Source organism: Prionailurus viverrinus, chromosome C1 (genome assembly GCF_022837055.1).
Source record: "Prionailurus viverrinus isolate Anna chromosome C1, UM_Priviv_1.0, whole genome shotgun sequence".
NCBI lineage: Eukaryota > Metazoa > Chordata > Mammalia > Carnivora > Felidae > Prionailurus > Prionailurus viverrinus.
In genome coordinates, this window is record NC_062568.1 from 112052017 (window position 1) to 112305964 (window position 253948).

Consider the following 253948-nt stretch of genomic DNA (forward strand, 5'->3'; position numbering starts at 1 on the left):
ACATAGTAAATTCAAGGTAGCTGTTATTATTAACTGAAGTGCCCCCAAAGAAGGACGCAAATGACATGCTGCCCGCCTTGAGGAGCTCCCACTCTAGTTGAAAGAGGTGAATAAACTTGTGGTGCTTATCACATCATAATGTATATGGGAAATATTACAGCGTCACAGAAGGGAGAGTGACTAAAATCCCAGAGAAAATAGAGCTGAATTTTGAGGATAGCATAGGAAGGAAGTAGAGAAAGGGCAAACAGCTCAAGAGAGAAGCTTAGACCAAGTCTCGACTGGGGCCTGCCACCTTCTGTCTGTTGTGAATTCCGTGGAGACCAGACGGAGGGATGGAAGGAGGAGGAGGAGGAGTGAGTGGTTATCTTCAGAAGGGAAGTGAAGGCTGCCTTGGTTCACTGAATCCCCACACAGTACCTTGAGGAGGTTTTTTACATGAGAAGACTGGGCCCAGGACGGTTAAGAGAGTTGCCAAAGGAGAAGACACGCAGAGCCGGGTATTCAGCCCAGCTCATCTGTCCCCAGGACTTGTCTTCAGGTATCAGCTGAGAGTAAATTCTCCACACCAAGTTTTTTCCCTTGGCCCCTATCTTCTCAGGGTTCATCAGATCGAGCCTGGTGCTGGGCTCTGCACTCACAGCACGGAGCCTGCGTGGGATCCTCTCTCCCCCTCTCTCTCTGCCCCTCCCATGCTGGCACTAGCGCTCTCTCTCTCTCTCTCTCAAAATGAATAAACATTAAAAAAAAAAAAAATGTAGCAGGGAGCAAAGCACCCAGGACAGGGCTCTTGTAATTGTTCTCAGGGGCAATGACAAGGCAGGACGTCTGCTTCGCTCTCCACCGACGGGAACAAGACTTGGGAGGACCGCGGGCCACAGCAGCGTAGAGAAGGTAGAGGGCTCAGCCGTGGGACCCGCAGAGACAAGGAAAGGGGCTACGGGACAGGGCCAGGAGGCCAAGCCCCCTGTCCCCGGGGCTCCTCGAAGCCTTTTTGAAGCCCTCAGCCCTGAAGAGAGAGGGTAATCCCTTCCTCAAGTAATGGAAAATGAGACGAATTATGAGAGCATAAGAGAATTATAGGGAAGTCCGGCAAAGTTCTCATTCTTTTTTTTCCTTCTAGATGACAACCCTTATTTATTTTTCTCCATGTCCCAAGGATGTATGTGGGGAATCTGACACCCACTGAGTGGTGTTAAGGACCGTCTCCCCATTCTGCCGACAAGATGAGTTCAGTCGCGGGGGAGAAGGCCTGCCTGATAGGGCCAGAGGGAAACCCGGGGCCTCGCAATCAGCTGAGGCTGCTGTTGTGTTAAGAGAAAGGAAGGGCCCTCTCAGCTGAAAACGATGTATTTCAGACCAAAACTTGCCCCTCTCGGACCTGCTTGCGGCTCCAAAATTTGACATGAGGAAGGCATGTGAATGCGGAATCAGGGCTGCTTTGGCAGGAAAGAGTACTTGAAGAGACGCCCCATAAGGCCGAGCAGAATGGAGCAGGAACAGATATTTACACTCGAATTTCTCTGCCTAATTTCCTAATGGGCCTGAAGGGGGCTGGGGAGCCCTGACATTTCCAGTGACGTGAACCTGGTTGTAGCCAGGTGAAAGCAGCGTGGTCGTAGTGGCCTGGAGAAAGCGTAACATCATCAGGTCTAATGAAATGCAAGGCGCTCCTGACATCAGAGCCCGTCTCTGACCACACATCAAAGGGAAGGAAGTGGACGCTTTGATCCTTGCAGTCTTGCTTTCTACAAAGGGTTTTCGCAAAAGAGGGAGGGCGCCGCGGGTGGGAGCAGGGCTGGGGACTTTGCTGTTTCTTTCTGCTGTTAAAGTTCTTCCAGTGACTTCGGAGAGGCCAGCCGGCAGGGCACGGGCGACGTGGCAGCTGTGAGGGACTCTCCTAGTAGGATTGCTATGGCCCCAGGCATCTTGTCTGTCCGTCTTCCCCACACCCCTCCTGCCTGTACTGTGCGTCTGGGGTCCTAATACCAGAGTCTCACGTCTTTGGCTTGGGGCTTAACTCTTAGCAGAATGCAAACCTCTCCCGGGAGAGGCGATAACGTGAGCCCCACCCCACTAACAAGTGCCATTTTTCGAAGGCGTTTCAGACCTTGCCACTCTGCCAGAACCATTCTGATCCTGTGACCACAGGGTGAAGTCTGAGTGCCTGACCGCAGGGCACACGTCCCCTCCACGACCTGGTGCCTGCCCCTCCCGGCCCAAATATTCACCTCCAATGGCTCCAAACCGCCTTGTGACTTGTCACCCACATCTGAGCAATTGTGTCTTCCTGCCCAAGGACAGGCTGTTCTCCCGGGTGGAATGCCAGCCCAGGGTCAGAAACGAAATCCCACTCACCTGTTGTGCTGGTGCCCGACAAAGAGTAGGCCTTGGAACGGTCGACCGTGTAAATGAATGAATGAAAACGTTGACATCATTGTGCATCTGCATTGTGTATTCTCTTTCTGCTCTGCAGGTTTTCCATGAAGGGGGTGGTGAGAAGAAAAGAGGAGAGAGGGCTGAGGGGCTCTCTGGTGGCGGCAGGGAAGCTGGAAGAGGGAGGTCCTCATTTTGTTTTGCACATGGACTACTGGCCCCACTCGGGGTGGTGCTGATTACGAGAGGCCGCGGGGGTATGACTCGAAGCCAATGTTCTGACGGGGACAGGCCTGACACACTGTGTTGGAGTGGGGAAGCCCAGGTGGGGGAGAGGCGGGAGGAGCCAGAAGAGGGGTGAGGGCCAAGGAGGCAGAGCCGAGCTTGTGGAAGCCTGAGGGAAGGCAGAGGGTGACGAACAGTTGCCCACGAACTTTTAGGGTCCCGAATGCTGAGCTGGTTTCCCCTCAGTAATTAAGAAGAGTCTAAATAAAACGTGAGGAAGTAAATTGCCAAAAACCGGATGAACCACAAGGAGGTAGAAGGTAAAGTTGTGGTTGAAGGGGGTGTGGAGGGGATGGGGCTAGGTGTGGGTGCAGAGAGAACCGCTGGTATCCACCCATCAAGAGCCCCCTTCCCTCCCCTGTGGTTCCCAAGATCCATTACCGGAAGGAAAGGCCCCCTGGCGCCCCTCCTTCCTACCAGTTGGTGAGGGAGAACTCAGTGGCCAAGGTTGCTCAAGCCACAGAGGGGTTGAGGGCCATGGAAACCCTGGGAACAGGGAGGGTCGGGGATGGGGGTGGAGCAAGAATCCTCTCTGCCTCTTCCTTTCCTTGAGCATGGGCCATGGTCACCCTTTTCTCACCCTGGGGCCACCCACGTTCCCCACCCAGACACTGACCGTGGCAGGGGCTATGCCCACAGTTGGATTCTGAGCCAGCCGTGTGGTGGGCAGAGAGCAAGCGCTTGGTGTTCAGGCGAACTTGGTTTTGCTTCCTTCATATGCTTTGTGACCGAGGCCTTCCCTAAGCAACCTGAGCATCAGTTTTTCATCTGGAAAATGACGGTGACCAGAACATTTACCTCTTGGGTCACTGTGAACAGTGATTAAATGAAGGCATGTGAAGCACATAGAGCAGCGCCCCAGCACAAGTGTATGCTTAATGTATTTTACAGGGTGGAGCTGGACTCTCTTCCATGGCACTGAGGGGCTTTGTGTGGACACCTCGGAGTTTGGCCTCTCTGTGTGACCCATCGCCATAAAGACTGAATGCATGGTTTCACCACAAAGTACGCAGAGAAATTTTTCAGGAATGTTAAAAACCTATCTCCGGAAACGCAAAGGCATTCCATACACCTGTCCTTCTTTGTGCTTCTTTAGTTCAGCGTTGCAACATCCATCAAAAAGAAGATCAGAACTATGATTTTACCCTATTGGAGGCTTAATGGGCTCGTTGAAATTTACATATTCGAGAACCTGGTAGCGGTACTTGTCTCCCTTCTTGGAGATGTGCAATACCTATAAACAATGTGTATGTGTCTACACTTTAAAGTCACATCCCTAGGAAGGGAAATAATGCACCAGCAGAAAGAAGGAGAGAGCTGGGGGTAGAGATGGATTCTTAGAAAATAGGGCTCAAGGCAAGAGCTGAGTTCCAGTGCCTTCCTGGATGGTACAACCCCAGATCCCAGGGCAGCGAGAATGCGGGAAAGGAGAAACAAAATGGGAGAAGTTGGTGAATAAATTCAAGACATTGTAGTATCCACACCACTGTTTTATGAAGACTCATAGCTGGTTGCCCACGGCTGCATGGTAAACCATGCCTCATGACAGACCCCCAAAGAGGGAAACGGAAAGAGAATGTTATCTGCTGGCTTCCCTCTCACGCTCTCTCTCTGGTTGGTTAAGGTCCCAACACTTCTGGGTTATGTGGCCTGACCCTTTGGGTATCCCAACCTTGTCATGAAGTGCTTCACCCCAATTTGGAATTGGGGGGAGGAGCTAGACACTCTGGCTGGTGCAGATCAGGTGACCCTGAGAACAGAGCAAGCAGGTGAGGGCCCAGAAGCCAGTGAGCTGAAAGAGTCTGCAGAGACCCACACGATGGGTCCGATACAGAAAGGTCTTAAGACGAAAATTGGTCTACGCTAAGCAATCATTCCTTAACAATGAATGTATTTCTCTTGCATCTAGAGATTTTGACATTGAAAAAAAGCCTCTTTGTCATGAATAAATAACCAACCTTGAGCAGATTCTCACCTACCACCTTCTTAACGTTTTATTTGGAAGAATGTGTAAAATTTGGAACCGGATCCTTAATTGGAACCCTGGCGTTACAATCATCAGGGGCTTCCTTTTAAACTTTAAGGTTGCAAGCATTATCTTAGATATTTTTAGTTCCATATTCATTATTGTTGTGCTTCTAAATGGGAGGGCTTCTGTGTGGTGGGTTTTAGCAGCAAAAGCTTTGATAGAGAACTGGGTCCTGATCCTTTTTGGTGTCATGTGGTCACCTTGCCTTTCCAGGTAGACTAGAAGAGTGTTGCTTAAGTTGGGGGGGATTTAAGGTATAGTGGAAGTTATGGCAGCACACCTGAACAGATTAAAAGCTTCCAAGTAACACTGATTACACAATAGTCACCATTTCAGTACAACAATGTCCCACAGTACCTGTAACAGTGTCCTATCAAGGTTGTGTGCGCTTGGGGCGCCTGGGTGGCTCAGTGGGTTAAGCATCCGACTTCAGCTCAGGTCATGATCTCATGGTCCATGAGTTCGAGCCCCGCGTCAGGCTCTGGGCTGATGGCTCGGAGCCTGGACCCTGCTTCCGATTCTGTGTCTCCCTCTCTCTCTGCCCCTCCCCTGTTCATGCTCTGTCTCTCTCTGTTCCAAAAATAAATAAATATTTAAAAAAAAATTTTTTTTTTAAAGTTGTGCGTGCTCAAACCCCTTTTGGTTCTGAGTGGCTGTCGATGGAACCAATTCGTGCCCTTGTCTTGACTTCCAACTATTCCTAACATTCTTGTGTATTCCGCTAAAGGTCACACCCATAGCTATTGGTCCCAGTGATCTCTTTCTACCATATCACACGACCTGCCCAGTTCAGTGTTCTGTCAGATCGCATTGCCGTAAAAGCAATTCACGCCAAGCAGAGGTGGATTCCACACATCAGCAAACACCCTGAAGGGTGTGCACTTCCCTGTTGAGCTGTGACACAGGATTGAAAAACACTAGACTAAATGCTGGACCAAATCCCTTCTGGATCTAATATCTATTTTTATAATCACGGCAACAGACAGAGCAAATGACAAACCAAGTGAATAAAGAGCAACCCTAAAATCCAGAGGTCTCCTCTTTAAGATTTAATCTTCTGGAAACTGCGGTTTCCTATTTCTAGAAACACAGATTTCAGCCCCCACATTTCCTTTCTGAGAAGCACAGCCTAAGACATTATCCATTCATGATACACCTCCATTACCTTTTCAAGAAAATAGCTATGATTTTGAGCAAGTCATTTAAATTCGTTCCCCTTCAGGGCTTCGGGCATGCAATGAGACAGCTATAGTAGCTGTTCTAGCTTCCTCTCTGGTACGTTCTGAAGCCATGATTCATCACCATCACTGTCATGCCCTTGGATTCAGCCCTTGTCATCTCCCACTTGGTTAGTCTCCTGCCCCCAGCCTCTCCATGCACCAGGTGTGTCCCTGACCCAGCCTCCTACACCTGCTACCACAGCATCTTTCTGACCATACATCTATTCTGGTCGCTTAGTGCAAAAAGCTATGGTAAAAGGTTCAATGGTATAGATCAATGGCTTCTAGTTGATGTGAGAATAAAGATTAGATAGCTTCATTTGGTCGAGGTCCCCTAATCTTGCCCCTGCCCAGCTCCATTTTTCATCACTTTACCTTCACCTCTGTCTTCCAGAAACCTTGACATTCTTTCAGTTTTTCTACCTCAGGACCTTTGTACATGCGGTTCCCTCTGGCTGCAGTGCTCTTCTCCACCTGACTTCACCCACCTTCTCTTTGCCTAATCATTAACTTCTTTTCCTTTAGATATCAGTTGAACTGGTCCTTCCTCCAGGGAAGCCCTCCCTAACCATCCCCTTCTCAACCTGATCAGGCACCCCGTTACCTTACATTCCTGCATTTGCTGCCACTTATATTTATATGATTTTATTGATTAATGTCTGTTTTATCCCCCACTAGAATGCATGTTGCTTAAGGGCAAGAACTGTATCTGTTTTGCTCACTATTTTCTTCCCAGAGCTTAGTGCCAATTACTCAGTAGACATTTGTTGGTGGAATAAATCAAAGATGGATGGGTGACAGATGGATGATGAGCTGTGACCTTTCCCCACATGGCCCAGACCATCTTTCCCAGCTCTATTCCCACACTCTCTGCCTTTACCTTTCATGATGTCTCTATGTCTCTCAGATTCCGTTCATCTTGAACTACTTGTTACTATAAGATGATGCTGTGTTTACTACCCCTACTGCTGTTCATCTAAGACCAAAATCCCTCGCTATGTTAATCAATCAGTTACTAGAAAGATGATTTTAATGTCACAATAAAAAGACTATAGTCTGCTTCAAGAAACAAGCAATAAAAAAGAGGTTTTGCTTTGGAGAATTGGAACATGCTCGGGAAACATGGTAGTTCTTTTCAAATACTCAAAGCACTATCATTAAGGTGATTAGACACATTCCCTACACCCTGTAGAGACCAGAATCAGAAACAGTGGAAGCTATTGGGCAGCAGATTTGGGCTCAATATAAAAGAAGGATTTTATGATAAATATGTGTGGCAGAAAAGGAAATGCACTGCCTTGGGTATTCAAGAACTCCCTATCACTAGATGTGTGTAAGCCAAGGTTAGAAGGCCACTTTGGGATGGTTGCATTTGATGCCCTCCAAGGCTTCTTACATCCTCACACACTCTCCCTGTGGCCAAAAGTTCCTACTAAACCAGCATCTCCAAGATGGGACCTCCAAGAACTCTACAGGTGGTAATGGAGCACAATCGGTCACTAAATACTTCAAGCCTTTACTTTTAAATTTTACAAAGGGTTTAGGTACAATGGAGAAGTGATCTCTCGATTCAATTCAAGTAATCTCCCTGCAGGCAGAGACAAATATAGATACATTGCTTTCCTTCCACAATGCACCCCACCTCAACCCTTGGCCCTTTTTTTCTTTTAAACCTCCCAAGGAACCCAGTTCTCCAGCAATGTGTGCACAGCCTTCCAGAGACCTCAGTACTCTTGGGTCTGCTATGATCTGGGCTCCACCTAGTGGTGTAACTCGATGTTTTGTACACAATGGGTGCAAGGTTGGGGCCGGAGTGAGGGAGAGTGGGGTACTCCTGTCACCCGAACAGGTTTCCATGCTCCTTGACTAGACTCTCCCCAAGTCTTTTCCTGTTAACTAGAGGCCAGTTGACTTGAGTTGGTGGTGATACCATTCCATTTTGCATTTTGGGGAGGTCTGCCTCTTCGTGCCTATACTAACTTGCATGGGGTCAGCAAGGAAAGGACTTACTATTTTTCACACTGTGCATCATGGAGCCCAAGGGGTTCAAAAGAGGTATTTTGGGAGTCACTACAGGGAGTGAAGTAAGACAGGCTGAGGTTTCAGGGATCTAACTCCTTATACCCGCTCTCTTATCCCCACCTTCTTATAAACCCTTCAACACTGTGTCCACTTATTTTATAGATGATGATAGATGATAGATAGATAGATAGATAGATAGAGATAGATAGATTTTGTGTAATGTTTACAAAAGAAAATATTATGTTGCTAAAAGTAATCTGAAAGACTGTTCTCACTTCCATTTCTTCTTATTTTACGGGAAATTAAGACCAATAGTTCATTCACAAAAGCTGGCTTGGTTAGAACCAGAGTCCACACCTCCGGAGAGGGCACTGAGGCTCTGTCTTCCCAAGGGAGTGGAGTCTTCACTCTTGGGCACCATAGTGGTCAGGCCAGTTTCCAGCCCAATTTCCTCTTTATGAGTGAAGAAATATGACTGTAGTGATTCCAGAAATCATATTGTGTAGGGAGGCTTTACTCTCGTGAAGGAGTAAATTTTATAAACAGCACAACTGAATCCTGGAGAAAACAAGTAATTTGTTTTAAAAAAACACACAATCCATACATCAGTGACCAACAAAAAGAAACACCAGCCGCTGTCTTCCCTCTCTCCCTCCCTGCTAAGCTTAGGACTCTGTGCTTAAGACACTAATATAACAGGGAGACATAAAGAGTGAATTGAACACTTGAAGAGAAGTAAACATTTGGCCATTGTCTGGTTGATATCTGCAGCATAATGTCCAAAGATGAGTCTTTCTGAAATTCTGACTCAAGTGAAATGAAAGCACAGACAGCTATTAATCTGTTTTAATTAAATAATTGTATTATTTGTTGATCGCTTGCCTTTCGACAAGAATGTAAGTTCCATGAGGGCAATGACTGTGTTTGGTTTATGTTTAGTTTTGTTTTTGGTTTTTGGTTTTTTTTTTACTGTATTTCAACATCTAGCTCTTTGCTGGCACAAATCACACACTCAATAAATCATTGTTTTATGAATGAAAACAGATTTCTCTACTGGCAGCCTTGAACCTTAAAAGTGCCTAATTATGTCAATTAATTATTTATAATCAGTGTTGGCCTCAGCAGCCCGCTACTCCAAATATAGAGCCTAGGTTGCCAAAGCTTAAAGAGGAACCTTTGAGGATAATGACGGTCATGAGGACAAGAACGATAGTGCTCATGGTTTTCTGCCCTGCCACAAAATAAATTGAACTAAAATGTTATCCATCTAATTTTAAAAACTTACATTAGAGTAAACAATTTAGGACATTTTGAGGCAGGCATATCAAGTATGCTGTGTGGAGTTTCGCTTCTCAGCAATAGAGGGCATTATTGTTATAGTTAGAACATCACCATAGAAGATATAAATGGATAACAGGAAAAAGGAAGTAGTTGTTCTAGACCAGTACAGTACAGTTGCTTTATTTATCGGTGATTGCCAACTCCAGTAATGGAATGTCTTTCGATTAAATAATAAGCTATTAACTTTTATTTTCTATTAAATAATGAATAATAAATTAGCAATTCTCCTTGAGTTTGAGTCCTGTTACCCAGGAGGGTCCTAGTCTAAGTATGTTTAGCCAAATGTAACCCAGAATTAGGGTCCAAATCTGCAGCTCAAATTTGTCGTAGAAAAACGAGTCTATAGAAAGTGAGAATGGTTGTTAAAACGAATAATATAGTGGAAATGTGTTTCCTAATTATTCTTTTATTTAAAGTGAGTAATGAATTACCAAGTGAATGAAGGTATGGAATGTACAATTCCTGCCTAGTGAGAGGTAGTTCTCTGACTATATTAGAAATAAGCAGATTTTATGGTTCTCTGGGGAGACTGGGAGCACATAGTTTAAGGACACCCCACAGAAGCATCTCCTAGTAATCAACACAACTCCTTAGAAGGAGATGTTGTTATTTCTGAGCCATGACCATATGGGGTCAGGAATTAGGTACACCTCAGAAAACCATTCCTAGGACTTGCAGGAAGGTTTCGGACAAGTCTCAAGTCCCTTTTTCACTATTGCCAGAAAAATGTAGCCCCCAAGTTATCTACCAAAAAACTGAGAAAACTTTAATTATATAGATGTTATATAGATTATATTTAATATAACAGACTATAGGTTTAATTATAGAGATTATGTACAGGTCAAATATCATTGGGTCATCATTCAGCTTGATCCATGTAGATCTAGCCTACGTCACAATGTAAAAGCTCCTGATTAAAAAGTCCAGTTATGTACTTTGAATGTGTATTTTTATTAGGATTATGATGCCTCGACAACTGTGCTCCCCTGGATTTTTATTTGGCCTGGTGCTTGAAGACTACTGAAACCTCAACAAGCCGGTACTAATAGGCTGTGGAGGCAGAGGGACCCCATCTCAAATACCAGGGAAAAAACTGGTCCCTTTGATGGTTGATGCCTTTTCAAAGTTACTTCTACTTGAGAGAGAGAGAAAGGAAAGAAGGAGAGAGAGAAGAGAGAGAGAGAGAGAGAGAGAGAGAGAGAGATCGTCTATGTTCATGTCAATTCTTAGAGTGATGTATTTCAAGGTAGCCTGTGAGCCAAATTTGTCCCCTTCTCTGTAGCTTGTCTTAGGTACTTTTCGTGGAATCTGGAGCTACTCAAATCCTACCTTATTCTGCAGTACACAGAGAGGAAGGGCCACGAGTGGCTGGGAAATGTCTAACTGCCAAGTTGCTCATATAATTGGAGATGAGTCTTCTGGCTAATTTCAAGCGGGTCTTTTGACCTTTAAAAACCAGATTCTTCTTTAAACACCAGAAGACAAATCAGTACAGTTGCTCACATACAACACCAGGTGTGTCTGGATCCTGCTGACCAGAAGTTCCAAGGGCACAGAGCTCTACTGGATATAGATTCTCCACTTGAGGAAATTTAACTAAGGTGAGGGCTGAACTGGTCTGGGCAAGGGCTCTGCTTCTACACTGGTCATGGAAAGTCTCATCTTATGCTATAATCTATAGAGATACACAGCTTTATGGAGAGAAGAAAAAGAAAACAGACATTATGGTTAAATGAAAAGACAAAAGAACGTGTGTGTGTGTGTGTGTGTGTGTGTGTGCATTTCAAAAAATCAAACTGAGAGATTGGGAAGAGAGGTTTAAAGGTTAGATTAATCTAAGAAATTCTGCTATGTAAATCCTCATATTGTCTAGCAATCTGAAATTCTCCTTGTATAATCAGGTCCCTACTGGCTCTAAGGCCAGAAGCTAAGTAGCAGTGACGTATCCATGTTTCTTTAAAATTATTATTTAGGGGTGCCTGGGTGGCTCAGTCGGTTAAGCGTCCGACTTCAGCTCAGGTCACGATCTCACGGTCCGTGAGTTCGAGCCCTGCGTTGGGCTCTGGGCTGATGGCTCAGAGCCTGGAGCCTGCTTCCGATTCTGTGTCTCCCTCTCTGTCCTGCCCCCGTTCATGCTCTGTCTCTCTCTGTCTCAAAAATAAATAAACGTTAAAAAAAATTTTTTAAAAATCATTATTCATAGGCGTCAAATCTCGGTGTCCTTATCTGTAAAATAGGAATTATAATATCTTCATTGCAGGGACATTGGGTGGATTAAACTGTATAATGCATACGAATTTTGTAGTACACTATTATAAGTACTCTACAACTATTATGTGATCTAAAACATGTGTTCAAAAAATATGCTGTTTCTGTGAAGATCTGAATTATGATGGCAAATAAGTTTCAACTTGAATGTTAACTTCAAGTTAACAACATTCAAGGTTGGGAGGGCTAGCTGCACATAGTGCTGAGAAGTCTTTTGGTGGCAAGTTTTAGTACAACAGGAACAAGGTCTGGGATCAATTAGTGATGTCTGTCATGGGCATGGGAGGGGTAAGTGGCAGCATGTGTATTTCCTATAGATGACAAAATGTCTAATGTGAAAATTCAAACACTTCTGGAACTGAAATTTTCATTTTATAGTGAACACGTCTATAATATTATGAAATAGATATATAATATATATAATTTATCATATATAATAATATATGATATATAAATATATAATTTAGATATATCTATCTAGATATATATCTATATAGATATATAGGTCTATCTATATATCTATATATATCTATACAGATATATCTATATATCTATATAGATAGATCTATATCTATATATCTATATCTATACCTGTGTGTGTATATATATTTTATATAATTAAATTTTATATGATTTCAGATTTCTTTCTCAACAGGTTCAAGATCTTAAAGATCATGACTATCACAAATACCTTTCTATAGGGCCTCTGGAATGAATATTTCTACGTGAAGTATGTATAATAAGTTGCTAATCCATTTCCTTCAGTGTTGTTTTTCTGATGATACCCACTAGGATTCACAAAGATTAGGTGGGCCATGCTACCTGACACATTTTCCACTGTCAGTGACAATACGTTCAGGAAAGCGGTCACTGTTAGGTGACTTCAAGCATGTTTTTCACTGCAGCTCACGAGGACAGGATTGTTTTCCTTCTCTGTGTTTCACATTTTGCATGTTTCATGTTTCAGCCTTCTGCCTGTGCTATTTCATTATCATCATTATCAAGATTTTTTTTTAATTTTTTTTTTAACGTTTATTTATTTTTGAGACAGAGAGAGACAGAGCATGAATGGGGGAGGGTCATAGAGAGGGAGACACAGAATCTGAAACAGGCTCCAGGCTCTGAGCTGTCAGCACAGAGCCCGACGCGGGGCTCGAACTCATGGACCGCGAGATCATGACCTGAGCCGAAGTCAGCCGCCCAACCGACTGAGCCACCCAGGCGCCCCATCAAGATTTTTGATAAGCCTCCTCCCCATTATCACTGTGAGTAATTATTATGCATCTATCTGTATTCATCTAGGCTTACCCCTGAGTGGGCTGGAGCTCAGGGTTTTCCATACTCTCTGGCCTCTTACCACACAGCAACAAAGCCATGAAGCAACTATTAGAAATTAATATAGTTCAGCCACTGACAGATTTGGGTAGATAAAAATTGGAGTTCAGAGGATGAGCCCAGTAAAGCAAAGGTGAGACAAAGGATGTGGTTACAAAAGTAAATGAGTACTGTGTCCAAATCCTACCCAACTTATAAAGCCCTATGGGAGTGTTCTCCAATGAGAAGCTCACTCTTAGAACTTGCTGCAACAAAACCACAATTTTTAAACCTCTTGAACTACTTTCCATGCATATCTTGTTTCCTACTTGTATATTCGCTACTCTTGGAGCTCATTAGGGGACATGTCTCATGACCTTTGAATCGCACTTAACACCCAGCACAATTCATGGAGCATTCAATAAACATTTGTTGGATGAATATCCTCATCATCTGCCAAGAAAATTGTGTTGAGCATCCAGGACGCATGCAAGGCACTGAGAGTATAACAATGAACTAGACAGCCATGAACCTTGCCCTCAGTGAGCTCGTGGTCATAATGGAGAAGAAGCCCAAGAACTCAACAAGGAATCATTGTGACATGGTGGGTCGATGTGATAAAAAGAAAAGCCATGCAGAGATCCCTACCAAATCTCTTAAGAGTCAGTATGAAATTTCCCTTTCTCCATTTAGGGCAAGAATGGCCAATTCAAATGTTTGCAGGAGTCAGGTGAGATTAACAAGACGACAGAGATGGGTGGGGACTGGAGTGATCTGGAGAGTCCACACTCTACCTCTAGGGAGCAGGCACTACCCAGCTCCAGTCAACTGGGGTCACGCAAGCCTGAATGCCAGCCCAGTGACCCCACATCTAATTTTTTCCTAGGAAGCCAGCAATTTGGATTTGTACATGAAATCTGATTTTCAAATGTTGACAACTAGTTTTCTGTTTCAGTGGCTCAGATCTGGCCTGAGAGCTACCAGTTTTCCATCTCTGATTTAGGCCTTCCGCAGAAAGGGTGTCCTTATCGGAGCCTGGGTGCCAAGCCTCCTGGGCTGGAATCTCAGAGGACAGGGTGTCATCTCTCCATCCCTCAGCCCCTTTCTTCCCTCCACCCCCCTTTCACACCCTATTCCAGGAAGTGTCAAGGGCTCTCAATTGAGACTGGCTGGAGAAGAGTTGACATCTACAGCTCGTGAGAAAATGGGTTAACCTTTGAGAAAAGTCAGAGGTACGGGGCCCCTGGGAGCTGGAGATGTGAGTGGAGTGGAAGAAACCGGTGGGGAGCCCTCCTGAGTTTTGCATCATGGGCAATGCTCTCCTGTAAAAAGCATTAACCAAGGTCAGATTAACAAGTCAACACTGAAACTGTATCCAAACAAGACTCCCTAACTGTGGGGAGAGAGCAGAGAAGGGGCCAGGGGAAAGAGTCCAGAGGACAAGCCCACTCCAAAGCCGTCCCCTCTCCGTCGGCTGGCAGGCTAGGGGCATATTTGATAAGGTGAAGGGAAATTGCAAAATTAAAACTGGCAACTTATACAGAGAGGCCCAGTGCAAGGCCGTGGGCGCGAGACGGGCTGGGAGAGTTGAGGAATTGCGGGGAAAGAGGACTTGGCAGCCTGACTTCCTGTGGCAGTATCCAAGGCTAATTAGTTTGCAGTGTTCTGTGTGCGCCTGAATGGAAATGAGCCCAGGACTGAGAGGCACGGGGGTGGGGAAATCAAAAACACATGCACCAAGAAGGAAAGGGGAAGGGATTGGTGGGAGAGGAAGGCGAGGGGGAAACCTGTCCTTTCGGCTACATTTTCTTTTTTTGGGAGAGGGCTCTCATCATTCTGTTTCATGACCAGTAAATCACCACCACGGCCCTGTCCATCACATCTGCCATCTGCTGCAGAACTCATTAAACATCAAAAGACGGCCTATCAGTTCTGCTTAGTTAGAAGTCTGACTTACTAGAGGTCTGACCAGGGAGGAGCTTGCATGTTTTTAATAATGGCTTAAGGAACTTCTTAACACCCCATAAATTACTCAGCGCCACGATCTCTTCCTGTAGTCCAGCGGGCATTTAAAAGTCGCGGAGCCAACCCAGACCTACCCCCATGGCAACGGCTCCAGAAAGCCACACTCCAGAAGACAGCAGAGTGTGAGTTAATGCTTGAATTCATAATTCTGTGCCCATCACAGAAAAACAAAACACCAAAAAATGAGTTACCTTGCTGTATATGTCCTCCTTGGAATGTGCAACTCAGAATTCCTTTGTCTTCCTGTATCTGCCTCACCATCTAACGAAGGTAAGCTGGCGGGGTTCTTCCATGAACAGGCCGTGGAATCACGTTGCCAGACCCCTCACAGCAGCAGGAAATGGGCAAGTTGAGAGATGGAGCTGTAAGTAGGGACAATAAAACCACGGCCCTGCCCCCACCTTGAGGGTACATGTTCAACAGATATTTAAATCAATAAATATTTATTGAGGGTCTACTCTGGGTTAGATCTGAGACATGCAAAAATGAATACAGACATTTTGACTCCCTTTAAAGAGGCCACAAGTGTTATAGACACACATAAACATTTTGAGGTTTTAAAAACAACAACAAAAAAACAGAAGAATGACATTTCCTCCACTGGCACTCTCTAGAAGTTTCTTCGGTGTTGGGTGCATTTTGCTGTCACCATGTGATGCCAGTTAACCACCTCCATGCCCAGACCTGTGAGGGACACAGGATAAGGAAAGTCATAGAATCTGCTTAAGAGAAATTTCAAAGAGGTACAACTCTGAGAAACACATCCTCTCTAAGAAAATCCTGGGTCAGGAACTCAGCCCATTCCCCTGACTCCATTTTATTTTCAACCCACTTGACAAGGATGCAGTAGAAATTTCTAAGAACATGGCTAAGCATTATTCCCTCTACAGAACAGTCTATCTGGCACGAGGCTATTATGGAAATAAAAATCAATAAGAATGGCTATCATGCTATTAATTTATCATTTGTGGCATCCTTACATTGTGCCGGGAACTTAGCCATACTGGTAAAGATTATTAGAACACAGTCCTTCACCTCAGAGAAGTCTCCTTCCTGTCGAGAGACAAAACCTACCACAGCAAGAGAAATGACCAAAGTATGGAGATGATTCTACAGGAACAGGAGAAGGCACTATACTCAGACATGACGGTAAGGGGGAAGATGTTCCATAGGCTGAGTCTTAACCAATTAGCCAGAGATAGGGAATCTAACACCAACAGTGTGGCTGTTTGCAGTTATCTGTCTCCCAAGGACAATGCTTCATTATCATTGTCTTTACCAGATATTTAATGAGCAATTACTAAGTGGAGGAAACTGCTAGGTACCATAGATTCAGTGATGATCTCTGTACTTCAGTGACACACAATTAGGAGTGACGAGTGAATGGATGGATAGACAGATTGAGATACATAGGGATAGATGTGGCAATAGCTAGTCTGTACTTTCGTGTGGCAGTGGCAGTTTGGCACACAGTGCCTCATTTCACCTCACCTTCTTGAGAGAGACGTAGAAAAGACATTACTTAAGCCATTTTGAAAATGAAGAGACCCCCCCCCATGCTAATGAACTGTACAGATGACCAGTGCACAAGACTCAAGACTTGAAGGAAGAGGGAAGGGGAAGAAAGACACAGATAAAGGGATGGAGGCACAGCCCAGGAGAGGGATGTTTTCTCAGGGAGCAGATGAACTGGCCAAGCTGGGATGGGAAGACAAAGCCATTGTTCTGAGCACGTGGATCCAGTGTGGGCTACCAGTCTCGGCAGCCAAGTCCCACTTCTGGCTGGGGCAGTACCTCCATGAAGACAAGGAGGCTGGAGTGTGGGGCCGGGGACACACCATTAACAGCCACACTGACAGGCACAGGCGTGGAAATGTTGTGAAGTAGAAATGACCTTGCCTTTTATGATGTGTTTGACAATGTCACCACCACCTTGGAGTGGGGCAGTATGGTCTGGGGGCCAGGACCATCACTATGATGACTTTTCTGCCATCCCTCGTCTCCACGCCCAAAGGCCACATCCCACATCCCATAATTTAGGTCTAGACCCTGCTTAATTAAGTGCCTTCTGCTCCAGCAAGCCTTCCTTGACTTCACGAGCTAGGTTAGAGGCCCTTTCTTTTTTTTTTAATTTATTTATGTAAATTCAAGGTAGTTAACATACATTGTAGTATTGGTTTCAGGAGTGGAACTTGGTGACTCATCACTTACAAGTAACAGCCAGTGCTCATCCCAACAAGTACCCCCCTTAATGCCCATCACCCATTTAGCCCATCCCCTCACCCAACACCCCACCAGCAACCCTCAGTTTGTTCTCTGTATTTAAGAGTCTCTCATGGCTTGCCTTCCTCTCTGTTTTTATCTTGTTTTTCCTTCCCTTCCCCTATGTGCATCTGTTGTGTTTCTTAAATTCCACATGGATGAAATCATACGATATCTGTCTTTCTCAGACTGACTTATTTCACTCAGCCTAACACACTTTAGTTCCATCCGCGTTGTTTAGTTCCGTCTGCGTGCCATAGCTCCATCCAGTGAAATGGCAAGATTTCGCTCTTTCTGATTGCCGAGTAATGTTCCATTGTGTATATATACCACATCTTCTTAATCCATTCATCAGCATAGACATTTGGGCTCTTCCCATACTTTGGCTATTGTTGATGGTGTTGCTGTCAACATTAGAGTGCGTGTGTCCCTTTGAATCAGCATCTTTGTAGCCTTTGGATTAATGCCTAGTAGTGCAATGGCCACGTCCTAGGGTAGTTCTATTTTTAACTTTTTGAGGAACCTCCCTACTGTTTTCCAGAGCGGCCACACCAGTTTGCATCCCCACCAGCAGTGCAAACGTGCTTCTGAACACATTCACCACAGGGTATTGATCCTCTAGGCAGTGACATCCCTGCTTTCTACATAAAGCTTCCAGCTCTTAGAGCCTATGGATTTTTTTTTTAAATCTAAAAATGCTTCAGAAACAGGCTAGGGTCCAAAACATTATTTGTGATGATTTTTTTTTTTTGATGTGCCAACTTAGATAGACTACAGTGCCCAGGTATTCAATCAAACACTGATCTAGGTGTTGCAGTAAAGGTGTTTTGGAAATGTAATTAACGTCTATAGTCAATAGACTTTCAGTAAGGAAGACTGTTGTACGTAATCTGGGTAAACCTGATTCAGCCCTTAGAGAGGTTTTAAAGGTAGAGCTGGGACTTCTGTGAAAAAGAAATTCCACCTGCGGACAGCCTGCCGCTCCTGATGGCCTGCCCTACAGCTTTAGGGCTTGCCTAGACAGCCCCTGCAATCACATAAGCTGATTTCTTGCGATAAATCTCTTAATATATATGTCCTATTGGTTTTGCTTCTCTGTTTGAATCATGACGGATACACTGTAAATTCAAAATGTCTGAAAGGGTTTATGCTCGCAGTTCCCCAGTGCATTTCCAGCAAATAAGAAGATGTCAGACTCTCACAGCTTTAAATCATTATTGCAGATATGAGAATGTACCAACATTCTGCTTCTTCTCCTTGCTGATAACATTCTATCAAGTGTCTTTTCCTAACAAGGACCTGTTTGATCTATGTTACATCCATTTATCTAACCCACCTCCTCAATCATTTCTGCAGGTGTGGTGGCAAATAGACCTTCTTAGCGGTTAAGGTTAGATGAGAGCAGGCTCCCTTGCCTCCTTGAAGCACCACAGATTGGAACTGGCTTGCAGATTACAGAGCTGCCTGTGACTCACTCCAGAAGCCTAAGTGGCATCATTTTTACCATGCTCAGTTCCAAGTTCTAGAAAAACACCCCCAGCCATCTCTAGAATTGAAAACAGCCTACTCAAAGCTGGTTTTGGCTGGCTGGATGATAATGCAAGGAAGAAAAGCATTCGGATGGTTGGTGATAAAGTTGGAGCGCATACTAAGTGCTATAATTCTCTAGCACACACTACCAAGTTTTCCATTTCATCTGTCTCCGCATCTCTTGCTTATTATTGTCAATTGTGTAGGCACAACACTTTTCTCAGGCTTCATGATTCACTCTGACCTTTGGGATTGCTTCTACTCTCTAAAAATTAATACCCTATGGATGTGCAACCTTCCATTTATTTCTTTACCACCTCTGTTTTCAAAAACTATCTCTATTTTCATTTTGTCATAATCATGCTCTCTTTTTTTTTTAAGGTTCATTTATTTTTGACAGAGAGAGAGAGAGAGAGAGAGAGCAAGCAGGGAGGTGCAGAGAGAGAGGGAGATACAGAATCCGAAGCAGATTCCAGTCTCTGAGCTGTTAGCACAGAGCCTGATGCGGGGCTCAAACCCATGAGCTGTGAGATCATGACATGAGCCGGAGTCAGAAACCCAAGCGATTGAGCCACCCAGGCATCCCCATGCTCCTTTTTTCAGCAGTAATTTTAATTTTCTTACTGATTTTACATTTATGACGTATGTGAAGTCAAAGATGTTTATGAAACATCTCATGGTGACTGAGCGGCTCAGTTGGCTACGAGATTTCAGCTCAGGTCATGGTTTCATGGTTCTTAGGATTGAGCCCCACCTGGCGCGCTGCACTGACAGCGTGCACTCTCTCTCTCTCTTTCTCTCAATATAAATAAATAAACCTAAAAAAATTAAAGCATCTCAAAATGTACAAATGCAGCAGCTATACTAAGTATTAAAGAATAAATGGTTGGCAGAGACCTAAATGGCAGGGCACTGGCCTATAGCGCCATCTGTTGGTCATGGGTAGAGCTGGCTTCTGTTCTGCTTTGTTCTCTATAAAACATTATTCGTAGGAGGGGGATCTTCTGTCATGATTTCATCTGTCCTAGAAGTACCTGATTTCCGTGAATGATAAAGCCTTTAATGGTAAGGGCGACTTTGATCACCATGTGATGAGAGATGAGCCTTTTGGGTGGTCAGGGAAGTCTACATAAGGGACTGTATGGGCTCCTCACTGCCTCCTACCAGTACTGACTTTCAAGTGACCTGAAGGTCACTGGGGTGAGAACCACGACCTAGACCAGAAGTCCTCTTCTGTGGCTGCATATCAGAAGAAGTTCTGGGATGAGGCACATGCTTTGGTATTTTTTAAGGTCTCCCTGTCAATTTGGGGTACAGTCAGGGCTGAAAAACACTTACCTAAAGGAATAAGAGAAAGACATGGAAAAGTGAATGTTCAGGGGCGCCTGGGTGGCGCAGTCGGTAAAGCGTCCGACTTCAGCCAGGTCACGATCTCGCGGTCCGTGAGTTCGAGCCCCGCATCGGGCTCTGGGCTGATGGCTCAGAGCCTGGAGCCTGTTTCCGATTCTGTGTCTCCCTCTCTCTCTGCCCCTCCCCCGTTCATGCTCTGTCTCTCTCTGTCCCAAAAATAAATAAACGTTGAAAAAAAATTAAAAAAAAAAAAAAGAAAAAAAAGAAAAGTGAATGTTCCACACCTTTGTCAAGGTCTCCACCTTCCTCACCCAGCATCCATCTTTTCAGCCACAGTGCGGCTTAGCAATTCTACTCCCAGTAGACATTAGAGACAAAGAGGTTTCATGGTTTTCCCAAGATTAATCAGCACATTCGTGGCAGGCTCAGGTCTCACCTCAACACTTGGGATCCTAAGCCATAAGAGCTACAAGTTGGAAGCTGTCGGGTCCCTGTGACTCCCATGTGTTTTGAGATTTTAATGTAGGTCACTGATGGATTATTGCCCTGCCCTGCCCAGGACCCTTTGGCCATGACCCTGGCCAGATCAGAGAGCAGCTAGTCCCCCAGGTGAGAGGTGAGAAAAAGCCGATTCTGCCCCTCTGTGGCAAGCCCAGCCAAAAGCTTTGTTACCGTCTGAACGTCTGTGTGCTATCCCTGCCCAAATTCCAACCTCCAAAGATGATATTAGAAGACTGTGCCTTTCGGAGATGCTTATGTCTTGAGGGTGGAGCCCTCATGAATGGGATTAGTGCTCTTATAAAAGAGACCCCACAGAGACACCTAGCCCTTTCTACCATATGAGGACACAGCAAGAGGGCACAGGCTATGAACCTGGTGCAAGGTTCTCAACAGAACCTGGCCATGCTGGTGCCCTGATCTTGTACTTCCACCTTCCAGAACTGGGAGGAATAAATTTCTGTCGTTTATAACGTTTCCAGAGGGTCTTGGCTTAACATAGTGATGCTACGGGCTGGCGATGCCTGGGGGCACTCGCCTGGGCCCCTACTACTTGTGGGGAGCCCCCACAGACATTTCCCTGACTGGAGCCCATGCTGTGGCCGGACCAGCCCTCGTGGTTTTTATTCTGAGTGCAAGGTGCACTTCAGCAACAACCAGCTTGAAAAAATAAGGTTCATTACACACAAGCTCTGGGCCCTGGAGTCACAAAGCGAGTTTGTGGGCTGGGGGTGGGGAAAGAGAGACAGAGAGAGACAGAGATAAGACCTGGCACTCTGCTTTTGTTAGGGTCGAGGGTGGGGTGCCTAGGGTTTCGTGGGCTCACTTTTTATTGGCAAATTTAAAACACAAGGGTGAGAATTAGGACACCAGAGGGGAGAAGCAGAGTCACTCAGTTATCCAGCCTACACCTGGCTTCCTACAAAGGAAACTCTGTAGGTGGGGGCGGCCTAGCTTCCTATCTAGGGGTTTTATCGGTAGCTGTGTCATATGGCTGGCAATGTTTGTTCCAGATTCATGTTTTGAAATGGATGCCTCAGCAATCAGAAATTTAATGTCGGGCACTTACAGGACAAGAAGCTGCCCAGTCTGTAGCATTTTGTAATAGTAGCCCGAACACACGAAGACGAGCTTGTAAAGGTGCTGGAGCTGGACTCTGAAGCCACAGACTGAGCGAGCCCCTGCAGAACGCAGCAGGTGGTTTGGCCTCCAGAAATAACAGGAATGCAGTGGCCTGAGTTTTGGGGTGCTGAGCCGCCTCCACACTCACTCTCTTCCAGTAGCTAGAAAGGAAATCTTAGGAATTTCAGCTCAGGAGGAGTGAGACTATTTAAGCTAACCAGTAATCTGAATGTTAGAATATTTAAATGCCAGCTTGATTGCTGCCAAACACAAAGGCGCTTAACAGTGCTGTACATTAACGGAGAGATAAGAACATGAAATTAACATGCCACTCTCGTGAATACAAATGGAGCTGCCAAAGTGCTGAAAACAGTAGGCAAAATACTCCTCTTACACGCCTATTAACACCTGACACATAATTAACAAAATCCCTTACGCCTGGGGATCTGGCTGCTGCTTCCACTGGCCGCTTTGACACATCCCACGACTCCCCCTTCTTTTCCTCTTGTGCCCTCCCCAGTACCTTATACGTTCCATGCCAAACAACCCGCCTCACTTTTTATACCTTTGCATTCACGCATACAATTGCCTCTCATTTTATTGTGCTTCCTCTCCTGCCCACCTGAAGAATGGTAGTTATTCTTTCAAAGCTCAGCATGATGTAAAGTCCTCCCTAAATAGGAAGGGACATGAACAAACATTCAGCAAACAGATAATGCAAGTTGCTAATAAAGATACACGTATGTTCACTCTCATTTGTAATTTAAGAAAATCAAACTTAGCAACGGAACATGGTTAATCCTAAAAACGGCAAAGATTAAAAGTGGTAACAAAAATGTTGTAGGTAGAAATCTCCATTAATTTCTGGTGACATTTAAAAAAATGTTTATTTATTTTAAGAGACAGAGAGCACGCACACACACACACGTGCACACACACATGTGCATACACACGAGTGGGGGAGGGGCAGAGAGAGAGAGGGAGAGAGAGAATCCCAAGCAGGCTCCATGCTGTCAGCACAGAACCTGACACAGGGCTCGATCTCACAAACTGTGAGATCATGACCTAAGCCAAACCAAGAGTCAGACGGGTAACCAACTGAGCTACCCAGGGCATCCCAATTTCTGGTAACATTTTTAAAAAGCAAATTGGGGGGTGCCTGGGTGGCTCGGTCGGTTAAGCGTCTGACTTCAGCTCAGGTCATGATCTCGAGGTCCGTGAGTTCGAGCCCTGCATCGGGCTCTGTGCCGACAGCTCAGAGCCTGGAGCCTGTTTCAGATTCTGTGTCTCCCTCTCTCTGACCCTCCCCCGTTCATGCTCTTCTCTCTCTGTCTCAAAAATAAATAAACGTTGGGGCGCCTGGGTGGCGCAGTCGGTTAAGCATCCGACTTCAGCCAGGTCACGATCTCGCGGTCCGGGAGTTCGAGCCCCGCGTCGGGCTCTGGGCTGATGGCTCAGAGCCTGGAGCCTGTTTCCGGTTCTGTGTCTCCCTCTCTCTCTGCCCCTCCCCCGTTCTGCCCTGTCTCTCTCTGTCCCAAAAATGGATAAACGTTGAAAAAATAAATAAATAAAAATAAATAAATAAACGTTAAAAAAATTTTTTTAAATAAAAAAAAAATAAAAAAATAAAGCAAATTGGAAATATATGTCAAAGGTCTTAAGAATATTATTTACCCAATCATTCCACTGCTGGGGATCAACTAGAAGAAAATAATTGGAAATTTAGAAAAAAGGTGTTAATTACCTGCTTTATTGCAGATTTAATAATAATCACCCAAAATTAAAGTCTAAATACTAAATATTAGGAAACTGGCTAAGTAAAATATATCATTAAGGTAAAATACTATGCAGCCATTAGAAATAAAGTTTATGGAGATTATAGCAACATATATTAGTTGAAATGATTTTAGTTGCAATTCAGAAAACCATACTCAAGTTGCCTTAAGCAATAATGAATATATGGGCTCATGAAATTGAAAAGTTCAGAACTAATACAGGACTTCAGGCATGGTTTGATCCAGAAGTCTACAATATCATCTGGTCTCTGTCCATATTACTGTTCATTTCTCTCATGCCCATCTTCATGTGCAGCTAATTCCTCAGGCTGGCTTCCCTTACAGTAGCCAAACTGGTTGCAGTATTTCAAAGCCTTAATTCTGCAAACCACTGCCATTCAGAGGGAGACAGACTTTCTTTACCAGTATGCCAAGCAAACTTCCCGAGATGCACTCTGATTAGAGCAGTTAAAGCCACATGCCCACGCTTGAACCAAACTTTGGGCCAAGAGATATATAATGTCCTAATCGTTTTTAGTCTAGCACGATGTTGGCAATTTTTTCTCTGTAAAGGGCCAGATAGTAAATATGGTAGGCTTGGCGGCCATGATCTCTGTCACAACTAGTCAACTCCACTGTTGTAACACAAAAGCAGACATAGACAATGTGTAAATGAAGGACAGGGATGTGTTCCAATAGGACTTTACAAAAATAGGCTGAGGGGCCAGATTTTGACCATGGATTATAGTTTGCTGAACCCCAGTCTAAAATGTGTTCATTCTACCCCAGAAGTAAGAAGTGAAGTCAGCTCCCTGAAACCACATAGATCCTCAAACAGAAACAGAGAAACTGGAAAAAGGAATGTGAAAAATTGGTGCCAGAGAAATACAAGCAATTGGTTGTATATGCCAATATGTCGTATATTGTATATGTATATACACATACACATGTATAATGTAATATACACATTAATTATTAATTAATATATACATATACATATTGGCATATACAACCAATATATACAAACAATAAATGCAGGGGGAAATGCTTGCCACTTTTCCCCAAATTGTGTTTCAAATTCTTCAAGAATTTTTTGGTAATTATTTTTATTGTGGCAAAATATACAGAATACAAAATACACCATTGTGACCATTTTGAAGTGTACAATTTTAAGCACATTCCCAATGTTGTGCAGCCATCACCACTATTTCCAGAATTCTTTCGCCATCCCAAACAGAAGCTTTGTAGCCATTAAACAGTATTCCCCACTCCCAATTCTCAACCCTCAGACCCTGGTAACTTCTTCTATATTTTATGTCTCTCTAAATTTGCCAATTTCCAGGTACCTCATAAAACTAGAATCATATAATATAAAAGTAGAATATGTAAAAGTATAATAATAACAGTAGAATCATATAATAACTGTCCTTTTGTGTCTGGCTCATTTCATTTAGCATGATGTTTTCAAAATTCCATCTATGTTGCAGTGTGAATCAGAACTTCATTCCTTTTATGGCTGAATAATATCCCATTGTTTATCCATTCACGTATTGATGGATATTTGGGTTGTTTCTAAATTTGGGCTAGTGTAACCCACACTGCTATAAAAACACTGGTGTGAAAATTTCAGGTCTGAAAGACGCAAACATGGGTTTTTTCCATAATCAAATAAGGCATAAATATCATCCTACCAAACCCCTCTCTTAGTAAATTATAATACATGTTAGTATATTAAAGACTCCATGAAATCTGTATTTTAAAAAAAAAAAGCAACACTAACTGTATTAAACTAAGAGGATTCTTAACTGACTTGACCATGCACTAATTGTTTTAAAAATAGAACATCTCTAACCCATGTATCCTATTGAACATACTTAGGCACAAACAAGCCTCTATGCTTTAGAAGAATTTTGGATACAAACAAAATTGTAGACATACTATAAGTTTAGCTATGCAAAACTAAATTTATATATATATATATATATATATATATATATATATATATATAAATCCAAGGAAGTTCACCAAAGGATTTACATACAATGTTTGTCTTAAGATAGTTGAATTATGGGGGTGTCTGGCTGGGCTTTTGCACCTGGCATGACAAGGCAGCTTTCCACAGTCTCTGACCACGGCTCTTGGCCAAAGGTGAGACAGGAGGCTGAGTGCAAGTTGTCCCATTCTTAGAAGCTTCCTGGAAATTTCATTAAGGGCTTTTCTTCATGAGATTTTTAAATTTGAGGGTGAGTGATATCCTAGTATGTGGTCCAACTTGGAGACACAGAGCTGCACTCAGTAGAAGAAACTACCATATTGACAAATCTATCTACTAAACGTATCTGTGCCAGTAGGTTAATTAACCTACATTTAGGTTGCATTTATTGATTGGCCATCTCCTGACACATCCCTTCAGACTTCTGCGATCATCAGAATCTTGGGTTGGGTGGACCTAGGATTGGATCCAGCTCGACAGTTCCTCAAACCAGGAATATAACCCCAGCTATTAAATGGCTCCGGAAAGTGACTTAATCTTCCTGAACTTGGGTCTTTTTCTGCAATGGAATTGTGATAATCAAAAAAGAGAATGAGAAAGAGCTTTGTAAACTGCAACATGCCATATAAAGGTGAGAAATTACCATGAGAACTGTTCTCACTCTCCGAAGAGTGACCGGGCAGGTTAATTGACTTCTTGGTCAACAGCGTATGCTCACCCCACCCTTACTCGGGTGTCCCTCTGCCTGAATGCCTTGCCCCTCCTCCCTTCCTGCCCAAATCCCATCATTATTCACCACCTAAATCAATTTTCCCCTAGTTCAAGAAAACACTTTCTGATCAACCTGGTTGTCAGTGATTTCTCTCTTTTCTAAATTTCTCTAGTACCTGCAACTGATGTCAAAGAATGTATCAACTCAGACAGTGTGCCTAGCTCCCTATTCTTTCGTGTCTTTCTACCCTGCTTTTCCAGAACCCAATTTAAAAACTACACTTTTTGTAGATATAAAACACACATGCAGAAAAGTGCCTGCGTGGCAAACAAGCAACCCACGCAAGCCACCGTCTGAATCACACATGGAACCGTCACAAAGACTAATAAACGGCACCTCACCCGACTTCAACTATTTTTTGAATTTTCTATAAAGTATGTATTCTTTGGTGTCTGGCTCCTTTGCTCCACATTATGTTTTAATAACCCTCCTTCATGTTTGTTGCTGCATTTTTCCTGTTTGCATGGACACCCTGTAATTTATTTCTCCACTCCACTCTTATCTGAGGACACGTGAGTTGTTTCCTGGTTTGGCTATTTTCATCAGTGCTGCTCTGTACATTCGAATATTTGGCTTTCTGTGAACATTTGCACACATTTGATTGGAGTGTATATCTAGCAATGGGATTATTGGGTTGTAGGACCCAGTTTCTCAGTTTTCTCAGTGTAGCTTCACGAATTTACACCCCCAGTAGTAACATACATGTGCTCCATTGCTCGGCAATCGCACCAGTAGTTGGTATTATCAGGCTTTTATATGTGGCCCTATTGTTGGTGTAGCCTCTATTTCATTGTGATTTTAATTTGCACTTTCCTGATCACTAAAGAGGTTGAGTACTTTTTCCTATGTTCATGGGCCACGTGGACATCATTTTTTGTGAAAAAGATAATGTCCAGTTTCTACTAGGTTTTCTAACTTTTGCTTATTAAATTGTACGGAATGTTTATGATATATGTACCGCAAATATTTTCTCCCATGCCATGGCTTTCCTTTTCATACTCGTAATGGCGTCTTTGGATAAACAGAAGTTATTAGCGTTTCAGTATTTTCCTTTCCAGAAATAAATAAAGTTTTCTGTGTCTTGCTTAAGAAATCCTTGCCTATAGTGGGATCATGAAAATATTCTTCTGTGTTGTTTTTTTAGAAGCTTTATGGTTTCGTATTTTGCATGTAGATTTAAAATCACCTGGGACTGGTTTTGTAAATAATGTGTGAAGTGAGGGTCAAGATTCAGGGATTTTTTTTCTTTTGGATTTCCAACCAACTGTATCATTGATTAAAATGAGCATTGTTTTCCTCTGCTCTGACGGCGGGTGTCCATGTATGTGCGGGTCTGATTCCAAACTTCCTATTCTGTTCTATTGTTCTATTTGTCCATTCCTATGCCACCAACACACTGAATTAATTACCATATTTTTATAATTCTTACATATGGTAGAATGAGTGTTCCAACTCTTCCAAAAGATTTTCTTAGCTATTCCTGTCCCTCCCCCATTTCCATGTAAAATTCGCTATAATTTTGTCTATGCCTAGAAAGAAAATCTGTTGGAATTTCAGTTGAAATTGCATTGAATCTTAGATGAATTTGAGGGAGAGCTGACTTCTTTACAATATTGAGTCTTCCTATCCATGAATCGATTTGTTTTAGCCTTTCTTTAATTTCTCTCAATTATTGTTGCATAGTTTTGGTGTAATGTAATGCACAGTTTTCATTATATTTATTCCTCGGTGGTTGATGGCCTTTTATTCTTTTGTATTTTCTTTAAGTTTCATTTTCTATGTGTTTGTTGCTACCATACACACACTTAATTTTTGTGTATTGTCTTGGACCCAGTAAGTTTCCTAAAAACTTCTTAACTAATAAATTCCTTTGAATTTTCTAGATACATACCTATGTTCTCTGTAAATAATAAACTTTCCCTCTTTCTTCCCAATAGTTATGTTTTATTTCTTTTCCTTTCCTTATTGTACCATTACAATGTTGGAACTCCAGTAACATGATAATCAGAAGTGATGAGAGTAAGGTTCCTTGTCTTATTTCAAATCTTGGGGAAATAGAATATTTCACTATGTAGAATGATACTGTTAGGGATTTTTTTTTAATGTTTTATTTATTTTTAAGACAGAGAGAGACAGAGCATGAGCAGGGGAGGGGCAGAGAGAGAGGGAGACACAGAATCCGAAGCAGGCTCCAGGCTCTGAGCTGTCAGCACAGAGCCCGACGCGGGGCTCGAACTCACTGAGTGTGAGATCATGACCTGAGCCAAAGTCGGATGCTCAACCGACTGAGCCACCCAGGCGCCCCTGGGGATTTTTTATAGATGCCCTTTATCAGGTTAAGGACATTCCTGTTCCTTTCTCTTCCTGGTATTCAAGGAGTTATGTTTGTTTTCTTTTTGCTTTGTTTTATTTATTTTTAATCATGAATGCGTTCTACACATACCAAATGTTTTGTATGCATCTACTGAATACATCCTGTCCTTTATTATGTTAACAAAAGTAAGTTCAAGTTTTATTCACTTTTTGCTTATATTAAGACTGACTGGGATTGTGTCTGTTTGTCAGATTTTAGTGTAAGGGTTATGTCTCTCTCAAAAAAATAAGTTGGGAAGTGACCCTACCAACTCTCTAGGTATAATTTCTTCCTTAAATGTTTCATAGAATTCATCAGTGAAACCATTTGGGCCTGGAGTCTTTCTTGTAGGAAGGTTTTGTTGTTTGTTTTTTTTTTTAATGTTTATTTATTTATCAAGACAGAGAGAGAGAGAGAGAGAAAGAGATCATGTGTGCATGCGGGGGCAGGGAGGGCAGAGAGAGAGGGAGAGAGAGAATCCCAAGCAGGCTCCATGCTGCCAGTGCAGAGCCTGACTCATGAGATCATGACCTGAGCCAAAATCAAGATTCAGACACTGAACTGACTGAGCCATCCAAGTGCCCCTAACAAGTTTGATTTCTTTAATAGATACAGAGCTATTTGGATTTCCTATTTTATTTAGTGCAAGGATTGGTAAATTGTGCCTTTTAAAGAATTTGTTGGGGCGCCTGGGTGGCTCAGTCGGTTAAGCGTCCGACTTCAGCTCAGGTCACGATCTCATAGTTGTGAGTTCGAGCCCCACGTCGGGCTCTGTGCTGACCGCTCAGAGCCTGGAGCCTGCTTCACATTCTGTGTCTCCCTCTCTCTCTGCCCCTTCCCTGCTCATGCTGTGTCTCTCTCTGTCTCAAAAAATAAAATAAACATTAAAAAAAAAAAGAATTTGTTAATTTTATCCAGTTGTTCATAATACTCCCTTATCACATTTGAATGACTGTAGGATCTGTAGTGATAGCCTTTTGTTTCTGATATTTGTTAATTTGTGTACTTTCTTTTTCCACCAGTGGTGTCAGGGGTTTATACATTTTATTATTTTTTCCCAAAAACCATATTTGATCTTTGTCAAATATCTCTATTATTTGTTTTGTATTTTATGATTTCACCTCTTATTTTCTTCCTCACTTTTACTTACTTTGGGTTTAATTTACTCATATTTTTCTAGCTTTTTATGACTGAAATACAGATCATTGAATTTAAACCTTTCTTCTTTTCTCACATAAGCATTTAATGCTATACGTTTCCTTCTATATTCTGTTAAGTTCAGCTATATCTCTCTAATTTTGATATGTTGTCTTTTCATTGTTATTTAAATAAAAATAAATTTTAGGTCCTCTTGTGATCACTTCTTTGACTTTGGGCTACTTAGAAGTATAATCTTTAATTTCAGAATATTTGGACTTTTCTAGACATTTCTAATTTAACACTCTTTTATTAGAGAACATAATCTCTGAGATTTCAGTTTTTCAGAGATCTGCTGAGACTTAATAGTCTATTTTTTTGAAAATCCATTTGTACTTGAATATGTATTATATAGTGGGATGTAGGGTTTTATAAGTGTCAATTAGGTCAAAGAGGTTGATAATGTTTCTCAAATCTCTACCTCTACCTTTCATCTGTTTTTTCTATCAGTTATTGAGAGATGAGTGTTAAAATCGAACTATGATTGTGGACTTTCCTAGTCCTTTCTTTTATTTTGCACATTTTTGCTAAATGAATTTTGAAGTGGTCTCTAGATAGGTATATACAGATTTATGATTGTTATGTCTTCCTCAATAATTGACTGTTATCATTATGAAATATTCTTCTTTACCTCTGATAACACTCCTAGTCTGGACTACATTTTATATTATATTGATATTAATATAGCCAAACTAGCTTTCTTAGGCTTAATATTTGACCAAATATCTTTTTCTTTTTTACTTTGAATCTATCTGTGTTTTTATGTTTAAAGTGCATCTCTGGAAGACATGCCCTTTTATACAGTTTGACAATCTGTGCCTTTAAATGAAGTGCTTAGCTCACTTACATTTCATGTAATTAGCAATGGGGTAGGACTTATATCTATTAATTTGCCACTGTTTTCTCTGTCTTGTCTGTTTTTGTTACTCATCCCTTCCTTTTCTGCATTTTTAAGGGATGGGGACGAATCCAATATTTTTAGCATTTCCTTATAATTCCTCTGTTGACTTTTTTGCTACACCACTCTGCATTGATTTTATTGATTGCTCTAGGAATTACTATATTCCTTTTTAATTTATCACAGACTTTGAAGATAATCTTGTATCACTTCAGGTAAAATGTAAGAACTTTGCAACAGTGTATTTTTTATTTATAGCTCCAACTTTTGTACCATTTTGCAAATATATAATATTTATTTATGTTATAAATGACATAATATAATTTTATAGTTTTGTATGAAATAGTCGCATTTTTTAACAAAAGCAAAAGGAAAAAAAATATGTTTCTATTTACCTACATATTTATCATTTCTGGTGGCCTTCATTCCTTCCTATTGGTCCAAGTCTTCATCTGGCGTCATTTCCCTTCAGCTTAAAGACATTTCTTTCTGGGGCGCCTGGGTGGCGCAGTCGGTTAAGCGTCCGACTTCAGCCAGGTCACGATCTCGCGGTCCGTGAGTTCGAGCCCCGCGCCGGGCTCTGGGCTGATGGCTTGGAGCCTGTTTCCGATTCTGTGTCTCCCTCTCTCTCTGCCCCTCCCCCGTTCATGCTCTGTCTCTCTCTGTCCCAAAAATAAATAAAAAACGTTGAAAAAAAAAAATTTAAAAAAAAAAAAGACATTTCTTTCCTTTTTTTTTAAGTTTGTTTGTTTGTTTACCTATTTATTTAAATTAAAAAAATTTTAATAATATTCATTTATTCTTGAGAGAGAAAGAGAGAGCACAAGCAGGGGAAGGGACAGAGAGAAAGGGAGACAGAATTTAAAGCAGGCTCCAGGCTCCCAGCTGACAGCACAGAGCCTGATGTGGGGCTCAAACTCACAGACTGCGAGATCATGACCTGAGCCAAAGTTGGAGGTCAACCAGTGCCCCAAGTTTATTCATTTATTTTTGAGAGAGAGAGAGGGAGCAAGGGAGGGGCAGAGAGAGAGGGAGACAGAGAATCCCAAGCAGGCCCTGCACTGTCAGCACAGAGCCTGATTGGGGGCTCAGTCTCCATCTCGCGATCTTGAAATCATGACCTGAGGAGAAGTCAAGAGTAGATGCTGAATTGACTGAGCTACCCAAGCACCCCCTGAAGACATTTCTTTAGCATTTCTTGAGGGTTAGTTCTGTTGGTGTATTATTTAAAAAAAAAAAAAGAAAAGAAAATCTGATCTTTGTCTCCTTGGAATTTCCTGAGTGATAGGAATGTCTTTGTTATGGTAATTAGGTGACTCAAGGCAGCCGTCTAAGTCACACCAGGATGGGGTTTGTCATCAGAAAGACCAACCACACAATTAGAGGAACTTTGGACCAGCCCTACCTCTGGACAAAGGAAGAAAGCTGGAGATTGAGCTCCATCATGTGGCCAATGAATTAATTAAGCCTGCCTATGTAATGAACCCCTCAGAAAACTTTGGTTTAATGGGTCCTTCCTTGTTGGTGAACATATTGATATATCCCCAGAAAGTGGTATATCCTGATTCAATGGGACAGAAGCTCACGGACTTGTAATTCTAGCAGCTCTTGCTCTATGTATCTGGTTGTTCATTTGTATTCTAAGAAAATAATCATTGGAAGTACAGCACTTTCCTGAGTTTGGTGAGTCAATTTAATGAATTATCCAACCTGAAGGGTCACGGGAATCCCTGAATATGTAGCTAGTTAGGAGTGTAGATGGCATCCAAGACTTGTGAATCGAGTCTCAAGTGGAGGAAGTCTCAAGAAGGACTTTGCCCTCAACTGGTAGGGTCTGTACAATCTCCAGGTAGTGTCAGAAGTGAATTGAATTGCAAAACACCCTGTTGGTGTCAGAGAATTGGTGTCAGAACAGAGGTGGTGATGAGTTTTTTCAATTTTTGTTTGAAATGTTTTAATTTGCCCTCATTTGAAGCATATTTTCACTGGATATAGATTCCATGCTTATAGTTCTTCCCCCCACCTTTCAGTTACTTTTAAAAACACTATCCTATTATTTTCCATCTCCATTGTTTCTGATGAGATGCCAGCCATCTTTTGAATTGTTGTTCTCATATACAATGTTTCACTTTTCTCCGGTTGCTTCCGAACTTTACCTTTATGTGTGGCTTCAGTAATTTAATTATGACGAGCCTAGTTGTGATTCTCATTGTTTTTAGCCTTGACTGGCGTTTATTGAGCTTCTTGGATCTGTTTGTTCACAAAGTTCAGGATATTTTCTGTCATTATTTTTTCAAACATTTTTTCTGTCCCATTTTATTTTTCTTTTCCTCCTGAGATTCCAGATACCTTTAAGTTAGACTACTTGACATTGTCTTGCATATCATTGAAGTTCTAATTATACTTTTTTCCCATTTTTTTCTCTGTCCTTTAAAAATTTTTTTTTAATGTTTAATTTTGAAGGAGAGAGAAACAGTGTGAGCAGGGGAGGGGCAGAGAAAAGGAGACACAGAATCCGAAGCAGGCTCCGGATTCTGGGCTGTCATCACAGAGCCCAACGCGGGACTTGAACTCACAAACTGGGAGATCACGACCTGAGCCGAACAAAGTCAGACACTTAACTGACTAAGCCACTCAAGCATCCTTATTTGTTCTCTGTTCTTTAGATTAAGTTCTATTGACCTATTTTTTAAGTTTGTTAACCCTTTCCTTTGCCTTTTCATATCGGCTCTTCATCCCAGCCAGTTACACTTATTTCTGATGTTTTTATTTTCAGCTTTAGGATTTCCATTGGCACCTTTTAATAATTTCCATTTCTCTACTGAGATTTCACATCTCCTTATTAATTATAATCATGCTCCCTTTAAGTCTTTGAAAATGTTTATGTAGCTATTTTAAAGTCCTTTTAAACTCTGGATGCCAACATCCAGATCATCTCGTATTAACTTTCTATTGACTGCTATTTCTCTTGATCACATTTTCCTAGTTCTTTGTGTGTCCAATAACCCTTCATTGTATACTAGAGATTTTAGATGGTACACTGTTGAGGTTGTATACTATTATTTTTCTCTGTACAGTTTTGTTTTTCTTTGAATCAGGGGATTAAGTTGGCTGTATTCAAACCCCAAACTCTCTCCCTTATGATGGGTAGTAGCTAACGTCTCTGCTAAATTCTTCCAGACTTCGACTGTTGCTTTTCATTGGGCTTCTTGGAGTCTGCCCCCCACATGTGTGGTTCAGGGATCATCCAGGGATTTGGGCAGAGCTCACGTGTGCATTTTGGGGTTCCACTTTGGCTCCCACATGTCTGAGATGTCCTCTCTCACTCTCTATCTGTTGTAGTAGCTGTCAGTGCCATTTGATGATTCTTCAAACTGGTAAGCATGGCATTCCCTTACTGGATTCTTGTTGCCCTATATTGTATAGACTGGAGTGCCCTCAGGCAGAAAACATATGAAGGCAAATCTCCTCCAGAAAAAAATTGCTGTCCTCTCCAGTTTTTGCCTGCTTTTGGTCACTATCCAGTGCCTTCAAGTAGTTTTTTTCCCCTCCAGAATTTATTATTGTTTTCTTTAGGAAGGTTTATTTAATACAAGCTACTCCAAAATTACTAGAGGGAAACCTACGGAAAGGTTTCAAATTACGGATTACAGTTCTTCTTTAGGCACAGAACTACTTAGATTCCTTATTTCGTCTAAATCCTGTTTCTCAAGGAATTGGAATTTCAAATTTATTAACATAAAGTTGTTTACGATATCTCTTAGTATATATTCCTTTAGATAAAATGTTTTGAATTTATATGAACATTTCAGAGCACTGCCCAAATCTAAATCCAAACCACATCACGCCAGTCAGAGTGGTTAAAATGAACAAATCAGGAGACTATAGACGCTGGAGAGGAAGTGGAGAAACGGGAACCCTCTTGCACTGTTGGTGGGAATGCAAACTGGTGCAGCCACACTGGAAAACAGTGTGGAGGTTCCTCAAAAGATTAAAAATAGATCTACCCTATGACCCAGCAAATAGCAGTGCTAGGAATTTACCCAAGGGATACAGGAGTACTGATGCATAGGGGCACTTGTACCCCAATGTTCATAGCAGCACTCTCAACAACAGCCAAATTATGGAAAGAGCCTAAATGTCCATCAACTGATGAATGGATAAAGAAACTGTGGTTTATATACACAATAGAATACTACTTGGCAATGAGAAAGAATGAAATATGGCCTTTTGTAGCAATGTGGATGGAACTGGAGTGTTATGCTAAGTGAAATAAGTCATACAGAGAAAGACAGATACCATATGTTTTCACTCTTATGTGGATCCTGAGAAACTTAACAGAAGACCACGGGGGAGGGGAAGGGAGAAAGCCAAACCATAAGAGACTCTTAAAAACAGAATAAACTGAGGGTTGGTGGGGGGTGGGAGGGAGGGGAGGGTGAGTGATGGGCATTGAGGAGGGCACCTGTTGGGATGAGCCCTGGGTGTTGTATGGAAACCAATTTGACAATAAATTTCATATTAAAATAAATAAATAAATAAATAAATAAATAAAAATAAAAATAAAAATAAAAATAAAAATATTGCCCATGTGAGGAACCTGGGTGGCTCAGTTGGTTAAATGTCTGGCTCTTGATTTCAGCTCAGGTCATGATCTCATGGTTCGTGAGTTCAAGTCCCGCATCGGACTCTGCACTGATAGTATGGAGCCTACTTGGGATTCTCTGTCTCCTCTCTCTGCCACCTCCCCAATGCGTGAACATGTGCTTGTGCGAGAGCATGCTTCCTCTCTCTCAAAATAAATAAACTTAAAAAAATATATTGTCCGTGACATTTCTATTTTCCTATATTATCCATGTGACTTTAACTTTATAAAATTTAAATGACAGGGATTTTTTAAAACATTAAAGTGTTTTTAAAATTATAAAAATTTTAGCTATTTAAAAATTCATAAACATGGCTTATTTGCCCCCTTCATAAATTATATACCCTGAAAATTGCCTAAGCCTTTTGCTTTTCTGTTTAGTAATTAAAAAAAAATAGTCTCTGAAGGTGGCATTGTAGTCCAGTCATAAATGAATTAGAGTGCATTACTTAAAAGGTAGCTTTCTTATGAAATCTACATTCCAGTTTTGTAGCCAAGAGGAAAAATGGCAAAGAGATGTTGATTTAAAATCAAATAAAGATTTTAAAAGGCTGGTTCTGTGAATTTAAATTCTCAAATTACGATCCATAGTAACTTCATCTGGGAAGTAAACTTTTCTTATACTCAGTAGGAGAAGGTTTTCATACACTTCTCAAGTATCCTTTGTTCATTTCCTTGTCATAACCTGTAATTCAGTTATCACAATGCATCCTTACTTCATTATTTGAAACTTACACTTAATTTTCTACACTTAAAATACCCTTGTGTTTTCTTTTCCATTCAGCAAATATCACTTTCACCATTTCTGTTTTCTATCAAGGGGTGAGGTCAAACTGGAAGAATGAGGTTAGGTCTGTGTCTTCTTGAGTCGAATGAAAAAACTGCTTTACTTTGTCACTAAAGACATTGCTCTATTTTCTTTTTTGTAAGTCAGGTTTATTGAGTAGCAATTCGTACACAGTAAAATCCACCCTTTTAGATGCAATGATTTTTGACAAACTCATACAGTCCAGTAGCCACCACCACAATCAAGCTATAGAACATTTTCCTCAATCTGAAATTTCCTCAAGCCCCTTTGTTGTCAAATCTCTCCCTACATTTCCAGCCCACAAACAACCACTAAGCTGTTTTTATCCCTATTAAGTTTGCTTTTTCCAGAATGTCATAATGCATTTTGTCACACAGCATTTTGAGCCTAGATTTTTCACTTACCATAATGCACCTGAGACTTATTCAGGTTATTGCATCCATAAGTAGCTCATTCTATTTTATTGCTGAATAGTATTCCCCTGTATGGACGTACCACCACATTTTGTTTATTCTTTCACTAGTTGATGGACATTTGAATAAGTTCCAGTTTTCAGCAATCATGAAGAAAGCCAGTATAAACATGTATGCGTATGTTTGTGTGTGGACATATGTTCTCATTTCTCTGGGGTAAATATCAAGGAGTGGGATTGAGGGGTTGTACGGTAGTCACATATTTTGTTTTCTAAGAAACTGCCAAACTGTTTTCCAAAGTAGCTGTACAGTTTACACTCCCATCAGCAATGTATGAGGGTGCCATGTTCTGCAATCTTGCCAGCAGCTTTTCTGATAGGTGGTGGTGATTGTTGTTTAAATTTGCATTTCCCTAATTACTAACGCTGTTGAGTACCTTTCCATGTGCTTTTTTGCCATCCATGTATTGTCATTGATGAAGTGTTTGTTCAAATGTTTTGCTTAGCTTTAAATTGGGTAATTTGTTTCCTTATTATTGAGTTGTGAAGGTCGCTCGTATATTTTGGAAATGTGTTCTGAAAATATTTACTCCTAGTCTATGTCTTGTATTTACATTTTCTTCAAAGTGACATTCAAATATGAGAAGTTTTTAATTTTGATGAAGTCCAGTTCGTCAATTTTTTCATGTACGGGTTCTGCTTTTTGTATCCTATCTAATAAATCTTCTCTAACCCAGAGTCACAATGGTTTTCTCATGTCTTCTTCTGGAATTGTTAAACTGTTAGGATTTACATTTAGGTCTGTGATCCATTTTCCAGTTAATTTTTGTATATGGTTTAATGTATGGGTCGGATACATTTTGTCTCATATGCATATGTCCAATTGTTCCAACATAATTTTTTGTGAAAACTAGCCTTTCACCATTAAATTGCTTTGGCCTATTTCTGGATTCTTCACTCATCTTTGTTTTTCACTTAACTAATGCCCCACTTTCTTGCTTAATGTGGTTTCCTAGCATGTCTTGAAAACACATAATATGAGTCCTCTAACTTTGTTCTTCTTTTTCGAATTTGCATTGGCTATTTTAATTCCTTTGATTTTTCTTATGAATTTCAGGCTCAGTTTATGGAGTGTGACAAAAAATGTGCTGGGATTTTGGCTGGAATTGTATTGACTCTACAGATCAATCTGGAGAAAACTGACATCTTAACAATATTGAATTCTGATTAATGAACATGATATATCTTTCCATTTATTGTGGGTCTTTTGTTTCTCTCATAATGTTTTTAAGGTTTCAGCATACAGACCTTGCACATGTTTTATTAGATTTTTTTTCCTGATGTATTTCCAGTTTCTATGATGATACTACACAGGCCATCATGTTTTCTGTGATTACACGGTTTTGTTTATTTTTGAAAAATTTATACACCTTTCGTTTCTTTTTCTTGACTTACTGAACCAACAAGGACTCTCTGTATTGTGTTGAATTTGAGTGGTGAGGGTGGGTATATTTACCTTGTTTCTGTTATTAATATTAGTATTTAGTATTTCACTATTAAGCATACTAGCCACAGGTTTTTCATAGATGCCCTGTCTCAGCTTGAGGAAGTTACCTGAAATTCCTGGTTTGCTTAGAGTTTTCATCAGAATGGTTATGAATTTTGTCAAATGATCTTTTTGTACATAGTAAGATGATCATTTTTTTGCTTAATCTGCTGGCATGGTAAGTTATATCGAGGGACTGTCAAATATTGAACAACGTTGCATTCCAAAGGCAAACCTTAATTGATTGTGATGTATTCTTGTTTTAATATATTGCTGGACTTCATTTGCTAATATTTTGTGGAAGTTTTTTATGGTATGCATAAGGAATATTAGTGTGCAGTTTTATTTTCTTATAAGGTCTTTTAGGAGTTCTGGGACCAGGGTAATGCTGGCCTCATAAAATAAGTTGGGAAGTTTTTCTTTCCATTATGTTTTTTCTCTTTTATATACTTGGTACAACTTCCTTAAATGCAGAATTCACCATTGACGCATCTGGCAAGGCTATCTGTGGGGACAACCTCAAATGAACCCCTATGAATTCAAATTTTTCAGTAAATATAGAACCATGCAGTTTCCTTGAGTAAGCTTCGCTGGTTTGCATCTTTCACAAGAATTTGTCCATTTTATGTAAGTTGGCAAATTTATTGTGTAAAGGTGTTCATCATAGTTCCTTATTCTTAAAAAATTTTGTTAAAAGTTTGTAATTATTTATTTTAGAGACAGAGAGAGAGAGAATGAGCAGGGGAGGGGCAGAGAGAGAGGAAGACAAAGGATCTGAAGCAGGCTCTGTGCTGTATTGTGGGGCTTGAACTCACAAACCGTGAGATCATGACCTGAGCCGAAGTCAGGCGCTTAATCGACCGAGCCACCCTGGCGCCCCTCCTTATTCTTTTAATGTTTCCCTTTGGTCAGGTAACAGCTTGAATCTCGATTCAGCACTTTTTGCCTCACTAGGTGGCTTGGTGTCGGCCCTGTGGAAGGGCAGTTCAGGGTCAGTCAGAGATGTGGACTGTTGGGGTTCCTCCTCTCTGTCTCTATCCTTTCAAGGATTCCCCCTTAATTTTCTACTTGTTGTTGCCCTCTACTCTGGCTCTTCTAACAAGTGAGACTGTGGGTTTTATATTGGAGTTTTAGCCATTCTGCTGGCTACAAATCATAGCCGATGTTGGTCTAAACACTGTGAGATCTGCAAACTCAACAGGGCCATTTCCTTCCTCCATGTATGGACTCTCTCTGGTATCTTCCTGCTTTTAATCACTCTCCGGGATCTTTAGATAGTGCTAATTGAAACATATTTTGTCCACTGTGCATATGTGCACGTGTGCATATGTGCGTGCATGAATGTGTGTGTGTGTGTATGTGCACTTGCACATAAGTTGACCTGATAAGAAATGCTGTTACTGGAAGTGAAACCTGCAGGGTTGTTTTTTTTTTTTAACTAGTACTAGTAAGGCCCCCAATTATTGTTTGTTCCATATGAAGTGTAATCTTTTTCTAAAGGACCATGACTGAGAGAAATCTTCTCTAGATTCTACGAATCACGGACAGCCGTTCCAATAATTTCAGATTTTGCAGCATTTCCTTGAGTCATTTTTAAACTGTGGGACTTACGTAAGGATTCAGGACTTTCTTTCGTAGTGTGGAAGGGGAATAAGTTTGAGTTCTCACTTTACTGCACTTTGTACATCATGCTTTCAGAAGATCCAGCATAGGAAATGCTCCAGTCAAGTAGAAACTTCTGCCTCCTGCCTCCCCTGCCTTTCCTTCCCTTCTGAACTTAGCTGTGAAACCCAATAGAGTACCTGAGGATCCCTTTGATCACTTTTCCATAAGCTGAGAGGAAATGCTACACAATCAGCAACCTGCTTTTCTTTTCCCAGTCCTCCTGGTTTCTCCTACTTCCCAGGCCACCTCACTTGCGCTTAGATTTCTAAGCATGTCCTAGATGAGAGAAGGAGGTGAGTGACAGGCAAGTTGACTACAACCATTTCCCTAAAGTAAGGCATCACCCTACCTCTGTAATATGTCTATTTTTCTCCATAAGCAGATAAATAAAATGCTTATTCATGCACCAGACATTCTGATAGGCAAAGGAGGGTCAATGATTAGTAGGACATAGTCCTTGCCCTTGTTGAGCCATTTAAACAAAAAGTGAAGTTGCATGTTGCAAGCTTTGTGCTGGAGGAGTGGAGAGTGGTAGGGGCCACAAAGGGAAGAGCGGTCCATTCCAATTTGGCAGGAGGCGGTGGTCCAGGCGAGACAAGTGTTGGCAAGGGGCACAGGGATGAGGGTGGGACAGCTGGCCATTTGGATACAGAGATCACAGGCCTGAACCCACCTGGTGTTTTCAGGAAAAGTTCAGGAATGTTGGTGCCATTGGAGCACGGGGCATGAGGTATGACAGGAGAGAAGGCTGAGGAGGTAGGAAAGAGTCCTAACATGGAAGGATTTGTTACGTGATTAAAGAGTTTGGATTTCGTCTTGCAGAGTGTCTTAATCAGAGCATAATAGGATCACATAACATTTTAGGAAAATCCTTGTATTCATTCTTGTATGTTCTTGATGCCTGTCAGGGTCCCTCCTCCAAGAGGTGGTGTGTGGGGCTAAGAAGTGGGATCAACAGAGAAGAAACATGGTCTTCAGAACCCTCTGGTCTAAAATCAGACTACAGTCATCTATTGTGCACGACACTGAGCCTCTTTTATGCCAGATACGGTCTGGGGACCAGACCTGTTTGGCCATGGCTTGGGTGAGAAACTGGTTGTCGTTTCCAAAGACGATTTGGATTTCAAGAGGAAAATCACAGCATCAGCATTCCAAGCAAAGTAGCATTATAGGCAAGCCAGATCATGCAAAAATTAATGTTGCAAAATAACCACACTCAGTCTATCTGAGACCATAACCAGGAAGGGAGTTGAAGCCATAGGTCTCTGTGAATAAAATCGGGAATGCCTTATCAAACACTGTTACCATTTGGAAATCAGAAGGAGAAGAACGAAAATGAGTTCAGTTTTCTTCCTGAGAGCAGGACTCAGAGGCTCAGGCAAGTTTCTCAGAGCTCTGAAATGAACAAAATATTGGAAATTAGGGAGCTGTGTGTAATGGCAGAGAAGAAATGGGTTCTTTCCACAAGTCTTGCTTTTCTTCTCAGAGTCAGGAAGTGCCAGCCACAGTTGGGACAGCTACTAAAGCAATGAACTTGGGGGAGAGTCAGGCAGTGACTCTCACACGGAAGCCTGTGGATCCCTGAACCCTGCTCCCATCTTCAACGTCATTACTACACGACATTTATACGGTGGCATAAACCTAAAGCATTGCCTAACCATTCGACCTAAATCAACTATCACATGACAGAACGAAGAGTCCCCTAACTGGAGTCTTTCCAGAAGCAACCCCTCTGTTCCACATTCTGTGGGGGTTCCCTAAAGGAATGGTAGTGTGTGATCCTAGCTCTGACACTTACTAGCTGGAAATAAAGTCTGGGTTTTTGTTTTTTTCAACTGTCAAGTGGAAATAATGGCACTTATTAACATGGCCACTACTAATGAACTAATCAAAGTAACGATTCTTTGTGTAGGCTTATACACTTGTTAGCTAATAATGGAACTGAGCAATGAAAACGGATAGTATCTAGAGCCAAACTGTTGAATACAGTAGCCACAAGCCACATGTGGCTGTTTGAAATTTGGTTGGTCTGAACTGAGATGTGCTATTCAAGTTGGCACAAAAAAAACCCAAAAAATATCTTATTAGTAACTTTTACATAACTTATATGTAAAATTACAGTATTTTAGGCCTATAGGGTTACATGAAATATAATAGGATGAGAATTAACCTGTTATATTTCTTTTAACCTATCTAATGTAACTACTAGAAAATTCCTAACAGGCAGGATGGGTCTAGGGTATTTTCCATCCATGATACAAGTGATGAAGAATGTGAGGGTTTTGAGAACGACCTTTCAAAGTCAAGTCAGGATACATGTGAAAAACTTACTTATCTCTTTAATTCATCCATTTTAAAATTTCATTTCACTGACATGGTTTGGGCATTTACTGTATGCCCAAGGACGGGATACAGCATAGTGAATGCCTTTTAGAGCTCACACTGTAACTGTGAATAAGGATGGAAAGTCTCTGTGCAGCCCACAGCATTCCGCGGGCATCAGGAATGGGTTTGGGTCTGACTCAGTATCACCAAATTAGGGGTCCCCAAAGGTATCTTCAAGATAAGAAAAAAACAACATAATACCAGGAAATCTAGCTTGGTCTGAATGTCCTTCTTCCCGCTGCAGCCAGGCAACCTTTGAGTGTTTCAAAGTTGCATATGGACCCGAATAGAAGAGTAGGCTTTCAAGGGGCTCTGTTAGCTGAGTCTGTAACGATATAGTGCTTAGGAGGCCAAGGTCATAGGTTTGTTCCCTGCCCGGGTCACTTCACTTTGCTCTGATCCATGCCTCGGACTTGCCCCTGCAAACCCCAGCCAGCTGCCTTGTAAATACATTTGAATCACTCGGCAGACAGGGTGAAAGCATGTGAAGGGGGCAGGGCAAATCTCTCACCACTGTTGAGACGACCACTGAAAACTTTCTTGACCAATGGTGAGGACTGAGGAGGACACGTTATACAGTGGACCCAATGAGAACCACCTTTCCCCCACATATTTCTGCCTGAATTCACTGATCAGGCGGGAGCTGGTAGGACAAGGCTCTGGGCACCATAGCTCCCGGACACAGATGAACACATACAGCATTCACCTTGGGCTTCAGACTTTTTTTCTAAAGATGATGTTGCCAACAAGCACATGGAGTCTCCCCGTCTGCCCGACAGAGACTGTTTAGACTTGGAAATATGGACACCTATCTCTTGAGTGACCTGTCTGCTGGTAATATTTACATCCACACTCACACAGAATGGTGGTGTGTTTTAATTCCAGGCTGAGATTCAGCCCCATACACCTCACTGAAGCATCGCTGACAGAAGGGCTGGTCTGGGATCTCCAGCTACACAAATAAATACTGGAGCAGGGCCTAACAGGAAGACCCTCACTACCCAATTTTTTCCAGATGGCAGTGATGGATGGCTGTATGTTTATATTTACTTGGTTTCCCAGGTGACTGGTATCCTGGTTTCCACTGGTCATGGCTTGATGAGCTTTTCTTCGAAGATGTGAGCTGCCTACCCCCAACAGCCCAGCTCTTGGCCCACAGGTCTATCCACACTCAACATTGTCAAGAGGTCATTGTGGTTTTTGGATGGCTAGTTAACTCTTTACTTACCACCGCTTCCCTGAGCCTCTCTTTGTAAATCTCCAAAGCTAGCACAACAAGATTCCAATTTAAAACCATGAAAGAAACTACTCAAAATAATGTGGTAGACAGAATAAGGAATGGCCCCTCAAAAATCTCCATGTCCTGTTCCTCAGAACCCGTGGGTTTGTTTTGTTTCATGGCAAAGCAGGATTAAGCTTGCTGATGGAATTAAGGTTGCCAATCACTTGACCCTAAAATAGGGAGACTATCCTGGATTATCCAGGTGGGCACGATGTAACCAGAAGTTTCCTTAAAAGTGGAAGAGAGTTGGGGAGCCTGGGTGAGCGTCTGGCTCTTGACTTCAGCTCAGGTCACGATCTCACAGTCAAGATATTGAGCGCGTCCAACTCCGTGCTGGGCACGTAGCCTGCTTAAGATTTTCTCTTTCCCTCTCCCTTTGCCCCTCCCCTGCTTGTGCTCTCTCTCTCAAAAAACAAACAACAAAAACAAAAAAGTGGTAGAAGTAGAAGAGAAAGTCAAAGGGGTGCAGTGGGAGAAACACTGGAGCTCATTGCTATTGGAAGGGTCCACGAACCAAAGAAGCAGCTTCTAGAAACTGGAAAAGGAAAGGAAAGAAATCACCCATAAAGCCTCCAGAAAGGAGCTATCTTAACTGAGTGAGACCCTCGTCAAACTTCTACCCTACAGAACTTAACCCTTTGTGAGATAATAAAGCTGCTGAATTGATGACAGTTTGTGGCAGCACTAATAGAAAACTAATCAGATCTAGTTATGGCGAACACTGGCTGGGCCTCCAAACTTTGCTTGATAAAAGAATTACTCCTTTCCTCGGGTTCCTGGGTGGCTCAGTCGGTTAAGTATCTGACTCTTGATTTCAGCTCAGGTCATGATCCCAGGATCATGCCCTGCATCAGGTTCTATGCTGAACATGGAGCCTGCTTGAAATTCTCCCTCTGCCCCTCCTCTGCTCACCCTGCATGTTTTTTCTTTCTCAAAATAAACAAATAAACTTAAGAAAGAAGAAAGAAAGAAAGAAAGAAAGAAAGAAAGAAAGAAAGAAAGAAAATTTCCTAAGTATGATGGAACATAACAGAATACATCCCTCCTGGGGGCTCTTAGTGGCTGGTGCACACACATCACTTCACACAAAATTTAGGGAAGGGAGGGATGATGGAACCCTTATCACCAAGCCCTTTGATTCCATGTGAGTAGGGAGAAGGAACACGGGTTTTGACTGATCCAATTAATGCCTTCGGACCTTGTCTCAGGGTGCAGGGGCAATGCAGAAATTCAGTCAATCACATCCTTTTCTACCCTCATTGTAATTTCTCAGATCTCTCCCATCTGCTCTGATCTTGTGGCCCTGGACTGTGCTTTGTTTTGTAATATCTCTTGCCAGGACTGTGTCAACAGCTCCTACAGGGCAACTACAGACTTCAGTCCTCCTGGACAGCCTCTAGGACTGGCCTTCTAGAACACAGATTCTCTCATGCCATCAGTCCTCCCATAGCTCTTGATGCTGGTGGCTTGAAAAGTCCGAAGTCGTCTGAATGGCACGTGTGTGTTCCTCACAATTTCACCTTCACTGCCTTCACTTCTGTACCCTCCAGCCTCGCTTCTCTTCTTGCCATGCTTTCCCTCACTTCTGCACCTTTGGAGCTTAGTCTCTGCTTTCTAGCTCTGAAATGCCAGCCCCCTCTCTCTCCTATATCTGGGGAGCTCCCTTTTATCTCTGAAGGCTTGTTTCAAGCATCACCACTTTTACAAAGCCTCTTCTGATTCCTCCAAGAGTTAAGTGCTGCCTCCACTGCATCCATCATTCTATGGACACTACAGAACTTAACCAGAGCGCATTTTGATTACTTGTTTAATACGCCTGCCTCCCTGTCCATCTTGAGTTCTCTGGTGACAGACAGAGTACATTTTTGCCTTTGTTTTCAGGGCTTTGAATGTTTGCTTTGCATATAACACATGCCCAATATTTGTGTCAATGGGTATGAATGAATGAATGAATGAACAAATGATACATGAATAACCGCCATCTTTAAAGTGGTTGCCAAGGAATTCAATCTTACCTCTCCTATCCCAGGATACAGGACCCCAGAATGACCCTTCTATGATGTTTCACACACAGAGAGTCTTCGAACATAATAGGGTAATTGAGCAACTTTGCATTTACTCTGTTCTCTTCTTACTTTGGTTCCCCAAAGAATATTGCCCTTAAATTCACAGGAAATATATTTTTGAGTGTCTGGGGGATAATGAAATAGTAAGCCGGTAATTCTGATATATGATTGTGGAAAGATATAAAATGTTTTGTCTATCAAGTCAACTCCCTCATTTCTGTGAAATGTACCCTCTTTGAGGAATTGCTACCCTTGCCCCCCACATCAACCACAACCATGGAGTGTGAATAAGGCTGCTTCTCACAGTGGAGATGTGGGGACAGGTCCCAAAGCTATCCAATCAGAGCCTTTCTCTGACATTTTTAAGAATTGAAGTGGGGAAGAGTTCTCTTCTCCTTCCAAAAAGCATTCTAATACAGACAACATTTTATATATTGTTCATTATCTGATTCCTCTGTCCTAGGTCGAATTTCTGTTTGTTTAGAGATATAGCCCCAGAGTTGAGAACAGTGCAAAGTATGGAAGGTTCTTCAAAAATATTTGTCAAATGAATAAGTAAATGTTGGGAACGTGTGGGCTCAGGACTGCTAATAGCCATGAAACCTGCCATGTCAAAGAAACCAGGTAAAAACACATTGACAGAAAGAAAAGAAGACGGGGGTCCTGAGGGTTTTGATCCCTAAGGGTCTTGGAGCTTCCGTGGTTCATGATTTCAAGAATTCCCCCTCTTTTGGCTTCCATTAGTTTAATTTGGGGCTCCTGTTTCTTGCAACCAAAAAGAGTTCTGACTGATACAGAGGTTTTATTGTAACAAACTGAGCTGGGAGATCCCAGGAAAGCAATCAATGGAGCTTTCTTGGGGCAGAATATGAATGTATAAAAGTTGAACTCTTAAGTATATCAGTAAAGGACATTTGAGGAGGATTCATGATGCCCAGGAAAAAAAATAAACAAAAGAACTGCAACGCAACACGTAGGCTAGTGTTTGATCAAATACCTAAGACGGTAGTCTAGCCAAATTGACAGGTAAAACTGAGGGGTGCCTGGGTGGCTTGGTCGGTTAAGCGTCCGACTTCGGCTCAGGTCATGATCTCACAGTCCGTGAGTTCGAGCCCCGCATCGGGCTCTGTGCTGACAGCTCAGAGCCTGGAGCCTGTTTCAGATTCTGTGTCTCCCTCTCTCTCTGCCCCTCCCCTGTTCATGCTCTGTCTCTCTCTGTCTCAAAAATAAATAAACGTTAAAAAAAAAATTAAAAAAAAAAAAACTGACCACTGCACACCCACAGCCACTCTGGTTTGTTTCAGAGCTCAAGACTGTACTGCTGTGCCCATCTAGTTGGCTCCTGTCACCTGCCCAGTGTCTGATTAGTGTCACTCTCCAGCGACCCTTGTTCCTGCTGGATTCCTCACTAATAATCTTGTTTACAACTTCTACCTTTTCCAGTCCCAGCTCCTGTTATCTCTTTTGAAGTTCCACGGCTATCTCTGCTATTACTCCAGCCCATGATGGACCAACATACAGGTTCATAGGCTTTGACAGGTCACTCTTTCACTTAGAATGCTTTAGTGCCTCTAGGAAGACCAAAGTCCTGAGACAATAAGTGATTTGGCCTCTACTTAGCCAGCTTCTTTTGTTTTTTAATTCACCCTGCACTCCAAGGCACCTTGTTTTGTTTTGTAATTCCCTAAACATATCCTGCCTTCTCTCCTTGCATTCCCTTGCCACCACCCTTGTCCTGTGGACTTACCACCTCCACTCATCACACGACAACCACGACGACGTATCACACTGTGCTTTGAGCTTTTTCACTTCTTTTATGTAAATACGAGGAATGTAGCCATATAGAAAAAGGTAATGTCAAAAGGTGCAAAAAGAAAAGTGAGGCTTCTCATCCCACCTCCCAAAGGATCTCTCTGCCAAAACTCTTTACACTTTCTTGTTGAACTTTCTGAAACACTTTTTTTTTGCATATATCACTATATACATTGTATTTATAAGTAAACTAATACTAAATATTTCCACTCTAACACATAGACATTTACTGGAATATTTGCATTGGCCAAATATTATTCCGTTGTGGTAATAAGAGATAACTTTATTTAATGAAGCTCATCTTGATGAATATTTGGGTCATTTTCAGGCTTTTAAATATTATTTATCTATATTAGGCTACTTTTAAAAGAATATCTGTAAGATAAATTCTTAGGAGTGGCCTAAAGGACATTTAAAGATTTTGAATCATACTGCCAAATTGCATTCCAAAACGTTTGCACTAATTTAAATTCTTACCAACAGTATACAGATTTTCTTACTTTGATATTTTCTTTCCAATATCAAATTATTCCTTTCCTTCCTTCCTTTCTCTTTCTGTCTCTCTAATTTGGAAAACTTCTTTGAATTAAGAAAATTTACCCTTTATCTGTCATATTTGTTTAAAATTTTTTACCAATTTGTTATTTATATTTGGACTTTGGCTGTGGATTTTTTTTTTTTTTTTGCCATATAAGTGTTTTAAAGTTCTCAAATGTAATATACTAATTTCCTTTATGGTTTCTTGGTGCACTGTGTGTTGAATGTGTGTTTTCTTGGCAGGAAAGTTAGACCTGGGATTCAAAAGAAAAATCCTTCATGCTAAAGGATTATTTTAAGAGTCATGGAGAAGTGAAAATGTATAAGGAATTTTATTACAAAATGCTTCTGTTCTGGTCCTAAGGAGATCCTGTCTCAGCCCCGAAAAGCTGGCAGGGCAAAGAGGGCCAGACAGTCTTAATTGAAGATTTCTTAACTTAATTGAGGTTGGGTTTCAACTGCAGCCTTGGGAGAAGCCTTATCTCTCTAGCCATCCCGCTTGTCAATGCACAAATCTCACCCAGCCTGCTTGCCAAGAAGTCTGAGAAGAAAGGTCCCTAACTCTGTTAAGAGCCACAGTTTTGATTCCCAGTCTATGGTATAAAAGACAGTTCAGTTCAGTCCTGGAATCCTCCCACATGTTCCTTCTGTGTCATGATATGAAAAAGAAATAAAGATCATCACCTGGAGAGGTCAGTGCAAGCTAACAGGGATGGATTGGCTCAAGCTGGTGGCCTTCCATCCTGCACGTGTTCATCACTTACAAAACATATGCCACCTTAGGCAAGTTTCTCCCAAAGCATTGGGGGCTGTAGAAACAACAGCACTGTGACTCTGGAATGTTCCTGTTGACCTCCCAGTCATCTCATTAAGAAGCACATGTGAAGTTAAGAACAACTTCTTCCCAGATAGCAAGGGTCCCATATATGTAGTTATCATGTCCGTAGTTATTGTGTTTGCAGTTATGTTTGGGCCTGTGCTGGCCTCTTTGCTGGCTATGTCTTTGCTGAGACGGGATGACAGAGTTAAAAGTAGGGCCAGGAGAGGACCAGGTGCTAGAAACAAGTGTGAAGAAAATTCCCAAGCCTAGCCCCTGAAGAAAACCCAAGTCATGGAATTGGCCAGAATTCGGCAGTAGGTTACCACAAGAGAAGACCCCAGATTGGAGCAGACAGTAGCAGAATCGGTGGTCAAATCCAAGGTCAAAGCTCCGAGGAGTTAATATGGTAACAAAGCACAGAAGTCAAAGTGCAGGGACAGTCAGTCCAATTAAATTCTCTTGGGCAACACCATGGCCCCTCTTAGAATCCTCATTGCTCTGCCCTCTGGGTGCCTCTCTTAATTTTGAAGGCAAGGGTTGTGACCCTCAATTTCAGAAATACAACAGCAATCTGCAGTACCGCGATAGGAGTGGCTACCTTCCGACAACAGCTCTGCCACCAGGGCACCACGAGTCCAGGAAGATATTGTGGTCCTGAAATGCCCATCGTCAGTTGTGTGGGAACAACTGCTGGGGAGACCTCAGGCATGTGGTTCTCTGGGCTCTGTGCCCTCTGCTTCCGTTCTTTGGCCCTGCTCCCACTCAGCTTTAGCTTTTTAATGATATTTTATTTTTCCTAGCTTAAAACTTTTCCATTTTGATGTATGTATGTATTTATTTTAGAGAGAGAGAACATGCAAGTAAGGGAGAGAAGTAGAGAGAGACAGAGCAAGAATTTGAAGCAGGCTCCACTTTCAGCGTGGGGTCCAATGTGGGGCTCAATCCCGCATTCAGGTCAGTCATCACCTGAGCTGAAATCAAGAGTCAGATGCCCAACCAACTGAGGCACCCCCGTCTTGATTTTTTAATTGTAACATAAAAGTACCTAAAGTAAAAAGCGAATCCCTTCCTTATACTCTATTCCCCATCCCCAGTGGAAAGCAACACAAAATTAGATCTGTGTATGTTTAGAATTTTTCTAGGTACATACATATACCTCGGTTATTTTTTCGAGCATATGGTCACACTGCTTCCATTGTACTGAAGCTTGCTTTTTTTCACTCCGTCATTATAGACACCTATCCCATTTCAGTGCATATCTATGGACTTCATTCTTGTAAATGGCTACACTGTAGCCATAGCAAGAATATGCAAATGTATTATCATTCCTATATTAATTTTGTATTATCAATAATGTTGCCTTGAACATTCTTGTGTAGGTATCCCTGCCCACAGTACCAGTGTTTCTGTAGGATAAATTCCTAGAAGGGAATCGCCAACTCCACAGGTACGCACATTCAAAATTTCAGGAGGTACTGCTAAATGCCTTCTTTGCTCCAATTTATACTATCACTGACCGCCTGTGAGCCTTTCTCCCCCCACATTCATCACACTGGATAGTACCGTTCTCTTTCACAAACCAGAGTCTGATTTGATGTACGTTTCACATTGTGATAGTTAAGGGTGTTCTGAGCCTGGCACTAATCTTTTGGTGTGAATACTACTCAGGCAGGCTAGAAACTCCTGGCATGGGCTCCTTGGGTTCTTCCATCACTTCCACTGTTGGGGTCACTGGAGATTATAAAAAGTTTGATATGAACCATTCTGTTCATTGTACAGTTTACCTAGGGTCTTCCTCACCTTATTTCATTTAATCCGCACAAAGTTACTGTCAGGTATTTAGGAAGGAAACTTTTATTTTGGGGACTCAGGGCAGTTAATGACTTTTTCAAGTTCACATGGTTAATAAAGGAAAAAACTAGGACTTGAATACAAGTCTCCTAAGTTCAAAATCCATGTTCTAGCCACCTCGGCCTCTCTGGCACAGGTGGTTTCACAAAAGTTGTGTTTCTGACCAATTTATTCCTTTCCTTTTAGACCATTTACTATATCTAGAAAAACTTAAATGTGTTTGCCTGTTGGTTGGATTTGGGGCTGCTGTAATTTGTGACTTAGGGGCATCAATTTTGCCCATAAAAATGTTTTTGCAATTTGAATATTCTGGTATGTGGCCCAAGGTGACCCAGGGCAACATCTCCAGGAGAAGATAACTGGCAGGGTGCCAGGAGGCCTCATGGTGACCTTATCTAGTAAGTGTCAGTGCTGGAATTGGAACCAGATCCATCTTGCTCCAAAGCCAAAGCCAAAGCCTTTTTACATTTACTCTATGCACGTCCTCATATAGAGCAAGATGCTCAGGGCAGAACATCAATGCATTCTTTCCTTACAGGCAAATTACGTGGGAAGCCAAATTCTCAGAAGGTTGCATGCTGAGCATGGAATCAGAACAAGGAGAGTTCAGGGTCTTAAGAAGTTAATTTCAGCTCAAGTAGCTAAAGGCAAGCTTACCCGCTAGGAGGTCACACACTCCAAACCCAACAGAGGCTCAAAAGAGTGTAACGGAGAGCAGTAAAGCAGGTCAAGAAGCAGGTGATCATAGACAAGTGTGGAGACTGTGGCCAACTGGAGAGCGCACACTTTCTAAAGGGGGCAGCTTCTACCTTACAGCCCCAGCCCACTGCTGCCAGCACGTCAAGCCAGGTCTTCCTGGGGCTCCTGAATGGCTTAGCTGCTAAGCGTCTGACTCTTGATTTTGGCTCACAGTTGTGACTTAGAGCCCTAGGGCTCTCTGCTGACAACAGCATGGATCCTGCTTGGGATTCTCTCTCTCTCTGCCCCTCCCCTGCTCTGTCTCAAAATAAATAAATACATACATACATACATACATACATACTTTTAAAAGCTCCAGGTGTTCCCAATTTTTCAATCAAAACTAGAAACCTGGATTTTTTTTGTGCAATTAGTTGCCAACTTAAAAAAATGCTATGGGTCAACACAATGTGGGCCAAACAAACTTGTCTGTGGGCCAGGCGTGTGAAGCGCCTGTCTATGACTTTGCACAACAGAAACGCTTCTACCAAGGAAATCACAATGCTCTAAGACATTTAGAAATGGCTTCTTGACTTCTCAAAGATCGAGATCCATGGCCTTCAGATTTTCCTTTTTATCCTTTAGGACCAACCTCTGTTTATAGTCTTTCTTTAGCTAGAATAGAATATACTTCATTACATTTCCTCTTACCAAATTACACCTACATTTCAGCCACGTCTCCTTGGGAGATTTCTTAGTTCAACTTTTCGTTGGATTGACACTTACAAGCTCAATCCTTTGCGTTTAATTATTACTGCCATTATTATTTTTGGAGCCGTCATTATTCGTAAATGAGGTGGCTAATCACTGCCATTGAGGGTGAATTTTACTGACTCAACTCTCAGAGGGCAACCCAATTTTCAACTCCTTGTGGAAGGTCTTTAACTGCTACCATATTGTAGGGACAAAAAAAAAAAAAAAAAGACAACCCTCTTGTCTTTACTTTTTTCAGACATTGAAACATTATTTTAAAATACACAAATATAACTTTGTTAGCTTACAGATTGTCTTTTTAGTGAGTGTGATTTGTTCCCAGAAGAAGTTCTGGGGGAGTTAGAGCTTGTAGGAATGGAAGGAAGACATAGGGATGCTCTTCTACATATACCAAAAGTCACAAGAGGAATTAAACAGGACTTGCATTCAAAACAAAGACTGAACTTCCCTTCTAGATCTCAGGGATTCTGGAATCTACACTCCCCCCCTCCAAATGGAGATAGAGCTACTCTGGCCTCATGGCACACAGCAGCCTCAGCACCTGTTAAACCATCACCAGAAAGGGCAGGGGGAGAGAAAGCTCCCAGAAATGGAAGACAGTTCTGCCCTTCAGGCATATCATGCCAATCAGAACATGACACTGTAATGCATGAAGCTCGTTTTCAGAAGAAATGAACTTGTGGATTTAATAGCATTCCGGCACGAGGACTCCGTCAGCATCTTCAAATAATCATGTCCGTAATCAACGAAAGAGGCTATCTTTGGTTAACAAGTGTTAGACCTTCTATAAAAGAGCTATTTAACAAAACACTCAAGTTCAAGGCTTACTAATCAGACTTCTTTGATAGTCACTACCTTGCCTTTACTGTTGAGACAAGGACACATGGTAACACATTACAAAGTAAATGACATTCTGCCAGAATCTAAATAGCTAGAAATCTAAAATAACCAGATCTCCTCTCCCACCCCATAGTCTTGTACAGTGATAATGATGCCAACCCAAAAAAGCCTGGCACCTTAGAAGTTTCTAAAGTTTCTCTGAATCACCATAAAGATTTATTTATGCTCTTGAGAAATGTGTGTCCATTGTTTTTATGGTAAACTAATTCTCTGAAAATCGGTAATCTGAAAACCATGACTTCCCAGGGCAGACTTAGCAAGAAAATTCCCTGCATTTGCTTCTTGACAATCCCACCAGATTACCCAAGGATTTCATGGGATTTCCACTCCTTGACTTGGATGGTAGAGTCTAGTTAAACAGATATAGGCTTGAATCCTATCCACTTAAATCTATAAGCTTGGGCAAGTTCATTAACTCTCTGAGCTCAGTTTCTTCAACTGAAAATTGAAAATAACGCTACTTCGATCATGAGCATAGTCATGTGGGGATTGAAAGAGATCATGTATAATAATGATGTATAATAATGTACAACAAGCCGTTAACAAATGGTGGCTGCTAATGTCTTCTTTAACTCAATTACCTGTTTGGAAGGCAATCAATGGCAAGGAGGCATATTTAAAAAAATGCATATTGCTCTGAAGGAACCTTCTCCCCTGGGGAGAAACAGCAACCACCCATGAAACACTGAGACCATTCACAGGAAAGCCCTCCACCATTGGTTTAGAAACTGCCAGACGTTGTGAACACAAATGGCCGAGCATTCTCCCTCGTCCATTCTCACCTGGTCCCAGCAGTGAGAAGCGGGGGCTGGGACACAGCAGGACCAAGCTCCCCACCTTCCTGCCCCAAGCTCTCACAACCTGCCAACTGCAGGCTGAGCATCACAGCCAAGCCCAGGATGGTGGATACAATTATCTCCCAGCTCTTTGAAGCTTTGGCCAGGAATATTTGTTGTCACCATCGTGTGTGATTAAGACGGCAACGTCCTCCTGCAGAAGACAGAATCCTTTGTCCACCACCCTCCCTCTGCCACTGCCAGAGAGCAGGAAGTGGGGAGAGGGGCTGGCGCCCCTCTCCTCTTGGTCCAATTTCACACATTGGTTTTTCAGCATTAATAAATTGGTTACATTTGCCCCGCATTTGGCAGGCGAGGTTTCTAATAACACTCTGATCCCTTCAGAGAACATGAATCACTGGCATGCGGGGGGCTCTGGTTACCTCCCCCCGACTCTGCTGCTGAAGGCCCCACACATTAGCAGGGGTCAGGCGCTCGCCTGGGCCGGGGCAGGGTCTAGGACAAGGGCCATGGCTTCGAGGCACTGCCACGGAGCTCAAAGATTTTCCCTCAGAGGGAGAACAGATAACTTTGAGCCCAGGCAATGTGCAGCTTTCTTCAGCTGTCAATCCTACCTGGTTTGCATATAGATTGAGAAAATGTGTGAGATTTTACCGCAAGTCTCAGTCCAGAGATTTCAGGGAGGGGGGTGGGGGCGGGTGGTGGGTGGAAAGGGGATGGGAGAGAAAAAAATGTGTGATGCAGATGTCTGAGAGTTACGTGCTGCCTCAACACCGCTTCCTTTGTGCGGCCGGGAATCTTTGGGGATGGATGGCCTGAATGAGGATGGTGTATAACGCATGCACGTTTCTCTGAGGCAGCTTTTCTTCTTGCCATGGAATTAGGTGTTCGAAGGTTCCGTGAGCAAGGGGGAGCCCCCCCCCCCGCCCCTCCCCGAGCTGCCAAGAGGCCCAGAGCCAGGGGCCAGCCACACCTTCAGCCTTGGTGGGCCAAGTAGAGGGAGACAAGAGGGGAAAGAAATGAGCTAAAGAGAACAGAGGAAGGCCTGGGACAAATCTAGCGAACGAAACAGAGGGAAGAGGAGGAGAGAGAACAATGGAAAAAGGAAAGAAAGGGAATTGAGAAGAGATGAGAGGAAAGAAATCCATTGAATCCAATAATGGTTTATGCTAACCTCTACTTGAGAGACGTGTTTTTACGTAGCAAGTATGCATCGAATCCAGTCCCTGCCCTCTGGGAGTTTACAGATCAGGTTAAAACTCAGTCACACAGGGGCGCCTGGGTGGCGCAGTCGGTTAAGCGTCCGACTTCAGCCAGGTCACGATCTCGCGGTCCGTGGGTTCGAGCCCCGCGTCGGGCTCTGGGCTGATGGCTCAGAGCCTGGAGCCTGTTTCCGATTCTGTGTCTCCCTCTCTCTCTGCCCCTCCCCCGTTCATGCTCTGTCTCTCTCTGTCCCAAAAATAAATAAAAACGTTGAAAAAAAAATTAAAAAAAAAAAAAAACTCAGTCACACAACTCAATCCTGGATCAGAACATGACAGGGTATGAGGCGGACAGCAGTGCCAGGGGGCATGATAAAGGAGGGCAGAGGTTTTCAGGGGGAGGTTGTGTAGAGGAGGTGGGTTTTGAGAGTCTTCTAGAAGGGTGGGTAGGCTGAGCCAGTTGGAGATGTGGAGAGGGCATTCCTGAAAGAAGGTGTTAGTGTGGAGAGAGCAGGGGAGGGGAAGAACAGGGAATCCGTGATGAGAAGACAAATGGACAAGAACGGAAGATGAAGAGAGGCCCCAAGGGCCACTTGCAGTTGTCTTAGGTGCCACACAAGCCACAGGCCACCTTAGACCTTCATCCAGAGGAATTGGAATTAGCTTCCTACAGGGCCCTGTAACCCTGGGCAAGCCACCAACCCAGCAGCTCAGTTCCAGTCCCCAGGGAAGGCGGGAAAGAGAACTTTGCCACACTGAGGAAAAGCAGAAAAGGCTCCTCTCTCCTGCAGGGGCCAGGCCGGCCTCATACAGAGGTTCCAGTCAGCACACCTGGAGCCACGGACTCCCGTCAGCCTCACCTGGTCCATTCTCATTGTCTCTCTCGTTTCTCTCCCTGCGTCTGTGTCTCTCTTTCTCTGTCTGTCTCTCTCTTTCTCTATGTTTCTCTCTATCTCTCTGTCTCTGTTTCTCTATCTCTCTGTCTCTATCTCTGTCTCTGTCTCTCTCCCCCCCGTATCCTCCTCTCTGTGGTTTTCAGAATTCCCAAGAAGGAAGGACTTTTTCTTCTCTGTTTTTCCCAACTTGGTTTTTTTTTTTTTTTAGTTTTTTTTTTTTTTTTAATGTTCACTTATTTTTGAGAGAGAGAAAGAGCGCAAGCTGAGGAGGGGCAGAGAGCAGGGAGACACCGAATCCGAAGCAGGCTCCAGGCTCCGAGCTGTCAGTCAGCACAGAGCCCGATGCGGGGCTCGAACTCACGAACTGTGAGATCATGACCTGAGCCGAAGTCGGACGCTCAACCAAGTCACCCAGGTGCCCCAACTTTCTTTTAAATTTTAAACCTTCACAAAGGTGGCAAGAATAGCATTCTGAATATGAGGTACACTTTGAGCTGCCTCCCCAGTATAGACACGTGATTCCGTGTACAGTGGTGAGGTGTTGATAACCTGGGTCTGTGGGTGGGGGAGCCCTCATTTGTAGTATTCTCCGATTTCTGTAGTATAAAAACTGCCACCGTGGCTCACTGCAGGCTAATTTTAAACCAACGGTTTAGCAAATGGCTTGCAAAATTCCTGAATATTTATCTGCTATCAGGAACTGGTACGAGCCAACTCCTGTACACCATATTTTCCTGAACTCCGTTAAATAACTTGCAGATACCGTGGCACTGAACCAAATAACTTCAGCCTGTGTCTTCTAGGAATAAGGACAGTCTCAAACATAATCACGACATCATTATCACACTTGAGAAAAAATTAGCGACGCATTTCGTAATATTATCTAATGTACATGTCCCACTAAAATATCCCCAACAGTTCCCCAAATGTCTTTTACAGCATTTAAAAAAAAAAAAAAATGAGAATCCAGGGAGGGTTGCATATTGCATCTAATGTTTTTTTTTTTTCAGTTTCTTTTAATGTAGAAGGGTCCCCGACTTCTTTTTTAGTTTTTTTTTACGACATTGACTTCTTTCGAAGAGCCCAGACAAATCCTCTATAGCATGGGCCACATTCTGAATATATCTAAGTTGTTCCTCATGTGGTTAGATTCAAATTAAGTCCTTTTTGAGAAACATCATCCATAAGCATACCTCATATCAGGTGGGACTCCCATCAGAAGCCTCAAATAATGTCAGGTTTTCCCACTAGTGGGAAATGCTAAGCTTTATCACTTATTTAAAGTAGCAACCGCCAAGTTTATTTAAAAGCAAACTTTTTAAAAAAGTGACTTCCCCCTATAGAATTAATAAAGAATTTATGAGGTATCATACTGATGTTGTGTGAACCTCTTGTCATCCAAAACCCTTAAGCATCTGTATGATCCTTGCCTGGATCAATTATCACATTAGGGCCTGAAATACAGCAATTTCTATCACTCCTTCTACTTTTATTAGACAGAATCCTTTTTCTTAGAATTCTTCTTTTCCTTTCTTTCCTTTTTTTTTTCCTTTAGTATAGTTATGGACTCATGGACATTTTTTTTTTTTTAAACTTCAATGGATTATAATCCATTACTGTCATTTTCTTTTTGATGTTCAAATTATCCCAAACTTGGCCAGGGGGAACCACTTCAAGCAGGATCCTATGTCCTTTTGACATGACCTCATTAATCTTTAAGTATTTCCTTTCTTTCTGGCACAGCGAAATTCCCCAGGCTCACTTGTGTTTGCCCTGCACCAGAGCCAAAGCAGTGATTTTCCAAAGACCCCTGATTCCTTCAGGGGGAAATGATATTTAGAAATCAAGATCTGGGTGCTAGGTGCATCCATTGCTGCGGTGATGTTATTGCCTTTAGGTCCTTTGTATGTAGATAATTTACACATACATAAATAATATACATTTCTCTTTTTTTTTAATTTTTTTTTTGTTTATTTTTGAGACAGAGAGAGACAGATCATGAGCAGGGAAGGGGCAGAGAGAGAGGGAGACACAGAAACCGAAGCAGGCTCCAGGCTCCGAGCTGTCAGCACAGAGCCCAATGTGGGGCTCGAACCCACGGAGTGTGAGATCATGATCTGAGCCGAAGTCGGACGCTCAACCGACCGAGCCACCCAGGCGCCCCAATAATATACATTTCTAAATAAATGGTGAGTTCCCTAACCCAAGTATCTCCCAAGTATCTCAGAGTGTGATCGTATCTGGAGATAGGGTGTTTACAAGGTAATCAAGTTAAAATGAAGTCATTTAAGGTAGGTTAGAATCTAACATGACTGGTGTCCTTACAAAAAAGGGAAATTTAGACACAGAGGCACGAATGGAGGGAAAACCACATGAAGACGCAGAGAGAAGACGGTCATCTTCAGGCCAAGGAGAGGGACCTGGAACACCTTGCTTTGGACAGAGCTGTGACAGAAAGTGACAGAACACTGCTGATGTCACAACCACCCAATTTATGGTACTTTGTTAGGGCAGCCCTAGCAAGCTAATATGCCACATTAACAAATTACCGCAAAGTTAGCAGCTTCAAACAAAACAACACACACATATTATCTTATGTAGGATAGCAGTGTGGTATGGACCTTATCCAGCTGAAGTCAAGGTATCTGCAAGGCTATGTTGTATTCTGGAGTCTCTGGGGGGGAATCCGCCATCTAGTTCCTTCAGGTTGTTGGCAGAATTCAGTTCTTTGTGGTTGTAGGATTAAGGTCCTGTTCTCTCCCTGTCATCTGAGAGGCCACTCGAACGCTCTGGCTCATGGCTCCCTGACTTCCTCTTCAAAACCAGCCATGGCTGGCTGAGTCCTCCTCATGACTGAATCTCTGATTTGAATCTCTGCTGTGTCTCCTTTCTTTGTCTCATCTTTTACCCACTCCCCTCTTTCCTCTTTCACTTTAAAACAAATTTTTCTAATGTTTATTTATTTTTGAGAGAGAGAGAGAGCACAAGCAGGGAGGGGCAGAGAAAGAGGGAGACAGAGGGTTGGGAGCAGGGTCTGTGTGGACAGCAGACAGCCCGATGTGGGGCTCGAACTCACCAAACCGTGAGATCATGACCTGAGTCAAAGTCAGAAACTCAACCCACTGAGCCACCCAGGCACCTCATCCTTCCTCTTTTGCTTATAAGGGCCCATGTCGTTTCATTGGGCCCACTCAGGGAATCTGGGATAATCCCCCTAAACTCAGGCAACTTCAATTCTATCTGCAAAGTTCCATTTGCCATATAACATAACAGATCCATGGTTTCCAGTGCAGAGGGGTAGAATGAGCCCTCAGAACACATCAAAGCGGACCCAGGTTCCCATGCTGCCCGTGTGAGCGGAGGCAGTCACTCAGCTTTTGGAAATTATCTTTGCCAATAAGAAACTTCTGTTTCCTCAACTACAAAGTGGAATTAAATCGAAGTTTTAAGCCATTCTCAGAATTGTTCGACAGAAACAGAGTTTCCTTATGGAAATACTAGGTGCGGGGCACAGAGTTGGAGAATCAGGTTAAAAGCAGATCATGAACGACCCTCGTTGCCAGGCTAAGAAGTTTGAGCTCTATCTTATAGGAGCTGATGTGAGGATTTTTCTTTTTTACATAGGTAATAAATGAATTTATGGTTTGAAAAATTAAAACATGAGGATATAAAGCATGCTTTGACCATGGTTAATAATATTATAGGTAGTTTTGCAGATTGCTCTTTTCTTTTTCATGAGGTTCATGTACTAACAATTATTCCCTGCTAATACTGTTTCTCATTAACCGATACATAGTATTTCCCAGGATATGTCGGTTTAACCTATTTAACAATTTCTCTCTTGAATATATAATTTATAATTTTACAACATTATAAATAAGGTAGAAATGTGTATCATTATGGCTTTTGTTCACACAGAGGTACTACCTAGTGGTATTTCTATAGCCATGACTCTTAGACACCAAATGTGCTGCAGAATTACCTGGAGGTCTTGTTCAAACACACATTCCTAGGGCATCTGGGTGGCTCGGTCGGTTGAAGGTCCAACTTTTGATTTCAGCTCAGGGCACGACCCCAGGATCCGGGGATCAAGCCCCACATTGGGTTCCGTGATGAGCGTGGAGCCTGCTTAAGAGTCTCTCTCTCCCTTCGCCTCTCTCTCTCTCTCTCTCTCTCCATCTGCCCCTCTCCCCTGCTTGCACTCGCACGCTCTCTCTCTCTCTCTCTTTCAAATACAATTTAAAAACTAACCCCCCGCCACAGATTCCTGGACTGCCCTCCCAGAGCTTCTGATTTAGCAGGTCAGGTATAGGGTGTAAGAACTGGCATTTTCAACAAGCTCTAATGTGAAGCTGATGAGATCAAACCTTGAGAACCATCTTTTTATAGCATGGATTCCTAAAATTGAATCGCTGGGTTCAAGCTTATGCAAATTTTTCATGTGATGAATCCTGAACGTTATCTTCCACTAAGATCGTACCAGTGTTCATCCCCGCCTGCCGTGTGAAAGGATGCCCCTGCCCTCACTCTTGCCAACGCTGGCTAGTATAACTTTTACTCTTTTTGCCAATTGAATAGTAAAAAATGGGATTTTATTATTGTTCTATTTTATACCACCATGGGTATTTATACCACAATGAGCCTTTTTATTACTTTTTATAGTCACTTCTACTTTTTTTGTCTTATAAGAATTTGGTTTATTGCAAAAAAATCTAAGAATGCTAGATAAGCAAAAAGATGCTAAACTCGCCCATAATTCTACCGCACATAGATCACTCGTATTAACATTTGCTCTATTTCATAAGCATTTTTTTTCATTTAATAACATACTGTGAACATTTTTTCCATAACAGGTCATGAATTGTTCTTCACCAACATCAGCCTAAATGGCTGCATCATATCAATGGAATGCTTCTGAATGAGGATTGACATTTACAAGATGATGTTTTGGGGAAGGTCGATCTAGCAGCAGGACTGAGAACGCGGAGCAGGAGAAGTTAGGATACTATTGAAATAACCCAAGAGAGAGCAGTGACAGTGGGGTAGGATGGCCGGTAGTGAACACAGGAGATGTTAGGAAGAAGTAATCAACACCTTGGTAGCATCCAGGATGGAGAGTGAGTGACGAGTCAAAGCTAAGTCCCCGGGGGGTGCCCTGGGTTTCAGGATGGGAAACTTGGGAGGTACCTTGGAAGGGACACAGATCACATTTGCTATCTTTGATCCCCGAATTTATCTCGGTGTAGAGGTTTAGGGGATGCAAGTTAACTTCACAGAGGAAGAACTTCATTTAGGAGAAGAGCAGACTTGAAATCCCAGAGCCCAAGCATGATGCCCCATTTTGATATAGGGAGTCATTATCTGAGAGGCTCTGCAGTGGGGTGGGAAGACCACACGCCTGAGCATTAAAAAGATGGCATTGTGCATCACTGCTCTGCCACTTATTGTTCTCTTTGGCAAGCTTCTTAGCCTCCTTGAGCCTTTGTCTATAAAACGAGAGCAATACTATTCACTGCATAGAGGCGTTGTGCAAATTAAATGAGATGGTGTGTGTAAACTGGTGGTCCATAGCCAGTGGGTATTTAAAAAGTGGCAGTTTCTTTTTTCGCTGTAAAAATAGCAATAACATACAGTAATAAATATTATCCCTATAAATCATCCCACAACTTGGTCCCTCCCTAGAGACGCACTCATGACCAACTTAGGCATGCCTGTTTGTCAATGAGGTGAAACTCATCAATGAAATGAAGTTAATTCCAAAAGAGTCCCATTTGCCGCTAGCTGTCTGCACCAGCACACAGAGGGGGCTGTAGCTTACCTCGTGAGCCAGAGCTCTGGGGATGTGCCGTGGGGGTGGCTGGAGAGGTTCCATGCATGCCAGATACCTCCAGAGTTTGCCTGACCACACTATAGTGATGTCCACAGCAGAAGCAATGAGGATTTTGAACCAATATTGACAGAGTTGGTCCTTGCTCTCCTGTCCTTACCCTTCCACTGGCTCACAAGGAACTAAGACTCAGTGTTTCTCTGTAGTCAGAGTATAAACACTGATCATAATAAATCTACGGATAGGTCAATCTGTGTCAGTCACAGTCTTTCCTTGCTTAAAGTGGATGTATTCCTTCCTAAGGTAGGTCAAGGAGCTGTTGTAATATTGCATTTGAAAGGGCCTAGCGTGGTATCTGAGAGAAGTGGACAGCTGCCGTTGGGTTTCCTTCGGGACTCTCTCTAAAGCTCTCTCTCCATAGGCCAGCAGTACGTAAATCATGCCAGAAAACGTTGTTTCAGCTGCCTGGCAAGCATCTAGCGTATGATTAATAGAGACATCAAAATAGCCATCCGTCCCCCCCACCCCCCGCAAACTCCCCACAACCAACAACTCTCTGACGCAGCAAGAAACACGAAATATCCATTCTCCTAACTTAACTTTTGTCCCTTGAGGTTGCAAGAAGAGAAATCTTAGATTCAATCACCATCGCCCCATTTGCCTTAGATGACAGGAAACACATTTTTACATGGCAGTTAACAAATGCTTCTCCAGAAAACACGGCGGTACCTGCCGGTCTGTTGGAGAAAGTGCACCAACATGTATTTGCTCAGTATCTACTCTTGTAGGTAGATAGGAGTCATATGCCCTTGCTTGATCTTATTTTCACAACAGGCCTGTGAGATGGGTGTTATAATCCTCATTTGTCAGATGAGGAAACGAAGACACAGAAAGATTAAGCAGATACTCAGCACGGTGGGTGGTATCTATCACCCCCCTTGTCCACATTTCTTTTCATTTAGTTTCCCAGTGCAGGTTCCTATCATCTTGGTTGCTTTATAGACCAACAATCCTCCAGCCCACGTGAAAGAAGCAGCAGTATAGACCATATTTCCATCTTTGGGCGAGTCGGTTCAGTTTCATCCTGTCTTAAACTAGGGCACAGGTTCGACTCCGTTCATATAGCATTAAACTTTGAGCACCCACTCTCAAGCCCACAAGGGTGAGACAATGAACAGTAAAGGCGGAGAATTTTTTTAAATATTTTTTTAAGTTAAAGCCTGGCCTGTTTACTCATTTGTTAAAAACAAATTCTCATACAGCATGAACCACTTCCCAATTTTTTTTTTTAACAAGACCATTATGCTTTCAAAAGGGAAATCAGTGGATCATGTTGTTTCCTGCTGCCCCATGTCCCTATTCCTTTTCTCTCTTTCTCACCCTGTGTGTGAATATTACAGGTTTCCTCCTTCCAGAGATGCTCACAGCTGTTTTCTGTCCTCTCTCTCTCTCTCTCTTGAGCCCTCTAGGGCAGTTTTCATTCTTCCACCTCAGCCTGCCTGGGGCCCCATGGAATCCCCCACGGTATGATTGCTTCCACACTTTCATATGCTTTAAAGAATATCAGCTGAGAACTGCTTATTGAACCCGAGTGGGGAATCCTCCCTTACAAAGCAATTTGCAGTCGTTGAAGGAATGTCGGGGCATCCTTCTCTACATCCTGCTCCCCCCCAAACTCCACGGCCTCCCCTGCATGTTGACACCTTCCAAACCAGGCCTGCTAGTGCCCCCTTTGCTGAGGATTTCCAACGAAGCTGACTTTTCTGATTCTCAGGCACTGATCATTTGAGCCATTTGAACATTCCAGTTTTACATTACATCTCTATCTGGCCTAGAGATTTTATTTTGAAACCCAAATATGGAAAAGACCCCGTTGCTCCCCAAGCACTTGAAGTCCCAAGAGACATGGATTCCACCTGCTCAGACAGCATTAGTGCTTTGGACCTTCTGCCCACCAAGCAGCAGGAGAACGGTGGCTGGGTGAGGGCAGAGACCCTTGGTCATGTTGTTGTTCCTCACGGACAGGACCCGACATCCCATAGGCTTTTCAGTGCTGGGCACAGGGTAACAATGAAAAAGGGAGCAAGCAGCTCAGGAGTGCCCACTATTCTCCAGGCACTATGCTAGTCACAGTCCAATGTGGGATTTTGTTAACCTTATCCACAACCTCTCTGCCAAGCTACTGAGAAAGCCGCCACTCAATATCCAGACCCCTCCGGATCCCCTTACCTCTGGGTGAGTTAGAGAGAATGTAGCACACTTTTTTAAATTAGACCTTTTTCCTCCCACAGAAATAGAACTTTTACTAAACAACAAAACTAAACATGTACTTACATTAGCATAGATTCATATTTCAAAGGCTAATAAATAAAATTAGAGCAAGATTTTTAAAATTTTTTTAATGTTTATTTTTGAGACAGAGAAAGACAGAGCCTGAGTGGGGAGGGGCAGAGAGAGAGGGAGACACAGAATCTGAAGCAGGCTCCAGGCTCTGAGCTGTCAGCACAGAGCCCGACGCAGGGCTTGAACTCACAGACCGTGAGATCATGACCTGAGCCAAAGTCAGACGCTTAACCGACTGAACCCACCAGGCGCCCCTTTTTAATTTTAAAAGTTTATTTATTTTTTTAAATTTTTTAAAAAAATGTTTATTTATTTTTGAGAGAGAGAGGGACAGAACATGAGCCAGAAGAGGGGCAGAGAGAGAGGGAGACACAGAATCTGAAGAAGGCTCCGGTCTCCAAGATGTCAGCACAGATCCCGACGTGGGGCTCAAAACCACAAACCATAAGATCATGACCTGAACCGAAGTGGGACACTTAACTGACTGAGCCACCCAGGCGCCCCTCTGGTGTTTCATTTTTAAAGTTGCTCTTACGGGGGCACCTGGCTGTCTCAGTAAGTAGAGCATGCGGCTCTTGATATTGGGGTCATGAGCTCGAGCCCCACGTTGGGTGTAGAGATTGCTTAAATAAACTTTAAAAGAAAGTAAAGTAAAATAAAATAAAATAAAATAAAATAAAATAAAATAAAATAAAAGTAGTTCTTACAAAGAGGATCATACATCAGTTGGTTTTGAATAGCCCCAAATGGTACAGAGCCTGTAAGACCATTCACAGACAGTCACGTTTCTGTATATGCAGACTCACCCATAACCACTTTACCTCTTGTAAACATTTATCCACTTGTGTTTTTTTCTTTCAATAAATATGAATTGAGAAAATAAGGCACTCTGGAGCCTCACTTTAGAAAGAAAGCTTAAGGAAGCCTAAGGGCAAGGAAGGAAAGCCTTCTCAGAGGCCATGAGGCTCCAGGACGCCTTATTTCATTTGGGGGAGCACCTGACACACCATTTTGAAATTACCCATTTGCACCTTTCACGACACTAGAAGTGGTGTGAGGTCAGGGACTGTGTCGTACACATGTCTGAAGCCCCAGTGCCCCGTATGGTGCTTGGCACATAGTAAGCTCTCAATTAATATTTACTGGAAGAAAAAAATGAAATGAATAAATGTTCATAAGGGAAGAGCTAGATGTGGGTAGATGTCTGATCCCATATTCGGAAGACCAGACAAAATTAAAGGAAGGAAATAATCAGAAATAATACTTGAGTGCTTATTTTCCCTACCAAAGAGCAAGTGTACTTCAAAGCTTTGCCTTATTTGGAACATTCCCAGACTAAAACCTGGCTGTGGACAGATGGGGTAAGCATGGGTGTATATTTTGTGATTGAAAATAAATGCTGCTGATCATTCACCAACACCAACATTAATTCCCCTCACCGCCACCCTCTGCCTTTACTTCCTAGGGCTTCTTTTTAATTCTCCATATAAACATGATTTTCTTTTTTTTTTTAATTTTTTTTCAATGTTTATTTATTTTTGAGACAGAGAGAGACAGAGCATGAACAGGGGAGGGGCAGAGACAGAGGGAGACACAGAATCTGAAACAGGCTGCAGGCTCTGAGCGGTCAGCACAGAGCCCGACGCGGGGCTCGAACTCACGGGCCGTGAGATCATGACCTGAGCCGAAGTCGGACGCTTAACCGACCAAGCCACCCAGGCGCCCCTAAACATGATTTTCAACCATGGAGCCTTCATATTCTAAAAAGAGAAAGTGAGAAATTATTAGACTAGGACTAAACAGGAAGAGTGCATCATTCACAACCAAAGTTAATAGATACTCCCACTAGATAGCTCCCATTCTCCTTTTTTTAAATTTTTTTTTTACATTTATTTATTCTTGAGAGACGGAGTAAGACAGTGCACAAGTGGGGGAGGGGCAGAGAGAGAAGGAGACACAGAATCCGAAGTAGGCTCCAGGCTCTGAGCTGTCAGCACAGAGCCTGATGCAGGGCTCAAACCCACGAACCATGAGATCATGACCTGAGCTGAAATCGGACACTCAACCGACTGAGCCACCCAGGTGCCCCTCCCATTCTCCTTTTTAACATGTAAAATTTCTATTGGAGCACTGATAGGTTTGAAATATAATAATTAATATTTGTAAGGCATTTCTATAATGCACCTATCCAAATACTGAATTTAATCATCACGACAATCCTGTAAGGCAAATTTCTTACTCTTTCAATTGTACAAATTAGCAAATTGAGTTCAGTGTAGTCGAGGGACTTACCTAAAATCACACAGCCTGTGAATCCTGCAGGTAGTGAAGACGAGAATCAAACCCAGTTCTTCCATTTCTGCCACCCGCTGTTTGTTTGGCCTTGTGCTACAGTGATTTCCATGCACTCTCCCCACCCCGCCACTCCGCCGCAGAGCATCGTAAATAAGGTCAGAGTCCTTTGCACATTCATCACCGTATCCCTTACAGCACCTACCATACTTTGCTCACAGTAAACACACAATAAAATTCAAGAAACTGACATTCTATAAAGATCTGATCTAACAGCATGAAGAGAATTGTAAAGCCTGGTCATTGAAGTTTCAAGGCCTCTGGTCAAAGAGCAGATGTACTTGAAGCCTTTCCTCCTGGAGTGTGCTCAGGAAACCAGCACCTGGAGGCAGATTACGGCCAGCATGCCAAGTCCAGTCCAGGAAGTCTGGCAGCTCTGGAGCTCACCACCCCAAATCCCCAAACATGCCAGAAGGAAGCAATGCTCTCGGCAGACACCGTTGCAAATATTTCCTCCACGATGGATCAAGGACGCTAAGAACAAGTGACACTAGTAATTAAAAGCAAAACCAAACCAAGGTCCTGTGAGTTGGTTCCTGCCCTTGAGTCATCCTGTGGCCACCCTGTTGGTAACTTACAAGAGGCAGGGATGGTAGTGGTTAAAGCAGGAACTGTCTGTGCACCAGCTTCTTCGTCTATAACAGGGGAGTAATGCTTGCACTTCTTCCTCAGGTTGCTGCAGCCCACGCACCAGCCCATGAGAACTCTGTGCCTCTCCAACCATTGCCCCCGCACTCTTTTCCTGCAGTTGTATCCCACCTGTCCTTGGGTCTTCTGTCTCTTCCCTGTGACCACGAACCTCATTTATCAGTCATTTCTTTGAATCCCTATGGCACTCACGATCTGGCTCATATGGGTCCCTATCATTTCCTGCATGTTAACCTTATTTCTCAGAGAGCATGGACCCTGCAAAGGCAAGCTAGGAACCTGACCCACAAGGTTAAACTGTGCTCTAAATTCTTGCTGCCCACCACGTGAGGAGGTACACACTTTTACTCTGATATTTCACTGTCTGCTCAGGAAAAGTTCTCAGTGCATGGGACGGGTTGAGAGAATATAGTCATGTTTTTACAAAAGACTCTTATAAATGTAGAATAACACATAACAGGTATTGTTCAACTGTTTATTTTTAGTTTTTTATTTTTAAAAAAGTTTTTAAAAATGTTTTATTTTTGAGAGATAGAGACAGACAGAGCAGGAGAGGGGCAGAGAGAGAGGGAGACACAGAATCCAAAGCAGGCTCCAGGCTCTGAGCTGTCAGCACAGAGCCTGACGTGGGGCTCGAACCTGTGAAACAAACAGCGAGATCATGACCCGAGATGAAGTAACTCAGCTTGGAGTCACTTAGCTTTCTCCTAACCGACTGAGCCACCCATGCACCCCCAAATGTTTATTTTTAAATCGTTGTTTCAAGTGCTAATTTCAAACTCTCTTCTGTTTTCATAGAGGGTACTATGTGTCTTAGAAAGGAAGAGCTTCAACTTCCAGTGCTCTTACAAGACAGGCTTAAGTTTGCTGAAGATTAAGGCTGAGATTAAAGTTAACTCAACTGTTGGGAAATTCTTCTAATGAAACAGCAACTCAGAACCATGGACTAGTCCCAGGGCTAAATACGTGTTACCACCCTACACTGATCGCTGCCATATTGGTTCATTATGTTGGACCTTCTTGGATAGCAATGACTTCAATCAAGTTTGCACTGAACTCTTTGGTCCCTGGACATTGGACAATTGGGCATCTTTCTAGAAGATGAGCTCTTGAGTCAGAACCAATTCTAGCTTCCCCCCCTTCACTTCCAGCTCCTACAACACAATCCCTGCAGAGCTTCGTGCCGTTTCCTCAGAGACTGGATTTCTACAGTTTTCCTTCATAGAACTAGAGCTCAAAAGTAAATCTAAGGATGGGAAAACACACCAATCCCTGCCATGCTACATAGAGGTTCCCTCCTTAATACATCAGCCTGTTTAGAGTCCTTTAACTGAGTTCCAGGAGCTGCCACCGGCTCATCAAAACATGGTGCCCTTATATGGTTTCCCAGCCCTTGTTCCCCTAACGCTGTCATTTCCAACTAAGAAGCTTTTTATTCGGTGTGCCTGTTTGCCAAAACTCATATAAATCAGAGTGTGCACTTTGCAAGACTGAGATTTGATTAATCTTAAAAAATTTAGAAGCCGCATGAGTGGGGTTTGAGATTAAGTGTGCAAAGATGTAGAGGAGCAACCTCCCCACCAGCCTTCAGATTGAGATGGATGAGAAGTAATACCGGGTTTGAGCTGCCCATAATTGAAAAAGTGTGTGCCCAAAATATCATATTTATCCTTCCTTTCTCCAAGAGCCATAACTCTAATGCCTCTGTTAGAACCTCGATGAAGTGAATGTCTTCGACCGCAAGCATCCCGGATACTCTCAGCATTTATGATACTTAAAGAACAGTGCTGGGAAGGCTGAAGATAAAAAGGTACGGGGCGGTGGAGGAGGGTCAGCTCCCTAACCGGATATGGCCCCCAGGCATCCCTGGGAAAGTAGCATAAAACTAAAATTACGTAAAACTGTAGCAGAGTAGCACTTGCCAGTGAGTGAACAATAGAAAGGCAAATGTGAAACACTCGAATCTGATCTGCTAACCTGGAGGCTGTGCCTGTAGTGGCCACAGTGGTGCTTCCAGAAGGCATCTGGGGCTACCTGCTGCCCAGCTCTGAGGTCTCCACCCACACTCTATTCTATGGAGGTGAATGTGGTTCCTGAAATTGTGCAGCACATTGGCTGTGAGCAGTGCAAGCAAGGAGAGAGACCAAAATGTGGGCTCTTGGGGCAGGATCACAGGTCTTCTGGCTCTCGGTAAGCCCTGAAATTGTGTCAGGGGCACCTTCGGACAAAGCCAAGGACTAGCATTCATAGGAGCATTCAGTGAACACCAGGCACCTGCTCTGTGCAGTCTTGGGCACGGTGTCATGAAACACAAATATGCATGAGGAACGTGGAGCGATCTGAGGGAGCCCTAGGGGAGTGGCTGCAGTGTCTTACCTGGCCATGCCTCTGCTGTCTATGATTTTAACGAGCCAACCCCTCACCTGCTTTCTGCTCTCCGATCACCATTCCCTTTTCTGCTGCCCAACCACTATCCCGTCCTTTTCCACCTCACCCACCCCTGCTTCTTCAACCCCTGGTGTTTTAAATAACATAGTGCAGGGGCACCTGGGTGGTTCAGTCCGTTAAGTGTCCGACTTCAGCTCAGGTCATGATCTCATATTTCGTGGGTTCGAGCCCCACATCGGGCTCTGTGCTGAGAGCTCGGAGCCTGAAGCCTGCTTCAGATCCTGTGTCTCCTCTCTCTTTGCCCCTCCCTTGCTCTCTCTCTCTCTCTCTCTCTCTCTCTCAAAAAATAAATGAATAAACTTGGGGCACTGGTTGACCTCCAACTTCAGCTCAGGTCATGATCTCTCGGCTTGTGAGTTCGAGCCATGCATCGGGCTCTGTGCTGACAGCTCAGAGCCTGTAGCCTGCTTCGGATTCTGTGTCTCCCTCTCTCTGCCCCTCCCCTGCTCATGCTCTGTCTCTCTCCATCTCTCAAAAATAAACGTTAATTTTTTTTTAAATGACATAATGCAGACTCCAAACTATATACAACTGTAGATTCAACCTTGGACTTAGAATCTCTCCAGAAAATGAACTCTGCTCTTTGCTCTCTTTGGAGTACTTAAACGTCGACATGTAAAAGTTCTACTGGTGTTTTGTGTGAGTGTGTGTGTATTCACACCCGTTACCCATACACAAATAATTCACAGAGGATATTTCCAGTTAGGCACAGGTCCGGGGCTATACAACCGACTTGCAGCATGGATCATAAATTAAGCTTAAGTATTAAAAAGTTGGCAAGAGCCTTAACACGAGGTTTTATTTTCATTAGCAGGTCTGTTAAGTTTGAACAAAGGTCATACATAGTAGCTAAGGGGAAAAGTGCTAGCTCAAGGAAGAAAAGGGGCTGATTCTCCCTGTTTATTCTTGGTTTTCGAAGGTGTAATGCGAGTGATGGGACAATTAGCATAATATTCTGGCCAGTCGCTGGACCTGGTGGGGTTGGTAACACAAAGAACTCGGGGGCGACTTCATAGATAGCTGACCCAGTATGTGGCCCACAAGAAGGCTCCTAGGGATTGACACACCAACACTGCCTGGGGAACTACACTTGGTGCACATCCCAGCCTGACATCCTGAGTGGAGAGGTCTGGGGGTGATTCTGACGCAGGTAGTCAGGAGGCCATATTGAGAAAGTCACATGCTCAGTGAAAACCTGCTGACCATCTATATGACGGGCCCACGGGGTTCATTTGACTATTCTTGTCATTCTAAATTGTTGTAAAATGAAAGTAAAACAAAACAAAACAACCCATCCTTTCGCGATGTGCCTAATTGTCCAAATGCCCCCACATCTCAGAATCATAAGCAATAAAGACAAAGGGGAAGGTGGAATTCTCTTCCAGCCCCCAGTTCTTGGCTCCGTCTGGATCTATGTGTGCCTTGAAATTCTTCTACACTTGTTGAAAAGCCACATAGGGGATGCTTAGTCAGAAGTCTGGCCACTTCAGATCAGACCAGATGACAGACTGACAGCATATACTTAGTACAGCATGTACTTTTGTCCTGGACCCTCCAGAGGACAGAAGAGGGGCCCCACCAGACCCACAGGTGTAGATGCATTTTCCCCACTGGGTGAGGAGTTGCAGTCAGAAATTCTTTTCCTAGGGGCTGAGAACCCCACATATGTGACTGATTAGAGCTAATATCTCATTTCTAATTCCATCGATTCCTTGAAAAGAGCAAGTCCCAAAGACATGGCTATTCTTAGCAATTTCAACTCCTCCCCCACTGTGCTTCCTGCCTCTGAGGGAGGGAGAAGGTGGCCAGGAGGGAGCCTCATCCAATGTGGGCAGCGAGTATTGGTGGGGCACGGCGTCTGAAGCACACGCCTGTGGTCAGAGCCACACAAACCCACACGTGGGTCTCTCCTGCCTCCTGTCTCTCCCATTTCCAAGCAACAGCTGTGGCAGATGCACCATTAATAACGAGAAGGCTCCTTTCAGGGTGCAAGAGCTCTGTGACTTCCACATTCAAAATGCGTCCCTCCTCCCTAGCCCTTTAATCTTCCTGTGGTTTGGTAGGAAAGCCTCTCCACAGCCCTTCTTTTTGTTACCGCGGGAAAGAAAGAGACAGCATGGGCCCCATTCATCCAAATAAAAGATTTTAGGCCTCAGAGTGGATTTTCCGTTGTAGACACAGCAACAGTCCAGGAGGCCCGAACTCAGGCCCCTTGGAGGAGAATGGAGGAGAGATTGAAACTGAGCTGCCCTGTAAGCCCTTTCGAGCCCGTGGGGTCCACACAATACCTTGCTGGTCTTCCCTGTGGTGGCCTCAGTGAGTGCTTGTTAGGCTGAATTGAATTAATCACATAGAAAGTCCCTCAGAATTCTCCAGGTGTAGCCAGCCCTCATCTTTGAGAGGCCCTGTGCTTTCAGAGACAACGCCTCAGACACAGAACAAATGACCTGACTGATGTTAGTTCCAGCATTGCCGTCAAGGAGCTGTGTGATCGCAGACAAGTCTCCTGACTTCTCTGAGCTTCATTTTCTGCCTCAGTGAGTACAAAAGCCTTGAACCAGAATTACTAAATGTTTTCTATGACCTCTTCCAGCTTTAAAGAGATAAGCATAAAGATCCGAGTCAACACTGGCTTTCCCTTAAGACAAAATTTCCACCCAGTTGCCAAAGGCCACCATATATTTCTGCATCCTGCTCTCTACTCTTCTGGCTCTGAAAACAGACCAAGTTGAATGCAACCTCATGGTTCGCATTCATACAGCAAAAATCAGAGCCCCCAAAGCCAGCACCAGGGATAAAATGATGATAAATGGAAATGAACTTTATCATCCAAAAATACCCCCTCGAACTCTGGAGAAATATTGATAATAACTCTCCATCTGCTGAATAAATCAGAACAAGACTGGAGATCCTACCCAACAATGTTTGAGCATGGAGGGCAGCCAGTAAAGTACTAGAGTTTCATGAAAACCGATCTCAGGAGAACTGACATAAATAAAACATGTCAAAGTTTTAAAGAGGAAAAGAAAATAAAAGGGATAGCAGAAGTGTTTTCTGTTTATTATTATCCTCCCTGTGAGGAGGTTTTGTGGAAAGAGCATAGGTCTGGGAGTCAGGACGCTTGACTTCTAATCTAGTCTCCATCACAGATTCCCACATAAACTTAGTGAAATCATTCCACCTCTCTCTACAGCTGCCTTTCTTAGTGATTGTGAGATGCAAATAAAAAAAATTAAATAAAACATAAAAGTTTTTTGGGGGCGGGGCAGTGCCTAAAACTTAAGATGCTATGGGGCGCCTGGTGGTTCCGCTCAGTCAGTTAAGCAACTGACGTCGGCTTCGGTCATGATCCCACTGATCGTAGGTTGGAGCCCCATATCGGGCTCTGCACTGATTTGCTGAGCTTGCTTGGAATTCTCTCTCCTCCTCTCTCTCTCTCTCTCTCTCTGCCCCTCCCCGACTCTCACTTTCTCTCTCAAATAAAAAATGGCTATGATTGCAACAGAGTAATCATTAAAAACAAAAACAAAAAACCTTAAGATGCTAGGTGAATCGATGGTATGTAAATAGCATGGCAATTTACAAATAATACATACGGGGGACTAACTCCTCCAAGTGCTAGAGCGAAACAGCTGTGGGAGGCGCTTTAGGGCGCCCCCTGCAGGTTGGCCCGGATGTTGGCAACCAGGCTAGGACCCAAGATTTCCACCCAGGGGATTTCAGGCCCATCTCTGAGCTCAGCCTGCATTGGAGGCTAGACCTCCAATCTGTGGTGGGGATGAGCAGGGCGAGGTGAGCGAAAAAGCTCAGTTTAGTCTTTACTGCTGAGCTTCCTTCAACGCTATTATTAAGGCGCACCAACAAGTCTTAGATCTGTTGGGTGAGGCCTAGATTTTTAAAAGTGAGGCTCTCAGTTCTCCTGGCCTCTCGCTGTCTTCAAACTAAATACTCGGGGCGGGGAAGCGGGTTGGGGGGGGGGGGGAACATAGGGGGAGCCCAGGTTCTCCCGAAGTCATCTCAAGGTGTGAGGTGACCCTGGGTGACTGACAGTTGTTACTCAGGGCATGAGAGCGCAGATTAGGGGACCCCCACCAGTTTGTAGAACTTTTGGCTTAAATATGGATTCTTGGTGCCTCCAGTGAATATTTGGTATGTTCCCTGCCCCCAATGTCATAAATGTAGTCTACAGTCTAAATGACTAATCAGCCATATAAATGGACCGAAATATCTTCTGAGACTAAAGTAAGAACAGCTGTAATGATTGTAGTACATAGTTGGAAACTCAAACTGGGATAAGTCCAATAATTTATAGGTATCTCTGCATGTTTACACAAATGTGGTCAAATGCCAGAATTACTAGTATGTACCATATGGAAAATAAAAATCATTCTTTCGGGAGGGGGGCTCTCTTAGATATTCTATCTGGGAATGAACTTTGAAACTACATGGCACAAAAAGTAGTGTGTGCAATCTGAGCTACGTGTAATGATCTCTGGGAGTTCAACACCACAAAAAATCCTCCTTTTTAAAAATTGGATTTTCTGACGTTTTCCTCTTCTTTATCCCTTTTCCCCAGATCCCGAGCTTCTGATGGGCTGGGGGAGGTTTCTGCTGCAGAGACATACCCCTATGATTCTCAGGCTTTGGGGACTGTCGGTGAGGGCATGGGAGTGGCCGAGACTGTGTTTTGACTTTCTCATATTGATGCAGAATAAAGGGTTCCCCAAAGAGAAGGACAAGGGGATTTATTTATCACTTGGCTTGTCAGCCATTATATGGTCAATTTCCACAGATTTTTGGTGGTTCAGAAGAAAATGCGTTATTTAAACAAATAAGTATTTCAAAGAATCAGAGAATTTTAGCAGTAGAGGGAAATTAAGGATCATTATATTTTACAAATGAAGAACCATTCCCCAGAGTAAAGTGGCTTCTTTAAAATGTATTACTATCAGAGCCACAAATATCCGCTTGAAAATAAGTATAAAGAGAAAAAAATAAGTGGAAGAGGAAGAGACAAATAAGGGGAAGATACGGGTTTCACAGAAAAAGACAGAGAGATAGAAAGAGACAGAGAGAGGGAGAATAAAGAAAAAACAAGAGGGGCACCTGGGTGGCTCAGTCAGTTAAGCGTCCAGCTTCAGCTTAGGTCACGATCTTGCAGTTTGTGAGTTCGAATCCCACGTCGGGTTCTGTGCTGACAGCCGACAGCCTGGAGCCTGCTTCAGATTTTGTGTCTCCCTCTCTCCCTGACCCTCCCCTGCTCGCTCTCGCTCTCTCTCTCTCTCAAAAATAAACTATCATTTAAAAAAGAAGAAGAAAAAACCGAGAGATGTGAGGAAGTGAAGAGGCAGTCTGTAAGAGGACAGAGGACAGAGTGGTTGTTGCACAAATATGAGAAAAATACCATGGTAGATATTTAACAATATCCCATGCTTCCCTTTCTTGATTTCTTCTGTATAATGAATCAACTTGCCAAGGGGGGACATCTTGGAAGAATCCAGATTTCTGGGCAGTCCGAAACATGGAAAGCCTGCTACCAGCTTTAACAAATAGATCTTAGTCTAATTTGCACAGTGTCTGGAAGAGACTTGAGAAATCATCTTTTCATTCTTTGACTTTTGTGCTTTTTTCCTCCCCTCAGCCACACCTAAACCATTCCAGAGAGATGGAACTCTCTTGCGATTCTATTCCCAGAAGGAAGCCGACTGCCTTGAAGCATCTGGCCTGGCGCCCTCATGTTGCACAGCTCATAGCTCATCTTTCTCTGTGCCCTGGGCAGCTGATCTGAATATAGACTTTACATGAACTTCAAAGGAAGCTGGCAGGATGGGGTTGGGGCCTCGCTGCTTTAATCAAGATGGATTCAAAACCTTTGCTTATCACGTAGAAAACTAAAACCAGCAATGGAGAACTAATTGACACTGACTAAAAAGGAAATGGCAATAGAAAAGGTGCAGGGAGCTCAATGAGATTAGATTTAAAGAAGTAATACCCTCCTAGCAGTTGGTGATGGATTAAGTTTACTGCTTTCCTCCATAAATAATATAGCACATGGAATAAGATAGGGAAGTTCAGGAAAACGTGCAAAAGCTCAAAAGCATTGTTTCCACCTGCATGTCATGGTATTGATATCCCTTCCTCCTTAACTTGGGGTTCCCAGTTCAAGCCTCTTTGGCCAATGGTGGGAGCTGCACCCCTGGCCACTCCCCCCATGGCTCTGTACCTCATGGGGACATCACTCAATGCCTGGAGCACTCAATGCTTTCTGGAGCTCTACTTCATATGGGGACCACGCGCGTGGAATGCATCAAACGTTGACTTGGGTTCTGAAGTCTTTTTTCCCAAGTTGGTCTCCTTCAGGGAAGCACTGAGTCTGGTACTTAGGTGCCTAAAAAGATTTGTTGAGTAAATGAGAGAAAAAGAAACTAACCTGTGGTTCCTGTAACCTTGCTCTAGCACCCAGCACAATGTGAAGCACATAGATAATATCTGAGCCTCATTCACAACATATGTTGCCCTAAGGACATGATGGAGTCCCTGTGGCTCAAGACTAAGGAGTTTGTTATGTCCTTTGCTGAGAGGAGGCTTGAGAGTTGCTCTGAAGCCTGTCAATGCCAGAGCAGGAAGAGTTGAGGGAGAAAAGGAAGAGGTGCCTGGAGACAGTCCTGGCCATGAACATTGGCCTCATCGACACTTTAATGGATTTTTTTTTTTAAGTTCTCTCCTTAGAAGGCAAACATGATTTCTAGGTCCTCTACTCCGCTCACCCTCTCATAGATCTCAAAAGACCAACTGTTCAAAAATAGCACCCAAAGAGAAAGATGGGTACTAACAGATTGGATGTTTTTCACTCTTCCTTCAGGAGTTTTTGCAAATCACACACACTGAAACATCACCGCCTCCCCCACCCTGCTCCCACCCAAGTCTGCTACTGTGCAGCCCCTCTAAGTGAAGATGTGACCAAGGGCAGGTATGCAGAATACTCTAGGACTTTCTCCTGATATCCTAAGAAACGGAGGAGAAGAAAAGAAGAAAACTAGAGAGAACTAGTAACCAAAGACAAACCTCTCTAGGAACATGATCAGAATTTTTTTTTTAATTTTCCAAAGAAGATATGTAAATGGTCAACAAACACGTGAAAAAGCGTTCCACATCACCAGTCATTGGGGAAATGCAAATCAAAACCACAATGAGATACCACCTCACACTCAGGAGGATGGCTAAAACCAAAAAGGCAGAAAAATCACAAGGATTGATAAGGATCTGGAGAAACTGGAACCCTTGTATACTGCTAGTTGGAATGTAAAATGGTACAAGCTTCTTTGAAAAACAGTTTGGCAGTTCCTTAAAAAATTAAACATAGACTTATATGACCCAGCAATTCCATTAAGTGCACACCAAGAGAATTGAAAACATATGTGCACACAAAAACTTGTACACAAACATCCATGCAAGCACTATTCATATTAACCAAAGGTGGAATGAATCCAAATGTTCATCAACTGATGAGTGGATAAAATGTTCCATATCCATACAATGAAATATTATTCAGCCATAAAAGGAATGAAGTATTAATACCTGCCATAACATGGATGAACCTTGGAAACATAAGTGAAAGAAGCCAGATACAAAAGGTTATGCATTGTATCATTCCATTTATATGGAAAGTCCACAATAGGAAAACAGAGAGAAAGTAGCTTAGTGCTTAGGGGGTAGGGGATAATGCAGACTGATTGCTTATGGGTTGGGGTTTCTTTTAGGAGTAATGAAAATGTTCTAAAATTAGATCATGGTAATAGATGCACAACATTTGAATATATTAAAACCACTCAATTGTACACTTTAAGCGGGTAGACTGGGGGCACCTGGGTGGCTCCATCAGTTAAGCATCCTGACTTCAGCTCAGGTCATGATCTTATGGTTCCTAAGTTCAATCCCTGCAGTGGGCCTTATGCTGACAGCTCAGAGCCTGGAGCCTGCTTCAGATTCTGCGTCTCCCTCTCTCTGTGCCCCTCCCCCCCCACACACACACTCTCCCCCCCCCCCTCTCTCTCAAAAATAAATGTTTAAAAATTTTTCAAGTGTAGATTGTATGGTATGTGAATTATGTGTCAATAAAAAATTTTTAAAAGAAGAATTTGGAATTGCTCAAAGGACAATTAGGACCCTGCTGGGAACTCTAAACTCAACTTGAAAAGTTGATCTAGTTACAAAGAGCACCAGCCTCCTCACCGTCCCCCACCCCCCACCTCCCACAATCCTCAGCTACTCCTAAAGGAAACAAAATTGGAGGAAAGACACTCTATCAGGAATTGGAAGTGAACTGAGATACACCTGACATTTGCAGACACTGTGGGAGGGGGTGGAGAGGAGGTTGAACAGAGGAACGGGAATAATGGAGAATAAACTGCCAAATCTCAAGAAGGGATAACATGCTGAGATGTAAGGAAGGCAGAGTGTCTGCAGAGAGGCCTCTTTTGAATCCCTTCCCAAGTATTGACTATATGCTAATGTGGCCAATATAATCTGCTGTAGACAAGCAGACTTTTCTGTCTGCTAGGCTCCTACGTGGGTTCCCACAATGCTGGTCTAACCTCTCCCCTGGTTCAGGGGCTGCTGGTTCCCTGCCCTTGATTCCCTGCTCTCTCCTAGGATGCGTGACATTCTCAGAAGGAATGATTAGTTGCTTATTTAACTACTTACAAAATCAGCTCTAAAAAATCAAATTGACATCTAGGGAAGATGCTGGGAAACCAACTATGTTTTTTTGAAAATAGGTTTTATCAGAGGCACCTGGGTGGCTCAGTAGGTTGAGCATCCGACTTCAGCTCAGGTCATGATCTCGCAGTTTGTGAGTTCGGGCCCCATGTAGGGCTCTGTGCTGACAGCTCAGAGCCTGGAGCCTGCTCTGATTCTGTGTCCCCCTCTCCCTCTGCCCCTCCACTGCTCATGCTCTCTCTCTCTCTCTCTCTCTCTCTCTCTCAAAAATAAACATTTAAAAATTAAAAAAAAAAAGAAAATAGCTTTTATCATGCCTTTCCTATGCAAATTGTACCACTGAAAAAACCAAAACTACATAGGTGCTTAATTAGAATATTTCAACAAATTCATGAAGAAAGAATAATAGCATTGGAATATCAGCATACTTTAAGCAGTTAAGACACAGAGTATAAGACATCAATGAGAACTAATTTTACAAAAAGAGAGACACTGAGACACACGTGCCTCCTGATGAGGAACACATCAGCCGTGAGGTTGTCATGCCAAAAAGAACCTGGATTGGGATAAGTGGAAACATAGAGGCCAGAGGAACAGACTAAGCATGGTTCCAGGGAAGCAATCAGCAAAGCCCAGATCACAGGAGACTACATGTATGTGCTCAAGTTTCTTCAATGAATGAATTGTAAACAAAAATAAGGACATGGAGGAGAAACCTGTGGATTTAAAGATGCTTAAAGATATCTATATCTATATATCTATATCTATCTATGTAAAACCAGTGTTTAGGAATGTACACTTGGGTATTATAAGACTATAATGAAGAAGGCGGGGGGGCGCCTGGGTGGCTCAGTCGGTTAAGCGTCCGACTTCAGCTCAGGTCATGATCTCACGGTTTGTGGGTTCAAGCCCTGCATCAGGCTCTGTGCTGACAGCTCAGAGCCTGAAGCCTGCTTGGGATGCTGTGTCTCCCTCTCTCTCTGCCCCTCCTCTGATGGTGCTCTGTCTCTCTCTCTGCCTCTCATAAATAAATAAATTTTAAAGAAATTTTAAAAAATACTGTAAAGAAGGTGCGCCTGGGTGGGTCAGTCCATTAAGCGTCCAACTCTTGATCTCAGCTCAGGTCATGACCTCATGGTTCGTGAGTGTGAGCCCTGCATTGGGCTCGGCGCTGACAGTGAGGACCCTGCTTGGGATTCTTTCTCCCTCTTTCTCTGCCCCTCCCCACTCTTGTGCGTACATACTCTCTCTCAGGATAAAGAAATAAGCTTAAAAAAAAAAAGATTGTAAGGAAAAGTGGGAAGTAGTTGCAGTAAGTTAGGAGAGTGATTATTCTGGCAGGAAGAGAAGGGTAGTGGTTGAGAGGGAGACTACTGGGGGCTTCTGGAGTGACTACAAAAATTCTGCTATCATGGTCAAGGTGTTTACAAGAGTGTTAGCCTTATAAGAATTATTTTAACCTGTACATTTGCCTTTTATAAGGATTTCTGTTACTTAGACTATAGTTAATAAAATGTTTTTGAAATAAATATTAAGTAAAGTCAGCTATGATAGGAGAGATGGAAAGAAAACCCAGAAAATGAAGAGGAAAACATTAAGAATAATGGAGGGGAAAAAAAATCACCTTTATGACCACACAATTACTTTTTACAGCAAAAGCAGAACCCATTTCTCTACCATAACGATGATTCTGGGTGTCACCCAGGACTCCCCTCTGCAAAATGGACGATTAACTTGGCCACTCGTAACTCTTGCAGTGGAATTAAGGAGGGGGTAAAGAGCTTGTAGAGAAGCAGTTGAAATGGAGACTGGCTAGGTGACAGTACGTGCGGGCTGGGGGGATGGGATGGGAAGGGTCTTGAGACCACCATTTGATAGAGGCCTGGGCAGCAGCACTTGGAAAGCACGGGGCATAGTATTGGGATTGACCTCCATCAGCAAGACACCAGCATCCCCAGGAGCAGCTGGAGAAGTCAGGACCCGTGCAGGGAAGTGTCAGCCGTGTCACAACCTTGGGAGCAGAGAAGTGAGGCCTCTGTGTCTGCCTGTCCACATGTCTGTCAGCGTGACATTTTGGGTCAATAAATATTCATCAGGATGCACCATTTCAGCTGACCTATGCCACCCCTGCTGCTGGAGGAGAAAATAAACAGGGCTTGTGGGTGCAGAGGACTTCTGCCCTCTTCAGAGCTGCCATTGTGCTCTGTGTGTGAGCCACGAGCTCAGACAAATTTTTGCCTCTTTCGGTCCCTTGGGACTTGTGCATCTAATATCTGGCATGGGCCCAACTCCTTCCCTGTGGTAATACGGTGCCATCAACATGTCAGCTATGAGAGAATAACATTCCAGGGCAAGTTAGTAAGTCAGTGAGCAACTTTGTCTGTAGGTAAGTTGCCAGTGGGAAGGTTCCCTGGGCACAGTTTCTTTCTTCCTCCTCTGTGCCCTTGACACCGATCTCCATACATCTGTTTGGCTTTTCCTCTCATTGCTATTGCTTATATATCTGCCTCCACCACTAGACTGGGTGGGAGCCATTCGTTCCATTTATTTATTGAGCAATTCTTTTGTGCAAAGCATTATGCTAGAGAAAGTGGCAAACAAAATAATACCTTATAGAGCTAAGAGACAGCTATTAAACAAACATACAAATACATGTGTAAGTACACATGTTGCAAGTGATAAGAAAGAAAAGAAAAAGGAAAGACCAATAATTACATAGGGAGGTCTGAGTGATATTGTCACATCAGGAAAGGCTCCAGTGAGAAAGCATAAGTGGGAATTGGCCAGGTCAGGCACGAGGAGGATGTTCCTGGGCAGCGAAAATGAAGGAGAATTCTTGGGTGCTGGAAACGTTATTTTTCTATCATATTTACGAGACACCATATTATGTGATATGTGATAGATACCATCTATCAATGATATTTTTCTGTCATATTTACATGATATATACATACCAAGTTGGAAACTTCAGGTTTATACGTTTTACCTCAATTTTAATAAGAGGCAATGAAATCCTTGGAAAAGGTATTTGGAAGACACGAGGAAGACAAATATAGAGAGAGATCCCTGAAAACCAGTAAAAAAACACAACAAATAAAATTTAAAAAATCAATCTATTGGTAGACAAAGGACATAAACACATAGTTCACCAATAAAGAAATATAAGTGGGGGGCGCCTGGGTGGCTCAGTGGGCTAAGTGTCCCACTTTGGCTCAGGTCATGATCTCACGGTTGCTGGGTTTGAGCCTTGCCTTGGGCTCTGTGCTGAGAGCTCAGAGCCAGGACCGTGATTCGGATTCTGTCTCCCTCTCTCGCTGCCCCTCCCCTGCTTGCACTCTATCTCTCTCTCTTTCAAAAATAAACAAATATTAAAAAATTTTAAAAAACCCAGAAATACAAGTGGAAAAAAATATATATATATATAACTATAAATATATATTTTTAACTATATATAAACTACATATATATAGATAGTTTAAGTAGTAAACTAAGAAATGCAAGTTAAACATTACGGAGATATTTTTCTCTTAACAAACTGACAAAAATAAAAACAGTTGATAATGTTATATGTATTATGATAATGTGGGGAAATTCACACTCAAATGTTGCACATATAAATTGTTACCAATTTTCTTTTTTTTAATATATGAAATTTATTGTCAAATTGGTTTCCATACAACACCCAGTGCTCCTCCCAACAGATGCCCTCCTCAATACCCATCACCCACCCACCTCTCCCTCCCACCCCCCATCAGCCCTCAGTTTCTTCACAGTTTTTGAGTCTCTTATGCTTTTGTTACCAATTTTCTGAACCCAATTTCATTGCATGTATCAAAAGTCTTTTCAACTGTTTGTACTTTAAACAGCAATTCTGTTTCTCTAAATTTCATCGTAAGGAATTATTCCACATATGTATTTGGCTATACTGATGTTCACCATAGCTCTCTTGATAAAAGCAAAAATTTGGAAATTACCCCTGCCAAGGCAATCAATGGAAGAATTATTGTATATTTACACAACAGCATGATATACAGCCTTAACACATGATGATGCTATCAATATTTGTTAGCATATAAACATGCCTGTAACATATTTAAATTTTTTAATTTGGGTATAAAATCATATATAATTATTATGTGTGTACACACACAAATTTGTATGTGTGTAAATGTATGATATAGATAAATATGTATGATATATATTATATAATTATAACTATATTAGCTGGATGGATAGGTATGAATCAAAATGGTAAGAATGGTTATCTGCTGGTAGGACTACTGGATGATGCTTATTTCTCCCCTATAATTTTTCTCTATTTCATGAATTTTTCATAATAAGAATATATTTTACAATCATGTGTGTGTGTGTGTGTGTACACAAAATTTAAAAAGAAAGCACACCTAGCTAGATTTTCTGGAAATTTTCATTTATAAGCTTCATCTACATTATTTTTCTTTGAACAGCATAAGCTTTAAAAGATAGTAGTTACCATTCATATAATGCAGGGTTTCTTACCTGCGGCATTGTTTTTCACCTTGGTAGGGTAGTTTGAGGCTGTCTAATATCTTCTGAACATCTTTTCTGAGTTTTGGGGAGTTTCCTAACTTGTGACCCCCAAGGTAAACCCAGAAGTCACTGTCCCAGGCTCCCTTATTGCTGACATCAGACATATGAACTAAGTGTTGCTAATCAGAAACACCTATGTGAGTCCTCGGCTTGCAAGCTAAAGGTACACAGAGGTAGACATGAATGGCATCCATCCCAGGTGAACATGACTACAGGGACTCCATGGCTGAGCTCCTGGCCTCTGGGACCAACTTTTATCAATGCAAGCTACAATGTCTCTCCAAGAAGCAGAGTTGTTGCCAAGTGTTGGCAGCAATGGTGTTTTCACTGGAGCAAATTCTATAGTCTGATTTGGTGTTGTTTCTGGCCTCATCATTTGTAAGTCTGTTTTTCTTGCCCTCCAGAGGATTCTGGGAGTTGCTTAATCTTTTTACACATTATTTTTCTGCCTAAACTAGCCAGAGTGGATTCTATTATTTGCAACAAAGAACTGTGCCTAATAGTATTACCTTTATTCCCATTTTACAGATGAAGAGATTGAGTCTTTAAAAATGCAGAGGGGTGCCTGGGTGGCTCAGTCGGTTAAGCATCTGACTTCTTGATCTCTCGGTTTGGGGGTTCAAGTCCTGCATTGGGGTCTGTGCTGACAGTGCAGAGCTTGCTTGGGATTCTCTCTCTGTACACCCCCTCTCAAAAATAAATAAATAAACTTTTTAAAAATGCAGAAGATTTCCCTAAGATTACATAGGTAGTGAACAGCGAGGCAAGACACAAGTCCAAGACTTTTGAGTCAACTTCTAAGCTCTTTGGGAATCTAAAAATTCAGGTATTTCAATATTCACCATGAAGCAAGTTCATCGACAAAAGCAAGTGTTACCATTTAATGAATACTTACTATACACCCTGTGAAAGAGATCCTGGAGATCATCTAAACACCCTAATTTACAGATGAGGAGACTGGGGCTTGAAATGTGATAGAATTTGCCCAGTGTCCCTCATGGAGGTAATGGAGAGCAGAGCAGGAAGAAAAAAATCAGGTTTGCTGACTCCTATTTTCTTTATATCAGTGGGGATGAGGCCATTTCTTAACTCAGATAGAAATTCTTGTATTGCCCAAGTCCAGTGACTAAATGAAAACCTTGTTTAAGTGTAAGAAGACATAAATTTTAAATGTACGAAGAAGAACCAAATTTAAAATATTGCCAACCAGTTACATGGATGCTCTGGATTATACCACCATCACCCACTTTGGGTGTAACTGAGAAGCCTAAAATAGCTTTTGAGGGAAACCTCACGAGAACATCACCTGGGGAACTGAGATATTTCCATCTGGCTCTGACTTTACAGAATCTACAGAATTTAATCGACCAGGTTTGATGCAAGAAAATTGTCCTTTCTGCAGAAACTGGGAAAGCTGTTAGATTCCTTGTTAATCCACAGAAACACAGAAGATCAATTATCTAAATATTTTTAAGTAAAATATTTTAGAATAGACATAACTATCTGCACATGCATAGAGAATAACTTTTGTGTCAATAAAACCCAACATGTGTTTTACCACCAGGACCATTTTTATTGACTCTGGGGAGAAAAATCTTATGTCATGTGAAGAAAATTGAACCTTTAAATTTCTGATTCATTTCCCTTTAAATCATCCAAATATTGCTTTTTATGGGCTATGTAATAGCCAAACAGTCTCTAAGGGGCCTTTAAAACACTTCAAGCCTTGCTTCCCTTAAAATAAAATAATAAAATAAAAGTTAACGTGGAGGAAGTAGGTTCCAAGTGAATCCACTTGGTCTACAAAAGTTCTTGTCAGTCCAACATCTAAAATGTCTAACTGGGTTCTGAATTTTCTAAATTCTCCTTTTCCTGTGAAGAGTCCCCATGGAGACTGCTTGACTGCTTAAAATGTATCTTTTATCAGAAGAATAAACTTTGTCCTTGAAACCAGAGCACCCTGTTTTTCTCCATCAGAAATTACCTCGAGATGTTTTAGAAAGTATCACACCAATCTAAACCATATGCTTGTTTACATGTAATCCGAGAGACAATTATTGGAAAACCATACTTAACTAGGAGAGTCTACTTTTTCACAACTATTGAGTGGTTCAAATAGTGGGGTGTGCAATTAATTAAGGGTGAAATTAAGTAGAATCACATATTTATACGAAGTGGACTCTCCCTTCTTTACCACTATTTTTCTGATGAATGCCTCTGAATGGTTGAAAGAAATCAGGTACTTCTGCCTTAAACTGCTTTATCTTAGTTTTCTTATGAACCTACTCACGTGAACAACTTGGGTAATTTGTAAAGAAGATTTAAAAAATTTAAGAGTGAAGAATGCTTTTCTCAAACGACAGCTTAAGACATTGTGCCAATTTGTATAGCAGAAGAAATCCACCATAAGTTCCCCATTTCCAGGAAATTGGAGAACTGACTGTTCCAATTTTTGGTTGGATAAAGGCTGCCTTAAATCTGAAGGTATGCAGGCACAGAAAACAACATAGCATCTTACACAGAAGTCAGAGGAAGCCATTCAGAAGTTTACTAACTCACCCCACCAGTATTTACTCAGTGCCAACTCTGGATGGATAGTATGTTAGACACTGGTGATATGACAGTGAACTAGAGAGACATGCATTTTCGAAAAAAAAAAAATCAGATGACTAGAGATTTGTTTAGGGGTGCTATGGTTTGGTAATTACAAACACTGATTCTGGGACTCTTTAGTGTCATGAAAACATGCCATATTTTAAGAGAAAGGAAATGGGGAAGTACAAATACCCATTGATGACTCTTTATTTTTAGTCCTGTGATATTCAGTCAATGTTGCATATATCCATGAGTGCTTTTCTTATCTGGGATCCAATGGCCCCACTCATTACGGCACATATGATTCACTCAAACTTTTGCCATTTTCCGTTAGTTTGTGTCTCACCCCAACCCTCTCACTCCAAGCTTATCTTTGCTTCTTTCTTCACCATGAAAATGAAAGTCACTGAGCTAGAACTCTCCCAACTCTTCTTGCCACCTTCAGATTTGTCTAGGTGCTATATATGTAATGCAATTTCAATAAATAACATCTATGATATATGAGAAGGAAACTGAAAACAATATTAAAATAACATTTTAGAAATGTTAAAATGCAGGGAAAATGTGTGGATATTCAAAGAAAGCTTGAAAATAAGAAGAAATGAGAGCTACTTTACTAGATAATACAATATACTTTCAAACTTCAATAGTGAAAAGTTTGATAATTAAAAAAAAAGGAAAACCAAAGGGATGGAGTAAGGAGTTCAGAAATAGACTCAAATATCTATGAAATTCTGGCTTATGCTAACGGTGACATTTCAAACTGGGTGAAGAGAGAAGAGAAGAATTCAAAATATGATGTTGGGCAACTGGCTAACCATCGGCAAAAATATTAAAACTATATTTCTCTCATCAAAAATAAATTCCAGATGGATTAAAGATATAAATGTATAAAACAAAAGATTTAGAAGAACATGAGGAATGACAGTGATCTTACCTTACTTCCTGAAATAACTGAAAAATAAAGGACATACAGAAGCAACATGATTATAAAACATTGGACACTAAGCAACAAAGGACAGTAGTCCCTGAATGATGGACACAGATGACACAAGTCCCAGGATTGCCCAGCTCTATGTCTGGAGAGAGTTTCAAGGCAGCGCTATAGGGAAGAGGAAACCAAGTATAGTCCAGGGATCTTTCTTTTTTTTTTTTTTAATTTTTTTTCAACGTTTATTTTTGGGACAGAGAGAGACAGAGCATGAACAGGGGAGGGGCAGAGAGAGAGGGAGACACAGAATCGGAAACAGGCTCCAGGCTGTGAGCCATCAGCCCAGAGCCTGACGCGGGGCTCGAACTCACGGACCACGAGATTGTGACCTGGCTGAAGTCGGACGCTTAACTGACTGTGCCACCCAGGCGCCCCAGGGATCTTTCTAAATTGAAGAGATAGAGCTGGAAGCCCACTAAGACCAAAGCCACTGGCATCATTAGCGAGAACAGAGCTGTACACAAGGAATGAGCTCTGGAGGTCTTCAGAGGGTCCCCTTGCAGTATGCAGCCTAGTTCTGCTCAGCAAATGTGTGTGAGGAAATTAGTAGAAACCCCAGAGGCTGGGGAAACAACCACGTGAGAGGTCTGTGCCTCACTAAAGGTTGGAAACCATTCCTGTTGCCAACAACCACAGTGAAAAACCTCAAAACTCACAGGACATCAGGTAAAGTACTCAGAAGAGTTTGCTTTATTAATGGAGAAAAATTAGTCCTAGGCTGAATGCTGCTCTGGTCCTAACCAACAAAGCTTAACAACAAGCTCTAAATGGATCAGTATTTACTGATCACAAGTTGAACGCTTGAACATTTGTGTTTACTTGAACACAAGTAACTTAACTGTGTTCTAGAACAAAACTCAAGAATATTTACTGGAATATTTCAAAAGTAATCACCATCCAAAAAGGTAAAATTCACAATGTCTGGCATCAAATAAAAAAAAAAAAATTACCATGCACTGAGGCAAGAAAACATGATCCAATGGGAAGAAAAAGTCAGTCCATTGAAACAGACCCAGAAATGACTAAGATAATGGAATTCGTATACAAGGACATTAAATAAGTTATTATAAATATAGTCCACACATTCAAGAAGCTAAAGAAAAGATTAAACATTCCAAGTAGAGACCTGAAAATTATTAAAAAAAAAAATCCAGTTCAAATTTTAGGGGTGAAAACTACAATGTCTGAAGTGAAAAATACATTGGATGGAAATGACAGCAGATTAGACATTGCAGAAGAAAGTATTAGTGAACTTAAAGACAGCAATAGAACTAAGCATGAGTGATTTCTTAAGAAATAATTTTGAAATAAAGCATTTTTTAAAGAGAGAGAGTGTGTGTGTGAGTGGGGGAGAGACGATCTTAAGGAGGCTGCAGATCAGCATGGAGCCTGACTTGGAGCTCAGTCCTGTGACCCCAAGATCATGACCTGAGCCAAAATCAAGAGTCAGATGCTGAACCAACTGAGGCACCCAGTTGCCCTGAAGCATGTATTTTTGTACATGAAATAAAACAGAAAATCCAAAAAGGAAAAAAATACTGCCCCATGTGACATGAAAATTAAAAGCTGCTTGAAATAAAACCTAAGCAAGAATTTTAAAAAACACATAACAAAGTGGGATGAAAATATGCACGGTGCATTTGAGAGTTAAAGCTAACTTTCTAAAATTACAAAGATTCTTAAAATCAGTAAGAAAAAAATGAATAATTTTTTTCATTAGGGAAAATGGGAAAAATATGTCATATAGTTACATATTGCTATACTACAGATTACACAGATTACCCCAAAATTTGGCAGCTTAAAATGAACAACACCTACTATCTCAGGGTTTCTCTGGGTCAAGGGTGTGGAGTGGCTTATATGAGAGGTGCCAACTCTCATGAAGTTGCAGGCAAGCTGTTAGCAGGGGCCACAGTCACCTTCAACTGTGTTAAGGGGCATCTGCTTCAAGCTCATTCACAGACTTGTTGCCAGGCCTTTTTCCTTGCTTCTACTGGCCAGACGCCTCAGTTTCTTCTCATAATGAGCCTCTCTTTGCTACCAGGGTGTCCTTATGACATGGAAGCCGCCATCTCCCAGTGAAAGTGCTTAGTCTTCCTAATCCTTGTATTTATCATCTACTAGGGTCACTCAAATAGAAACTATGGTCATTTAAAATTTTTTAAAAATAAAAGCTTTTATTTTTTTGTCTTTTTTTTCTTCTTTTTTAAAATTTAAATCTTTTTAATTTAAACTTAAATTCATACAGTGCAATCTTGGTTTCAGGAGTAGAATTCAGTGATTCATCACTTACATACAACACCCAGTATCCATCACAGTAAGTGCCCCCCTTAATACCAATCACCTATCCAGCACATCTCCCACCCACCTCCCTCCATCAACCCTGTTTGTTCTCTATCATTAAGAGTCTCTTGTAGTTTGTTCCCCTCTCTTTTCTTCCCCGTGCCCCATATGTTCATCTGTCTTGTTTCTTAAATTCCACATATGAGTGAAATCATATGGTATTTGGCTTTCTCTGATTGACTTATTTCACTTAGCATAATACATATTAGCTCCATCCACATCATTTCAAATGGCAAGATTCATTCTTTTTGATGGCTGAGTAATATTCCATTGTGTATATATAACACATCCTTAATTCATTCATCAGTTGATGGGCATTTGGGCTCTCTCCATAGAGAAATAATTGTTGATAATGTTGGCTGTTAGTTATTATTGGTAATGCTGCTATAAATATTAGTGTTTGAATCTGTATTTTTGTATCCTTTAGGTAAATACCTAATAGTGCATTTGCTGGGTCATAAGGTAGCTCGATTTTTTACTTTTTGAGGGACGTCAATACTGTTTTCCAGAGTGGCTACACAAGTTTGCATTCCCACCAACAGTTCAAGAGGGTTCCCCTTTGTCAGTATCCTCACCAACACCTGCGGTTTCTCATGTTGTTAATTTTAGCCATTCTGACAGGTGTGGGGTGGTATCTCATTGTGGTTTTGATGTGTACTTCCCTGATGATGAGTGATGTTGAGCATCTTTTCATGTGTCTGTTGGCCATCTGGATGCCTTCTTTGGCAAACTGTCTATTCATGTCTTCTGGCCATTTCTTAACTGGGTTGTTTGTTTTTTGGGTGTTGAGGTTGATGAGTTCTTTATAGATTTTGGATACTAAACCTTTATCAGATATGTTGTTTGCAAACATCTGCTCCCATTCTGTAGCCTGCCTTTTAGTTTTGTTGATTGTTTCCTTCACACAGTCATTTTTAAAATAACATCCCTCTCTTTTTTCATCCACTTGCCTCAGTTCAGGTTTTCTGTCTATACAACTACAACATGACAGTAACTTCGTAATTATCCTACTGCTTTCAGTAGGTCTCACTTCCAAGATACACTTCACATTGATAATAAAGTATTCTAAAGCAAAAATCTGTCCATTCATCCCCATACTTAAAGCCCCTTTGATGGCTCTTTAATGCCAACAACAATGACACCAAAATCCAACTGAGGTAGCTTATCATTTAAGAAATTTAGTGATCTTCTCCTTTCCAGCCTCACCTATCAGTCCCGTCACCCGTCATAAGCTGGTTTCTTAGAACTACATCCCTGCCACCAAACACATATCCTCATGTATTCATACCACTAGGCTTTTGCACATGTTATTATTCCTTCTGCCACAAATTGTTTCCATTCTTTTCATGGCTGGAAAATTCCTGATAATATTTTGAAATCAGATCAAATGGCATCTTCTCTACAAAGGCTTCTTCTGATTCATGTTTAATCATTTCCTACTTTTTTATCAACCCGACACTGTACACATCTATCTATTATAACAATTGTTACAGCTTATTTTAACAACTTATTAACATGTCCATATCCCCCACGAAACTCTGGACTCATTGATGCTAGGTCCTCTATCACCTTTTGTCTTAAGTTCTTAGTACCAGACACATATACTTTGTCTGTGAGTGATCATCTCAATAGATGCAGAAAAGGTATTTGACAACATTCAACATCCACTCGTGATAAAAAAGAAATCTTTAATGTGACAAAGAAATATACATCAACAACACACATAATGGTGAAATTATGTTAATTATGTGTAAATTAAAAGTTTCTCCTTTGAGGTAAATAACAAGCAAGATATCCACCAACTTCTATCTTCTGCTTTCTCCTAACCTTACATTAGAGGTCTTAATCAGTACAATAAGGCAGAAAAAAAGAAATAATAGCTAAAAGGATTGGCTAAAAAAAAAAAAAAATCAAAATTCATTATTGGAAGATGACATGACTATATACGTAGAAAAAACAAAATTATCTACAGATAATTATATTTAATACGGATTTAGAAAAGGGGTGCCTGGGTGGCTCAGTCGGTTAGGTGTCTGTCTTCAGGCTAGGTCATGATCTCGCCATTCATGAGTTTGAGCTCCACATTGTGCTCTGTGCTGACAGCTCAGAGCCTGGAGCCTGCTGCGGATTATGTGTCTCCCTCTCTCTCTCTGCCCCTCCCCCACTCACAGTCTGTTTCTCTCTCTCAAAAATAATTAAACATTTTTTAAAAAAGAATTTAGAAAAATTATTGAATATAAAATCAGTACACAAAAATTCTTTTTACTTCTATATACTAGCCACAAATAGTTAAAAATAAAAATATAAAAAGGATACCATTTTTGGAGCGCCTGGGTGGTTCAGTCGGTTAAGTGACCGACTTCGGCTCAAGTCATGATCTCACAGTTTGTGGGTTCAAGCCCCCCATCGGGCTCTGTGCTGATGACTCAGAGCCTGGAGCCTACTTCTGATTCTATGTCTTTCTCTCTCTCTGCCCCTCCCTCTGCTTACAGTCTGCCTCTTTCTCTCTCTCTCAAAAATAAATAAACATTAAAAAAAAATTTTTTTTTATAAAAAAAAGGATACCATTTTTAATACCATTTTAAAAACTACTTCGGGGGGCGCCTGGGTGGCGCAGTCGGTTAAGCGTCCGACTTCAGCCAGGTCACAATCTCGCGGTCCGTGAGTTCGAGCCCCGCGTCGGGCTCTGGGCTGATGGCTCGGAGCCTGGAGCCTGTTTCTGATTCTGTGTCTCCCTCTCTCTCTGCCCCTCCCCCGTTCATGCTCTGTCTCTCTCTGTCCCAAAAATAAATAAAACGTTGAAAAAAAAAAAATAATAAAATAAAAACTACTTCGGAAGTAGTAGTAACTTCGGTTACTTCTAACCAAAGATGTGCTAGAATTCTTAACAGAAAATTATAACATTTCGTTGAGAGACATTAAAGAAGCCTAAATAAATGAAGAAATATATATGGTTTGTGATATAGAAAATTTGATACCATAAAGATGTCAGATATCCCAAACTACTTTACAGATTTAATCAAATTCCAAACAGGTCTTTGCATATGTATGTGTACATGTGCACGCAACATGTCTGGGTGTGTGTGCGTGTGTGTGTGTGTGTCATTTGACAAATTGATTCTATAATCAGTAAGTAAATTGTGAAGGGCCAAGAGTAAACAAGACACTCATAAAGAAGGGCAGAGGGTGTACTTTTCTAAAAGATTGCCAAGGTTTACTACAAAGCTAGTAATTAAGGAGCGTTACTAGAGCAAGATTAGTAATAGCCCAATGGAAAAGGAAAGAGAGCCCCTAAAGTGTCATTCATATATAGGAATTTGACGTGTGACAGAAGCGGAACTGCAGGGCAATGGGGAAAGTACAGTCTTTTCACAAATGGTGCTGGGGCAATTCAATACACATATGGTGGCAAAGCAAGAGGAAAATGAATCACTCCCTCACACAACAGCAAAAAGTCAATCTATAAACCTCAATGTAAGAGGCAAAAGGTTTCAGCTTTTAGAAAATACTATAGGAAAATAACCTCCTGATCTCCATAATGAGAATTATTTATTTAAAAAAAAATTTTAAACGTTTGTATTTATTTTTGAGACAGAGAGAGACAGAGCATGAGCAGGGGAGGGGCAGAGAGAGAGGGAGACACAGAATCTGAAGCAGCCTCCAGGCTCTGAGCTGTCAGCACAGAGCCCAACACAGGGCTTGAACTCACAAACCGCGAGATCATGACCTGAGCCGAAGTCAGACGCTCGACTGATTGAGCCACCCTGGCGCCCCGAGAATTATTTATTAAACATGACACAAAAACATTAATCATAAAAGGAAGAGATTATTAAGTTGACTACATTTAACTAAAGAACTTTGTTCATCAATAAAAACCATAAAGGGAAAGAACAAATCACAGAATTGGAGGAGATATCTGCAGCACGTACTACTAACAAATGAATAGTATCCAGAATACAAAAAGGATTCCTACAAATAGATAAGTAGAAGACAAACAAAATCAGTCTAGCAGAGATACAGCCCAAAGGCTTAAAGACACAATTAACAAAAGAGGACATTTTAATTGGCTTATTAGCATATTCTCAGGCTCTCAACCTTAAGGAAATACAGATTAAAGCCATAGTGAAATTTCACTATAGGCTTCCAGGTTCATAGAATTCAGTAAGTCTGATAACGTTGGCTGTGGCAAGAATGTGGCGCCCTTGGAATTCCCAGTTAGTGACAGTATAGATTAGTGCAAACTCCTCTGAAAATTGCTGTTAAGTTTGAAGTTATACATACCCCATGACCCAGAATTCTACTTCTGGGTATCCAGGCTAGAGAAATTCCTGCCCTTGTCAACCATAATACATGTACAAGAATGCTCATAGCAACATGGTCCATATTCGCCCCAAAGTAAAGATAACTCACCTGCCCAATAGTAGAATGGGTAAACAAATGGTCTTATATTCATACAATGGAATATTATACAGCAAAAAAAAATTATACAAACCTAAAAAAGTCAGACACAAAAGAATACAGTATCATTATATTTATGTAAACTTTAAAGCAGAACAGAATAAATCTTAAAGTATATTAATAAACAAATTTATAGGTGGTAAAACTGTAAAGGAAAATAAGGACTGCTTTGAAGACTGGTAATATGCTATTTCTTAGTCTGAGCAGAGGTTGCCGATTATTTGCTTATTTTCATACAGTACATTTAAGTTCTGGGTATGTTTCTACATACATATGACATTCTGAAACTTGAAAAAGGCTTTAACAAAAGATTATGCAAGCTCAGCTAAACAATACTATCCTTAAATGTTGCTTCCTTTATAGAAAAATGATTAAGAACAAAGGTTTCCCCTTTGCATCATGTGTGATTCTATAGTCAACATTGAACTTCATAGCCAGGAATCACCCATGAAGCTGACTGATTTAACCATAAGGCCTAGAATCTTTAGATTCTCAAAAAATCTACCTCCAGGTCTATGGTCATACCACCCTGAACACACCCAACCTCAGAAGCTGAGCAGGTTCAGAGCTGATTAGTACTTGGATGTGAGATACTAGGGAATGCTGGGTATTACAGTTAAAAAAAAATTCTATCTCCAATAAAGAAGAAATAATAGGAATGTTGCTTACAGAAATATCTGACCTGCAATAGTATTGAACCGGTTTCTCAATAATTTATACTTTGTCATTTTTACATTTATTTTATTTTGAGGGTGTGCGTGCATGCGTGCGTGGGAGTGTGGGAGGGGTAGAGAGAGAGAGGGAGAGAGAATCCCAAGCAGGCTCCACGCTGTCAGCACAGAGCCAGATGTGGGGCTCGATCCCATGACCCTGGGATCATGACCTGAGCCGAAATCAAGAGTCAGAGGTTTAACTGACTGAGTCACCCAAGCGCACCTACTTTGCAGTTTTTAATAGGAAATTTAGATTGTTTTAGTCTTAATTCTTCAGGTAAAGAACTTGTCTTCATATAATAATAATGAAGATAATAATAGTGATCGCATATAATTGCCTGAGTTTTAACTGAGAACTAAAAGCGTATTGTGCCCTTGCTGTGCTCGTGTACATCTTCCGTGTGATCTGATCCAACGTCCACTGCAACCCTACAGTGCTAGTATACTTACCGTTGCTTTGCAGGTGACATTCACACAGGTCAGGTAATTTGTAAATATGGCTAATAATCTAATGACTCCTAGCTAGGATTTGAAAGCAGGTCTTTTTGATTTTCAACATTAAATGTTTCCTGCTATGCTACATGGTTTTCCCTGAAGAACTCAAAGTATGCCAGGCTAAACATATTAGATAAGCTGAAAAATAGCAGCTTCAGTGAACATCTGCCATGTACCCAGCACTGTGGTGAATACTGTAGAAAAGGCAAAAGGCATAGCTGAGAGAGTTGAAAGGGTACAAGACATAATGCCGTGCCTTAAGGAACATGATACCCCTTCAAGCCTGAGATGCTAGGGTTCAAGCCAACTGAGAAGACAGTGACCACACATTAAACAGCTAGAGAACATGTCAAACACCATGCACTTAAGATCAAAGCTGTGTGATACGGAAGCAGAAGACCCTGCCTCCCTGTTTGTACTACTTCTAACTTTTAAATTCTCGAGATGTGTATCTGTGACTGACTTCCACGTGTGGCTTGGCTGCAAACTGTGAATAACCATCACCTGCATGATTTGGTCATATCACAGAACACTGGGCTTCAGCTAGTTCCACTCTCGTGATTAGACCTGATGGTGTCCCATACAGCAGTGGGCTGGGAGTGGGTGGGGATAATGAAGGCCTTGCCAAGATTAAGGACTAGAACAGTGATTCTTAATCAGAGGCAACCCATCGACCACCACCAGTAGATCTGAGAAGTGCTGCTAAACATCCTTCAATGCACAGGATGATACCTCCCTCCCCACCCCCACCGCCCCAACAACAAAGAACTATTTGGATCAAAATGCCAATAGAACAGGCTTGAGAAACCCTGGCCTAAAAGGACCCATAAGAGAAACAGAACAGAAGAGAATTTGGGAATGTGCCTGATAATTACAAAATTTTTCAATCAGCAGAAAGCAAAAGCATACACACATACAAGTGGTTAGAAGAGATGATGGGAGATCTCAATTTATAATAGCAACCAAAAAAATTACCATGAAATGGACATGATTTATGTTTATTTAAATACAGCTTTTAAAGAAACATTTAAATAAAACTTTAAAATGAGCACACACACACAGAAACACACATGACAAATAAAAAAGCATACCACACTCCTGGGGGGGAGTAATCAACATCATAAAGATGCCTACTTTCCCTAAATCTATAAATTTAACACACCCTGATTTTTTGAATGCCAAAATGATTTTTTTGAACTAGCAACCTGATTCTAAAATTCATATAGAAGAAAACAACGACAAGGGAAACAGGAAAATTCTGAAAGACAAGAGTAATAAAGGGAATTATTTCTATTAAACAATCAGACAAAAATTTTGGTGCATTATTTTATAAACTGAAGCCAATTTATAAAAGCCAGTTTATGACGTAATCTGTAACAGAAGGAAGAAGACGGACGACCTTTCTAGTTCTGCCACTCAGACCTCGATAACTAAATGTCTTGTTGGGTGGGATTCCAGTCTTTTTGAAAAAACAATAAATCAATTTTTGAAGCCACAGATAATTAAAATAATATGATATTGGCATGACAGATAACACAAACAGATTAGGAATTTCAAAAAGAGGTACAAATGCAATGGAGATTTTATGTATTTTAAAGGTAACATTTCAAATCTATGGATTAAAGATAGATTATTCAATAAGTGATACTGGGACAACCGGGCAGCCATCTGGAAAAACATAAAATTTGATTTACTTGTCATTTATATGAATACTAGAAGAAACTATGGGATGTTCATAATTTTTTTTAATTTATTTTAAAATTTTTTTAGAGAGAGAGAGCATGAGTGGGGGAGAGGGGCAGAGGGAGAGAGACAGAGAGAGAGAGAGAGAGAGAATCCCAACTGGGCTCTGCGCTGACGTGGGGCTCAATCCCACCACCCTGGGATCACAACCTGAACCGAAAACAAGAGTCAGACACTCAACCGACTGAGCCACCCAGGCACCTCAAAACCATGGGATTTTTAAGAAGCAATCTCAAAGTGGAAAAAAACTTCTAAGTATGTCGCAAAACCAAAACCCAGGAATCATGGAATGAAAGGTGTGAATATATTCATCTATGTAAATATAAAAAATGACAAACAGGAAAATACACCTGCAACTTACATCACAAGGAGATAATCTCCTTAATATATGAAGAGCCCCTCTAAATCAATAGAACTCTGCCAACTCCATAGAAATGTAAAGAAAGGAAATGGGCTATCCACTGAAAAGGGAATTCAAATGGCTCTAAAGTTTGTGAAAAGAAACCAAACTCACTCATAACAGATACACAAAGATGACTTACTTTTCACCCCAAAAGATTGTCAAGGCTCTAAAAAAAAGTGTGTATGTGTGTGAGTATGTGTGTATGTGTGTGAGACATTCTCATACATTAGTGGTGCGTGTATAAGTTGACAAATCAGTCAGATTTGAACAAGACAACCTGACGCACATACCTTTCAAACCAGGAATTTTATGCTACAAATCTACTCACACATGTGCAAAATATGTAAGTTATTCAGAGAGGCATTGCCAGTAATAAAAAATTGGTAAGCTCCCTAGATGTTTATTGATGACTATAAAAAGTCACAAAGAATATAAAACCTCATTAATTGCAGGCCACAAAATTATTGCACATTTATACATACGCATAAAAAGTATGGAAGGAGCTATTTATGCGTGAATATGGACCAATCTCCAAATCTGCAAGATATATTGCTAAGAGTAAGACCAAAGAGGAGAGCAATGCATACAGCGTATCACCATTGGTCAAAAAACAGAGATGGGGTGATACACATGCACACACAAATACGTATTGGATGCATGTGCATAAAACATCTCTGGAATGGTACAGAGACAAGTAACTTTGGATGCTTCTTCAGAGTTGGGTGACAAGGTGATGAGCGCAGAAGCAATACTTTCTGTTCCTTGTACACACTTTTGTACCTTTTGGATTCTGAACCAAATTTGACTATCACCTATACCAGCCAACCATCAATCAATAAGAAAATCTGAAAACAAACCCCAACACGGTCATCCTGATCTCCAGCTTAGACCAGCCAAGTTTCCTGCCCCTTTCCTCGCCTTTGCCGGCCCTTTCCAGGCTGTGGGATAGGGAATTTGAAACAAGGGAATAGCTTTCCTTTATACGCATCAAACCAAGGCTGGAGCTCTCCATGGGTTCACAACAGCCTGCTTTTCAATCCACGGGGGTGGAGAGTTTAGCTTATTTTTAAATTGGGTGGAATTCAGAAAAGAACTGCCAAAATGATTAAATGGACTGGAGAGGCTGGTTCATAAAGAAAGATGAAAAGACAGAAATGTGTGTAATTTGGCTAAGAGACAGCAGGGCCAGGCTGTGGTTAGCACATAGAAATATTCAAACACCAGGGCAGGAGAACACGATGTAAATAGGAAAAAAAAAAATGAAAATATGAAAAGAAAAACAAAATGTCTCAGTCTTTCTGTCTGTCTCTATCTCCAGAGCAGCCTCTCCAAGAAAGCAATGGATGTGTTGTTCCTTGCACAACATCCTAGGAAATCTTTACTGTGGCAGGGTATAAAGCCCACACCAGCTCCCAGGCCAGGGGTTAGATGTCAGCACAGAGGCTTGGCTTTAGCTTCCCTTTCTCTCTACCATATCCTGGGTCCAAGCAGTTACTTTGCTTGCTCTCTCCCTTCTGCGTGCAGACCCAGTGAGGGTCAGATAGTCTTGTGGGGGGAGGGGTCCGTGCCGAGTATATTAATCATTCATATTTCCAAATCTTGCTGGGTGCCTATGATGAAGCTGGAAAACAAGACTGTCCTTCCCTGCTACTATCAAGGAGTTCATGAGAGCCCATGATAGTTCTACTATGAAGAAGTGACCATCAAAATGACCAGGGCGACACGGACCAGTGTCCCAGGAGCACTCGGCTGTCCATTAGGCCCATCTCTTCTAATCAGCCTCTCATTAGGCCTATCCCTGGGGCACACAGAATTACATTACTGCAAAGCCATTAAAATGAGTCACATTTGTTCATTTGGAATCTATCTGCCTGGTCTTTTTAGTTGCTATATCTGTCCCATCCCTTATATTTCTTATTAACTAAACCTCAATCCATATTCCTTTGAGCCTGTATATCAATGTGCCAGGATATATGCTAAAGGATATACATAGCAATGCAGTAGTAGGTATAAAAATCTCTGTGCATGTCTGTGTAAACACAACAGTCTGTGTGTGCCTTTCTGGGTTAATATCTATATGTTGCTCTATATCTAAGGAGATGCACATATGGGTGGGATAAGCCAAGAACTAGATGAGCCAAAAATAAAATTTAAGAAGCACTCTTGTAGGGATTCCAAAACCAATACTTAGGAGTATATTTTAAAACCATTTGTGGTTTGTGTTTATTTAAAGTTTTCCCCATTTATCAGATGAAGGAACTGAGCTGTGGCTGAAACTGGGCCCAATGTGCTTACTGTTGGAAGCAGCAGGTGAAGTCACACCCCTGTGGGCAGAGAAGAGGCTCTGAAAGGAATAATCAGTATAATTCTCAATTATCCTGAAAAGGCTTCTGGGCGAGGAGATGAAAAACTGGCAGTTCGGTCCTAGATTGTAGGTAAGGAGAGAATTACTTCATTCTGGGCTCTGGTTCTCTTGGGAAGAGGCTCTGAGGAGTCCAGCCATGCTAAAGGGCTTTCACACACACTGGAGGGGAGTTGGACTCCGCCATATGCAACCAGGTCAGGAGTCCAGGAGCCCCACAGCAAGGGAGGAAAGCAGGTTCATCATCGCTGCTGTGCTGTGATCAGGTTTGCCTACAGGTTACAGACACCCAAACACACACAAAGAAGCCCAGAAGCGATTCTTCCAAGGATGCTGTGATGACTTCCCCAAGAAATCAGTGACTCCACCTTCTTTCTGCTCTATCATCCTTAGCATTTGGCTTCCAGCCTCAAGACCACCTCATGTTCCAATATGGCCGCCATAGCCCGTGTCGTCGCACAACTCATTTCAGGCAGCAGGAAGGGAAAAAGCACCTCTCAGTTTTACCAGCCCCTGCAAGGAACCCTCCCAGAAGTCCACCTCTATGGGGTTAGCCAGAACTCAGTCTTAAGACCATACCCAGCTGCAAAAAAGGCCAGGAAAGATATTCTTTTAGCAGGCTTCAGCACCATCTCAAATGAAATTGTTTTTCTGGAACAAAACAATAAGGACAGAAAGGGTATTGGGTGGAAAGCTTTTCTGCAGTATCAGGGCAGAAGTGTGGCCTGTAGCAGACTATGTAAGCATGGATAGCTGGCAGCTGAAGGGTGATTTTGATATATATCTGGGGCTGTACAAAAAAAACCGGTATTCAGTGTTATAATCTATTCTTGGCTGTGCTGTTAGGTATTACAGAAAGGGTGTGTATCCCCCCTTGGGCAGCACCCAGAGCCTGTGGTGGTTGGTAGCACCAGTGACCTTGGAAAGCACTGGCCTGGGCAGAATCACACAGAGCTTTCTAGAGCAACAGAACTACTTTACGCTCAGAGACCAGGTATCTAAGTTGTCCTTACTGACAAGGGGGACACAAGCACGACACCTTCTAGAGACTCCCTGAGAAACATGAGAGGGTAGCAGCACCTCAGAAGTGGGCTGGGACTGTTCCACAGGCGAGGGTTACCACGTCAGTGAACTTCGTGCTGAACCATGTATGTGACCTCATTTATAACCATGAGCAGGTGAGCCTGAGGGACATTTGAATGACCTGAAATAAAGGATGCATTTCAAAGTGATATGTTCTATAAAGAAAGAATTGGTTAAGGAAATGTGAATGCATGCATTTTAGACTAAATTCCAGCTTTTTAAAAAAAATTTTTTTTAACGTTTATTTATTTTTGAGACAGAGAGAGACAGAGCACGAACAGGGGAGGGTCTGAGAGAGAGGGAGACACAGAATCGGAAACAGGCTCCAGGCTCTGAGCTGTCAGCACAGAGCCTGACGCGGGGCTCAAACTCACGGACCACGAGATCATGACCTGAGCTGAAGTCGGAGGCTTAACCAACTGAGCCACCCAGGTGCCCCTAAATTCCAGCTTTTTAAAGTGAACAGTGGTTGGTGCTCACTTTGGTAAGCTCGCTGATTTTCAAAGCACATTTCATGCATGGGACTCTCTAGTTTTGTGGAGTACCTCAGAGACCAGAGGAGGGCTTGGGTCCCCAAATATCACATAGCTTACAACTTATTCATATTTTTGCATTCCATATAACTTTTCATTTCAAAATTGTTTCCACTTCTCAAGATATTAGAAATTTTTGACATTGGCATTAAACTTATTAATGGTGATTATCTAATAAAGTTGGTCTCATTACCTTAAACACAGAAAAACTGCAGAAAACCTGAATAGGAGGACATGGGTGTATTACATCTACTCTTCTGGAAAAACAAAAGAATCCCAGCCTCAACCCACACGCACTGAGATATGCAATACCATTCACCGTGATTGAGGTATGAAAGAAGTTTCTGGATATCATCAAGTACAAAATTTCAGAGGAGAGGAAGGAATTCTACATGAGGACAAGCTTTGGAAACTCCTATTTATCCATCTGGGAAGATGAAAGAAATGGCAGAGGGAACGGGCGGGTGGAGTGTGCAATAAAAATCTGATTTAAGTTTTCCAAGTCATGGAGGATATGGAAATGGAGAATCATAGACTCTTTAACCAAATTCTGGGATACGACACTTGGTGAAACTCCTTGAATTTAAAAGAAGCAGATACACAACAAATAAAAGGAAGCCCTACTCCATCCATATAGGTTGAACATAGAAATTGGGTACAGGAAAGATTTAGAGACATTGTGAACCACATGAGTGCTTCAGGTCCTGACTTTGATGAGTGGCTCTTGGGACCCTGTACTAGGAAATTGAGATAACCTAGAAATGTCCTGGAGTCCACCCTAACCTTTCTGAGCCAGTATTTTTCAGGGTAATCATTACTTTCCACATCCCACATGGAATAATGAATCCCATCATTCTACTTTCTGACTCAGATACTGGTCTGGGAGGACCACGGACTGATATGGATTCTTACGAGTATGTACACAATGGGGAGTTACAGGCATTTCCTCTACCAGCCAAGTTTTCCTAAAGCAATGAGATATAATGTCAATCAAAGCACAATGTATAGGACACACACTGCTGCTAATCTCAACGTAAGAACATACGCCTGCTTTGCTTGGTCGGCATCATGCTTTGTTTATCGTAACACAGATCATAATTACAACAAGCAAGTATTTACGTCACGCTATGTTAATAAGAATGCTTTTAGTAATCGCTACATACAGGCCATTACTCCTGATTAGAAGTGAAATGTCACACTGAACGCTTTGCACCATGAATTAAAATTATAAAGCTATATACAGACAGCTTTCTATGTTATTAAAACTGCATCACTCAAATTCCTGCAGGGGGAAAAAAAACATCAACTTTGTTATTGCCAATGCAAGGCTCTATCTTCTAGCACTTTGTTTCCTTCTGAAACAATGGGATTGGGGCACAGGAGGTTACTGAAGAATGCAATTATTGTGAGGCAACAGAGTTGCCTGCAATTGGGAGCTCTGAGTAGGCGGCTTATCACAATCAGTGGCAGGAGATATGATTCAGGCTACTCTAGAGAGACATGAGCAATCCCCTTAGGACAGAATCTGCTCTAACACTGTGAGAAGTGTGGCCCTTCACAGAAAAGATGGGGATTCCTGCTGAACTGAAAAGCTGCAAGTGACCTTCCAAGGTCATCTAGTTCAGCCCCTTCAGGCAGAAACCCTTAGAACCCACAGTAATTCAATGATAAGGCAGCCTGAGAGAGGGGGCCTACATTCCAGAATCACTCCAACATTAAGAACTTCACTGCCAAGAAATCCCTCTTGGGTTTAAATACAATTCTTCATGCTACGGCTAATTTGCTTTTGTTTCTGTTTTCTGTTTTCTTCTCCTGAGTGACAAATAAGCCGGTCAAGTAAGACTAAGGCACCAAAGGAAAACAACCTGCCTAAAGGCGGTGAATTCAAAACTAGACAGTTCATTCTATCTCCATTCTTTCCCCCAGATCTAAAGAGCAGCAAATGCTTTTCTTGGCAGGCTGAGGGCACTGGCAGGAGGCAGCTGGTCTACCTGTTGGCGGATAACTAAAACCCTTACGGCTCAGGGTACAACACACCAGGGAGTCATTTGGTAGTGCCAACCAAAAAGAAAGAAAAGGGTAGAAAAAAAGAGGAAGGAGAGCAGCAATTTAAAAGTCTACAAAAATACTGAGCTACGTGGGTCTGAGCGCGAGGGTGAGCAGGAGGTCTCTTTTTCACCCAGGTAATGATTGTACGAGCCCCATAAGGAGATGGTTAAATCAAACACCGAGATGACTGCTCTTAAGAGGGGGAAAATATGTCAATCACACTTTGCCTTTGACACAAGGAAATTCCTTGAAACTGAGAATGGAGAGTGGAAGGGAGGGAGAATGTCTCCTGATGTGGGTGGCCAGGAAACCGGGGGCCAGAAAAGCATGAGAGGAGAGAGGGAGAAAGAGACAGAGAGGGAAAAAAACACAAGATTGAATTCTAATCAAAATGCTATGAGGCGTTCACACCAGGCCTTGAGAGAATATTAACAAGGTTACCCGAGGGGGGGGCCTTTAGCCCCAGGAATTATTAGTGAATATGGAATTATATTTGCACAAACATTACCAGATGCAAGGAGCTAAATGTCCTGCAGATGTGGAAGGAGCCAGCGTATGTTCCAAATAGGCAGCAGCTTTGTTTGTTTTACCCTTCTTATAAGAGGCTGGGTAGCACGTTTCTGAGGGGTTACATTTCTGGAATGACCACCATACCACTAGGCCCCCATTTCCCCACTGCTGCTTGCACCAGCTTCAAAAATATCTCAGCCCAGGACCACATGGAGTGTCCCTGAAGCAGGTTTGACAAACTTACCAGCTTACCTCTACCGCCTCCAGGTATCATAGTGCTCCCTGGGGATCATGGTGCTCCCAGAAGGGATTTTCTGAAAGATGCATATGTTCAGAGTCAGGTAAATCACAGTACTTTCAAAGCGGAGTTGTACACTCAAGTGTAACCAGCTGACATTGGGGGAAAACACCCAGAAAACACAGAAGGAACAAAGAGTTTCCTTCTGATATGCCATCATCACATCCTCAAGACTCAGTTTAATTTAGACTCACCGTTGCTGAAGGAGACATATCTCGTCTCTGTGTTTGGACAAGCTGTTGCCTTCCAGAGTCTCCTGAATTTGTAACCCCAAATCCCTACCGTTATTTTGCTCACGTTGAGTAATACTTGCCAATATGAGGGACAGAATTGTTTGGCATGCCCATATGACACATAGAGGTGGTTGACCATGAAGCTAATGGCATGAGCCCCCTCCAAGGCCCTGGTAGGAGTTCTAGCAATGTGTGGGCATGGTTATATGTTTTTGTAAAGTTTACAAAATTAAAGTATTTGACATTAATTCATTAACTGGTGACTGAATTGCCTACTGCCACTTCTCCCTTTGTGTAGGCTGGCTTTTGGGGTTGAGTTGAAGATCCATTTAGCTTGAGTGCCATGCGATGTATTGTGTAGCTCACATCACTTTTGTGTATAGGTGATGCTAGCCACTGGGTTGTAGGAATGGATTTCAACTCTCTTATCCGCTGTTCACTCAGTGAGCTGGAGTATCATGGTGATGCTAGCTGGGACGTGACTGCATTCTACAATGCCCAGCCCTGAGATTAGGAGGACAGAGGAGGAAAGCAAGAATTGAGACGTACAGAGTCAGAAGCTAGTCCATGAAAGACTTACCTAAATCTTAACTCTTTCGTGAAAAACCTTGTTAGAACTTTTCCCAGATTTGACAACAATCGTAAAATTGTGTGTGACATTACAAGCAAGTCGTGATACTGAAAAAATTGTTTCTAAACTATTGATAATAAAAAACAGATTTTGACAAATCATACTGAGGAAAGTTAAAATACGCTCTCATTCTCTGTATATATTCCAGAATTTTTGTCAAATGAAGAGGCCATCAGAATATACAGCACATATATATATTGTGTATGTGTACACATACACATAAAACACACCAAACAGGTATTGTAGGTAGTTAATAAATTTAAGCATCATGTCATTTTCCTGGATTTTGTGATGTTTGTGGTTATTGTCAGTTTGGTGGGTTTTTTTAAGTGATTTGTTATTTCTTTTCTCATTCGAATTATTTGCTTTACTATATAATTTTATAAACCAGAATTGTGTATTTTCTTTGTATGTGTGTGTGAGTATGTGTGTGTGTGTGTGTGTGTGTGTGTGTTCTTTTTCTTAAAGATGGCCTCCAATATTGTCTAAGCTTTAGACCCAATATGACCCAAATTTGCTTTTGGTGCCACACACCATGTAAATATTTAGCGATTTTTTTTTTATTATTTCACTCATCAACTTACAAGGTAGGACTTGTTTTAAAAGTTTTAAAAAAGAGGAACCTCAGACTTTTAGTCATGGTTTCTATGTGGATTTGAATCCAGGGTATGTCTTATGCCAAAGGGAGTAGATTCGTCTTGGCCCTAACTGTATTCACTAGCCCCACCAGAGGGCATGTTGAGTCCTTAAGTAATCTTTCTGTGCTTCATCTAGTCTGGTTTAAAAGGCTTCTGCTGACACCTTTCCCTCTACCACCCTAACCCATCTGTCCCCTGAACTACCTCCTTGTTAATAGATCTGAAAGACCTCACTGTCAGAAAACTTTTCTTCACTTCCTCTCCATTACTCTGAAATGTGCCCCACGGACCTCTTGGTCAATTCCTTCTTCTTGTGACATTTGACAAATTTTTTGTGGTGTTTACACTCCATAGAAAGAAACAGAAAAGATATTTCAATTCATCTGAGTGGAAGGACATGCCATCTCTGAAATATTGCTTCTTTAATTAAAATTCAAAACACACCTCTTCCAAGAAGCCCACCATATTAATGGCAGGCAGCAAAATCCCCACACCATCCTTTCAAGCTATAACTTACTTTTGGCTCTTCACAACCACACTGGAGGCGTTTGCTTATGTTCTCTTTCTTATTAGAAAACTCGAGATTAGCAATGCCTTACAATCTTTACTACTTAAACTTAAATGCGTATTTGGATTCCAAAATTTTTGTGGGAACTCCGTCAAACGTTCATACTATGTGAAAGGAAGTGAAGTCTGTTTTTGTCCTTCAGTACACCTCAGTATCGATCGTGTTGCTTCCAAAATGAAAACTATGCAAGTTCATTTTGTATAAAAACAGAAGACCTCGCTTCTGTGGAGAAACAAAAGCTCATCAGCAGCCTGGCCTGGTTCCCCCAAATTCTAATGCACAGCTTTAACTCTTTCAGTGGGTAATAGCGGCGAACAAAAATGCTTCAGTTTCTCTATCTGTGAAATAAGAATTGTGCTATTTCTTGCCCATTTGCTTCACAAAAGTCTCATGGGGAACAAGAGTTAGATGATTAATGACTTAAAGCTCTTAGGCAAACACAAAGTGCTTAATAAAAATAACCCCTGGTTGCCACAGTGATAGGCACCAGTGACCTGATGCTAAACCCTGACTGAAATGGAAGGCAATTCAGATAAACTTTGGGCCCTGTCCATGAATTCGGGCTTCTTTTCCCCTGGTGAGGACAATCTGGTCTCATGTTCCTTGACTTCCTCCACTGACGGGCCCCTGCTTATGGCCCCTGCAGGCTCAACCCCAACCCCCAAGTTATATGAAATCTAGCTTCCTGGTTGTGGAGGGGCAACATGTGGGAGCCCATAAAATGCACCATTGTGAGGTCGATATAATTTTATCCTCCCCCTTTCAGGGAGCATGCTCATACCACAACATCATTAAGAAAACTATTTGAGATCAAAACTCCATTTTTCATCGAGGTTAGGCCCTTCCTAAGAGAAGTCCTTGCATAGCCCTGAAAAGAGTCTCTGAGTGAGCAACATTTCCTGTCATGACTGAAAGAACTAGAGTATGCTTGAGGAGTAAGTGTATCTCTATTGGCAGAAACCGTAAAGTTATTTTAAAAGGAAACAGGGATTCAGGCATATTTTTAGTTTATTGAACATAATCTATTCCTGGACTCAAACCTGATGCAGAAATTCGGAAAGCTCAAGGTGCGTGCTTACTCAACCAATTCCGCTGTACATTGGACTGTCCTGTCCTAAAGTGGCTTTTTAAAAAGTCCCTTCTTTAAGAGAATGAAAGAAAATAAGAGAGTTCCTAGCAGAGAAAAGAACCACAGCTTTGTCATGTGTCATGAACCAGAGGACAAAGCAGTGCAATGAGTTTGGGCTTTGGAATCAGACAGACCTCGGTTTAGAATCTCAATAGTATCAGTTACTAGCTGTGGGAACTCGAGCAAACTAAATCTTCCTTGAATCCATTTCCCTGTCTATAAAGAGGGACAAGAATCTCTGTATCACAGAGCAATAGTGAAGGCTGAATTAGATATTGTATAAAGTGCCTGGTAGAGTACCTAATTTACAGTAGACAGTTAATATATGATAGCTAGTCATAATCATGAGAATGAAAATAATATATTCCTGGACAACCCATAAATCAACAAATGGTCTTGAGGATCAATGTGCTGGGCACTATGGGAAAGGAAAATACAATGATTCACACAAAATGAAACCTACCCTCAAAGATCTGACCATTTAGTTTCATTTTTGAAAATGTTAGTAAAAATATGTCTTTATGTAGTCTCTGCTTTTGCTTAAAATATATGCCAATCATAGCATAGGTTTTGACCCATGCTATGATGGGTCTAAAACTGTGCAGGTTGTAACTACTATACCACCATATACAAACTCCTCAGAAACAATACATACCATAAACTGCATGTTCAAATGAAAGGGAAATGGGAAGAAAAAAAAAAAAAAAGCCAACATCTTCAGTTTTGTAACCAGAGCACTAACCAAAACAGTAATTATGACATGGAAGATAAGCCCAGGAAAGCAGATCAGCTGGAGGCTGCCTCAGGGGAAATTTTAAAATGCATTAAAACAATAACATGTGACTTCTGCTTCTGACCAAGATGGAGTATTGGGGACTAGATCTGCCAAAAATAAATGCCTGGGCAAATACATGAAACAATAACTCTCAAGATTAGTGGAAACAAGCAATGAAGGCCAATGGTCTCTGAGTGATAGAAAACAAACACTGGCCTGAAGAGATAGAGCTGTGAGTCCAGGTAAGTCAACGTGGCTGGAGTTCTCATCGTAGAGGACTGGAGACGAGAAAATTGTACAGAGAGAGACCTGAGATCCACAGAGGGTCCCCTTCAAGATTTCAGTCCATGGCTGATCAAGCATGTGAGCGGAGAAATCTACCTGAGGCCAGAGAACGAATCATCTTACAGGAAAAGAACAAACTGTCCCAGGGTTCATACAGAGCCAGGACAGTGGCCATTCCCATCATCCAGAGTGGAAAACCTCATGATTCATGAGGCTGAGATTAGGCAAAAGAAAGTTCCGACCTCAGCAGTGGGGAAAAACAAACCCTAGGCTAAGTTCTGGTCCCACCAAACACAGCTTAAAAGCAAGACCCAAAGGTATCAAACTGCTTCCAAATATTTTAAACATATTCCAGAATAAAATTTTATAACACTTTTAAGAATATAAAAATATCCAACATCTCATAAGATAAAATTCATAAAGTTGGGAATCTAATTAAAAATTTGACCAAGCAAGCTAAGAATCAGAAAAGTAAAACCTATAATAAGGAGGAAATTAAAATTTTTTTTAAAATACCAAAAATGACCTAGATAATAGCATTACTAAATAAGGACAGTAAAACAGCTATGATATGTGTATTCCACATGCTCAAAAAATAAGTAGAAATATCAAACATATTAAAGATATGAAAGACTGTTTAAAAATTTTTTTAATGTTTATTTATTTTTGAGAGAGAGAGAGAGAGCAGGGGAGGGGCAGAGAAAGAGGGAGACACAGAATCTGAAGGAGGCTCCAGTCTCTGAGCTGTCAGCACAGAGTCCAACACGGGGCTTGAACTCATGAACCATGAGATCACAACCTGAGCTGAAGCTGGACACTTAACTGACTAAGCCACCTAGGCACCCCAAGATATGAAAGATGGTTTTTAAATTGAACTTCTATGGGGGTCAACAAAAATGTCTGAAATGCAAAATACACTGGATGGGGAGAATAGCAGAAGAGACATCCTGGAAGGAAAGATGAGTGAATTTAGAGGCGCAGAAATAGAAACTATGCAAACTGAAGCACAGAGATTAACAAAAAGAAGAACAAGGAAGAAATAAAGTGTTGTTGAACCATGGGACAACTTCAAGTGGCGAAACACGTGTGAAATTGGGAGCCGTGAAAAGCAAGGCAGGGGGGCAGACACAGAATATTTGAAAAATGAATGCCTGAGATATTTTCAAACTTGGTGTAAACTCATAGTTCTAAGAAACTGAATGGATTTCAAGCACAAGAAATATGAAGAAAACAACCCAAAAATGCATCATAATCAAATTACTTAAAACAAGTGATAAAGGGAAAATCTTAAAAGAAGGCTGAGACAGATGATGTTTTACACACAGAGAAATAACAATAAGGATACACAAGAGTTTTGTCAGGTGTTCTTCAGGTGAGAAGCTAGTGTAGGATACCCTTAAAGTACTCACAGAAAACAAGCCTAAACTAAAAGATGACCCACCTGTGATCATCTCGATAGAGGAAAAAACATTCGACAAATTCCAATATCCAGTCATGATTTTTGAAAAAAGTCTCAGCAAACTCAGAATAGAAGAAAATTTCTCACCTTCATAAGTAGCGTCTACAAAGAAACCTACAGCTGATATCATACTTAATGGTGAAAGACTAAATGGTTTTCCTCCAAAATCAGGAATAAGTCAAAGATGTCTGTTCTACTTCTACTGAACATTATCCTGGAGGTTCTGGCCAGCACAGGAGGAAGAAAAAGAAATAAGTGATGTCCAACTGGGAAGAAAGAAGCAAAACTGTCTTCATGCATGGATGACATTGTCTGTGTAGAAAATCCTAGGGAAACTAAAACAAGCTACTAGAACTAATCAGTGAGCTCAGCAAGCTTGCAAGACACAAGTTCAAGATACAAAATATAATTGCATTTCTACATACCAGTAACAATGAGAATTTTTAAATCCCACTTACAATAGCATCAAAAATATGAAATAGGGATAAATCTGACAAAAGATGTTCAAATATTTGTATACCACAAACTACGAAATATTGCTGAGAGAAATTTTAAAAGACCTAAGTAATTGGAGCATTACACTACATTCATGAATCAGAAGATCTGATGTCGTCACCATGTCAGTTCTCTCCAAACTGATAAACAGATTCAATGCTTTCCCTCTCAGAATACCCACAGTGGTTTTTTGTGTTTTGTTTTTGTAGAATTTGACAAGATGATTTGAAAACTGATATGAAAATGACAAGGCTCTAGAATACTTAAAACACGTTGAAAAGGCAGACAAAACTGGAAAACTTACACTACCTGACTTCAAGGCATACTGTAAAGCCATAGTCATCAAGGAAAATAAGTAGACAATATATTTGAGAGGCCACAGGTAGACCCACACCTGTGTGGCCCATTGATTTTTGACAAAGATTCAAAGGCAATTAAGTACAGAAAAGATAGTCTTTCCATAAACAGTGCTGGCACAATTTTACACTCATGCAAAGAAGTGAACTTTGATCCATAACTGGAAATTAACTCAATATAGACTATATGTCAAAATGTGAAACTTAAAATTACAAGACTACAAGAAACTATTTGCTGAACGATTTGATGTAAGTTACAGGTATCGTGACATTTCAGCCCTGAGTACTTCAGCATGTGTCTGAAACACCGAACGATTATACTCTTTCCATGTTACTGTTATCCCACCAGTAAACACTGATACCTAATATACAATCCATATTTAGATTTTCTCAGTTGACCCAATAATATCCTTTTCTTGTATCTTTTTCAACCCAGGATCAAACCAAGGATTATGATTATATTTAAGATTCCATGTCTCTTTACTATAATCTCAACCAGACCCCCTCTCTCAAGTCTTTAAACACTTTTATGACATTTTTCAAAATGTCATTTTATGACATTTATCAAAAGCCCATGCCAATAGTCTTGAAGGATGTTCAATAATCTGGATGCTCTTATTGCTTCCTCAAGGTTTTTTGTTTTGTTTTGTCTTTTTGAGAGAGAGAGAGAGAGAGAAAGAACGTGTACACGAGCAAGGGAGGGGCAGAGAGAAGGAGGAAGAAAGAGAGAATCCCAAGCAGGCTCCACACTGTCAGCACAGAACCGGATGTGGGGCTCGAACGCACAAACTGTGAGATCATGACCTGAGCCAAAGTCAAGAGTCGGACGCTTAACTGCCTGAGCCACCCCGGGCACCCCTTGATTCCTCAAGTTTTGATGCAGGTTAAATATTTTTGACAAATATGCTACATAAGTGGTGGTATACACTTTCTGTTGTATCACAGTAGCTACACCTAATGTCATTTGCCCATTGGTGCAAAGTTTAACCACCTGGTTAAGTGCCATCTGCTGACTCTCTTCATTGTAAAGACATCTTTTCTCTTTGTAATGAATAAGCCATCTGTGATGTGATATTTTGAGATTTATGACTACTGTGCTTTCCAATAACCATTCACTATTGACAATCCTTTTTTTTGGGGGGGGGGTCTTCTATTTTTAAACTGAGATATAATTGACATATAACATATGAGTTTCAGGTGTACAACATAATGATTCAACACACGTATATACAGTGAAATGATCCCCACAGTAAGTCTAGCCACTACTGATGATCTTTACCTGAACCAATTATTGTATTGCTGGTTGCAAATGGTAAACATGTAAATTTTATCATCCCTTCTATATATATTAGTTGGCATTCTTCTGTAAAGAAGAGCTTTCCTCCCTCCCCTTGCTTTTGTTTTTTGTTTTGTTTTGTTTTAGTATCACTATGGACATAGGGACTTTTAATGTCAGCCCCCTCAGGACTGCTCCTGTGTCCTTTAGACATGTCTTTTTTTTTTTTTTTAATTCTTATTCATTTTTGAGACAGAGAGAGAGACAGAGCATGAGTGGGGGAGGGGGGAGGGGCAGAGAGAGAGGGGGACACAGAATCCGAAGCAGGCTCCAGGCTCCGAGCTGTCAGAGATCATGACCTGAGCTGAAGTCTGATGCGTAACCTACTAAGCCACCCAGCAGCCCCTAGACATGTCTTTTGTAGTCTTTGAACATGCCCTGGATTTCTGGTACTATATATTTGGGGCTCATCTTGCGCTTCCCCTGCTCCAAACTTAGAATTGGCCATCTGCCCAGGGGGCCTTGTTGTTTAAGAGAGTAAAGAATCGTATTTAGAAACTAAGACCTAATTTCTAGGTGTGCCCACTGTTACTGACACAGAATTCATCATGGCGCCCTCCAATTCCAGGGTTCTCCCTCACCTTTCCCCACTGTGTATATATTCTAAACAGGAAGGACCCGAGTTCCTAACTCCCTCAACACGATTTTTTCTTTTGCTCTATCCCGCAATACAAATACGGTAATTTCAGTACTCTAATGCCAATCCTAACAGCAAACCTACTAAGTTCCAAGGTTTGCTGCTGATCTTTTGATCCTTAGGCTGTCTCTCATTCAGATTACTGTGTCCAAAAGTTACTTTAATTCTGTTAGCCTGCATGGTCATGTTACCAATTTGATAAATGATTAGGTTTACTTTTTTTTTCTAGTTATTTTGATTTCAGGGTTTGCTTCTTTCAGTCTTTTCAGTTTAATTTATTTTTTAACGTGCAGCACATTTACATAACTCAAAAATTCAAACTAAATACAAAGATCCGCCCAGGGATACTGCACCCCCATCCCTATTTAATCTAGCTCATTACCTACCCCTTATCTTACATTAGGTTAACGGTGGGTAGCCTATCGTTTTGGATCTATCCTTCCTGTGTTTATTTTTTGTAAAAATATTTTTATTTTCCTTCCTTCTAACAACAAAAACTAGTATGTTACGTACACTCTGTTGTACTTGCTGTTTTTCACATAAGAGCATATCCTGGAAATCACTTTGTATCAGGTCACAGCATCTTCCTCACTGTCTTTTATGGCTGCATCATACCCCATTGTGTGCATATGCCATAGTTGACTAGTCTCCAGTGGAAGGAAATTAGGTTCTTTCCATTTTTGTTGCTATCATAAACATTATCACAATGAATAATTTTCATTATGTTGTTTCCTTTTTATGTGTCCAAGATTTATTTATTAGTTTGCTAGGGCTGCCATAACAAAATACTATAGATTGGGTAGCTTAAACTGCAGAAATTTATTTTTTCCCAGTTTTAGAGACTAGAGATCCCAAATCAACGTGTTGGCAAATTTGGTTTCTTCTGAGGCCTTTCTCTTTGGCTTGCAGATAGCCACCTGCTTGCTGTGTGCTCACATGGTCTTTCCTCTTACTGTGTAATGTCCATGTCTAAATCTCCCTTCTAATAAGGACACCAGTCACATCGGGTTAGTATGCACCCATACAACCCAATCTTGCCTTAATTACCTCTTTAAAGGTCCTGTCTGTAAACACCATTGCATTTTGAAGTAGTGAGCGTGAAGACGTCAACATATGAATTTGGGAGGGGACACAATTCAGCCCATAAGCAAGGGTAAATGCTAGAATTGTCAAATTGCATTTCATTGGGCTTGCCCAATTTTGCACTACCATTAGCAATTAAGCACTTCTTTTTAAATTCCTTAAAATACGATGGAAAGAACTACTGCTTAGCAGCAGATACACTAAAGGTTTTTCCTTCCATACGGAAGGTTATAATTTCATTCCTGTCATTCCCGCTGTCCTTGCCCAGGATAGTCATGCTTGAGTTCCACAAATTCCATGTTTTACTGGCATTATTTTCCTATTTGCCTATTGCATATGAGATACCAGACGTTACAGAAACATCTCTTGTAGCAGACCAGACAGGACTTTAAATTCTTGTGACTCAGATTTTTTCCCCTCCAATCTGGATATTGTTTTGCAAAGAATTCCTGCCCAGAAACACTTCTCTACGGTAATGATTCTGAGGGTGGGATACTAAAGAAAATGTGTCCACGTGGGCATAGATCCAAGTTTTCCAGTCTGTGTGAGAAAAAGAGGAATTGAGCGCACTCTAGCAGAATTTAAAGGGAGTAGTGCAGACTGTATTGTCCTTTGGGTACAAGAGAGGAGGACTAAGTGCAGTGCTTGACCACTGTTCCTTGCTTTGTAAGTGTATCCTGTAGAAATCAATTCTCATTCTAGGGCTCATCCCGATCTCATGGGGGGTGGGGAGATAGTAACACTGTAAGAAATTTATAACTATCTCTAGCCTGCTGGATCTTGTTAGCACAGGGTTACCTCCCCCGGTGCTCCCCAGTAGGTAGCTGGTAAGGCATAGTCCTTTCCCCTCTGTAAGCCTGCCCTTATCAGAGCTCTGTCTCTGACTGTCCCCTTCTGTGGTCTTATTTTGATGAATGGTCTCATATTCTGGGCTCTGCTTTGCAAGTAGAATCTTATTCCCCAAACAGTTACAAACAAGTGTTCTTAATCTCTTTCATCTTTTTTAATTACAAAAAGGAACATCATCATTATGTCATGTCTATATACTACAGACGTCTATGAAAACAAAAAGTAAAAGTCTTCCCCTGAACCCCAGAGGTAACAAATTTCCAGCGATGGGAGCAGTTGGGAAACATACTCGCATGCATTGCTGCTGAGTGTTTACACTGGTTAACAAGTTGGGGTCTAAATTAGGAGGTAATTATCAATATGTAAATATATGTAAACTCAGAATTAGTCATTCCACTTTTAGAAGTTTACCCTGCAGATATATTTTCTTTTGTGCACAAGTATATATTTACAAAGGTGTTCAGTAGAGTATTGTTTGCAATAGTAATGATCTAAAAACAATTCAAATGTGGACCAGAAAGAGATTGTATAAACAGTTAATGGTATTTTCACTCAGTGGAATACTCTGAAGCTCATAATTGTCTTTTAAACTGAAATATAGATGTTTACTGATATGTAAGGATGTTTAAGACACAAGAAGGGAAAAAATCCAGTTGTAGAACCTGTACAGAAAGAAAGCATGTGGTTGTCTGTGACATCTTTGTAATATGCATAGCCATCTTCAGGAGGGATATAAAACAAATGGCTAACAGTGTTTCTTATGTCAGTGGGTTCAGCAGTCGGGGTAGGATATTGGAGAACAGAACATTTACTTCTTGTTTGGTACTTTTCTTTACAGTTTGATTTTTTTGTTGTTGTTGTTACCATATCCAAGTATTCTTTTTAAAATGGTACTGGATCAAAAATATATACATAGATGGATGGAACAGAATAGAGAGCCCAGAAATGAACCAACACTTATATGGTCAATTAATCCACAACCAAAGAAGCAAGAATATTCAATGTTGAAAAGATATTCTCATCAACAAATGGTGCTGGGGAAACTGGACAGCCACATGCAAAAGAATGAAATGGGGCCACTTTCTTACACTATACACAAAAATAAACTTAAAGTGGATTAAAGACCTAAATGTGAGACTGAAACCATAAAACTCATGGAAGAAAAAATAGGCTGTAATTTCTATGACATCAGGCATAGACGCATTTTTCTAGATATGTCTCCATAGGCAAAGGAAACAAAAGCAAAATTAAGCTACTGGGATTACACCAAGACAAAAAAACTTCAGCACAGCAAAGGAAATGATCCACAAAACAAAAAGGCAACCTACTGAATGGTAAAAGATATTTGCAAATGATATATCCAAAAAGAGGTTAGTATCCAAAATATATAAAGAACTCCTAGAACTCAATACCAAAAAACAAATAACCCAATTAAAAGGGGGCATAGGACCTGAATAGACATTTTTCCAAAGACATACAGATGGCCAACAGATATATGAAAAGATGCTCAACATAATTCATCATCAGGGAAATGCAAACTAAAACTACAATGAGCTATCTATCACCTCACACTTGTTAGAACGACTAAAAATCAAAACACAAGAAACAAGTGTTAGTGAGGATGTGGAGAAAAAGGAACCCTCATGCACTGTTGGTAGGGATGCAAATTGGTACAGCTACTGTGGAAAACAACATGGAGGTTCATCAAAAAATTAAAAATATAAATGCCATATGATCCAATAATTCTGCTACCAGGTATTTACTCAAAGAAAATGAAAACACTAACTCGAAAAGATATGTGCACTCCTATGTTTACTGCAGCATTATTTACAGTAGCCCAGATATGGAAGCAACCCAAGTGTCCATCCATAGATGAATAAATAAGATGTGGTGTGTACATATAATATAATGGAATACACTCAGCTATAAAAAAGAATGAAATCTTGCCATCTGCTATAACATGGATGGATGTAGAAGGTATAATGCTAAGTGAAATAAGTCAGAGAAAGAAAAATACCATATGATCTCACACATATATGGGATCTAAGAAACAAAACAAAGGAATAAAGAAAAAAAAGAGACAGACAAAAAACAAACTCTTGAAAACAGAGAACAAACTGGTGGTTGCCATAGGGAAGGTGGGTAGGGAGGTGGGTGAAGTAGGTAAAGGGGATTAAGAGTATCATGATAAGCACTGAGAAATGTATAGAAGTGTTGAATCATTATATTGTACACCTGAAACTAACATAACACTGTATGTTAATTATATTTCAATTAAAAAAAAAGAGCAGAAGGAAAAATATACAACTCACCTCTATAGCTCTTCTGGGGGGGGGGGGGAAAGAAACAAAAGAAAAGAAAATTTTTAGAAAGTATTTTAAAAAAGCAAGTTCGATGTTCTTGGACATAAAAAACTTACAGTTCCCTGTTAAGTAAATCATAATGCATTTGTTTACCACTGTCCTCTGAAAGCTTTCTTTTCTTCTTCCTTTTCAGTAGCCATTCTACATCATGGAAGAGAATGGTTGAGTTTTGTCTAAGGCATAGTAGAACTGGAAGGAAAAAGAAAAGCAAGTTGGGCTTCGTCTTACATAATTCCTCACTGTGTTATAATAACATATCTAACTTCCCAGGCAACATACCAAGAAACACTTAAGCAAAAAGGAAAAGGGCAAGAAATTTGAAGTGAGGCACTCTGGATGCAGATGTGCAGAACATCCGCCTCCCCAACCATGGCACTCGCATTCTAATTGTTCCATGTTTACTTTCTAAATCCCGGAGACCAGGCATACTTTTCTCATACCAAAACTGCATTACAGTTGGAAAAGGTGGATGCTTAGTTACTTTGCTATTGGGGAATACTCGAGCAGTATTTCTTTGGGAAAGATCAAGAATTATTAGAACTCACTAGACTAAGGCTTTATGAAATAATATCCAACCATCCTGGACCTACAAAATTTTTACAGGCACACAGAGAGAAAAGTCTTGGTTAACGCTCACAGCTGGCCAAGATGAAAATCAGACATTGGATGCATTGGACGACAGGGCCATCAGTACCGTATTCTGAGAATTCACAGCTGTATCTCTGAGTTGCAGCATACATATGATGGTTGGCCATCTCATTCCACAGTACTGACATCTTCTAAAAGTATGGCATCTGTAAATTAAAATGAAATGAATATTTAATTTCATTTTCAGAATATTTAGAAGTATTTTGCAATTCCCCTGGAGAACTGCAGCTCCTTGGACTGTTGCAAAGCCAGGGCTAGCAATCCCTGCCAGAAAAGACAACTGGCGTCAGCCACGTGAGGAGTCAGGAATGGTATGAAATGGCACCAGGATGTGTCACTGTCGCTTGTTTGATTTGAATTTTAAAAATTAATCAAGAGTTGACTTCCTAAGATAGGTGCCCAAACAGTGGTATTGTTCAAAGATTTCTGGCAACCTGCATCACCAATTAAGTGAAAGCAAGGCCCAAGTACTTCCCTCACCATCCCTTACCAATTCCAGCAATGGAAAGCCACCTGCGCCCTGGCTAAGCCCAGAACGGCCGAATGCTCTGTGCGAGTAACCACTCCTCCTACCATCCCTGAATGTCTGCTTCAGTCTGCAAGGGACTGAGCGCATGGGCAGTCTCTGCTACAGTTCTGTGAGAGCAAAACTAACATCTGCAGCCCACTTTAGAGTTTTCAAAGCATTTTTCCCTCCTATATCCTGTGCTCTTCCTCATACACAACCACAAGTATGAGGGCAATTCAAGTGTGGTTTATGTTATGTACTCAACCTGCATCCCTGCTCAGCCTGTCAAATCAGGCTGAAATGTCATTGGCCAGTATTTATTTGAGAACTGCCAGAACATTTTTTTGTTTTTTCCTTAGAAATAATCAATTAAAATTGAAAACCATTTTCCAGCCTTCCGAAACGAGAGTTTGACTTCAGATATCTCAAACTTTGCCCAAAGTAGTGCCTACGCTGTATGATACCATTCAATTCAATGAAGCAATGATTTATTAAGCACACTCTGTGTGCAGGGCATGTCCCATGCAACCTCAAGCAGGACTAGTTGCTGCTCTAGAAGGATCTGAGGCGTCCATGGAGAACACAGACAGGAGATGGGATAGGGGATGACAGACCCTGTGAAATATGGGAGCATCAGGATGGGTGCTAACCCCATCTTGGGAGAAGAACATGTCTCGTGTGGCTTGACAATAGATAGCCACCGCATCTTCATGGGATGTTAAGGAGAAACATACTGTTTGAATTATAGGAAGTGGTGTGCAAGCATCCTGTCTGGGGGAAAGCAGAGGAAAGCTTGCATATTCACCCCTGGGCTTCGTCCGTGTTCATCATTAGCCCCTCCCTTATCTCATCATGGCCTTGACTCCTCGTGAGCTGCGCAGGATACTGGCTCTCAATAGATTCCTGGGAAACGTCTGAAATGCTGTGTCATACCAAGGCGTGGGATGCAGTGAGTGAAGGGACCGGGGGCAGACACTGGCCTGGGGGGAAAGGCATCCACAGAACAACTGGCTCTGTTCAGCAAAACACCAGTGGCCAGGGACAGGCAAGCCCAAAGGGCCCAAACCTTGGTAATGATCAAACCACTCCACTGAGATGTTAGTTTTGGGATTCTCTACTCACAGTCCCCTCCTCACTAATACCATCTTCCAGGCAGGGTCAGATACCCACTCTGGGCCTCCACCAGAGCCCTCACTCCTCTCTGGTGGCACTGGCTTTCAGTGGAGCAACCCTCTGTTTGCTTGTCACCCCTATTAAGCTCTAAGTGTGTGGAGTTCAGGAATTTGCTTTTATCTCTAGTGTCTGCCATAATGCCTGGTTCAGAGTAATGCTCAGAAAATATTTGTTTCTATTTTTAAAATTAAAAAAAAAAACACTGGGAATCCTCAAATTAAAGTAAAATATAAGAGACACACTTAATCCCACTGCTTTTTTAAAAAATGACATAAAGATGTAAATGTTCCCCTTTCATATCCTCCTGTTTCCTTTGCTAAAAGGGACCATATCACTATATACAGTGAATGTTGGTTAAGTGAATTCATAAAGGAGTAAACAAGTAAATCTAATCGAGTTGAAGAGACCAAAAGAAGGGATGTCAGAAGTTAAGTCAATAATCAGAAGGATCATCTCCCCATGTCAAGATTCTTAATGTCATCTCATCTGCCCAGTGCCTTCTGCCATATTTCTGGGCAGTAGGATGTAGGCAGAGCTGAAGCCCATCTTTCTGTCTACAAGGGGGTCCTTGTTACCAGTCCACACTCTCCCTCTAAGGGGCAGATGGACCTCACTCACTTTCCTTCTTTGGATCTTAGTTTCCTTACCTGTAAACTGGGGAAACTCATTCAACAAGTGTGTTACTAGCCATCCACATTCTAGGCTTGAGAGGTACAGAATAAAATGAAATTCTCTGCTCCTATGATGCTTATGTTCTAGAGGAGGGGCAAATAAATTAAGTAGAATATGTTAGATGGTAATAAGGGTTGAGGACTTGTGAGGAGACCGGTGTGTCCAGGCAGAGCAAGGTAAGGGGGGGTGGTAGTGAGGAAAGAGGCCAGAAAGGGAGGTTGGGAGAATGCAGATCATTTGGGCCTTATAGGTCTTGGTAAGGACTTGGGATTTTTCCCAAATGACATGTAAAGCCACTGGAGGTTTTGAGCAGAAGGGTGGCTGTAATCTGACATATAGTTTAATGTGTTGCTCCAGCTGCTAATTACGAATAGACTGGAAGGTTCAAGGGAGAAAGCAGGCAGAGGTATTAATACCTTATTTGCTTTAATTTCACCTTTTGGTATGCCTTATTCATGTCTATGGCTTCCTTCATGCAGTTATCTCTCCTAAGGGCACCCCGGTCCTCTTTCCAATTCAAAATCCCTTCCAGTACCTCCTTCAAGAGCTGCTCAGTCCTCTCCTCAGAGCTGTGAGGGAACTCGGGGAACTTGTTATCCCCTGCTCTCATCTCAGGATGAGGAAACTGGGCCCCAGGCCCTTAGGAAGCCTGTCCGGGGTCGTACAAGTAGCAAGTAATAGAGCCAGCATTGCCCTTGAAGCGTGATTCGAGGGAAAGCAAAAGGCCTTCTTGATACAAAGATGTTTTCCCTGGAATTATTTTGCTGTTTGTAGCTTCCCTCATTAAATTGTGGTGTGGAAAAGTGCACAGAGTATCTTATTCAGTTTTGTGTACTTAGCACTTGGCCTTGTGCCTGGGTTGTGATAGACCCCCATAGGTATTTGCTTATGTGTAAATAACAGAATGTCAAGCCCTCAAGAGTCTGGTGTTTATATGTTATATGTCTCCCCACCGCACCCCACTGCCTCATGGTATTAAATGTCAGACAACTGGAAAGGTCTAAGAATCTATGAGAGCTAAGCTGAGTGTTCTAGGAAATGAGACCTTGTTATTGTAATGAAAGGTGTGGCACCAGGATTGGAGTGGGATCTTCCAATCATCATAAAGGTCAGAGCTAGAGACCCCTTCTTTTTCCTTCCCTCCTTGATTCCCAAGCAATTCTAGAATAAAAAGGATAACACAGGTTCTGAAGGGATGTTATTCTTCAAGGAGAAACCACAGTCCTATTTTGAGTGAACTCCTGTGCCCAAGGCATGCAGGTGATAAGTGACAGTGACAATGTAATCGCCAAGCGTAGCTAAGGCTGGTGTGGGAGCGATGTGTGTTGACCTGGAGACAGGCCCTAAGAAGCGCATCCTTGTTCTGCCAGTGACCCTGTGGACTCATATTGAGTTATCTAGTTGCGAATATTTTTTTTAATGGACAACTTGAGTTCACATTACCATGTCCATGCTCAAGAATGGCTCCTATCCTGCTGCATTTTTTTTTTAACGTTTATTTATTTTTGAGACAGAGAGAGACAGAGCATGAACGGGGGAGGGGCAGAGAGAGAGGGAGACACAGAATCAGAAGCAGGCTCCAGGCTCTGAGCCATCAGCCCAGAGCCCGACGCGGGGCTCGAACTCACGGACCGCGAGATCATGACCTGAGCTGAAGTCGGATGCTTAACCGACTGAGCCACCCAGGTGCCCCTATCCTAATGTATTTTAACAAGTTGACAACAAAATCTTCCCTGCAGTACTCAGCTTCCCCAAGGTGGGATCCAGCCTTTATCCTCTGTGGATCCCAGTACTTTAGACAGTCCCAGGTTAATAGTAGGTGATCAGTAAGTACGGGAAAGAAGGAAGGCAGGACGGGAAGGTGGGAGTTGGGAAAGAATGCCGGTTTCCCAGTTTCTCTAAGTTTTCAGAGTGGGAACTAGTAAACTACAGCCAGGAAAAGAAGGTGATAGATGTGATAACTGTAAGAGGTATCACTATGATGACTCAAGATTGCCTTTTTAGTCCTTTAGTTTTATGGGCATGCAGTTAGCATGCGGTAAATGATTTCTGAGTGAGTAAATACTGTGAATGAAGTAACGGCACCTTTGACTAACAAATTTTACGGTAGCTGGTTTCCCATCTCCTCTACTTCCAAGGTCTCTGCCCGGGCACTAGCTGCCAAACTGGCCCCCACCTCGGAGATGCATGTGATATTAAAGACTCTTCATTTCACCTTTCCTTTGAATTTACTATCTAGTCATTTCCTCACTGACAGTATGCTCTTCAAGTTAGTCACAGTTTGGCTCAATTCCTCCAACACCAGATTACCCAAGACAGTTTCTGGGTCTTCAACATATGAACAGTGTAATAGGTAAAGGATCATTGAGTCCCAGCTGGATCGTCTGTCCAAATGGGAGTATATTTCATCCTATCCGCCCAAGTACCAGGAGATCCTTGGTTAAAAAATGAGACACCTGCATGATCATAAGCTTATACAGTTAAGGGCTGGAAGGACCCTTGAGAATCAGCTGGTTCAACCACTCCCATTTTTTCAAGGTAAAAAGCAGGCTGAGAGGCTAAGGACTTTCCAACGCCACTTTGCTAGTTGTGGCAGAGTCAGAACTGGGTATAAAACCCAGTGTTCTTCTCAGGACACCCACTGCCTGCTGGAACACAAGCTCTTCTCTCTTGCTTCCCAGGGCTTCAAGCCTGCTGATGGAAGTTGCTCTTCTTAGATGCAAAACTGGTATGGACAGATCCTTAAGAAGAGATGCTGGCAAACAGAGAGCTTGATGATAAACAGGGAGATGATGCAAACACAAGAACTGAATCCAGAAATAAATCATATCTTCACAACAGTGTTTACAGAAATTGCACTTTGAATAATTTCCATAGAAATTATTTTACCCGCCACAGGAATGTTGCTCCCTCCCACAGGGATTTGACCAAACAGAAAGAGAAGCAGAATGGAGGAAAAGCAGTAATTTAGATTTATATATAAAACATTAGTTGGAACCTAAGTAATAACCCTCAACTAATCAGAATATTTTATGCATTCTGCTTTTTAGTGGAAAGAGCAAACCACAAGAAAGCGGGCATATATCAGAGATTTTTAAAATGCTTCCAGGGCTTATTTTAGGCTTAAAATTTTTCCCTCCAACTCCCTGCACTATCTTTAAAATATCCCACTGCACACCTCCCTCTTCCTCCTCACATGTGCTCATTTGCTCATTTAATCAATCTGCCAATATTTATTGAGCCCTCCTCTGATGTCCCAAGTACCCTGCTATGTCAGAGGTGAAAACATGGTCTTGCCTTCAAATGTAATGCCTGGTTAGAAAGTTAACCTAATACGCTTTAGATTTTTACCATTGTTTCAGAGTTATATTTCTAGCTTTATAAATGGATAGTGGCTCTGTACTCAATATTTCCATTTGGACTTTCAAGATCCACTGTTCCTATTTTGCAGCTGTTCTGTGCTTCTGGGAAATGGGAAGTGGTGGTGGGGGGTGGGGAGGAGAACTGACATTTATGGACCAGATAAATCATGTTACTTCATCCTGAGGTTCAGCAAATGGGAGGAAGCAAAAGATCAGATCAGAGGATGCGTAGAGAGAGCCAGGGCTGCCCCACCCCCCACACCTCATTCCCCACACCTGCCTAGCTGTGGGTGGACACTGGCTACCTTCCTCTCCTAAAACCACAGCACCTGCTTGAAAACCCTCTACTAGAACTCTTGGGTTAGCAGCTGTTACATAAGTCACTGATTGCCAATTACAAAATAATGACTGTGTTTCTGACAAATAACGAAAGCAATACAGTCGGGAACCCAGTGGGTTGCCCTAACGTAGCTAGAGTGAATGAAAATGGGTTAAGATATTCTTCCTACTTACACTTTGGAAGATATGTGGAAAGCCATTTCCTGCTCACATTTGGGTGAGAAAAGTTGCATATTCCCTTTCTTTCATAAACCTAACCCTTCCAAGACAGAAGGAATAGGGCCCATTTTATTTGGTTGAGTAGCTGCCTGGAGCTGTCTTGGGAAAATTTTGCAGCCCATTCTCAATATCTGTATGTCAGTATCTGCCATGGGCACGTGGTCAGGGGATGTGCTCTGAAATGTGGATCCTGACTATAATACCTATTTCTGTACCTCTAAATGAATCTAATTTGGGACAAAACAGAAACTAGTTCCTAAAATCACAAGAGTTACAATGCATGTCCTCTAGCTCCCCCCATTTTAATTTTTTGTTAATACACTTGACACACGTTATATTAGTTTCAGGTATACAACATAGTGATTCAACTTCTCTATACTATGCTTAACTTCTCTATGCTCACCAGTGTAGCTACCATCTATTACCATGGTACATTATTATAATATCATTGACTATATTCCCCATGCGGTGCCTTTTATTTCCTTGATTTATTTATGCTACAGCTGGAAGCCTGTATCTCCCACTCCCCTTCACCCATTTTGCCCATCCTTCTACCCTTTTCCCCTCTGGTAACCATCAGTTTTACTCTGTATTTATAGGTGTGATTCTGCTTTGTGTTTATTCATTTGTTTTTTAAGATTCCACATGGGGGAGATCACATGATGTTTGTCTTTTCTCAGTCTGACTTATTTCACTTAGCATAATACCCACCCATGTTGTCTCAGATGGCACGGTCTCATCCTTTTTATGGCTGCATAATATTCCTGTGTGTGTGTGTGTGAGACATCTTCTTTATCCATTCACCCATCAAGGGACACTTAGGTTGCCTCCATATCTTGGCTATTGTAATTAATGTTGCAATAAACATAGGGGTGCATATCTTTTTGAATTAGCATTTTCATTTTCTTTGTAGCCCTAGCCCTTTATTCATTTTATAGATATGAAAAAAGAGGCACATGAACGCTAAACGGTTCACTGAGATCAGTAATGGGGCTAGCATCCAGAATTTCTCCAAGATCATGCTCACTTCTACTTATTAAAGACAAAAAGTGAAGACAATCACAGCTGACTCCAACCATCACTGGGTTTCGGAAAAGTCCAACAGACTCTAACTGGTTAAGATGGGATTTGACTGAGACAGTGAGGTTAACACATCCCTTGTTTCAGAGAGATCTTTTCACGTTGTTTTTAGAAAGATCAAAATCTAAGCATTGTGTCTCACTTTAATAGCTCCTAGCATTACACCACGGAGATAGAGTATGCGAAGGGATCAATGGAGTTTGATTATATAGACAAAATAGAAAGGAGCCTATCTGAAAGACACTCCAGGAAGCTTTGTCCAGACCTACTTCTTTTTGTAAAACATAAATTCCAAAGTGGGGAGCCCATTATGAAGTAGCTGGGAGTGATTTAAAAATACAGGGGCGCCTGGGTGGCTCAGTCGGTTGAACGTCCAACTTCAGCTTGGGTCATGATCTCAGTCTGTGAGTTCGAGCACCGCATCGGGCTCTGTGCTGACAGCTCGGAGCCTGGAGCCTGGAGCCTGCTTCGGATTCTGTATCTCCCTCTCTCTCTGCCCCTCCCCTGCTCATGCTCTGTCTCTGTCTCAAAAATAAAAAAAAAAATTTTTAATTAAAAAAAAATAAAAACAGAACAAGTGTGCAGACAACATAAAGATCTTGTCTTCGGGGCCATACCATTTGGAGCAACTATGGCATGCAAAGGGAGACAACAAAGTAAAATGCTCTTTTAAAACTTTAATTTGCTAATTTCTAAGCTCCATTTCTTCCACGGAACATTTTCTCCTAAGACTGAGGGTGAACAATGGAGATAGAGAATATTGAAAGTTGTCTTTTACATTTCCAGAAAATTATTTGCCCCATTCTGGATCCATAGTCAAGGGGGCAAGTCTCTTCTTTGAAGACTTGTACTCTGATGTTGAAACAGCCATTTAGGCTGAAATGAAAACATCTTCAAAATACTTTAGAAAGCATTTGAAAAAAGTTAGAGAGGGAGGGAGCCAAACCATAAGAGACTCTTAAAAACTGAGAATAAACTGAGGGTTGATGGGGGGTGGGAGGGAGGGGAAAGTGGGTGATGGGCATTGAGGAGGGTACCTGTTGGGATGAGCACTGGGTGTTGTATGGATACCAATCTGACAATAAATTTCATTAAAAAAAAAAAAAGAAACAGCCATTTACAAAAAAAGTATAGAGAGAAACTATTAAATATGAACAGGAATCCCCAGGTCTGCACCAGCCCCATATCCTATTCCTGGGATCCCACGCTAAGGACTCTGCAAGCAATGGAGTCATTTGTCTGAAGACTGAGGCATGCAAATCATTCACTTCCTAGCTTTGACTCTCTCCACCCCTCCCACCTTCTCCCACTCCCAAATGTTTTCATTGTTGTGGAGTAGCTAAGTCCTTAAGAAGTTGAATTTGGAAAAAGCTATGGCCTTGGCCCTTAATTTTAAGGAAAAGGTGCTCTGAGAAAAATTGTTTTGCTATTCACATCACTAAGTCTCTCCCTTAATTTTGCTAGATGGCATCTTCTGGGGGGAAAAGTGATAGTAATGCCTCCTTTAAACCTCTAAGTCTCTTTTTCCAAAGACTAGATGGGCCTTCTGACTATGATCCTCATACAAAGATGGTATAATGTACACTTCCCCAAAAGCTACTAGGGAAAAACAGCATCTTTTAATGTTAGGGGAGGAGAGATGAGCGCATCAACCCTTTAAAAATTAGCCGTTGAGTTGCTCTGACTTGGAAGCATAACACAAATATGTGCCGTTAGATGAAACCTTGCCCTTGCATCAGTCCTGCCTCAGCTACTTCAGCTTTACAGTGGTGTCTGTTACTGTAGAGCACTTGTCTATCCTGCACCTAATTGGTTGTGTGATTTTTGTCAAAGTACTTAATATCTTTGGACGACTTTCACCACTATGAAATGAGGGCTAGAACTAGATAATTAAGCCAAAGGTGGGGGAGGGGAAGAAATTATCTCCCTGTCATTATTATGGTTTCCCGCATACTTTGATGACACTCTGATGAAGTGATCTCATTCAAAGGCGGACTCTGCCTCACTTTGATTTAGATCCTCAGAATGAGTCCAGCCTAAGATAGCATGGCTGTACCCCAAATTATGAAGAGGAAGATTTACCTTCACTGTGGAATCTCTTCCTCTATATTTGAAAAACATATTTAATATAAAGGAAAAGCCAGAGGTGAATGGATTGTGCTTTAAGTTTTGAACATAGATGCCATCTAGTCTTTGCAGTCTGCAAAATTCTTCTTTAAGTGAATAAATGTGTAGGGCAACTCTCCATTACCTTGATCAGCATCTAATACCAACCTGACACTTAGAATTAAATTAGAGAGACAAAATTGGATACTTTGAGACTTGAGGGCTGATTATACTACTAGAGCTGAAAGTGGATTTAAACTCTTTCCTTATCCCATTTAAATCTAACTAGATATAAACTCTCCATTACTGAGGAATAAAGGTGTGTCTGCAGAGGTGGAGGTTCCCCTTGATGTTCTTGGACAAGGAAACCTAATCCTTTCTTCTGACACACATGGTTGCAATAGAAAGCGTTCCCCAACTGCCAGTCTGGTTTTAATCTATTGTTTCAAGCAAGATGGGATTTGCAGGGAATGTTAAGGAAAAAGCAAAATTACCAGGACGTACTATAAAAGTGTTGATGAGAAATAAAATTTTAAACAAGTATCCAAAATAGTATGCATGGACAGCTGTAGACACACAGTGTATGCCATAAGCACAGGACTATACAAATTTTTAATTCTAAGTATATTTGAGGTAAGCTTTAAGTACAACATTTAGATCTCATTTTATTAAAGTTATTCGGCTTACCAAATGAGAGCAGTGTGAAATATTGCCAATAAATACAGCGATGCTTCATTTAAACAACACTGTTGGACAATGAAATATTCCATGAAGTGAACTTCTCAGGTAACCAAACTAACCCTGCAGTACACAAACTTTTAAAATGTTAATCACTTTGTACAGAAACATTTCAAAAGTGTATTACACAATTGTTCATTAAACGGGACGGTGAATAACATACCTTTTCCTGAAGACTCAGGATTAACATTTAAAATACTCATTAAAATAGGCTGAATATATTGCACTTCTTAGAAGAGCAGAAGGCTTAGACAATGGTGAGCTCTTTCATGATCCTTTCCCAACGCCAAAGATTTCAGAACGCCACATAAAAAAAGTACAACAGACGAGACTAACTTGCTTTAAATAAATCCAGTGTCTTTTCCGCTATCAGCTGTCCCTCCTGGCTATTAAAAACATACCAACCTCTGACAATTAGTTACATACTTGGTCAAAATAAAATTTAGATATAAAAGATGTGCCTTCTCTGAGCAAGGTAGCACAGATGCACGGGGAAATGTAAGAAACATAAAACACAGTCCTTGCTCAAGGGGCAACCTGGCTGGCTGAGTGACACTCAAGAGTCACCAGTCACCTCTGTGGTGGGAAGCAATTACTTCTAAGTTTGAAAATAACTTGTTTAAAAAATACAGATACGACCCCCCCTTGCTTGCGTGCCCTCTCTCTCAAAGTAAACATTAAAAAAATACAGATATTGAAGTTGTTACACTGTGTTCCCATACACCTTCTTCAATGGGAGTATGCCTTGGAAATATCTCCCGTGGAAATATTATCAGCCACGTGAGTTTTTGTAGAAAAAAGACTAAAAATACTGCTTGAGGAGATAAAGTGGACAAGCCTTGGACAGCTTTCTATTGTAACCCTCATCTTATTGCTAGGCTTTATCGCACAATCCAGAGGGCTGAAGATGTCACAAGTCCAATCTTACGAATTCCTAGGGTCATTTAATCTAATTAATAACGTATCTGTAAAAAACTGTATTTTAATGCTTTGCTGTATATACAAGTACAAAACATTTCTAAAACTGCATGTTTACTTTTTTTAAATGTTTACTTATTGTTAAGAGAGAGAGAGAAAGAGTGAGGAAGGGACAAAGAGAGAGGGGGACAGAGGATCCGAAGTGGACTCTGTGCTGACAGCAAAGAGCCTAATGCAGAGCTCGAACTCACGAACGGCGAGACCATGACCTGTACTGAAGTCAAGAGCTGAACACTTAACTGACTGAGCCACCCAGATGACCCACTACTATATACCTTTATAATGATCAATCATCACTTCCACTGGCAAAGTCTTTCCTGGGGTTGAGTAATACCTCATTTTGGTGGTTTTAATTATGTTATGACTAGTCCTTTTACTTTCCATCATCTGACCGCTTCTATTCCACAGACTACCTGGTGGTCTCAGACTTCCTTACTTTCAACTACTACCTGTTTTGCAGTTTGGACCTCTCTCCTGAGCCCCTGACCTATTGAATAGTCATCACATTTGGAACTACTGCACACACCACAAATTTAAGAGACAAAAGCAAACTTCAACTGATTTGTACAAGAATAAGTCTTGATTTCCTTCGGATTTTTTTTTTTTTTTTTTTTTTTGCTTTTATCCCTCCGATTCCTTCTCTGCTTATTTCTACATTACTCCAATTATGCTTGAATTTCCACCAGTACTTTGTACCACTATTAAGAGATTGTAATGGATGGTTCTAATTCACACATTTTGTTTTAACCTGTTAAGATTTCAGCTGCTTTAAGAGTACAGGCATCCTTATTCATCTCGTACCTCTCCCTATGGAAATGTGGTAATTGTCAATACTTGTTCAATGGATAAACACAAGAAAACACATAAAGGAACTCTGACAAATCTCTTCCTGTTATATTTACACTGATAGGTTCTTTACCATCTGGGAGCTTTTTGAGCGCATTAGCAGAAGCAGGAGCACTGTGTTAATTCTCAAAATTTAACCTAAACACAAACAATTTCTTCTATAAGTATCACCTTCTGAAGCCTTCCCTGGACCAGGCTCAGGCACAACAATCTCAACTACCCCTCTTCCGCAATCTTGAGTGTTTGCTTCATAACACACCAGTGCATCGTTTATTTACCTGCTACCCATCAGGCCGCATAAGACAGATGTCTTTGCACCTTCGGTACCTAGCAGATGGCAGGGTTTAACAAACGTTTGTAGATGGAATGAATTAATGAGGCCACATTAAGTCTCAAAGGACCACTTACTGCGCTCTAACAGGATTGGGAAGGCCCCATTCCGAGAGAAACTTCTTAAAAGATGCCTCTGGATGGCTAGGATCCGAAAGGCAATTTATGGGCTTTCTTCCAGTCTAAAACGCTGCTACTACTGTCCCGGGAAGAAATTCTCCCACCATGAAGCCTACACAAAGACTAAACTCTAGCGGAAACACTAACGCCAAGCCCCACCCCGTTCCTGTCCCCACCTGCTCTGCAAACACCCGAGTCCCGAAAGCAGCGGCACCGCGGCACGCCCGGATACATGCGCGCATGCGCAGCAAGCAAGGCAGCTGGGACTGGCTCGCTGAGCAGACGTCACACAAGCCAAGACGGCTCCGCCCCTCTCAAGATGGCGATGAGCTCAGTACGGAAGGCGCGTGGGTGCTGGAGCTTCATCCGGGCACTTCATAAAGGACCCGAAGCTGCTCACGCTCCCCAGGTAACCAAAGCCGGTCTTTCTCCCGCCAGCTTCCCATCCCGCTAGATCCTTCCCGTCTCCCTTCCCTCTGTTTGCTTCGCTCTTCCTGTTTCCTCTGGAGAGCACCGAGACGGTTCTCTCCTAATATCGACTCGCCTAAGACTGCCCTCCTACTCGGAACGTGGCGACGTTGCAAGGATGTGCGATGACGTCAGGCGCCCTGATGGGAGGAGCGCGCTTCCGCCTGCCCCCTGGGCCTTCGTAGAATGTTGGCCTGCAGCTGTTGCCGGGCAACGAGGAAGCGGAGTCCCGCGTGAAGTCATCACACCCCAGGGCAGGTCTTTCCCAGGCTGCCCGCCTTCTCAAGGTCCCCTCTTTCTATTCTTTCTATTACTGTTTCACCCTCCTTTCCCTAACAGCAAGCCGAGGGGCCAGCGCAGAAATCAGAGAGGAGGTCTTGTGAGGAATTGGGCGATATTTTTAAATCGGAGCAGCCACTTGACGTCCTCCTTCTGGCCGTGCGGCACTTCAGTGTCAAGTGTCGGTGCGTCTTCCTCTCTGGTTCCTCCTCATTCCCCAAGTAGACTTGTATCTTGCAGGCTCTGGGAAGGAATTACAGCACGTTGCCAAAGTGCATCGTCCTGTCCTGCGCCCAGCAGCACTGCTGTTACCATTACTGTGTCGTGCTGAGAGTGTGGATGCGGTTCAACCCACCCCGTCAGTGTCTGTGAATATACGCCGCATATATATACCCCTTTCACTCGTTCAGTTATTTACTTCACTCATTCAGACGTTTACTAAATGTCTTCCAAGTGCAATCTCTCGGTGGTAGGCGCTTTGCTGTACATCTCTTGGGACGTATCTGTGGGGAAGTAGGGAGAAACTTGAGATTCTGTGATGAGATGATTTCTTGGCAGCCTTGTGTATTCGTTGTCATAATGCATAGGTGTGGATTTTGCGTAGTAACTGGTATATTGAAAGAGCATTAGACTTGAAATTAAGAAATCAAAGTCCAAGGGATTTGTCTGCCACTTGCTAGCTGTATGACACAAGACAAATCTCACTGGATTTTTTTTCTTTAGCAAAATGGGTGGAGGAAGGTTGGACCCATTGACACGTTAATGTTCTTCAAAGCTTTGGAAAATCTATGGCTCCACAATTATGAAGCCAAAGTAAAGCAATTAGATAAATTATGAAAACCAAGATTTGAGTAGTCATCCCATAAACTAATGTTCTGTACTTAAGTTTTCTTCATTGATATGGGCCTCACAAGATTCTTTTAAGGATCAAGGATATACTGGAGCAAAACAGCTACTTAAATGTTATTTTAAATTTCAGGCAGCAGTGTTAGGTAAGAATTGATTCATAATTAGGTAAATCCATTAAATACCCCTCTCTTTGAAGTTGGAGGGTTTGATTTTGCAGAACCAGAATAGGCTGATTACTATTTTATAGCTAATAACGTGTTAAAACGTATGATACCAAAGTAACAGCCTTAGACCCAAATTTCCTCTCATTTCAAACCCAAGAAGTGAGGATGTCATGAGAAATAGAAAATCAAAGAGAAAAGGAAAGCAAGCTAGAGCCCACTAATTGCCCAGGGAATTCTAGGGCACTAAATTATCATAAATTCTAAAGAACAAAATTCTTTCTTTTTTTAAAAATGTTTTTATCTAGGGATGCTTGGGTGTCCCAATGGGTTAAGCATCCAATTTTGGCTCAGGTCATGATCTCATGGTTTGTGAGTTTGAGCCCCACATCGGTCTCTGGGCTGACAGCTCAGAGCCTGGAGCCTGCTTCGGGTTCTGTGTCTCCCTCTCTCTCTGCCCCTCCACTGCTCGTGCTCTGTGTCTCCGTGTCTCAAAAATAAGTAAACATTTTAAAAAATTAATAAAAATAAAATGTTTTTATCTATTTTTGAGAGAGAGAGAGAGCATGAACAGGGGAGGGGCAGAGAGAGAGAGAGAGAGGGACAGAGGATCTAAAGCAGGCTCTGTGCTGTCTGCACAGAGCCTGATGCAAGGCTCAAACTCCCAACCATGAGATCATAACCTGAGCTGAAGTCAGACACTTAAGTGACTGAGCCACCCAGGCACCCCAAAGAAAAAATTTCTTAAACTTCTATTATTGTTCTAGTGGAATTAATGAATATGGTTATGTTAAAGTTAATCAACTGCTAAGCTAGATAGTTTCAAAATGTAGAACTTCCAGAACAGATTAGTGTTTACAAACCTTTAATTTATCTTTGAGTACTTTTATTACTTTATGATCTTATTAATTACATTTAATAGGAATTAAATGTGTAAGTGAGAGCATTTCTTTTAAAGTATAAACCTACATGTAACATTTAGTCATTAAATATGATGGCTTAAAAGGCCTGTTGAGAAAAGATACAAAATTGTATTCATAGTATAATTATAATATTGTTTGTAAATAAATAGATAAATACACACACATACACAAAGACTGGAAGGAAACAACCAGTCTTAACTTTTTTGTTTTGCTTTAGTCTTCCTAAATTTGGGTTAAAAATGGCTGAAGTTTTCTTCTTTAAGCATTCTATATTTTTCACATGTTCTAAATTGAAGATATATCACTTTTATACCCATAATAAAGTGTTAAGGCATAAATCTCCATATAAATGCATAGTCGTTAATCTCATCTGTGATATTTTAGATCTCTAAAGACCTAAAGAGATACCTGTCCCACAGTGGTATTATTAAAATGGCCTTAGAAAAGGACTACTAGAAATTTATGGCCACTTTTCCTGTATGTATCTTCTTTTTCTCTTGAAAAGCTTCCTTTGAAGTCAAAGAGATTTTTGTGAACAGATGCAGAAATATGTGAAGGAAGAATTGGATTCTTAAACCAGATGGATTAGACGTTTTTATGATATCTCATAACCTTTGTAGAAAACAGAAATTATTTTGCAACAGTATAGTCTAATAGAAAATGTATTTTTATCATATGGATGATTCTATCAAATCTACGAAATAGCCACATTGCTTGTTATTTGGTTACACAGTTATTCCCTGAGGTGAGAGGCAGAAGTCAGGGTGGTGGGGGGTGGGGGGGGCACATAGCCGATCTTTGTTGGAAACTATGACTGATAAAGTATTGTGATTCCTAGGTTGATTTACTGTTTTCTTAAAAAAGCAAAATCTTGAATAATAAGGTTGACATTGGGAACCTTTAGTTATCTCAAAGGCAGGTTTTTGCCCCTCAAGGCTAGAGGTAGACTCAAGTTTAAAATAAAACATAGAAACCACGAATAACAGTGTTTCAAGCCATGCTCATTGTGAGCTGTCTACAATTTATGTGAAAGAGGTTTATTTTGCCAGGTGTTACCTCACAAAAAACTGTTGAAGTTTGACAAGATGAGAGTAGTCGCAGTCCGAGGAATGAAGATTTGACATGGTATGTTTAAATGCTGATGGCATTAGGTAAATGTAAGCCTGTCATCATTGGCCAAACACAGAATCCACACTTCTTGAAGCACTAACGAATGATTGTGTTGTACCAAGAGTGAAATATTGATGGTTAGTAGGCCTTTGCAAGAATATTTGTAATCATTCAGTATAAAACGTCCACATTTTGTTGCAGTTGAACAACACACTTCACTGTTAGCTGTCCCAACCTGGGTCTGGCCAGTGTTAACATAATGTTCCTACAGTTAATGGCCACTGAGTTTAGCCATTGGATGAAGGAATCATGCCTACAAAAAAAAAAAAAAAAAGGCAATGTATTAAATTAGTGATCTTGTATTTAGTTCTCACGACTAGGCTTTTTAATTTTTTTTTAATCTTTATTTTATTTTTGAGAGAGAGACAATGTGAGCGGGGGGGAGCAGAGAGAGAAGGAGACACGGAATCCGAAGCAGGCTCCAGGCTCCGAGCTGTCAGCACAGAGCCCGATGCGGGGCTTGCACCCCTGAACTGTGAGATCATGACCTGAGCTGAAGTTGGACACTCAACCGACTGAGCCACCCAGGTGCCCCTCGACTAGGCTTTTTAAACAATTGTTCTTTTTTTTTTTTTAATTTTTTCATTTTATAATAATTTCAGATTTACCAAGTTGCAATAGTAGTACTTAGTATTCCTGTACACCCTTCACCAGGCCTCCTTTTATGTGATCATGACACTGTGATTAAAGCCAAGATATTAATTTGGTACAATAGTAGCTAAAGACCTATTTCAAATTTCACCCGTTTTTCCACGATTCTCTTACTGGTCCAGGATCCAATCTAGGATCCCATATTTAGTTGTCGTGTCCCCTCCAATTTATGGCACTTCCTCAGTCTTTCATGACCCCTGGCATTTTTGAAGAGAATTGGTCAGTTATTTTCTAGAACGTCTCTGAATTTGGGTTTGTCTGATGTTTTCTCATGATTGGGTTGTGGATTTTGGCAAGAATACCACAGAAGAGATACTGTTCATAACAAGGCTTTAAGGCAGGTTTATTTTAAATCATGAGGAAACAGACTTTAGTTAAGTAACTTGCCTGATGTCACACTGCTAATTAATTGTGGAATTAAGATGCTAGAATTTACTATTGGGATTTCATTCCATATTTTTCCATTAATATTTGTTACTGTAGGTTTCTGTGATCTTAATGAGATTCAAATGTGATATTCCCGGTGACTTTTCCCTTAGCATTTCTCTGCCACCTCTTGTCCGTCCAACTTGCAACAAGAGCTAATCAGCCTGGAGAGCTACCAGGAGCTTCCATAGCCATTATTTTGTAAAACAGTAACTGGGCTGGTTTGATGGGGCTTCTTCATCTCTCTGTGCTTTTCTCCAGTGGTGTTACCGGGACCCACTCTAAAGCCCCTTTCAAGTTCAGTCAGCTTATGACTCCATTCGCTTAAAATCCTCTTTAGGTTGGTTTTCCTTGTGAACTGACTTAGCTTATTAGAAATAATAATTTTCAAAAATACATTGGACTAGATAATGAAAACTACCGATGGTCACTGATGAAAATATAGAGGAGGAACAGTGAGTAAATGCTGAGGATTTTTGCTAGCAACTCTTACGACATCCACAGCTAGGAAATGCTAAGGAGAGTAAGGCTGATATCCTTTGTCGGGATATCTGCTGCATGGGTGCAGGCTACAGAAGTGTCTGCAGAGGCTTACACAAATATATGTGTGTGTGTGTGTATATATATGTATATATATGTATATATGTATATATATATATGTTTTTTTTTAAGCCTATGTACATCCATAACCCAGTCTTTCAGAAAAGGAACTAACATTCAGCTAGTGTCTTCTATGTGCTAAGGCCCTGTGTTGTGTGCTCTACACACTTTACCTTATTTTCTTCTCACAGTTATGGAAATATTAGTCTACCCATTTCATGCAAGAGGAAACTAAAGTTCTGAAAGATTAGATAACTTTCCCAAGCCTAGTAAATGGGTGTGCCAGGATTCAGACTCAGCCTTGCCTGTGCTTTTTCCACTTTGATGAGTATTTTTTCATCAAATAAAATCTTACATCAATCCCTGTTAGATAAAACATAAAAGCCGAGCTGTTCCTGTTTCAGGAATAGAGGAGTAGCTGGAGCCCTGCTTGTGTGACCTCACTGCCCCCTCCCACTCCTCCCACCTGCCGCCCACCAACAGAGGCCCCTGAGATGGTGCCACACAATCTTCAATGTCGTATGATGAAATTTGAAAAACACTTCATCTTCCTAACATGTCCGAGTAAGTTTGTTGGCTGATGACCACATATGATGGATGAATTATGTTTTAGGAGCTACCCTGTAAAGAAGTAGTTTGAGAGTATTCACTTTGATATGTATGTATTTTACCAATAAAATGCAACATAGATTCTATTATCTTTTTTTTTAAGTTTTATTTAAGTAATCTCTACACCCAACGTGGGGCTCGAACTCATGACCCTGAGGTCTAGAGTTGAATGCTCTTCCGACTGAGCCAGCCCCCTATTTATCTTAGGCTATACAAGTACTCAAATTAATAGTAGTCAGTTTTCCTTCTTTCCTGCTCTCCTTCCTTCTTTCTTTCTCAACATAGCTGACTTCTCCTGATCTTTCTGCACAAAGATGGTTCTATGGATTCTCTCAGTCACTATTATAACCAACCCGGCCTCTCACCTCCTCATAAAGAACATTTAACCAGTTCTGCTCTTGATTCCATTCCACCACTCAGGGTTCAGGAATTTCCCTTCTAGAGACTGCAACATGAGGCCTAAGGCTTCTTCTTGAATTTCCACAGGAGCAATTTCCTCATTTAGGGTGGGAGCTTATCTGCCCATGTGAGACACTAGATGCAAAGAGGTAATTTATAGGCACAGAGGTGCTACGGTGACTCCAGCTTGAGTTAATTTAACGCTGCTGGAGCATTTACTGTTTTCCCTATATATCATTTCTTAGCAATACTCTATCTTTTATTCCTAGTCGGAGGCGTAGCACTTTGTCTTAACTTCCCTGCCTCCTGAATGAATCAAGGTCATATCAAGATCTTCACACCACCCTGACATCTAAGTTCCGTTGGGCCTCTAAACCGTTTATCAAAATTCATCTACAGCTTTCTTTTTTCATGGCACACAGTCATCCCTGCATCTCTTGAACCTACTTCTGGTTGGCTAAGGAACTGCCTTTTGACTGCCCCTTTGTCTCCTGAACAGTGGAATTAAGCCAGCTGATTTATAACCCATGGGGATTCTCACAACTTCTGCTTCTCAATCCCTTGCCCTCTCGGCCAGGACACCAACTAGTGTGCAGGTTGCATTCCTTTGCTGGTGACACATTACAGTGCCAGGCAATGCCACTGTGGATAGAGCCCTGAATGAATGACCTGGGTTACACTGCTTATTGTCCCAGGTCTTTAGGACAGTAGTTGCAGATTTTTCATCAAGGTATTTAAAAGCATAAAATAAAATAACAAATCTCACCTTGTAGAACATTTTCAAATGGAATCTGTTATTTTCACTGATAATAATATCCTTTTGTAATATAGCACTTTGTAGTTTCCAAAATGCTTCACATATTCTCATTTAGTCTTGAGTATAACAAACCAAGTTTCACTATTTGGTCATCTAAAATTTTTACTCACTGATTAAATTTTCATTGTGTCTTCCCATTTTTTTTAACCAGCTTTCTAAGGGTGATGAATAAGTGAATATCAGTATTCTTTTTGTTTTTTATTTTATAAATGTTTATTTTTGAGAGAGACAGAGCATGAGTGGGGGAGGGACAGAGAGAGAGGGAGACACAGAATCTGAAGCAGGCTCCAGGTTCTGAGCTGTCAGCATAGAGCCCGATGCGGGGCTTGAACCCACGAACTGTGAGATCATGACCTGAGCTGAAGTCAGACGCTTAACTGACTGAGCCACCCAGGCGCCCCTAATATCAGTATTCTTTAAAGTTTTAGTTCACTGGATGTTATTTTCATATTTATATTAAAATCAGTTTAGTATTTAAGTTCTTTTGGGGCCCTGGTCTGATAGGACTATGATCATTTTGGTTATTATAAACATGATGATGATGGAGGAGGTAGAACTAGCAAACATTTATTAGATGCTTACTATGTGCCAGGCGTGATTTGACATGTGTTCGCTTATTAAATCTTCACAACCCAATGAGGTTTGTGCTAATATAAGACACATTTTATAGATGAGAATAGTAAGAAGTTAAATAACTCACCCAAGGTCACATAGCTAGCAAGTGTGAGGGCCAAGATATAAACCCTGGTAGCCTGATTCCAAACTTTGTTCGTTAACTGCTAAATTCTAAAACACATTACCCGTGATAACTGTCTTGCAACTTTTAAAATTGTTCCATGAAAGCCACTGATATGTATCTTGCCATGGTGACATGCAGAGTAGAAATTATAAATCATCCCTTGTTGTCACTGTTCCTACACTCTTGTTTGGCTCCATGAGTTATGAAGAAGGAGCAAAGCTGTCTTGTAAATTTATCTCCATGTCTCTATTTGGCTATTGCCACTAGGATTACCCTGTGTAAAATAAGGGCTTTAAACGCATGAGTCCCAAGGTGCATGTAGAAGTTCTGTTTATACACAGTCTATAGCTAAAAGGTCAACCTGTGCACAGCCCTGCAGGCAGAGGGGAGGTGGTGAGTGCTGAAGCTGATGGATGACCAAGGGGCCACTATCTAGGGTTTGTTGGGATTTATGGCGAGAGTACTTTCTTCAAAAGTAGCAGAGGTGCAAAGTGGGAAGATGGGAGAGGTGAAAGTAATTAGTGTTGTGTGGGCCATTTCTGCAAGTGATAAGGAAGAATTTTATTCCAAAGGATCCTTATTCCAAGGAGCTCCTAAAAGGGGCTCTAATTCACTAATTGAATTAAAGTGAATCATTTCCAATTAGTAGCTTAATTAGGGTGCTGTTGAGGCTTTAAAATGAGCAAAATTGAACAGAATTTACTTTATACACCAAAGGGCTCCTCGTGGCCTTTTCCTTATACTCCCCATGAACAGAGACTGCATGGGCTGTTCTACTTTATGTTCGTTCAGCCCCACCCTTTACTCTCTATGTTACCTGGGGCCCCTTTTGGGAAGCAGGAGAATGTAATGGAAAAGGGATATGGAGCTGTTTACTCAAATCCCTGATTTAGATTCCTGTCCTCCCATGGGGAGAATGGGCTAAGTAGCCAGTTCATAAATTTTCTGCAAAAGACAAGAGGTGTCTTGAGCTGGGGCTAAGTGTGCAGGACAAAGGTGGAGTCTCAAGGGAGATGTTAAGAACCAGACTGTGGAGCCCGTGCCAGTTCTGGGGAGAGAGCCAGGTTGCCCTTCCGTGGATACTAGTTACCTGGCCATCTTGGTTGTGAAGGAAGATCCTTCTCTGTAGGCAGGCAACTTTGGCTTCTCCAATGGCTGGCAACTTTTCAGCCACCCCCATGCCATCAAGCTGTGAAACTTTGTAACCTAGAGAAGCAAGTGTCTAGAGAATAAGCAGTCACATGAACAGTATCCTTGTCATTTTAATTTACTGGCCCCTTCCTAAGAGGAAGTGTGGTAAAGCAAAAGGGACATGACTTTTGGGATCAATTAGGCCTGGTTGTACTAACTTTGTGATGCCAGGCAAATATTTGACCAAACTAAACTTTAGTTTTCTCATTTGTAAGTTATTCATAATAATGCCTTGTAGGAATTTATGTGGATTCAAGATTTTATATATATACATATATATGTGTATATATATATATATAAAATACACATATATATGTATATGTATATATACATGTATATATATGTATATATATGTGTTTGTGTGTGTGTGTATATATATATATATATATATTCCTTATATATATTCCTTTTGCTAGTGCACAGCATCTAGTGGGTCCTCCATGCTGGATGATGATTATTTCTTCTTTTTTTTTTTTTTAATTTTTTTTAACGTTTATTTATTTTTGAGACAGAGAGAGACACAGCATGAACGGGGGAGGGACAGAGAGAGAGGGAGACACAGAATCGGAAGCAGGCTCCAGGCTCTGAGCCATCAGCCCAGAGCCCGACGGGGGGCTCGAACTCGCGGACCATGAGATCGTGACCTGAGCTGAAGTCGGACGCTCAACCGACTGAGCCACCCAGGCACCCCTGATGATTATTTCTTCAATAACATTTAAGTCTACTCAGTGAACTTTTCTCTCCTCTACCCTTATCAGTCTTAATAATCCTTTGATTCCTCCATCACCACACTTTCTTGCCCTTCCATCCTGTCCCCGCCCCAACAAAATTAGTCTGACCAGATTAATCTCCTTAAAGCAGCACTCCAATTATTCATTTTCCCTTGCTCAGCAACCTTTGAGGCCTCTTGTGAAGTTTAGTCTCCTTAGAGTTCCACATTCAAGACCTTCCCTAGTCTAGATCCAAAACACTTCTCTAGGTCTTTGCTGTCTTGCATGGATCCTTTGCCTTGGAGTTCATAGAACTTCCAAGTTTGTTCAGAGCTTTTCCCTTTTACTTATTTGTTAATGCCATTGTCTCTTCTTGGAAAGGCCTTTCTTTCCATTCTTATTTGTATTCCACCATTCTTTAAAAATGAAAAAAAAAAAAAAAAAACAAAATTCCAGACTTCAAGTTATAGTACAAAGCTATAGTGATCAAAGCAGTATGGTAATGGCCCAAAACAGACACATAGATCAATGGGACAGAATAGAAAACCCAGGAATGAATCTGCAACTATATGATCAATAAATCTTTGACAAAGCAGTAAAGAATATCCAATGGGAAAAAAGATAGTCTCTTCAACAGATGGTGTTGGGAAAACTGGACACCAACATGCAAAAGAATAAAACTAAACCACTTTCTTACACCATACACAAAAATAAATTCAAAATGCATTGAAGAGCTAGATGTGAGACCTGAAACCATAAAATCCTAGAGAACACAGGCAGTAAACTCTTTGACATTGGCTGTTGTGATTTTTTTTCTGGATATGTCTCCTGAGGCAAAGGAAACAAAAGCAAAAATAAACTATTGGGACTAAATCAAAATAAAAATCTTGTACACAGCAAAGGAAACAATCAACAAAATGAAAGGCAACCTTTGGAATGGGAGAAGATATTTGCAAATGATGTAACTGATAAAGGTTCATATCCAAAATATATAAACAACTTATCAAATTGAACACCCAAAAAAATAAATAATCCAATTAACCAATTGAGCCAACCAGGCACCCCTTCAGCCCATTTTTTAAGTGTCTGACTGTTGATTTCCATTCAAGTCATGATCTCGTGGCTGAGAAATCAGGCCCCATGTCAGGCTCCAAGGTGGGTGTGGAGCCTGCTTGAGAGTGTCTCTCTCTCTCTCTCTCTCTCTCTCTCTCTCTCTCTCTCTCTCTTTCTCTCTGCCCTTCCCCTGCTTGTGTGGGTGCTCTCACCCTCTCTCTCAAAAAAAAAAAAAAAGGGGGGGGGTGGGCAGAAGACCTGAGCAGACATTTCTCCAAAGAAGACATATAGGTGGCCAACAAACACATGAAAAGATGTTCAACATCACTCATAATCAGGGAAATATAAATCAAAACTGCAATGAGATACCATCTCACAACTGTCAGAATGACTAAACAATACAAGAAACAACAGGTGTTGGCAAGGATGTAGAGAAAAGAGTACCCTCCCACACTGTTGGTAGGAATGCAAACTGGTGCAGCCACTGTGGAAAACAGTATGGAGGTTCCTCAAAAAGTTAAATTCAGCAATTGCGTTACTAGGTATTTACCCAAAGAATACAAAAACACGAATTCAGAGGGATACATGCACCCTAATGTTTATAGCAGCATTATCTACAATAGCCAAACTATGGAAACAGCTTGCGTGTCCATCAACTGATGAATAGGTAAACAAGATGTGGTGTATATATGCTGATGGAATATTACTCAACCATAAAAAAGAATGAAATCTTGCCATTTGCAGTGACGGATGGAGCTGGAGAGCATTATGCTAAATAAGTCAGTCCGAGAAAGACAAATATATGATTTCACTTATGTGGAGTTTAAGAAATAAAACAAATGAGCAAAGGGGAAAAAAAAGAGATGCAAACCAAGAAACAGAGAAAACTATAGAGAACGAACTGATGGTTACCAAGGGGAGATTGGTGGGGGGTGGTTAAAATAGGTAAACAGGATTAATGAGTGCAGTTGCTGTGATGAGCACCGGGTATCGTATGGAAGTGGTGAATCACTGTTTTGTACACCTGAATCTATTACACAGTATGTTAGCTAACTGGAACTTACAACAACAACAACAGAATTTATATACTTGTTCCAGAAAACTTTGTTCGGAAGCTGGAAATGATTGCTCCCATTTTTAAGTTTTATAGGACTTTATACCTTCCTTATAGAAATTAACACATCCTTCCTTATATTCTCCGCTTATAGACATTTGCTTTAGGACAGATGGAGAGCATGCTCTTTTTTTATTTAGACCTTTTATGAACGCTCCAGCAAGAAATGGCTTATAATTAATACCAGGATTCCACAGGTGCAGCCTTAGGCTGCCACTCAGCAGACAGATTTTACCAGAATGGATTTTACCATTCATGGAGGCCACCACCAGTCATAAAAGCTGGGAGGGAAAGATTCTTCCTGTTGAGACTTGGCTATGGTAACTGTATGTGTGAGAAAATGAGTTATTACTTAAATCCTTGGCATAATAATTTCTGTAGCAGAAAGAGCCCAGTAAGTTTTTAAGTGAATGAATTCAGTGAAAAATAAAGCCAAGGAGGTAAGACAAGAGAAAGTACATACCATTGGCATTTAGTATACTGTTGAATTTAAACCATACGTTTCTGTATATATTTTTATGTATTTAATTTCAGAAGATGTTCAGTGTTTGCTGCAGTTACTAAGTGATCTTACTATTGTCCTAAGTATCCAAATATTTATAAGTGATTGGAAGGTAATACCAATTTTATTTCAATGATTTTCCAAGAAGACTGTAATTTTCAGCTTGTTCCTATAACTGATTTTATTGCCTCTCTAGCTCTAAATTTACTTTTCATAGGCATAGCTAATTACACTGCAGTTTGCTACTTTTGCATATCATATTAAAGTTTATTACTTTTGTCTGTAGGAAAATATAGACATACTCAGGATTAAGATGAGAAGATTTTATTTTGAGCATGGTTTTACCTTAGAAGACTGTCTGGTTCAACAAATGTGCTGTATTATCTATACAACTGATGTTATGTTTTTTTAGCTGTTTTAAGTCAAGAGTATGCTTTCTGCAACTCATAAAGGAAATAAGCAGCTCATTTGTCATATCAGCATTGCATTGCATTTTTTCTTAATTGTCCATCTTAAGTCCCTTTAAAGCAACCTGTCACACTATGCCTGGTACCTTTGCTCTATAGATCTTGGTATGCTCTACATAGATAAACAACCTTAGGTCCTACTGCACTGTTACACTGTGTAGACAGTGAGGCCACTTGTAAGCTTCCAATCTAATGCTGTTTTATTTTTCTTTGCTTCATAGTAAGAATACAGCAGTGTGATCCAAGCAGAATTTAAGTCTATATTACAAAGAACTTATATTTTCTTCTTTTCAAAGTGGCCAGTGGCATTTTAGTAGTTGGTAAGCAAAGTTTTATTGTTATATGTGTTACTAATTTATCATTTAGATGTTTTATAAAACCTTAAATAATCCCAGCATAATCACAGAATGTCATGTCTGTTAAAAAGGGTTGGTTTGCAGCATCTTCCAGATAAGTCTGTGACTACAGTGGCCAGATATCTTGTTAAATCAGGGACCAGTTATACCCCTAAATCTTTAAAATGTCTTGCAGATTCCAATGTTTCAGCATCCACATGATATCTCCCGCATTGTTTTTCACATTCTAAAATGGAACAGAAATTTTTTAGCAGACCATGTGTCCTTAATTTTGATTGGGAATATATTAACATAACTATGACTCAACTAGAGATCCAGCTTATGCTCTAGTCTTATTTTTCTGGCTAAATGGCAGAGTTTGGGGTCAGACTTCCATGATACCTGTCTTCTTGAAAGCCAAATGCCCACCTTTACATTTAGAGATAGGGTCGTCTAGCTTCCATTTGGACCACATGTTAGAAGGGATGGGGAGAGAAAGGAGTGGCTCTTCAGAAAGGAATAACAAAGCCATGACTACTGATAGGATTACTGCCAGCTGACTGGCACTTAAATTTCTGTCTTCTTTTGTGAAATCATCAAGAAAAGCATGTAAAGTGGGAAAAATAATTTTTAAAAATCACAGGTTTTTAACCCTACATAGGCTCAAACTCTAGGAGAGAGCCAAAAGTTGACGAATCTAAAAAAAGAAACAGTGATGGAAGAATAATCACTGGAGTGTAAGTGTGGACCTAAGGATTTTAAAGAGGTAGAGAATTTCAAAGATAGTGAAGAGCACGATAGTGGTAAGGTATGATAAAGACTAAAAATGATCCATTGGTTTGTACAGTTGGTATGTCACTAAAGATAGCAGCAACAACAGCTTTAGAAGAATTATTGGTGTGGAAGATTAGTTACTGGGAGACAAAAGGTGAGGAAGTGAGGACTGCTGTTTTGAGGAGGCTGACTGAGAAGTGTCAGAGACGGGGAAGAGAGCTGTGAAGCACGATCTGACAAAAGCAAAGTTTTTGGTGGTAGGATCTTTTAGGATAGAAGAGACTTGAGTATGATTATAGGAGTCAGTAAAGATGGAGAGGTTGAAGATACAGGAAAGAGATGGAAAGAAACAAAAGAAATGTAATCTGGAGCAAATGACTAAACACTGGGAGAGATCAACCCTGACACTGGGGGAAAGATGGCTGTGTGTCTAGATTAGTTGGCTGCAAATGGGATGAGAAATCCAGGAACTCCAAAACCTGTTGGATATAATTCTCCCAAGGGGCTTACGACCTGAAAAGATGGTATCGGGTAGTGGTTTAGCATATGGCATCTACAGTCTAGCAGGGTTCAATCCAAGTTCTTCCACTTGATAACTAGATGTCCGTGGGCAAATTACTGAACCTCTGTATCTCATTTTCTTCATCTGTATGATGGATTAAAAGTTAAAAACTTGAACTCTGTGGCCAAACTGCCAGGGTTCAGAGCTAGTAAGCTCAACCACTTAAATCCCTAACTAGCATTATGTGTGGGGCAAGTCACTTAACCTTTCTGTGCCTTAACTCTTCATCTGTAGAACAGGGTCAATAATAGTATCTACCTCAGAGAACTACTGTGAGGATTAAGTGAGTTAATATTTAAATGTATCTAGAACAGTACCAGGCACATTGTAAGAGCTATGTAAGTTTAAAAAAAGGATTCAATTAGCAGTGTTGAGAGTTGAGGCCCTAAATGAGATGAGAAACCATAAATTAGATTTATAGCTAGATTCTGCATTGTTTTTGAGATTTTTCACCAAAGTGCATAGCCACCAAGGTGTATAAATGAAGAACAGCTCTCTAGCCTTGATCTGGGATTGGTGTTTTTATGTGGCTGTTGAGACATAACAGCAAAGGGAGTTGGGTTGCAAATGAGAGCAGTCCGAGTGATTGACCCTGGGGCCAGGCTGGGGAGGGGTGGGGAGGAGATAGACAGGGACTGCTGCACCAAGAAAAAATGGAATAATCGGAGGCCTTGATTCCTAAATGAGCTTGGGGAGCAGGTATAGTGGAAATAAAAGCATGAAAGGGTTGACAGATGGGATGGTTTTAGACTGAGTAGAATATTGACATTTATGATTTCAGAAATGGAGGAATCACGGGTGATGACAGGGTCCAGTGGCTGACCATGGGAATAGGTGGTTGAAGTTAGAAAGACTAAAGGAGTATATTGAATGCTAGTGTATTTCACGGGTAGTGTACCTTGAACTCTCTTGGATGATGGAAGTTAGGGAAGAAAGAGAGCCAGCTTCCTAAGCCTTTAATTGATTTAGGAGAGTATTCAAGAGGTGGGAACATAACAACAAAGGGCTGAATAAGTGTAAACAATTATTCTCCAATTTTTGTAGCCATGTAAGAGATTTTGACACATTTATAACCAATGTCTCCTGAACTATTAAAAGACTGTTCAATGGATTATTATTTGGATTTGTCACCTGGTGAACTATGTCCTCATCTCTAATTCATGGGAATAATAAAGTCATGAATTTTTTTTAATGTTTACTTATTTTTGAGAGAGAGAGACAGGGCATGAGTGGGGGAAGGGCAGAGAGAGAGGGGGAGACACAGAATCCAAAGCAGGCTTCAGGCTCTGAGCTGTCAGCACAGAGCCCGACGTGGGGTTCGTGGGGACCGCGAGATCATGGCCTGAGCTGAAGTCGTACGCTTAACCCACTGAGCCACTCAGGCGCCCAGGTCATGAATATTTGATTTGTATTGATGTATTCAACAAATATTGAATATTTGTTATGTGCTAGGTGTTGGAGATAGACCATTGAAAAACATCAACAAAAATCTTACATTTCAGAGGCAGAAACAAATAAAAAGAAGTAATTAAAATATATAATATGTTATATGATTTTAGTGATATGGAAAAAATAAAGCAGGGTCAGGGGATGGTAACTGCAGTTTTAGATTAGGTGAAGGCTAATCAGTGAAGGCTTCCAAAAAGGCATCATTTGAGGAAAGACCTGAAGGTGGTGAGATTATGTACAAACTGGATATGTGGGGGAAGAACATGCCAGGTGGAGGAAATAAGAATTGAAAAAGTCTAATCTAGCATGTTTGAAGACCAGCAAGAAGGCTAGTATGGCTGAAGAAGAGTGGGCATTTCCTTTGTTTAACAAATATTATGCAATTACTGTGTGTTGGGTACTACTCTAAATACTTTGCCAATATTAAGTCTTTTAATTCTTGTAACAACCCTATATAAACCCAGTGCTGGTGCTAACAGATGAGGATCTGTAAGACAGATGTTAAGTAACTTGTCACAGGAACAACAAAATGCACAGACCTAAAAAGGGGAGGGGGCGAGGGTTCTAACCTTGGGTTTAGTTATGCTGCCCAATATGGTAGTAGGACATGAAGTCAGGTGACTAACAGAAAAGTGGAAGTGGGGGATTCAGTTGTACAGCACCTCAAAAGCAATTGTAAAGACTTTGTCTTTTACATGGGTTGGGTTGGAAAGCCATGGGAAGGCTTTTGTTTAGAGGACTGATATGATCTGATGAAGGTTTTAAAGCTTACTCTGGTTGTCATGTTAAAAACAGAATGCAGAGGAGCAAGGATAGAAGCAAGGAGATGAGTTAAGAGGCTAGTACAAGATGCATGCAAGAGATGATGATGGCTCAGACTTGGGTGAGTGGTACAAATTGGCTTCATGAGAAGTGGTCAGATTCTGGATATTTATTTTAAAGAAGGTAACGCCAGTAAGATTTTCTGATTCGATATAGGATGAAAGAAAGAAAAGAGTCAAGATTGATTCCAAGGCTTTTGGCCAGAGCACCTGGAAGAATGAATTTGCCACTTAAAGATTATAAGAAGAACAAGTCTTGCGGGGGTGGGGGGGTGGGGGTGGTGAGCAGATGAGGGGTTGAGTTTTAGACATGTGGAGTTTAGATGCCCAGGGAACATTTGAGTAGAGATGTCAGGTAAGCAGTTAGATTTATGAGACCAAAGCTCAAGAGTGAGGCCTAGGTCTATAAATCTGTGAGCTTTTGGTAGAGACTGGGCTTCAGGCTATGAGACTGGGTGTGATCATCTAGGCAGTGTTTGTAGAAAGAGAAGAGATCCAGGTACTGAGCCTGTGAGCATTTCAACATTAAGAGAAGATGATGAGAATGGCCAGCCAAGATAGTAGTAGCCAGATGGGTAGAAGGAAAAGTAGAAAAAAGGTGACCTCCTAGACACCAAATGAGGAAAATGTTTCATAGACCAATCCACCTGAACGCGTGTGCACCCACACTCAAGTGCATGCACACACCCACATGCACACCATATATCATATGTGAATTTAGAATGACGGAGTACCGGCTGCTTTTCTTTACTGATTACCAGAGTCTCTACTTGGAGGCAAATTTAACTGGAAAGCCAGATTATTAAATAAGGTGGCTTGACGTGTGGGGAATCAGAACAAGGGGAGTTCATTAGATCACCTTATTGGCTTGTGTAATTAAGTCATAATAACCCAAAGCTTCATCTCATTATGGGACATACTTGCTCCTCGGGTAACATATTCTTGGCCTGTTTCAGGGCACCATTTCTCTTGGACAGCTCTTGAAAACACATGTCCAAGGTTTTCCCAACAGTGTTGCTTTTCTAAGCTTCTACCCTCCAGGGGAGGTATTCTTTCTTTAGATATGTTAATGTACCTCATCTTGTTTCTATTAAGTCTTGTCCTCAGAGTTCTTATACTTTTTGGGTTGGGGCGGGGGTCCGCTATTTCCTTTGATTACAATGTGGACCTTCCACCTAGAAAAATATGTACATAAACTCTCAAAACTTTGTGTACAAGTTCAGAAGTCCATAAACCGTGGTTAAGACTCGCAGAAGGTAAACTTTCCTTGTTTCAAATATTGAGCCTTCCTCCTCATCATTGCCTTTCTCTATTGCTACCCAGTTACAAAGCTGGTCTTACAATCTACACCATAGGACTTTTGTGTGAAATTGTTTTATAATGAAGTATTTGTGGTACTTCAACACTTAAAACCTCTTGTCTAGAGAACAGGGTAGACCTTCATACCTTATTCCTTTCTGTATAAATCACTTTATAAGTGAACTTCTCATGTATGTGTATACAAAAACAAATATGTAAGGCTCATGTTAGCCAACTCTGAAATTCAACGTTTGTAGGGGTATAAAATCTTACTGTAAGATGCTGCTGCTTAAACATTTAGGAATATATTTTTTATTAAAGTTTTGGAGGAAATAGAGCAAGCTTGAAAATATTTGCTTGAAGAGTGTAAAAAAAAAAAAGATGCAGAAGATTAAGAACAACACTCATCTGAACTTCACAGAAAGTGTCATGAGAGTGTCAATGATTAGAACTGATTAGATATTTGGCTGTCCTTTTCAACCAGAAGATGGATTTGAACCAGATTACCACATCCATGGTTTAGTTTTGAAGAGAGAGAGGGGGAAAAAAAGCCAATTATTTGTCTCTTTGTTCAAAGCCCCCCCCCCCTTTTTTTTTTCATTTTGTAGATCTCTGAGCAGCTAGTAGAGAATCCAGCCTTTCACATCCATTAAGGTTAGCTCTGAAACTGTTGAATTTGATCTCTTCCATTTGCCATCTGGATACAGTAGAGAAAAAGCTATTCTGCATTGGGTTGCTGGACACCATCCAGAAAATAATATGTCGGGGGCATCAAAGGCTTGAGGCACTTGGTCCAGTCTGTCTAATGATCACAGGCAGGGCCTGCTCTCCAGTTTTGTAGAATGTTTTATTTTTGCTGTGACAATATATATCCCAGTAAAATAGATCACAAGGATTACTGCCAGCTTGTCAAAGCTAGGATTCTTCCATCATAGACTTCAAAAAAGGACCAGATTTTAATTGGGCAAAGCTTGATTTCCAAAATTGAGGAAGCTCCGTCTCATCTCAGTCTATTCCCTTTCTTTGGGAGGGCACTTCATGCAGCGAGAGCTTTAATTTGTAGACTGTTTCATCCCACACCCAAATGCCAAACTTAAAGTCTCCTTAAAATTGACCTTATTTAAAGTGGTATTCCTTATCCTCTTTATAAGTGGGCCTGGTACCGGCCAGCTAATGACCACGCTGGCGGCTTTCCAGGAATCTGACAACCACATCTCATTATTCACACCAACTGGAGCCAATTGTGGCTGGATTTTTTTTCTTTTTATTCTGTTATTTAAAAATGTGAATAGGAAGCAACAGCAAGCAATGGCATGTCATTTGGTCTCCTCTGGGATTGGGGAGGGGCCTTGCATAATAGGACCTGTAATGTCAGAGAGCATATGGCTGTGTTTTAAGGTAGCTGGAGGCCATCTAACTCTAAGTGCCGATAAAGCGAGCTTTGGTTTGAATCTATGCAGGATGTACTTAGGGATGAATTTATAGCCTCTGCAATAGGTAAAACTGTAGGGCAATTGCCATTTTGTCTCTTACACAGGAAAGGGATTCAGGAACGGTTTCCAAACCCTAACCACAAACGTGACTTTTCCTTGTGGACAGGAATGGCCCCCAAGCTGCACCCTGAATACTAGGGCAGCTCCCAAATCTCCCACAGTGACAGCTGGAGAAGCCCTTGCTGGGACCCGGCCAGCTGCCTAAATGGGACATCATGGACAGCATTGGTCCGGTTTTGTGCCTTGTTTGAGTTATCCGGTACATCCAAAGTTATAATTTATTCTGCTCCAAACTGTACAGACTATCTGCACTCCCATCTTGTCATTCAGGGACTCTGCTCTCAGAATCTTCTTGTTCTTCTGTTCTCCCTTCAGATCTCCTGATATTGAGAGCAGCAATTCTCCTCGATTAAGAAAAACAAACAAAGTCTCTTCTGAACCATAAATCAGGCAAAGCCAGATTGCCAATTCTTAGCAGCATTGTCCCTCTGAGTTTTGGACACATACTCATGGCTTCTATCTGGCCCCTTTCAGGCTGGCCTCTCTCCTTCTGCCCTCGGTGGCTTGCTTTTCCTGTAGGGTTTACCTGCTCTCAGATCACCCCCCTGACTTAAACACAAAAGCAACAACAACAAAGGAAAGGCTGTGATAGTCAAATCGTTAGAGCCAGACCTCTGGGCCCTGCCACCTCCCACCCAAGTTAACACCTCTATGCCTTGGTCCCCTTATCTGTAAAGTGGGACTGGTAATAGTGTCCGTGTTGTGGGTGTGCTGTGATGGTCAAGTAAGGACTGGGAAGGGCCTGGCATAGCAGGGCACTCAATTTATATTGACTGCAGTTGTTATTGTTCTCATTTGATATATTTAACTACAAACGAGTTTGGTTACTTTTACCTCAACCAATCATTTGGCATTTTAAGCCCTTTATTATTTATTATAGATGAAAAGATTTGGGGTTCTGCGGAAAGAATTTCAAGGATTAGCCAGCAGGAACGATTGCAGCAAAGGGGATCCTCAAGATCACACTGTTGCCGTGTGGCTTTGACATTGCAGCAGAAGCCTTGTTTGTTGGAAGGAGCAGAGAGACCAGGTCTCCTGCTGCAAGATGAGCGCCCAGAGAGCAGGGGTTTGACCTGTTTGGTCACCTTTGCCTCCCAGTATCTAGAACAGTGCCTGGCCAGCTCCTCTTCAGTCCAGTCCTTCACAAACTCATGTGATTAAGCACAAAATTTTTTTTATCTTTTACCTTTTGTTCTTGAAAACATTTGGGGGGTAGAGGGCACCTGGGTGGCTCAGTCGGTTAAGCGTCCGACTTTGGCTCAGATCATGATCTCACGGTTTGTGGGTTCAAGCCCCGCGTTGGGCTCTGTGCTGACAGCTCAGAGCCTGGAGCCTGCTTTGGATTCTGTGTCTCCTTCTCTCTCTGCCCCTCCCCCACTCACACTCTGTCTCTCTCTCTCTCTCTCTCTCAAAAAGTGAATAAATGTTAAAAAAATAATTTTTTTAACTTTTTTTTTTTTTTTTTTTTTTTTTTTACTGCCATTGTCTGTCCAGACCCCTTCTTAGTTTTAAAGAATCCTCTGAGTTTGGTGGGGGGCAGGACAACTTGTATCACCGTGGAATCCTGAGGAGGAGTTCCCCTCTTTCTCTGCCCTCAGGTAGAACGAGTAAGGAAGGGCACAGGACCCAAGCTCCAGCACTGGTACTCACCTGCCTGGGCCTTTGAATCTTACAGTGGGAAGGCTAAAAGAGGAAGAGGTGGGGGATGAGCTTTGTGGTGGCAGTGGGATAGGCCCTGCAGTATCCAGTGGCAGCAGCAACATCCTAGCTGGGTTGTTTCTGCTAGCCAGTCTTTTCTACTCTAGTTAGAGCCAGTTGGGTTTCTGCTCACACTCAGAAATTCTAAGTACTGGGGCGCCTGGGTGGTTCAGTTGGTTAAGTGTCCAACTTTGGCTCAGGTCATGATCTCACGGTCCGCGAGTTCGAGCCCTGTGTCAGGCTCTGTGCTGACAGCTCAGAGGCTGGAGCCTGCTAAGAATTCTGTGTCTCCCTCTCCCTCTGTCCCTCTCCTGCTCATTCTCTCTCTGTCTCCAAAATAAAACGTTAAAAAAAATTAAAAAAAAAAAAAAGAAAGAAAGAAATTCTGAGTACTCCCACGTGGCTTCAACTCTGGATCTTGTCCTCACTGGCATAGCTTCACAAATGTCACCTATCATCACCCCACTTTATGAAACCCACCAGCTGACCCCCTCTTCACTTCATCAGGCACTCACAGGCCAACTGTGTTCCAACCCTATCATGTCCCCCAACCTACTGACCTGACTCCTTTCTCGTGATCCACCACCCCATTCCTCACGGCCAGTCATCGTGAATCGCTCCGTGGTGAATATTCTCAATCCCCGTGCTGTTTGCATTCAGCAAAACCCAGCCCACTCTTCACTTTCTTCTCACTTATACCCAAGCAGCCAAACGTAGCTGCAGAATATTACATGGCAGACTAATTGCTTCAACTTTAATTGCTGACCAAAGTCTTCAAACAGGCACCTACTATTGCCTGGCAACTATGTTTGTCTAGTAAATCGGTTTCCCTTTCTGAAAGGTAGACTCTCTGAGACTCTGTGTTATTTCCACTCCCGCACCTTGCCCTATCTCCTTGCAAACAGGTAAGGTTCCCACTCCATACTTCATTAAGAAAACACCACAACACACTCACTCCCTGTTTTTGTTTCAGCATCTAGGCTCATGTTCTCTTGTCTCAAGTCACAGTGGAAACCATGTTCCTGCTCCTGTGTTGGTCACTCAATCCATCTGTGCTTTGGGTTCCCTCTACTTTTTTTTTTTTTTTTTAAGTTTATTCATTTCGAGAGACAGAGAGAGCAAGTGGGGGAGGGGCAGAGAGAGAGACAATCCCAAGCAAGCTTCACATTGCCAGCATGGAGCCTGATGCGGGGCTTGAGCCCACAAAACATGAGATTATGACCTGAGCCAAAATGAACAGTCGGATGCTCAACCAACTGAGTCACCCAGGCACCCCCTCACCTTCGTAAGGACTTAACACCTGTTTCTATATTCTCTTCTTTTCGTCGCCTGCATCATACTGTCTCCCCCTCTGGATAATTCCTATCATACAAAATGCTCTGATTATTTTCCATCTTAAAAATACACATCTTGACCCAATAACTCCCTTTAACTGCTGCCCCACTTCTCTGCTCCCTTTCATGGCAGAACTTCCCTAAAAAGTTGTTAGTACTTGCTTTCTCCACCTACTCAAACAGGCTTTGGTTTCTCGTCTACCTCCCTGCTCTAGAATCTTATCAAAGTCTTCAGTAACCTTCACAATGCCAAATCCAGTGGGCAATATTTAGTAATCATATTGCTTGATCAGTCAGTAGCCATTGACAGAGTTGAACTCCATCCTTCTTTACAAAACACTTATTTTATGTGTTGGCTTCCAGGATCTCACTACTACCTCTCTGGCTGCACCTCATTAGTCATATATCCTGGCTTCTCTGACGTGATGTGTTAGAGGGCTGCTGAGCTATATCCTGAGTTCACCACACTCTTTATGCTAGTGAGCTAGTCCAGTGTCTTGGCTTCAAATACCATGAATATGTTCATGATTTCCAAAGTGACACTTCCAGCTCTCCCCTATGCATTGTATTCGTATCCATCGACCCAATTAGCATTTCCTTGTAGAAGACTAGTAAGGATCTTAAACTTGTCCAAAACAGAACAAAAAATGGCCCCAGTTACCAGTTTCGCCAACTAGTACTTAGGATTTCCTCTTGGTACCACCCTTTTCTTCAGCCATACACCCATTCTATCAGCAAGTCTTACTGAAATTCCTTTCCAAATATTTATCAAATCTGTCCACATTTCTCCCATTTGCCTGCCAATACCCTAATCAAACCCACCATCATTGCTTACCTCTGCTCCTGCTTCCATTCTCGACTGTCTTCTGTCCTTTCTTGATCTAGAGGCCAGGGTAATTCTTGTAAAATGTAAATCTGATCATGTCATTCCTTTCTTTTTTTAAAAAATTATTTAATTTTTTAAAATCTCGTGTAGTTTACAGTTATATTAGCAGGTGTACAATACAGTGACTCAGTAATTTTATACATTACTCAGTGCTCATCATAACTGTACTCTTAATCTCCATCACCTATTTCCCATCTCTCCACCCACCTCCCCTCCGGTAACCATCAGTTGATTCTCTATACTTAAGAGTCCGGTTTTTTGTTTCTTTTTTCTTTTGTTCATTTGTTTTGTTTCTTAAATTTCACATGTGACTGAAATTATGTGGTATTGTCTTTCTCTGACTGATTTCGCTTAGCATTGTACTGTCTAGCTCCATCCATGTTGTTGCAAATGGCAAAACGTCATTCTTTTTTATGGCTGAATAATATTCCTTTGTATATATTTATGTATGCCATATCTTCTTTATCCATTCGTCTATCGATGGACACTTGGGCTGCTTTCATGGTTTGGCTATTGTAAATAATGCTCCAATAAACATAAGAGTGCAATATAATCTTTTTGAATTAGTTTTCATATTCCTTGGGTAAATACCCAGTAGTGCAATTACTGGATCATATGGTAATTCTGTTTTTATCTTCTTGAGTAACCTCCATACTGTTTTCCAGAGTGTCTGCACCAGTTTGCATTCTTACCAACAGTGCAGGGGGGTTCCTTTTTCTCCACATCCTCACCAACACTTGTTGTTTCTTGTGTTGTTGATTTTAGCCATTCTGAGAGGTGTAAGATGGTATCTCATGGCTTTGATTTGCATTTCCCGGATGATTAATGATGTTGAGCATCTTTTCATGTATCTGTTGGCCATCTGTAGGTCTTTGGAGAAATGTCTGTTCATGTCTTCTGCCCATTTTTAATTGAATTATTTGTGTTTTTTGGTGTTGAGTTGTATAAATTCTTTATATGTTTTGGAGACTAACTTTTTGTCATATATGTCATTTGCAAATATCTTCTCCCATTCAGTAGGGTGTCTTTGTTTTGTTGATTGTTTCCTTTATTGTGCAGAAGCTTTTAATTTTCATGCAGTCCCAATAGTTTATTTTTGCTTTGGTTTCCCTTGCCTCAAGGAGACATATCTAGAAAAATATTGCTATGGCCCATGTCGAAGAAATTGCTATCTGTGCTCTCTTCTAGATTTTTATGGTTTCAGGTTTCACATTTAGGTCTTTAATCCATTTTGAGTTTATTTTTTTGTGTGGTGTAAGAAAGTGGTCCAGTTTCATTCTTTTGTGTGTTTCTGTTCAGTTTTCCCAGCACCGTCTGCTGAAGAGACTCTCTTTTTCCTATTGTATATTCTTGCCTTTGCCTTAATTGACCATGTAATTATAGATTTATCTGGGCTCTCTGTTCTGTTCCCATTGATCTATGTGTCTGTTTTTGTGCCGGTATCATACTGTTTTGATTCCTATATGTTTGTAGTGTATCTTGAAATCTGGGATTGTGGTACCTCTAGTTTTGTTTTTTCTTTTTCAATATTGCTTTGGCTCTTCAGTGTCTTTTGTTACTCCATATGCATTTTAAGATTGTTCTAGTTCTGTGAAGAACGCTGTTGGTATTTTGATGGGGATTGCATTAAATGTGTAGATTGCTTTGGGTAGTAGAGACCTCTTAATATTTGTTCTCCCAATCCTATTAACATGGAATATCTTCCCATTTGTTTGTGTCATCTTCAATTTCTTTCATCAGTGTTTTATAGTTTTCAGAGTACAGGTCTTTCACCTCCTTGGTTAGGTTTATTCCTAGGTATTTTATTATTTTTGGGGGCGCCTGAGTGGCTCAGTTGGTTGAGCGTCCAATTTCGGCTCAGGTCATGATCTTGTGGTTCATGAGTTTGAGCCCCTCATTGGGCTCTGTGCTGACAGCTCAGAGCCTGGAGCCTGCTTTGGATTCTGTATCTCCCTCTCTCTTTGTCCCACCCCCGCTTGTGCTCTGTCTCTGTCTATCTCTCCCTCAGAAATAAAAAATAAACATTAAAAAAATTTTATTTTTGTTGCAGTTGTAAATGGGATTGTTTTCTTAATTTCTCTTTCTGCTATTTTATTATTAGTGTATAGAAATGCCATATTGATTTTTATAGCAATACAGGCCTACCTCAAGAAGCAAGAAAAATCTCAAATAAACTACCTAACCTTATATCTAAAGGATCTAGAAAAACAAGAACAAACAAAATCCAAAACCAGTAGAAGGAAGGAAATAATAAAGCTTAGAGCAGAAATAATGAAAAGAACAATAGAACATCAATGAAACCAGGAGCTGATTCTTTGAAAAGATCAACACAATTGATTAAGCTTTTAGCCAGACTCCTCAAAAGAGAGAGAGAGAGAGAGGACTCAAATAAACAAAATCAGAAATGAAAAAAAAAAAAAAAAAAAGGGAAAGAAAGAAATGAAAGAGGAGAAATAACAACCAACACCACAGAAATACAAAGGCTTGAAAATTTATGTGCCACCGAATTGGAAAACCTAGAAGAAATGGGTAAATTCCTAGAAACATATAACCTCCCAAAACTAAATCAGGAAGAGATAGAAAATTTGAACAGACCTATTACCAGTGATGAAGTTGAATCAGTAATCAAAAAACCCCCAACAAACAAAAATTCAGGGTCAGATGGCTTCACAGGTGAATTTTATGAACATTTAAAGAATTAATACCTATTTTTTCAAACTATTCAAAACAATAGGAGAGGAAGGAAAGCTTCCAAATTCATTCTCTGAAGCCAGCATTACCCTGCTACCAAAACCAGATAAAGACTCTACAGAAAAGGACTACTGGCCAATATCTCTGATGAACATAGATGTAAAAATCCTAAAATACTAGCAAACAGAATCTAACAGTACATTTAAAAAGCCATTAACCACCATCAAGTGGGATTTATTCCTGGTACGCAAGGATGGTTCTAAATATATGCAAATCAACGTGATACATCACATCAACAAGAGAAAGGATAAAAACTCGCAACAAAGTAGGTTTAGAGAGAAAATACCTCGACATAATAAAGGCCATGTATGAAAAGCCCACAGCTAACATCATATTCAATGGTGAAAAACTGAGAGCTTTTCCCCTAAAATCAGGAAGACAGGGATGTCTTCTCCAACCACTTTTATTCAACGTAGTACGTAAGGTCCTACAGCAATCCGGCAACAGCAATCAACAGCAATCAGACAACAAAAAGAAATAAAAGGCATCCAAATTGGTCAGGAAGAAGTAAAACTTTCACTATTTGCACATGACACAATACTATATAGAGAAAACCCTGGAGACTCTACCCAAAAATGACTGGAGCTGATAAATGAATTTAGTAAAGTTGCAGGATACATGTCAGTCCTTTCTTAAATTCCTTGACTTCAGTTCCCAACCCAAGCTCCTGACCATATCCTACTAGTCCTTATGAGACCTGCTCCCTGTCTGCTTTTCCATCCTCACTTCTGGCCACTCTTCTCCCTTTGCTCAGTGCATACCAGGAACACCATACTGGGGTCCTCTCTGTTCCTGCTGGTTTGTTTTTTGGCCCACGATATTTTTGCCTTGCCTCTTCTAACAATCTGTTTTCTCTCTTATTCTTCAGATAAAAGCTCAAATATCCTTTACTTCTAGATACATTGTGTCCAGTCTATGTACAGTAGGCACTACCCCATTACTCTGTTATTTCACCCTCTGTTTCCTTCCTGGCACTGATCACAGTCTGTATTTATCATGGTTATTCATTTACCCTTTTTTTTTTTTTTGCATGACTTTTTCTGGAATTAAGCTCCACAATAGCAGGACCATTTAATAGATGCTCACAACTATTTGTTCAATAAATGAACGAATGAATGGCTATTTCTCCCACTAATTTAGTGTTCTTGGGCAAATCAGTTAATTTCTTGAGGCATCACTTTTTTCATCAGAAGTATTGCTGTTTGACTTAATGATTTTTTAATATTCTTAAGTCCCATGATTCTCAAGAGGGAGAGAATGGAGACAGGGACACCAGTACGAAGATTATAAAAATATAGGTGTGAGGGGAAAAGGATCCTAATTTATGGGCATTAATATATTAAAAGGAATTTGTTACATATACGTACATTGACCATGGCATATTGTGAAGTGGGAATAAAAGCAAGGTCAGAGTAATGTGTTATGTGATCCCAAATTTGCTTAAAAATGTATCCTACATATGTAAAAATTTTTCATATTTTTTGATAAAGGTATGTGTATATACACTCCAGAGTCTTAATATCAATTGCTTTAGTTGGGTGTAATATGAAGAAGAAAAGATTTTTTTTAACTTCCTCCTTTATATGCCTCTATATTATTTGACTTTTTAAAAATCTAATAAAGCAAAGAGGAGGAAGAAAAGATGACATTATGGCTTGAGGTCCAGGAGTGTACCAATCTCCTTCAAACCTCGGATTTCCTTCTCTAGGAGGTTCCAAAGGATGGAGATAGATACAGATACAGATATAGATACAGATACAAATATAGATAGGTAGATATAGCATATGAGAATTAAAATACTGTTTTATTACAACTCAGCATGGGTCTGATACCCCAACGTGTAACTCTGGTAAACTTGATTAGACTGAGACCCTTGCCCTAAACCCAGACCCAAACACGGGGATGTGAATTACCAGCTGCCTTTGGTAAAGGGTGCCAGAGATGGATGTCATCTCCGGAATGAGGGCAAGAGGATCTTGGGGGCCAGGCCCAGCTCTGAGACAGGCTTGGAGGGATGACAGAAAGGACAAGACTCATCTGGAAACAAACATGGCCCGGTCATGGTCCTTGAAGTTGATCAGTTCAACAAGCAGTTCTTTGATCCAGGTGGAAAATGAGACACGGGAAGAAAGGAAGTTCTCCTTTCAGTGAACATTACTTGTCACAACAGCGAAAAGGTTGAAAACTGTTGTTATGGGGTAAGACCCAATGTAGTGAGTAAAAATAGAAAATCAGGAATAACAAAGACAAAATTGGAGAAACCATAGGCCAAAGTGACAATGCAGTGCAGCTTCATGAAAATGAAAGGAGAGTATTTGAAAGGATTATAACAGTGTCAGTTGATGGATTCAAAGAGATCACTGAAGAGCAACAAGACAGAAAAAGCCATTGGATTAAAGGATTATGGGACCACTGTTGGTTTTAGAGAAGTTTTAGTAATTTGGCGGATGAGAAAGCAGATTATGGGGGAAGATTAAGTGGGATGTAGATTATGGGGAGTTAAGGTAGTGACAGCAATATTTGGGAAGAGTAGACTGAGAGCACAAATAACTGCAGATAGGGGTAGACCTTTTTATATCTCTACATAGTAGGAAAGACTGTGTAAAGAGATAAAGATTAAAAGTAGAAAATAGAAAAAGAAAACTTGATAGAGAAATAGTCTGAAGAACACAAGAAAGGACAGATCAACACTGGGAAAGGGTTAGTCTCAGAAAGATTTTTCTCTTCAAAACAAAAGAGGAGAGTAGATGGTTATCTACATGGAAATATTTGGAGAATCAGAGTAGAGAAGATATATTATACACTGAACTCAGCAAAGCAAGAACTGAGGTCATCTAACTCCTGGGGCTTAAGTAGTAGACTGGAGATTTAAAATTAGCTCTAAGGGGGGCACCTGGATGGCTCAGTTGGTTAAGCTTCTCACTCTTAATCTTGGCTCAGGTCATGATCTCGCGGCTCGTGAGATCAAGCCCCATGGCAGTGCAGAGCCTGCTTGGGATTCTCTCTCTTCCTCTCTCTCTGCCCTCCCTCCCTCACTCACATTCTCTCACTCTCAAAATAAATAAAAAACATTAAAAAAATAAAATTAGCTCTGAGGAAAATGGACCAGCGAATTAGCTGGGCTTGGCACAATCGTCATTGGACTATAGAGTTTTCAAGGGCAGAGACTGTGTTTTATTACTCTTGTATCCCCACTGCCCCGTACAATGTTCAGTGCATGGTTAGTGCTCAATGGATATTTGGATGGATAGATGGATGGATGGATAGATGAATGGTCTGGTATGTAGTATGTGCTTATTAAGAGTTTATTTTATTGAATTAAACTACACTTGATCCCTAAAGAAGGCTGAGGTGAAATTAACTATATCATTAAACTAAGCCTTTAAAAGTCTACAGTTTGGAAACAGGACTAAATAAAGTTGCTGGTACCCCTTTTATACTGCCCACATTTTGCGTGTTGGCTCTCTGCAGGATAAGGGGTAGCGGTGGTATTTTGCTTTGGCAAGGTAGGTGAAAGGGTGAGTTGTTACGTCTAGCACACATTCATTATTCTGCTGCTTTTGGCTCTGGAATCTGGCCCAAGTTCAGAAATGTCATATTTGGGCTCGTATTTGCAGCCTCCGAGGAACCTGCACCTTCCTGCTCTTGCATCCTCATCTGAACATTCCAGTAACTTTGAGAGAGTTCAGATATCCCTGTTTAAAACTGAACAGCTAGTGTGTGTGTTAGAGGGGCTTGGGCACCCACGTTAGGAAACGTGTATGAGACGTGATAAGTGAACCTCACGATTCCAGATGTCATGGCATGTGCCTTTACTTTGGGAAAAGACTTGGAAGAGAAAAGAGGACAGGGGCTGTTTGAGAAAGAAAAGAAAAAGACCTCAAGTCTTTTATTTTTCTATGAGAATAAAAAGGAAACTGGTGATGAAACTCTCTCATCCAGTAATTCAATATTGAGCACCTGTGGATTAATGAGAGGACGTCTCATTAAGATGAGGCTAGTGAAATGCAACTTGTTCACTGAGGAAAGGTTTTTGTTATCCTTCATTAAAGAAACAGCGTGGTCTTGTTTTGATTTTAAATCAGTGAAGATTCCAAATTGGTTATTGTCTAACAAAGGGATGTTGAAATCATCCTGATTCTAAAACATACATTTCTCCTCCCCTTACCAGTTTACATCAGGAGTTGGCTGTTTTTCCATTACTACTGGGGACACTGGTAGGACCCAAGCATTTTTCTCCATGTTGCTTCTGGTTGTTAAGAACTGTTACAGTGGAAACCCTGGCCCCTTGAACCACAGCAGCAGCAGGTGAGCGGAGGAGTAACTCGGTTTCAAAATATTTTAAGAGGTTGTTTGTTGTGTTGAAGTCGTCACACAACATCTGAAGTTGATTTTGAGATTCTTAATTTATCCTTCTCAAAGATTCAGACAAAAAAAAGAAAACAGTAAACACACTTCCCCTTGGTTTTCTCATAAATCTCATCCCTTCACTCAACTCCAAACATCCTGATCCTGCAGTGTTCTGCTGTGTTCCTGTCCCTGCCAGATGGGTGTGCTCCTAGATGCCTGGTAGGGGCACACACTGCTTGTCTTCCAGAAAAGGGGAAATAGCACCATATTATAGGCAAGACACACTCAGCCTAAGGCATAACTAGTCAGAAATCAAACTGGATTTATATCATGAGCTCCCCGTGTGCTTGTGAATGCCTCTTTAACAGCACACGGTTAAAATAAAAGGTCAGGAAATTGTCACGTAAAATCCACTCTAAACCTTGAGATAAGATTTCTTGATTCTAAGGAGAGAGTTGAACAACTTTATAAGGAGTTCACAAAAATAATGTTTTTCAGTACATTTTATCCAAAGAGTATTTTATTATAGATTCAGCTAAAATTATAATACATTAAGAATTTGGGAAACTGTTCTGAGGATTGTAGGTACTGTTGACTAAACGATGGCTGCCACTTGCTTAGGTAACCCCGGTGGGGGGGGGGGGGGAATTTGCTATCCTACTAGTCTTGGTAAACGTCCTTCCCTCCTTCACCTCTCCCCTGGCACTACTGAGCGCCATAGAACTTAACACCAGACTTCAAGCTCCTGCATTCAATAAGCTTCACATAGTATTCACTTCTGCTCCATTCACATGCATGTATTGAACCTCCACCCTGCTGCTGCTGGGAATAAAACATGGTTCTCACCCTTGAGAATTTCATTGGCTGGTGAGGGAATAGACTTACAGGAAAAGTAAATTACATACAACTACGTGCTGTAACAGAGGGAGAACAAAGAATTGTGAGCGCTTCTAGGGACAAGTAGCTCACCTTGGGAAGATGGAGAAGACTTCACAAATGTGGTGACATCTGGACTGGGTCTTAAAAGAGAAATTGAAATGTGTCAGGTGGAGAAAGGCACACCAGGAAGAGAGAACCAAATGTGCAAAGGTTTAGGGTTTAGAAAGAGTATGGCTTCTTCAGGGCAGTAAGAGAAGTGTGTAATTCATGGAATGCAATGGTGGAAGAAAAAGATTGACAAAGTAGACCTGGGCCTTGCAGAGTGCTGGGGGCGGGGGGTGGGGGAGTTGAGGGCTAGCACAAAAGGTAACATTGCTGGAAACTTGAGAGAATTTGAAAAAATACCTTGAGTTTGTTACATAAATAGGTAGGTAATTGGGCAATTTTTTCTGCAACTCTGTTTTTCTCTCTTTTAACTCTCATTCAGATGGAAAATAAACAAAATCCCTTTCGTATAACTCAACCGATGACATTTCAACAGCATCATCTTTACCAGTGGGGGTTCTTCCTCTCTACGCAAAACAGCTCCCTGTCCTCTTGGTACCTACATTTCTCACTCTTCTTCCCTAATTGCTGATTCAGGTGTGAATATTTGCAGTTACTTACTTAGTACCTATGATGTTTTGATGGTAATGTCAAAACAAAAGTCTGTGTTATTTTTCACAAAAATGTCAAAGAGTTTACCAGTCTTGGCAAGCAGTCATGTCCCTTGTGGTACCAAGTATCTTATCATTAATAATTACTCAGCATATAGGGGTGCCTGGGTGGCTCAGTCAGTTGAGCATCCGACTTCGGCTCAGGTCCGTGAGTTTGATGATCTCACAGTCCGTGAGTTTGAGCCCCGTGTCAGGCTCTGTGCTGACAGCTCAAAGTCTGGAGCCTGTTTCAGATTCTGTGTCTCTCTCTCTCTCTCTCTCTCTGACCCTCCCCCATTCATGCTCTGTCTCTCTCTGTCTCACAAATAAATAAAACGTTAAAAAATTAATAAAAAAAAATTACTCAGCATATAGTAATTGGTTATGTAAGCAGATGAAAAATAATGTACCTTCAAAGCAAGTACACTTTCAAACCATGTGATTGAAATTGTTGAAAATAAGAGTAATGTTCTATTATCACACTGATTATTTTACCTACAAGAATTTAGTCATAGAGGAGAACTATGTACAACATAAGCAAAACTCAGTCTCAAAAACTCAGGAGTAAACTGCATTTAAGATCATTACAGGTTGAGTGTGAGTGCTGATTTTGTGGTGAAGCTGTTGAAAACTATAGTTTTGACTCAAAGCATATTTACAAAAATAAAATGTACCCATATAAAAATAGAAAATATATAAAAATATATAAAAATAAAACAAGAGTTGAAAGTTGATTGGAAAACAGTGTTCACTGCAAAGAGACATCAGTATCGTTTGGTGAATAAACGCAGACTTGGGGAGTTGTTGGAAATGAAACTAAAATATAAAAGAGAATAATTATTTCAGTTTATACATTTACAACTTCGTTGCTCTAAGAATGTATAGATTCCAAATGAAATCAGTGGAATTAGAAACAAAACTGCATTTGGTTGCAGTTAGCTACATTATCTTATAAATGAGATACATGTTTCTTCAGCTTATTCAATAATACATGATGAGGCAATTCAATAACAGAATGAAAACAATGTCATCAATTTGTGTAAACAATCAGGAAAGGAAAGGCTCTCTTGATTAAAGAAATATTTTCAAATTTAATAGGTACACTGAGAGAATTGACTAAGGAATGGGGAGTTACACACACACACACACACACACACAGTATATGCAAATCAGAACCATGATTTTTGACACTTAACAGGAGTAGAAAATTAAATGTGGTAAAGTTTTAGAGGAAAGGCTAAGTGCTCGATTGTGCAAAATTCTAAGGTTTATTAGTAAGTGTAAGAAATTGAAAACTCTGAAGTCCCCAGTACTGACACCTCTTTGACCACAGTCTCTCACATCTACACAAAGATTGCCAATTTTATCAAAACTTGTTTAAGAGAAGGGGCACCGGCTGTCTCAGTTGGTGGAGCATGTGACTCTTGATCTCAGGGTTGTGAGTTCAAGCCCCATATTGGGTGTAGAGACTACTTAAGATCTAAAAAAAAAAAAAAAAAAAAAAAAAAAGGCGGGGCGCCTGGGTGGCTCAGTCGGTTAAGCATCCGACTTCAGCTCAGGTCACGATCTCGAGGTCCATGAGTTCGAGCCCTGTGTCGGGCTCTGGGCTGATGGCTCAGAGCCTGGGGCCTGCTTCCGATTCTGTGTCTCCCTCTCTCTCTGCCCCTCCCACGTTCATGCTCTGTCTCTCTCTGTCTCAAAAATAAATAAACATTAAAAAAAAAAAAAAGCTTGTTTAAGGTGCTCAAAGCTGTAACACTCAGGAAGCTATGTGAGATGTTAAAAATATGTTAGACTATTTGTTCTCTAACGTTACGGGCTGTCGTCAAGGGCTTCCAGAGATAATCCAGGTAATCTTTCAAACGTAAGGAGGAATAGTGAATTAATGATTGGCTGACACTGATTTCTAAATGTGAACTTTCCCCTCCCCCCCATTTTTATTTATTACATACAAAGCATTTTAAGAATTTTTTCTAAAAAGCTTTGACGAGAAATCACAGATATATTTACTTGGTCTTTAAAAGTAAGAGAAACAGCTCATTGCTTATGATCTAAGAAAATATCTCAGAGCCATTTGGGCTGGGGTAATTATGCCAAAAACAATCTCTTAAAGTTTCAAAGGGGGACAAAACGTTCTTTCCGAGAACAACAGATCATAGCAGCTCAACAGTGCATATACTGCTTCATCAGATAAATGGCACACGGTATTTTCACCAAAAACAAGAGTATTTGCTAAGTTTAAATCTGCGTTTTTCTGAGTGATTACAGCATAGTGAAAATATCAGAGCTACCATTCAAATGTAAGAAATACAGGGAGCAGAGCCAAGCACGTGCAATAATTGTACAAAATCAACGCAAATATGACCCTAGAACCTGGATTTTCCTGGCGCAAAGTAACAACAACTTCATCTATGTGTCTATTTGTCATGAGCTATGCAAAAATGCTTCCTGCATCCCAGCACCACTGCCTGTGTGTCCTTGTAGTCCGATCGGTCCCAATCACCAGTGTTGAATGCTTGTTTTCTACCCTGCCTTGCCCCAGCATGGGCTCGTGCAGCTCTTTGGAGGAGCTCAGCGGCCTGGCAGATTACAGATCCTGAAAGACTCACCAACCCACTCAGTTCACTGGCTTAGCCAAGTGCTTTAGTTTAGCTGCCATAACAAAGTGCCACAGACTGGATGTTTTAAAACAACAGAAATTCATTCTCTCACAGCTCTGGTCGTTAGGAGTCTGAAATCAAGGTGTCAGCTGGGCCCTGCTCCCTCTGAAGGGTCTAGGGAGAATCTGACTTGACTGTCTCCTTGACTCAAGGAGAATCTCCTTGACTCTTTAGCTTCTGGTCGCTCCCTGCCATACTTGGCATTTCTTGACTTATGGCTACAACCCTCCTATCCCTGCCTGCCATGTCACGTATCCTTTTTCCCTCTGTGTCTCCCTCTTCTTATACGGACACAGTCACTGGAATTAGGGCCTACTCTAATCCAGTATGACTTCATCTACACTGATTACATTTGCAGAGGTCCATTTCCCTATAAGCTCACGTTCTGAGGTTCAGGTAGACATGAATTTTAGGGAGATAAATTCAACCTACTACATCAAGCAGTGGAAATACTGTAAATTTCATCTTATCTGGAATAATGTCAATTGTTACTTTTTTTTTTCTTTGCATTTTGGGCTTTAAATTATAAATCCTAAAGATTACTCTTGTGGTTTCAGTTGAATATGATATTGGCTCCAGTGCTAGGATGATTAGTGAAAAATAGCTTGTTATAAAATGTGAAATTTACTCATATGAGGACTTTAAGAGACAAAACAGATGAACAGAAGGGAAGGGAAACAAAAATAATGTAAAACCAGGGAGGGGGACAAAACAGAAGAGACTCATAAATATGGAGAACAAACTGAGGGTTGCTAGAGGGGTTGTGGGAGGGGGGATGGGCTATATGGGGAAGGGGCATTAAGGAATCTACTTGTGAAATCATTGTTGCACTATATGCTAACTAATTTGGATGTAAATTTTTAAAAGTGAAAAATTAAATTTTAAAAAAATGTGAAATTTAAATAGTAACCTCTGGGGCACCTGAGTGGCTCAGTCAGTTAAGCATGTGACTCTTGATTTCAGCTCAGGTCATGATCCCAGGGTTGTGGGATCGAGCCCCAAGTTGGACTCCATGCTCAGCATAGAGCCTGCTTAAGATTCTTTCTCCTTCCCTCTGCCCCTCTTCCACTCACTCACTCTCTCTCTCTTTCAAATTAAAAAAATTAAAAAAAATAAACACACATTAATTCCAGATTTCTCACTTGCTTAGTTAAGTCTCATCCAGAGGCGCCTGAGTGGCTCAGTCAGTTAAGTGTCCCACTTCAGTTCAGGTCACGATCTTGTGGTTTGTGGGTTTGAGTCCCCGGTCAGACTCCGTGCTGACAGCTCAGAGCCTGGAGCCTACTTTGGATTCTGTGTGTCTTCTTCTCTGTCTGGCCTTCCCTCGGCTTGCGCATTCTCTCAAACATAAATAAACATTTAAAAAATTTTTCTTTTAAATTAAGGCTCATTCATGGAGATATGTGCCCCTACCATGTCTAAGTAATTTGCATGTGTGTGAAGTCCACTTAGGAAGGATTTTCTACACTATATTCAGGTGTTTGGGTTTGTTCCTGTAGGAAAGGAAGAACCAGTGGAGATTCACTATTTCAAAAAGATATTCCAGGTTGTGGTATGGAGTATACAAAAGTCAGATCAGATGAGATGAGTGGGGTTTAGACTACATTGATGGGGATGGGGAAGTGAGATTGTATTGGGTAACATCCTCACGATTCAGTAATTGATTAGATGATGTCAATAATAATAGCTAATATTTTTTCCAGCTTTATTGAGATCTAATTGACATATAAAGCTGTGTAAGTTTTAGGTGTATAACCTGATGTTATGATACATGTATATGCTGGGAAAAGATTTCTGCAAGAAGGTCAGTTAAGACATTCACATAATTATTATATTTTGTGTGTGGTGAGAACATTTAAGACCAATCATAGGTAAGATTTATTGGGCATTTTCTATGTGCCAGGCACCATTCTAAGCACTTTTTATGTACTAATTTATTCAATTCTGGCAATAATCCTATGAAGTAGTTCTTTAGTAGTACTAAAATTTTGATTTTATATGAGGAAACTGTGGGACAAATGCTTGCCAAACGTCACCTACCTAGTAGTGGGAGGAATCAGAATTTTGACAGAATCTGGTGAGCAAAAGGAAGGAGTCTGGGGTGACTCTGGAGATTGGGGAGCTGAGTAGAAGGTTGGGTCATTAGCCAAGACTGAGATACAGAAGTGCAGCAGGGGTGGGGGGGGGGGGAGTTTGGATGGTTGTGAGTCAGTACATTTGGTTTTGGATATAATATTAAGTTTGAAGAGCTGTGGGTGGGAAATCCAAATGGATATGTCCAGCAGATAGTTGATAGTAAGTACTAGAATAATATTTGTTACTCTTTTAAGTGTGTTAAAATTAATCTTTTAGGGGCGCCTGGGTGGCGCAGTCGGTTAAGCGTCCGACTTCAGCCAGGTCACGATCTCGCGGTCCGTGAGTTCGAGCCCCGTGTCAGGCTCTGGGCTGATGGCTCAGAGCCTGGAGCCTGCTTCCGATTCTGTGTCTCCCTCTCTCTCTGCCCCTCCCCCGTTCATGCTCTGTCTCTCTCTGTCCCAAAAATAAATAAAAACATTGAAAAAAAAAATTAAAAAAAAAATTAATCTTTTAAAAGAAATAGTTTTAATTTCTTTTTTTTTTCATATTTATTCATTTTTGAGAGAGAGAGAGAGAGAGTAGGGAAGGGGCAGAGAGAGAGGGGGACACAGAATCCGAAGCAGGCTCCAGGCTCTGAGCTGTCAGCACAGGGCCTGACACAGGGCTGGAACCCACAAACTGGGAGATCATGATCGAGCTGAAGTCGGATGCTTAACTGACTAAGCCACCCAGGCACCCCTAGAAAATACTGTTTTAATGTATACATTATGCAGCTGTAGTAAAACATAAGGGAGAATCCGGGATACTGTCTCCTAGCCCCTAAAAAGAAAGTGCTTTTAATAGGGTGAGATTCTTTGTGATAGTGTATCCTCTCTACATCAAGTCAGGAAGGTAAATGACTCTCTTACCTGGAACTTTGTGACATTGTTCGGCCAAACAGGAAGAGGAGAGGCATTGGTGATGAATGTGCACCCGCCCTATTGTGGGTGAATTGCCTTCATCACAAACTCCCCTCAACTCCCACCCTGTGCTCCAGCATTCCAGCAAATGTTCCCCCGCCTTGCTCTAACCACAGGGTATTCCAGTTCAAACCCGGCGGTTTATGGGAACCGCTTTTGTTGAAGTCATTAAAGAAAGAAAGGCCTGTGACTTCTCTTTCCGACGCACCGCCTGTTTTCTGTGTCATTTCAGTCTCATTAATCAGCGCTGCAGCAAGGTAGACATCGCGCTGTGTATTTTACTGTCCCCCGCACAGCGGCTCCTGCGTCTCTGCCCCCAGGCCGGCGCATTGGGGAAAAAGAGGGAGGGAAACCATCAATCTTCCCAGTTGCACATGTCAGCAGTGATTCCTTCCCCCTTCCTGTTGGCTGTCTCTCTCACCACCTGTGTTTAGAATTAGCATTGAAGCTGCTGCCCAGATGAATAAGAACCACTGTCCCTGTCACCTGCCCTGGTACGGGCCACCACTTCTGAATGAAAGCAAGAAGTCCGTAGGGCAATTATATTCATTTTGTGAACAGTGCAGGAAACAGAATCACACACCCCCTTAGAAGCTCATTAAAGCCTTACATTCAAGCAGATTTTAGGTCATGCATTCTAGCAGGTAGCATCATTTACTGGATCAGAGGAGTAAAAGCAAATAATTTCTTGGTGCCTTGCTGTATTTTCATAGTCTCCCTGTAAGTATATACAGCTGGTTGGTCTAGCCAGGTTCAAGTCCACTACTCACTAGCTACGCGTTATTCTCTGAACCCCTCTGTGCCTCAGTTTCTTCATCTGTAAAACCGAGATGATAATACTACCTACCTCATAGGGCTTTTTGTGAGGATTAAATGAGGTAACGCATTCATAGCTCGTGTACTTTGCACATTGTAAGCACTCCAATGGTAGCCGTTAATTACCATAGTTAACTTCATTGTTCAAATAATAAAACTGAGGTTCAGAGAGGTTAAGTAATTTGTGCAAGTGATAGGAGTGCAGAAGGAATTTGAGGGGCGCCTGGGTGGCGCAGTCGGTTAAGCGTCCGACTTCAGCCAGGTCACGATCTCGCGGTCCGTGAGTTCGAGCCCCGCGTCGGGCTCTGGGCTGATGGCTCAGAGCCTGGAGCCTGTTTCCGATTCTGTGTCTCCCTCTCTCTCTGCCCCTCCCCCGTTCATGCTCTGTCTCTCTCTGTCCCAAAAATAAATAAATGTTGAAAAAAAAATTTAAAAAAAAAAAAAAAAAAAAAAAAGAAGGAATTTGAATTTGGCACTGTCTGAGTCCCCCAAACTCATGCCCTTTCTGTTAGACTACGTTGTTTCCATTCCAGCTCTATCTTAGAGATAATTTCATATGTGAGCTTAATAATTCATTTAACTTTATTACCCATTATATGAAGCAAAAATGGTAACAAGTGACATTCCTGTTAGCACTAGACTCTTGTAATTACATCAATTAATATAATCAGGCTGTATGCAGAAAAACTATTTTAAAAATTTAGCTGTACTAGGGCTCCTGGGTGGCTCAGTTGGTTAAGCGTTCAACTCCTGATTTCAGCTCAGGCCATGATCTCATGGTTCGTGGGATTGACCCCCATGCCGTGCTCTGTGCTGACAACACGGAGCCTGCTTGGAATTCTATCCCTCTCTCTGCCCCTTCCCTGCTTGCTCTGGCTCGCTCTCTCTCTCTCTCTCTCTCTCTCTCTCTCAAAAATAAATAAATAAACTTATTTAAAATTTAAAAAAAAATGGCTACAGAAGATGTTCTTGCCGTTAAAAAAAAAAGTTAAACCATACAAACGTAACAAAAAGGAGGTCATTACCATCACTTGGGGTAACAACCATTGTTGTTAAAGTGTGTTCTTCTTCCTTGTCAGAATTCATCTATGTAACAAACCCTGGTGGGCTAAGCATTGTTCTTGGGTCTTGAGGGGGGTGCTATTAGTATTCCCAGTTTACAGATGGGGAGGTTGCATGACTTGCACAAGGAAACACATCTAGTGCACGGCAGAGCTGGTGTTGAACTCAGTGTCTGGCCCCAGAGTTGGACCCTTCACCCACTCCGCATGACTCTTAAATTCTTCTTAATTCTACTTAAATTCTTCTTATCTCTTCCACAGGATTCCATCTCATAAAAATAAAATTTAATGTTATTTAATATTTCTCCTACTGATGGACATGTCGTTACTTGTGGCCCCCTCGCTGTGAAATAATGTAGAGAATGCCAGGTATCCTTACGTTCTTGTATAAATATTTCTTTAGGACAGATTTCTATTCATTGAATGGTTGGATCAAAATATGTAAACGCTTAAAATTTTGACCTCCATAAATGGTCAGACAACTTAGAGCTTACTACATGCCAGGCACTAAGCACTTTACACCAATAAACGTATCACAGTCCTCCCCTTCCCAACCACCCATTTAATAGATGCTCAAAACCATATAAGTCATAGGGGCCAGGGCTTCAACCCAGGCAACCTAATGTGAGCCTGCTTGTTACCATGGTTAATAACCAAACAAGTTATCATAGTCCTATTTTACTGCTTGACTTTGTCATTTTTCTCATTTACACTAAAGTCAAGATAGCGATATAGGCTGACACAAGGATCTGAACTGAAGCAGGTGTATTTGAAACACCCCCAGGAATTGTGTGAGTCTACAGGTTGCATGATGAGAAAGGCAGTCCTGGGTGGCCGGGAAATGAGACTTCTTTCTCTTGATAGTGGTCAGGACAGTCAAAGAGATTCTTTTTTGGAAGGGACTATATGCCAGGAAAATAACTAGAAGTTTTTTCTCCATTTATAACATGATACCATGTAACAAATTCACACTGTCTCTCTCTCAAAGGTTCAGAACACTTGGGTTAGTCATGGAGTTATTTCCTACACTGTGTATAAGAATTTCCAGCATCTCTGCTTTTACATAGCCAACACCACCTGTTGTTTGTTGAGGTTTTGGTCAACCGAGTAACCATAAGACCTACCAACAACTGCTTAACTATTGAATCCAGACTCTCTCATAGGCATCAGAAGGACTTAGACTTTTCCAGGCAGGAAAATGGGTAGAAAAGAGCATTCTATATAGAGATCATTTTGTTTTCTCTCCATTACAATTCTGGTGTCAAAACCTTCTTGTGCGATTATTTTCTTGGTAAAGCCCAGGCTACATGTGCTTCCTGAATCCCTGAGCCATAAGGATTTATGGAACTGGACATTGCCAAGTAAGTCTACCTAGGCATCAACGATGATGTGCTTACTTGTTGTTACAGGTGTCTTTTCTCACCAATGTAGAGACTGTAACCATACCTTCATAATCTGTTGGTCTTCCCTGCTGCCAAATGTGATATCTGTACTGCCTGATGCCCAAATGGCTTCTGACCATGAATTAAGAAATAACTGTCTCAAGAGTTTTATTACCTTGAAATGTACATTATAAGCAAATGAACATACTTTTCACATTTTTACAGTCTGTGTGTGTGTGTGTGTGTGTGTGTGTGTGTGTGTGTGTGTGTATTTCCTAGCAGGTTGGCAGCTTTGGAGAATAATTATGTAGTAGTTGGCTTTGAACAGTGTTTTTTCAATCTTGGCCACACATTAGAATCACCTGGGGAGCTTTTAAAACTCCCAGCGCTCATGCCAAATCCCAAACTGATTAAATCAGAATCTTTGAGGATGGGACCCAGGCATCAGTATTTTTTAAAGCTCCCAGGTGATGACTGTGCAGCCAGGATTGAGAACTGTATCTTTTTTTTGTTCACAGCATTTTCATCTGTACTTCAGTTTAAGTGGTTGAAGTGAATTTTCAGAATTGATGTTGGTGCCCCAAACCCCTCTCAAACTGGAGCATGCCCCATAACTACTTGGAAAGCTTGTTGAAGCACAGATCATGTAACTCTTATTTCTTCTGGGATAAGCCCAGTCTTAGAATTTCTGAGTCAGTAGGTCTGGGTTGGGACCCAGGAGTTTGCATTTATAACAAGTTCCCTGTTATGGCAATGCTGCCGGTACTGGGGACACGTTGTGAGAACATCTGCTCCAGTGCCTTCCTTCCACCTTCCCTCTGCTCTTTTCTTTGCTGGCAGGGGCTGGCAAGGGCACCTGTCCCCAGGGCCGCCTGTGCTGTCAATATCCACCTTAGGAAAGGGATGCTTGAGAATACCACACCTACCGCACCACCTCCAGTGAGCACACAATCGAATTTTAAAAGTCTACTCCTTATAGAGTAGTTGAGTGCAACTTCCTCCTCATTCCAGATCACCCTCTTAAACCTTTTATACATCAGAATCAGAGGCACCGCTGAGGGTTTTGGTGTCCCAGTATGGAACTTGGATTTCACTTTCCCACAGAAACAATTTTATGAATGGTGTGTAGGTACGGCTGAAATGGTGATGTTAAAACCATTCATCAAGAATATTGTGGGCTCAATGAGGCTTCAGTGGACTGCCTTCCAGGAACTTAACCACCATTTAAAGAACTGAGTTTCTGAGTTTCAAAAAACCAATTTTCAAACAAACTCATAGAACGTAACTTGTTTAGGAACTACATATAACTGGAACATTTGATTCATTTTGTTTATAGTTATTTTGCCCTTTACATTTTGGAGCCAAAGTGGGGTGGGGGAAGATTTGTCATTCATTCCACTAACATTTATTAGGTGCTCACAATGTACCTGGCACTGCCCTGTACTGGGAATATAAAGATGAAAAAGACAACTTCTGCCCTAGAGGAGCTCATATTCTAGAGGGAAAATATTTTCTAAGCAAATAAGAAAATATTTACCAAGTTGCCAGTGTGATATGTGCAATAATGAACTAATGAAGGAGGGATCTGTTCTGCCCTGGGGGCAGGGAGAGGGGTATGGTGGGTTGGGGGGAGAGACTGGGTAGGGGAGGAGAAAGAGAGGGGAAGGAGGGAAGGGAGGATGGGTGACTGTGTGTGTGTGTGTGTGTGTGTGTGTGTGTGTACGTGCGGGAGAGGAGAAGACATGTTTAAGAGGTTTAGAATCAGGGAGAGACTGTTAGACCTTAAAGACCCAAGGGAGTTGCCCAGCAGAGAAGGGGATTAGGGCATACAGGACAATGGAACGGTCTGAATGCGGACAGGAATGAGCTCTACAGGACTGGCAGTAACCAGGTCAGCTCCTCACATAAGATGATGGAGGATGCCTGGGAAGGCCATTACTGGTCACACGAAGTTTGGACCTTAACCCAGAAGAAGAAAGGAGATTTATGCACACAGCATATATGGTGTCTGCATTGTTATCTCAGACCTTCTTTTTAAAGAACTTTCTTCTGTATGTGTCCCACTACCCTGAGGAAGACATTTTTTTTTTTCCAACAAAATATTGATACTTAGAAAATGTCTTGAATCAAGCAGTTTTCAGACCTGTGCTCTGGGCACCCCCTCAGAGGCTGGGTGGGGGAGGGTAAAAGAGCAGGGAGGGCCTCCCTCCCTAACTCTCCCATTATCCACCCACCTACCAAGCTTTTCTTTGGACTGCTTTACATGTTGGGCATATCTAGTGAGAATATTGCACTTGAAAATGGGTATGTAACTAAGAAAGGCTTTAAAACCACTGTAATCTAATCCTCACATGCTTAGTAATAGTTTAAGGACTTTGATGTGCGTAGCCAAATCTCTCAACTGTGGTTCTCAGACCATCAGCTGAAGACGGGACATCAGGCAGGCACTGAGGCCGATGTGTGACCGGTGACAGTGGTTAGGAGGCTAAGCCTTTAGTTGGCCACAAGAGGTAATGACAAAATCATTTGTCCCCAGAATGATCTAATACTTTAAGATCAATGTTTGAATTTTCTTATGAGGAAAAACTAACATTTTTGTGAGCATCTCAGATTATTCTTTACACTTTTAAAAGTTGAGGACTTCTCGATCCCTTGCCTGTGTTTACTGTTACATTCAACATAAAAATACGATGTGCGGTGGTCATTGAGGCATTTATGTCAAGAATTTGACACTTGCTGATTTGGTTTAGCAAGTGGTGTCATCATTAGGAGTTAAAAGTATTTCTCACCACATACCATGTTACATTATAATTATTTGTCATCTTCATATAGTATGTTAATTTAGTTTTGATCACCTTTGCTATGAAAATTAAGGAGACTGGTTTATTCTGTACCTACATATAACCTTTGCATTTATTTTTATTTTTTAATCTATTTTTTAAAGTTTATGTATTTTGAGAGAGAGAGTGAGAGCATGGGGGAGGGACAGAGAGAGGGGAAGAGAGAGAACCCCAAGCAGGATCCATACCATCAGCACAGAGCCTGACGCAGGGCTTGAACCTGCTAACCACGAGATCATGACCTGAACTGAAACCAAGACTCAGATGTTCAACCGACTGAGCTACCCAGATGACCCCATATAAGCTTTGCATTGAAATATAACTTAGCTGCCCTGAGGTGACAATGCAGTCTTTCTAGGGAGCTAGAGTCCCAGACCTTGTATTTTATCATCTGTCTCTGATGGGGAGACATTCGCTGCGTTGCTGTTTAACATGTAGGAAACAAAACGGAGAAGAAAGACCTGAAGAATATAAGCCCAGAGAGCTGTTGAAGTACAAAAGAAATCGCTACAGAAGAAAAGAACACAGTCAGTGTCCCAACCTGAGGCAGAGTGTCCTGTGGTCTGCGGCTGGGCTCTGGGGTTCTGGATTCTGGTCCCAGCTGTCTGCCAGTGTGTCCATGGCCTTTTGGTAAACATGGCTGTGACACACTTTGTCCTTCTGAGAAGCCTGTGTGTGGAGGCAGGTATTGGTGGCTGAGGGTGCTCGAAGGCCGGGCCACCCCAGAGACGAAGAAGTTCTAAACGGGTCACAGCCCAGTGTCGAGGGAGGGACCAAACTCAGAGCTCAGCTCTGGGACTGACCTCCCTGCTAGTGATTTCCCCCCACAGTGTCCTTCCCTAGAAAGTGTGGCCACTAATGTCAACTCCATCAAGGACATAAGGTATGCACGAGTACCAGGAAGTACGCTCATCACAAGAAGGAACATGAATGCACATAAGCCTTCCATCCCAGGCTGGGGACTGCACAGAGCACACAGGGAAAAGAGATGTGCAGCTCTTGAAATTCGGAAGAGGCTTAAGTAAGTCTGCAGGAGACTTGTTAAAAGTCAAGTTTATTCCTTTTAGACTCTTTCATAGCCGAACAATACACATGAAGTGTTTATCATTTATGCCATTAAGGAACTCACGGGGGTGAGTTAAGGAACTTCGGGGATGACGTAAGACGTGCTTTCTCTTACACTGAATTAATATTTACTATATTGATTCCCAGGTCTGAGCATCTGGCTTCACTTCTGAGCAGAAATGAACCCATTTTTCTTGGTGCTGAGTCAGCATTTCCTCCCCAGACCCTGGGTTCTCCGGACATTCTGGAAGAACCGACTGTGGCCGAACAGTGAGCTATGGCCAAAGAAAGCTTCAGAGGAGCACCTGGCTTTTCCCGGCCACGGCTGAGATACTGTGTTTTCTGTGCCGAGTCTCCTGTTTCAGCTCTTAAATCATTAATTGTTAGTACAGATCTTTAAAAAAAAAAATGTTGAGATGTTCAAGGAGCCTAAGATTGAAATAGTAGGGTGATGTATAGGATAGAATTGAGAAACACTGACAGAGAGCCAAGGAGTTGAGAATCTTAAGATGTATTTTTCTTTATACACAATTAGAAGCACATATAGACTTACAGAAAGAGACTTTTAACCCAGTTAGTTAATAATGTTGGTGACTTTTTTTATCATACTCTGTGATAACATGCCCTTTACAGACCCAGTTAGACACAGTGGTTGTTCCCCAAGGTTTTGGTGTTGACTATAGCTAAAACAGATGAGGTGAATGAATGATTGCTATTATAGCTGGCTACAAGGAGGTCTTGGTTATAAGAATCTTGAAATTCTTACTAGAAGCCCTTGGTTCCCAACACCATACCCAAGTCAAAGCTAGTAGGCAGCCTCCTTTGCATGGATTTTATTCACTTGGAATTAAAGGCAGAAGCTCTTTTTAGCTAATTGCAAAAACTATCTTTTGCAATAATTGGCAGCTTCCGATGTTTCAATTGCTTTTGGGTATGGTAATTAACACGAAGATGGCCGTGAATTTTGGATACGCTCAGTACCTTAAGACAGGAGTGGTGTTAGCTACGTCTGTCAGATTGGTAAGTATGTTCTTCCTTTGATTTGAACATCCAGCCTCTCCTCTGGAAGATATCAAATCCCGGGGCTGAAGCTGCCCATCAGTAACACCGATTCTGCTACAAAATGAGCCAGTGAAGATATTGATTGGAAGTGGCATTTGTTAAGGCAATAACACCTGAGATAAAAATGAAACCCTCTTTTGTACAAAGCTCCTTGCTTATCCTCTGCACACTGCGATGGGATTGCAGCCCGATGCTCCAGACTCCCCATGAGAGCCTGTGGGCTAGTCCTGAAGCTGTTTTCTTTGTGGCTTGCCTCCTGTCCGCTGGGGAGCCCACGCTCCTCTCATTTTCATTCTTTTCCAGCTCTAGTGCTTTTGAACACAGAACCCCCATCCTCCAGCCACCCAGCCTCCACATTCCAGCCCCGTGATCTCATGGTACCCGGCAGAGCTCCCCTGCCATGCCGGCAGGCTGCCTGCTGACTCTTGCAGGGGGAGCAGATGGGAACATAAACTCGCCCACAAGAGCAGGATGCTCTCTGTATATTTTTAAGACCAGGAATCCAGTTCTCATTTAGAGGCTGTATTTTTTTAATAGCTCCTTGAAAATTGAACAAAACCTTTCTTGTTGCTCTTATTTCTTGATAACATCATTCCCTCCGTGTAGACATATAGAATCACAGAAACTGGAGAATGGAGAAGATACATTAGATCTTGTCTGACCCATCCCCGCTGGTTACAGTTCTTTTTTCCCACAGTCTGTCCTCTAGTGCTTTTCTCTTTCAGTTTTCTCAAGAATTAGTTTCTCCATTTCTCCTGGGGGAAGGATTCCTGAGTTTGACCATGGAGGAATGTATGTGCAAATATTCATAGTCTTTTTTTTTTTCAGCTTGATATTCCTACTCTTCATAGCCCTTTATATTAGCATAAACAGCCCCTCTTTATCCTAAGTCAAGTATTTCTGGATGGTATTTCTTTTCCTCTTCCATTTATTAAGTTCAGAGCTTGTTTTTCTGCTTTGCTTTCTCTCTTCATCAATCAGTCCCTAAAGCCCATTAATCATTTTTTTTTTTTTTTTTTTTTTTTTTTACCTCACTGAAAGCTCCTTTGCTTATTCCCATATCAGGAACCCAGGGCTGGTTAAGATCCCAAGGTACTGAAGAAGCCTCACTGATATGTGTTTATTCCATGTTAACTCACTCTCTCTCTCTCTCTCTCACCCCCCCCCCCCCAGCCTCGGTTCACAACCACAAACTGTTTCGACAAAAATGGTTCTAAATTATGATATGGGGAATTACTCATATCAGTCATCTGAGGGCTGCGTGTGTGTGTGTGTGTGTGTGTGTGTGTGTGTGTGTGCATATGGTTTTAAGTGGTAAGATTATATTTGTTCTCAGTTACTTAAAAGATATTTTTCATATCCTTGGAGCCACAAATCTTTCAGGTCTCCTGAGTGCTTGGATCAAATGCAATTCTGGACCACAGAACTATGACACATCAGTAGAATGTAGCATTCTATCGTAGAGCTGTTATCTCAGAAGTAGACGGGAAAATAATGACATACAGGGAAAGCAGACTGTATTTGTAGGATGTAGAATTCTTGAGGGAAGAGAAGGGCAAAGTGTAAATAGCCTTGGCCCTCACATATCTAAAGCAGATTAGCTCTTAAAAACTAGTTAGGTATATAGACTTTTTTCTTATATCACTTTTTTTTTTAATATCTCAGCTGTATTGAGGTATAATTGACAAGTGAAAGTGTAAGATATTTAAAGTGAACATCACAGTGATTTGATATGCACATGCCTTGTGAAAGGACTTCCTCTGCCTGGTGAATTAACATACCATCACCTCAGATGTTTATTTTTATTTGTTTGTTTTGTTGAGAATATTTAAGTTCTACTCTCTTAACAAATTCCAGTTATACCATACAGCATTATCAAGTATAATCATCATGTTTTACCTTAGATCCTCACACATTATGATTTCATGGATTGGAGGACCTAATATTATAAAAACATCACTTCTCCCAAAGCAATCTATAGACTCAATGCAATCTCAATCACAAGCCCCAACAGTGTGGTTTTTTTTCTCTTGGAACTGGACAAGGTGATTCTAAAATGTATTGAGAAATATAAAAAGCCAAAGATGAGTAAAATAACTCTTGAAGAAGAAGGTAAAAAGACTCTCTCCACTGTGTGCCAAGACCTACTAAAAAGGCACTGTAGTGCTGACCAGAGATAGACACATAGACCAATGGGACAGACTGGAAAGACCATATATAGACACAAGCATAAAAAGGTGCTTAATTTATGACAGAAGTGGCATTCCAGAGTAATGGTCAAAGACAGTCTTTTCCATAAAGGTACTGGACCAGTCTGATATATCCATGTGGGGGGGGGGGGGGGTAAAAGAAATTGGATGCCTACCTCACACCATATGCAAAAAACTCCAAATGGATACACACTTAAATGTAAAAGATGAAACTTCAAAGCATACTCACACATGCATATACATATGCTTTATATATGTATACACACTCATACCTTTATGACATCAAGGTATTGAAAGATTTCTTATATGCCATAAAAATCTGTAGTCAAAAATCATATATTTGGTAAAATGAAGAATATCTCTTCATCAAAAGATAACATAAGGAAGACACATAGCTACACAATGAGAGAACATTTTGGCTATACATGTAATTGATAAAATATTAGTGTCCAGAATATATAAAAATACTTAAATCAGTAAAAGACAATCCATTCTGAGAAAAATAGGCAAAATGACCTCAATGGGCTCTCCGCAGAAGAGGAAATAAAAATAGCCAATAACCGTAAGAGTTCTCAATTTCCTTAACAACCAAAGAAATGCAATTAAACCATAATGAGATTCCACCTCATAGCCATCACCTTAGCTCAAAATAAAAATATTAAAAAAAAATACTGGCAGTGTTAATGAGGATGGAGAGGGACAGAAATTGACGATAGAAATTGCAATATGTTACATAGGTAGGAGTAGTTTTAATACCCTGTAGTACACCTGAAGAGCCATAATGCCTACCTTATGACGCAGCAGTTAGGTATATACGCTAGAGAAGGTTGGCACACAGAACACAAAGGTGTGTTTTTTTTTTCTCTGTAACTTAATTTTTGGAAACTTGCAAGCCTACAGAAAAGTTGCAATATCAATACAATGAATGTGATGAAGTCTCCCTGGATAGCAGCTAGTAGAAAGAAGTAAGTGATACTTGCCTTGATATCCCAACTTCACTTACTAGCTGTGTGGGCAATCTGTAAAGATCTGTGAGCCTCAGTTACCTCCTCCGTAAATTGGAAGCAATAAAATGCCTGCCATGTTGGGTATTGTAAGAATTAAATGCATTAATGTATATAAAGCCCTGAGCATAAATGCCTATAACATAGTTGCCCAGCAAGTTATGGCTGCTGTTATTAATATTTTGTTGTTAAAAGTGATAATGACACATTTTATTTTTTCAGAACCTTTTAATGACAGCACGTTTACTGACGTGTATTCATTTTTCGTGTTTCTCTACAGAATGCAAAATTATTCCAGAGAAAAATAGCCTTTTTTTCATCCTCTATTACTTTTTTCTTTCTCATTTTCCTATTGCAACTTCAATATTAGAAAGTGCAAACCAGTGAGAATACATGCCCTTAACAAAAATGTTTTTATAATTTCAAATAATATATAGAATTAAAAACTACTTTTGAAGAAATAAAAGTATGATTTTATCAAAAATAAAAGGAAATGGGGGCGCCTGGGTGGCGCAGTCGGTTAAGCGACTGACTTCAGCCAGGTCACGATCTCGCGGTCCGTGAGTTCGAGCCCCGTGTCAGGCTCTGGGCTGATGGCTCAGAGCCTGGAGGCTGTTTCCGATTCTGTGTCTCCCTCTCTCTCTGCCCCTCCCCCGTTCCTGCTCTGTCTCTCTCTGTCCCAAAAATAAATAAACGTTGAAAAAAATATAAAATAAATAAATAAAAGGAAATGGAAGCACAAAAATGTTACATAACTTTATCAAGAAGCAACATTAGAAATAGTGTGTAGGTTTTCTCATTTCTGGCCCAAGATCCTGCACACTGAGTTGTAATATCAGCAGTTATTTTTAAAGAAAACCGAATTAATTAAATAGCACTAGCTCTTAGCTCTAACGGTATGCCTTCCTTGCCTGAACGACAAAATGAATGAAATCACATGAAAAACCTTTGAAATGGCATTAAAAGCCCTTTAATCTCCAGTGAAACTTGGTTCTGTGTCTGAAGTCTTTCTCACTGACCCCCAGACCCACAGTCATCTTTTCCTCTTGGGAACTCCTGCCCATACCCCACTATTTATGGTTGCAAACAGATTACGATCATATTGCCACGTTGTACCATTACATCTCTTCGTAAACATATCCTCTATCTCCAATTAGCTTGCATCTCCTGGGGATCCAGACCTTTTCTTATGTGCCTTTGTATGCTCTTGAGTGCAAAAAAAAAAAAAAAAAAAACCCTACCCACATTTTAAATATCATTTTCTGTCCTTAGTAACACCTAACATAGTGCTTTGCACAGACACAAAATAAATGCATAAGGATGACGACTGTCAGATTGCAGTTGTAAAAAATAGAACGAGTCATAGCTATGGTAACACGGGCATAGGATCCATGGATTCTGCCTCGAAAGCAAATGTCTCTCTTCCTCTGTTCCAGAAAGAAGCCGTAAAGCGAGTGTTCTCTGGCATTCAGCCTACAGGAATCCCCCACCTCGGCAATTACCTGGGAGCCATTGAGACCTGGGTGGGATTGCAGGAGGAGCGTGGCTCAGTGCTGTACAGCATTGTTGACCTACATTCCATCACTGTCCCCCAAGACCCGGCTGTCCTTCGGCAGAGCATCTTGGACATGACCGCTGTTCTTCTCGCCTGTGGCATAAACCCAGAGAAAAGCATCCTTTTCCAGCAATCTCAGGTCAGCTTCTCAGATGAGAACCAAGAAAACCTGTACTTTCAAATTATTTGAGGAAAAATGTGAATGGTTTATATAGCTCCTATTAATGATTCTTTTTAAATTGTTGCAGTGACTTCATCAGATGCAAAGATTTCATTGTATTTATTTTTATTTTATTTTATTTTTTAATGTTGATTTATTTTGGAGATGGAGAGACAGAGCACGAGTGGTGATGGGGCAGAGAGAGAGGGAGACACAGAATCCGAAGCAGGCTCCAGGCTCTGTGCTGTCAGCACAGAGTCCGACGCAGGGCTCGAACTCACGAGCCGTGAGATCATGAACTGAGCCGAAGTCGGATGCCCAACAAAAGAGCCACCCAGGCACCCCTATTTTTATTTTTGATTTGAGAGAGAGAGAGAGCGTGAGCAGGGGAGAGGGGCAGAGAGAGAGAGAGGGAGGGAGGGATTGACAGAGAGAGAGAGAGAGAGAGAGAGAGAGAGAATCTTAAGCAGGCTCTGCTCTAAGGGCATAGCCTGACACGGGGCTCAATCCCATGATCCTGGGATCATACCCTGAGCCCAAATCAAGAGTCAGAGGTTCAACCAACTGAGCCACCCAGGTGCCCCGCAATGATTTAATTTTAATGTTTACCCTGCATTCATATCTTTAAATGTCATCATGAGGCAATAGTGTTTTTCACCTTTTCCTCCATTATACTTTACTTGCTTCATATAACAAAATGTTGCATCTCATTAGTACTTGTAACTCTGGAATTGTTTTTCTATCCTGGGTTGAATTCAAACTGATGAATTCATATTGTTGACTAATCTCCTGGTGATCAAGGATAGAATTTAGCAACCAGTGGTTTTGCATAATTCCATTTTGCTTTACTGGGTATTGCATTTGGAAGGCCTATTGGATAATTCCCATTGTTCATTCTTTGTATAATAGCTTTTGAGAAGATTTGAGAGAACTGGCTGGGAAATTGGAAGACCATGTCCATTCTCTTGAGTCCAAGCCAAGAAAGGCTTCAAACAAAGCCAAAATATTTGACTCATATCGTCACTATGGATGAATCAGTTTACTCTTGGACAGGCAGATAGCCTGGACCAGAGACAGGGCACTTAAGAGACTCCCTAGCAAAGAAGATGAAAAATTTAACTGGATCATGCCCTCATTACATATCCACTTTAACGTTACGACAAAGCCCCAGCCCAAGAACAGTGTGTTAGACATGTTTTGGCACATGTTAACATGTATACATGTATGGTATATATATGTGTGTATGATGTGTTATACATGTGGATATCTCCTTCCTTGATCATAAACTTCAGACAATCATCATTTTTTTTTTAAAGAGAGAGAAACAGAGTGAGAGAGATATATCAGCAGGGGAAGGGCAGAGGGAGAGGGAGAGGGAATCTTAAGCAGGCTCCATGCTCAACATGGAGAGCAGTGCTGGGTTCTATCTCATGACTGTGAGATCATGACCTGAGCCCAAATCAAGAGTTGGACGCTGAACCAACTGAGCCACTCAGGAGCCCCTGACAATCATCATTTTTATGTATGTTTTATTACCCGCAAAAGTTAGTATAAAAATTCACAGTGACCATTTAAAAAATATGTAATAGGGGCGCCTGGGTGGCTCAGTTGGTTAAGTGTCCGACTTCGGCTTATGTCATGATCTCGCGGTCTGTGAGTTCGAGCCCCACGTCGGGCTCTGTGCTGACAGCTCAGAGACTGGAGCCTGCTCCAGATTCTGTGCCTCCCTCTCTCTCTGACCCTCCGCTGCTCATGCTGTGTCTCTCTCTGTCTCAAAAATAAATAAAAACACTTAAAAAATTAAAAATAAATAAAAATGAATAAATAATATGTAATAAATGAATATCTTCAAAAAATAAATATATTTATCAGCTTAAAATGTGTTTCCAGCTTGGAGATAATGTGATAAAATAATAGCATCTAATCATTAAAATATCCGTAAAGGCAACTTGTCTCAATTTCATTCCTCACAGTTGGCCTTTAGTTACACATAACTTTTCAAATTCAATCTTGGACCGATCTAATTGTTATAAGAATATAAATGTACTTGCTTATGTTGAGCATATACCTGCCTCCCTATAATTCCCATCCACTCATTTGACTTACGCTCTCTAAAAATGCAGAATAAATCAACTCTGTCTTCCACATGGCTGCTTTTCAAATACTCAGAGACCTTTATTATGCAATCTCTTTACCCTACAGATCCTTACCCCATAGGTCTTAACCTTCTTCACGCTGGGGGTCCCATCTCGGGAACAGTCTGTCTCTCTGAAAGGAACGTGCCTGTCCTATATCACGAAACAATGTTTATTCAAACTCTTCACATCTGTCTCCAACATTATACTGCTGACCATCATTAGAGCCACTTTTTAAGTTACTTGATACACCTTAAGTTCATCTAAGCTTTTTTTTTTTTCATCTAAGCTATTTTTGATAAAAGCTCCCTTTTGATCCTTATGTGACACTGTTTCTAAAAATGGTATTCCCAGTACCTACTTCCATACTTCCGGAAGGCGAAAATGTCTATGTCTCCACAAAGTAACCACTTGCCAGACTGCCTTGTTAAGTGATGTTTAAAATTAAAGGCTCATTTACAACCACATCCAATGCTTGCACTTTGAGCTCATACCCCCAGGAATGATCACATTATAATTTTTTTCCCTTCTTTTTAAAGGATGTTTGGCAGTGATATCTGTAAGCATCTAAAATTTGTGATAATTAAGGTCTCTTCTTCAACATGATACTTTGTTGTTCAAAGTAGCAATAGAAAGAGCAGCCCACAGTATGGGAGACTTTGTGAGAACTCCCCCATAAGTGAGGGATAATGAAAGTCACCTTCCTTGTGATTCTTGTACGGCATGTGATACACTCATTGGTTCCAATAGTGGTGGTGGGTCTATGTCAGAGACTGCAGGTCATGGTGTTGGCTGTTTCCTCAGTGGCCTCGATACAGCCTCACAGTGCCTCGAAGCTCCCCTTCTCCCATCCCTGACTGCAGCTCCCTTCGGGGAATTTGGGTAGCCTGCCAGTAAAATGTGAGGGAAGTACTCATCAGCCCATAGTCCACAGTTCGTCCCACAAAGACAATATGAGAAGACTTCCTCAGGTGTCTTTCTAACCTCAAGACATGTTTGGTCTGGGCCATTCCTTCTTTAACTCAGACAACCCACCTTAGTACAACTGAGTGGATGGACTGGATGTTTTATCAGGTTTTCTTTCCTTTTTTAAATATTTAAGAAAGAAAAATTCAATATGTATAGAAGAGTAGGGGGTATAGTGTACTGTACCCCCACCACTTGCTAGCCTTTTGTGATTTGTCTCATCAAGGTGGTTTTTTGTGGTTGTTGAAGTATTTTAAAGCAGATAACACATATCATGGCATCGCAGCCCCTGAATATTTCAGTGTGCCTGTCTGTAAACTGAGAATATTTTCTTCCATAGCCACAACACTGTCATCACACCCAACAAAGCTAATGATAATTCCATATGATCATCTACTACGCAGTCCGTATTCAAATTACGCTGAGTCTCCCAAAATGTCTTTTATATTTGGCTTGTTTGAATAATGGTCCACACGTTACATTTTTTTTGTATCTTTTGATTTGTTGTTCAAATTTTATTTTATTTCTCATAGAGTTAATCCTCCACTTAAAAAGAATTAAAACCTTAGGTTTTTTTTAGACTCCCACTTTTTTTCATGACTTTGATATGTTGATGAGCCTTTCCTTTATTTGCTATATAATTAGCTCTTTTGAGCACAAAAATAAGCCTTATTTTTTGTTGTTGCTTTTTCTTTGCTCTAATGTGTATTAGCTCATGTTTAGTGGCTATCCACCATGATTCGCAAAGTTGCTCATCGCCGTTTTTAATGGTTGCAATAGACCTATGCTTGTCTGGTGCCTGTAGAATGCCTGGATGTCAGTTCCCTCAGAATGGCCATAAAGCTTCTAGTTGTTCATGGAGGATGATGGGAAGTTCTTCCTCATGCTTTATCTTGAAAGTATGAAGGCATGTATTGGATTTGCTTCTTAGAACCATTCTCAAATAGAAGTATAATCGAACAAGCTAGTCTCCCTGAAACAGTTATTATTCTAGACACGTGGCCCCATATTTGCAGTGTTCTATTAGGTGAAAGAATCCTCATGGTGTTCATGTTTTATGTCTTACCATACAAAAATCAATAATTAACAACTGTCTTTATCAATCTGTGGAGTCTCCAATAGATGGAGACTGAAAAGAAAATGCTCATAGCATTTAGGAAAAAAATTGGAAGTCATGTTTATTAGAAAACTAATTTTTTTTTAATTTTTTTTAACGTTTTTTTTATTTTATTTTTGGGATAGAGAGAGACCAGAGCATGAACGGGGGAGGGGCAGAGAGAGGGAGACACAGAATCAGAAGCAGGCTCCAGGCTCTGAGCCATCAGCCCAGAGCCTGATGCGGGGCTCGAACTCACGGACCGCGAGATCGTGACCTGAGCTGAAGTCGGACGCTTAACCGAACTGAGCCACCCAGGCGCCCCGAAAACTAATATTTTTAAATATATAAGATTGGAAAAGCCTTTTCATGTGTATGATATCTCTTTTAATCCTCAAAAGAGCACATGAGTCAGGGATTACTGTTCTTTCACAGGTTTCACATTAAGGTATGAAAATGTTCAGTAAATTATAAAATGTCCTCAGAATCATCTCTGAGAGGTGCCTGATACCTAGTAACAAATGTAGCTTCTTAATTTGACCTGTCATACAGGTGGCAAATCCAGGACTCTTTTTTTCCTCCTAAGGCACCACTTTTGGAAGGTATTCTCATGGGAGAGAACCTTATTCTGCCCCCCCACCATGCCTTTGCCTCAGTAGCTGGCGTCTGGGGGACAGCGGAGAGCCAGGGCTGACCTCGAGGTCCTCACTGTTTCTTGCTTGGACAGTTATATCACCCTTCCACTCCTGCCTCAGGCCCTCATATCAGCCATCCTTCCCCCACATTGCAGCCACGGTCATCTTTCTACTTCAGATACCTCAGCACCTCTCTCCTATCCTCAGGTTAAAAATCTAAACTCAAGCGGCACCTGGGTGGCTCAGTTGGTTAAGCATCCGACTTTGGCTCAGGTCATGATCTCACGGTTTGTGGGTTCAAGCCCTGCATCTGGCTCTGTGCCGATAGCCTGGAGCCTGGAGGCTGCTTCAGATCCTGTGTCTCCCTCTCTGTCTGCCCCTCCCCCACTCACAAATGTCTGTCTCTCAAAAATAAACATTAAAAAAAAATTTTTTTAATCTAAACTCAATTTCTAGAAAGCCCTTCAAGAATGAGGCCCCTGCAGGGCGCCTGGGTGGCTCAGCCGGTTAAGTGGCCGACTTCGGCTCAGGTCATGATCTCGAGGCCCGTGAGTTCGAGCCCTGCGTCGGGCTCTGTGCTGACAGCTCAGAGCCTGGAGCCTGTTTCAGATTCTGTGTCTCCCTCTCTCTGACCCTCCCCTGTTCATGCTCTGTCTCTCCCTGTCTCAAAAATAAATAAAACGTTAAAAAAAATATTAAAAAAAAAAAAAAGAATGAGGCCCCTGATATGTATTTATAAAATATACCTACATATTTTGTATTTATATATTATAAAATATTTTACACATTTATATACATTATATTTATTATAAAATAATCTATATAATTTATATACATAAGGGGATATTATTCAGCCATAAAAAGGAATGAAATCTTGCCACTTGCAACTACATGGATAGACCTCAAGCATATAATGCTAATCTAAGTAAGTCACTGAAAGACATACTGTATGATTTCACTCATGTGGAATTTAAGAAACAAAACAAAGGGGCAAAGTCAAAAAAAAAAAAGAGAGAGAGACAAACCAAGAAACAGACTCTTAACTATAGAGAAGCTAGTGGTTAGCAGATGGGAGGGGATGGAGGGATGGGTGTAGTAGGTGGTGTGCAGTAAGGAGTAAGTACCCTTGTGATGAGCACCGGGTGATGTATGTTAAGTGATAAATCACCATATTGTACACGTGAAACTAATATTACACTATATGTTAACTATAGTAGAACTAAAATTAAAAACGTAATTAAAAAAAAAAAAAAGAACAAGGCCCCTAAGAACATCCGTCCGGTGTTGTTTCCACTCTACCACTGTTCATTCATCAGGTTGTTTGTGTTCAGATGATCTGATTAGCTTTTACTAGTAACTCTTTAAAGCAAGAGTTGGGGAGGTTCTGGTTTTATTTTGAGAAAATTTGATAAATCAGTTCTTAACTTTCAAAGCAGATAACTTAGAGGTCAGTTGTCTGTTTAACAAGGGTTTTTGTTAGGTCCTTTCTTTGGGAGTTTTATAATGCATTCAAGCATTTAATTGATCATGAAACATGTAACCAAGAGGGTAGGGATTTAGAGAACAATTGTACTTCAAGCCAAGGCCAGCTAAAATTAGATATACCTTCATTACCCTCCCCATACACTGTTATTTACAAATAAAATTAAGAATTTTGGGGGCGCCTGAGTGGCTCAGTCGGTTGAGTGACTGATTCTTGGTTCCGGCTCAGGTCATGATCTCACAGCTCGTGAGATCGAGCCCCACATCAGCCTCTGTACTGACAGCACATAGCCTGCTTGGGATTCTCTCTCTCTCCCTCTCTTTCTCTGCGCCTCCCCCACTCATGCATGTGCTCTCTCTCTCTCTCTCCTATACTAAATAAACTTTTTAAAAAAAGAATTTTTGAAATTGCGAACTAGAGAAACATTTTTAATTATATAGCGCCCTCTTTTCGTGTATTATCCATTGTGTTAAGCAAAGTACTTGAAGCTAAATCCAAGACTCGTTCCCCAGGTGCTATTGTTGTACATGGGAGTAAGTTCTATCTAGCAATCATTTGAAGTAGGGAAGGAATTTAGCTGTGCTATAATGCTTATTTTACCAATAATTTTCATTTCCAATCCTCTGCATTCTTTCTCAGCAGTCTGACTGAAACAATTTAGACTTATTGAAGATTTTTCTCATTATTTTCTTTTTCTTTCTCTCCCAGTGGCCTCTAGTCATGGTGCTTCCCCTAAAATATGTTTGCCATATGTGGGGAATTTTACAGAGCCTCTCTTCTGAAAGGTGTGTGTGTGTGTGTGTGTGTGTGTGTGTGTGTGTGTGAGAGAGAGAGAGAGAGAGAGAGAGAGAGAGAGACTGAGAAGAAGAGAGAGCAAGCAAGCCCACTTGTGTGTGTGTTTGGCAGAAGTTTCCATCCCAATGCCAAAATCAATGGTCTTTTATTTCCAGCAGGCCTGAGTGCACATCCAGTCTGATTCCCACAGCTGTCTCTGAGGTGCACCTCTCCACATCTTTAGTTGTTACTTTCCTTGCGAACTAATCACCCTGCGGATGGAAGATAAAAGCTGGAGTTCATAGCTTTAGGCGCTGGCTTTCTGCCAGAGCCAGGAAAAAAGGACAGTTTCGGCCAGCAGACAGTATGTTACAGAGAGCTCCAGCACTGTCCAGGGAAGAGTTGAGGGAGAAGAGTGGAATCTACAGCTTTGGAATGTGGCTTCAGTCTCTAATTAGAGTTATGTTTTGTTTTCCAGGAAACTAAAATCAATAATAGTAATAATAATAATAATAATAATAATAATAATAATAAAGGATAGTAAATAGTAACCAAGCTCTCACATGTATCCTGGCTCATGTACACAAACATAAGGTGTACCTGACCCACTGTCCCTCATCTCAGAGGTGTGAGACCCCCAACACTTAAACTTGAACAGACAGTCTCATGTTTTCACTTACTCAGGAATTTTGGAAGCCTATTTGACAATACATATTTATAGTTGTTGAACTCTCAAAGTTGTTAGGCTACCAACAACAGGTGCAACATACAACTCAGAAAGAAAGTAGGGGCCCCTGGCTGGCTCAGTCGGTAAAGCACGCGACCCTCGATCTCGGGGTTGTGAGTTCGAGCCCCACGTTGGGTGTGGAGATCACTTAAAAAATATATAAGTTTTTTAAAAAAGAAAGAAAGCAAACAAACATCCGTAAAGATTAATGGACTTGAGAAATCAATTTATAAAATTGCCATTACCTCCAAAGTTTCTAGGGAGAGACAAAGGATCTGAATGGCTCATGGTATAAATAATTGAGAGAAGTTAGGAAGATTACACAACCAAACTCCCCAAGTATTTCTTTCTCTAAGAAGTTTCCACTGGTACCACTTGCTCGCCTGGATTGATACTCCCTGTGACATCATGAGCAAGCTACGGTAGTTTTGCTGCCTCCATCCTGGACCACAGGATTAAGTCGTATCATAATGATACTTTCAGGAAGAGTTCTATTTTACTATCATAGCAATAGTGGAAAAAGTACAGGTTTTACAGCCAGCTATAGTTCGCCTGAATCGCACTGTGACCTCTTTTTGTTGTCACATGCTGGGCAAGTTCTCTGAACCCCCGTTTTAATGTCTAGAAGAGGGATATTTAAATAATAGGACGTATGATACCTGGTAAGTGTTAACTTTCTTTCTTGCCGTACCCCACTACACACAATACTGCTCCCACCGAGGCTTCTTGATACCGTGAAGATTTAAGGGTGGAGTGGAATTGGAAAGTGCAGCTCAAATGAATGATAGTACCTATCTTGATACTCAGTAATCAAATATTTTCTGAAAAGTTTATTGTTGAAGGTTTTGGGGGAGCTTCTTAAATAGTTCAGGGTGCCTGCGTGGCTCAGTCAGGTAAGCGTCCGACTTCAGCTCAGATCGTGGTCTCACGGTTCGTGAATTCGAGCCCCACATTGGACTCTGCTCTCAGCACAGAGCCTGCTTCAAATCCTCTGTCTCCCCTCTCCCTCTGCCCCTCCCCTGCTCAAGTTCTCTCTCTCAAAAATAAACAAGCATTAAAAAAAAAAAAAGAGTTCAGATATTCAAAAAAGCAGGAAGATGAATGGTTGCTTTTTGCAATGCTAACCTTTGGGCATACTTACTTATTAATGCTTTTTGTTTTTTAAGAAATAAGATATTAGGAGTATAGTAAAAACTTTCTATTTAGCTCCCTCTAATCCCATTCCACTTGCTGCCTCCCCAGAGGTAACCACTGTATTGAATTTGATATTCATCATTCCAATGTATGTGTTTATATTTTTATTGCATAGGCTTTAGCCGTAACAGTCCATACTATTAATTTTTCATGTTTTAAAACTTTACATAGGTGGTGGTACGCACATAGCTTCCTGCATCTCCAGTTTTGTGTGCAGCATTACTGGGCTGAGATTTGTTCATTTTGACTGCTCTCGATATTCCACTGTCTGGCTCTATCACAATTTATCCATTTCCCCAGTAAAGAATATTTAGATTTTTTTTCTCCAGTTTTTTGTTATTATAAACAATACTATAGCATGCTTGTATATGCCTTATGTGTACGCCTGAAAGAGTTTTCTAGGTATGCGTACCTAAAGTGGGATCATGACAATGTGTGACATACATCATCAGCTTTACTGGATATAGCCGGATTGCTCTCCAAATTGGCATTCCAGTTTATACTCCTACCAATAGAAAAGGAAAAGAGAAAATACTCCCTGTCTACCATGTGAGCACGCAGTGGAAAGCAGCTGTCTGCACACCAGGAAGAGAGCTCTCACCAGAACCTGACCCTGCTGGCACCCTGGGTTTGGACTTCCAGCCTCCAAAAATGTGAGACAATAAATTTCTGTTGTTTAAGCTACCCAGTGTGGGGTATCTTGTTATGACAGCCAAGCAGATTAATACAGAGCTACTTAGCCATTACCGTAAGTGGAAGGCTTGTGCTTGGATAGGAAATTCAATATTGTTAACATGTCAGTTCTCTCTAATTTGATCCATAGATTCATTGCAATCCTAATTGAGATGTTGTAGACACTGACAAATTGAATTTGAAATGTATATGGCAATACAGAGTACTTAGAATACCCAAAACAGTTTTGAAAGAGAAAACACAGTTGGAGGACTGATACCACCTTTCCTTAACACTTACGCTAAAGCTACAATAATCAAGTGAGTGTGGTCTTGAGATAAGAATAGACTAATAGATCAATGCAAAGGAATAGGGAATCCAGAAGTATACCCACATCCAGAAGCCAAATGTTTTCAACAAAAGTGTCAAACCATTTCAGTGGGAGAAAGATAGTCTTTTCAGCAAATGGTTTTAGGTGTCCAACTGGATATCCATATGGGGAGAGGGGAATGAACCTTGGCTCTTATCTTACACCATTCACAACACATCAACCTAAAACTACCATAGACCTAAATGTAAATGTGAAAACTATAAAACTTCCAGAGGAAATCATGGGGGGAATCTTCCAGACCTTGAGGGTAGGCAAAGCCTTCTTAGAAAGTACAAGAAAAGCATTTAACTTAAAAGAAAATGTTGATACTTGTTTGAGTTCCTGAAAAGATAAAGCTTCTATTTTTTTTTTTTTTAATTTTTATTTTAGAGAGTGTGTGAGCAGGGGAGAGGGCCAGAGGGAGAGAGAGAATCCCAAGCAGGCTCCATGCTCAGCATGGAGCCTGATGGGCTTGATGCAGGGCTGAATCCCCTGACCCTGGGATCATGACCTGAGCCGAAATCAAGAGTCAGATGCTCAACCGACTGAGCCACCCAAGCACCCCAAAGCTTCTATTTTTTGAAAGACACCATTAAGAAAATGAAAAGGTGAGCCATAAAGTAGGAGAAAATATTTTTAATACATGCATTTGACAAACTCTGTGCCAAATATATACAGGACTCTTAACTCAGTAAGACAGCCTAATTTTGTAATTGGACACTACATATTGAACAGACATTTCACAAATGAAGAAGTAAGCACGTGAAAAGCTCAACATCATGGTTGTCAGAGAAATGTAAAATAAAACCACAGGGATATACCATTTCACCCACTTGGTTGACTAAAATTAAAAATACTGGCAATACTAAATTTCAGTAAGGTTATGAAGAGACTGAACTCTCATACATTGCTAGCAAAAATATAAAATGGCAGTTTCTTACAAAATTAAACATGTTTACCCAATGACCCAGTAATTCCAGTCCTGGGTATTTTCCCAAGAGAAATGAAAAAATTGCCTACAAAATGACTTGTACACAAATGTTCATAGTATTTTAGTTATAATAGCCCCCCCAAATCCTAAACACCCATCAACGAGTAAATAGATAAACAATTGTAGAATATTCAGTTAATGGAATACTATTCAACCATGAAAAGGAGTATATCACACTGTGGAGGAGTCTCAGAAATATTATGTTGCTAGAAGCCAAGCACAGAAGAGTTCATATTATATAATTCCATTTACAGGCTTTTCTAGGATAGGCAGAACTAATCCATAATAACAGAAAACAGGTCAGTGGTTTCCAGGAGCAGGGGTGAGGGATTTGTTGCAAAGGGGCATGAGGCAACTTTTGGGGGACATTGAAATGTTCTTTGTCTTGATGGGTGTGGTGCTTACACATGTAAATTGGTCAAAACTCATTGGACTGAACAGCTAAAATAGGTACATCTTACTGTGTATAAATTATGCTCCACCAAAGTTGATATAATATAAAAAAATTTTTTTTGAAATAAGTAGACACTCTGGATGTTGTTATATAAGTCAAAAGAAAAAAGAACCATGGAATTGTGTACGAACACTACAGGTATTTCAATGTAGCTGTTGTTCCGACATTTAAAATGGCGCAGACAAAACAGATATGGCGTGAAAATGTCATCCAATATTTGAGTCATCCATTCACAGTGAAGCCAAGAATCAACCTGCTCACAGATTTAGTAACTAAACAAATTATTTGATTTGTTGAGGTAACTTGTTCCTTGTATGTCTTCAAATGGTACAGATTGTAAACCAGCCAGAAGCACTGTGAAACCAAGTGTTACAACTATTGGCATCCCTCCAGGGAAAGTGTGAGAGCAATGTGCTTATTAGGACAGTGTTTAGAATTAGATTGAAGGGATTTTTTTAAATTTTTTTTAACGCTTATTTATTTTTGAGAGAGACAGAGACTGAATGCAAGCTGGAGAGGGGCAGAGAAAGAGAGAGACACAGAATCCAAAGCAGGCTCCAGGCTCTGAGCTGTCAGCACAGAGCCTGACACAGGGCTTGAGCCCACAGCCATGAGATCACCACCTGAGCCGAGGTTGGATGCTTAACCAACTGAGCCACCCAGGCGCCCCTAGATTGACAGGATTTTAACTGCCAAGAATTTCGGGAAATTTTAGTCAAAAACTGAAAAGAGCTTAAAATAAGAATATGAAAACCATCTTATAATTTAAGATTTTCATTATTTTTGCTTTGAAATTGATGTGTTTCCTTGTCTAAACATTATTTATCCAAATCAAAGCAAACAAAAACTATGTAGGGAGAGCCATCTTTTACAAATATATTTTCTCTCTTTTTTTAAAGACCTTATTATTAAGTAATCGCTACACCCAATGTGGGGCTCAAACTTACAACCCCAAGATCAAGAGTTGCACGCCACCGAATGAGCCAGCCAGGCGCCCCTACAAACATATTTTCTACTTCATTACGTCACAGGATTACGAACACAACGAAGTGTTTGTGTTTTTAATGAAGTGCAACGTGACCCCTTACCTGGGCTTAGTCTGTTCTTACTTCTTATACTTCTTTACTTCTCTGATTCACTGATACATAGCCACTTCCTCCTTTTAGGATTTTCTCTTGACTCTAATGATAGGGCAGTAATGTATTTTTCTTCTACTCCTCTGATCATTTGTTTCATTTACTGACTCTCTTGAATCCGCAGTTCTGTCCCGAGATAAAAATCTCTCCATATATATTCTACCCTCCTAAAGTCATACCTCCTTTATAAATTTCAGCCATTTTCTCTCCCGTCTTTGCTGCCAGCGCCTACCTTTTGTCTTAATTCTACACTTGCACTTCTAGCTACCTTCCAGGCATCTCTATCTGGATTACTTTCCCAAATCTCAACTTCAACATACCGGAAGCCAGGGCTTTCCTTTTTGCCTCTGACCAGTCCCTCCACCTGATTTTTTAAAATAATTTGAGGCGAGATTCATGTAACATAAAATTAGCCATTTTTCCTAACTTGAGAAATAGGTTTAATCTGTATGTTTTTCTTTATACAGTATTCTTTAAAAATAGTGGTAAAATATACATCACATAAAATTTATCACCTTAACCATTTTTAAGTGTACCATTCAAAAATGTTAAATACAGTTCCACTGTTGTGTAACCAATCTCCATAACTTTTCATCTTAGAAAACTAAAGCTCTGTACCCATTAAACAACAATTTCACAGTCTCCACCTCCTCCAGTCCCTGGTCACCAACTTTCTGTCTCTATGAGTTTGACTACTCTAGGTCATTCGTATAAGCAAAATCATACAGTATTTGTCTTTTGTGACTGTCTTATTTCACTTAGCTTCATGTCCTCAAGACTCATCTGTGTTATAGCACGTGTCAGAAATGTTTTTGTTTTTAAGGCTGAATAATATTCTGTTGTATGCATATACCTCATTTTGTTTATCCATTTGTCTGCCAAAGGACATTTGTGTTTCTTCCACTTATTGGCTAGTGTGAATATGGGGGCACAAATGCTTGAGACCCTGCCTTGAATTTTTTATATCTATACCCAGAAGTATGCTGGATCATATGGTAATTCTATCTGTAATTTTTTGAGGACCACCTTACTGTTTTCCATAGTAGTTGGACCATTTTGCACTCCCAGCAACAAAGGTTCCAATTTCCCTGTCCTCACCAGCCCTTGTTATTTTCTGGGCTTTTTGTTTGTTTGTTTGTTCTTGATAGCAGCCATCTAATGGATATGAGGTGATACCTCATTGTGGTTTTAATGTGCATTTTTATAATGATTAGTGATGTTGAGCATCTTTTTATATGCTTGTTGGTCATTTGTATATCTTCGGAGAAATGTCTATTCAAGTCCTTTGCCCATTTTCTTAAATCAGACTGTTTGTTTGTTGAGTTGTAGGAGTTATTTTCTACCATTTTGTAGGTTGCCTTTACGCTTTGATTGTATATTCTTGATGAAAAAAAGGTTTTAATTTTGATGTACTCCAAAAAAACTCCATTATTTTGTTGGACCTAAATTCCCAGGGCTATTGGACATGCCCACACAGAAATTTAAAATAGAAGCTACTAAAAAATGGATTTTATTTTTTTTAATTTTTTAAAAGTTTTTATTTATTCATTTCGAGAGAGAATCCCAAGCAGGCTCTGCACTGTCAGCACAGAGCCTGATGGAGCACTCGAACTCCGGAAATGTGAGATCTTGACCTGAGCCGAAACCAAGAGTTGGACGCTTAACCGACCAAGCCACCCAGGCACCCCAAAATTGGATTTTATTTACAAAATAAGCAAACTGTCTGCCATCAAGTTCTGTACAGGATAGCTAACATTCTTCCTTCCTCAAGGTAGCCAATTTTGAGAGTGGCTTGTGGTAGATTGTTACTGTTTTAATTATTCATGTTCATTTCCTGTAAGAACAGGGATCAGCCAACTTTTTCTGTAAAGGCACAGATAGTAAATATTTTAGGCTTTGCAAGCCACATGCAGTCTCTGTCACCCCTGCCATCACCACCACCTCTTCTCCTTTTCCTCCTCCTATTTTGCCTTCTCCTCCCTCTCACTCTCTTTTTTATTTGATTATCCTTTATTTATATTTGAGAAAGAGAGAGACCAGGGGAGGGGCAGCAGAAGAGGGAGACAGAGAATCCCAAGCAGACCCTGTGCTGTCAGCCAGAGCCTGACGTGGGGCTCGACCCCACAAACTGAGATCATGACCTGAGCTGAAGTCAAGAGCTGGACGCTTAACCAACTCAGCTACCCAGGTGCCCCTATTTGGTTACCCTTTAAAATGTAGAAACCATTCTTAGCCCATGGACTGAACAAACGCAGTCCACAGGCCAAAGGCCTGTGAGCAGTAGTTTGCTAACCCTAGCAATAGTTTGCTAGTAGTGTGAGGATTAAGTGCCCTTATCCACTGGCATGTGACTATGAGTGCATCCTGTAGGAGAAGTGTCTATTCCTACTCCACTGATGTTGGGTTCCTCCATATGACAGTAAAAAGTGAGTGGGCATTGTATACATGATGCCTAAACAGAACCTTTAAAAGCAATTTCCTGTTTGTTATAACTCTGCTGCTCTTTTCTTCTAACTTGAGAATGGCATGTTCCAGATAGGGAATACTCCTTCCGTTTGGGTCTTGGAATGAGAAGGTGTATAAGATAGAGCTATAGCCAGCCTTCAGCTACCAATATATAATGTGTATGAGAAAGAAGCCATTGCTCTAAGCCATTTATGTTGGGGGGTTACTTGTTACTCAGCATAGCCAAGAAATAGCTGGCTAATATAATGCAATAGGTTTTTTTAAATCCATATATACACACATACATACATATACACAATAAGCAATACAGTTTAGATGGGGGTGACTTTTAACTCAACTGCAGGCTGATAGAAGCTGTTTATTTAGCTTTGGAAATATTGGACTAGAAAACGTATAGAAAAAATCCAAATGTGTACACATAAATACTGACAGTTGAAGAGAGTGAGTGAGAGTTTATCATTGATAACGTACTGCTGTTAATTAAGATCAGATCCCCAAACAAGGTTCTGTGAAGGGGATTTGTCGTGGGGATGATGAGTCCAATAAAAATACTCAGCCTGAAATTGTTGGTTTTGAGAAGATATGATAAATGGGAATTTGTGAGTCTGAATGATCTTCCAAGTGTTCTAACCAAAATTTACAGGGCCCGATTCCTGGGAAGATCACAGTGTTTCTATGGGAAATAGTAAAATCCTGAGGGACACTGAGGGTATTTTAGACATTTGATCCACTATTTACTGAACCAGCTAATTGCTTGAATGCATTTGATTGCTACCTAACAGCTATACCTTTGGGAATCATGGTATTTTATGTTCTTTTTGTTAATTAGATATTTTTAGAGAATAATGTAACAAACATTCATGTTTCCAACAGCAAGGGTGAATATTGTTAACATTTTGTCGTACTTGCTTGACTTTCTTATATTAAAAAAATGATTATGAAGTTGAGGTCCCCTTTAATTCTTCCCCTTGCCATTCCCCATACCCCTCCTCCCTGCATCCCTTTTCTCTCTCCCCAGGCAACCAAAATCATAGATTTGGTGTGTGTCAATCTAGCCAATCTTTCATACTGGTTTTCACATATAATTTCATGACCAATATATAATATTTTTATTTGTATGGTTTTTAAAAATTATATAAGTAATGCCATATTGGGGTGCTTGTAGCAATTTTCTTTTTTCATGCAGCAGTATGTTTTTGTGATCTCACATTTATACATATAAATCTAGTTCATTTCTTTTATGTGTTGTGTACTGTGCTATTATATAAATATGCCACACTTTATTTAGACATTTCCCCATTAATCAATCTTTAATTTCATTCATGCATTCATTTAACAAATATTTATTGAGCACTTACTGTGTTCTTGGTACTCTGCTAGGTATTCCCATTGCTTTGCCACCATGGTACTCATAACTATAGTAAATTTTCCAAACATAAGGTATATGAGGTGATAGGTTATTCAGAAAAACATAAAGGGATATTAGGAGTGTCACTGAGGGAGACAGATTGTTATGTTAAACAGTGCAGTCTGGTGAGCCTCCTTAATGATATTTTAGCAAAAAACTTAAGGTGAAGGAGTCAGCCAGGTGGCTGGCTCTCTGGGAGAAGAGAATTCCTATCACAAAAAAGAGCCCTTGCAAAGCCCCTAGGGTGGGAACATGCCTGGTGTGTTCAGGGAACCTGAGAAGGCCAGCATGGCTGGAGAAGAGGGAGCAGAGAGGGAGGAGGGCTGGAGGACTGGAATCACAGATGTTAACAGGGTTGAATAGGAGTCTATGATCGTGCCTGCTCATGTAGGCCATTACAAGGACTTTGGCTTTTACTCAAAGGAAATGGGAAGTGCTGGGTTTTGAACAGAAAAGTCGCATGATCTACGTTTTTAAAAGATCAGTTCAGCTGTGTTGAGAATAGATTATATGAGCAGTCAGGTGGAAGCATGGAGACCAATCAGCACATTATTACAGTAATCTAGGTGAGGGTTGATGGTGCCTTGGACCAGGGTGCTAGCAGAAGTGTTAAAAAGTGGTAAGATTCTGAATATATTTTAAAGGTAGAATTAACAAGATTTGCAGATGGATTAGATGTGGAGCGTGAGAGAAAATGAGGTGTGAGAATATCTCCAAGGTTTTTGCCTAAGTCACTGCAAGGATGGAGTTGCCACCAACAGAGATGACAACTGTGGACAGAACAGGTGCAGGATGGAAGAGTGGGAAGTCAGTTTAGGATGTGTTGAGTTTGAGGTGTCCATTAGGTATCTATGTAAAGATGCTCAATACTATATAAGTCTGGAGTTCAGCAAGGAGGTCTGGCTGAAGGTACAAATTCAAAGGTCATCAGTTATATAGATTGTATTTAAAACTATGATTAAAGGAGCGCTTGGGTGGCTTAATCGGTTGAGTGTCTGACTCTTGCTTTCAGCTCAGGTCATGATCTCACGGTTCGTGAGTTCAAGCCCTGCATTCGGCTCTGTGCTGACAGTGTGGGGCCTGCTTGGAATTCTCTCTCCCTCTCTCTCAGCCCCTCCCCCACTCATGCTCTCTTTGTCTCTCTGTCAAAAATAAAATAAACTTAAAATAGTATATTTCCAGGGTTGTGCATCCATCACCACAATCAATTTTAGAACATTTTGTCACTCTAGAAAGAAACGTTGTGTCCATCACCCTCTCCACCCACTCCCTGGCAACCAATACTCTTAACCTTGTCTTCTGTGGATTTGCCTTTTCTGAACCTTTCATAAAAACGGAATCATACAGCGTGTGTTATTTTGTGATTGGCTTCTTTCATTTAACATAATGTTTTCAATGTATATCCATGTTTTAGCATTATCAGTACTTCATTTGTTTTTATTGTTGAATAATATTCCACATTTTGTTCATTCATCAGTCAACAGACATTTGGGTTGTAACCACTTTTTAGCTATTGCGAATAATGCCGCCATGAACATTTGTGTAAAGCTTTTCGTATGGATATATGTTTTCAGTTTTCTTGGGATACACCTAGGAGTGAAATTGCTAGTCATAGGGTAGGTAAATCTATATCTAACATTCTGAGGGGCTGTTAAACTGTTTTGAAAGTGGCTGCATCACTTTGTGTACGAGGGTTCCACCACCAATGTATAGGGATTCCAAGTTCTCCATTTCCTTCCCCAAACTGGTTATGGTCTGTCTTTTTTTATTTTAGCTATTCTAGTGAGTGTGAAGTGGTATTTCAATGTGGTTTTGATTTATCTTTCCTTAATGACTAATGATGTTGACCTTCTTTTCATATGCTTATTGGCTGTTTATCTTCTTTGAAGAAATATCTTTTCAAATCCTTCTCATTTTTTACTTGGATTTATTTGTCTTTTATTGTTGAGTTATAAAGCGTTTTCTTATATATTCAGGATACAGTTCTCTTATCAGATGTATGATTTGCAAATCTCTTCCCCATTTTGTGAATCATCGTTCACTTTCTTGATGGTGTCCGTTGAAACACAAAAGTTATTAATTTTGATGAAGTCCAGTTTGTTGATTTTTTTTCTTTTGTTGCTTATGCTTTTGGTGTCATATCTAACAAGCCACTGCTTACCCCAAGGCCATGGAGATTTACTCCTATGTTTTTTTTTTCTGAACGTTTTATAGTTTCAGCTGTTAACATTTAGGTCTGTGATCCATTTTGGGTTGATTTTTATAGATGATGAGAGGTTAGGGTCCAATATCATTCTTGTGCATGTAAACATTGCATGTAGATATTCACTTATCCCATCACCATTTGTTGAAAGGCTATTCTTTGCCCCCATTGAATTGTCTCAGCACCCTTGGTGAAAATCAGTGGGCTGTAGATGTGTGGGTTTATTTCTGGGCTCTCGATTCTATTGGTCTATATATTCTATCCTTATACCAGTACTGCACTGTTCGATTACTGTAGTATTACATTGACGGATTTTTGGATGTTAAACCAAGCTTGCATTTCTGGAACAAATCCCACTTGATCATGTTGTGTAATTCTTTACCTATGTTGCTGGATTTGGTTCATTAGTATTTTGTTAGGATTCTTGCATCTATATTTGTAAAGGCTATCAGTCTGTGGTCATCTTTTGTCGTGATGCCTTTGCCCGACTTTGATACCAAGATAATACTGGCCTCCTAGAATGAGTAGGGAAGCACGCTTTTTTAATTTTCTGGAAGAGACTATGAAGAATTGGTATTTATTATCTTTAAATTTGTAAGCATTCTCTAATGAAATCCCGCACACACTTAGGGTTCACTTTTGTCATTGCTGTTTGTTTGTTGACTTTCCTTCATCAATTCTGTAAAGTCTGTCTACACTGCCATGTCTAGCCACTTCAGTCTCTGTTGGGTTAGCTTCGTGTTCAGGTAAAAATTGAACAGACATTTCCAAATGCCTTGATCCTGTATTCTTGACCCTTTGCTGAGGGATTTATACAGGGTCTGAAGGTGGGGCAGAGGTGAAAGATTAGGATCTCTTCTGGACATGTGCAGAGCCCTGCACGTGCGTGTGTCCTTTTAGATGCCCTCGAATATGTCAGTCAGATCTTTCCCCAGTACCCCATGGCCATATTATTTCCCAGCTTTTTCCTAGTTTTTAGCTAGCTTCTTGTTTTCCCCTACTGGTATCAGCACCTCAGACAGCTGCAGTATTAAATCATTGCTACCGATTATTTCTGGAAAATGTCCTACGGATAGGGTTTTTACCACTGAGTGGGCTCGAAGTGAGGTCCATTAACAGCAAGCCCTGCCAGTGAGGTTTTTCCACAGAGCTGTCAGACAGCTCAAGGAGTGACAGTTGTATGCAGATGAGAATTGACTTTTCGAGAAGCTCCTAACCCAGTCTTTCCCTTCCAGTGGCTGCTAGGCTGCTGGTTTTCAGAGCCACCACAGACATGGGCAGGGGTGATGGGAATAGGGTGAGTTTAAATGCCGCACAACTCTGTTTTCACTGAGATTCAGATTATTTCTGAAGTAGGTACTCTTGCCATTATGGCAAGCCTTTGGCTCCTTTTCCAGAATTCTATAAAAATTGCCTTTGACAATTTGTGCTGGTGGTCTCATTGCTTTTATGGAAGAGCAGATTGTCAGAGGGTATTCCTCTGCCATTCCAGAAGTCCCTCCACCTTATTTTAAACACCAAAAATTGTAAGCAATCCAAACATCCACCTTCGTAGGATAAATTGTGGTATATTCATACAATGGAATACTATAGCAATGAAGATGAGTGAACTATCGCATTCAACAACATGAATGAATTTCATGAACATAATGTTGAGTGAAACACCAAAAATTTTAATTTTATCTTATTCAAGAACAAATGTAGACTTGCTAGCTTTTTATCTATTTTTGTAAACTGAACACGCCCATGAACTTGTACCCAGAATGTTCTTCATGCCCCTTTCCAAATAACCTGTTTCTAAACCTTGATATAATTTGAATTATTTAGTATATACTTTTTTGTGTCTGGCTTCTCTCACTCAACATTATATTTATGAAATTCATTCATGTTGTTGAATGCAATAGTTCATTCATCCTCATTGCTATAGTATTTCATTGTATGAATATACCACAATTTATCAATCCTATGTAGGTGGACATTTGGATCGCTTACAATCTGGGGTTGTTACAGTGCATTCTGCACATATATTTTTGCAAACATATGTGCATATTGTTGTTAGATATATACCTAGAAATGGAACAACTGGGCCGTTTGTTATATGAATGTTAACTGTGGATGCAGTCAGTTTTCAAAGTTGGTACACCAATTTACATTCTCACAGTAGTGAAAAGTATTAAATGTACCCAGTATCCTTGCCATACTTGGTATTATTTGACTTTTTCATTTTAATCATTCTGATGTGCATGTATGGGGTCACATTATGACTTTAATTTGAACTTAATGCATTTGGTCCATTTTTATGGTGTTATCTGCTTTTTTCTAATTAATTTGTAGAAATCTTTTATATTTTGTATATCAATATATTCTGTGTAGATTTACAAATATCTCCTTCCACTCTGTGACTTGTCTTTTCCTTCTTTTTTTCTTAAGTTTATTTATTTATTTTTGAACGAGAGAGAAAGTAGAAGTGAAGGAGGGACAGAAAGAGAGAGGGAGAGGGAGAGAATCCCAAGCAGGCCCCACACTGTCAGTGCAGAGCCTGATGCAAGGCTCAAACTCACAACATGAAAGCATGACCTGAGCCGAAATCAAGAGCCGGACACTTAACCAAATGAGCTACCCAGGTGCCCCATGTCTTTTCCCTCTTTAAATGGTAGTGTTTCAATGGAGTACTATGTGGCAATGAGAAAGAATGAAATATGGCCCTTTGTAGCAATGTGGATGGAACTGGAGAGTGTGATGCTAAGTGAAATAAGCCATACAGAGAAAGACAGATAACATGTTTTCACTCCTATGTGGATCCTAAGAAACTTAACAGAAACCCATGGGGGAGGGGAAGGAAAACAAAAAGAGGTTAGAGTGGGAGAGAGACAAAGCATAAGAGACTCTTAAAAACTGAGAACAAACTGAGGGTTGATGGGGTGTGGGAGGGAAGGGAGGGTAGGTGATGGATATTGAAGAAGGCATCTTTTGGGGTGAGCACTGGGTGTTGTATGGAAACCAATTTGACAATAAATTTCATAAAAAAAAATAAATGGTAGTGTTTGATAAAGAAAATTTTAGTAAACTTGATGTTATTTAATTTATCAATATTCTTTGCTATTTACGTTTAGTATTTATCGGATCCTGTTAAGATTTTTTGCTGGCTAAAGGAAATCAAATGCAATAAACTGATTTAATTTTTTCTGCAAAGTTTTAAAAGCACCTACGATTTATGAAGAATATTTTAGTCTACCTTGAAGAACAACAGTGCTTTCCCAAGAGTGTATTTTATGAACGACTGTCCTCTTTCTTTTTTTTTTTTTTTTTAATTTTTTTTTTCAACGTTTATTTATTTTTGGGACAGAGAGAGACAGAGCATGAACGGGGGAGGGGCAGAGAGAGAGGGAGACACAGAATCGGAAACAGGCTCCAAGCTCTGAGCCATCAGCCCAGAGCCCGACGCGGGGCTCGAACTCCCGGACCGCGAGATCGTGACCTGGCTGAAGTCGGACGCCCAACCGACTGCGCCACCCAGGCGCCCCACGACTGTCCTCTTTCATTCACAAAAGCATCCACAAAACATCAAGCCTTAGAATTTTTTGTTCTTTCCAATCAAACCCAGCAATTCCATTGAGTATATTTTCTCATCCCATTTGTTTCTACTGGACTGTCTTCTATTTTCAGAGATAACAGAGCCTATTAGATGTGAAGTTCTCTAACTTTTTGCTCTCCAGTCCTAGCCCATAAAATAGATCCTCATCTGTATTTATTTCCCCTCTTCCTGCTTCAGCGGAAGACATTTCATAGAAAGTGGGTCTATCCCACCTTAAAAAACAAAATAAAATTTGTATTCTCTAACCCCTACTAGTTATTATTCCCATCTCTCTCCTTCCTTAAAGAAGGAGTATCTTACGTATGTGATAAAATTGCACGGAACTAAATATACCCACACAATGAGTGAGTATACTACTGGTGAAATCTGAATAGGGTAGATGGATTGTATCCAATTCAATTTCCTGGTTGTGATATTGTAGTTTAGTCATGCAAGATGTTGCCATTGGAGGAAATTGGGTGAAGGTGTATTGGGTTGCACTGTATTATTTTTTTACAGCTATATGTGAATCTACAATTATCTCAAAATAGAAAGTTAAAACGAAAGTCTTTCTGAAACTTATCCATAAGAGTAACTACCATTTATTGAGTGCTTGCTGTGTGCTAGGTACTGTTCTAAGCACTGTCAGGCGGATACTGTCGCTAACCTCATTTTATACATTGACAGAACAGGCATAGAGTGATGAAGTCACTTACACAGGGTCACCCAGCTCACACGTGGCAGAGCTTAGGATTCAGATCCGGGCAGCCTCGTCGCAAAGGTAGAGCTCTTCATTCGGCTACACGTCCTGTGTATCTGCCTTCCTGCCACTTTGTCACACTTCAACCCACCCCTCCTTAATTTAGCTCCCATCCCAGTCACTCGGCTGAAACTGCTTTGCCTGGACCACCAAGTCTGTTACTAAATGGAATGGATTCTTCTGGGCCCTTACCTTTCTTCCCGCAGCCTTTGGTATTGTTCATGCATTCAGCCAGTATTTACTGAGCACAGGGTGCCAGACTGCTTTTCTGTTACAGCTGAAGGATGTATGTATCTTCACTTGTTACAACTCAGGGATCAGAATTTTCGGGCCCTGCTGACTTGCTTGTGAGTGGTTGACAAGCCACCTTCTGTGTCCCATGCTTTTATTTTTCTGTAGCTAAAACAGATCAGATTGTTGTTTTGTTTGTTTCACAACATTTAGTGGGAATGACTATATTTAGATACTGTTTCCACTTCTCCCCAGACAGAAATCTGAACCTTTCCAAGCAGTTGTTGTGAATATGGATACATTAAGAGAGCCAAATCCTGAAGTATTTTACCCCTTCTTATACAATTATTAATGATAAATGATTAATGATACAAATGATCTGAAAGTTGCCTTTGACTCTTTACCTACCTTTTTCTGTATAAGAATAATTTGGATTATTCTTATGCCCCCTTATATGGAAATACCAGGAAGATCACTGTATAATATTAAGTAGGTTTCATTCCATATGTTCAAATAAAAAAGCCACTCCAAGGAAAATACTTGATTTCATGAAAACACGGTGGAAGCTTTTTGCATATCATCAAAACTGAGCATTGAAGGCCAAGTTGAAGGAAAGGAGTCAGTCGTCTTGTCTCTTTCTACATATGCATGGTTATTTTTCTGTATTTTCATTCCTTTCCCTAATTCAGTAAAGGAGAAAAAAAAATTTCTCCTACTTCTTCATGCCAAGAAAACAACTCTTGTTTTATTAGTTCTAATGGGAATGTGTTTTGCTTGATGATTGGAAGCAACTATAATCCTCCTGCTCCCATGCAGGGTTACTGTTTTTGTCTGTTAGCTGTTTGTTTACAGCAGCAGTTAGCAATTTGTATGGACAGTGCTGTTCTCAATGAAACCCAAATGCCTCTTGGAAGAAAGATGACGGATTCAGCCCAGTGACTTGCAAAACTTTAAAAGCAATTCCTTGTCAAACATGTGAAAAACAACTCTTCCCTCTCCATGACTCGAGGAAAAAAATGAGAAACTATCTTACACCAGATGGTGATTCCTTGCTAGTAAAATGGGCCGGGGCTGACTGGGCCCCAGTGCTTCATGTTCCCTTTGCAAAACCCACAAAGAACACATTTGGGGCCACTTTTCAGAGTTGGCAACAGTCTCTGCTTTTTAAGGAAATCATATGGACACCAAAAAAAGCCACAGTGGATGAAGGGCTCGGAATCCCCAGAGTCCAGAAATGGGATACTTAGCCCTTAAATTCTAAGTCATCAATTGGAACCTGGCCTGGACCCAGGAATCATCCCAGCTGTTGCCAGGTTTGGTTACTTGATTACATTTGGTTAAAACAAATTGAGAAAAGGTTATATTCTCTTGTTGACTACAGCTCTTTTTAAAAGGAAGATGGAGGGAGGAGGAGAGGGAGAATGGAGCACAAAAGAAGAAGGAAGGAGGAGGAAAATGAAAACTAAAAAAACAAAACAAAACAAAACACCTTTGGAATGATGAAGTGATTAGCAAATTTCTAATTACTCCAGATCTAAGAGATTCAATCACTGATTTTGAGGCCAGAACCTTCCTCTCCTAATACTATTTACATGTAAGGTATTATAGTTGCTTTCACATATTTATAAGTTATTTAAAGAGGATTTGAGTGTGTGTGTGTGTGTGTGTGTGTGTGTATGCGTGCGCGCATGCATGTGTCAATTTCCTGGCTTTTTAAAGATGGAAAGGATGCGTCGGACATAATGAAGCCCTTTCACTGACGACGTTGAAGCAGAGTCTGGCCAGCCACTTGCTAGGGATGTCGTGAAGATCTAAACACTAGAATAGTAATTGTATTGGTTAGTTTAAAAATTTTTTTCTTCATCTCAAATGCTGTGCATTATGAATCAGCCCCCTTTGCCTGTCGTTTTTTAAATTACCTTGATTTGCACTTTCCATCACTTGAGGTAACACCTGTTTACTTTTGCCTCATATGCAAGAAAACGTTGACCACCTTCGCTAACGTTCTGTTTTATTTCTTTAGGTGTCTGAACACACACAGTTGAGTTGGATCCTTACCTGCCTGGTCAGACTGCCCCGGTTACAGCATTTACACCAGTGGAAGGTAAATGCTGGTGATCTGATTAATAAATAAGGAGTCCAAAGCTATTTTTTTCTCCTGTTTATATTTGTGTTCGGCTCTGGGAATCCTGCGTTTACTGGCCTCCCTGGTCTGTTACTCACTAGAGGCTAGAACAGCATTTTAACCTCTCTGCCTCAGGGTCCTAAATGGGAAGTAAGAGAGTTCTCCAAAATTTCAACTTTAAAACAGGATAGGGGAGCCGAGGTGTCTCAGTCGGTTGAGCGTCCAACTGCGGCTCAGGTCATGATCTCACGGTTGGTAGGTTCAAATCCCCACATCGGGCTGTGTGCTGACAGCTCAGAGCCTGGAGCCTGCGTTGGATTCTGTGTCTCCCTCTCTGCTCCCCTCCCTGCTTGTGCTCTGTCTGTCTGTCTCTCTCTCTCTCTCAAAAATAAACACTTAAAAATTTTTTAATAAAAAAAAACAGGATAAAAATGTCCAACTTATTAACTATTTGATTTTATCTGTGTAGGTTGAATCAGAGCGATCTTTGGATAGATTTGGTAATGACTTAGAACATTATAATTAACAGACAGTCACAATTTCTGGATTACTGGGCTCTGAAGTTGCCTCCCATCTCCACTGTAATTAACTGGCAGTCAGGCTCAAATGTTTCCATTGTGGGGAGAAGAAACAACATATTTTATTTAACATTTATACAGGTTGAGTCCAGGCAACAGTTCAAACCCACAGAAAAATGAAGGCTGTACTTTTTCTAGAAAGCTCAACTGAGAAAGTGGATAATTCATAGTACTTCACTCCCATTTATTTTCGCAGTTGCATAACCTGAGGGTAGGTAGCCCCCATGTACGTCAGCCTTGAATTTCAGTTTCAAGCTTCTTTCCAGCATATTTTCAGGGCCATTGGTTTCTTCAAAAGCTGGTCCAGAAACCTCCACGTGAGTCTCAGCAAGAATCAGAGCTTTCAAGTGGCGCGCCTAAGTAAGAGGTAGAGTTAATACTGTAGAATCATTACCTGCCAGGAATTAGAAACAAAATTTTTTAATGTTTTCTACCATATCTTGGTTTTAGGCAAGACTTTGCCATTTGATCATAATACTCTAAGTTGAATACTGCAATCCGTTTTATAAGAACTGAGTACTAACTTAATGGGAAATGCTCCCACTTTAAAATCATGTCCTTAGGGGCGCCTGGGTGGCTCAGTCGGTTGAGCGTCCGACTTCAGCTCAGGTCACGATCTCACGGTTCGTGAGTTCGAGCCCCGCATTGGGCTCTGGGCTGATGGCTCCGAGCCTGGAGCCTGCTTCCGATTCTGTGTCTCCCTCTCTCTCTGCCCCTCCCCCATTCGTGCTCTGTCTCTCTCTGTCTCAAAAATAAATAAACATTAAAAAAAAAATTAAAAAAAAAAAATAAAATCGTGTCCGAGGAGCTCCTGATAACACATTACTAGTGAATGCACAAGACAGTTTCCCCCACTACCCAAAACTAGAACATTCCTCTTTCATAAGCCACAGTGGAGTAGAACCAAGAAGCAAGTACTACTTCATAAAGGTGAAAATCCTCTTCCGATTTCTTCCAGTTATCAAAAGCAGGCACTACTGTAAGTCTTTTGCAAAAGCAAAGTGGCATAATGAGAACTTTCAGGTAGCAGGGGAAACCTATATTCTGGAGAAGCCTTCCCTCCAGTCCGTGATATTGTATTTGTGGGGAAAAACATGGGTTTCAAATGCCAGCCTTATCCTAGAGCGTGTTCCTGCCTTCTGTGGTCATTCCTTCATTAACAAATACCATCAAGTCTCGTATCACATCAGGCGCTGGGGTTACAGCAGTCAACAGGAGGGACAGAGCCACTCTCATGAGGCTTGTCGTCTGTTTGGCCAGAGACAATTACACAAGCCATCAGAAAGTGTGAACAGTGATCAGAGGGGAGAGTTCCAGGACTGTAGAAGGATCTCCGAGCACCTAGCTTGGTTTTGATTAGGGGGGATAGTAGGGTAGAAAGGTGGGGTCAGTGTTGCTTGAGGTCAGGGTTATTTGGAAGATTCTACAGGGGGTAACACAGATGTAAGGCATCTGAGGCACATAATAGACACTCAATAAATATTAATGCTCTCCACATCTCCCCCTTCCTTTGTAATTTCGAGATCCAGTATTCTAATATAGAAAGACTCTGAAGCTCATACAGTAACAGTTTTTAAAAACTGGGTTCTTTTCCCATTTGCTCATTTCCAAATTGAGCTTTCATTATCTTTACCCAGTGATCATTGCAAACTGGGCTTTGTAGTGGACATTGTAATCAAGAGATGTACTGAAGGAATTATACGTTCAAACTTTCAAGTTTCCTTTGAATGCCTTATAGCATTAGATGCTGTAAGCCAGAAACTACTTGAAGTAACCTAAAGAGTTAACTTTGTACCTGGCTTGTGGAACATTGACATTAAGAGGGTTAAAGAGGAGCTGTTGCTTTTCAAACCCAGACTCAAAGGGTGTTTCTGCATGTTGGTTGGGGAAGCCCGAGTGGTGAGCCCATGAACTTGGTCCTCAGAATCATGCAAGTGTATATATATTCAGTTGTTCAATTCATTCAGAAATAATCAGACCTCAGGGAAGTGATTCATATTAACTAAATGAATAATGTCTGTACACCAAAATAACCATGTTTGATTTTACAAGAGAGATGCTTAGGCCTTGAAGCAATGACCAGTAAACTGTATGCAATATTCCCTATTAAGTAGTTCTGCCCAGAGCACTGTTACCAAATGTTCTGCCCAAATTACCTGTTATCAATGCTTAGCTGTGGCAAGGGAAATGCTATCACTAGGGCTTATGTTCGGTATCCATTAATTAAATACTTGTCATATCTCTTCTGGTGTTAGTATCAGCTTCCCCATTAAGGAAACACTTTTCGTCTATACAGTCTGTCTTGTACACTGGAATCACTTTATGCCCTCTAGTTTTCAGTGCCTACAGATCAAGACAGATTCACAATTGATTAGATTAAAATTTTCTCTTAGTTACATTTTTTAAATGCCACAACTTTTTGTTTTTGGTTTGGTTTGGCTTGTTTTTTGTTTTTTTTTTTTTAATTTTTTTTTCAACGTTTATTTATTTTTGGGACAGAGAGAGACAGAGCATGAACGGGGAAGGGGCAGAGAGAGAGGGAGACACAGAATCGGAAACAGGCTCCAGGCTCTGAGCCATCAGCCCAGAGCCCGACGCGGGGCTCGAACTCACAGACCGCAAGATCGTGACCTGGCTGAAGTCGGACGCTTAACCGACTGCGCCACCCAGGCGCCCCTTGGCTTGGTTTTTTAAAGAATTTTTTTTTAATGTTTATTTATTTTTGAGAGAGACAGAGAGAGAGCATGAGAGGCAGAGAGGCAGAGAGAGAAGGAGACACAGAGCCCGAAGCAGGCTCCAGGCTCTGAGCGGTCAGCACAGAGCCCGATGCGGGGCTCAAACTCACAGACCGCAAGATCGTGACCTGAGCTGAAGTCGGACGCTTAACCGACTGAGCCACCCAGGCGCCCCTTGGCTTGGTTTTTTAAATGTGATTTTAAGGGGGACCTTACATTTTGGTCAACAGCACAGGGTGAGACTTTCTGGGAGGTTTCCACAGACACGATATGGTGTTTGATGTTAACTTATCAAATTAATTAATTTGTAGGAATCTTATTTCATTATATTTTCTGACCTCACTTGTGAAATACGGAGTTCATCTGATTTGGAAACTAGAAACCCCCCCTTTTTTTTCATTTTATTTGTGTATTTTTTAATGTTTTAATTTACTTTTGAGAGGCAGAGAGTGCAAGCAGGGGGGTGGGGCAGAGAAAGAGGGGGACGGAGGATCCAAAGCGGGCTCTGTGCTGACAGCAGCGAGCCTGATGCGGGTCTCGAACCCAGAACCATGAGATCATGACCTGAGCCGAAGCCAGACACTTAACTGACTGAGCCCCCAGGGCTCCCCAAAAACCAGAAACTCTTATATGCTTGTTTTAATTAAATGGATAAGAAATAGTGGCCGTGCAGGACCCGTTAGAGGGGCAGTGGTGAAGTAGATGTCCCTTATTCCTGCCTGAGCCTGCAGCATGAAGACAAGCCAGCCCCATGGCTAGGGTTGCTAAAAGGAACTGAGATATAATGCTAGTCCTGGTAGCTTCAGATTACCTTTTGCGTGCTTTAAAGATTTCTTTATTTAGCAGTATAATTAGGTGCATGTCGGATTTCATTCTCTCCTCTCTCTTCACTGCACAGGCAAAGACTGCCACCCAGAAGCATGGCGGAACCGCGGGCCTGCTCACGTACCCAGTGCTCCAGGCCGCTGACATTCTGCTGTACAAGTAAGGAGCAGAGCTTACCTCTGGTCTGACACATACTCATGCTGACAGGAGAGTGAACCGATCCCGAAAGGATTTGGTTCGTGGGGCAAGGGGACATAGAAAGGATTGTGTGAATCAGTTCGCATCTATTCCCCAGTAGGAGGTACAAAATGATAGAAGTATGTTTCCATGTGGAACGAGTCACGTTAAGGGCTAACACCTAAATAGCACTGGCTACGTGTTCAAAACTGTCATGAGTGCTTTATGTGCATTAGCCCACTGAATCTTCACCAAGCCTTGTAAAGATAGCACGACTATCATCCCCATTTCCCAGATGAGGAAATTAAGTTAGTGATTTGCCCCAAATCATGTAGCTAGCAAAGCTTGGACCCAGGACTTGAGTGTAGAAAGTTTGAGTGCAGAGTTTTTGTGCTCTTTTTTTTTTTTTTAATTTTTTTAATGTTCCTTTATATTTAAAAACAAAAATTTTTTTTTAACATTTATTTATTGTTGAGAGACAGAGTGCAAGCAGGGGAGGGGCAGAAAGAGGGAGACACAGAGTCCCTAAGCAAGCTCCAGGCTCTGAGCTGTCAGCACAGACACGGGGCTCAAACTCTTGAACCGTGAGATCATGACCTGAGCTGAAGTTGGACACTCAACCGACTGAGCCACCCAGGCGCCCCAATGTTTCTTTGTATTTTGAGAGATAGAAGGAGAGACAGATTGTGAATGGAGGAGGGACAGAAAGAGAGGGAGACACAGAATCCAAAGCAGGCTCCAGGCTCCGGGCTCTCAGCATGGAGCTCAAAGCGGGGTTCGAACTCACGAACTGCGAGATCATGACCTGAGCCGAAATCGAATGCCTAACCCCCTGAGCCACCCAGGCACCCCGAGTTTTTGTGCTCTTAACCACTCTGTAATATCTACTTCCCTGGTAATAATTAAACTTCAGGGGTTTTAAGTGTTGACTTCTACAATCTAGACTCTCAAGCAAGGCAGTTTAGTACAACTTGTCTGCAATTATGGCAGTCAACCCATGCTTTCCAAGACCTTAGCGGCTAGCCGCATGGACTGTTGACAGAGGAACTGAATTTTAAATTGTGTTTCAGTGTAATTAATTTAAGTTTGAACGGCCACCTGTGCAAGTTTTTCAGCATGATGTAGAGTTGCTCTGCTTGTCCTGGACCCACAGTCCTTGCAGTCAGCCAGTGCTGTCCTTTATGGCCTCAAACCCTACAACCAGAGGCCGCCAAGGCCTGCCCTCTCTGACTGCTGGCCAGAGCTTCTGACCTCATCCCTCTCCCAGTTCTTCCCTGCCATCCCCAAGTCACCTCCCTCAGCCCTCCATTTGGCCTTCTAGAGAGAAAACTTCCCAATCAGCGCGCGCAAAGCCAAACCTTGCTACTATGAACACTTCTGACGAAAAAGAGAAACTCCATGAACCTTCTCCCCCCCCCCCCCCCCCATGGCCTTGATCCTTCCCTAGGAAAACTAGAATTCTTTGCATGTAATTATGATAACAGCATGGAGATGATTGGATATGTACCTTGTACTATGACCCCAGAGCCCTTGTGCAATTAAGATGGAAACAGCAGAAGAACAGCCTCTTAGCTTTACAAATAAGGAGTGTCCTTTACTACACGCAGGCTATCTTTAACTCCATTTAAAACGTACACATAAGGATTGTGTGTTGTTTGTTGTATTCACTTGAATGCTGGATTCCCAACAGCATTTACTACTTATAGTAAACTTTTGACTTAGCCTGGAAAATCCAGAACACTTTTCTCCAGGAGTAGCAAAATGAAAGTCTAATAAAGATCTAACATATCTTCCAGCAAAGTGGCACGTTTTCTCACCTGTAAAATGGGAATCATGATTATCATGCACAGGATTATTAAGGGATTAACATGAAATATGGGCCAGGAAGTGCTGTGCCTGGGATCTGTCAGTTGGTCATAACTAGTGATGATTGTCTTTAAGGATTATAAACTCATGGTGAAATTTCACTTCCCAGGAGGTCTTCTGTATAGAAGCAAAGGCTGAGATTTTTTGGCACCAGGGTATCGAGCCAGTTGATTTCCTTAACAGTTCAAGAACTACAATGTAAAAGTCCTCTAAGCTCAGGGCTGTGAAAAAAGAATAAACTTGAACAAAAGTGACTGCCTCCTTTGTGATACCAGGGAGCACAGAGAGGGAGGGAACTTTTCAGGGCTCTCTTTCATTTTCCTAGCTTTACAGATACAGCCCAGTGAGGTTGAGCAGTTTATCCAAAGCTGCACAGCCTGTCAATGGACAGGGAAGCATCAGAGCATGATTATGGCCTCCTGAGGCCTGTGCTGACCCTCCTTAAGGAGTCAACAGTTATATTAGGGGGCAAGATCATCACATAAGTAACTAGGACAATACAAGGTCATATATACTGAAGTGATGACAAATTTATTTTTACCAGTTGCCCAAAAGACAATTGGCAGGATGATAAAATCCTGCAATTTCTTTCATCTATAAAGTGGGCCAATGGGACATAGCTCAGGGGTTATTAAACAAATTATGTGTGAGTTGACATCACCTACTATATGCTCACAACACACATTTTAAAAGTACAAGCAACATTTTAAAAGGCTGACATTGGCAAAAGTAGCCCAAGGTCCCCAAATCTGACACATATTCTGCCTAAGCTTGTGGATGTCTTCTTCGCTTACAGAAAACAGTAAGTATTTCAGATGTGACTGGTATACCTGAAGAACTTTCAGTAGCTTCCTGCCTCACTTTGCCCTGACACTAGCAGGTTCTCATAGTTAGTTAATGCTTCCAAGGATAAATAATATCTTTCTAGCCTCAGCTACCCTCCAGCCCACTCCCTGGAAGCAAAGAAGTTATCATACTATTTATAAATATTCATTTTTTGACTTCTGATCCAGGGGCACCTGGGTGGCTCAGTTGGTTGAGCGTACGACTTCGGCTCAGGTCATGAACTCATGGTTTGGTTCATGAGTTCGAGCCCCGCGTCGGGCTCTGTGCTGACAGCTCGGAACCTGGAGCCTGCTTCGGACTCGGTATCTCCCTCCCTCTCTCTCTCTCTCTCTCTCTCTCTCTCTCTGTTCCTCCCCTATTTGCATTCTGTCTCTCTCTCTCTCTCTCTCTCTCTCTCTCTCTCTCCATCTCAAAAATAAAGATTAAAAATATTAAAATAGTGGATATTTGAAGAGAGACAAAATACCCAAAAGTAGCATTTGCTCATAGTATTATTTTGCATCTGCATTATTTTTCTGAATATCCAATTTCAAATAACTAGCTATCTGTTGAGTAAATGTTTCTCTCTCACTTTCTCTCTTTCTCTCCACACACACACACACACACACACACACACACACGCACACAGTTGTAATGAACATACAGCAAATACATGTTAAGTACTTGTACTGCTGCTAACCCAGAGAAAGGCACCATGCATGGACGTGAGGCAGAGGGAAAGAAGGAATCAACATGAGGGGGGCATTATTTGGCAGTCGCTGTACTAGCCACAGCACACCTGTCATCTATTCAGAGTTTGGGACAGCTCTGTAAGGTAGGTAAGTGATATTATCCCCGTTTTACAGATAAAGAAGTGAAATTTTAGAGCGGTGCCACAAAGTCTGCTCGGATAGAGATGACAGTGGTTACCTGGGCCAATCGGTTTCTCTCTCTCAAGAATGCAAACAGAGAAATACAGGAAGAGGCTAAGAAGATAGTGAAAGCAAAAGCTACACGACATAGGAAAAGGGGGAAACAGAGGCCTCAGGAACTGTGAGTCAACAGAACCAAGACCCGCCAGGAACAGAGTATACAGTCTGATGACTGGTCAGAAACGTCACCCTTGGTAATATTCCAGAGAAGAGCGTAGTCAGCCCTAATGTCTGAGAATCAGAATCCGACCACTGCCATTGAGGACAGCGGAGATAATCAGTTCCTGAAACTGCTTTGGAGACTTCTGGCTGTTGAACTACATCCTTTCTCTATGAGGCCGGTCTGCCCCCAATTTGTATGACATCCTGAAAGCTGCCGGCCACATCCTCACCCACAACTGCCAAGCAGTAGTGTCTCCTCTTGGTCTTTCACTTTCCAGCTCTGCGGCAAGTGCCTGCGGTAAACCAGAAGCCTCTGGAAATGTGGCTTGCAGGCTGCTAGCCCCTGGAAATAGAGAAATTGCCTAGAAGGGAGAGGGTGGGGCTGAGATGTCAACAGATAACCCAGGACACTCTCCTTGAAAGCTACAGGAAGCTCTTTGTGATTTTCAGGACAGCGTGAGATGATCTGATGTATACTTTTAAAAGTCAACTGATGGAAGTACAGAGAGTGAGTTGCAGGGGCCAAGAGCGGCTGGGACAGTCTGTTCGGGGCTCTTTCGCTAGTCTGTCTGGACCGTGATGGTGTCGGTGAAGATGAAGAGAGTAGTCAAATTTAGGAGATTTGGGGAGGATAGATGGATAGAGCTTCCCAATGGAGTGGTGGGTATGAGAAGGGGGTCTCGGTGACCCCACATTTCTGACTCATGCGGCTGGATGGATGGTGTCGCCATCCATGGAGACTGGGAATACTGTAAGTGGACTAGCCAGAGGAATTTATAACTTCACGTGGTGTTTTCTCTCCTCAACTTCACTAGAGGTAAAAATCTTCATCGTATCTCTCACAAGACCCAGCACCAGGCCATGCACATCATAGTCCCGAAGTCGGGAAAGAATCCCTGAATTAGACATCATTACAGTATATCCGACAAGCAGCCATGATGGTGAATTCATCCTTTGCAAAAGGAAAAACAGCACCAAACTCCACCCCACCCAGGCTGGTTAGAGGCAACATCACTGAAAACTCACCAACATAACCAAAGTAGGAAAAAAAGAGAGGAGGACAAAATTCTGTGAGCAGATATATGTAGGCAATGATTATTCATCTGGACACTAATTTTGCTGGAGGGTGGGGTGGATCCCGAATAAATGTGGATACAACTAGGAACCGAACAAAAGGAAAAAACATGAGTTAGTCACCAGAGAAGAAGATCAGACACATTATTATGTGACAGAAGTTATAACAATCAAAATTATGAAAGGCTTTTGTTTTCTGTTGTATCGAAGGAAGCACAATCAGGATAAGTTAAAAAAAAAAAAGAGAGAGAGAGAGGAAGGAAGGACGGAAGGAAGGGAGGAAGGAAGAGAAGGGAAAAAAAACTGGGGAAAAAAAGATATTAATATGGATATCATTATATAGGGCATAAATTTTAAAAGAGCAGCTCTAAATTATCTGATGATGAGGACAGAGGTTGAAAATATGAAGAGAATAAGGCCCATAAGTGAGCAGAATCAAAGACAGGCTGAATTAATGTGAAGTGTGAACCCAATGAATGAGAAGTAAGGGCCAAGATAAATTATAGGAGGTGAGGAGAGCAGTAGGAGCAGAGGGAGAAAAGACTAGAAACAAACAAACTAAAATCAGAGGAAAAAGCCAAGCAGGGCACTAGGACCAGGTGAAAAAAATTAAAACTTTTTAATCCTTTTTTCAAAACAGCACAACCTCACAGAATTGTAAGAGGCACGGATCTCACAGAAAGCCAAGAGGCATGCAGAGTCATTATGAAAACTAAATGTGTTTTCTGTTTAGGTTGGTTGCTTTGTGGATCTGGAACCATTTTGACATGTGGAAATATTCATTTTGATGTGCCTAAAGTGTATTGATTATGGTAATTGCTTTTTCTATGTTAGCTGCAGTCCATTGTGATTTCCTATGGGCTACTGTAATTGCTTTTTAACCTGCCCTGTTGGCTAATTTGGTTTGGGGGAGTCAAAGTGACCTCTGCGCGTCAGCCTGACTAGAATCACAAGACAGAGGAACCGAAGTCCAGTCAAAGAAGAGAAACGTAGGAGGGGGGTGTTGTGTGTGTTTACCTCCGAGAGGCGCGCATGCGGGCTTATGGGCACGGAAGGAAACCTAAAAAGGAACATGTTTGGTTTTACCACTTAGGAAGCCAGTGACTCTCTGTGTGGAAGAAAACAATGGACAAAGCCAAGCAACCATTTTGTAGAACTTCCTAAATTCATTTACTGACCTTAGACAAAGAGAAACCACTTCCTGATCCATCGTCACGGTCCCTGTGCTTTGCCTGTCCGTTCGTTATTCTGTCTCTGTTTTTGCTTAAATTAAAGGGGTTCTCAGAATTCCTATAACATGCTATTTATACCTGGGGATTGCCTAATCAGATATGTGAACCATCAAATTTGTTTTCTATATGTATCAGGATCGCTGCCCAGGTCTGTGACTGTCTTCTGGGATTATATGCTGGTATTTATGTTTGTGGTATAAATCACCTGGCAAAAAAGGAAAGTGATCCTGGCTTGAAAAAAGTCACAATGTACCTCTCATCAAGGTCCCTGATAGTATCAGTCTTTTACCATTTCATACTTCATCATGTCAGATATTAATGAATATCTATTATATCAACAGCTAGTGTTTATTGAGCTCTACTGTCCAGTATTATGCTTGCTTATCTCCTTTAATCCTTGAAACAATCTTATGAGGTAATAAGCACCATTATGACACCCAATTTACAGAAAAGTAGGAAGCTAGGCTATGGTAACTCACCTAGTAGCTGGTGGAGCTGGGATATGAACTCAGATAGTCTGACTTCTGACTCTGTGCTCTTATCTTATACTGATGACAAACCGATCTTACTATGATTTTTCGCTTGGTATAAATCTACATAGGTCACAGTGCCCCCCTCTTAAGATCATTCATTTATTCAATAAATATTGTCACTTGATCTTAACCAAAAGGCCGAGAAGCCATTACTTACTCAACAAATATTTGTTGAGCTCCTCAAATATGTCAGGCAACTCCTGTAGGTACTGGAAATAGATTCAAAAAGAAGACAAACAAGCTTTCTAAAAGCTTATTTTTCAGCCGGAGAGAAAACAATATACAATTAAATAAAAAAATGAAAGAACATAATTAGATTAATAAAAAATGAAAGAACATAATTAGATTAGGATTAATAAAAATAAATAGGATATGTGGAAAAGAACAAGAGGGAGAAATCAACATTGGAGAGTATGGTTGGGGAAGGCTTCTCTGAGGAGGTGATATGTAGGCTGAGACCTGAAATAAAGGAGCCAGGCTGAGGCAGCTAAGGGAGGAACATTCCCAAATTCTGGAAGAGCCTCACACGCTCACCCAGGTCACTGATACGACCTGTTCGTGGGATTTCACTCCTTACTGCTCCTGACTCTTCTGTTTTGTGTTTGGTTTTCTTTATTTCATGAATTCACTTCTTTTCTTTTGATCAGTTTTCTGTCACCACCTATGTTCTCCGTTTCGTGGTCCTGCTTTTATCTTGTGGCAGTGATGCCTTTTGAATCCCATCGAGGGAACCAAGCAGTTTTCTTTTTTTTTTTTTATGTTTATTTATTTATTTTTGAGAGAGAGTGAGCAAGCACATAAGTGGTGGAGGGGTAGAGGGAGAGGGAGATAGAGAATCCCAAGCAGGCTCCACACTGTTACCATGGAGCCCGACATGGGGCTCAATCTCACGAACCTTGAGATCATGACTTGAGCTGAAATACAGAGTTGAACCCTTAACCAAGCAACGCCACCCAGGCGTCCCAAGCAGTTTTCTTTAAAATGCAAAACTATCTGTTTCTTGTAAAAGCTCACTTTCAAATGTCTGATCTTCCTCAGGATCTAAAGGGTAAAGTCCCCCTTCCCTTGTTCCACAGTACTTTTCACGGTCCCATATTGGGCTCTTTTACTTGTCTGTCTGAATTTTATGGGCCGGGTGTTTTAAATCCATATTGGAACAAGGGAACCTTTCAAATAACGTCTGCCAGTCTACGAAAGGCCCTTGTGTCCACCTTCTGCCTCCCTGGCCGCTAGTTGAATTCCCTGCCCAGAATTCAACAGGAGGGCAGGACAGTGTGTCCGACTGCACATGCCAATCAGCTAGGTTGGTACCGCTGGCCCGAGAGAGAGCTTTCTCCTACCACCTGTCTGGCTCTTTCACTCTCTGAACAGAGGCATTGCATGCAAAAGAGCCTTCACCAGGTTACACTGCTCCCATGTCGCTTTCTGCTTCAGTGTCTCACCTTCTGCGCTTCCCTTTTTCATTCAACACCTGTAACCTGAGTGCCGTCCTTCGCTGGCCGGGATGTGTTCTGTGTCCTGGGTCCGGCAGTAGCCAAGACAAACAAGGCCCTGCCCTCACGGAGCTCTCGTCCCATTCTTCCGAGGATACGATGCACCCTGACCTGCTCCTGCCGCCTCCGCCGCTTGTCTGGTTACTTCCTCTTGTCGTGACTGAGTGTCTAGAGAGTCAGGCTGATGAGACAAGGGCCGCCCTGGGGGCAGCAGAGGGGTGTCTGCCCCCATCCCACGGGGGATGGGTTTCCGGCAATGGGGGCTCTCGCACTGACCCTACATGGCCACCAGCTCCACCAGTCGCTCTTTTCAGTGCTTCTGTTGATCCTCACAGTTCATGAAAAGTCTTCTCAAATTCCGTCTTCAGGTGTAACTCTTGCTGCTAGTTTTAAGTTATTTATAGTTTCTTTGCCTTTATGGGTATTTTAATACGAAATTGACATAGGTTCTCTTGGAATATAGTGCCGACCTGCAATGTTGGCTCTCCGATGTTGAGTTGGGGAGTAAATGTGGGATAGTCAGTGCCAACGTCTAGCAGGACTCAGAGATACAGTCCTAACCCTTCAGAGACACAGCAGAGCTAGAGGCAGAGCCCCAGAATCATCAGAGGAGAAGGGACACGTAGATCCCCAGGGGAAAGCTGATGAGCTCTCTAGTGATGAGAGAGAACCAGTGAGCCAAGATGATGTTTTTAGAAATATCAACACTTAAGGGACAAAAGGGAGAGAAAATAAGCCACACATTGCTCTCTGTTGATTCTGTTTCTTTTTTCCTCCCCTGTGAAAATTTATACATACATAAATAAATATTCATCAGGTCTTGATTATCCGCTTTGCCAAACAGATGACCCTGGGCTTTTTTCCCCTCACAAACGTCCCCTCTTTGGGGCCAAGCTAGAGAGAAGTTGGAATGAGAGTCAGGTCACAGGTGAACCTCTGGCTGCATAGGCAATGTTCGTGAGCATCCTTCTGAAATACGGTGTAGTACCATTTTAGAATTATTCCCTACATAGCTACCGGTGTCTGAAGGCTTACAGACTTCAGGCAGCTCCACTAAGCACACGTTGTCTCATTTCACCTCCACAATAGTATGGGGTAAATATTATTACTCCCATTTATAGTGAGAAAGTTGCCTATGCTAGGAATTCTATGATTTACCCAAAGTCACACAAAATGAGAGTGGCAGAGTCAGGATTTGAGGCTCAGAGCCTGAGCTCTGAGGGCCATATTGCATTCCCACCCCACCCCACCCACACACACACACACATGCACACAAACATGCACACATGCACACAGGGCAACTGCATGGGTATTTGAGGGGCTGTATGAAAACAACTAATATTCAGAGATTTTTTTTAATAAATAAAATATATTACTTCCATGCAAAAGAAGTGTCAGAGTTGCTTTCAAACCTATACTTACTCTAAACTTCAAAACATTTATCAGCATTCATTTTGGAAATATACTCTGCGTTATTTTATGTCAGAAACAAATATTAGTTTCATTAGCTGACAATCATACCTTGTTATTGACCAGAAAGTACTAAACATACACTCACCAGATTTACCTCCACAGGACTTTTGGGTTATTGTAAAAGATTATTTTTTATACTCGAATCAAAATTTCCCACTATATGAATATTCAAAAGAATCTGCTACAAAATCATGTAAATTCTTTACGGTTCTGTAACTATAGCACAGGAATGTTCTTTTTTTTTTTTTTTAATGTTTATTTATTGTTGAGAGAAGGAGTGCAAGTAGGGGAGGGGCAAAGAGAGAGGGAGACACAATCCGAAGCAGGCTTCAGGCTCTGAGCTGTCAGCACAGAGCCCAACACGGGGCTGGAACTCACAATCTGTGAGATCATGACCTAGGCCAAAGTCAGATGCTTAGCTGACTGAGCCACCCAGGTGCCCCAGCACAGGAATGTTCTCATGCAGCTATTAAAAAATTTTATTAATGAAGACCACATAGAAACATGGGAAATACCCATTATGTTAACATGAAAGATGGTATGCATATTATACTGCAATTATGTAAAAATATGCATCCATAGAGACAAGAACAAAGACTAGAAAGTAATTGGCAAAAATAAAAATGATTGCAAAATGAGGGATATTTCAGATTTTTTCAAAATGTTCTCCAGTGTTTTACTATATTAAAGTAGCCAGTCTGTACGCTTTGTTTGCTCATGCTCTGGACAGCTTTGTGAAGTAGACCAGTAAGTAGCCTGTGGGCAGTAATTCACAAGGGAAACATAAGATCTCTGCCAGTTTTTTAAGGACCACTGCTTAACCACAGGGATAGGAGATTCTCCTCTCTATAACAAAGTAGAATAGTTTTCCTCTTCTGAGGCTGTTTTAAAAAGTTGTTATTTTCCCACTCAAAATGTACAATTATCGTGTAAATATCCAAATTCACTTTCAGGCAGCTGTTTTCACAGGAAGAACATAAAACTGTTTTGATCAAGAAACAACAGCACTTTGTTATCTATGTTATCAAACGTAAACTCCCCAGCCAAGCATTAAAGACTTAAAATCTCCTCTGGGGCGCCTCTGGGGCTCAGTCGGTTAAGCGTCCCACTTCGGCTCAGGTCATGATCTTACGGTTCGTGGGGTCGAGCCCCGCGTTGGGCTCTGTGCAGGCAGCTCAGAGCCTGGAGTCAGCTTCGGATTCTGTGTCTCCCTCTCTTTCTGCCCTTCCCCTGCTCAATTCCTGTCTCTCTCTCAAACAAGTAAACATTTAAAAACAGATAAATAAATAAATAAATAAATAAATAAATAAATAAAGACTTAAAATCTCCTGTCTCTTTCCCTAGTAATGCTTCCGGAGAGAGTTTTCCCCACCAAGACTTCTCTGTAATGGCTCATTGTTCCCTTGTTTGACATGCTGCATCATGATCCAGCACTGCAAATTTTATATATGGGATTAAAATAACCATTAGTGAAGCTCCTATATGCTGACATCTTTGTCTCACATCTCTATTTTTTAATAAAATAAAATAAAATAAAATATTGCGGGATACAATTCAGGTCTCCTTTTTGCTTTTCCCCAGACCCACTGCCCTTCCCTCCTCCTCCGGGGGCAGCTACAGTCATGGCTTTGTGCAGCGGTGGGGGCCGCTTCCGTGTGTCATCCTACTTACATATGCAGCTGTAAACAATAGACAGTACTTTAAGATCTGCACGTCCGTGTACTCGTGTCTTCTGCGACTTGGTTTCTTCATTCAACATTGTTTTCAAGATCTGTCTGCATTGTAATGATAGATTTGTTCATTTATTTCAAGTTCCCTGCAGCATATTAATTGTGCTGTGATTGCAATTCACTGGAAAACGAAGGAGCATACTCCAAAAAGATCTTGAGTTACTCCCTGTATGACAGGGAGGAAAAACCTTTGCCGGAAGAGCTTTCTGCCATCTTTGATTTGAAGAGTGGATTGGAGCGGCTTTCAAGTGTGAGCGCAAGCCCTGGAGTAAAAAGCATCTGGCCAGGGCTAGGGTAATATGTGCTGACTGGGCAAGGGAACAGGAGTGGTTTTAAAATACAATTATGCTTAGAGCATATGCTATTTAAGATACCATTCCTCCCTCCCAGCAAGATCCTGTCACACTGGTGTTGATGGCTGTATTCTTCTGCTATGGGAGAAACAGAACTAGAGTTGACAAATGTCTCTTTGGCATTTGTCTGATACGTAGATAAAGACTTGGGCCTCAATATTCCCTCTGTAGTTGGTGAACATTTGTTGAACACCAACAGTGAAATAGGCACAGGAAAGGCAGCTGCTTGCAATATCATCTCAGTATAAGCAGGAGCCTTGCTGAGTGTTTCTGTCTGTCTTTTATTAAAGGTCCACACACGTTCCTGTCGGGGAGGATCAAGTCCAGCACATGGAGCTAGTTCAGGATCTAGCACAAGGGTTTAACAAGAAGTATGGGGAGTTCTTCCCGGTGCCCAAATCTATCCTAAGTAAGTAACACAAATATGACTGTTAAATCAGGCCATGTTTCCAAGACAGGACTGGATAATGGACCAAGGCTTGGGATTTCTCCGGGGCTAAACTCGGCTTTCTTGTGGACAGGCTTCAGGATTTGTAACTAGAATCTCCATCTTTCTCTGTACTGTGGTAGACCTTGTTAGATTATTGGATAAAATAACTAAAAAAGTTTGAAACGTATGGGAAAGGCTAAAAATGAAAAATAATCAAATTCATTAAATTATATAATACATATATATATATATATTTGGTAAATTATATAATATTTTGAGAGTATGAGAAAGACTTAAAATGGAAAATAATCATTTTTATTAAAAAGGATTATATAATTTACCAATTATATATATTTGGTAAATTATTTTATATGTATATTGAAAACATGTTAATAAATCAATGTGTTAATATTGTATTATTAATATATCGTATATTAATATTTTATATATTTAATACTTTATAATGAATTACATATATATATGCACACACATACTTCCCTGGTTTATGGATGGGGATACTAATGGTTGGCAAAGCTAATTTTGCATCCAAGTCATATATCAAGTTGGTGGCAAAGCTCTTCTGGTTTCTTTTTTTTTTTTTAATGTGTATTTATTTTTGAGAGAGAGAGACAGAGTGCAAGCGGGGGAGGGGCAGAGAGAGAGGGAGACACAGAATCTGGAGCAGGCCCCAGGTTCTGAAAACTCTTCTGACTTGAAAGCCAGTCGACCTTGCCTTCCCTGCTCACAAGAGAACAGTCAGAAGACTGAGAACTGCTGAGTCATCAGCTAGATAAAACAAGAGGGCACTGATCGTTCTCACACTCTCCCTTCCTAAATGCACGACATCGACAGAATGTACCGTCCACCCAGTGGATCTGACACGGCACCTGCAGCTTGTGAGGTAGTACTGGTCTGGAATCTTCTCGAGGAAAGAAGCTGTGAATCTCTATCAATATTTCAGTAGCGATGCAGATTTGTGGCAAGGGCAGAGATCACTGAGCCCAATTAAACTGAGCGTTTATTAAACTGACTGCATTTACGTGGGCCCAGTATCTGATCAGAAGCAAAAGGCAGATGTAAATTTCTAAGCTATTGCAACGGTTCGCACAAATAAAAACCGGGCCTTCCATGCATTGAAACCTTCTTTTAGCAATAAGTAATATTTTAATGCTTTTCCCTATTATTGTTTTTCCTATTTCAACTTGATATGTTTCTGTAATAGCCATAAAATAGGCAATTATTAAAAACACTGGTTTATAAAGCACAGCTTAACATCTTGATTCTATCAGAGCAGTAAGTGAGTCACTTCTGTGTGTGTGTGTGTGTGTGTGTGTGTGCACGTGCGTGCACGCACACGCGTTGGTATATACTTATATAACTGTGGATAAAGAAATGAAAGCATTGCCACAGATTGTTAAAATGTGTTGGGGTCAGGAAGGGCAGTGGTTGTAAAGGGCAGAGAGTGATTAGCTAATAGGAAAAGAGAGAAGGAAAGAAATAGATCAGACTTTTTAAAAAGGTAGGCACAGCTAAGTATGATTGATATATTTTCATTTGTGTACGATTATACATTTTATGAGTATATATGCATTAAGAGATGCATGAAAATATGATCGACAAAATGTTAACAGTATTATTACATATTACAGGTGATCTTTATTTTCATGCTTATATAAATGGCTTGAATTTTTCACTATGAGTATTTGGTATTTATATAATCAGATAAAAATAACAAAGTCATTTGGCAAGAAATGACAAGTGTTGGCAAGGATGTGGAGAAAAAGGAACCCTCATGCACGATCGGTGGGATGCAAACTGGTGCGGGCACTGTGGAAAACAGTGTGGAGGTTCCTCAAAAAATTAAAAATAGAACTACCGTATGATCTGATAATTTTACTGTTGGGTATTTACCCAAAGAAAAGGAAAACACTGATTCAAAAAGATATATGCACCCCTGTGTTTATCGCAGCATTATTTTATTTATAGCCAAGATATGGAAGCAACAACCTAAGTGTCTCAACAGGTGATGGAAAAGGGAGATGTGGTGTATATATACACAATGGAGTACTGCTCGACTATAAAGAAGGATGAGATCATGCCATTTGAGACAGGCTGGGTGGACCTAGAGAGTATTATGCTAAGTGAAGTAAGTCAGACTGAGAAAGACAACTACCACATGATTGCACTCATAAGCGGAATCTTAAAAGAGTCAACAGGGGCGCCTGGGTGGCGCAGTCGGTTAAGCGTCCGACTTCAGCCAGGTCACGATCTCGGGGTCCGTGAGTTCGAGCCCCGCGTCAGGCTCTGGGCTGATGGCTCGGAGCCTGGAGCCTGTTTCCGATTCTGTGTCTCCCTCTCTCTCTGCCCCTCCCCCGTTCATGCTCTGTCTCTCTCTGTCCCAAAAATAAATAAACGTTGAAAAAAAAAATTTTTTTTTAAAAAAGAGTCAACAAAAAGCAGAATCAGGCCTATGAGTACAGAGAACAAACTGATGATTCCCTGAGGGGAAGGGGGTTTGGGCCAAACGGGTGAAGGGGAGAGGGAGGTACAGGCTTGTAGTTATGGAATGAAGGAGTCGGGGGAACAAAAGGCACAGCGTAAGGAATGGGGTACTAGCATTGGAGGGTTAGATGGGGTAGATGGGGTAATAGCATTGGAGGGGACAGGCGGTAGTTATACTTGCGGTGAACACGGCATAATGTCTGGATTTGTCAAATCACTACGTGGTACGACAGAGTTGGTGTACGACTGTGTGTCAACCATACTCACTAATAATAATAATAATAATAATAATAACGTCATTTGGTATTCTCTGCACGTTTTAAGATCTAGACACTGACATTCCTGGTGATGTTTTCTGATTTTGGTGTTGTCTTCTGGTTTTGGTTTCGGTGTGTGTGCGTTGGCGTTTTCCCCCAGCATCGATGAAGAAGGTCAAATCCCTCCGTGATCCTTCGGCCAAAATGTCCAAATCGGACCCTGATAAACTGGCCACCGTCAGAATAACGGACAGCGCAGAGGAGATCGTTCGGAAATTCCGCAAGGCTGTGACGGACTTCACGTCGGAGGTGACCTACGAGCCGGCCCGCCGGCCGGGGGTCTCCAACCTGGTGGCCATCCACGCGGCCGTGACCCGCCTCCCCGTGGAGGAAGCGCTCCGCCGCGGCGCCGGCATGGACACGGCCCGCTACAAGCTGCTGGTCGCCGATGCTGTTATTGAGAAATTTGCGCCAATTAAGAGGGAAATTGAAAAACTGAAGATGGACAGGGGCCACTTAGAGAAGGTTTTACAGGTCGGGTCAGCAAAAGCCAAAGAATTGGCACACCCCGTGTGCCAGGATGTGAAGAAATTGGTAGGGTTTCTGTAGGAAGCTTCAATCCCAGAAAGGCGTTTATGCCTTGTGGTCTGTGCACTCCAATAAAGGCAGCTTTCCTCACAAACGAAAAATTGTGGCTTGGGGATGTTTAATTTGGTACCCATGATTATTTGCTTCATTTGATAAATAATGATTTGTAGCCTTCAAATAGAGCAGTATTCTAAATCATCAGCAAAATGCCCTGGCTAAAGGAAGGAGGGAGTGGGGGAAGAAGGAGGGAAGGAGGAAGGAGGGAGGAAGGGAGAAAAGAGGGAAGAGGGGAGGGAGGAGGGAGGGAAGAAAGGAGGAAGGGAGAGAAGGAAGGAGGAAGGGAGGGAAGGAAGGAGGAAGGGAGGGAAGGAAGTAGGGAGGGAGGAAGGAGAGAGGGAGGGAGGGAGGAAGGCAGGCAGGCATAAGTATCTGAACCCTCAATTATTTGAGGCACACTCCTTACCCTGAATGTAGGTACACAAATGTGATTGAGCTGAGCAGCAATTTGGCAAATGGAGGTATCATTTGTGTCTCCAGAGTACGTATTACTAGGCTTGCTCCACTTTATGTGTCCCAACACTTTGAAATGTTGTTATTGTTGTTGTTGTTGTTATTGTTTAAGTAATCTCTATGCCCAGCGCCCAACATGGGGCTCAAACTCATCACCTGGAGATCAAGAGTCACACACTCCCCGAACTAAGCCAGCCAGGTGTCTCTCTGTCCCAAACCTTTTAAAAAGTAGTATATAGAGTCTAGAATCCTTAGGATCCCATTTGGGCCAATTTGTATTGAGGTCTTATAAAAACTCAGTTGATATATATTATGATTCATTTGTCACTAAGATAGTGCCTGCCTAAATGTATTTAAGCTGCTTAAATTGCTCCCTATGAGACCGCGTTGACTGTCCTAACAAGTATTTTTGTTTTGTTTTGTTTTGTTTTGTTTTGTTTTGTTTTAATTCAGAAACGCATGATACAATCTTCTGAGAAGGTTGCATTTCAACTTGATTTATTTCTAGTGCAAGAACGCAAGTTCCTGGATTCTGTTTGTACTACGTGCTTCCTTGCCTTCACCTCTAGTTCAGTATCACCACCGCTCTGGGAAGTATATGAGGGGGGAGTGCCATTTTACACCCAAGGACGGTGAGGGTTAGCTTGTGCAAGATCACTCAATAAGAAGCAAGTGCAAGATAAAAGCCTTCACTCCTTAAAGAGTAGTACTTTTCTCATCAGCACAGAACCAAGAGAGGCCACGCATATGAGACTCCAAACATTCTTATTTTGAAGGTGATTACTCGAAATGTAAGACCTGAGCTATGGAGGCTGTTTATATCGGTAACCCAACCAATGGCCGCCTGCTTTAAATTTGCTCAAAATCCCCAAGGCAAGTCCTGAGCCCTGTCTCCTATGTTTTATGCAGAGACACCTCAAAGTATATTTTGCCAGACTACAAGAATAGTGAGGCCTGCCAGATCAGATTTTCCCAGTTACCAGAAGCTTCTCACCTCACCTCTACTTCAGCCTCTCTGAGTCATAACCAGTCACCCTAAAACCTAGCTTCTCTGCACTTTCTGAATATGGAAATGACAATCCTGACTTACGACACCAGGACCTGTTAAAAAGATTGATTTTGTAAGAAAAATTGCATGTAAATTTTTTGCCAGTGGGTACCATGGTCACTTTTATACATAAGAGACTAGTATGTTAGGCAAAGAATTTGTGCTCATATTTTTTTTTAAGTTTTATTTATTTATTTTCAGAGAGAGACAGAGTGAGGGGAGGGGCAAAGAGAGAGGGAGAGAGAGGATCCCAAGCAGGCTTCACATTGTCAGCCTGGAGCCTGATGCAGGGCTCGAACTCATGAACCGTGAGATCGTGACCTGAGCCGAAATCAAGAGACGCTTAATTGACTGAGCCACCCAGGCACCCGCCTTACTCATGTTTCTTAAGAGAAAAAAGTAGAGTGGTCCTTTTAGAAGAACAGATATAAAAACACAAGATACTGCATCCTGGAATCCACCCCAAGTCCAAATCCTTTTTGGGATCTTTTCTTGGAAGGGGTATCTATAGTCCTAGAACTTCTTTGGGCATATTTTTTCCTCCAAAGCTCTTTTTTTTTTTTTTCCTTTCAAAGGAACCGTAGTATGAATACTGGAAAATGACAAAATTAAAGATGAATCTACCAAACCAATTGTGTGTGTGTGTGTGTGTGTGTAACCCACTTACAACACCTTTCATCCACAGAACTAAAGGCACCATGGAAAGAACCTCTGAGGAGAAAAACTAGGGGACTTTTGATAACTTCCAAAGAACAAAGCCCTCACAGGCGAGGGTGAGGGTGAGTGTTCTGCTCTTATTGTCTTTGAAAGTGACCTGAGGGCTCATCACGTCCAAAATCCACGCGCATAGTGATTGAGAGATGTGCCCAGTGATCTCAGGAAGTAGAAAAATGAGCCAAGGACCTAGATCTCTTCTCACATCCTTTCCACCTACCATTTGCAGGCCTCAGCACAGTCTTTTCACAGAGATGAAGAATCGGAAGTCTAACCGGTGGCTCACCTCAGGAGGTGATTTTAATTGTCATTTTCCCTATGTTTTGTGGAGAATTAAACTGATGAAAGGTATTTCAGACGGCAATAATCATGGCCACGTAACTTGGTGTTCTGGAGCTCTGGCAACTGACAAACCCCACGTAACTTGGTGTTCTGGAGCTCTGGCAACTGACAAACCCCATTTCAAACCCACTTTGACAGACTGTCGCTTGGAATACGTTGGGAGTATCTTGTCCTTTGTAGGTGCCTCACAAACATGTCAGAAAATGAGTTAGATCTATTGAGGTGTGGGTTGTTTGTGTTTCAGAAACCTTGATGCTGATCCTAAAACACTAAATAACACTCCCGAGTTCTCACATGTATCAGGCACCATGCCAAGTGTCTTACCACAGTGCTTTCCCAGGTGTGGTTCCCTGACCCGCAGCCTGGGCACCACCTGGGAACTTGTCAAGAATGCAGATTCTCTGGGGGCGCCTGGGTGGCTCAGTTGGTTTGGCGTCTGACTTCAGCTCAGGTCATGATCTCACAGTTCGTGGGTTCGAGCCCCGCGTCGGGCTCTGTGCTGACAGCTCAGAGCCTGGAGTCTGCTTCGGATTCTGTGTCTCCCTCTCCCTCTGCCCCTCCCCCACTCAGGCTATGTGTCTCTTCCTCTCAAAAATGAATAAATATTAGAAATTAAAATTAAAAAAGAGAATACAGATTCTCTAGCTCTACCCAGACCTACTGAGTCAGAAATGTGGGGAATGAACCCAGCAATCTGTGTTTTAACAACCTTCCAGGTGATCCTGATGAACAATAAACTTGGAGAACCACTGCTTGATGTGTATTCTCTCATTTAATTCTCTACCCCAATACAGTGATACTATTGTCAATTTCGTATTACCAAGGATGAAACTGAGGCATGAGAGTGCTCTGTAGGTGCTCACCAGCCTCAGTGGCTATCGGCTAGTGGACTGGACAGTGCAGATAGAGAATATTCCATCATCACCAGAATGTCTACTGGACAAGGCTGTGTGAAGCATTCAGCTTACTGAATTTGCTTGTAGCAGGTCAAACATATATAGGTCAGGACTCTCCCCGGAGAGTTCTTCAACTAGAGAATTCATGAAGATGTTAAAAGGATGAGTTAAGAATGACAGACCATTGAGTTCCCCAAACAATACTTCAGTAATAAGAGCTAACATGTATTACATGCACTTGCTTTATGCTGGGCACTTTGTGTGTTTAGACGCAATATCTCATTTAATATTTCTATCAGGCTATATGATAGGAATTATTAGTGCTGCTTTTTCAAATAAGTAAACAAAGAGCAACTTGCATAAAGTCACACACGTATTAGTCTCTAGTATCTCCTAGTTAGGAGCTCGCTGATACCCCTTAACTAGTATGCCCAAGGGAGGGGTCCGCCCCTCCCTGACTAGTCTAGAGTCTTCTCTCAAGCACTTGTGATCCTCTCCTGTGTGTCCCTTGACCTTAGCCCTCACTTCTCCCTCCTTGCCTCCTTCCTTCCTATGCTTCTTGCTTCAGTGCTCCTACAATTCTTCCCCAAAAGTTCTTCGTGTGTGCACCCAGCAGGGTCTAGTTTGCTTTTTCCTGCAGCCTTTATTTTCCCCCAGTTCTCACCGTCACGTGCTGTGTGCCCGTGTTCCTAGCTTAACGGCGGTGACTGTGCCACGTGGCAGCTCTTGGTCTCTTTCACGTGACAACTCTGTTCTCATTGCCTCTGTGTTCTCCCTGTGTGATCAACATGCTCTTTTCACTCTGTCAACCAGAGGGGTCTTTTGGAATGTCTTCGGCCGGCAAGAGTCCATTCTTCCCGGAAGTTGAGCTGAAAACAGATTGCCTATCACTACCATGTCACTTTTCCAAGTACCCCCATAGGCAGAACAACCTGGAGGCTCTACTGTTAATCATTTAAAGTTCTCATCTGTTAACTTCCAATAATTCTGCTCTACTGGCAAGGCAGGGGTTGCCTTCTTTGTCCAGGAAGGAAACTGGTTTAGAGCTTCGGTGACTTATCCTCAGATATGTAATTCAGCATTGTGACAAACGTTTACGTAGGGCCTCCTTTGTGAAAGGCACAGGGGAAATACAATATGCCAGTAGGTTAGAGGAGGACCCACAGAGACGCTAGCTGGAAAATAGCATAGGAATGAAAGAGTGACCAAGATGTTTGGGGAAGGAATAAAATAGATAGATGATAGGAGAAAGGGCTTTCCACGCAGAAACTAGGGCACGGAAACATGAAAGCATTTAGGGAAAAGCAAATCCATACAGTAAGTGGCAAAATGAGAATGGAAATATGAGGTTAAACTATACAAAATTGTCAACATTGGATTGTTATTTTTTACCAAAACACCAGTAGTTCAGTGTGGACCAACCTCATCTATCCAATGAACAAGCATTTTGTCAAGCACCTGTTTTACAGGTACCATCAAAGCACCAAGAATTAGAAATGAGACACAGTCTCAAGAGATGTCTCTCAGAGATGAACATGGAAAGTCAGTGAGAGGTAGAACCAAAGGCTTCTGGGTCTTGTACCTCTCCTGGACACACGCCATTAACTATGGCATTTAATTATTTAAAAAATGGCTCACTCGGTGGCTCTGAAATAAACAGAATATTTAGTATTTGATATAACCATGTCGGCTCTGTAGGATGCAGACTCTTTTTTTTTTAATACCCCCCCCCCACCCCATCCTTACCCACATACACACATGGTAAACCAGGCTGACGGTCATCATTTTCTGAAAGTGTTTCTGAAAAGCCCATGGTGTGGCTTTAAATGACTCTATTTAGAATAACTTGATCTGGGGCGCCTGGGTGGCTTGGTCGGTTAAGCGTCCAACTTCGGCTCAGGTCATAATCTCACGATCCATGAGTTCCAGCCCCGCGTCGGGCTCTGTGCTGACAGCTCAGAGCCTGGAGCCTGTTTCAGATTCTGTGTCTCCCTCTCTCTCTCTGCCCCTCCTCTGTTCATGCTCTGTCTCTCTCTGTCTCAAAAATAAATAAAAATGTTAAAAAAAATAAAAATAAAAAAAATTTAGAATAACTTGATCTGATTTTACATAGTCACTGTCTTATCATATCCACCCAACCCCATTTTCAAATAAAATTTTTAGACACGGGCTTCCTGGGAAGACAGCTGTGGCTCTTCTTTTATCTGTGAATTCAGGGTGAAGAAATATGTGTGCCTGGCATTTACCACCGGATCGCCCCCCACTAGCCTGTCCACAAAGAAGCCTATCGAGAGCAACTGTCAGTTCAAATAGATTATCTAGAGAGTTCCCTTAGCTTGCAGCAGCCTCCCCCAACCACCAAAAAAAAAAAAAAAAGAGGAAATCCTATAATAATTTAAACACACACACACACACACACAAGTATTATGCGGGTAGTCCAGACATGACCACGGGACCAGAGCTGGGGAGAGGTGTTCCCACTAAGAACCAGACAGCCAGTGAGCAAGATGGGTGTTATTCTTCAGCCATATTCTAGAAGAAAGTTCTTATACTAAAAGGAGAGGTGAGTCCTTGTGGGAATGCAAAGCCACAAAATTGGGTTTTATAATGGATTCCCCTCCTGGGAATTAACAAATTGCGGTATTTCTGAAGTTGCTGATTCCTGCATTGTCCTCCCTGGATCAGCCACTATTATGACTTCCAAGCCATCCTCACACCTTCTACAGCTTTGTATTCTTCTTTTGAGGAAAGCACATCCTGATGCCCCTTTGACGTACTGGCACTTTACTATGTCAAGGTAGACAGAAGAGTTTTTGCCTTTTGATCCATCTAAGTTCCAAAGTAACAACCTCTCTATTCATCTTATGCTTCCCCACCCCCAGAAAACAATAGGTCCAGATACACAAAGAGTACTTACTGTACTTATGGTTCAGATTTTCATCATTTTACGTGTGGATTTGCCATAAAATTGTGTGGCAACTCCTCACTATGCCCGCATATCTAGTCTCTCCTTCCTTTTTAGTAATGGAATCCTCTCCCTTAGTTCTAGGAGAGAACATACTGCCAAGTAGGAACTACATTTCCCAGCCTACCCTTCAGCGAGGTATGGATCTGTGCGTTTGTTCTAGCCAATGGGATACGAGCAAAAGTGATATGTGCAATTTCTAAGACACAGCTTTTTTAAAGGAAGTTGCTTCCCCTTACCACCACCCCCCACTTCTGGAAGAGCCCATTGGACCAATGGCTGGAAGACACAAGAGAAAGATAGGGGGAATCAACCCCTGAGCCTGGGTCCCTGGACTCAAGCAGTGCTGCCTCTCTGCCCTGGATTGCACCACCTATCGCTGGACTGTTATGTGAGAAATAAACATTCATCATATTTAAGCCACTTTATCTTGAGATCTCTTTGTACCTTCGCTATTATCCCAACTAATACACTCATCTTACTAGACTCTTTGTCTAATGTCTGCCTTCCAGTTGGGTTACTTCAATTCAACCAACATTTTGTGGGAGCCTTACCATGTGGTGAGACACTGTTTTTCAAAGTGGGGTTCCCAGACCAGCGGCATCATCCTCGCCTGGGAATTGTTAGATATGCTAATCCACAAACCTCTACCCCAGCCTTCCTGAATGAGAAGCTCTGGGGGTGGAGCTCAGCAGTGGGTTTTTTTTTTTTTTTTAAGTTTATTTTGAGAGAGAGAGAGCACGTGCTCATGTGGGAGAGGGACAGAGAAAGAGGGAGACAGAATCCCAAGCATGTGGGCCTCGAACTCAGGAAGAGTGAGATCATGACCTGAGCTGAGATCAAGAGTCGGAGGTTTAACCAAATGAGCCACCCAGGTGCCCCTCAGCAGTTTTAACAAGCCCTTCCGGTGCTCTGGATACATGTTCATGTTTAAGAGCCACTGTGCTGGGGGATAAAAAAGGGGATAAAAACCGGCCTCTGTCAAGGAATTTACATTAGAGAGTAGAAGGTGCAAATGGATAATCAGTCAGAAAAACATAATTATCACCTTGACTGTTGGCTTATTTTCCTGTCTCCTCCTCCTTTTCGTCAGATGAACTCAAAATATTTAGCTTAGGTTGTTTTTGTTTACATATGCAACTATTTATAAACAGCCTAAAAATTTAGGTCATATGAGTGTATGCAAATCCTAAAGGGGGAGATAACCGCAGTTACACTTGTCATAGGGTAAACAGAGATTTGATCATCAATATTAGAATTGATGAGGCTCTCCTGAAGCCAAGAAAGACAGGAGGAGGGAGTTCTTTTACACTGTGGGTAGTGAAATTACAGTACTTAGTTCCCTATGAAGGATTATATGGCCTAGAAATAAAAACAGGCAAGCATGGGTTAAATTCATGGGTGAGAAAGTCCGAAAATGGCATTGAGCACAAGTTAGGAAGGTTCAAATCATTCTCAAAGTCTCTGACGTCGGTATCCTAAAAGGAAAGTACTATCTTTACTTCTCATCATAATCTTCCGGACTAGGCCAAGGTGGTATCGGTGATGGGCTGGAAAGGAGAATACCCAGGAATAAAGACTCCTGTGTTTAGTGTGTTTTGTATAAAACCTGTACACACTTCAGATTTAACGGGTGATAAAGGTAGAGGAAATAAAGGAGACAATGGATGCAATTCATAAAAGAATTTGTTATCATTCCAGAGTAAGGTCAGTTTGCCATGACTCTTATTAACAAGAGAAGAGACAATCCACATCATCGAAATCTGTAGATAATCCAAAAACGGCATGAAATATTATTACTAAACACAGCAAACTGATCTTATGTCTTTGGCATAGCAGCTACACACTTTAGATAGTGCTAACATGTAAAATAAGTGTTGTATGTCCCCAAACTGCCAAACTTAGGCATGCTAGACTCTTTGAGATAAGGAAGAGGCAGCAGTTAGCATTGCCGGAAGCTCTGTGAGTCTTTAGAAGAAAGGGTTTGATTTCCCCACCAACTGTTAGGAACAAACAGAAGTTATTCTAGCCCTGGCTTACACGTTTTCAAAATCTTGCAGTGTCTTTAAACTACCATCCAATTTGGTAAGAGACAATCACTCTACTTCCTTCTTTCCCTCCTTTTCCCCTTAAGGATATTTCATCTTCTTCCCCCAAAATACTGTCAGTCAGACGTTCTGTTCCAAATAACATGGAGGCAAAAGCATTCAACAGTCTGTAGGTGAGCGAGCTCTTAATTGCATTTTTATTGCGAGCAAATTGAACTGTGTGGGCAGGCCAGAAAGGGACCCCTCTGTGAGGCTCCAGCAGCCCCACCATTGCACCCTCGCGAGGATTCACGTTACAAGAATTACATCGTTGTGATCTGCTTCTGTTGGCTGACCAGGCCAAACAGACTCCTGGGTGTTGCAGGCAGGTTCACTCCTGTCAATCCTCAGGAACCTTCCAGAAGAGAGCTCATGTGGCCTCCAGAAGTCACGGTCTTTCTTCTTGTAGCTTTCGAATCTTTTACTAATTTAACATGTGGAGATATATTTGGCAAACTATAACAATATTTCATCTGCATAAGCTTGTATAAAGCATAAGAAATCTTATCCCCATTGTACAGTGAAGTTTTCCCTGTGTACTTCGGCACTGACTAACCTACTTATCGCACTGGACACTTGCACCATAAATTTCTATTCATTCATCGTATGTGTCCTTGGTTGTAAGTGCCTCTGAGGGCACTGCAAAGTCATATGGCTTCACAAGACAGAGAACTATGTAAATTCATTAAATAACTTAACAAATGTTTATTCAGCGCTTATTATGTGCCAGGCGCTGCTCTAGGCACCAGGGATACAGTGGTGAACAAATAGACAGAAATCCATGTCTTCGAATTGACGTTGTCGTGGGGAGAGACAGACAACAAACCAACAAGGAAAGCGAATTAAGTCATAAGGTGATGAATGATGTGGAAATATACAGAAAATGGGGGTGGAGTGTGTTATGGACTGAAATGTGGCTCCCCCTGCCACTCCCTAAAATTCCTATGTTGAAGCCCTAACCTCCAGCACCTGGGAATGTGACTTACTGGGAGATAGGGCCTTTAAAAGGGTAATTAAGTTTAAAATGAGGCTGCTAGAGTACAATTTGGCTGGCGTCTTTATAAGAAGAGATTAGGACACCCAGAAGGACATCAGAGGTGCTCTTGCACAGAGAAAGGACCGTGTGAGGACACAGAGAGAAGGTGGCCACCTGCAGGCCAAGGAGAGAGGCCTCAGAAGAAACCAAACAGGCTGACACCTCGATCTAGAACTTGCAGCCTTCACACATTTTCTGTTGTTCAACAGTTGGTGGTATCTTGTTATGGCAGCCCTACTAAGCTCATACAGTGTGCTTGTTTTATTTTATTTTTTTTATGGGAGGGAGAGACACCGAGCATGAGCGGGGAAGGGGCAGAGAGAGGGACACACAGAATCCGAAGCAGGCTCCAGGCTCTTAGCTGTCAGCACAGAGCCTGACGTGGGGCTCGAACTCATAGACCGCAAGATCATGACCTGAGCTGAAGTCGGACACTTAACCGACTGAGCCACCCAGGCGCCCCGAGTGCACTTGTTTTAAATAGGGTTATCAAGGATGGTTTCACTGAGGTTAATTTTTAAGCAGAAAACTGACTGAAAGGAGGAAGGCAGTGATGTCACCTCTGGGGTAAGACCCATCAGGACAGAGAATGTCAAACACAAAAGCAGGAGCGTGCTTGACTTGTTTAGAGTAGCAAGAACATTGCGGGTAGAGTCGGGTGAATGAGAAGGACAGTGGTAGATGAGGACGGAACTGGAGTTCAGGCAGGGCCTTACGGGCCATTGTAAGATTTGGGCTTTTCCTTTAGGGCACTGGAATTGGAAAGCCATTGTAGGCTTAAGTTATAAAAGTTTCACGCTGGCTATTATGTTGGGAAATAGACTACAGGGGTCAGAGACGGACAAGGGAAGATGAGTTAGGGGGGCATTTTAGTCATCCATATCAGAGGGGAGACTTGGAATAGGAGAATAATGATGGAGGTGGTAGGACTCCATCCAATTTGGGATACATGTGTGAAAGCAGGGCTAACGGGGTTTGCCGACAGATTGGTTGTGATATTTGAGAAGAAAAAGGAAGTCAAGGATGCCTTCATGCTTTTGACCTGAGAAGTTAGCAGCATGGCGTAGCTGTTTACTGAAAGGGGAAAGGCTGCAGGAAAAGCAAATTTGGAAAGATCAGGAGTTTGGTTTTGACACGTGGACATATTTAGCAGGCAGTTGGATATTTAAAATTAGAGGTCAGGCAGAGGGCCGGGCTAGAGATATTAATTTGGGAGTCATCAAGATGGGGACAGCATTTCAAGCCAGGAGTCTTGAAGGAATTTCTGCATGTGTGAGTGGGGACAGAGAAAAGAGGAGGTCCAAGGACAGATCCTGTTTCGGTGTGGAGGGAAATGAGAAAATATGAACCAAGGAGACTGAGAAAGAAAAGCCAACATGACAGAAGAAAAACCAGACGAGAGTGTTGCCATGAGAGTGGAAGACAAGCAAAAAGGCTGTTCTCCAAAAAACGGACTGATCTACGTCGAGTCAAATGAGGGCTGGAAAGGACCACTGGATTTGGCATTGGGGTGGGGGGGACTGGTGACCTTGATCAGACCAGTGTGGGTGGAGGGAGGGGTCAAAAGTTGAATATTTTAAGGGGAAATGGGAAGAGGGAGATGGGAGGGAGTGACCTGGACAGCACTCGCAGAAGTAATGCTGTAAAGGGAAGCGGAGAAATGGAACAGGAGGAGGGCGATATGGAATCAGGGGAGGAAAAACAATTGCATGTTTGTACGCTGATGAGAATGATCCAGCGGAGAATGGAAATTCGGTGACGCAGGACTCAGAGGACAATTGCTGAAGGAACGTCCTTGAGGGAGCGAGTGAGAAGGGATGGGATCCAGAGCACATGTGCACAGGCTGGAGCTACATGGTGGGGGGGAGGGGGGGCACGGAAGAGGAGGAAGAATAGATGGAAACGGGTACAGATGGATTTTTGCAAGTGCTAGTGAAGCAAGTAGTAGAAAGTCTCTTTGTTGCCTCAGTTTTCTTAGTGAGATAGGGATCAAGGTCCACAGCAGAGAATTAGGACACGGAAGGCCACGTTGGAGGTTTGAGGAGTAGGGGCAGTCATAGGGAAAAGGAAAGAGAATGTGCCAGGCAGGTGTAATGGAACTGGCAGGCAGCATTTATGGGCTCACTTGAGGCTCGTGAATTTATGAGAGCAGTCAATGCGGTTGATTATTTTGCTCCAGCCATATTGCACTGTGTGGGGGTAGGCAGAGTATAGGGAAAGGTGCATTTCACCTTGAGCTGGGCTTTGCTCAGCAAGGTAACTGCAACAGAGGTCGAAGTGGCGAAGGGTCTAAGTGTGTAGAACAATGGCCATAGCATCCAAACCGGGCAAGGGGGAAAGTGAGGATGTGAGGGGCGTGGAAACAGTGAAAAGATAGCAAGAGCAGTTGATGAAAGGTCCCAGTGGTGTCCCAAGAATGGAAGGAGTGAGCTGAAAAGACAGGAGGTGATGGTCTAAGCTTGATTTCAAGCTTTTGGGCATGTAATTCTTGGTATTGGTAAAACATGAGGGATGGCCTAAGGGATGGTTGTATATATGGGGTGGAAAAGATGACCTCTGGAGAAGAGAAAGTCAAAGAAGCTAGGGTATGATAAAGATTATTTACTTCAATGTGCAACCACTGAGACTGTGCCCAGAGAGGTACTGGAGAGGGGGCCAGGAATGAACTCTCCAAGAAATGGAAGAGAGTGGCCTTGGGAGTCTGTAGCCTGGTGGCCCCAGTTCCCAGCGAGGGGTTTTAGGGAGGAATGAGGGATAATGATCTAGAAGTGGCAATGAGGAACAAAAGGGACACTTCCTCCACCTGTAGCTGCCAGTATTGCATCTCAGCTGGAGCATGAGACCCCTCCCTCCCCCACACTTCCAGCACCTTCTGGCAGCAGGCCTGGGCTGGGTAGAGACCACGGGTAGTGAGCAAGGTAGTTTTTCCTTGGTCTGCACTTCGGAAGATGACAAGGTCGGGAGGGCATTGAGAGACAGGTGGTTGGCCATTGGGTTGTTATTTCTTAACCTATAGATGATCCATCATCGTTTGAGCCCTCAACAGACTTGTAATTTCGGTGTGGCCCTGCTGGTCTGATTCTTAATCTAAAGCGTTTGGTTTTTGTTGTTGTTGTTTTGTCTTGTTTATTTTGTTTAGAGGGGTTGGGAAAGTGAGGGGCCTGACAGCTAAATTAAGTCTGAGTCCTCTGAGACCATTTCAGAATATCTCAGACACTTCCGAATAGGGAGGCTTCCTTGGAACACATTCTCTCTCAAATAAAGGGACCCAGAATATCTGCGATTCTCCAGGCAGGCACCCTTTCTAGGAATCTGCTCTGATTTCCCGGGGCTGCCTCGTTCTGGAGCTCTGAAGCCCCTGTATGGGGGTGGGACTGATGACGGATGCTGCAGGCTTCTGCTTGCTGTGTGTTCCATCCCAGGGACACCCTTAAAGTGACATCTTTTCTCTAGGCAAAGATGTTGCTTTGCACCTGACAGTCCTAATTTTTAGAATTGGTTCCTTAGTTTGGGCAGCTTTGATTTCCAGAAGGGTACCCATATTAGCCAGCTAAGAGGAAAAGGGTACTGGAATACGTGGTGATGCGGTCTTTTATTGGCTCCTAAGCTATTCCTAAAGACATTTCCAAAAAAGGCATTCCAAAAATGTTTTGAGCAATCATTTGTATAAGAGAGAATCCCAGAATTTCTTCTTTGAAGGACAAACTAATTTGAATAAATTCTGGTATTTAAATATATATATCCGCCCCATTGCTCTCCAGTCAGCTTTCTACCCTTTAATCCTTTAAAGAAAATTTAACTGATCAAAGGGAAGTCCTGCCTTAGTGACAGTTGCCATTCACCATTGTAACAGGCAGGATGTGTGGCTGAGGTAGAAAATACTTCTGATTTGGTGGAGTTGGGACCAAACTCCACACTGTTCACTTTTTTTTTTTAAGTTTATTTATTTATTTTGAGAGAGAGAGAGCACAAGCAGGGGAAGGGCAGAAAGAGAGGGAGACAGAGAATCCCTCTGTGTGTTCCCTCCCAGGGACACCATTAAAGTGACATATTTTCTCTGGGCAAAGATGTTGCTTTGCACCTGACAGTCCTAATCCACACTCAGCGCAGAACCTGATGTGGGGCTCGATCCCCCAAACCGTGAGATCACGACCTGAGCCGAAATCAAGAGTGGAACGCTCAACTGACTGAGCCGCCCAGGCGCCCCCAACACTGTTGCTCGCTTTCTAATTTAGCCAACATCCAATTCAAATACTTGAGACTTCTGAACACATTAACGGAGAAACACAGTGAGGAATCAAAGGAGGAGGTACTCATTATTGAGAAGGCCAGCATTTTAAATGTCTGTGTATTGTGCTTTACATCTAGGTACAGGGCTTTAATGAGAGGGCTCCTTAAGAAAGCAGAAAGTCTTTCTATTTGGAAAGTCACAAGGAATGACAAACAACTTGACCTTGAGTGCCTATGTTTGCCATGGGGAAATTTTAAATGACAAAATACAAAAAGGGGTGGAAAACAGAAAGCTCCTTGAAAGTGGGTTTTATGTCTCTTTTCATTACATAGTCTAACACAGGCACAGAAGCCTATGTGATACTTTGACTTCCTTGGGAAAATCCAATTGATTGGCACAGCTCTTCCAAAAATATAGCTTTCCTTGAGGACATATTAAGGGTGGCTCTTTCCCAGTTCTCTTTTGCCAAACAGCACACATTTATAGTAGAGGCTATCAAGGATGTACTTGGAATAAGGCCAAATCAACTAATACCCAAGTGGATGGAATTTTTGGGATGACCTCATTAGGACCCACACAACCCCACTGAGTTAACCCGTCTTCACAGTTTACAATGACACAGCTAAGGAAAGCTGTGGGTGGGGGGAGTGGGGGAGCTCATATGGAAGAGTCATCTTCAGCTTAACTCATCCCCTTCTCTGTGTTTCATAGCCTCCTGGGGGAAGATAAGGGGGGAGAGGATGTTGGTTCTGGACAGAATCTGGGCGGGAGGAGATCTGACCCAATTGAAGGAGAAATCTGAACAGAAACTTCCCTACCCCTGGACCACTATATATGGTCCCTCAGGATACCTGGCACTGCCCAAAGGAATGTCCAAATGTTAAATTTCTCTTAACATTTCCTAACTTAAATTCAGTCTTCTCCTTCCCCTTACTCTAATAGATCAATATACCCAGCAGGATGTACTGAAAGTGTGTGTGTGTGTGTGTGTGTGTATGTATGTACATAAAGGAAGTATTAACTTTGAGCCTCATCTCAGTATGCTAGCATCTGTCAGGAACCCCCTCCCCAAAAAGTAAACCCATTAACCAAGGTCAGTCCCTCACAATCCAGCAAAACTTGTTTTGCTTTGTATCACACAGTCAAGAAATGTATCTTGGAGGAGTGTTCAACTGAATGGAGTTAAATATCGGATCCCCTTTGTGCAGCTTTGTTTTATACTTTTCAATTTGTCCATTCACACAACAAATATTTCTTGAATGTTCTGAGCAAGGCACTATGCTGGGCACAGAGAAAGCCATGGTAAACATGGTAACGTATCAAGGATATTAATACTGATCAATAAAGCCCCCTAAAAATGATTCCTTGCGAAGCATTCCAAACAAATGGTTTTTAAACTTTGGTTATTATCTTCCCTTTCCCCTCCCGATATGCCTTTTTAATCCTACTATGAAAGTACTGAAAGTATTTTGGTGGAGTGAAATATGAAAAAACAAAACAAAACAAGTTTGTGGTGTAAAAGGATAAATGAAATTGGCACTCTCTTCTCCTCTTAGAAACATGAGGACTCTGCCTGCTCTGGGGGTTCCTGTTCTTTTGGGAGCCCTCAGCTGGTCTTTAGCGGCAATGATGACATAAAGGAAAATTACATTCTGATGCAGAATTCAGCCCCTTCATCTTTCTCCTTTCTCTACAGCATGAAGCTAGGGGCCCATAGAGGATCTAATATCAAAAGGAAGAGGGTAATACCACTACATGGAGAAAAAAAAATAATTACCAAATTTCCTGAATAGTAAACAGCTTTAAAAAAAGAAGAAGTTGAACCCTTTGATAGCTTGGCCCTTGGTCGGCCTGTGAATGCCTTAAGGATTATATCATCAGACTGACTCCAGCAGCCCGTGCTATTGTTTCAGAAGGAGGAAACAACGAAGAAGGGGAGGGAGAAAAGGGGATGGGTGGGAGCAGGTCCGTCCTTAGGGAGGAGGGGAGAGTTTGATTTTGAAGGTGCAGTTATCAATGTTAGTGGTTGTGAGGCCAGAAAGACAAATTGAACAATTTCTCAGCGTCTGTGGAAAGGAAGTTTCTCAGGGCCCTTTCTCCTTTTCTTGGGGGATTAACGTAAACGTTTGGATTCAATAACTTTTCTACCGCAGATGACATTAGCTCAAAAGAGAGATAAAGCGACCTCAAGTTGCCCAAGGGAAAAAAAAAAAAAAAAAAAAGTCATTGCTGTAAACTATCACCTGGGGGCAGTCTTGTGACTGTTAAGTTTCCTTGGCCCCATTCTAGTAGGGATTTCACTTTTTTCCTCCAAGTGCTCAGTTTCTTTATCTGAGATTGAAGAGTGAGAAAAAAGGGCAAAGGGGAAGGAGGCTTGGGAACTAAGCCTCACACCCTCCCGAGTCAGGCGGGAGGCGACACCCCGAGAACGTGCAGGAGGTTGAGAACAGTCACAAAGATCTTCCTTTGGGTCTTTGAAATGGAAAGCCTCAGAAGCCGAGGAGGCGGCGGGGTGGGGGGCGCAGAAGGCGGGTCCTGGGATACTAACGACCCCCGCGCGGACCGCAAGGGCGAGTGGCCTGGGATTCCCGAGATTCCGGGAATTTACGGAGGCTCCCCCCAACCCCGACCCCTGCACACACGCGTCCCCGCCTCCCTGCCCCACCGCGCCAGGCCTTCCCCGCGGGGGCCGAGACGCCCTGGCTCCGGCCCACGACCGCACGGGGACTACTTAGCCCAGGGGTGGGGGGCGTGGACCGTGCGGGGCGCTCACTGACCAACGTGGTCACTCCAGCTGCGGCAGCCAGGCCTGCCCCTCTCTGGCTGCGGCCACGGCGTACAGGCTCTAGCTTACCAGCCAGCGCGCTCCTTGGCCCGCGCCGGGGGAGCCTCCCGGCCCGAACCTGGGCATCCACAGCCGACCCCCAGGGGGCAGAGCTGGCCCAAGGCCGCCCGCCTCCGCCCACGGCCGGCCGGGGACGCGCGTCGCAGCGAGGCGGGCCCCGGGCTCACAGGCCGCGCCCTTGACAGTCAGGACGCGAGGCTGTCTGAACCCCGCGTGCCGTTTCCGACGGGCTTCGTGTCGTAGCATTAAGAGCACCGAAGACCTGGGCTAGGGGCTCCAGTCGGTGTAAGGGAAGCCGAGCGCAGCCTCCCCCCGGGCCGCGGGCCCCAGCGCGGAGCCTAGGGGGTTCTGTCCCCTCGGCGTGCGTGTGCTGGGGCGGCCCGGGAAGCGGCTGAGCGCCAGGAGAGGCGGGCGTGCGAGCCGTGAGAGTGTAAAGCAAAACCTGAGAGCCCCGAGCCCGAAACAAAGCCAGATCCTCGCTCCACAAACCAGCGGCGGGGAGCCCGGGTTTACGAGGGAGGACTTCCTCAAGACTTTACCTCCCCCCACAGGCCCACCGTGCACGCAGAACAAGGGGGCACCCGCAAAAGTCGGGAAGAGGGGAAGCCTGCTGGAGGACTTGGCCTCGGCTGCACCGGGAGCCTGCTCCGGAGGCCTCCTCGGGCCCAGGACCACACGCCGTTCGGCGCGGCGCGAGGTGGGCGATCCGAGCGCCGGGGCAGCGCCCGCAGGCTCCACGGAACTTGCGGCGCGGACCCACTTCTCCGGAGTTGTGCCCCGAGGGACAGACCCTTAGTGGAAAGGAGGGAGAGCCCGTCGCTTTTCAAAATCTTAAAAAACAAAAACACAGTTAAAACTCAAGACGTCTTCCCTCCCTCCCCCTGCTCCCGAAGACAGGGAAGAGGAGTATCTGGGTTAGGGTGGACGAGGGGCCTCAGTCCTGCATCTCGAGCCCCACAAATAAGGCGAGGGCGCCTTTTTGCCCCCTCGCGGGCTGCCGTAGCCGCCCTCGCGGCCCGCCCACGTGGGGAATCGGCGCGGCGCGTGGCGCCGGGACGAGCCCCCGCGCTGAAACTTCTCGAGGGGGGCACGGGGCGCCGGAGGGCTCCTGCCGAAGCCTCCTCGGGGTCCCGGAGAGCGTGCAATCCGCGGAAGCCTCAGTCCGAGAGGCGCGCTGCGACGCGGCGCTGGCTTCCTAGAGGGCCCCGGCCAGGGGCTCGGCCCCGCCGCTCCCCGCCCCACCAACCTTTCCCTTCTTCCCCTCTTGCGGCCCCACCCGAGTTCCGCGCGGCTCTTCCCGCCTGGGACAAAGGCAGGCGTAGCAGCCTGGGCTCCCGTCGGAACACCACGGACGTGTCCGAATCGCACAAGGAGCTCCTGCGCTTCGCTGGGTGGGGACCGAGCCTCACCTAGAAGCCTCTACTCTCCTCCGCGACGAGTGGCAAGCGAGGGGCTGCGAAGGGTGCGTTGGGCACCGCCCGCTTCCTGCGCTAGAGCGGCGGCCGGCCGGACTCCCTTTGCCCGCCTAACTGAAGCGCCGGCGGGCGGCCGGGGTAGTCAGGCAGCCTCGCTGCCTCTCCCACCGGCCCGCACCACTTCGGGCCCTGCTGCTGAACCCGGGCCGGGAGGGAAGCTGGCGGCCACGCCGGCTGGTAGCCGTCTGGCTTTGCAATTTAGCGATCCAGCCCGGAAGGGGTGTGAGCGTGTCTCACCTGTACAGGTGCAGTGAAAATCATTGCGCGCGTTTAAGTCCGAGGCTACATTTCCAAAAACTAGTGACAGAAACAAGAGCGATGTTCAGGAAAGGAAAAGCCGTTTGCTTCATTTGTTTAAGGTGAAAGTGAAAATGTTTGCAGCTTGACAGAGCTGGAGGATTTTCTCTGCCGTGTGGTTCACTAGATAGAGCTAAGGCGGATGGGCAGTTAGGGAGGTCGCGTGCAGTTTACCCTTCCTCGGAATCCGTACGAGGAAGGGCTCTCGTTCGCAGTGCCCTCTCATCACTGCCTTCGCGTTGAAAGAATTGTACCCGCCTCGGCCGTTGGAGTCGGGTGTGCTGGAGCGCAGCCACATCTGGACGAGTTTGGGTGACGTTCAACCCCCACCCCTGCCTTTGCCCCCAATCCCTCCAGCAGCATTATTATCCGTGGCATCTAGTGGCCGGCTTTTCTGTCTTTTGGGGCATTTTACCTTCCTCCCTACTCCTTTGTCACACTCGATCCTAGTTGACCAAACACAAAGGAGGGGTCGCTTCCAGACGGAATCCCCATATTAGTACCTCTTTGCTTGGCTTAGATGGTAGGATTCGAAGTCACTACCCAGAAATATGCTTGTACGTGGGAATGCCTACGCCAAGCCTGCTAAGCCTTGTTCCCGCATGCCTCAGAGAGTCGGAGCATTCAATACCGGGTAGTATAGACCGGATTTTAACCGAATATGCCATGAAACCACAGGCCACTGGCTCACTTGCTGCTTCCCGTCCAGGATAGGTCACACACTGATAAAGCAGATAAGTTAGCAAGGACACATGAAAATGACTGCTAAAAAAACTAAGTGATATTTTGAGCCTACTTGCAGAATTTCTGAATTTGGGAAGTAGGGAAAACTAAATACACTCTCCTCCCATTCTGCTTTTGTTGTAGGTGTGATTGCACTATGTGCAAATGACTTGGTATAGTAATGTAATAATGTGTGTTTTTGTGTGTACATAGGTCTGTGTGTGTGAGGGTGATATTGAAGTGTGTACCTATGGAGATTGCCCTAAATCAGTCTCTCCTCTCTGGCGTATGAACTGAAAAGAAATTCTTTGGTTGCAGGGTTTATGATTCACAGCCTCCTTAGACTGCTCCTGGAAGGGGAATAGGCTTTAGGAATGGCAAGCGTTATTTAAAAGGGATTTAGCACATTCTGCTTCTCAGCATTTCCCCCAAAGGTAGTAGGACTGGAAGTTGGAGCTCAAGGCTGCCCTTCCCCCACTTCCACAAGGGCACAGGAGGAAAAGTGTGAACTCCTAGGGCGCCAGCAGACTCGTTACCACCTCTGGCAATGACCCAAAGTGTGTGTGTATCTTGAAGTCTGAGCCCCCATCACTCTGATTGTTCAGAGCTGAAAGTTCACAAACCTGCCATGAAGCCAAATCACAGTTTGCTGGATGAATTTGTACACACACACACACACACACACACACACACACACATTTTTACCAAGGAGAACTTAGTAAAATGTCCTGCACATGGTAGACATGCAGTGATTATTTGTTGAGTGAATGAAGGAACTCATTTGTATATTTATTGTTTCCAAGGCAATTTTTAACTAAATAGGCTTGTATATGCATATGTAATGTATATGTAACAAAGAATCGTGTGCCCCGGATATAGGGGGATTTTTGTATCTGTCCCTTCTTGCTTTCCAGTTTTCGCAAGCAAACCCCTCCCCCAAGTCCCTGCCTGAGGCACAGGTCTCTGCAACTAGTTGGTAAACTTATCCGTCTCCCACCAAAGCCTGTCAGTCAGCCAGTAAAAGCAAATGCATTGCTTTGGTCACGTCCTTACTTCCCTCACAGATCACACTCATGTTTCTATAAAGGTTTTTCGGCTAATTTCATGCTGCACACCCCCACATTCCTTTATACTCTCTATAGGTGGTATAGTGCTTGGGTTTCACAGGCCTGCAAACAGGCAGGTCGCCTCTGTTAACAGACCCAGCCTCAGTCAGCATTTTCAGAGAGTGGCCCAAGTTCCCAGGAAAGCTTGGATCTTAATATGGGAAAGGATTGCCAGTTCCCCGGAAGGAGAGAAGCCACTGTTCCCCGTCTGGCTGAGACTCGCTTCACGCTCTAGGTTTGTACTACAAAAACATGTATTTAATCGCAATTCTGTATGACTTCAGAAATTACAAGCCTGGTGCCTCAGAGAAGAGTCCAGTGCCAGGACCTTTTGAGCCCAGTGGGTCTCACTCTCGCTCTCCAGTGGACCCCAATTCATCATCCCTCTGAGGGAGCTGGAGGACCCTTTTCTGTGCCCCGGCCAGCCTGCTGCCACCTGGAGGATGAGGGTACCGTCTTCCTCCTGTTTCCCCCACACCCTTTTTGAGAGGTAGCAAGCTGGAAGAAGTAGGACACAAACCCAGCTAATTTCTGCCCTGACTCTGAACAGACTCCGCCTGAGCCTAAAAGACCCAGGACAACAAGGACAAAGACTGTCTCCTTTCCCCTCTGCTCTCCCCTTCCTCATCCCCTACCCCTTCCCTCACTGTCCCCCCTTCCTCCAGCATGTGGAAGTCCTGGAGGTCCTGGAGGGAAGCTGTCTCTAAAGGCTTTGTCTCCAGGGCTGCTGCCTGCTTCATCAGGAAGGAGAGTGGGGTCGGGGACAAGAAAGGAGTATTTTTTAAAAAATCTGTTAACATTTATTTATTTTTGAGAGACAGAAAGAGACAGAGCATGAGCAGGGGAGGGAGAAGGGAGAGGGGGAATACAGAATCGGAAGCAGGCTCCAGGCTCTGAGCTGTTTGCTAGCACAGAGCCCGATGTGGGCCTCGAACTCACGACCTGTGAGACAATGACCAGAGCTGAAGTTGGACGCTCAACCAACTGAGCCACCCAGACGCCCCCAAAAAGGAGTATTTTTTTTTTTGAGAGAGAGAGAGATTGGAATGGGCGGAGAGAGAAGGAGAGACAGAACTCAAGTAGGTTCTGCACTGATAGTGCAGGGCTCAAACCCACAAACTAGGAGATTAGGACTTAAGCTGAACTCAGGGGTCAGAAGCTTAACCGACAGCCACCCAGGCACCCCAAGAAAGGAGTATTTAAAACTCCACTAAAGCTAAACTGAAATGGCAGCTCATTGGGGACAACCGGGAATGTTTCAGCCCCTACCTCTGCCCCACAGGAAGGATAATACCTCCTCTTTTAATAAGATGAACAGTGATCAGGACTCAGTGGGGTCGGGAGAAAGGGACCTGCAAACTCATGGTGGAGGGGAGTCTAACTTGTTTCTGGCCTGCACTGCTACAAAAATGTCTAACTGTGCTTGCCTCTGGAGTTGCTCCATGGTGAGCAGTCTCCAGGAACAGGCCTGACCCAGAGCATGGCTCTCCCAAGTGAGGCCTTGAATTTGGGTCAGGACACTCGTGATCCTCTGTTTCCTCACCTGTCTGCCCCACCCACATCAGAGGCTAAGGCCCAGAGGGGCCTTGCGATCTGCTAGCGCTTTACGGTTTGTAAAGAATGAAAGTGGTGACAACCCAAAGGCCAGTCTAGCTCAGGGATCTGGGCAGCCTGCCGCCTGCTGCCTTCTTGAAGTTCTCCCAGGGCTGCTTTCTGAACCGCCTTTAAAATAAAAAAATAAAAAATAAATAAATAAATAAAACGAAATCAAACCCAAGGCAACAGTGTTGAATCAGCTGTTCATTCTACCTGACCCACCCCCGATGTGATCTACAACCACGATCGCTAATGGTCACCTAGGGACAAATTAAAGAATTGAAAATGCTGAGCTTGAGAAGCCGAATTCCTTACGCTATCTGGAGTCGTTAATCACCCAGCAGAAACCAGCCCAGCAAGCAGGGAAAGTGGCTAGAGGGACAGAGAGATGGTGCAGGTCTGTGCGCTGGTGTTTGAGGGGCTCAGGTGGAGAGATTTCAATGCAGTTGTGCTCAGGTGTCCGATGTGCTCCGAATGAGCGCCACGGGTGACGGTCCCCAGAAACCGTTAAGCTCTTTTGGGCTGCTCTAATAGCCTTAATTTTGCAAATAAACGTGGACTTGATAATCAAGAGATTTGTGCAAGGTTAGTTCGGGACTTGATGGCCCAGTGAGTCGGGTCCACTCCCGCACGTATCTATTTCCCAAGAAAAGGCAGCTATTTGTTTGTTTGTTTTACCCAATGTGGTGAGAAGAACCGGAGATTCGCGTTCAGTGTCCCTGGGCCTCTCCGGAATCCACCTCTGAGGGCAAGGCGGGGTTAAGGGTAGTGCAAGTAGCAAGAAGGCGCGTGCCTGGGAAAGCGGCACCCTGGAGCCTTGCAGAGACAGGAAAGCAAGTATCTGCGGGGTGGAGGAGTCTCACTTCTGTGCGGACAAGGAAGGGGAAGCTTCCCCACCCACCACTATCCAGGGTGGGCATCGCTACAAAATTCAATATCCGGGAAGCCTGGCGCTTCGGGTCGGTAGTCTGGCACCAGGTCTTCTAAGCAACTAGCGCTCTCCCAGGAGGCGGCCGCTGCCTGACCAGCCCCTCGCCCGTCCGGGAACCAAGAGTCCAGGCCTGGACACCCCCTTCTCCCGGGGCCTCGACGCCGGTCGCGCAGCTCCCTGAGCGCGGCGCGGGCGAGCGCGGGCGCTGCGCTCTTCCCTCCTCCCGGCGCCCTGGAGGTGCAGGGCTTCCGGTCACCGTCTCCGGCAGGCAGGCTCTGGGGTCTGGGCGCCTCCGCGGCCTGCCCAGGCCCGCTCTTCCACTCGGTCCCCCAGTTAGCCGCGCTTCTCAGTAGCTCCAAAGCTATACAGACAATTTGTTTAGTGAAGCTCCTCAGACAATGGAAAGTTACGAGGTTTCCTGGATGTTGTGTTCGGGAGGCGGGGCCGGGACCCGCTGAAGGCGGTTTCCCCAGCCCCGTTCCCCCCCTCTCTGCCCCCCTCAGCCACCGGACAGCAGAAAGAGGCGGCCAGCCTTCTCCTGCCCTTCAGCTGGAGGACCTACGGCTGCCGCGCCCGCCACCTCTGCACCTGCCAGGCTGAGGTGAGATGCCCGGCGCGCGCGGTGAGGGCGGTGCGCACAGGCCCGCGCTCAGCTGCTGGAGCTACCGGGGCGACAACCTCTAGTGATGGGCGGGAGAAGGGAGTGCGAGGCGGTGGGGGGGGGGAGGGGTGGGTAGGGAGGGAATCACCCCTCAGGGAGTGGGAAGAAAAAGAATTTTTAGTTGATCTGGGTGAAAGGTCCCATGTCATTTTGCTTCTCGAAAACTCAGGACCAGTGAACGAAGTTTTAGGGACCGTGGTTTTCTTATCTAGGATTGAGAATAACATCACGCTGTCCCCACGCCCCAGGGGAGTGACAGCTCTCTGATCGGAGGTGCAGTCCCGAGGGCGGCTGGGGAGAGGCGGAACCCAGGGCGGGAGAAAGCAGGCGCTCTCCTATCCTGCTGTGGCAGGAAAAGCTGACATTTAAAACCTCAGAAATGGCCACGCAGGGGCAACGGCGGTCAAGTACAGTCGAGGTGCTATTGCGCGCTTGGTCTTTCCAGGAAAGGAGAGACCGCCGCGGCGTGGGGGCAGCCGAGTCTTCCGGCTTCCCGCGGGCCGGCCCCAAAGGGCGCAGGGAGCCCAGTGGGGACGTGGCGGTCCTGCTACGCGCCTTTGCTTGGGAGGTGGGTTCAGCAGACGCGCGAGAAAAAGCCCTCACCTCTGCCTCCCGGCTCCACGAGAACCTGGCGGCGAACGCCCAGAGGCGGCCGGCCCCTCCCTGGGATTCAACCCAACCTGGATTCAGCCTCTTCGGCCGCAAAAACTCCCAAGCCCCGCAGCCTCGCCGTGCACCTCTCGCGGCTTCCAGCGCTGGGGCCCCCGCACACTTCCGAGCTTCTGGCGTGGCAGCCCCTGGCTTCCTTTAAGGAAGGCGCGAGGGGGGCCCAAGGGACCTCCGGCCTAATCGACCAGGACCGCATAGTCTCCCAGTGGACCTTAGAAACAAGCCCACAATCAAGATCCTCGCTACCTTTTGCCTGGAAAGCCCGGTACTGACCCGAGTCCCCGAATAATCCGAATCCTAACCTAGTTGTCCCCAGTTTTTCCCGCAGAGCAGAAGAGACCTGCCAGCCTGAGCGCAGAGGGGGCTGACAAGGAGCCTCTCTCTGGCGGCTACTTGGTAGGAACTTGGCGTTTTGCTGGCGTCTCCGCGTTTTATCCGCTATTTGGTTGACCCTACGGTCGGTGATTAGCCACCCAGGCCCTCCCGCTCACCACGCCCCGTGCGGCCCGGGAGTCAATGTTTTGGCAGGAGCCTCGGGGGCTCTGAACGTCTTGCGAGCGAGCGGAGTTGGCGAAGGCAAGGTTTCTCCACGCGCCCAGAACGAGCGCCGTTACGCGCTTCCCCGCTGCGCACCCCGCGAAGTTGGAGGAGGAAGAAAATTTTAAATGCATTGGCCAAAATTCATTCTTGAGAACACTTTGAAGTTGGGTAACTCGGACTGCGCTACTCTGCCCCGCTCCCTCCCCCAACTCCCTGCGCAGCCAGATGCACCAGAAAGCGGCACTTTGATCTTGCAAAGCAGTAATTCACATTTCTTTTTTTAAAAAAAATTTTTCTGTAAAAAAGATGATGGGACCGGGGTGAACATAATACAATTCCACGGGCGCGCGGTTGAGGAGCGGTTTTCTGGGCCGGGCCAGGGCTGGGCCCGGGATGCCGGCACATCTGTTCGCCCGGGTTTGCCGCATTCCAGGCTTTTTTCTTCCTCTCCCTCGGTGGACCGGTCCGCGTGATTCACCCCAGGCAGGAAGCTGGGCTTTATTTGTCTTTGACCTGGAGATGCTAGGAGAGGTGTGGAGAGGTTGGCCGGGGCGGGGGTGGGGAATTGCCGTCGGAAAAGCTCTGAGGCTTTCCTTGATTTGAATTGGAAGAGAGGGGAGGAGCTCAGAGAGTAAAAGCGCCTCCTGCCTTCCAGAGAAGCACTCGGTACCCTCTACCCTCTTCCTTGCCAGGAAAGAGGTGAGGGCAGCTGCAGACTCTGTGGGTGCAGGGCCAACATCAACCCGTACCGTCGGTCTTTCCCGCCACAGGGATTTACTGAAATAAAACCGACGTGCAACTTTGTCTGGCACTTTGCCTAATAACCTCAAATTGGATTAAATTCTCCAGAATACTAAAGTCGGTACAGCGCCAAACACGGCAGGCTTCCCACCGGCTCCTCCCACCCGCACACCCGGCAGACAGGTCCTCCCTTTTCTGCCCAGGTCGACCAGGCAAACTCCCACTGCTCCTGGGCCCCCTTGGAGACTCTGGTTCCCTGGGGTCCTCAGCCCACCAGATCTTTCTCCCCATAACTGGATTCTCTTTCTGTTCTCCAAGTGGAATCTCTTCTCTTTCCTCCGAGACCTGGGGGCTGCCTATCGCACACGTCAGAGCTTGAGGAAGCAGTGCAGGAGGCCACCCATCTTCAGTCTGCAGGCTGGTCCCGCTAGGCCAATGGGGTCTCTGTGGGAGTCTGGTTTTGTGCTAAGGACCCTAAGTTAGGCGGTTGTCCTGGGCGGGGGGTGGGGCTCTGCTCTGCAAGAGTTACTTACTTGGAAAACCCATTCCAGGCCCCCTCGCTAATCCTGTCCTGCGTCACCCTAAATCCCACTTTGGGAAGGTGGATCAGAGTGGGGGGACCCTGATTTCATGCCCATGCCAGGGTTAGGGTTTCAGGAGATGAGGTAGTCCTGTCCTCTTTCCTTTGATTTTTCTTTTTCTTTTTCTTGTTTTCCTCTTCTTTCCTTTTGTTATTTTCCATTTCTTTTCTTTCTCTCTTTCTCTCTTCCTTCAGTTTAGTTTCCTCCTTCTAGCCTTCCTTCCCCTCTCATGTTTCTCTGGCTCTTGTTTTCTGTAGACTCCCAGTCCTAAAAGTTCCAGTCAAGTTTCTCAGGCTGTAAGGAGGCCACTGTCAACCTGCCCACCCGCACTGGTAGACCCCGACAGAGCCTGTGGGCCGCATGGGGAGCTGGGAATAAAACAGAAGCCGGCCATCTGAGAGTGGTCAAGGGCCTCCCAAGGGCCTGAGGCAAAGGCCCAGGAGAGGGACTGGCTCCCACTGCACATTCCTTTCCTCTCCGTTGCTCTAACACCCCCACCCCCACTCACTCACCTCTCTCTCCAGCCCACAGGACACGTGTGAGCTCTGCTTCCAGTTACAATGTAAAAATTCAGGAAAAAATAGATGGAAAGGAGACAAGTGGGAGTCCCCAGTAGGTAGAAGAGTGGGCTCAGTCAGCTGGTTGAGTGGAAAAGTACATCTGTGGTGCTGAGGGAAAGTCCCCGGCAAGAGGGACAGGGGTGGACGTAACCAGTGAGGGTGCAAGGCAGGCTGGAGAGCAGCACGGAGCCTGTTATCTGGGGGAACAGCCACACCAAGGACCTGGGCACACAACACCACGTTGCCTCGACAGGAGTTTTCATTCGGTGTTTGCTCAAAGCAAGTCTGCTAGGGAGGCTGGATTTGCCATCAGTGGGAGAGAAAAAAATAGCCCAAGAAAAGAGGCTGCCAACATTCCACCAAGAAACCAACGTTGGGAAAAGGGGAAAAGGAGAGGGATGTTCGGCCTGAGTTTCACCCTCTTCCTTCTTTCTGGATCCCACAGGAAGTGGCTGGCTGGGGCCAGTGCCCCAGGGCCATCCTTGGGACTCTTCTCCAAAACGCTGCTTCCTTCGCACCCTCCGCCCCAACTCCCCAGGCCTGGGTGTGGGAGGAAGGAGTCAGACCTGCAACCTGGGTGAAAGGAGGAGGCTGCAGTCCCTGGGCACAGAAACACGATCAGACTCAGTGACTCTGAGTCCCCCAGAGTCTGAAGGTTTCCGGGGACTTTGACACATCACTGCCAAGGTGCATCCTTTGAGAGGTGGGGACTTCGATGATGAATCTGTCTCCTGCCCAAGCCCGCTGGTCGGTGGCTTCACAGGGAGCCCTTCTTGGGCACCAGGGTCCTCTATTTTACTTCCCTCTCCCACCAGATTAAATAAAAAAGCTGTTTCTCCCAAGCCGAGCTTTTGCTTCCAAACTCCAAAGTTCTCTTATGCTGGGCCCCAAGGCCCTAGGAGTTTTCCCTCTCTGAACCCTTTTATGCAACAAATCTGATATCTGGGGCCTCAGCTATTTTGAGGAATAAACTGCTGATACCAGCCAATGCTGGGGCCACAAGACCTGTTCCTTATTTGCATTTCAAACAGACCTGAGCTGTAGAAATGGGGACTAAAATATACTATGGACCTCAGAGTTGAACCCTGTGAATAAGTGTTTTTGGGGGGGGGAGGTGGGAGGAAAACTCACTTTGAACACCTTTGAGGGTCCACCATAGGAAACAGCCTGTCCCTGGTGGCCTTCCAGTTGCAGAAATGGCTTCCCTGCCAGATCAACACACTCTGTTCTCGGGAAACTTCCAGTCTGAGGGCAGAGGTGGTCGTCAAGGCACTGGCTGCCATCCACCACTGGGTGGACAAAGTCCACTGGGGAAGGACAGGTGTTGGAACTGAACCGGAGTGGGGGTGGGGGGCTCTGCTGCCCCCTAATTGCGCAGTTACCATCCCCCGCCCCCGAAGTGTCTTATGGGAGATGTGCGCCTGGCGGAGGGGCAGGCGGTGTGCAGGCAGGAAGCCTTCAAGGAATAGGTGGTTTGAGGGGGTTGGACCAATAAAGGATCGGAGCTTTAAAAGCCTATGGTGCTAAAGCGAAGCCGCCCTGGCGGACTGGGCCGCGCCAGGAGGGAAGGTCGGGGGCTGGCAAGTCGGAAGGAGACATCCGCTTGAGGCCGGTCCTGCGGAGAAGCCATGGGCGCCCACCGGAGCTTGGCAGGTTGATCTTAGTTGACTGAGCCCCGCCAGAGACGGCAGTCCCGATTCCCATCCCGCGTGGCTGGTGGTG

At 42.2% G+C, this 253948-nt stretch overlaps 1 protein-coding gene and 1 long non-coding RNA gene across 9 annotated transcripts; one reads left to right on the plus strand and one right to left on the minus strand.

Annotated features, from left to right (window-relative positions):
* Positions 1-100122: 100122 nt before the first annotated feature.
* Positions 100123-129279, minus strand: LOC125172365 (uncharacterized). Of its 4 annotated transcripts, none has more exons than XR_007154709.1 (5): positions 129102-129279; positions 116719-116818; positions 116118-116213; positions 115974-115986; positions 100123-103203 (listed from the first exon to the last, which is right to left on the minus strand). It is a non-coding gene; the product is annotated as an uncharacterized LOC125172365 (long non-coding RNA). The 4 variants fall into 4 exon arrangements; XR_007154710.1 differs by having other exon boundaries at positions 116662-116818; XR_007154711.1 differs by lacking the exon at positions 115974-115986.
* WARS2 (tryptophanyl tRNA synthetase 2, mitochondrial) lies at positions 124086-225773 on the plus strand. Of its 5 annotated transcripts, none has more exons than XM_047870302.1 (7): positions 124086-124090; positions 129474-129552; positions 180229-180486; positions 205806-205886; positions 210119-210204; positions 222186-222304; positions 225245-225773. In XM_047870302.1, the coding sequence occupies exons 3-7, from the start codon at positions 180421-180423 to the stop codon at positions 225691-225693; spliced, it is 801 nt and encodes a 266-aa protein (XP_047726258.1). In that variant the 5' UTR covers positions 124086-124090; positions 129474-129552; positions 180229-180420; the 3' UTR covers positions 225694-225773. The 5 variants fall into 5 exon arrangements, with proteins under 5 accessions (XP_047726258.1, XP_047726254.1, XP_047726255.1 ...); XM_047870300.1 differs by lacking the exon at positions 124086-124090 and adding an exon at positions 159905-160041 and having other exon boundaries at positions 129504-129552; XM_047870301.1 differs by lacking the exons at positions 124086-124090; positions 129474-129552 and adding exons at positions 142574-142591; positions 159905-160041.
* Positions 225774-253948: the final 28175 nt, after the last annotated feature.

Excerpts from the sequence above, each read along its gene's own strand:
- WARS2 (XM_047870298.1), top strand. The coding sequence starts at position 129,463 with ATGGCGATGAGCTCAGTACGGAAGGCGCGTGGGTGCTGGAGCTTCATC. Across the intron at positions 129,553-180,228 it reads AAGCTGCTCACGCTCCCCAG|AAAGAAGCCGTAAAGCGAGT; the intron begins GTAACCAAAGCC and ends CCTCTGTTCCAG. Across the intron at positions 180,487-205,805 it reads TCCTTTTCCAGCAATCTCAG|GTGTCTGAACACACACAGTT; the intron begins GTCAGCTTCTCA and ends TTATTTCTTTAG.